Genomic DNA, 284,056 nt, shown 5'->3' with positions numbered 1-284,056 from the left:
GACAGGACACGCTATTGGCTCCAACCATTTCCCTCCCACTTCCTCAGCATCAATGTCAGGTCTGCTTAAACGCGGTAAACGAACGTAAACCCTAATGAGGCACAAATTGGCGATGGCCATCGCTGCTGGCTGGCTCCTCCTGGGAATGGCACTTGCTGACGGGTGTCAGTGAAACGTGGGCTCTGCAGCAAACCCGACTCAAAAGCCATTTCTTCTAAACATGTTTCTTTACTTATTCCTTCATTTTCAGGAATTATTTTCTTTAACAGCATGCTGGACTTGCAGCCTGCATGCTTAATTTAATGGCACTGAGTGCCATTTGAAAAGAGGAGCTTTAATTCCCTAGATTTTTGCCGAATTAAAGCATGCTTGTGTTGTTTTGCTCCACTTTGTGATTATTTTTCTTCCTTTCTTTCAAGGACAGGCTAACAGCAGTCACTCTACCCAATTACAAAAATCACACATGTTATTCCTAAACCAGAGACTGGAAGCAGTTGGCTGGATGCCATTTGCACTGGAGGCTTAAACCTTAGGCTGCAAAAACAAAGAAGTTGAGAAAAGCACTGAGAAATCAGACCAGCCTGGGCTGTGACACCGTGTGTTTGTGTGAGAGCAGGGTGTCTTCCAGGAAACTCTGAGCTTCTCTTCTCGATCGAGGCCAGAATTACCTGTGAACACTTGTTGCTTTCACTTCTGCCACCCCGCTGGTGTGGACCAAGAGTCCAATATCCTGACTGACCGCTGCGCTTGTGTGATGGTTCGAGGTCTGGATCTTGGGAGAGCTTTAGGATATGCTCACGCTGTAGGTCTTGGCTCATATTTATCCTGCCAGCTTTAGCATCGCGCTCCCGTGTCTCCGTCAGATCCCATTTGCTCTTGGCTCTCAGTGCAGCCGGCGGCGAGAGGCTCTTTGCAGTGGTGACTCACAGCAGGAGCCTGAGTCTTCGCTTTTATTCTTTGAATTATATTTTGGAGGTGCCTGTTTGTCCCCGTGGGCTGCAGGGGAGGCTTACATAAATTATGGCTGTAATAATTTTTGGAAGCGCAGGGATGGCCCCTGTGGAGTCCGGACGTGGCCATAATGAGCCACTTCAGCCAGCAGGCGGGCATGAGGGTCGGCATGGGGAAGGGGTGGAAAAGTAGAGCAATTCTGGCTTTTCATTTATTTCTGCCTTCTTAGCAGAGGTTCAGGTTTCTTGTTGCTGAAGGAAGGTGCCCACAGCTCGCCCAGCCCTCGGTGGCAGCTGCGGTTGGGGTGACTGAGTATGGGTGCTCAGTGCGATGTGAGGGGCAGGGAGGAGTGATGTGACCTCAATCAGGCTGTGCCTGCACTAAAACTTTAAAAATACCTAAATGATCTGAATTTTAAGGTGATGCCCAATAAGTTTCTGTTCTTTCTTTTTCCACCTCTCTTCTCTCTGTATATCAATAATCATAGAATCATTTTGGTTGGAAGAGACCCTCAGGGTCATAGAGTCCTACCATAACCTGACTCTAGCACTAACCCATGTCCCTCAGAACCTCGTCTAAACACCTTTTAAACCCTCCAGGGATGGTGACTCCAGCACTGCCCTGGGCAGCCTGTTCCAATGCCCCACAGCCCTTTGGAGAAGAAATTGTTCCCAGATCCAACCTCAACCTCCCCTGGCGCAACTTGGGGCCGTTTCCTCTGCTCCTGGCGCTTGTTCCTGGGGAGCAGAGCCCGACCCCCCTGGCTCCAAGCTCCTTTCAGGCAGTTCAGAGATCAGAAGGTCTCCCCTCAGCTCCTGTTCTCCAGCTGAACCCCCCAGGTCCCTCAGCCACTCCATCACACTTGTGCTCCAGCCCCTCACCAGCCTCATCACCTCCTCTGCACTCTCTAGTATTTCAGTGTCCTTGTTACCATGAGGAGTCCAAGCCCAGGGCCACTGAGCAAGTGTCTGTCTCCAGAGTTTTGCTCCAGCTCTGTCTAGTTCAGTCCCATTTTTATTCTTCCTAAGAAACAGGTCAGAGGAGGAAAATACCAGAGGGTCAGAGCACCGGCGGTGCCTGCCCAGGCGTGCACGCTTACCCACAAACCGCGCTGATTTATCTCCTTCCCCTCATTTCCTGCATCCGAGAGAACAGTGAAAATCCGCCACAGGCTCCGCTTCCTGTGAAGGAGAGTGCCTGGTCATTACTTGTACAGAAGCTGAGTGTGTTCAATTTGAAGATAATCATAAATCTGTTCAGGAGATCAAAGAAGCCACAATGTGTTTCTAAAGCAGATCATTTTCCACTCAACACAGACAGAAACAGAAAAACATAGCAATAAAAGAAATATTTAGCCTTCTCATCTGGGCAGTCTTAGCATCATGTAAAAGCAATGCATTTAACCTTTTACATGATTTAAAGCTAACATTCTCTTATTAGATGTTGATAATTAGTCATCAAATGCAGAACAGAGCATGTAGCAAAATGAACCCACAATTATTTCACTCCAGTGGATTGATCTTTCCTTTCACGAGCTAATCACCCAAATATTGTTGTAACGTGGCCAACATATTAACAGTTCCTCGGCATTCTCTGACAGCATTGCATCACTGTAAAAACCTTTCTGCACTGAAGCAAAAGCAATTGGCATTTTGCATCTCTCTTTTCTCTGCTGGGCGCTGTGAGCAGCTTCTGCATCCGAACCCCCCAAATCTGCCACCATCCCAGCTTACAAATGCAGAAATAATTGAGGAGATGGCAAAACAGAATAAACTCATTCCAGATGTAGCCAGTCTTCATTTGCAATGTAAATATTGGCTCTGTGATTCATGTTTACAGCTGTGATAAGGGGAAGAGAAGCGGTTTGAAGTCAGTAAATGAAACGGGGAGATGCAAGTACCACCCGAGCACTCCGCAAATGCCGCTTACCCAGACTTAGACTTTTCAGGGACAAGGAAAATATTGTGACAACTGTTCTGTGGGTTTTGCATTGGTTTGTTTGATTTTTAATTACCGAAGGAAGGTGTCAAATGAAGTGCTGGTGATAACCCTGCCCTGGGCACATAGATACTTTGGTGTCTAGTGACCTGTTCCCATTGCAGTGGCCAGAGCATGTCCCTTCATGTGCACAAGTCACTGAGCAACCGGCAGCTCCGGGCTGGACTTGGGCACTGCGGGGTCAGAATTGACTTTGACCTTATTATTGTAATACTATTGTAACCTCTGGGCAACTCCCCCCCTTCACATCTGTTTTATCTGAAGTGTTTTCCAAATGAGAACTGCAAATCCACTGGCTTCTGAGATCCCTTTGTAGTTCATATACAACTAATAATAATAAAGCCACGCAACTGTTTTGGGTAGAACAGCAGGGAGCAGTCAAGGCAGCGGAGGAATGACGTGAAAAAGGCTGGAAAGGGACATGGTGCTCTCCCCTCACTGGTACAGGTTACTGGTCCTTGTTTTCTATTTTCCACCCATTTTTAGGTGCTGCAGCCACATACATGCAGCTGCAAAGCCTTGATCTTATATCCTGGTGAACTGCAGCCCTGGGAACTAGAGCAGGATGGTTGCACCTCGCAGAACAAGGAGCAGAATCCTTCACCGCACAGCCGTATGCAAACTGACATCTCTGGGATCCTTCTCCATTATTAGCTTTTGCGGTTTGACTGAAATTCATTTGGGTTTGATAAAACACTGGTTTTTGCAGAGCCCTGAAAAAGCAGAAGGTCTAATAGATCAGTTCACTCGGAGGTGTTCTGGTGCGATAATGCCGCTGTGCCCCAGCAGCGGAGCAGCGCGGTATCGATCCGTGCGGCCTCGGAGGGGATGCTGAGCAGAAGTGCATTCCTGGAACTGGCCTTTTTTAAGACCAAAACCAATTTAAACGCAAAATCCTGCCATGTGTGAGGAAGGAGAATCTCATGGGCTTGCAGTCAGGTGGGGGACATCTCTTTAGGTGATTCTCCCTCGCTGTCCTGCTTGTCACCCTGTCTCCTAAAGCAAAGAGGTGAAAGGGACTGAAAACACCCATCATTTCATAAGAGTGAGTACCAGAATTGTCACATAGGAGAAAGAAATTGCGGTACTGAAGCTCAGAGCTTTGCTGGATGCAGATATGGAGGGACAAGGTGCCCACACTCACCTCTGATCATTCTCTGGGCTCGCCAGCAAATCTGGGGCAGAACCAGGATTTAAAAGGCAATTTGCTCCTCATTGCAGTGGAATTAAAGATGCGTTGTGAGCGCTGTGCAGTAATGCCACAGCTGCGCGCCAGGTTCGCTCGGAACATGACAGTGAATGCAATGAAATATGAGTTTTATTGATCCCGTCTGCACCGCATTGTTATTCACAGAGTGAAATTCCCCCTTAGGCACAGGACAAACATTGGAGTTGGGCAGAACATTTCAGCTGAAAAACAAATGCAGGTTTGAATCAGCTGAAAGTGCTTGTGAATTCATGTTGCATTTGTTGCTATCGATGTTTATTAAATGGAACATCTACAGTTTTAAGGTCTGAAATAACTTTTAAAATACATTAGTAAGATTTACTTTAAAAATAATACTAACCCCTGAAAAATGAGCCAGTATTTTGCTTAGATTGAATACCAACAAGATACAATTTGGAAGGATGTTCAGTTTTGAAAGAAAACATATTTTCAAGTTGATTCAAAGTGTTGACCTCAGTTTAATCTTTCCGTCTCTGGGCTTGGGTTTTACTTGGTTTTCTAAGCTTTTCTTAAATGTTACAAAGCAAGAAATGAATCTCGGGGTATTGGGATCCTGTTGCACAGACTGGTACTTTGCTGAGTACATTGAGACTATACAGAAATATGTGAACGAAATAAAAGAAACAGGGTCTTGGAGAATTATCACGAATTGGCAATAGCGTTCTATTGGTGTATGCCAGAGCAGCCTCAGGTTTTTAAAAAGCTTCTGTAATAATTTAATATACATTATTAAATAATATAGATCTCAGTGCAGTTGCTGGTACTGCTGCCTGCAACAGCACCGTCTTGTACCTTTGATTTTTAATAGCTGACAATGTTCTGCGCTGTTCATTAATCTTGCATCGAGGGCTTGTTCTGCAGCGGGCAGGCGCGGGTGCCAGCGCTGCCGTCTCGCCAGCAGATCCTTACAAAGAGCCAAGGGGAAGGAAAATCTCTTTGGGCACCAGTCCCTGGCATTTGATCCCTGGAAGAGCCCCGGGGGGACAGTGGGGTGTCTGTGGGGCTGCATGTGTAGGCACTAGCATCTTGTGTTGGGATCCTGCTTGGTGGGTGATGATAGGCTTGTAGACTCATTTTGGAAGAGACCCTCAGGATCATTGAGTCCAACCATTCCCCCACCCCTGGCACTGTCCCTGAGAACCTCGTCTCCGTCTGTCCAACCCTCCAGGGATGGTGACTCCAGCACTGCCCTGGGCAGCCTGTTCCAATGCCCCACAGCCCTTTGGGGAAGAAATTGTTCCCCACATCCAACCTCAACCTCCCCTGGTGCAACTTGAGGCCGTTTCCTCTGCTCCTGGCGCTTGTTCCTGGGGAGCAGAGCCCGACCCCCCTGGCTCCAAGCTCCTTTCAGGCAGTTCAGAGATCAGAAGGTCTCCTCTCAGCTCCTGTTCTCCAGCTGAACCCCCCAGGACCCTCAGCCTCTCCATCACACTTTGTAGTAGCCGTGGGGGCTGCTGCTGTCACCATCATCCCCAAGAGGACCAACAAGGTCCCCCACAAGCCTCCCTGTGGGGTGGGCAGCACCGGGCTGGTCCAAGCTGAACTCAACCCTCTGCTCCATGGTGAGGTGACCCTCAGATTTCATAACTTCATCTGCTGACTTTGTTGTGCCACGGAATGAGGCGTTTGCACTGGCAGGGGACCATGAAAACACAGCCCTCAGAAATGAGAAGAAGCGAAAAAAAGAGATTATGTGATCCTGAAGGAAAGAAAGCGCAGAAGTGTGGAGATAAACCAAGACAGCTAGGGATTTATTCTGTGAAATCTATCACATTTGTCTGAGATCTCCTGAATAGGAGTCTAATCAGCTCTTAGAGACTATTTTTCCAGCACCTCCTCTATCATCTACTTTGTTCATTTTTTCCCATCAACCATATATGGCCTCCATGTCAAAACATCATTTTACCATTATTGTCTATTTCCAGGATGTCTTTTATTATCCTGATCTCATTTTGCAGCCCAGAAGCTGACAGGGGGCTGGCTGGGATCCCTCAGATTTATGAGAAGCCGCAGCACGAGGGAGCAAACCGAGGGGAGATCCCCGGCAGCGGACTCTGTGTGCAGACCACTGCGGTAAATGCCTTTAAAAAGCAATCATTGAAACAAACACACACAAAAAACCCCCCCACCACACAAACCTGAATCACACACAAAGAAAATATGATCTCATTAAATTTACTTGTGGAAATAATGACAGAAGTATGTATTTTTCAGCAAAAGAAGATAGGATTTCAGGATGGAGTGCACTGCACTACTTTGAAATGCGGCTCTCCCCGCACTGAACCGTCTATTTCTGGTTCTCTTGGTGAGGAGCCCGTTGCTTTTATCGCAGCGATGGACCATGATGGTTCTGCTCCCTCTGCAGAGCTGGCAGATGTGCCAGCCCAGCCTTCCGCAGATTCAATAAATCTCTTGTAGTTTAGGCCATTAAAATGTTAATAACATCTACAGCCAAGCAGAAAGGGAGGGGAATGTTTGAAGGGTACCCTGACTTAGAAATCTTTTCAAAACATTAGTGAAAAGCCTGGTTAATGTGCCTCTGCTTCCCTATACATATGATTATTTAGGTTGTAATCTATCAAAGAGATGCAATTCTTAGGTTCTGGCCAGCTAATTCTCTACCCTGGAATTTACACATCATAACAAAAAACATTTAAGCCTTTGGGGAAATGAGTTTAGCTCCTTCAATTGCTGAATAATTAAGGGTGACCCTTGTCAAAGGCATGGTGTGTGCTATATATCATTGGATTACCTGTCTGCTTGGCAGCATTTTGCAGGCGTTTTAGAGCTCTTATTATATGTTGTTTTTCATTTAGATGCAATTTCTTTTGTAATGAGGCAGAACTTATTTTCCAGTCCCTACAGGTGGCTTTGTCAGCTCTCCAAATTGCGTGTGAAGAGGCCGGTTCCCAATTGATCTCTCAATTAGGGCTTTGTTGGTATTGGATAAATGATGGTTCACCTGGTTTGGACACAGCCTTGTCTGGTCATGGGCCAAAGCTTTCATGTGAAGGACCGCACATTGAAAAGAAGAGAGTCCATCTCGTTGTGTTGCTTTTTCCCCTGGATTGAACCGATTTGTGGCTGAAGCCCTGAATGCATGAACACAAAAGCAAAGATTCAGGTGTGAATGTAGAGCAAATTACATTGCAGAGTTAGCACACCAGTACTCAGATCTTCTTGTGCAGCTTATCAGAGAGGTGAGATTTGAGGATGCAGATAAAGGGTTCCCAAATAAGCACATTGGGTTGTTAAATACTGATGTTTGCCCCGCCATGGGGGCTGCATGTCTTACCCCTGAGCACACCTTTGTTTCACCCATTGAAGTAATGGTGCCGTAAAACGCCATCGGTGTCTGACTTGAGGTATCACCTTTGGTGGATGTTTAGCTGGAGGTCACACCATTTACCCCGTGTTGCAGGAGTTTGTTAGGATGTGCCTGAGCTTCGCAGCACTCGTGACCGTGGGAAGGGACGTGTCCCTGTGTCCGGGTGCTCCCAACCAGCCCCATTCACCACCAGCTGCCTCCAGCCCGGGAGGTCGGTTTGGGAGACAAGGCTGAGCTGACACGCTCACAGCAGGTTGTAGTGGCCGGGTTTTTAATGTTTGCATTTGTAATTTTGCTTACAGAATACTTTTTGAGGCAAGAACCTCCTCTGGGGAAAGGCAGAAGGCGGCATTGATCTTCAGAGACCTGTTACCTGCTGAAGGCCAGAGAAACATCCCACCAAAGCTGTTTGGGACGGTGGCCTCGGCATCGCTTTGGAGGGTCATGCAGAGCACACCAAGGAAGGTAGGAACAGGAGACCTCAATTTTTACAAGAAATACTCCATTTCTTTGCGGGAAAAAGCACTTGCTGCAGCTGTGTGGTCATTTATAGTACATATAGCCCATGGGATGGGAAGGAGCTCCCAGTTACGGCAAATCCGGGATGTGCTCGGCTGCTTTCCTGAGAGCTCATGGCTGCTGGTCCTGACTTCTACACTGGAAAAATGACATGCAAATTGTGCCCAGAGCTCCCACGAGGGGTGTCCCAGGGGGCTGGCTTCACCTTTAAGTATAAGGGAAGAAATCCCAGTGTTTGCAGTACAAATGAGCCACATGCACAGATGCATGATCTGTTTTAAGCAGGTAATTAACTCAGGCTTATTGACCACAGCCCAAAGGCCTAATGGAAGAAGTCTGGACGCTACTCAAAAAATTATTTCCTGAAAATCAAAAGCTAGCTCTCGCTGAGATGAAAGAGAGGTTAATTAACAAAGATGGTCAGAAATTTTAATAGCAATTTAATTTTTTTGAAATATGTATGTGTTACTATAGCCTGACATTACAGAGGAAATTGCAACAGTCCTGGCAGAGCCCTGCTGTCTAATTTTACTCTTATCATGTGTACGGTTGGGTTTTATGTGCAACAATTCATTTGATGGCTGGCTCCGAGTATTAGATTTACAGTAAGAAAATCAATTTGAGGTTATAAGCCCAGTCGGAATTTATGTCACTTTGACACCGCACACGTGAGACTGAATTCCTGCTTCAAAAACTTCTCATTCCCCATGTAGGGACCATGGGGGTGTCCTTGTGATGAGATGGAGCTGCTCCAATCTCTGACCATCCTCATCATAAACATTTTCTCAATCGTATCAGAATTTCCCTGATTTTCTTCATTTCTCACTCTGTTCACAGTATCACAGTCCTCTGTATTAAAAAAATCTTAATTTTGATTTCGCTGCTATAAATCAAGGCAGCACTTACTGTTGTGGGGTTTCTCACTAGAGCTTCGCACAGCAGTTGTTTCAAAGGACAATTCCTTGTGTGCCACACGTGTGTCGCTGCAACCCTGCCCCAGTCTGCGAGTTTTCGGAGGTGCGCTGTTTAATATCAGAATGTTTGAATTAGCGTGTTACATGATAACTCCAATGGAATGGCATATCCATTAATAATATTATGAGCTTTCCTAGGGAGCTGTAACCTCTTTGGTATACATGAATTCAGTAATAACTGTAATTATTATGAAGTTAATATAAAACATGATGTCTCACTCTGCCAATTCAAGGGCAATAAGTGTGAAAAACAGCTTTTCTCCTGGTTGCGCATTACTCGCTCTTCCGTCGGCTACGAAGCAGCTCTCGGGTTCAGAGGGACGAGGCAGCAGGATGAGCAGGTCGGGGAGCGACCATTCATGTTTCCCAGCACTGGGCAATGTGAGACCCACCCTGCGTCCCCCAGCCCTTCCCAGCTGCACATGGGGACCCCCACAGCCCCCCCGAGCTGCTCTGCTGGCTGTTTCTGCGGCCCAGGTGCAGTTTGGGCACCCCCAGGCACAGCATCCATAGCATCCCACCCAGCTCGGGAGGTTGGCAATAAAAGCAAGCGCAGTGCTCCAGCGGGTGTTTTTGCTTTGTGCATTTATGGCTCTCTTGGCAGCCACCAGAGCAGTGTCCATCTTCCTTTTATAGAACCACAGAATCATTTTGGTTGGAAGAGACACTCGGGATCATCCAGTCCAACCATAACCCACCCCTGGCACTGCCCCATGTCCTGAGAACCTCATGTCCGTCTGTCCAACCCTCCAGGGATGGTGACTCCAGCACTGCCCTGGGCAGCCTGTTCCAATGCCCCACAGCCCTTTGGGGAAGAAATTGTTCCCCAGATCCAACCTCAACCTCCTCTGGTGCAACTTGAGGCCGTTTCATCTCAACACATCACTTGGTACCTTCTATAAATACTTCTGGAGGGAGGATCCATCCATGCCCGCGAACACTCATTGCAGCTTTGCCTTCCCTCTGTTTATCTCCCATTTAAAATGTTTCCACGGAGTCCATTTACTTTTGAATACAGCAGATGAAAAAGAATTTTCCATCAAGATTTTCTTATGATTCTCTGCCAATGACATCATTGCCGTGATGCAGAATCAGAGCCCAGCAGCACCCAGGGATCCTTCGGTGGGATCTCTCTGCCTTTCGGATGATGCACACGGGCCCTTTTATCCTCGTCTTCAGATGTGGCACCGCAACGTGCTGCTTGGATCTTTCCCAGCAGAGTGAGCTGGGGTAAACTTGAACATCAAGGCTCTTTTCATTATCACCTGCTCCTGCTCGTACTGGAGGAAAGAAAGAGAGACTTTCTTATTCAAATGAACTGCTGGTTCCATTCCATCTGCCCAAACGCGGAGGGATGCGCAGTTCACGGCAGCACCGCTGCGCTTCGTGCTCCATCTCTGCGGGTCACGCAGACGATGTTCTGCGCCTCTTTTAGTTCAAAATGCTGAGCGCAAACATTTAATTCATCAAATCTTTTAAATGCAAAGCTAAAAATAGCAGCTTAGAATCCTCAATCACATATAATTAGTCCTGCATTTATTTTTCGACAGATGTTCTGTTGCTGTTGAATAGGAGAGGGTTGAATAGTGTCTCTGTCTGTGGGAGCAGTCGGGGAGGGGGAAAACCTGCGGGATCGCAGCGTTCCCACGGGAACGGTTTATGGAGGCACCACAGCATCTTCACTCCAGCCTCCGCAGACACGTCTCCCTCCCCATGGACAGGGGTGGATTCCCCAGAGAGTTCTCACTTGGAAGTTTTAGGGTTAAGAGGTTAGTCTAAGGAAATCCATTTCTCCTGCCTGGAGACACTAAGGGAATTAAGATAGCCGCAAGATGATGGATCAGCAGAATTTTCCCTAGGAGATCAGATTAATGGGGATTATAGAAAAGTTGCAGTATACTTATCAAAAGAAAAAAAATAAATTAAATTCCCCCTCCCACCATCAGAACTGATTGTAAGTTGGGTAAATCTATTTTCCTTTACAAGAATAATAACCATATATCAGGCTTCCAGAGTCTACATCCCCGAGGGCTTCGAAAATGTATGGTATTAATCTCAGCTACAGGAACAGCGCAGATGCGCAGATCTTCTACGTTAATTATTGTGCATCTTTTTTGCCCTCTATATCTGGACTGATCAGGCGCAGAAGTTCATTAGATAAGATAAAAAGCTGAGAGGTGATCCAGGTTTGGACCAGCTGGAGGAGAACACCCAGACACGAGCCTGGGGAGCGGCGAGAGGGTTTTAAGGAGCCCAAAGCCCCCTCGATGCTGGAAGTCGCTGTTCGCTGCGGCTCGGGCAGGGAGGAAAGAGGAGCCGCACAAAACTGTCCTCATTTTCTCTTCTCCGCTTCTATTGTGGATTTTCCTGAATGAATTAGAGGCTGCCAGCACGCACTGTCACAGCAGAATGGCAGAACAAAAGCCTCTTCTGAACCTGGACTTGTCATTTGCCCGCAAAAATAACGATGCCGTTAGAGAGCTGTGACATTTCCTTTGCTTCTAAAGGTGCTGCCAAGGTTTTCAGGCTTTTGTTTCATCTTTTCCTTTCCTAGGTGTTAAATTATTCCTAGTTTTACGTAGTGTAAATTGACATTAAGATGGCGACTGCAATGAATTAAGGTATCTCTCTGTGTTTAAAACTTGCGGAGGCCTCGTCCCCCCCTTGGCAGCAGCGATGGTCGGTGCTATAATAACAAGGGCTGCTGCTGAGGAAGAGGAGGAACAGAAACCTGGGGCTCCCGGCACAGCTCCAGCTCCTGCGGGTTTCTTTTGTGATTGTCTGTGCACGTATCTATTGCATCTCTTGCTCCATACGTCCCTCTAGTTTGATTTGAAGTTGTGCCGCCTTCAACCCGGGACCCAGGGAGGTTTGCAGTTCAATTGCAGAAAAGAAGTCTTTTTCCAAAAACCTTGCATTTTGCTCCTAATTCCAGTGCAATAAAGCTACGTCGAGGTGTGTTTATTATGTTTTATCTTTTCTGTGCAGCTCTATTCCAGTGAAGAGTTGGATTGCGGTAAAAGCAGACAGACATTTTATGCAAAAGCCCTGCCACCAAGGTCTGAAATGTTTAAAACTGATTGCTTAGTAATGGTTCTGGCAAAAATGATAGAGGGCTGAATGTACAAAACACCAGCGTGAGCCTGACTTGATTCCACTGCCCATGAATGTTTTAACCTCATTTATCCTCTAGGTACTTACAGAAGCATTTTACATTTGTGCACTTAAAGGATTAAATAAAATAAATGGAGATGATTATTACTGCCCAGCAAAGCTAATGTTCAAAGACACAGTGTTGCGTTGCAACTGGAATTGTATTTGTGCTGTTTCCACACTCCGTAAGCTTTCCAAAATGGGGATGATAAATCACACAATCTCCAGCTCTCTACTAGTAATGAGAAACCTCTTAGCAAGGTGTTCTTTACGGTCCCCTCTCGAGCAATAGCTGGTACACTGCTCTTCTTCTTCAGCGTCAAAATGAGATGTGAACAGCGTGACACATACCAGCACTGATGTACAGGCTGCAAATGGCTCCGGGATTCTTCAGATGTTTGATGTATGTAATGTGTAGGGACTCGGTCTGTTATACATATTGCTCACTTCAGCGATGGGTGGAAAAATTGCAGTTTTGCATGAATAGTTGTGAAGCAGCAATTTCCGATCGTGAAACAATCCACTTTAGAGCCTGAGTCTCTAAAGTTTCAACTCGCCTCAGTTCTGAAGGTTTGAAATCCGGCAGATGGTGGCTCGCTCTGTATTTTCCTGCTTCCTCCATCCACGTCCCTCCGCTTATTGCTCCAGAAGGGAAGAATTAATTCATTTTATTGCTGGGTGGTGAGGCCGGCAGGTAAAACCCTGCGGTTTGCAGAGCAGCTCCGCATGGAGCATCGTGTCAGGCTGGGCAGCCAGCGTTGCTTCTCTCTTTGAAGCAATTAGCACTCGCTTAATGAACTCTGGGTGCAAAGGCAGCACCCACAGCCCTTCTACGCTGGTTTGGACGGTGGGTGCAGGGGATGTGGGTGCTGCCTGCGGGAGCCTCTGCTACTCAAAGCAGATAAATAAACCTACTCGAGGCAGCTAAATAAACCTATTTGAGGCACAAAAATAACCCTGCTCATGGCAGCCCGGGCTCTGTCAGTGCTTCCCAGGGGTGGGATACCGGCTTTGCTGCTGTGCTGGTGTAACTCTGAGCTCTCCGAAATGGCACCGAGAAGAGAGACGCGCTTGTCAAACCCCTTCCCGTGCTGCTTTTCCATCTGCTCTCTCGGATGCTTAAGATGTGCGGCGCGAGCCCTCTCTTGGGTGCAGCTAATGCATCTCGATCCCTTTGCTGTATTAATGGCATTATTTTCCTCCGGCTGTGAAGTACTTGGGGCTTAATATTGTGACAAGATTCAAGCACTCGGTTGTCAGTCTGAGGTGCTGGCCGTCTGTTTGCCAAAAGCTGCTTTGTAATCGCCTTGAGGGGGGAAGAAGAAAGATAAACAGAAGAACTTTTTTAAAGGCGAGAAGGCACGTCACCCCCTCCCAGCACCTGTGGATGCTCTGCTCTGCAAAACACCGTTCTTGGGAGCACCCAGTTGGTTTTTACTGAGCTGGCAGAGGAGGGATCAGCGCCGAGGAAACGTTCTTGTCTCGGCACGCGCCTTCCTCAGCGCTCTCGGCATCTGTCCTGGTTTTGTTAAAAACGGGTTTCTCTTTTAGTGAATTTGCCTGTCAGCTAAAGCTTCGTATGAGCTGCATTTTCTTGGAAGTTAGATACATGTTTTGGTAACATAGCAATGGAATGCGAGATCATTGATGAGCATGGATGGACATCCTGCGAGAAGGGCAACGAGAAACAGGTGACCAGAAACTGACCAACGGAGTATAACATCCCATTAACATGATACTTCATATAAAAGTGGGAGATCACGAGGATCTGGCCCCTTTTCCTTATGGTGACATTAGGAGAGGACCTTGCGAGTGGTCCCTGTGAACTAAGGCCAGTGACAGACTGAATCCAGCTCCGGTTGGCTGCAGAGTCCAGTCCAGGACTTCGGGTGCCGGCTCTGCAGTTGCTGGGACTTTTAAGATTGGTTTTGAATATTTTGTATTATTTTCTCTATTTTATCAGTAGCATTAGTAAAACATGTTTAATTTTTCCAGCTCTATTTTCTCCCGATTGCCTGTGCTGAGTGGGATTCTGTAAAGAAAAGTCACTTTCCCTCTGTGAAATAACCCTGTACGTTTAGCCAGGGGCACTATCTCTATGGCAGCAGTAAACATATATGAACATATATTTTTCTTTATTCTCTGCGGCATCCAAGTATCAGCCGTTGCTGGAGGCAGGATGGTAAATAAGCAGGAGAAAAGCCAAATCCTCAGCCCGTTCCTGTTCCAGCCCATGGATGTCACTGAAGAGGACAACAAATGCCGTATTTTCAAAACTAGAAAATGGTTGTTTGTTTGTTTTTACTTATTAAGTAGATCGTTTGGAGCTGTGCTTTGTAAATAATGCAAAACGGTATCAGAAAGTGAGAAACGATGTGTGCTGTAGACAGTTGTCACAGTAACTGCTCAGTTTTGTCTGTGCTTGGATATTTTGTTACATCTAAAGGCAAAAAACACATTGTGTGGGGTCCCCAGCACCACCCGTCTCCGGGGTGCTGAGCAGAGAAAACATCTCTTTCCTGGTTATTTTACATTGCCAGTAAAATCCTGTAGTCCTTAAACCAGTTCTAACATCAGAAAAGTAATTTTAAATGAAAACCTCAATCCTGCTGATCTTAATTTATGTGCGTCTTGTGGTGCCATTGACACGACTAGAAACCCGTTATCCGATGGGGAAGCGTTTGGAGAAGCAATCGTGTTTAATATTCAGACTTTTAACAATGAGAAAACAGCGAAAGGTTTGTGTATTTAGGATTTTCATACTCTTTCCATCCCCTAATTATTCTTTGTCTTCACCAAACAAGATTCCTTTGGCCTCTCTGCCAGGCTGGGTTTAACCTTGCCGCTAGTCAGGGCTTATCTGAGGATGTTCAGGACTGGGACCAGAGTGGGTTTTATGTGTGTTATAGAAGAGCACTTGTATTGTACAAGCACAGAGGCTGGAGGGGAGAACATTAACATAATGCTCACCCTGTGCCCAGAGCTCTCCATTGATTCCAAAAGTCTCCGTGAGGTTCGTATTAATATAATGATTGACAAGGTCCTTAAACTCAATTACACTTATTAAAAACATTCTGAGTTCTGCCCAACAGCAGTTTAATTTATTAATTTAACTGTGATTTCTTGTCTGTTATTATAATGAGGCAGAAAGACTGAAAACCTGCTAATTAAAACTCATAAGGCTTCTGAGCAATGCAGAGGAGCAACAAACTTCGATATTGCAAAGCAAATACTGATAGAGCTTTCCAAAAAGCAAATTGAAATAAAAAACGCTGTTGCCCTGGAAAGCGAGACTCTACTCCTAGGAGAAAAACATGGGAAAATTATAATATATATATATATTGTTCTTGCTATATTACGGTATTGTCCTTGCAGCCAAAGCAAAACTGGAACAGTGGGATGTTGGCTGCAATTTGCCTTTGTTTTCATTGGCATAAAAACAAGGCGAGAAGCTTGAGGAGGGTGTAAATGTGAAGATATCAAGTGCAGCCGCCTGCCTTGGCAGGAACACACACACATGTGAGGGAGCAGCAGAAAATTGGGGCTTTTGTGGGTTTCTTCACTGTCTCCCACTCAGCCTCAAACTGTTGCTTCTTATACCATTAGTAGCAAGTTAATAACTCGGACCTGTGCTGTGGCTTTACAACAAAACATTTCATTTAATCCCCAGCAATACCTTGAGAACTGGCAAATGTAGAAATCTCTGTGTGTCCCACTCCTTTGCCTTTGTACTGGGATCGGTGTTCTTTAAAACACCAGAGGTTCGGCTGGAGGAAGGCTGTGTCTGAGCAGAATGCCTCATTTTTAATTAGCCTGCGTTAATTATCATTAACCAACATTGTCAAGGGCTAAGCAGTTGTTCTATAACTTGTTAAGTTCTCCCGCAGTTGACATTGCTCTTTATTTTAAGCAAGACTGATTGAAAGGTTATGACTGGGAGAAGGGGAAAGAAGTGAAGATTTCCCAAGCATTGGGATGGGATGGGATGGGATGGGATGGGATGGGATGGGATGGGATGGGATGGGATGGGCAATTCCCCTGGTCCCTGCTGCAGACTGGGGCCCATCACCAGGGTACCAGCTGTCACCCACAGCATCCCTGGGATGGACAGGGGCTCAGCAGTGGGCAATTTGGTGATCAACCCCCTCCCTTACCCAGGCACTTACAAAAACAAGGTCTGTCCCAATTTCAGGCTTTCCCTGGGAGGACAACTGTGGGTCCTGAGGAGTACGGATGGGATTCTCCTTCACGTGATCTGTAAGATACATTCAAATTTTTCCTTTAGCAGAAGAGGCTTCTTGTATTTTTATTTCCATTCTGAAAAGATGGGAAAGGCATCATTTAAGTCTTTGCTTGCTAGTAAAGGTTTGTAGGAAGGTATTAGTTTTAACTTTAAGTAAGCTTAAATAAAAAGTGAGCTGGTTTGCTGGGGGAGCAGGAGCTCCGTGTCCCCTGTGGGGCTTGGGGACAGCCAGGAGCCGTCCTGGGGACACTACGGAGAGCTGGCTTAAAGGTGATGGCCGGAGTGTCTGGAAATAAGCCTGGCTTTCCCTTCCCTATGGCGGTGTGCTGAGGCAAAGAGCTGCCCTGCCTTTGGGAAGCTCTAGAAATAGGAAAAAATCTCTGCCTTTGCACTGCAAGAGGTGGTTAAACCACAAGAGGAGGTGAAATATGGGTCTAGTTGGATATCAGCTTCCCAAGAGACTCTCAAGCTTAATTCGTTCGGCTATAGTGTACCTATAAAGCTTAATGTTTCTATCCATAATGTGCTTGTTCGTGCTAAGTGTATTTGTCTCTTATGGAAAGGGAGTGGAAAGGGTTTTTTTCTTGTGTGTGGTGGGAAGGGACCACCTTCTGTCCTCCCTTTCTGGAGCATCACCCCGTCCTGCAGCGAGTGCTGCACTGCAGCCATGCCATGGCTTACTTTCAGTACAGAGATTATGTTAATAGACACTAAAAAAAAGTTGTGATATTGAGTTAGATCAAAGATTTTTCATTTTAGTCGCTGTCTTTGGTCTAAACTTTATGCCTTTCCATGTAATAATTACTGTCCAGCTCCATGCATTATAGAGGCCTTTGACTTTACTTTGAAACGGGCATTACTGACTGGTGCCAAATGAAAAATCTAACTCAATATCACAACTTCTTTTTTTTTCTTGTATATTAACATAATCCCTCTAGTGAAATTAATCACTGGTGTGGCTGCAGAGGGGCACCAAACTCAGACATTGCAAAGCGAATGCTGGTAGAGGTGGTTTTGCTGCAGTGAGGACTCTGCTCTGGACTGGCCGGGATGCACATCCCACCCTGGTTTGGTGTTCTTGAATGGCTGGGGGCAGCTGGAGCAACACTCCTGAAAGCATTTGCTAGTTTTAGATTTTCCATCCATAACAACTCGCTTCTGGAAGTGCTCTCGTTCCCGTTGGATTGCATCCCCTCGTCGGAGTGCGGCAAGCGGAAATGGTTCATGGCTTTTTGAGTAAACACCCATTAGATGTGGCAGAAGGACGCTGAAAGCTTCTGCCACAGCGCATGGATGTGCTTCATACCCACCTCCCTGCGCCTCCTACCAAACCATTCTCCCAGCATACACAGAAAATAAAAACCAGTGTCTTAACACTGTACTCAACTGGAGCGGCTCGAGTCAGGGTGGCTGTGAAATGGAGACGTGCTGCCGAGGTTTCTGCCCAGCTTAGCAAGCAAAAAACCCCAAACTTTTGCAAAGAGCAGAACTGGCCTTACAAAGAGTTTGTCTTTCTTCATCAAATACCCATGACTTTAAGCAACTAATGTTGGATCAAGATCAAGCAATGCTCTGGTCTAAACTTTATGCCTTTCCCTGTAGTAATTACTGTCCAGCTCAGTGCATTATAGAGGCCTTTGACTTGACTTTGAAATGGGCATTACTGACTGGTGCCGAAGACAGTGACTAAAATGAATAAAATATTTGATCTCACTCAATATCACAACTTCTTTTTTTTTTGTATATTAACATAATCTCTGTACCGAAATTAATCCGTGGTGTGGCTGCAGTGTGTTGAAGATTATATGTATTAACATTCAAGATGATGACCTTTTTTTGCTTAAGCAGTAGCAATTCTTACTTTTGAAGCAGCTCCTATTTTAGGAGTAGATCTATTTTGCCCTACAAAATCTCCTTAGGAAAAGTTCAGGAGATATAGGTGGGGAAACAGTGTTTACTTCTTGGGTTAAAACCAGCTTTAGGTATGCCTGTGCTGGCTGCTGGTGGGCCTGAGTGTGCCCCAGGCTCTACATTAGGCCAGTTTGTTGGAGAACAGATGTGTAAGGACAGGATTTATGACCATTTTTGTTCTGTGTTCCCTGCTAGAAGACTTCAAAGCTTCCAACTCGTGAGGTGCAGCATCTTCTGCTTCAGCATCTTCACATACTGGGCGGCTCCTCCAGTTGGTCGTGGAAGGACGCTGGGGTGGCCAAAGGGGAATTAATGAAGCATAAAACCCCTTGTGAAATGCCATTGTCTGGACTCAACTTGAGGCGATGCTGGACATCTCTGCTGTTGTTGAAAATGGGCTTTTTTCCCCCGTTGCCTATTGGGTTTTACTCCTGGAGCGGTGTGTGCATCTCACCTGCCGTAGGGTAATGCCCAAAACTGACCTAAAGGGCTTCTTAGTCCCTCAGTGCGCCATGTAAACAGGTTTCCACTGGAAAAGCATCCCTGTTGACCTATTTTGTGAAGAACAAAACTCTCATGGGGCGCCCATCCTGCGCTGTATTTCTGTTGACCGGAGTCAGAATTATTCAGATGTCCAGGCTGCTGCAACCAGCTTGTTTTGCAATGAGAAATTGCATTAATAGGAGCAAAAATATCCGCTTTACGTAAAACATCAGAACATGTTTCATTTTGGGCTTTTTGTTTGCTTCTTTAGCTAATAAAATAAGAAAAATCTGTATTAAAAAGGACAGTGTTTTCCAATGGATGCGTTGAAAGAGACTGTAACTGACAACTGATGCCATTAGCAAAAATATATATCTCTTATTTAAACTATTTCCCTCCTAAAAGTGAAATGTCCATTCTACAAGTCTATTAACGTACAGTTCATTAAACTAGAAACAACTATATAATTAGGAAACAACAACAATTCATTAGTCTTAATGGGATTTAATAAAGTTCCTAAGCAAGGATTCTTCAGAGAATTAATTACAATATACTAATCAGAAGAGAAATAATCCAGTTCATCGCTCAGATATATTTCTCCAATTCACGAGCCGTGAAGCATCAATGGTTCTCAGAACATCCCTGCGGCCGTGCGGGATGTTCCCGAGCCCGTGACAACGTGGCTGCCAAGGCTGGACGGTTTACAGGCGATTTATAAGTACTGAATTTCCAACCAAAACCAACGTTATTAATCATTTTGCAGCCCCAAATGTTGTTCCGTGGGGAGGAGCTCATGTTTATCTATAGGTTGCTGTCATCCCCGCGGAGGTTCGGTTCTTCATAACCCAGCACAAGCGTAAATGAGAACATGTACATTTTATAGTCCTTAACAAGATCCATTGTTTCTCATCAGGGATTTTCACCCATGTTCTTTATATCTTTTCACTTAGACAGTTAGCCATTTTCTTATTAATTAACCAGCAGCTTTCTGCAGGCGCTGATTGAATTATCAAGTAACACCTGCCACGGAACAGGGCATAAAGGGGAAAAGATGTATTATTTTTAATGCGAATGGCTTCAATTCAGACGTATTTGATCAAATTTAACTGACAATTGAATTATAAATGAATAAAGTGAAAGGGTCAGTATTATAACAGATGACACTGTCATTGCCAGTGTCACATTTAAGTGAACGAGTCTTTTAAAAATGAATTGAGAATTGCAAGTGTTAACTAGTGCAAGTTATTGAAAGTTGGGAGCGAGGACCTTGAGAAGATGGCAGAACACGAGCGAACCTGTTCTGCAGTTTGTGTTGAGCTCTATGGGTGTAATTCAACATCTGCCCATGGGGCCAGCCTTGATTTTTTCACTTTGGGAGAGAACAGCAGGTGGCCATATGTGATGAAAAGTTAAAACGTAGTGATAATTTTGGACCAAAATGAATTCTCCGCGTTCTCACTGGGATTGCTGATGCTGCTTCATGTTTCCCAGGAGCTCTGGAAATCACTCGTGATCTCAGGGGGGTCTGGTTTATCCTGGGAGCGCTCCATGACTTGCACACTGCAAATACATCGACAAATGTAATATGTAGAAGTCGCAGCTATTTGGTTTGCACCACCTACTTTAAGCCTAGTTTATGTTCATGATAAACTAATCCTTGCAGTGGTCCCTGATGCGGTTTCACAGTGATAGTGATCTGCCTTTTCCTCTGGCGTCCGATGCGCATCTGCGAGGGGTTTTGTAAGAACACGTTGAAATTTGTGTTGACATCCTGGGCTAAAAGGACAACCCACCTTATCAGTCTGACTCCAGCTCCCCGTCTCGGAGGCGTTAATACACAACATGTACATTATCGCAGGCTGGCGTTAGGCAGCTTTGCCTTTCCCCGCTCAGAGTCCTGGTGTTGCATGTCAGTGAAGTCTTTGGAGTAATATTGTACTGTAATGGTATAATGACTTCAGCATCTTTTGTGAAATCCTGGGCTATTCACTCTCTTGGATAGAACATCCCTTTATCTCCTGTAGTGGGGCTTTTTTTTGCTTGTTTCTTGCTGCCATGTTACTGAGCTGAAAAGATTAACAAAGAATGATTAAGCACTGGAGAGAATATTTTACAGTGATAGACTTAAGGAGCTGAGCATGTTTGTCTTATCAAAAAGAAGATTGTAACTTAATTTCAGTGGATAAGCACCTTGCAGGGAGAAAGCTCCAGGTACCGAAAGGCTTTTTTCTTCAGAGAAAGGCATAGAAAGACCATGTAGCTTTAAGCTGGAGGCAGAAAAATCCAATTAACAGGGTAGAAAATTTGAACTATGAGGAACATAAACTGGTGGGAACATTTTGCTGGCTGCTCCCTTCTCTGGGTGTCTTCAGATCCAGATGTAATGCTTTCCTGAATGATCCGGTCTCATCAATACAGAGGGAAGTGCTTGTTACATCCTGGGCATCCCGAAAGGCAGCCTGTGCGCTCTGGGTCTGTGAATATCAGGAGTCTTGGTTCAAACCAGGACTTTCTGGAGTGATTCTCTGTGTCTAGGCCTGGCCTGAGGTCAAGATCTGGTTTGTGTGTTGGAGCGGTCTCAAAATACCAATGGCATCAGAGAACAAGACAGCAAACCCTGGCAGCGTGTTCCCGTCACCATGGAGGATGCAGTTGCAAGCATCCCATGATAAGCTTTGCATTTTTAAAGGCTACTGACTCAGCCTTTGCAAGCTGGGAAAGTGGCTTAAAAGGACATAGAGACACTAATTGGTCATTTGAACTTTGCCTGGAGGGCCCTTCCAGCAGGGACAGTGTGTTCCTGCTGACTCTACTGCTCAAGTTAAAAGAGATTCCACCATGGAAGTGTCTCCAGGGAGGAGGAAGAACAGCTTTTAGCCCCAGGAGATGTGCAAGGACGTTTCTTCCCTCTCTTTCTTAAGGAGGAAGGGATGGGGTGGGAGGGGCAGATGTGGACAGATGTGCAACAGCAGCTTTCTCCAAGTGACCAGCTGCAAATAGTTGATCTCATACGCTCCCTCTCCCGTGGTCGTGTGTGAAGCTGCTTATTTATCGAGATACCAACCAGAAACCTACAAATGTGCTGCTTGGACACGGAAATGGATTAAACTCTGTCTGCAATTATTCGCTGTCTGGAAAACCATGGGCAAAACGAAGGAAGCTCAGGTGTACAATGGCTAAAATCAGGCCATTGCTCTTCACCCAGAGAACATTTTAAATGTTATGGAGTTATTTGTGAGTGATAGTGTGTAATTTTTGCAACAAGTCACCTACAGTAACAGGGTTTTGCAAAGTATTTATCAATTGGAGCCAGAGCAGGATGTTGCCATGGAGATGGGAAGTAGCTGGGTGATATTTTTACTTCTGCAAATACGTTGTTGCACAACACCAAGGGGCAAAGGAAAGGAGCCACGTCCTCTGGAGAGGCAAAACATTTCAGTTGGGGATGTCACACAGAGGCAAAAATAGTTCTCCTGGGCTGTGGGGGTTTGGGTGTATCCCATTAGGTGTGAACAAGGGCAATGAAGATGCTGAAGGGAGTGGAGCATCTCCTGTGTGAGGAAAGGCTGAGGGAGCTGGGGCTCTGGAGCTGGACAAGAGGAGACTGAGGGGGGACTCATTCATGTTTACAGATATCTAAAGGAGGAGCGTCAGGAGGATGGAGCCAGGCTCTTCTCGGTGACAACCAGTGATAGGACAAGGGGCAATGGGTGCAAACTGGAACACAGGAGGTTCCACTTAAAGATGAGAAGAAACTTGTTCCCGGTGAGGGTGGCAGAGCCTGGCCCAGGCTGCCCAGGGGGTTGTGGAGTCTCCTTCTGTGCAGACATTCCAACCCGCCTGGACACCTTCCTGTGTAACCTCATCTGGGTGTTCCTGCTCCATGGGGGGATTGCACTGGATGAGCTTTCCAGGGCCCTTCCAACCCCTGACACTCTGGGATTCTGTGAAGCCCAGAGCTGGGTCTGCAGAACAGGCTTGAACTTGGGAGGGGACGTGGGATCCTGTGGCCCCTGGTGAAGACACCGTGCTAGAAATAAAAGCAATAGATCTTCCTGTGACTCTGACGGTCTGTGGAAATCCAAGGTCACCAGAACCACTTCTGTGGCTGCTGCTTATCATTTAATGAAGATAAAAAAGAGCAATTAAGTTTAGTCTGGCAATTTGGCACATTAGCATTAATCTTCAAAGAAATCAGAAGGTGTTTGTGTTTTGTGTAAGCTCAGCTAATGGATCATTTTATTACTAGCAAGCAGAAGCCATAATTACTCTTCTGTTTGACAGAATTTGTGGATGATTTTATTGACGGCTCCCCATGTTATTTATGCATACAAGTCATTTACTTAAGGGAAACTTTAACACTGAGTGTTCCCTAATTCACACCCCTTCCTCCCCAGCAAATGTCAGGGCTTTGGGTGATCTTTATTGAAAATTTCAGTATGCAACCCAAAAATCATATAACAACCTGTTTAAAAAGTCCAAGAGAGCATAAAAAATAGCTCATTCAGATATTATTTGCCCCAGGACCTCAACAAGGTTGTGCTAAATGCGGGGAAACCGCAGTAACTCGCTCTCCTGGGTGTGCTGGGCAATAACCAATAACACGCGAGGATGGGCCTGCCCTTGGGTTTGGGTTGTTCTTTGGTGAACTGCACTTGCTGTTTATTTAGCAATGCAAAGAACGTTTTATGGATTTATCATACAAAAAGAAGAAATTTGAGATACATTAGGAAGTGGCCCCGACTTACCGCCAGGTTATGCTGACGGGTTGCACAGATTGCATTTGGCATTCAGGACTACTTCCAGCACTTAATGACTTAGCTTTAATGTTTTTTATTAAAAAAATATCCCACAGAACCATAGGGTTTATTACAGGGCTGGGTTGGGGGTATACAAGGCATTTCTAAACTCATAGCAACACTGTATGTTAAATATTCATAGCTGCAGCTACCATTTGCTGTTGATAAGGACATCGATTTTCTCTGGAAACACAGGAATTATTTGTGGCATTTATTGTCTGCCGGGATGCTTTTATGTAAAAGTTTGAGAAAATATTAAGCGTTGTGCATGCTTTTGGGTTTATACCTTTCTACACCAGGGAAAACAAAGCCCAAAATATAATTTAGTTAAATAGTGTTTCTCAGGACTGGACTTACTAATGTATAAGAAATTACAAGCCGGGAGCAAACCGTGCCAGCACGGAGCAGCCGGTGGGTTCACAGCACCCGCGACTCGGAGATTTTCCTTTGGTTCTGCACACACCTATTTTGTAGCAAAGCCTGTAAGAGGATGAAACGCTCCCCTGGAGATGCTCCCTTGTGGGTCTGGGAGGAAGAGATTAGTCACAGTGCTAAATGCACTTTTGGCAGACGAGCTCCTGCTGTGACGGCGAGTATAACGGGAACCGGGGGTGATGAACTGGTCCTTATGCTGAGCCAGTGCACCCAGTATTGCTGTGTCCATCTGTCCCTTGCTGCAGTACCTACCAGTTCTGTTCCATCCTTGCGGTGGGGATGTGCCCTATGTGAATCACGGCTGTGGGTACCAAGGGGGGGATGTTTAGGTGAGTTGTGTTTTGTGTTGGGAGCCCCATCTCTGCCGAGGCAGCCGGGAGCATGGGTTTGCTCTTGCATCCTCCTTGCTTTCCTTTCAAAGGTCTGTGGTGGAATTTAAACTGAATTAAATGCAACTTAAAATTCGAGGTGAAATAAGGGTAATTAGTTGGAGCCCGGAACAGATCGGTAGCTTGAAATGGTGCCTGATCCGTAACGCCTCCCGCTCGGTGCCCTGCAGGGCTCACCAGCCCGGGCTCTCCCATCTTTCCTTTGGCTGATGGAGCTTTTCTCTTCATCAGCAAGGAACACATTTCCCTTTCTTCAACCCACCTACGTTGAGTGCGAATGCAGGAGATGCTGAGCCCTCAGCGGCGCTGGGCTGTGTGGGAGTCTATGGAGAGGGTTATTGTTTTAGTGTTAATGGTGTTGCTTGCAAATTACAGGATGCCGTATGGTGCTCTGCCTGTTCTGATCTTTGCAGATGATCCGAACCCTTTGCTCACACTGTGCTGCGCGGTCGGGCCCGATGGAAATGTTCCTCCCCAAGCTGGGGGAGCACAGCTCCACGGTTCATTTCTCTCCCTGGTAGGGAAGTTGAGCTGATTTCTAGAAAGAAAAGCTGCTTTTTCCCTCAGTAGCAAAGAGCAACAATTTATTTCCAGCTATTTCAGCGTGTCCAAAAACAGAATATGGACCATTGCATCACTCCGTGAGCCCCAGGCCACCAGTTTTCATCCACCTGACCCTGGTCCTGTACCCCTGACGTGGTTCTTGAAGCAGGGAGAGGCTGATGTGCTTGACTGAAGCCTTTTCTGACTGTTTCTAATTTGCAGCTAAGGGCAAACATGAGCAACGCCTGGGGTCTGTTGAGAAATATGCCTGTTCCTCAGACACCAGCTCAGCCAAGGTGTTGCCCTTTACATCCCGTTTTCTTATGAAAAGCAGCAAGGAGATAAGAAATGTCTAGGGAATATTCACCGAATAATTCACCTCATTTGGCCCTGATTAGCTTCTAAAATGGGTGACAGTGATGGGATGGCTCCAATGAAGTGTTTCCTGCAGCTGCAAGACTTCACCTTAACTCAACCTCTGGAAAGGGTACAGTGGTTACACTAAAACATCTGCTCTGGCTTTAGAGGTATTATACTGCTAAACTCTGTAAGAAGGGTCAATGCAAAAGCTAAAGAATCCCTGCTTGAATATGCCCACGCTCAGAGTGTGTCCCCTGCATGGAGGGACGGTCTGTTCCTTAAAAAGGCATCCACAAAGCCTCGTGATGTGATCTGATGTTGCTGAGAAGCTCCTACTCTTGCTGGTTTCAGTCTATTAGAGCGAGACGTGGAAAGGAAATAAGAGCCACAAGGGAACGAAAGCAAACCACAAGCCACCTCGCTGTTCGTGTGCTCGAACCTGCTAGGGTTGGGGTTATTTTGGTTTGGTTTGTTTTTAAAGGACCTTGTTGTACAGATGACTGCGTCAGCTCTGAGTGGCTTTCAGTAGGATGGGACAGCATAATAACCAGTGTTTGCTGCGCATCAGGGGGACTCGCATGGGAGTTAATCCTTATAAATAATCTAGGCACTGTCAACTCCTATATTTTCCTCTCTGCTATGGAGAAGGGTAGGGACTGACAGAGGGAATCAGCAGCTGGCCAATCCAGTCTTGGATTTAAGGTGAAGGAGGAGGCATAGGGAAAACCTTGGTGTTTATGCACTGCCTTAATGCACAGATAAAGGCCTCCATTCACTTAAATACAGTTGCTTGCTGTTTTTTATCAGACTTGCAAAAGCTTATACTGATATTATGAGACGTTTGCTTTGAAAGCATCTCAAGTGCAGGAAGCTCAGATTTCACCGTGGCTGAGAAAAACTGTCTTGATGTCAAATACCCCTGGACATAACCCCCTTTGTTATTCTCCCTACCAAAGGCAGAATCTCTCATCCTTTCCTGGAGGACACGTGTCCTCCCTCGCCCGCTTTCTCATCCGTATGTGTGGATGAAGCATGGACATAGAAGCTATAAGAATCTCAGGTTGTCATGGTAGAAGATAAAAGTGCAATACCGGGAGTTTGAATGTTTTTGGCTTACAAAACGACATGTCGTGTCTGGGTGGAGGATGAGTCTGAGGTTAAGAAGTTGTTTATTCGTTATTTTCTCTTTAAAGACTCTTTGGTGATTCTTGCTTTTGAACTTGGGCTTCACAAGTTTCAAACACTTGTTCTGGGGGGAAAAAAGGACAACAGGTGACAGTAAAGTTTTCAAAAGCAGATCGTGCCATCTTTGAAATGGAAGGGTTGGCTGTGGTTGGAGTTGTCTTGTTTTAAATACCTGCATAATTATCATGGCTGCTCCGTCAATGCAGGAATGGGGATCTTTCAGTACAGCTTGAGTCTATGCCCCAGATTATTCCTACAAAAGCTCTGCAATTCTTCATAAAGTTGAGAAAAACAATCTAATCTTGAAAAAAAGTGTACATATTATATAAAATGAACAGATGGGTAGTGCAGGAAACTCCATTTACATTCTGCTTGGAGGGAGGTGGGTAATTGTCTGAACTTGTGAGAATCTCTTCCGTTTTTTAAATCAGCAATGTTATATACAGACAAGCAGGGCACAGGGGACCCTCACTGTAATTGAGATGTTATGAGTTGGTTACGGAGGCAATGATTATAGGATTATGTACTTTTCTATGAAATCCCTTGCAAGGGAGTCCAGCTGTTGGGTGGCGGTTGTGGTGCCTGCAGAAGCTTTTGCTCAGGAAGAGTCGCCTCCATCCTTGAACAGCTTTTCTCAATCAACGTGATTGTTTCCACGGCTTCAAATGCTGTGCTTGAAACATTTATTTTATTTCTATTTATTATTTTAAATTCAGCATTGAACTTTATTGTCTCTGTGGTTTGCGACGGTGAGTTTGCTGGAGTTTTGCATTAGAGATGCGCTTGGCGGACCCGCAAGGACAAGGCAGCAGCAGTTCTTTGTTTGGGTGCCTCGTCTTCATGTTTCGCCCTTGGTTACGCCCGTGCAACTGTGCTGAAGGGTAATGGGATTGCACAGATGTAAGTGAGGGAATAATTTCCCCTGCACACTCACTTTATTACTGCTGGTGATGCATGAAACGCTGGGCCCTGACCATCAACTGGGAGCTGATGCTTGCAGGTATCGGGGTTTATTCTTTTGTATAAACATCCCTTTTGCACACAATTGATATATCACGTACAAAAGCAGAGTCTGAGCTCAGACAAGGCCCTGTGGTCCCTTAGACTCACCCCAGGCAGGACTAAGCCAGGCCAGCGCAGAAGCTGAGAATTATGGGAAGAAAAGGTCTAGTGTGTTTTGGTGGGTTTTGGGGTTTTGCGGGATGTTTTTTCTCCCCCTGCTGTAGTGACAAATGAAGCAGGGTGAGCAGATCATTAGATCCTTCTGGTAGGTTTGTCTCATTTAGGTTTGAATTTATGGAAGAAGGTTCTTAGTTCTGGGTGTGGACAAAAATACTGCACAGTCCCGGGCAGCAATGACACACGTCTCTTTGCACTAGTTTTCCTCCTGATGTTGCAGCTATTCCAGATACATAAGAGCTTTTATATAAGCTCTTTCTTCTTAGTTCTTTCAGCAGAATAAGACACTTTGGCGAACTGAGGAACTTCATCTTTTCTGCTGCTCTTTCTACCCTGAGACCTCTCAGCATCCCACAGCATTTCATGGGAAAACGCTCTAGAGAAAGGGAGCAAGACATCAAGAATAGGGCAGGCGCTTAATTTTGCTGCAGTTAAAGCAGCAGGTTGTTGTTCTTATTCAGGTCTTTCAGCTCTTACCATGTTTATCCTAACCTTTAATTGCTTTTTGTCATTTCTTTAAAGCTGGCAGTCTCAGTGCTGCTTGCGTTTCCACCTCCGGAGACATTTGGCTCGCTCTTTTCGTAGGAAAATTCGCTGTGTCCCCCAATAGTCCCAAGCAACTGTTGTTTTTTCTGAAGCGAGTGTTTGAAATAACGTGTTAGGGAGAATGTCTATGTCTCTCTGCTCCAGTAAGCTGCTTTAAGGTTTAGTTTAATTCATTTGCGTTGAATGCGGTTTTTTGTTACTCGCACTTAAGAATTAGTCACAATTGAGCTAGTAGGAAAAGAATGTCGTTTTCAAAGCAGTTTCAAAAGCAGGGAAGGTGTGGAATTAATTTGCCATGTGAAAGGAGAAACATTTGACACAAAATATACAACTAAAGTTTTGCTTTGCGCTGAAGATAATAAGGCAGATCTTAAAATCAAATATCAATTCCCTTCAAAAGCGGGAGATGAATCTGAGTCTATAGCGATCAGGAAAACAAAAAAAGGATATGTAATAGGTAAATTACTGCTCTTATTCCTGAAATTAACATTTTGACACTTCTCTTCGATACATGTTTCTGAGTTCCGACAGACTCGAGATACTGTGCAGTGATTTGATGTGATCACATCCCTTTCCCAAAGACAGAAACCCAAGGTGCTTAGAGGAATTCCCTAAGCTTTAGTTTTTCTGGTGTTACAATAGATTAATAGATTTTCTTTTTAAAAAGGTCAGAGTAGTGGCAACAATTCTGTTAATAACTGGAAATTACAGGGAACAAATTTCTAGGGTTGTAGTTTCAGAAACAAACACGAAAGCAAAAAATGTGGAGATGGCAAGATGCCGGATTGGGGAGCACACGGGTGGCTCTGCAGCTGGGAGCTTTGTTGGCCTCTGTTCCTAACATGATCATTTGTCAGTTGAGATCTATTTTTTTATGAGGTTTTATTTTTTTTCCCAGGTTCCAATATAAGTTGGGGAATGACCTATTAGAGAGCAGCGTAGGGGAAAGGGACCTGGGGGTCCTGGGGACAGCAGGGTGACCATGAGCCAGCACTGGGCCCTTGTGGCCAGGAAGCCAATGGTACCTGGGGTGGGTTAGAAGGGGGTGGTCAGTAGGTCAGAGAGGTTCTTCTGCCCCTCTGCTCTGCCCTGGGGAGACCACACCTGGAATATTGTGTCCAGTTGTGGCCCCTCAGTTCCAGCAGGACAGGGAACTGCTGGAGAGAGTCCAGCGCAGCCACCAAGATGCTGAAGGGAGTGGAGCATCTCCCGTGTGAGGAAAGGCTGAGGGAGCTGGGGCTCTGGAGCTGGACAAGAGGAGACTGAGGGGGGACTCATTCATGTTTACAGATATCTAAAGGGGGAGTGTCAGGAGGATGGAGCCAGGCTCTTCTCGGTGACAACCAGTGATAGGACAAGGGGCAATGGGTGCAAACTGGAACACAGGAGGTTCCACTTAAATGTGAGAAGAAACTTGTTCCTCGTGAGGGTGGCAGAGCCTGGCCCAGGCTGCCCAGGGGGGTTGTGGAGTCTCCTTCTGTGCAGACATTCCAACCCGCCTGGACACCTTCCTGTGTAACCTCATCTGGGTGTTCCGGCTCCATGGGGGGATTGCACTGGATGAGCTTTCCAGGGCCCTTCCAACCCCTGACACTCTGGGATTCTGTGATTCTGTGAGTTTTATTTAAATGCCAATGAATTCATTATTTCAGATGCACCATAGAGGAAAAAAATAATCCTTTTTGTTTTTTTCTGATGTTGGACTAGTTTTCTGAAAATATCATCTCTAACGTTCTCTAAGTCTCTCATATCTAATCAACCAGTAGGTAAATTAATACAGAATTACATCTCATTATGAATGATGCATTGATGTCTAATAATTCCCTGCTTTCTTATTTGGGAGAAAGTAGGTTATGCTGTTATTGAGTTGGTGCATTAAGTTTCAATGCTCTTTGTCATAAGCATTAAATGCTTTTAAAAATATGTGTTAATTAAGCGATTACACCCACATCAACACTAAAGTGTTATAGTTACTGTAATTATAGAGCTAGACTCTGGTTTCTCCAACCATGACATAATACTAAGCAGTCCCGTTGGTCTGATTTCAGTGGGATGACTCATAATGAAAAGCAACTTAGCAAGACATTGGGCAATACAATAAAACCATGAGAACGAGGAGCTGCTTAGAGGCACCTTGTTCTGTTTTGAGGGGGGTGATGAGGTATTTCCCTGGACAGAAGGATTTTCATCATTTGGTGAAGAGAGGACAGAGGCAGAAAGAAGTTAGGAGGCTATGATTCTATGATTTTGCAAGGCTTAGTCGTGTTCCTCTTGAGCCTTGAGAATGTGAATCCCATTCACATTCAAGGAAAAAGTGCTTTACATGTTTATTACTCCATTTTGCACTGATGGGCAGAGAGGGGGATACCTGGATGGCTGCTCTGGGTGAAGAACGGAGCTAAACAGACCAGTTAACGGTGTGGCCCTGAGCATTTATGCTATAAAGGCATCAAAACGTGTGTTAGTTTTAATTATCCCCACAGCCTCACAGAATCACTTCCCTGGTCAATTAATTTAATTACTTTTTGGATAATTATTTTTCTCAATGGTGCGCTGCCTCCAGACTGCGGTAGTTGCACTGCAGAACTGTGAGAGAGACTTTGTTTTGAGTGACGCGCAGAACATATCAGCAAAACACACATTTATAACATAGACACCTGAATTAATGACATCCCTTTGGAGCGAAATGGAACAATTCATCCTCTGGATGGGAGAGGGAAAAAAAAGCACCTCGTGGCAACGGTAAAATTGCTCAAAACATGTGAAAACAACCAACCGAACTTGTTTTCCCTGCTTTAGGATTTTAGCTTGAGCACATCATTGCAGCCTCAGGCTGTTTTGCCCTTTCTTACCTGGAACATCTCTCTACTCAAAGAACTTCTAAAGGATTGCTGGTGTAAAAAACACATAAATTCATATAAATGCGTCTCTGGGGCAGATATGTAGCATGAGATGCAAATTCAGGTATCTTGATGTAGTTGGGTTCAGAGTTTTAAGTGCAACTTCATAGTGGTTTAAAGCCTTTGGTCTAGTAGCTGAATTTGATAGTCGAGGTGATTTACTTGGGTGCGCAGCTCTTCAGTTCACCCTTTGATATAAACAAGGTAATAAATGGAGTGGATGGAGACGTGTCTATTAAAAGCCAAAGTAAGAACGAGTGAAAACCCAGGTGCATTGTCAAGATTAATATGCTTACCTGGTAAAACTGGGCTGGTGCCAGCTAACAGGATGGCTGAGTGATGAAACAAGATGATATGGTTTGGCTGTAAACAACGCGAAAACAAATAGAAAGCAACTCACAAAGGGGAAAAGTACAAATCAAACTATTAAGTTGAATAACCAGATATCACACAGTTTCCATAACAGTTCGTTTTTTTTAGTGATAAAGTATATCTACTTAGTGTTTGACTCCCTTCCTTTTGAACACAAGAGTACCTTTTTGTTTTAACCTCCAAAGCATCTGGATTGATGGTGCACCCCTGGCCTGACAGTAATGAATCCCCTATTGTTATCGGTTTTGTTCAACAGATGTTAGGAACAGACAAGGAAGAAAAATGAGAAGGAATATTGGACAAGAAAAGCTACTTAATGTGAATTCTCTCACTAGCAAAAAGCTTATTATGGAAATATCAATTAGAAGAACTAGAGAACCAGCTTAGGACACTTGTGCCAGTGCCACAGCAGAAGCAGCGGTCCCTCATTTGGACGGTGACCCTGTTCAATAGGTGAGGGGTGGAAAATGATGGTCCTGTCTCAGAGGGTTAATGATGGGACCAGAATGGCTACCAGGGCAGCACGGCTCAGGGAAAGCCTGGAAAATCCTTGAAAACCCCTGAAAAACCACCATTTGTGTCATGCAAACAGTGTGTGGCGATGGAGAGACACACGAGCTCTGCATGGAAGTGCTGGTACTAACAAGCAGCATCCTTTATTTAGAAATACACATGTATAGCGTCGCGCACTCCCAAACCCACTAAAAAGGCACGTTCCCATAAGCCTTGATGACCATTGTCAAAATGCAAAAGCACTCACATAAGAATATAATAACTAAAATGTGGTATAGACCAGCACAGAGAATAAGGACCACGCCAAGCAGTTGGGAGCATTTACCAGCCTTTGCCCACTTCAAAATAAGTGGATAAAGATCTTTTTTGCAGTATGAGACACATTCTTGGTCTGTAGGAGGTCGTAGCCCAGTTCACAGTGATGTTCAGGTGAATTCTTAGGCATAAGTAGCAAAAAAAAATAGCGGTGTGAACCAAATTAAAGCTCTTTCCTATTCGTATATGATGATTAATGAAGGCTATTGGACATCCCACTTTAAATTCATTTCTATCAGATAAAGCCCCTTTTGTCACCTCATTCCTTTTTTTTTTCTGAAAAAAAAATTCAATCTGTTTTACCTCCTCTTTATTCTAATGCGAGCTGTCAAAAGCAGTCTTTGCTTCTTTGTATCCGTGTGTCACGTTTGCTGACAACCCCAAAGAGGAGATTTTTTGCGACTAAAACCTGAGGAAATGAGAGCGGGGAGCGCATGTCCCCGCACGTCCCTGGGTGACAGCGGTGATGGGACGTGATGAGTTCAGATGGGAGGCCGTGGACCCTCAGGTGTCCTCTGCTCCCCTCGCTGTGTCTGGGGCTTCTGAGCTGGTTTTATTCCTGCCAAAAAAAAGCACCAGGTTCTGTTTCTCTTGCCCATATAGGCAGCTGTTTGCATCTTTAATGAAAAGCTCAGAATAGGGGAAAGATGAGCATCTGTCCATGTACTGACTCTCCTGTCTATGCCCTCCCTAATAGTGCTACTTTGCCTTAAAGAAGTGTTTTGAGGATACTAATATGAAAGATTAGGACTCTAGGAACTACAGTTGTTGGAGATACAAGACCCACAAGACCCTTTATTAATACCTCTGGTATTAATAAAGGTGCTTGGAGAACATGTAGGCGCTTCCATTGCATATGAATAGATATATATTTGAGCACGTGTGTTCATGGGATTCTCACCCATTTTTTGACTAAGTCAATAATCGTAGAAGAAACCAAATACTGAGGAAACTGAGAAAATGCTTAAGAACTTGCACAAAAAAACCCCTGAACCTTGTAAACCATTCAGCCTTGGTGAGCTTTGTTTAAACCAGTGGGTCTTTTGGAAAAATATTAAAGGACATAATCAAACTAGATAAAGCGGCAAATATTGACAGTATGGATTGTCCAAAGCTCCTCAAGTAAGAGAATTACTTTGTGGTTACGGTAGTTTATGGTTCTGGGGTCTTGCTGGCAAATCCCTGACGCTTTTGAGCGCTTCCAGGTTTCTGTCAGCAGCAATGAAGGCAGCTGCTTGCTCAGTATTTCTTCTCCATAAGCCAATTCAGTAGCTGATAATTAATTACTAACAGCAAGAGAAGAGAGTTAACCGTATTTCCTTGAGCTCCCGCAAACACTGGGTTCCAGATGCACGTGGAGATTCGGCTCCTCCTCACCAGCTTGTCCCTTGGCTTGTACTTGGAGGGGCAGAAAGACTATTTAATGTTCTCGGTGCACAAGTGCTCAAAGATTAGCAGAAAGCAAACATGAAGGAGTAATAAGCACGATCTAATTGAAATTTCCTCTTGGATTTGAATGACTACTCAGCGACACTTCTCTCTAAGCCCTAATTGTCTACTTTTAACTGCTCTTTGTTTTGTAGATTGAAAGCTGTTTAGGTATGGTAGGCAAATACCTGACCCTCGAACCAGCAGAGAATGGAGAAATTAAGCAGATTAATATGGTTGCTATTGAAGCGTGTGTGGTGGGTGGTATTTTTGGCTGCCAGAGCCCTGTTCTGTGAATACAAGACATCAAGGCCAGGGATATTTCAACACGCGTTTCATCAGCAGCGCAAACAGACACTTAACGCGAGGCGTTTTGCATACGGAACTTAATGTATTCACTACGGTGGGTTATTTTTAGCACCCAAGTGCAGTCATGTGGAGGGCTGATCTGTTTGTGTTGCCCCTGTAGATTGCAGACATATGTTGGAGTAAATGTGGCAGGGAAAGCATGACTGAGATAGGCATAAATCTGTTTTAAGATCAATTATTGACACGCTCCTTAGAAAAGCGCAGCTGAGCTCGCTGGGCTGGGGAGGGAGGAAGAGAACTGGGATTTGCTAATGAAACACGAGTCTTCCACCGCAGATAGAGGGTTGTGTGGTTCCACAGGTACTATAGGAGAGGTCTAGGATTTATACATTTAAATACAATAGGGATGCTAAAGAAAAGCAGCAGAAAAAGACAATTAGCATAGTAAAGCCAAAGAGAGGAAGATGCAGTTTAGTAGCATCTTGCAATGTAGTCACTCAAATCCACAGCGATAGACTCATTAAAATGTGCTTGTACTGAATATAAACCAAGAAATTATGCAGAGTACTGTTATTACAATGATCATAAAATGGGGTGAATGAGTTCTATTTTCATTTTAAGGTAAATTGTTTTTAACTCTGTAATAAATCTGACCTCAAAAATCAGTCATAAGTATATACACTTGAAACAGTGTGTTTGGTGGTATAAACCAAAACCCACTAATCTCTGTGTTTGAAAACCAAGCAATTGGGAAAGAGGGGAACATTTTGTTCCACCTAAAATATTCTTTCCCTAACTCTCTGGGTATATTAAAAAGTTACTTAAAAATGCCTTGCATGAACTCAAAGCAATTAAAAAGTAGTTTGTAGCTGCAAGAAAAACAAAACCAAACCTCTTTTAAATGATTTGTCGCTAACGAGTAGTTTTGCTTCTTGGTAAAACAGGGAAACTTGGTGCACGGAGGTTCCTGCTCATCCTGGTGAGGAGCAATGGCACTTGTTTCACATTGCTAATTACCCAGTTTCCTAATAAACTCTTTGATTAGTAAGATGGTGTGTTGGAATGGAGCTTGCCAGCATGGCAACCTGGTACCTGCCTCTTCAAAGAGGGGCCGGGATCTGCTCACGGTGTAAACAAGAGCATCCAAACCAGCCCCATATCAAACGCTCTTGGTTGTTTTCCCTGAAGCAAAGTCCTTTGGAGACGGGCTGCCCGGCCACGTTTTGAATAAGCAGACATAGAAATGAAGGGGATAGCCTAGAGGGAATACTGAGCAAAGATGTTTGATTCAAGGAGAAAGTACAAATGGAAAAAAAGACAAAAAAGAGTCCATCTATAATTCTGTTGTAAAGTAGAAAAAATAAGGATAGGCCAAGATTCGATTCCATTCCTGTTTCATTTTTCAGACTCTAGCTGTCCCAAGGGAGTTTCCGTGTGCACTCTGCAAACATTGTAGCACTCTGCAGATTCTCTTTTTGTTGTTTTCTTCCTTAAAAAATAACAAACCAGAACTAACAACAGAGCTCAACTTCAGGCCTGAACACAAAAGCAGAGGCACAGTCAATGGAGCATCTCTGTAAATCCATGTTCCTCATTCACTAGAGGAGTGTGACTTGGGCAGCGCTATATACTGTATTGTCATGTGCACATTCTTGTGGGTTTTAGAACTAAAACTCAGCCGACTTGTCATTATTGCTGTTATAAGTACGAAATATTTCAAAAAGGCCCATAAGCATTGAATTGCCGCTTCTAACCATGGCTCAAAACTCCTAAAGCTGTTGTAGCTTCAGTGCTGTGAGGAGCCCAATAAAACAAGTCGGAAGAAGCCCATAAGCAGGACACAGCCCGCGGCCGTCCAGAAAAGTCATACCCTTGAATAATATAAAGATAACACAATCCGCTAATACAATAATGGGAGAAATGGCTTTATGCTGCTGCCAGCAAACCCCCGTGCGAGTGACCGTAGGGGATTTTTCCCAGCAAGTTGCAAAGACGGCCAATTTTCTCTCTCTTTTATGATCTGTTAAGCTCAGCGTGAGGAGGGAAGGAGTCACAACAAAACGCATTTCTCTGCGTCCTCCACCGTGAGCAATAGCGCAATTACATTCCTGCGCTAGCTGATGTGAAGGCGTACTGGTTTTGCTGTATTTTCCAGCGGGTCCAGAGCTGAGTTCTGTTGTCAATAAATGGTGATGGAGAAAAACCACTTTTTCTCCCTTTATTTTTGATTGTTGATTTAAATTAGCCCCGTGCCCCGCAGCTATGCACAGAGCAAGGGTACAGAATGTGATATGAGGAGCTCGGTTTCTACTGGTGTGAACCACCGCAGCACCTGTGCTCAAGGGTTATAGTTGCAGCAATTCTTAATGTGAGCACTGATCTCTCTCGAGGTTGTATCTGCTGGGCCAATATGACTTTGCCAGCAAAAATTGTCTCCGAGTAGGACCCAGAGTCTTTGGGAGCTCACCTGGTAATTTGCTTTGCACGTGTGCCCTGCAAATGATGTTCCAGGTCAGTGGCCAAGAGGGGGGTAAGTGCAGATCGATGCGGGGAATGGGTTATTTTATTACCCAAGCGTCCACACTTGGCAGTTTTAACACCGTACCCGCAGAGCAATCACTCAGGGCCCCGAACACCAACCCTGCATGATTTTACTGCTGAGCAAGAGCGCTATGGATTTTTACTCCCTGTTCTCTAGGAAAGTGTATTGATTTGGCACAAGAGACATCAATAGGTCCGGCTAACTGAATAAAGAGTTTGAAGCCAGTCTTAAAAAATAATAATAATAATAATAAAAAGTGCAGTTGATAAGTGGAATGAGCTCTTTATTATTCTGAACGCCACACTGGTCACGCCATTTGAATTGGTTGCTGAGTGTTTCTTGGTTTTTCTTCTTACCTTTAATAGAATTTTCTTGTCTCCTTTTGGAATAAAACTTACTGGGACAAGGGAAGGAAGGGTAAGAGGTAGCAGAGATTTGGGCTCTCTATTATTACTTTTCAATGCTTTTCATGTTATCTGTAGGTATTTGGGCTCACAAATACCGATGATACGTCTTGAAAACACATCATTTCTTTGTAACAAAGGGAAGGAAAAGCTTTATACATGTTCATTTCTGGTTTTCATCAAAAATTTATTCTTTGAACCTTTCTGTTCCTCTCCACAGCTGGCGGGCAGCTCTGACACCTCTGCTCTGTTCTCAGCCAGTTTGTTTTAAAATGGAAGCTGGTAGGAAAACAGCTGTGTGAGGTCTGAGCTTAGGAAAAAGCATTTTTGTATGTCTTAATGTCTATGGATGACAACACATTAACCGTGTGGAATATTGTGTCCAGTTGTGGCCCCTCAGTTCCAGCAGGACAGGGAACTGCTGGAGAGAGTCCAGCGCAGCCACCAAGATGCTGAAGGGAGTGGAGCATCTCCCGTGTGAGGAAAGGCTGAGGGAGCTGGGGCTCTGGAGCTGGACAAGAGGAGACTGAGGGGGGACTAATTCATGGGGATCAATATGGAAAGGGGGAGTGTCAGGAGGATGGAGCCAGGCTCTTCTGGTGACAACCAGTGACAGGACAAGGGGCAATGGGTGCAAACTGGAACACAGGAGGTTCCACTTAAATGTGAGAAGAAACTTGTTCCTGGTGAGGGTGGCAGAGCCTGGCCCAGGCTGCCCAGGGGGGTTGTGGAGTCTCCTTCTGTGCAGACATTCCAACCCGCCTGGACACCTTCCTGTGTAACCTCATCTGGGTGTTCCTGCTCCATGGGGGGATTGCACTGGATGAGCTTTCCAGGTCCCTTCCAACCCCTGACATTCTGGGATTCTGATATTCTTTGTTTTGCATTCCCTTAAACCTGCTTGTGCTTCACATTAGCTCTTTGCCAATTTGTGTGGTTGTTAGGCTGTAAACCAGATGTAGAAATCCAGCTCTGAAGAAATAAATCATTATTTAGTCTAATCTGCTGTAATCTGTTAAATCTAGCGGGTTTTGGCCAATTCTCTGCAGCGATGGTGTAACGAGTCTTTATTCCTTCCCCATGCTTTGGGCACTGTGTAGCATTCAGAGAGCTGATCGGACCATTAAATCCATTTCCCCTTGGATTTATGCTGCTGCCTTGATTCAGCCCTTTTTGCGTTTCCGCCTCTCCTTTAAGCTCTTCCCATTATTTCTGCTTTCAAAAGCAGCTCCAGAAAAAGAGGCAGAATAAAATGGGCATTGTCTTTGGTAAAATAAACTGAAGAAAGTCAGATAATACTGTTCGGTGTGTCCATTTGAAGCGCAGACCTGTGCCATTAGAGTCGGGGACTCGCAGCTCAGCCGGGCTGTCGTCAAGGTGTTTTCCCCGCTGGTCTGATCCTCCATCCTTTTTGCAGCAGGGCTTGTTCATTCTGTTCTTGCCCTTGGGAATCTTGTACGTATGTTATGGCACCTTCTGCCTCACCTGGGTGGAGACACAGGCTCAGCAACCCAGCTGCTCAGCTTAACCAACAAGATCTTTATCCCTTTAATTTTTTCACCATCTGTGAGCAAATTTGCTTGTAGATAGGACTTGTGGACACTGGTGGAAAGAAAAGAAGTGTTGCTCTATTTCAAGCAGGGTATAATCAGGGAGGAAGAGTGTATAAATAAAACATCTTGCATGCAATCTGGCAGGCTGAGCTTTTCCATCTGCATCTGCCTGGGGCTCGCCGAGGACAGGACGCCTGGTGCAGGGGACGATGTTGGCTGTGACAAGAGAGGACAGAGTCCCCCAGCTCGCTCCTGGTGCTGCACGGCAAGCCAAGGATGTTATGGGCTGGTACTTCAAAAACTGTATAATTGGCAAGCGAGAGAGCACGATTCATTTCCCTCTCTTGTTTCTGTGTTATGCCGTCAGTTCGCATACCTGAGTTTACGGGAGTGAGTTATTTTGCTTGTCTATAAATTACCCTTTCCACAATGATGTGCTTTTGCTTGTAGCAATTGCTCCTTTAATCATTTTCCCTTTCTGCTATGAGTGCTGGCTGTTGGGTGGCCTGTTCTCTGGGGAGCCACACGATTGTCTGTGCAGCCAGTAAATCCCTTTATTGCTTGTAAATGGCACATGTGCTGAATTGGCAAGAATTGATCCTCCCTTCCCTTGGGACGTTTTTCCCCCTCATCTCTTATTCCGTGCATTCCTCCCCACAAACACATAGTCATAGCATCATAGAACTGTTTTGGTTGGAAGAGACCCTTAAGATTGAGTCCAACCACAAACGTCCTGGAGGGATGAGAATTGCCCCTTATTGCAGACGTCCTCTGCACTGGGCTGTGTGGTGGTGGTCAACAGAAAATTCTATCAGTCTGTATGATTTTTGGTGAGAGAAAACCGCTTTTTAGAATATAATAAAACCTCCTCGCCCTGCACTCGTCCTGGTTGACATGGCAGGAGATGGTCCCAGCTTCCAGCCTCTCTTTACTCTATATGAGGAATTTTTTCCATTCCTCTCCAGCGCTACCACAGACGTTTGCGGTTGGAACATCTTCATTAACGCCCGCTTTACCCCTTTATAAATGTACTAAATATAAAGGAGAGATGCACAAGAAATATTCGCTGCAAAAAAGGCTGTAATTAGCCAGTGTCAGATGCTGCAATGTAAATGGCAAATCTGAATAAAGACAATGGTGCGTATGAGTTAAGGATGTGAGTCAGCCTGAAGTCAGCGTGGATTGTAATAGCTGCCTCTGGATTGTCTCCAGGACCTAATGCTACACAAAAATAGGCTTCTATTTGCATTACACTAGTGAGGGGTATCCTACGCAGGCTTTTGGATTCAGAGAGAGTTATGCATTGGTTCTGAGAATGAGAGAAATTGCTCTTTCTTTGTGATATACATGTACTTCAAGGCTCTTATTTTGACTTTGAGTTCAACATTCAGGAACATTCAAATCTGAATTTCCTGAGCGATGTGTTTTTGCGCCGTAAAAAGTTGCAGCTGGAGTACCAGAAGGAGCAGGTTTGGTCAGAAACTTTGGAGCGGGAACACTCAGCACTGCTCAGAATGAATAGGTCAAGCCTTGCCCTGTTAGTCTGGAAAGATCCCCATACTGGTCTCAAGCCCCATAGAATGAAATAGCACTTAAAACCCAGTTGAAACTGGAATGTGCAAGATATCCTGGGGGATTTTCCGCAAACACAGGTTAAATTAGCAGGTGGAATGCAATGAGAGAAATGACTCTATTGGTGTGCAGTGTTAAATAGGGCATGATAACCATCCTGAAAATTGAATAGGAAACTCCCCACGAGGGAGTTTTGGCTCTGCAGACCTGGGGGGAGGTTGTCACGTTCCTCGTGGGACCATGTCCTGCAGGAGCATCAGCCAAAGCTGCCGTGGCCAAGGTGTCCTGGTTTTGTTAAAAACGAGTTTCTCTTTTAGTGAATTTGCCTGTCAGCTAAAGCTTCCTATTAGCTGCATTTTCCTGAAAGTTAGATACATGTTTGGTAGACATAGCAATGGAATGCGAGGTCATTGATGAGCATGGATGCACATCCTGTGAGAGGGGCAACGAGAAAGAGGTGACCAGAAACTGACCAACGGAGTATAACATCCCATTAACATGATTCTTTATATAAAAGTGGGAGATCACGAGGATCTCGTCCCGTTTCCTTATGGCGACATTAGGAGAGGACCTTGCGAGTGGTCCCTGCAAACTAAGGCCAGTAACAGACTGAATCCAGCTCCGGTTGGCTGGAGAGTCCAGTCCAGGACTTTGGTTGCCGGCTCTGCAGTTGCTGGGACTTTTAAGATTGGTTTTGTATATTTTGTATTATTTTCTCTATTTTATCAGTAGCATTAGTAAAACACGTTTAATTTTTCCAACTCTCTTCTGTCTGTCCTTTCCCTCCCGATCACCTGTCCTGAGTGGGAAGCGGGGAGAGGAGGTTAACAATACATCTGCCACAGTTTTATTGTCACCCCGCAATCAAACCCTTGACACAAGGTCAAGCACATCTGCCGTGGATGGAGCTCACGTTCAGCCGAGCTCCCGCTACAGCACGATCCCTTCGCCTCGCCGAGGGAACAGATGGCAGCGATAATCTTTAATAGGCTGTCACAGAAATCAAAGTCATGGAGCAGCTGCCCGTTTTCGCACCGGGGTGGTTGAAAGCAGCATCTTCTATCGGCGCTGATGCTCTGCGCGTAGCAGGGAAGAAAATTGGCATTGTTTAGTGTGAAGAACGATTTCTTCTTCTTTCCTTCAAGCCTCCATCCAGCTGATTCTTGTCTCGCAAGCTAAAAAGGAGTTGGCGTGTTTCAAAATTTCTGCGACATCTTGATGGTTGAGAGTGTTAAAGTTACTTGGGTTTCTTCATTGATCAGTAACTCAGAGGGGCAAAGGAACAACTATTAGGGGCGACTTTGTGCTCAGATTGCAGAAATTTGCGTGGTAGGTAGTCTGGTTGAGAAAAGCCTGGGGAAAGCAAGCAAAAATGCAACCAAGTAATAATTTAATCAGAAAATACTTAGCAGAACCGTAAACAAGAGAATAGCTTTGCTCAGGTGGCCAAAGGGGATGATGAAGAAGCCAGGAAACCCAAATATCACTGGCCCTGGGGGAAGTCCATGCTCTCCTCTCCTCCAGTGTTTGCTCCTTTCCTGTGCCTGACCCTGCAAACTGCTCCTCTGAGAGCATCAAAATTAACCCCTTTCCCTCAGCCTCACAGGGACCTTTCTGATCTCAAACTGAATCACAGAACAATGAGCTTGTAATTAAAACAGCAGACAAAATAACCATAAATCACAGCCTGTTACAGCACGATATCCAGCAGCTGAAGAGATAACTGTAAATAGATCCTAACTGAAGTTCGCAGCAATAGGCAAAGACAATGGGCGAGGATAGTGCAGGAGACAGTGAATTATCTTTGCCATCTGCTTTTTGCTAACACCCATTTATAGAAGAAACTAACATTTGGAAACTCGGAGTGCTGATTGTTGTGCCTGTGGAATAATTTGCCACTGGATACAATTAATCATTAAGGCAATGGAAGCCTTATCCCGGCATTGCTCCAGCTGCAACCAGAACACCTGCAGAAACTTCCGAGTTCAGCAAGCAGTGAGTTTTTAAAGCCTCAGTTGTGCCATTTAATTGTAAGTTCCAGGGTTCCCCTCGATAGCGCAGAAGGGGATTGGGATGATGATGTGAGCTCTATAAGGATTGAAGACTGGGAGTTTTTAGGAGAAATGCCTTATTTCTGCTGCTGTAGCTTGGTGTGAAATTTGGGTTTGTCTGGGGCAAACAGGGGCAGGAGGTGGGCGGGGGAGCCAGGTGGAGTGAGACAACCCCTGCTTGGAGCACACGGAATGAGCCAGGACGGCTCGGGAGCAGCTAGTGGTAATCACAGTCTATTAGAGTTGATTAAAAGCCTCGAGAATCCAATATATTGCAAAGAAAAACAAATAGCAAAAAAAACCCCCAAAGGTAATCAATAGCTAGGCGAGCAGCGAACAATTAAAAGAGGAAAAATATCCCCATTCTCCCTGATGTGTGTAATATCCTTTCTTCAGCTTCTAAGAACGTGTTGTTCCCAAAGCCTGCGAGCTGAGGGCAGGATCCCTTCTGCTGGGCACAGCAAAGCTCTCAGCCCACTGCAGTCACAGAATCCCAGAGTGTCAGGGGTTGGAAGGGCCCTGGAAAGCTCATCCAGTGCAATCCCCCCATGGAGCAGGAACACCCAGATGAGGTTACACAGGAAGGTGTCCAGGCGGGTTGGAATGTCTGCACAGAAGGAGACTCCACAACCTCCCTGGGCAGCCTGGGCCAGGCTCTGCCACCCTCACCAGGAACAAGTTGCTTCTCAAATTTAAGTGGAACCTCCTGTGTTCCAGTTTGCACCCATTGCCCCTTGTCCTGTCACTGGTTGTCACCGAGAAGAGCCTGGCTCCATCCTCCTGACACTCCCCCTTTCCATATTGATCCCCATGAATGAGTCCCCCCTCAGTCTCCTCTTGTCCAGCTCCAGAGCCCCAGCTCCCTCAGCCTTTCCTCACACGGGAGATGCTCCACTCCCTTCAGCATCTTGGTGGCTGTGCTGGACTCTCTCCAGCAGTTCCCTGTCCTGCTGGAACTGAGGGGCCACAGCTGGACACAAGATTCCAGGTGTGGTCTCACCAGGGCCTTGGAAGAACAGTATTCTTAAAGGATATATTTCATATGGCAAGTAGTTGTGGGGTTTGTGAAAATCCTGTTTTCCCCTCTGAGTGCAGTTCTCAGGGCATCTGTGTGTCCTACCCCACACGTGCACCTTTCTGTCCCTGCTCTGGGTGGCCTGAGCCCCCCACCACCTCGTCCCTCCATGCCTCGGTTTCCCGATGCTCGTGCACTCACCCCGTTGCTCGCGTTTGCTTCTCGCTGTGACTTCCATGCAGCTTCTGACATGTCTTGGGATGCCGAGGGGGAATCTGTACCCTGGCACTGTTTATTATATGCTTTCAGAACAGCTCTTGAATGCTTCAAGTAACATCAAGAAAGGAAAATAAAATCGATGGTAGTGTACAGCCCGGAGGGAAATGAGGAGAGGAAGGGTCAGGGGCTTGAAGTTACTGCCTGGTGGAACATAGAATCTTGACTAAAATTTCTGATTTTGGAACCTTTTGTGATGAATTGGGTCATTGCCACTGAGACGATGGAGCGTTGTTAGAAACGCTGCTCAGCCCGGATTTGGGGTGCGAGTGATGCACAAAGCGCGCCTGCAGACGGGTTTCTACCCAAAAGCCTTGCTTAATTAATGTGATAGAAAAGTTGACACTCCGGCATGAAGTGACAAAGAGAATTTTCTATGAAGAAGACTGGAAGTGAACAAGACGTTATACAAACCATTAAAAATTTGCCTTTTTTTGTTAGCAACAGCTTCTGGCAAGATGAATAATTTGGAAGTGAAAATTGTATTTTGAGACAGAGTAGGAGCCCTTGATCTGAAACTAATTTGTTGTCAAGAAGAGTTAAGGGATTTAAAGTTGGGCTTTATCTCGAGCAGTACAACGCAATGTAAATACATATGCCCGCTCAGCTTCTCCGCTCTGCCACAACAACTTGATGCTCCTCTTCAAAATGGTGTGAAATCAAGGAGGCAGATTCTTTATTGCCAACGATTTACACAAATAATTTTTAGATTTTTGTTCAATAAATTATTTGTGGTTGGTTTTTTTTTTTTTTGTATTAATTTCTCATTAAATAGTGGTACAATGTTCAATTAATGATGAATTAAATGATCACCACCTTTCACCCTCAGTTGCACGTGAGTGAATGCAGCCGTTGTTCCCTTCTGGAATGAATACTGATTGCCCAGTGAATCACCCACTTCTTTATTCACCAGTAGCAAAGCTCCCACGTGGCTGTGATTTCCATGAAGGAAAATCTGATTGCAGAACAAGGGCTGGGGGAAAACCTGAAATGTGTCTTTTCCCATACAATGAATAGAGCCAGAAATGTGCCGGGACCTTGTGTTTCCAGTCACATCTCTCTTTTTAATGACATTCATCCCCTCTTAGGATAGTACGGCGGCATCGTAGCTGGGCAGGTCATTTAAGCGCTGCCTGCGAGGGATGTTGACAGTCATGAGCATCCATCCTCATCCTTAGGCTGTGTTACCATCAGGGCTAATTATTCCGCTGGAGTAAACGAGGTGTCTCCAGTGCGGTTGATGCAAAGGCGATGCTCCACTGTGGATGGATGGTGCTATGGGAGCTGCCTCACATCAGCTCCAGCATCGGTTCCGTGCCACGGTGACGTTATGTTTCCTGCTGACATTGCCTCTCTCCTTGCCTGGAGTCGTGATCTCTGGTGCTATCGGAGCTGCTCAGCCTTCGGTTGCAAAATTGTGCTGCAATATATGTCAGTTCAGGCCCTTCTGGTGGCGAGCGGGATGGCTCTCAGGTTCCTGTACGTGCTGAGTAAACAGGATCACATAATAAAGAATTAATTACAAAACCTAATGGTGTAGGACTATTATGATTTGTGGAAAATTGGTCATTAACTGTGGGAGTATGAGAAACAAATGTTCTTCCCTGGCACTTCCACTCAGCCATGCTGAACAAACACATGTTGGAAAGTTTAGAAATGTAACATGCTATTCAAAGCATTTAAACACGATGGGCTTAATTTCAGTGGGTTCGTTTCTCGTTGCTGAAGTGGGTTTGGCTGACACCTTTACAGCCCGGATTACGCCGCAGTTGTTAGTGTTTTTCCATTAAACCTAGTGGGATGTCTGCGGGATGAAAAGTAACTTTAGGAGGTGGGATTTCACCTTTCCCACCCGACACTCTTCCCACCTCTTCTCCTTGTCTGGGATAAAGCAAAAAGCTCCCCCTTGGCATCAGCTGGGGCGACACGTGCCCGTGCTCCCTGTTCGCCTCCCTGATTCAAGCTGGTATCCAGTCATAGTACTAATGAGAATTAGGTCACTTTTAATTAGCTGCAGTTAACATAGTAGGTTCCCCTCTCCCAGATACATCACTTCTGGTATTAACCACCCTTTCTCAGAGCAATTATCCCAACAAAACTGGTTGCTTTCATGGTTAACAGTTTTCATACTAATGCATTAATTGCCCCTGGCTTACCCACCGCCTAATCAGCAAGGTGGGTATTAGTTTCTGCAAGTGATTGATTCCAAGGGACTTTAGTGCTTAATTACAGTCTGTTTTGAATCCTTAGAGAGGAGAGACGTTTTCTGTTTGGCTTTGAACTTATCGTGTTGGAGGGATCTAAGTAACTAAATTATTCCATTCATTCTTAAGTACGCCCGTCACGAGATGGTGGAGTTTTGTCACTTCTGATTCATCTTTGCCCAGAAGAGTTCACCCCAATTGTAGGGTTTGCATTAATAAGTAAGTTTGCTTTAAAAAATAATGATTACATTATATATATCTGCGTGTCAGGGATGGACAGAGTGATCTCTCAAAATGTAATTTGTATATCAGTCAGTTAACTCAGTGGTTTGGGATGAAATGTGCTATATAAATGCAAGACCATAATTTATCTTCTTTCTTCTTGTGTCTCAACATAATTGCACCATTATTGCCCGCTCTCGCTCACCAGAATCGTTTTGCTTTCTCCACCTTGATTATCCAGAGATGGGATTAAACCCAGAAGTAAGATATCAACATAACATCAATTAAAAAAAAAAAATAATACATATATATTATATATACATATATATACCCATTATAACAATCCTGGAGAGTCAGTTCTCCTCCTAATCTTGCAAATCCCCTCTATTTGTATAAACCCATAGGCTCAGCGCACCTTCGGTAGCTGTTTCCTCTGCATGACATGAACTCATTTCTTCCGCTACTTATTGCCACTTTCTAATTGTATTGACAATTCCCACTCTGTGCTTGTGTTGTCATCGTGCTACAAGAAAGGACAAATAGTATTTCCCTGGTTGGTCATTGCTGCAAGTCCAAATGTCAGTTCTTCATACAAAATCTGCTGTAAAAATAGATAACTTAGTTTAAATGAGAATTGATAGAAGCCTTTCAGGACCCTGGATGAGAGATATAACATAGCGGGGTTTAACCAAAGAAGTTCCTTACTGCTGCAAGGACATAGAGATGTAGCTGTGACCTTCCTCTCTCCCACACTCTGTGGTTTTCCCAGCTTAGGGATTTGCTGTGGTGTGTTGGGAAAGGCGTGCAGAGGGTGGCACTTGTGGAGCTGGTGTTCTGGGACCATCTCTGCATTGATTCCTACCAGGCCAGGGCTGTGCCCAGCGGTGCCCGTGGTCCCTGCGGTCACAGCCCGTGGGTCCGTCCCTGCAAAGTGTCACCTGATGCTCACACTGACCAGGAGTCCCAGATCTTTGATTCCCCTTCACTGCTTTGGAAATTCGCTTTTGTCGTGATTGGAAATACTTGAGTATTATCTGCCCACGAGCCCAAAGCAAGAGTTCTACAGCTAATGCGCTGGTTTCTAGTGATGCAAGTAGCTTGTGGGAGAGGGAAAGGGAAATGGGAGGAAGAAAACCATTGTAAGGCTTTTGTTTACAACCTTCAGGATTTTCTTTACAGTCAATGAGAGAGAAGCACAGACAGATTTCTCTGTTCCTGTCATATCTTTGCCATGGGCTTATTTCTTCTTAGAAACGGTCTCATTCATCAAGCGTGCTGGGAATTCATGTGATCGGGGGTATCAAAATCACCAGTCGTCATTAAGAAGCAATGAAAATTCTTGTCTCCAATGTGCTGGTTCTTATTTAGAGCAGAAAGACGTTTTCTCCATCTTCTTCCCAGCTTTAAGCCAAACTCCAGCAGTCAAACGAGGCATCAACAGGTTCCAGGAGAGGGTTGACAATTCCAAAGATGAAGGTTTGAAAGTTGGCAAAGTTTGAAATAACACGCAACACTTATTATAGAGAGACAAGTACTTAGGAGTAGCTGATGTACCCAAATTCAGTACGACTTATGAAGCGGAGGGACCGAATCCAAACCACAGCGGTTATCGGGAGGTGTCTGGTTCTGTGCCTGTCTAGGTGCTTGTGCTTGAATTCATAAAACCATAGAATGACAGAATGGTTTGTGTTGGAGGGACCTTCCCAGCTCCCCCAGTGCCCCCCTGCCATGAGCAGGGACATCTTCACCAGCTCAGGTTGCTCAGAGCCCCGTCCAGCCTGGCCTGGGATGTCTCCAGGGATGGTTCATCTACCACCTCTCTGGCCAACCTGGGCCAGGCTCTCACCACCCTCAGGTCCAACAATTCCCTGTGGCCAAATTGCTTTGCCCACCTTTAACTTCAAATCAAGCAACTAACAAGACATACAAGCAGAAGAAGAATACAAGGAATTAAAGAATTCACAACAAAGAAAGCCACTGCTCTGAGGTGCTGAGCAAGACGTGTGTTGCTCCCTGGATGAAGGATGCGTTTGAAGCTCGAAGCATCATGACTGCTAACCCTCCCTTGCCTAAAAACCATCCCATCCCAGCTTTCATCTGCCTTGCCCGAGTCCTGACGCAGCCAGGAGCTGATACCTGATGAAACACCCGCAGGCTGACTGCGGTTGGAAGGGGAGGGGCTGGAGAAAAGCGGTTTTATACTTGAAAAATGATGAAACTTTGATAACTTGGAGGCAGCGCAAACGGCAGACAGGCAGCTCAGACAAATGTATAAAACATCAAAAGCCACAGGATGGAGAGCGGTGCCTGCGAGCTCCAAATATAGCTTGCCGCAATGTAATTCATTCCTAAAGCAGAAAGGAGAAACTTTGCTGTAATATGTTGTGTTGCAGCCCCGTTTCCACATGTGCAATGAGCCACGATGAAAAGGATTGCAGAGACCTGTGCGTCACTCTAAGTGATTATATTTAAAAGCCCAGAAAAATTAAATGTGTGCATAACAAGTTAGCAGAGGATACGCTCAAAGTGTGCTAAAGCATTTTGCAGCTTGCTAAAGAGAGAAAGTAATTAAAAAAACACCCCATGCACACCAAAAAAACAAACGACCAAGCAAAAGCCACCACCCCAAAGCCCAACAAGTGAAGTCTTTTGAAATTGTGACAAAGATAGAAAGCATATATTTGGAATTCAGGTTTTGTGGTTCATTGTATAAGGTGTTTAATTGTTTTATTTGTCCCACCAAGGGGACACGTCCCTCTCTCCCCATGCTAATGAATGCAGCTCATTAGAGTCCAGGGCAGCTCCAGAATTAATGAAGAAGAGCTCGTGTGCTGCCCCACAGCAGTGGGAGCAGCCAGGACCCCGATAGAGGACAAGACACCCTATGGCACAATAAATATACATTTGAGTTTTCTGAAATTACCAGCTAATTGATGCCTTCTGACTCGGGCAATTCTTTTCAATCAGCTGTAAATATTACTGATTCCTCTGGCTTTCATTTCAGTATCATTAAACAGGAGAAGGTCTCCGGATAAGCAAGTGGGTGTAGTAGGAATCTCATTATTAGTCAATGCTAATTAATGTCCACTTAAACTAATTATCAACTGGGTTTAATAATTTATAATTCTGATCTCCCTAAATAACCAGAAATTATTACAGGGAGTGCTCAGGAGAGAACTCAATTAACCATTTGTTACATAAGTCTTTTTTGTGGATTGTGTCCAATACGCTGGTGTAAGCAGCACTTCCTTGTTAATTTATATCTATCTACAGATATAAATGTTAGTAAACTTTTATTAAATCTTAGATTAAAGGTTTAATTGTGCAGTTTTAAATGCTGCTATGTGTTTATCGCAACCCAAAGGTAACGAAGAGAGTCTCTCCGTGTTTTGCTTGGGGTGAACAACGGCCCAGTGGGACAGGGGTGGCAAAGTCAACCTGAGGTTCTATAACAGACTCAGGCAGGACACGTTAACGACCAGATTATCTTCACAAAGACCATTAAGAGCAAATAATAGAGAATTAGGAAGCTTTCATCGGGAGCGTGGGGATGAGGAATAAGCATGCACCTAATCTCTAAGCAGAAAGCTTCCACGGTGAGCATTTCTCTTTCTATGGGTGTGATTGCTAAATATACAAATTATGCAAAGATTAAAAAAAAAAATCATTAAAATGCAATTATTTCAGTGATAGAAGTTTATGGCTATGTAAGTACATTAAAAGACCAACTTCATTATGTCTTTATGCGCTTAATAAAACTGAATAATTTGCTGGGAAAAATCTTAAGTGGCAGTAGCAAGTAAATTTTGTAACTCCATTAGACTTGGAGCACACTGCAGGTGTATAAACTGAAAAGGTTTCTATATTTCAAACCACATGTTGCCATATTGGGATGAAGAATGGAAATTCTGGGGCAGAAAATACACGTAGATTGTCCCTCACACCATGGTGTGGTGTTGATACTATTGCAAATGGCATGTGCTCAACCAGAGATGGAGAAGTTTCTCCAAGTGGTGTCTTCAGAGAGCATGGCTGCAAGATTTCATTAGCTGTTAATCATTTAATGAACAGGGTGGCATTTCCAAGTCAAACCTAAGCCAGGATAAGTAAACACACTGTGGTTCATTGTGTTCATCCTTGTATGAAATGGCAATTACAAAGCACATTGCTTCAATTTGTAAAACGTGCAATCCGCCAACATTCATAGAGGTTGTGGTGTGTTCGCTGGTCATATTTTAGAGAATAACACCTATCCTGGTATTTATTTCTCAATGCAAATGTGGGTAAATGTAAGGATCTGTCTCTTTGGAGACAACTGGAGGTAAAAGAAGCAAAGGGAAAATGATGGAAAAGTAGAGTGAGTGTTGCAGGAATCCTGAAAGAAACACACTTCCCTTTAAATGGAAATGGGCTGAAAATCGGCACAATCAAGATTCATTTGTTACAAGTAGAAGGTGCTCGTATGGGGCCCTGTTTCTCTAGAGTCAGTTTCCTCTGTGAACATGTGTCTCACTGTCAGTACAGCCATTAATAGACCTTGTAGCACAACAGAAAACATTCATTGTGAAATCCAAATGCTCACTAAAATACTGAAAGGTGCTTAACAATCTGCAAGTGCATATGGAACGGTGTATCTTACACTTGTTTTGGCTTCTCGCTATCCTCCTGTAGCAAGACCTCTCAGGACGTTTCACCCCTGCATGCAATAACTTTTGACGTCAGATGTTGATTAAGGACATTCTTCCCAACGGATTCTCTGCCAAAAAGCAAAATAGGAATTTTGTTGAGTTTAATCATTTAAGATTTTTCCCCAGTCTTTTTATTCCTGTGCCTATTTACTAATTCTAGCAGATCCTTGGAGGGTCAGGATCTGGCTGGAAGCCCATCCTGTCCTCATGGGGTGCCATGTCCTTGTGTCTGTCCTCGTGGGGACCCCTGTCCTTGTGTCTGTCCTCATGGGGTGTCCCGTTCTTGTGTCTGTCCTCGTGGGACCCCTGTCCTCATGGGGTGCCCTGTCCTTGTGTCTGTCCTCAAGGGATGCCCTGTCCTTGTGTCTGTCCTCATGGGACCCCTGTCCTTGTCCCTGTCCTCATGGGGTGCCCCATCCTTGTGTCTGTCCTCATGGGACCCCTGTCCTCATAGGATGCCCTGTCCTGTGTCTGTCCTCATGGGACCCTTGTCCGTGTCCTCATGGGATGCCCTGTCCTTGTGTCTGTCCTCATGGGACCCCTGTCCTTGTCCCTGTCCTCATGGGACCCGTGTCCTTGTGTCTGTCCTCATGGAGTGCCCTGTCCGTGTGTCTGTCCCCGCTGTCAGGCCAAGGAGCTGCCCAGGCTGCAGGAACATGTTTCCCACCCAGCTCCTCTTTGGCTTCATTGTGTTTATACAGCAATGGGGCCAGTAATACCCAGTGCTACGAGGTGATGTATCGCATGTCCCGATCCTTAGGGATTAGAGGACTTTCTGGTAAAGCAGATTGTTAGTTAAACGTCGGCGTGTATATGGTTGAATAATTGCTGTACCTGAAATCCTCTTCAATCAGCATCCTGTGCTGAAAATACCATGCGTCATAAATAAGGGTTTTTAGTCTGGCTCTTTTGCAGCAGTCTCTGGAGACAGTAGAAGGAATCAATAATAAATTTAAGACTTGGCAGGTTTCAGGCTGCTGGAGCTCCTGAAATCAGAATCCCCCATCACCAAGACACAGGCTGTAAGGACAAGCAAACACCAATGAAAATGTTCTTTCCACATTCATTTAACTTGAGGATAAAAGGTACAAAATGCTGGGATTAATGTCCTGCTTCTCACATCCACCCTTGCAGGTATATAGGATGCGCAGACTGAAAAAATTCTTCACAAATTGTGATGATTTTGGCTTGTCTGCAGAAGATAAACGTGCTCTGTACCAAGGCAAATGGGCTGACACGCAGAGCAGCGTGGTTGTGCTTTCCGTGCCTTTTGGAAAGGGCTGGTCACCAAAAAAAGCCTCATTTCCAAGTGCTCAGGCACTCAGGCAGGTGTTAGATGTGTATTTAGCTTCATCTCCGTAAGCAGACTGATTTTATTCAGGAAATCACTTTAGGCTTGAGTAGTTGAGGTCAAATATATGAGCACATGGAAATATTGAAGCTGGTCATGTGTAAAGGTAAGAGAGGATCTATGTGTGTGTGTGCACACTGCGTGTCGGGGTGTAAGTGCATGTACAACAGAGATTTATCAAGTACGACTGTTTAGCAGAAAGGAGAAGAAAAATGAGAGATACAGTTAAGAGAGCATGTGGATCAATAGCTTTCTGGACAATCATTCTGTAGAAAAAGTGTGTGGGTCTACGGACGTGATGAAAAATGGGAACTTTCAGCTGGGGAAGTATACTCTATTATTGGTTTCAACAAGTACCCATTTCCAGCCTCCTGTTCTCCAGGCTGAACCCCCAGGTCCCTCAGCTGCTCCCCATCATACATGTGCTCCAAACACCCAGCACAGGGTGCCCAGGGTCGGTTTCGCCGGGTGGGACAGCGGTGACAGGAGGGGACGGTGCAGGCACAGCCCTCAGAGCCGTTGCTCTTGACTCTCCTCAGGAGCCAAAGTGATTCAGTGCATCCCAAAAGCGCACCCAGGGGTATTATAGAAATGTCTTAACCACTTTAAGCTATTTTAGAAACAAGGGGAAAAAATATGAGCTATAAGATACTCGTGTAACTCCTCCGAGCTGTAACCTTGCTGGGTAAAACCAAGGTTGCAGCCCGTAAGCACCGAGAGTCCCTTCAGCATTGCTGGAAGCTATTTCCTATTCCTCTTCTCCTCGTGCTGATTTATATTATTGCTGAGGAATGAAGTGTTAAAAGTAAATCAATAGATGGCGGTGAGGCTCTCTGTGGCCAGCAGTCGCTTTTGGTCACGTTGCAGTGTAAGGGCATGAGGCAGCCTGGGATTAACCCAGGTGGCTGCAAACCCGCCGGTGTGATCCCCGGGAGCTGAGCACCGTGCAGGGCAACTCAGCGCTGTCTCCGTTTCATTCCCAGCCCCTCCGGGCCGTGGCCGTGCGTGCTGCGCGCTGCAGACACCGGCGGAGACGGCAGAAGAGATCTGAAGGCATCTGGAATGATGCTTCCAAAAATAGCTTATTGACATTAATGGGCCAGATGAAAGCAGAAAAGGGTTGGAAAGCAGCCCAGATGGAAGGAGGCATAAAAGGTAGAGGGAAATGATGCTGGTTGGGGCTGGAGGAGAGAAGCAGGCAGGGAGGACCTGACCAAGCAGGGGGATCCGCACCAGGGGCTGAGGCAGCTGAATGGGGTGACATGCGAGGGTGGGATGGGGCAGAGGCTGCAAGAAGCACCTTCTCCAGGAGCCCCTGGTGTATGTGCTGCTGTTTACCTGCCTCTCCCCAAGGCTGGGGACACTTGGCAAAAATTAGTCAATAATTTCTTCTTCTTGGAGTCTGTCTAATTTGTGGTTAAAAGGCTGCTGTAGCCCGTCTCTCTGGCAGCATCGGGAGCCCGGTGCCGGGGTGGAGGGGCTGCCTTTTGTCTTTGCCATCATCCAGGTGTCCTCCAGGACTCCTTCAACCATTTTTCAAGCCTCACCACACTGACAACATGATCCGCAGTGCTCGACGCGACGTTGTTGGGATCCCAGGGGCTGTGGAATATTTATAGGAAATTATACAGCTGGTTGAAAGTTTGCTCTTGCTTTCCCCCCGCAAGAAATTCTTGTCCTTTTTAAACTCCGAGCAAAACAGTTTGAATAGATCAAGACTTGCTTCCAACATAGCTTGCGGTGTGACTTTCCCCAAAATAGAGGACATTATTTCAAAATACATTATGCCCTGTCATTTGTTGAGATTCTTTCCCATCGACAGGCGTCAGCGCAGACAGATCGTCCTCCCGGCCGGCATCAATCTGCGCCGAACGTGGTGATGCCGCTGCGGCTTTGACCTTCACCCGGCTGAGCTGCCTGGGCTTTAACCATAGAGCTCGCTGGTCACCTCTGGGGATGCAAAATGCCATTGTCATCTCAGAGATGTGGAAAGGGGAGAGCAGAGGGGCTAAGCCGTGCAGGAATTCCTGCAGGTGGGAGGCTTGGGCAGGTATCGCTCAACCCCACATCACCCGAACACAAACAGACTTTGCTGTTCCCAGTGCTGAAATTTGAGTATCTCATTCTGGGGAATTAAATGCATTTCAGGCCAAGCTGTTGCTGACTCTCTCCGCCCAGCACGGCTTTCATTTCTATCCTCCTTGATGACTTGAATTTGACAGCTCTTATTCATCCTCTCTCCATGGCCAGCAGCCTTGCTGATGTCCCAGGTACAGCCGTGAGGGTGGAAAAAGGCATCGGCAGAGTGGATGGATAAGGGTTTGGCAAAGGTCTGGTGCTGTTAACAGCCAGTGTTCCCATTCATCTGTGTCCAGCCCCGGCTGGGGATGGAGCTGAGCACACACAGACCGTAATGTCCTCGATCACCAGGGTTGTGTATTCGGGTTCACCAGTCTGGCTGAACTCAGCCCATGTTTTGATAAATCACAGCTTACTTGAGAATTACAAACCTAAATGGACTCTGAGACTTGGTGATCTCATGATAATGAATGCTTAGATGGATTTTGACGTTGGAGCTTAATTACAAGCATCCAATTTTTAGCAATACCGTGCTTAAATCCCACACTTATTTTCACCTTTGTTAAAAGGCAAGGAAGGCTGTGAAAAGATTTTCATTCTTAAGAACATGTTTCTGTGACACTTCAGCTCTTCCTATATGTAAGATGAAAAGGAACACTGAGCCATATCCACCTCGCTTTGCTGCTTGAGAGGGGAGCTCCGTTTTATACACAGATATTTTGTTAAATGTACCAAAAAAAAAGAGGCAATCTAAGGCCTTATCTCATTTAAATCATAGTCCGGAGTCATTTGTTACAGGAAGGAAAATCACATTATGAGCTGGTTGCAAATACAATAGTGAGGAGAAGGAAGAGGAGAGGGATGGTATAAAAATAAGCGGGGGTTGTCAGTGCGTCTGTCTTGTTCTGCACCTTCTGCCTCATGCAATGATGAACTCCATTAAGATACGAGCTCAGGTAAGATCATAAGGGATGTTGCAGCAGAGACCAAGGGAACGAGGGGAACAGGCACCAAAAATTGCATTAGAATGAAGGATTTTCATCTCCAGTTTCATAGTTGTCGTAAAAATTGAACAGGTTCAGACATCTGAGGGGCTTACGGCAGCCTTAGTGCTTACCATGGCACAACCAAAGGGATTACTCCATATAACTAGGTTCTGCTTGGAGTGCCTGCCTTTCTGTAGTTTGGAATGTTTACCTAGCCGAGTGTTTTTACCTTTCCTACATAATGCGCTCAGAAAACCAGTTTGCTACATTTCACAAGCAAAAAAACCCACTGTTGTTTGGGGTTTTTTGCAGTTCTTTGCAGGTTTTCCTCAGTTCTTTGCATCCTCTGTGCATGCAAACTTGTCTCTTTGGTCGGCAGAGGGATGCACACGTGTACACGTACCAATCTGGGCTAATGCAGGTGCAAACCGTTCGTGTGCGGAAACAAAACACGTCTTGACGTAGCGGAGTCGGAGGAGCCGCATTGCTGTAGCCATCTGATCAAATCAGTTCACACAGCATCAGCTTCTTGTGCTGTTTCCCATCTCACTGGGAGAGGCATGCACCTCATAAGCCTCAACAAGTCTTGGAAACAGAAAGACAAAGCTCTCTCTTTCCTCTAGCAAGATGTTGCTGCTATTTAAGGTCTATTATCCTCCCTCTGCTCACACATTGCTGCCATTAGTGTTATAAATGGGCTGGGTATACAGAGAAAAGAAGAGACCCCCAGGGTAGCAATTACTAGAACTGAATTGTCTGATGCAAAAGGCAGCATTACCCTGGTGTAATTTGATCATAAAATAAATTGCATTGCCCATAAACTTGCTGAACGGTAGAGTTTCCCCCACAGTCGTTTCCATGTGTTTGGAGCCAGAAGTACCGCAGGGAAATAGCCCGGCTCCGGCCACAGCCACACTGAGACTCCAAGGAAAATTGTCATGGAACACGAATAAATGAATATTCATAAAGAGATTAAACTCATCTTTGACATGGTGCCAGTGCTAATCTTCCCCAAACAGGCCTGGATGGAAACTGTGTGGAAAGAAATGTCCTTGCGCTCTTTGAGCAACAGCTCTTGGGTCTCTCGTGGGAATGTGTTGCCCTTTGTGGGTCTTGGGGGGCTCCTGTCCCCCTCCTGTCCCCAACCACCTGCCCCTGAGCCAGAGAGGAGCACCCGGGGTGCCAAACCCAGCCCCGCACCCCAAAACCCGGGTACTTCCCACCAGTCCCCCCCAGCTCCTGGGAAATCGTCCCCGCGCTGGGTCCCCACTGGGCAAAAGAGGCGTCTCTGGTGCTGAAATTGTAGATTTGATTACTGGTCTCTCCAGCAGCCAGGTAGAGAACAGATGTGATTACAGGTCTGCTTTCAGGCAGGTAAATAACCAGCAATTGTACCCATCCGCAACGCAACGTTATAACTTCAACGGCTTTGAAGCGAGCCGGTGTTTGTATGGGGAACCTGCAGGGAAAAAGCAACAAGAAGTGGTGTTTATACACCAGGATGCTCTGATAGTGAACCAGCGTCCTATTTGATGCTAGGAGACATTGCTATATTTTAGATTAAGCTGAAACGCCAATTATTTGCAGTTATCAGAAATTCCGGTGTATAAAATGAATCTGCAGCCCAGGCAGAAAGCAGGTGGGTGCTGTTCTGGCCGCTGCCGCCTTCACTTCTTGGCTTTTATTGCTATGTATTGCTACAGATAATATCTGTGAGAATGCTAATTGCATCTTTAGAACGCTGCTACCTGGTGATCAGATACCAAGGTGATAGATTGTGGGGACTAGAACAGAATAGCTGCTGTAAAACGGACGGCTTTTCACTGCGAGGCCGGGCATGCTGCATCTTTTATCCATAGTATCTATATATTTTTAATAGATTATATATTTTATATATAATTTAAAGTATATTTTAAAACACACTTTCTGTAAGACTCCGCAGTAGCAGGGGCTGACCACGTAACAGCCCTGGAAAACCACTAGATTACATGCAGGCAAATGGGATTTGCAGCTGTAAATTCGTGCTTATCCTAAGGTGGTGTTGAATAACGATTGCTCAAGACAAGCCCAAAGATAAACACACTTTCAGGGTCACAGGCAAGAGACCTGAGCTTATTAAAGTATGTTCTAATACTCTTCTAGTTCTTTTCCTTTCCGCGGTACGCTGTGTATGGCACAAATTTGGCGCAGAAATTCTGTGTTATTTCTATAGAGCTGCTACTAAATCTGTTGACCCTGAACAGGTCTTGCAAACAGAGACTTTTTTATACAAGGTGAGTGAGAAAAAAAGGAAGAATGAAAAGGTTTTGAATCTTTGAAAATAGTTCAGGGAAAATCTTCCAAGAGCTGAATATCTTACCTGTCGCAGACCTGCGTGTGATGAACACGCGGCTGCAGTTTTGGGAGCTTGGATGGAGGTGACAAAGAGATGCTCTAATTAGTTTAAATGCTCTGACTATGATTAACTCGTTTCCATGCAAAACATCAGGTCCTGTTCTGCTCCCCGGGCAGAGCTCGTTAGGGGTTCTGCAATTAGCAGCCCAGTTTTCAGGCAGCTTCAGGACCTGGACGTTGCAGTTCATCATGCTGGCCAGCGAGACCCAGAGAGCATCTGGAAGATGAAAGATACTTGGTGGCTATAGCCTGGAGGTATATGTGTATATATGTGTATATATATATAAATACAGCTTTAATAACCTGGGCAATAACAGCATATTACTCCCAGGATTGACAGGACACCCCATATTTTTCTAGTGGCTTTTGAACCAACATAGGTGTGCCTTTTTTCTCCTCGACTTTCACGTCGTTTCTTCTGAGTTTGAGGAAACGCGATATAATATTTTGCCGCAGGTTCCAATCACAGTGACAGGAAAATAACCGGGAGCAGCCGGGCTTTGCGGTGCCCGTGGGCTGTAGTTTGCCTTGTCTATACAGCGGTTGAAAGGCAGGTCCCAAGGAGTAATTAGCACTACCCAGAACCACGTACAGCCGCTCGGCGAGAAAAGAGTGGGCTCACTGCAGCCTTATTACCTCCTGGTCCTTCACGCCAATTTTCTGATTAATAACATCCCAAGCCACTTGATGCACTATTGATTCTAAATTCAATAAAAAGAACTGGCGGCTTGCTGGCAAGACCACATCGTTTTTCCTCTAAAAAGGCAAAGGAGAAGCACATTTCCAGGCAGGGTGAGGTGGTGGGGGAGCCCCTGGGAGCTGCTGTCCTCCCTCGGGGTCTCCCCCTGCACTCCTGGGGTCCCTCGGGGTTTGGTGATGGGTTCTGGGGTTCACCCAGGGCTGATGGAAAGTGTTTCTGGGGTCCCTGTGCTGTTATCAAGACATCTCTGCATTAAAGGATAAACCCGGCTTAGATACATGTGCACAAAGGTTTTGCCTGAGAAAGTAGCTCAGTACTATGGACTTTTAAAATATTAAGCAGAATAGTTGTCTTACATGAGCACAAAGGTTCTGCCCAAGAAAGCAGCTCAGTACTACGGACTTTTTTATTATGCAGAACAGTTGTCTTCTGAATTGCTGAGAGGAGAACAAGAAGAACAAGGTAGGAAGGGGGTTTGCTTCCAAAGAACCTGGCTTTTAAAGTGTCAGATTTTTTCCCATAGTTTGGTGGTGTATTAACACCAATAAAAGAAGTTGCCTGCGGGTTCCCCTCATCCCAGTGGCACGTTGGTAGAGAGGGGAAAGGTAGGAGAGAGGCCAAAGCACTTTGGTGGGTTGTAGAGGAAAAGAAGCCCAACCACTAAACAAAAGCTGTTCATTCCTATTAACAACCTAGGAGAGAAAGGCAAATATATAACAGCGAGCAGAAGGCAGCTCAGAAAGTGTAGAGAAGCCAAGAAATATTGAGCTTTGATCCAACGAGAATGTTTCAACAAACACTGAATGCTTTGCAAATATTCAGTACTTGCAATAACAAAAACACATGGCAGGGGAGGAGTAATGAGCACATCCCCGCTACTCCTGGGTGGGCACTAGGAAAGGGTCTGCAGAGTAAGACCACACATCTCTGGCTCCTGGACACTGGGGAAGGCATCGTTTTCCAATGCAAAACTTAGCTAAATACAGTTTTCCCCAGGAGCTGCCCTCAGTGGCGTCTCTGAACCGAGAACAAGGCAGCTCCTTCTCAAAGCTGTGTCTGTACAACATGCTACTGAGCAGGGGGAATAGAAAGCATTTTGTTTCTTATAATGATAAAGTGAAATGGCAAAGTGAGTTTTTTCCCTGCTTTTTGGCAGGGAGTTGCATTCACTCAGGGGTGACAAAGAAGCTGTCAGGAGGGAGAGAGGAGAGACTGGAAGGGCTGCTCTGGGTAAAACCCAAGCTCTGGGTAACACCCAAGCTCTGAGTGCTCAGCTCCAGCAGACCCCTGGGTGGGAGGTGATTTAGAACCCAGATGTCCCCATTTTCTCCTTCTATACATGCTCAAAGCCCCAGACCCACCACTACTGGCCTGGTTTGCTGGGACAGCGTTGCCCAAGTCTCCCCCAAACTGTGGGCAGAGCCAGGTTCATGTTGACACCTCCCGCGAGTGCTTTAATCTGGCTTTAATCCAGATTTAATCCAGTACTTCCCGCACTGAGCGGCGTCACACAGAGAAGGAGCCCCAGGACTGAGGCACTGGCATAAGCACATGCAAATGTGATGAGCTGAGAATTAGTAAAAGCCCAAGAAACAAACAAACAAGCAAGCGAAGGAGTACAGGGTCATGGAAATAGTAGTGGAGCCATTTGCAGTAGTTGCAGTCCTGTTGGAGCCCGCCTGACCTGCCAGCCTCACAAGCATCCTCTAATAAAAGAGAATAAAAAGAGGTTATCTATCTGCTCTATTGAGACCTTCAAATTTTCATTTTAATGGGACATGGTGCTTGACAGATTGAGCTCCACTGAGCAGCTCATTGTAAATTCAAATGCAGGCTCTGGGGCTTATTGGAGCCACTGAGCCTATTTTCTTGCCTTGTTTGCTGGCTGAGCAGGCGGCTGCCGGGAGTGATGACTGTGCGGTTTGTCAGCATCCAGCATCGCTCTCCGAACATCAGGCGCTCATCCTTCCGCAGCCTCTCGCATTCGCCTGCCTCCCACCCAAACAGGCATGTGGGAAAGGAAGGGGGATGCAGAGCTGGGTGAGGAATGGTGGGAGGACAACATACATACTTATATTCGTATATATATTTAATTTCACGCATGCAGTCGAGCATGTGAAGCAAGCACGTGGCAGAGCACAGGCAGCAGGGTGCAGGGGGGACACACACATGGGGGGCAGCCCCTGGCCGAGCCGCCGGCCTGGCAGAGCATCTGGGTTTTGTTGGGCTGGGCTGGGGCAGGGGAGCAGGAGCCGGCGTGACAGCTGAGGTGCCAGCAGGTCTGGAGGCTCCTGTGCTGCCCGTCTGGAGTCTCACCCGTCAGGCACCGGAGCCTGGTCCAGCTGGCGGGAGGAGAGATGGGCTGCAGGTGTCGCGTGTGCTGGAAAAAGGCAATTCTTGTGCTTTCCTCCCGGTTTAGCTGCAAATCTGAGAACGTCTGTAACTCTTAGGACAAGGAGCTGCTGGGGAGAGTCCAGAACAGGGCAGCAAAGATGCTGAAGGGAGTGGAGCATCTCCCGTGTGAGGAAAGGCTGAGGGAGCTGGGGCTCTGGAGCTGGACAAGAGGAGACTGAGGGGTGACTCATTCATGTTTACAGATATCTAAAGGGGGAGTGTCAGGAGGATGGAGCCAGGCTCTTCTCAGTGACAACCAGTGATGGGACAAGGGGCAATGGGTGCAAACTGGAACACAGGAGGTTCTGCTTAAATACGAGAAGAAACTTGTTCCTGGTGAGGGTGGCAGAGCCTGGCCCAGGCTGCCCAGGGGGGTTGTGGAGTCTCCTTCTGTGCAGACATTCCAACCCGCCTGGACACCTTCCTGTGTAACCTCATCTGGGTGTTCCTGCTCCATGGGGGGATTGCACTGGATGAGCTTTCCAGGGCCCTTCCAACCCCTGACACTCTGGGATTCTGTAAAGCCTCATACTCTGAAGTCAGATATTCTAACACCACGGGCTTTGTGCCAAATCCTCCAAAGCAATTTACCTGAATTCTCAGGATTCTTCCAACTCTGTCTCCAGTGTTTTCTGGTGCTGCAGGGCTGTGCTGCAGCTCGGGGCATCTCCAGCTTGCAGGAGTCACAGTCCATGCAGGAAAATCGCTTTTCTTGGCTGGAGAAGGGCACAAGCTTCTCATATTCTGGGCTTAATGCATTTCATCAAAACATATTCCAGCATGCCTAAGGAAGGAGGAAGAGTGCGGCAGCAGGACCTGCCACCACCAGACCTCTGTGCCTCGTGCCCTCGCTAACCCTGAACACAGAGCGTGTGCTCTGAACGGCAAGAAATGGCCTTTAAACCACCTTCTCGTAGGTGGCGATTTCCACAGCGCAGGAGCGGAGGGCTCATTGCTTAGGACCTGAAAGCTGGCTGCAGAAATTCCTAGAAGATCCTGGGAAATGTGCAGTGGGGGAAGCGCCAAGGCAGGAGATCAGGCTGCAGGGAACATCATTGGCATTTCTGCCTGTGCCTGCTCTAAGTGTTCTCTGTGCCAGCAAAATGCCCCCCAGGTCATAGATTGTTTTAGTTCCTTCTCCTCATCTCATTAAAACTAGTCCCCAGCTTCTGAGCACAACAGACACATCGATTCTTCTGAAAATTTCAAAGGAAAAAGGCAGTTGCTTCTTACTGGTTGGAAAAGCAGTTCTGCCCATGGTTAGATTTTGGCCAAATTCACCAGAGGGAGACCGTGGGGGTTTTGTCTTTTGCCTTGTGAAAACCAGACCAAAAATACCCATTTTGCTGCCTTCCGTTGCCAGTTTGATCACACATCCATACCCCATATCCAGACAAACCAAAGGTGACCCAGTGATGTGAATCGAACCACAAAACCAAAGGTGTGAATCCTCTTCTTAAAAATAAACTCTCATTTGCGACTTGCAGCCTGGCAGCTGCGCTGACTTTCTCAGCTAACCACCAGGTGTCAGAGTAGCTGGCATTTTGTCCATACTTTTGCTTTTTAAACCCAAAGTTCTACCATTTTTTGTTTAATTCCATGTTTAAGCTTGCATTTGTGTGCGCTTGGGCATGAGAGAAAGGTTTTATTGCTCGCATTATTTATGAATGGTATAATTTCAGGGCATCTGTATTAAAATAAGGTTCCAACTGGAAAATAATATTAAACAAGATAAGTGTGTGTATTTATTTCATAAATCCATACAACCTGATTAACAATGATGCTCATCATGCTTGTTTCATCATTAGGAGACTTCCTGTGTCTGCACCACAGTGCTTCACTGGACACTTCGATGCATTAGGACAGTGCCCTGCAAAGCTGTTTGGTTTACACTGCAGGCTATGCATTAATCAAGCATTTGCTTTCGGGTTTTCATTATTACTATTTTCTTTGTCTATGAATTTTGGAGCTGATTAACAATACAAGAGAAGCTTCCTTGTATTCTGCTAGTGCAGCTGCTGGCTCCCAAAGCCGTGACTAATGCTTTCTGTTTGCTCTTAAGGTTTTCTCCCCCTATTTGTTGCTGTTCCATCCAGCTGCTCGCTGGGAATGCTTCCCAACAAGCATTGCCCCTTCCCTGGACGCGATGCTGCTGTGCTCTGGGGTGCATTTCTATAAGCGCTACCAGCTGACAGCCCACTGGGCAGGGGAACAGCCAGAAAATAGAGTTTTCTATCAGTTCACCCATGCTTTTGGTAACAAAGACTGACTTCCAAAGTAGAGCTTAAAGAGTAAAGGGCAGGCGAGGACATTTTCTTGGGTGCAGTTAATGAACTGTCAGCCCCCTTTGGGTCTCCTTTCTGTGCTGAGTGCTGGTAATTTATTTTCTTGAGAACAGGATTCATCAGTCTGGAGGGGACATTCTGTGAGCTCTGAAGGTTTCCTAGAGCCTGTGTGGCAGAAATCGCATGTTTTATGTGTTATAAAAACCTCCTCTCCAGAGCCCCCGAATCTAAACTGGTAGCGCTTAGTGGAGTCACTAAAATCCGGGGTGGTGCTGGGCAAGAGTCAGAGGCGAAAGGAGATGCCTGGGGGGTTGCAAATAGTGGCAGCTCAGAGAAAGAAGAAAGTATTTTAGTTAGGAAAAATAAAAGGATCTCAGGAAATTCATATGCAGCTTCAAGTGAAACTGCAAGTGCGTATCCCTTGTGGTGAGACTCTCCATATGGCTCCTCCACACATGATGATAGAGAGAGAATTTTCTGCTGAATAAAATAAGCCTGGAGGTGAAAACTTCAAAGGGGTTGAACTCTGAATCCAGCAAGAGCCTTATGCACATCCAGGAGCTGAGGAGAGCAAGTGTTGATAAAGCACTTCAAACCCTGGCCAAGCCTGTGATCAGGTTTCTCCTGCAGCTCCACCGCGGGAGGAGATGAGGCTTTGGCCAGCCTGACAACCCCAGCGCCGGTGGGGACTGAATGCAAATGAAACTCTTTGAAATTACACAAATATATTGCGTGAAAGGAGATGAAGGCGAGATCAGCAGAAGTGACCAGTGCTGGGCTGGTCAAGAGAAACACTTGGGGAACAGCCTGAGCTCTCCAGCCCCACTGATGCAGATGTGAGCAGTGTTCAGGGCTCAACATCGGGCAGGATATTAATGACAAATCCACTTTATTTTGCTGAAGAACATCTACCTTTCAAGCTCTCCATGGAAGCCATGCAGCGCTTGGAGCTTTTGGTGCTCCTAAGTGGTCTGAGGTTTCTCAGGATGAGTGGTTCCCCCAGGAGCAGCCAGCACTGTGGGCTCAAAGCATGGCCAAGGGAAGATCCCCGTGGACTTCAGGTCCCTAATTATCTGGGTTTGTATAGTAGATTACCCCACAACTTTTGCAGGAATGTGTCTTTCTGCCTTGCTTGAACTTTTAGCATATGCCAAAGGAAACAGAAGCCCAGACGGGTTCTTAGTGAAGAAAGAAGCAGCACAGGATGGGCAGCAGAAGTTGGAGGGGTGGAAGGGAGTGCTGCTTCTTGGCATGATGTTGCTCAAGAACCCCAGTACCCTGCTGTGGTCCTGCTGGCCAAGGCACAGAGCATTGCATTGAAGGACATTATTGGATTATTGTAGAGTATCTCTGCCCTGTCTCCGTAGATCTTAAAGTACACAGAGCTTGTGGTCCCCAAGGCCACTGTTTCACCCCTCCTTGAGCGTCACTAAAGGAGAAGTCACCCCATAACTACAGCAGGCAGTGACAATTCAAACCAAGCTGAGCAAAGCTTCAGGAGCCCAACTTCTCTGGAAATTAGGCCACCTTTGATTAGAGGATACACCCAAGCCTTGGTGGTTTGAAGGCTCTTGTGTGGTGTCTCCATTCCTCCCGGGCAGGTAGAAGATGTGATGGACCAGTCGGGCAGGAGATGCTCAACTGTGGTTCCCCTGCCATGGTTCACCTCTGCTTTCTGGTACTTTCCCCCTTGGAAAAGCTGGATTGCTGTGTTGCTGGCACATGAAAGAAATGGGAGTTTTCTTGCTGCAAGCCATAGAAAGCAGGCTTCATTCAGTTCCTGAATAATTTAGGATACAAGCCTTTGATTCATTTCATGAGAAAAAGGAAACAAAGTTAGCTATAACTATAGGCCATTCAAAGTATGGATTGCCAGCAAAAATGTGCAAAGCGCTGTCATGAGAGGATTAATTACTTAGATTAAATATTTTATAAGTTAAATAATGTGTATTTTTTGGAGACAAAATGGAATGTCATTTTTTCCCCCAAGACAGGGAAAGTAACTGTACTCGCTTCCATTTAGCCCACGGAGCAACACAGACTCCAGTGACAGAGGAGGATGGATCAGGGCTGTAATTCCCATCTGGCACCAAAATCTATATTCTGAGCAGCATTTCATCTTTTCCCTGAGAGCCCGGCTCCGAGCTTTCAAGTCTCTGTCAGTTGTGACGTTCTTCTCGGGGGAGAAGAAAAGGGTCCTCGTAATTGTTATTCTGCCTATTATAGTCTTCCAAGATCTGGAAGGAAAATGGACTGTGTAGGATGGTTTTAATTATTGTGTTATTGTCCTGAAGAATAATGGCAGAGTCTTTCAAACTGTCTTCCCTTTTCCTTTGTGGAAAAGAAGGACCTGAAGCCAATTTCTGCCTCTGAACTGCCTGGAAAACCAAATCCCTCTGCAGAAGTTTGCTCAGTGGCACAGGGGGCACTTTGGCCGTCGCTCGTCAGTCTCTGGTATATTCAGTTTAGTGCCCATAAGCACATGTGCTGAACAGGGCACTTGCGTCGTGTTTTCCTTTGCTGTGCGTGAGGAGGGGAACAGGAGCACAGGAGCATTTAAGCATTCAGTAATTAGTTAGCACCCTAAAGTGTCCCTGTGTTTGTTATAGGGCTTCTAACTCTTGTGACTGCATATTAGTGTTGTGTATTAGTGCTTCTAATGACCTGAGCAGAGTTGTGCTCCACTCCCCCAATCTGAACTACTTCTGTCCTGACTTGAGCATCAATCCTTCTGCCGGTATTTATTGTTTGATTTAAGTCCGAAACATCTGACGGCTATTACACTTTCTTCTTATCGAAAATATTTTCTTTCCTAAAAGCTAAGAAATTAACAGACCCCCACTATGCCTGTATAATCTTCTTTTGGAGCTGACATGCCTGCTAATAAAGGTGTGATGGAAATCACCTTTGCAAGGCAAAAGAGAGATGGAGCCCAGTAATGAGTCTGAGCTGAAGACATGCTCGCTGCCTGATGCTCTTTCTGCTAATTTATAGCAATTAAAATATGGTATCTTCTATTTTACATTGAACAATGAGAGCTGCTGAAGACTGGCGATGCAGTCATAGATACTCCTGTGAGCCTTTCATCTTCAAGCGTTTCATCTGAATTTCGAAAAATAGATTCTGCTTCTGCTGTCTAAGTGTTGAAACAAAAGGTGGGGCTTAGTTTCATACAAGAGAGGTGTATAATGATTAATTAGTTTTCAACATGATACACTGGTACTTCTGATGAAGCGGCTAAGAACGTAATTTGGGCTTTTGTGCTACCGGGCGGATTTGGGAAGCCCGGTTAGTGGGTAGTTCCCTTGGATAGAAAGTGTGCACACTTGCTGCTTCAGTGATTTCTCAGTCCTTGTCCCATTTGTGCTGCTCTCTCCTGAAGAAAAGGGAGTTAAGAGGCAATTTGCTTTGGAAAATTACAATTATGTTATTGATTGGGTAAAAAGGAACTGTTTTATTAAAGCTTACAATCCTGCATGTTTCTTTTCCTTATAAAAATCCTATTACATGCCCAGAGACCACCCACACATTTTACTGCTTTTACATTTGCCCTGCAATCTTTCATGCCAGTTGACTTTTCATTTCCAAATCCCTTTTCACATTAAGCACAGACCCACACACTCTGACCCATTTTTCTTTGAAATAAATCATAAGTCCGCGCCAGCAACGACTCGAGGTGTTCTTCAGAATTTGTAAACAGCGCTGAAGTCTTGTGGGAAATGTCACAAAGTGTTGGTCTGAATTTATTAAGCAGTTGCTCAGCGTAAATGTATATGTTCCTGTACACAGCCTGGCAGCGTTGCCACCTGTAAAGGGATTTGATGCGTGGTCGGTCGCTGGCATTGGGGGTCCGGCGTGGGGGCTCCCGCAGAGATTTGCAGGTCGATAATGGGAAGGAGTGTTGTGGCTGTGCAGGCTGATCTCATAAAGTGGCAAAGAATCCATTTTGCAGCTTTGGCTTGATAAAGGAGAGGGAAAAACACGCAATTACTTTGGCCTTGGCCAGGCTGGGCCTTTCCTACCTGAGGGATAGTCCTGACTCTGAAAAGATGCCAGCAGGTAAAGCAGCCATAAATAAAACCTGAAGCTGTTCCAAATGCCCCATAAAGGCATGAGGGGAAAGAGCTGAATTCACCTGCAAACAGGGGAGTGGGTGACCAGGTTTTGCAGCTGGCAAACTGACCCACGGGCGGTTCAGCAGCCCAGAAGCTCATGCAGCCGCTTCTCCCTCTTATTTCTCATTCTCTTCCGTTCCCCAGCATTTTTCTTTTCTGCCAAACTCACGTCCCCTTCTCAGTGCTGTGGGCAATCGTTCCCCCTCCAAACCGGGCAGCACAATAAACCACATTGCTCAGAAGTGACAAGACAAATGACTGTCCCCTCTGCCCCATGGAAGGCAGATGGGACCAGACCCATTTTCCTTCTTACCGCCCCTGCCCCCAGACTCTGATCCTTTTGGATTGTGTTTCTTCTGAGCAGTTTAAGGGAAAAGATCTTGTGGTAGCTCCACTCCTCCAAGAGCACCTCTGTGCATGCACGGGCACGTTGAGAGTATAGCAAGTTAAAGAGAGTACAGCAACTTAAAGAGCATGTTAAGTGTAAATATATAGCATCACCGCTTAGAATGGTCCTCCAGAGGAAACCTGCATAAATACACATTCTACAGAAATCAAGTGAGAAAGATAAAGGAAATATTAAAATATTGCCCTAGGGGCTTCCAAACTGACTGAGAGGAACTGAGAGGACTCTGCTCCATGCAGCAAGGGACTCTGATTAACGAAAGTGGTTCTGTGGCAAGAGGAGAAAAGCTGACGGGGCAGGAGGGAAAGGAGCTGTGTGTGATCAGGAAAGCGTGTCGGGGTTGAATGCTGCTCGTGGTTTGGGATGTATCTGTATTCGCTGAGAGTTTATTGTTAGCAATTGCATTGACTTAAGGGGCTCGTCAAAGCCTGACGGGGCCCAACAGGGCATGACAGAGTGTGAATGGGCCCGACAGAACCTGACAAAGCCCAATAGGGCCCAACAAAGATCGACAAAGCCTGATAGAGCCCAACAAAGCTTGACAGAGCCCAACGGAGCCTGGCAAAGCCCAACAGAGTCTGACAGAGCAAGACAGAGCCTGCCAGGTCCCGACAAAGTTTGATAGAGCCCACCAGGGACCAATAAAGCCTGACAGAGCCTGACAAAGCCCAACAGGGTGCAACAGAACTCTCCAGAGACCAACAGGGCCCAATAAAGCCCGAAAGAGCCTGACAAAGCCCAACAGAGCCCAACAGATCCCGACAGGGCCCAACAAAGCCTGACAGAGCCCGACAAAGCCCGACAGAGCTTGACAGAGCCTGACAGAGCCCTACAAAGCGGGGGTTTTCAGGGCTTAAACACATTTAAGAATCTGGCCGGAGCAACTCTATTGCAGCATATTTTGGCAGGTATTTCACTTGAGATGTTGGGCCAAACCCTCAGCTAGCATAAATCACTGACACAAGTGGAACTCTGCTGATCTGTACCAGTCGCAGGCTTTAAATTAAAATTTAATTGAAAACTTAAGCTGTCATTAATTTTCGATGAATGGCTTTTGCAAGAATACAGCCAGATCTCCACCAGTTCAGCCTCCTGCATGGCCGCCTCTAACAAAGGAATAAAGAAATATATATTATACAAGCCATGGCTGATGTATTCTCATCCTCGGTCTTTACCTTTCCCTTCAGTACTGTCTGCTGGCACAGTCTCTGTGATCCTTTATATCAGAAGATCAGTTATTTCCATGCAAATCTCGTTAGTTATCGTCACCCGCTCCTACAGCGTAATTGACTTTCCAGGACCTTGGCTGTATCATGGCTTCCCCAGCTGATGCTTCTATTATGTTGCACCTTCTATTAAATATCGCCTTAGAAATGAAAGCAAAAAGCAAGAATTTACATGATATGATGGTGTGTGTGTGTGCACATGCATATGCTTGTATATGCAGGGACATACACAATATATACCAGTATATTTGTTTTAACAGTGTCATGAATTGATTTTAACCTTGGGCAAGGGATTCCCACGTACTGCTTATGAGACATAAATATTTCATTTGGAGTTCTTTTGGAAGTATCTTGCAGTCCAGGAGAATTCCTGTCTACAAGTAACATCCATACCTACTGGCCAGGCTGATTCAGTGTATAGATCAGGCTATGTGTCTGGGGCTTGCAGGTTAAGTACAAGATACTTTTCTTCCATATAGATAGGATTTCCTGACTTTTAAGCTAAAGGGTATTCACACAATAGAAGATACTCACACACCAAACAATGGCAGAATATCGAGCCTCGTTATTAATTGATTTTGATTTAAAGCAGCTGCCGAACCTGAAGGGCAAGTCAATAAATCTAAACCCAGCAGCAGCACCTGGTTCTGCTGGGCTGGGAGCCCTGGGGAGCTCTGCTGATCTGTGCTGCAAAAAGAGTAAGTTCTGGAATCAAAAGCTTTTAAAGAAAGATTTATGTTGCTTTTTTATCTGTGTTGAAAGTATGAAAGAACTTTTCCGTGGTTCTGAATTCTTACAAAACTGGGGGGTTTGTGTCTACCCCTCTTCTGCATTTTTGTGCTAAGAATATACTAGTGAGCTAGTTTGCAAGCAGGAGCATTCATGGAAACGGATGGTTTTGTGAGTGGGGATAATTTGCAAGCAGTGCATGTGCAGGTATCCTCACTGAGTCTCTTCTGAGTAAAATTTACTTATGTAAGAAAATACAATCCTAAGGTATAGGGTCGTCCCAAAGAGAAAAGGTACACGCGTCGCATATTTGAAGTGTTTCCAATCTAAAACATCAAGCAGCTAAGCAATTGCATGCAAATTATAGAAGTCAGACATTGAAATAACTTAAAAACCAAAGATGGTGTTAGAGGAAAGCCCTGGCTGTTAGCAGGTGGTTTCTGAAGAGAAAACTCCAGGATTTGGGTTATTTTTGGGCAGCCATCCTGGTCCTGGTGCCCAGCTCCTGCAGCAAAGCTATCTGGAGCATGAAGTACCAGGGAGTGCAGAATGATTGATGCAACGAGTGATCTAATTTCCCGATCGGTTAATCCCAAATTAAAATCCTTGTGGTAAGATTCAGGTCTTCGCATAGCGCGAAGCTGTGGTTTTAAGGAGAGCCCTTCTCGTAATGAAGTGATTCCCATTAGCAGGGGCCGGCAGCGCGCGGTATCGCTCATTAAGCAGTACCGCTGCTCCTGCAAATGAAGAGAAATGCTTTAGATGGAATGTAACAGGGCACGGAGAGAAGCACAGCAAAGGAGCCAAAGTTAAGATGACTTCAGAGAGGCGCAATGCCATGCAGCAGCAGCACGCGGAATCTACGCTGATGAGGCTTTAAAATAACACAGAGATTAATTTGCACTGAAATTTTCATAGACGGGAAGTATTTCTCACCCCCAAAGTGTGTGCAGGACTAACTTAATGGTAGTATTAGAGAAAGATGGATGTTAAGAGGCAGAGGTGACGGGGAAGAGCTGAGAGATGTGAACCATGAGGATAATTTAAGGGGGATGAGGGGACAGCGACAGCCGGCTCTGGTGAGATGCTGTGGGCACCAGCGCTGCCAAGGGGTCTGGATGGATGGGTGGAGGGGAGAAGGTGGCTGGGATGTCCCCATCCCCACTGATGGGTGTCCCTGGGATTTGGGGGATATGGAGAGATGCATCTCCCTTATTTTATCGACTCGTAAAATGTGCTGAATTATTTAATTATTAATAATGCATTGGTTCGCCTGGATCGGCTTTCCAGCAGCTGCATTTGCAAACAGCAGGCTTGGGCTCTGTTGTACAGATTTCTCAGAGGTTTTTGGCCCACGGAAGCAGATTTTAAAGATGCTCTTGAAATGATGCAGTGCTGGGAGCCGGGGCGGGGGGGGGCTGTGCTTTGCAAGAAGCCACAAACACCCCATTAGATGCTCGGTGGCCACTGAGAGCGCAGCATAAACCTGTGTGCTGCTCCAGTGAAGTTTTCTAATGTGCAATGTGTGAAAACAGACCCTTTGTACTGGCAGTGGTTTTACTGTGGGTGAGACGGGGAGGCTTTTCCAATGGGTTTGTTTTCAGTTCCATCCACAGCTGTTTAAAGCTATTGAGCGAACAAACTAGCAGCTACAGAAAGTATTAATTCTACAGCTTGGCTGTGAACTTCAGAGACTTGTCTTGTAACTTCCACTGGGAAAATGCCAAAGTGAGGGTAATGTATTGCAAAAGTCATTTGTCTCAAAAAGGTGACTCTGCTCCCCTTTTCCAAGGTGGTGTGTGCTCTCCTTTGCAAAAAGTAAAGTGTAATAGTATTTGGCTCTACCCTGATTTAGCCCTTTAAGAGGAAAAGGCGTTCCTTCTTCCCTCGGGACAGGCACTGCTGGGATGGTGATTTCTTGCTCCATCCTGTCCTATGCACAGACCCAGCAGAGCATCCTGGCTTCTACAAATCACATTCACCCTTTCCAAACCCAGCTTCCAGTCCCAGCCTGTTCAGCATGCGCCTTGTGCAAACCCATTTATAGCCAAAATTACACCGTCCCAGACTGCAGCTGCAATAACTTCTCCAGCATTTCCTTGGGTGCCACATTTATTTAGCAAGCTTAGAAAATACCCTGTCAGGCTGAGCTACAAGTGCAGCTTTTCCTTCAGATTAGAGATTCCAGCGGTCCTCAGCACAAAAAAAGAAATGAAGAAACCGAAATCCGACAGCTTTCTGGGTAAAGTCTGTTCGGTATTTCTCATTACGTTGTCTGGTTATTCACTGCAGCTTGTTAGGAGCAGCAGTTGAGCGGATGGATTGTACCGTGAAGTGAAGGGCACCGACTTCCAGCTTGAAAACAGCGTTAACTTCAAAAAGCTTTTTCTAATTCCGTAATTTGGGGCAGAAATTGATTAAACAGACTGGAGAGACAAAGGAAAATGGCAATGGGTGCTGATGGGTGCTTAGGATGGGACACAAAAGGCACGGGGTTGGTAGAGGTGACCTGCGTCCTATGGCCATCGCCACACAGAGATGCTGCCGGTCAATGCTTGTTAGCAGGGAAATTGTTATTGCCCTCTCCTTAGACGCCTAATTCTTGCCCAAACAATCCAGTTATATTGAAATGGCTTTAAACCCATTAGAGATAATCAATCCGCGTTAAAGACCTGCAGTTCTCGGCAATCAATTTGCTTGTCTGTCTGCAAAGTTTTCCCGTTTTGATGAAGTTCTCTGGAGCTGGTGGGTGGTTTATGGGGAAATAGGTTGGTGGTGTTGGCCCCAGTGCCCTACAAGAGGACAGGTGAGGGGTGACAGGATGACAACTGCTTGGCCAAAAGGGCAATAAAAGGGAAAAAGGGGAGGGTGGAAGTTGAAGGAGAAGCTGTTGTTCTCTGTATGTTTGCAAGAGGAAAAGAGAAGTGATTTTTTCCATCCAGCAGGTAGGGATATGAGGGGAAAAAAATCAAATTGATCAAAAAATTAAATATTCATAGGACATTATTCATTAAGATTCATCTTGCCAAGTGGGTGAAATGAGGCAAGGGAAGAAATTAGCTTGCTTGAGAGTGTCAAAGTGATTATGTGATTAAATTGCAATTTATAATTTCTCCTTCAGAAATGCTACTCCTTGATTTGTGTTTCTGCCCCCTCTCTAGTTTTCCTGAAGTCTCCCACCATGTGTGTATGATGGGTAAATGCACAGGGCTTGTCTCAAAGAAAAGCCTGCGGGCATCTGCGTGCACTTGTGCGGGGTCAGCAGACCCGTGTCCCCAGCGCTGGCATCTAACAGCTTTTCCCATGATTTATTTCTCCTAGAGGCTACTCGCATGTCTTGTGATCCCTCCTCACGCCAGATACACGAGGAGATTCGGTGCTGAAAACCAGCGTTTTAGTGCTTGCTGCTGTAATGGCCCCCAATGCTGGGGAAGCAGCATCTTCCGCACCCCAACCTCAATGCTTCAGCGCAGGCAGCAAAACCAGGGAACAAACTCACTCTGTTTCATTCTCATTTAAAGAACTCAGCCTCTTGTTCTTGTTTCTAACGTAGAAAGGGAAGCTATTTCTATTTTGCTGCCCAGTAAAGATTTAGTGGTGTATGTTGGCTGTTTGAAATAAAAGACCATAGTAATTCACGGCTTGTTTATGAACAGCACAAGGCTTGCATGGGTTACGTAGTTGAGTCAGGCTTTTCTTCAAGTGAACGAGCAGGCTTGGGGTTTGTAGCTCTGTTACCTGGTTTATTTGTTCACTTTCTGGTTTATTTGGAAATACACTTATACAACAACAAATAAAATCAACCATGGCAAGGCTTATGTCTGCAGGAAACATTTAAGCCCTGCCAAGGTAGTCATCCACAAAATACTTGCAGTTCCAGCCCCGCAGGAGCTGGGTGTCTCTTGGAATAGATGCTCGGGGGGACGGGAGCTGAAAGAGGGATGGGGAGAGCCTGAAAATCTGCAAACCTCTTGTACAACAGCTGCTCCTGACCAACTGTTATGAGACAATATGCACTGGTCAGAGCCTCCTTTCTAAACAGGGGTACAAGCCGTCCCTGCAACAGAGGCTGGGCCAACGTGCAGGTGTTTCAGAGCAGGCACCAGCAAAGCAAATGCCAGCGCATGGAAAGAGCAGAGAGTCCTGACGTGTCACCCCTGCCCGCTGCAGAGCCCGGAGAAGCTGCCAAATTGTGGGGTGCAGAGCCTGGGGCTGCTGCCAAATTGTGGGGTGCAGCCCCAGCCCTGGGAGGAGCATCTCTGCAGGACCAGCCTGCTCTTGGGGGGCATTGCTGCATCCCAGGGCTGTTTCCCTCCCCCAGTTAAAAGTGTTGCACTTGTAATTGCTGTTACTTTAGTCATTATCTGGAGTCCCAAGAGCATCCCCCATTTATTGCCAAGCCATTGAACTGCCAAGCCGCTGGCAGAGGAATGGGTTGTTTTGAAGGATTCCATCTCCTAATCCAAAAACATGGGCCACTGACCTTTTGCAGTCACCATCATAAGAGAAATATGACCTGCTAACCCCAAACTGTCGTCTTGAGTTGGAATAATGACAGAGCTTTGTCTGAACCAACACAGCGTGAAAATGTCATTTTGGGGAAAGCGTGTTACTCGTTTACCCGTTGCTTCCCCTTCTCTTATGCTTTAGCAGAAAGGGCAGGTAATGGAGAGAGGGAGAGGAATAACTTGATGTATCGCTGTATCTGAAAGCAGGATGCTCCTCAAGTGCCCAGCATGGAAAGCCAACAAGAATATCTACTAAAGCGCAGATTCGGGCTGATAAAGTTAGAGGTAGAACATTGAAAAGACACTGAACTCAGGGAAAACTCAGCCTGATTAAACTGCTTTAAATCAGTTTACTTGGTTGCTTCTGCTTTGCTTGCAAGACATTGTTATAATTACTTGGTATCATCAAGCCATTACTCAGAGGTTCTGGACCAGGGTAGCAGAAGACATGATTGTCTCATAAACCTAATGAGCCATATTGATTACTGGAGGATAAGGACAAAGCTATAAACAGCCCATATTCTTTATTTGTCTAGTTGTTAGATCTGTATTTGCAGCCTGGACTTGACAGTGAGTTATGTGGGGCTGCTGTGCGCTGTTATGTTACTTCTCGCATAAAGTGCAGTTGAGCATTTGCATCCCCTTCCCTTCCAACTGAAATCAATAATGGATAGAAAGTGAATTTGGACCCTGCTCTGCGTGCTGTCTCCGTCTCAGAAGATGTTGCCCTGATGAATACACCAAACCTTATGAACATTTCACTCCCTCAGCGTTTGGGGCTTGATCAGGACTTTATTTCCCGGTTCTCCGGGCAGTTGTCAGCACTGTGGCTGCACGGTGGAGCCGATCACAGTGATCCCCGCAGAACCAGCACAGATGCAGTTTTCATTCTGCATCCAGCACACTCCTGCCTCTCTGCTCTGAACGAGTCACGCTGCACTTGGTGTTGCTGAAAATTACTTTAATTTTGTTTTTTAGCTGACGGAACAGGAACTGAAAGGCATTATTTCTTCTTTGCTGGGCCTGTGCTGGAGGAGAAAAACAGCAAAAGCATCTCTTGGTGCTGAAATGGTGTTCATTAGCCGCTGAGTCTTCTTCACCACATTCAAAAATGCCGTGTTTCCGTAGCGCTGGTTTGGCTCGGTGCAGCACAGATCCATCTCTCCTCGGGCACCCGCAGCAGGATGGTGTCCCCAGCCTGAGGGGACCCGCTTGCCTCCTGGGGTCAGTTTTCTGGCATAAAAGATGCAGCTCCTGGGAATCTGTATGTGTCTGTCACCCTCAGATTCTGACCTCTGCAGCCGCACAAAACTCCCAGGTCGTTACAAGCGGGGGGTTCTTTCTGTAGAGTTTTTGCCAGCCGTCCACTGAAGATGATTGGTTTGGTTTGGTTTTTCTCCCTGAAATCAAGGAAAATCCTTCTGGAAATCCTCTGTATTTTCTGTCTGTGCTGCCCACCTCGAGCTCCGAGTGGCCCGTGATGTGTCTTTGTCTCGTGTGGTGCAGGATGATGCTGGTGAGCAGCAAAGCAGGACCCAGCTCCGCGCATCCCAACTGGGAAATGGCTTTATCATCCCTGCTCTTACCGCGGCTCTTTTTCAATTGGGAATGACTCTAAACTGCAAGATTTGGGCCTTACTCTGCATTTTATACCTTCAAATGAGTGACCTTTGATGTTGTGTTGATTAATTATTCATGTAATGGGAGCGCTTTGGTGGCACGGATAGTAACGGGGGCACTGGGGGTTGTGGGGGCTCTTGCCCAGGGGGCCCTGCAGTCTCAGCTGGAGGTGGGACCCCCAGGGTTAGAGCTGGGGCAGCCCCAGCACATCATTCTTCACTGAATCCTGAGGTTTGGTGATGCTGAGAGAAACAGCATCAGTTTGGATGCTCGAGGGACACGAACTGGCTGGTCCTTGCCTGGTCCCCAGGGACGTGCTCAGAAATGCTAGTTGTACAAAACAGTTGAAATGAGGCAGTAGGAAATTAAATATGCTTATTAGAGCTAAAAATAACAGATCTGTTCTTTGGTGATGCATGAAAAAAAAAGCCCCTTGTACCAGAAAAATACTTTGGGCCTCTGCCAGGCAACAGACACGAGAAACCTTTTGCTGCTGGGTTGGGGGAGCTGGTGGCTCTGCCTCCGAACCTCCCAGGGATTATTTTTAGCAGCGGATCAATGTCAGTTTTGCTGCCCGTGAAGGAAGAGGCAGGCTGTCCAGCCAGCGTGGCAGGTGTGAAGAAGCCTGCATTAAATATTAATCCATGTTAGACAAAGAGATGTTTTGTCTCCGTCACCCGGGCGGCGCGGGGGGAAAACGTGGGGGCTCGGTGCAGCGGGGACACGCGTGGCACCTCGCTGAGCTGGCGGCCATTGTACTGATGTATTTGAGATGCTGCCCCTCCTCGTGTGAGCGATGCGCCCTGGGCTGAGCTGTTCGGTGGGTCACACCGATTGATGGGTCCGTGGATGAGGTGACAGACGTGATGGAGATGGCGTATTCTTGAGCAGGGCATTGGGTACCGCTTTGAACTTGCTGTTTGAGGAGCTCGGTCCTCCTGATGATTAATTAACCTTGGCAATGCCTTTTTTCTTGCACTGCCCATACTGTCAACAAATACTGCCATCCTCATACTTGATGTGGGGAAACTGAGGCAGGCAGGGATGACATGTCTCTCTTGTGCCTTCCAAAGAGTAGCAGAGCCAGTGTTACCTTCATTTCCAATGCAGTCATTTAGTACACGTTGCTCCTAAAGAATTATATCGTTCAGGCAAGCTACAAACCTGCCCTTTTCCCAATAGCTGCTCTCCTTTGATACAGCTCTGAATGCCGGTTCTGCCTGAGAAGGAGCTGAAACCTTGGCAGAGACAAACCAGCTCCATCCCCCCGGCAGAAAGTGCAATGCTGCACCCTTGTGGGAACCGGGAGCCTTGGACCTCAAACCTGAGATTGCAGGAAGATGTGCAGGAGCTTTTTGTCATCTACAGGTTCCCCATCTATGTCTGTGGGGGGACGCATAAAAGGGGTCCTGGGCAGGCATTGTAGGAAACTTCTTTCTCAAATTGTGGTGGTGCAATTCCCTATGACAAGGAATGGGAGAGCTGAGATTTCTGCAGCGTGCCGGGATCCTGGAGTTGTATTTTGTAGATAACAAGCAGTCAGCGTTGTTGCTTCTTGCAGGCAGGTTAATCCTCCAAACTTGAAATGCGTTTCATCTGGAAGCAGGTATATTTGATCATACAAGGGGAAAAAAATTAAACAGGAGCCCCATGCAAATAGGAAATTATGCAAATCACCTTGTATATTAGACTGATAAAGTTTGTGGGTTGCTATTTCAACTCGCCTTGCCTGAATGCAAATTCTAAAGTAATCTGGGAGCAAGCCTGACATGCATGATAATATCGGGCCAGTTCCCTTGGTCCTCTGTGCCGTAGGGCCCAAGCATCGCTCTCCGCATGAGCATCAGGACTTTGCAGCAGCTGCTGAGGTCTGTCGAGCACCTTCCATGCCCCTCGACATCCTTGCTTCTTGCTGAGAAAATTGTCATTCTGGAGACCATGAAGCCAAGCCTGGAAAGCAACTTCTTTCACCCAACAAAATAGAAAAGGGGAAGGCATGGATACAACAATTCCCATTGGAATTTCTTCCGTTTCCCATCGCAGTGTCACAAAGTCCAACTGCAAATTGCTCAAAGCTGTACAAAATGCAGACCTGATGTGAAGATGATGCTTTGGAGCAGGGACTGAAGCTGTATATTTAGTTGACGTGCACATTTTAAAAGCCTTGGGAGGACACCATTAAGGGGTCACCCATTATTAAAATCAGCTTATTTTCAACAACTAGTTCAGCTTCTAATCAACAAGTGATGTAGTAGGGGAGTACATTGGCTGCCTTGACAGTGGCCTTAAGATTTACATATATTGGCTTTATGGGAATTTGTCCTCCGAGCTCCCTTTTGCAGGGGTGGTTTTTCAGGCAGATCTTTCACATGGCTGCAGTGGAACTGCTGGAATAATTCTGGATGCATATTAGCGAGCCTGGGGATTTTCAGCACTGAATTAGCAAAGACTCCGAGATGCCGGCAGACTGGCCTGGAATTAATAGGGGTGGCCACACAAGTGTCCTCTCGTTATTAAACTGAATGAGTCATTTTTTTCAATAAACTCTTATATGTGCTAGAGGAAGGGTTTCCTGGGTAATAAAAGCTCAGCTGTATTTTCTTAGCAGATGTAATAAAGTGAGAACTTGACCATGTTCTGAAGCAGCGTCCAAGACGCCATCCATCCCCTGGGATGTATTTGTCCGTCACCCTCAGATTCTGACCTTTACAGCTGCACAAAACTCCAGGTCCTCACAATTGGGAGGTTTTTTCTGTAGAGAAAAAGGGCTCCAGGTCCCTGTTGCAGCGTTTGGTGCCGGAGCCGCTTCATCATGAACCATCTGAACTATGGGAAAGGGTTCCAGCCTGGCACTGATTTAATGCTGTTGTAACTTTGCTGAAGTGTGGGGTAATTTATGCTTCCTAGGAAAAGAATACGTGTTTAGTGACAGAGTTTTAAACCTTACAGCTGCCAGATTGAAACAGTCACCCTGTGTCTTTCCCAGGGGTTTCTTACCTGTAATGCATTAGCCCGTTCCCTGTGGTGTTCACATTTAAACAAGGACTTGCCCTTGTGTTCCATCTCCTGTGCTGACATCCCACCAGAGCCGTCCTGCTGCACCAGTAATCTTCACCAGTCACCGTATTAATTTTTTAAGCTCTAAATCTGAAGTGTAAGAAATATTCCTGAGTGTCTGGCACTGCTGCTTCCTCCTGCCTTTTATATTAAGTTGGAAATATGAGTCTTGGGTTTTACTGCTGCCCAGATCTTGTCTGGGTTTGTTTGTTTTCAGAATTAATTTTATCCACCCCCCTCACTGCTATTGAGAAAACAGCAAGTGCCTGAGAGAGGAAAACTAAACATGCTCCTGGTGTTTGACTCTGTTGTTTATCTTGTGTTTTAATCTCTTTGCGGAGTGTGCGCATGGGAGGGCTCTTGATTTCCCTCCCGTTAATGTCCGGTAGCTCTTTGCGGTGATGGAGCCTTTCTGTGTTACGCTCGCAGGGTCTCATTTCCCAGTTGGAAACGGGTGAAGGTGTCAGCCCACGCTGCTGGACAGCCCTGACCCAACACCCGGGTGACGTGTCCTGCCCCACGCAGCTCACACTGTTACTGTCATTAAAGGCTGGCAGTGGGAGCTCCTGGCTCTGCTCAGTGATGTCCCCTCTGGCTGCAGGGGACAGAACCCGCGTTCCGGGGTCCCCAACACGTCACTCCCAGCAGCAGGTGCTGGGGTACGCAGTTACTCCCTGTAAAAACGCCCATTTTCAAAGGCAAATCACAGAGCTGCTGCCCCACGCTCCCTGGTAGGGTGTGTGTCCACCTGAGCTCATCGCTGGGTGACGCTGCACCTCTGGATAACAGATGAGAGGTTTGATGAGAGCACAACTAATTTGTGAAGAGCGGAACGAGAGGCCGCAGTGTTAAAAAGCCTCTGTTCCTTACAGCAAGTCCATCACGCCGTGGCTTGGTGTGGGCAGATATGTGTCCCAGCCCGGGCAGCAGCCAGTACCAGGCGGGACTGGGGGCAGATGAAGAACGAGGGGTTGCAGATTATCTATATTGGCCAGGCTGGGTGAGGGCTCTGTAAAAAAAGGACAAAACCCCTGCTTGTGGACATCTGCTTCTCACTTTGTGCCTTGTTGAAACGTTGAGTGCAAGGGGGGAGTCAAATCTCTCCTCCCCGAGCAGGAGCCTCCAAACAGCCGCTCCAGCTGCAGGTGAAGCGCCACCAGTGATGTTGCTTTACCTGTTGTCACTGTCACTTGCGGTGCTGGGGATGGTGACAGCTCTGTCTTGTGCTGGTCGGGTGAGCTGGGGGACCCGGTTGTCCCCACCTTGCTGCCCCAAGCCCAGTTACACTGGGAAAGCACTTGCATAAACACGTAATTAGCAAATGTTATGGGAGCATTACATATGTGAGCGGTGCAAAGCAGAAATTGTGCTTATAAGCAGCCTCCAGGACTCTGCGCACTCCGGTTTAATCGGGTGTGAAATCACATTGATCTCATAGCTGCCTTCCATAAGTTATTTATAAGTGAAGTCCTAATACAGACTGGGGTTCTTATTATTCCTCCTGACTTGCCTCATTGCCTGTGGCCTTTAAAATGTTCCTTTCACATCTTCTGCCTTCTCTTTTTCTATTCCCCCTCTGCCAGCTCAGAAGTAATCAGAGCCGGACCTGTGCTGTCGGTGACTCCTGCTCCTCTGTCAGAGCCACATTAGTGCTGGCTGATGTCTGTCGTGTTCCGTGGAAAAACAGGAATGTCTCTGGGGCTCCTGATTTGCAAGGGGAGGGAGATTTTGGCATAAGAGATCTGCTAGGCGTAAGACGGTCTGTTTTGTTGCAGGATGTATTTGTTGTGTATATATGTTAACGTTGCTTGTCAGCCAGTGTATGTCCCTGCTTATGGGGCAAGGTGTGAGTGAAGGCAAAGCATCTTGCACAGGGGCAGAGGCTTTGAGAAGCTACGAGGAGTTAGGCTAAAAGTCATGCTAAAAGAGTTGGGGGTTATTTATTCTCTGCGTTTTTGCAAGCCTTGACTTTTAGAGGGGGGCTGCACGTTTTGGGGCAGCTCTGCTGAATCTCCTCTGCCTCTTCTTCCCAAAGCCCAGCATCTCGCCAGCACTTCACAGACAAGAGAAAACCACCTTGCAGCACGCTCAGCCTTGCTTTAAGTAGCCACTAGTGAGTTAACCCAGAATTTCTGGCCACAGCAATATAATTTTCCCAGTTTGGGGGAGGGAGGAGGAGTTCAGCACAGGAGGCTGCTGGAGGATGGATGCTGCGGAGCACCGGCTCGCTGTTTTCTTTCTGCCCCATTGATCCCCATTAGGAAAGCCCTTGGTGCGCTGCTGCCTGCCGAGAGAAACTCTTCTCGGCACATTAACGTAACATTAAAGCTGGCACACAACTAACCAACAAAAGCCAAGAAACGCAGAGTCGGAGGGAGCTGCTTGAGGATTTTGCTGTTGCTGGCAGACTTAGTGTGGAGAGCTCAGAAATGCAGAGGCAAGAGAGGAGACAAGGGCCAAACTTCTGTGGGCAGAGGACACTACGAATATGCAAGTGGATAATCTGGATAATGTGACACCAGGATCCGAGTTGCACACGGGAGCAGCTTTGGGAAGCCTGGACTCTCCCGGCTTTGCCTGGGCAGCAATTTAGAACTCAGTAAGATCCTACTTTGTGTCTCGCAGATCCTGAGCCGGGGGGAGAAGCAGCAGAGAGACCCCAGACTCGTGTGCTCTTGCAGAGCTGACCCAGCACTGTTCCCCCTCCTGTGACAATGGTTTCCCAAGGACTCATGAAGGGGAGATTCAGGAAAACTAGTTTCTGGAAGGGGCTGGAGGAAATCTAGACCTTGTGAGCTCGATTTGTAGAGCCCTGAATAGGAGGTTTTCAGAGGAGATATGAATATACACCTCCAAGGGCAAGTCCAGGATCATGGCGCTCTTGCTGCTGAGAGGAGATGTCTGAATCCTGAATTTATTTATTGTGGAAGTGCAGTGAGGTGGATTTTAAAGACATATTGCAAGTCAGGCCACATACATCGTTAAGGATGCGGGATATTAAGAAGCTTTATTATTAATTAACTTTTATATTACAGCAATGCCTAGGGAACCCTAAATGAAATCAGTGTCCCACTCTGCAAGGGCTGAACAAACACGCTGTGCAGTGCAAACACACAAACAGACCAAACTGAGGAGGCAAACTGAGCCAGGGAGGAGCAACGCGACTGAATCTGGGGCAGGTCCTCAGCAGACACCCCAGCTGAAACATTGCCACGTCCTGTGCGGGAGCTTTAATAGCTGTGTTTCTGCATAAACCAAGACTTAGCATTAGCGGTTTTTTTCCTTCAGTGCTAGATTCCACACATTTTGCAAGCTGAAACAGAAAATCCACCTGCAGACACAGATGGAACAGGACAGAGTGCGGAGTCCTCCCCGCGCTCCTACAGCGGGTCAGGCACAGTGCACGGAGCCCCGAACCAGGTCTGCCTGTGCTGCAAGGTTTGTCCCTCCTAGGGAGAGGATCCCTCCTCTAAAAGTGCGGAGTTCTCCCTAAAGACACAGAGTTCCTAGAGCAGCCACCATTTCTTATTTTCAGATGACACCCACAGAACATAAAGCTGTCTTGTATTGACTTCCTCTATACCTTGTGACGCAGCATAACTTCTAATTTCTGCATCCTTGGTAACTGACTGTGTGCTCTGTCTGTTCTCTTCCTAGCAGATGTATGGCAGGCAAAGCACTTCCCCTGTATTCCCCAGACTCAGCTCTTTGCAGTGCTGATTCCACCACCGGCAGTATTTCAGCAGGTGCCTTTTCTAGAAACCTTTCTTCTCTGTGATACCTGTTCAGTGCTTGTGAAATGACCAGCAAAGCCCCTCACCCTGGGCTGGTGTTTGCTCCCGAGAGCTCCTTGCGTGTGGATCCACCCAAGCCAGGGGCCACGGACATGGGGGGGATGCGGGGAGGGCACGGGGAGGATGCAGGGAGAACACGGGGAGGATGCTGTGGTCCAGCTCCACAGGTTGCATCCTTGGGCACTGAAAAGCCACAGCACACAGCTGGACTCCTCTATTCATCCTTTCCTCCTCCTCTTGGGATTCAGAAACTCAGCAGTCCCAGCCCCTGGTCCAAACCTTCATTTCTGTGAATTTTCCTCCTCCGTAGCGAGGTCCAAAGCAGAACAAACCTGCACATTTGGCGAAAGAGGGACTGGCAGTGCTCTCCACATAGCAGGGTACCAGCTGGCTGAGTTTGAGTTAATTATTTCCTTTTGAATGTCTGTGTGTTTGTTTTAGTGCTGTTAGATGTACCATGCTGTAGTACTATTAATCAAGTGTCAGGATGCTTACAGCCCTCATCTAGGCATCTTTTATTAACTACTATTTAAACTGAGATCTCTTTGCTCATCACTATGGGTTTGACCAAGCCTCCCAGGCTGTTGCTCGAGGGGATGTTGCCCACGGGTGCCTCAGCTGACATTGTTGAGGGCAGCAGGCTTTTCGCTGTCGGAGCTGCTTACCCAGCAGTTTGCTAAGCCGGCATGACACCTGAAATGAGAACTGACCCTTTCTGTGGAGAACATGGCAAATTGTTCCATCTCTGGCCTTCCTACGAGATGTGCTTGGCATTACTAATGTGCTGAATTCTGGAGAGCTGCAGATGGGTTTTAATGGCCTTTCCCCCTGCCCGGAGTCTGACTGCAGGATGGCACCACGTTCACGAGGTGCTGTGTGTGACGTGTGCTATGAAACCGGCAGTTCCTGATGTAGAAACGTCTGAATCCACTGCAAAAAAGGTGTGTCATATAGTGACAGGACTTTACACAGTGACAGTGCTAGCAATAAAACATTGCAGTCTCCCGTCTAGTATGTTCAGAAGATGATAATTTTGCCTAGACAGGGTTGTCTGAGTGCTGTGCATTATTTCCCAGCCTTGGTAAATACTGGGATTTTTGCAGTACCTCTGGTCTAGCAGTCTCAGAGCCCGGGGAAAGAAAAGGCATGTGGGTTACATCTCTTGAACTAGGCTTTAAGTGCCCCTGTGGCACGTTAAGGTCTGTAATTGTGATTACCTTTCTCTTACCCCGTGCTTCTCCTGGCTCTCCACTTTTCACCTGTTGTCTCTTCTTTTCTCCTTGGAATATGGTTTTAGGGCAGGAAACCTTCCATCGTGTACATGCGAAATGGCAGCTGCTCGAATCCAGGTTCCTACTCATGGGCTTTACTTCCTACACATCATTTTCCATCCCAACTAAAGCAGTGCTGGTGCTGGGTGAAGCCCTTGGAAGAGCAGGGAAGGGCTGGAGAGAGTGTGAGAGGAGGGGGATGCTCTGAAAGAGACGCGGAGGGAGATCCAAAGGAGGGTCCCTTGCAGAGAAAAGGGGGAGGGGGCTTGTGGAGTGTCACAAATGAAGGAAGTCAGCAAAACAAAAGCTGACTGAAGTCATCACATCCTGCGAGTGTAAGACATGGATCCTGGCGGGGAGATCCAGGCTGTGAGCTGGCACAGCATCTCAGCAACCTGGCAAAAAGCAAAGCAAATCAAACAAACAAAACCCAAAACAGGCAGCAAAAACCAGAAGGAAACACAGGCTTTGGGGGAAAAGTGGGTAGAGACTGAGCCATATTGAGTGGTTACGGCCAGATGTGGGTTCACACTTGGGAATCACTGATGCCCACCTATGCTGATACAAACTTGCCTGACCACCTGCGCTTTGGCATAGGTTTTAAGAATCGAAATCAACCATTTCCGAGGCTCCCAAAGCTCAGGTGAATGCTGTGGACACCAGTGGGGTTTGCAGCCCCAGACCCCGGGGGGAAACGGGGGAACCGGCACCATTTGTGGGGCTGCAGCTCCCCCCGGTGTCCACTCTGCCTGCCCGGGGCTTGTTCCAGATCTGGAAATGTTTGTGATTTATTTTAATTGGGTTTTTTTTGTTTGTTTCTTTGTTTTCCAAATGCCACAACGTAGAACTAAAACATTATTTACATTCGTACAACGCGAGAGTCATGAAGCCTCCCAACCAGGTCTTTCCTGAGGCTTCAAGTCACCCTTACTCAGGGTGGAAACCTTGTGGAACGGTTCAGCTCACCAGAGATTTCAGCTGCCGTCTCTAGATACCATTCTCTCTTACATTTAGGCTTTATGTTAATTGGCTTTTATAGACAGGCACCCCAAAGACATACCTGCACCCTTCTATAGGCAGATAGGATGAGAAGAAACGACCTCAAGTTGCGCCAGGGGAGGTTGAGGTTGGATCTGGGAACAATTTCTTCCCCAAAGGGCTGTGGGGCATTGGAACAGGCTGCCCAGGGCAGTGCTGGAGTCACCATCCCTGGAGGGCTGGACAGACGGACATGAGGTTCTCAGGACATGGGGCAGTGCCAGGGGTGGGTTATGGTTGGACTCGTTGATCTTGAGGGTCTCTTCCAACCTAAAATGATTCTGTGATTCTGTGTTAAAATACCAAGGAAGGGTTTGTATTTTCAGATTGGCATCAGTTCTCTGCACGGTAATGCCTGCTAACTGGTCATTTCTGTTCTGATGCTGCCGCAAACATTCCTGTTGCTGCCCAACCCCACTCTTGGCAACACAAGAGAAAAAGGAGACCTTTGTGTGGAAAGAGCTTTGCATGAGGCTGACGACTGCCTGGCGGTGAATGGAGCATGTGAAGGTCACAGATGCATGAGTTACATTAGGGAACATCTGGCACCAAAAGCTGCTCTGTTCTGGGCTGGGTGAGGATGTTAGATGAGCTCAGCGCAGCTGAAGAGCAAACATCTGAGGGGACGGAGAGTCCTAAACGTCCTCGGTGGTCCTAGGGAGGGCAAACTGAACAACTGCAGCCTTGAAACCCAGAAAATTAGTACAGATGAGAGAAAAATAAAGCAAGCAAACCATTTCTTGGCAGACCCCCTGTGCCCATGCAGGAAAGGTTTATTCAGTCACCCACTGGTCTGCATTTTTGGGGAAATAAATCAGCTGTGCGGCAGGAGGTGGCTCTTGATGTCTGGCAGACATCTCTCTCCGGGCCGTTTGGCCACCTTCTCTTTGTTCATGGTGTTCGGATGACTGCCGCGTGTGGGCAGAAAAAGGAGATACCTGCCCGAGTGTGCGTGCAGCGTGGGTCTGGATGCAAGGAACCTGCCGAGGCGGAGTGTGGCAGTTGCACGTTCCACCCCGCAGCCTTCCTTCAATGTGGAAGGTGCAGGCACATCGCCTTCTTCCCCAACGCATCCCCCCTTCTCCTGCAATGGGGCAGTTAATAGCTCCTTTTGTTTAACCCTCTGTCAGTTAGCTAGGAGAGGGGAAGAGGCGCCGAGAAGTCCGGAAATTTCGGGGCGCCCATAGCCTGAGTGGGGGTGCAGGAAAGCAAAGAAGCTTCTGGAATGCCCACAGCCAGATCTGACAAGGCTATAAAAATGAGGTTCCTGCTGAGTATTCCCTTTTTGTGTGTGTCCTCTCGGAGCCACGGGCCAAATGCAGCCGAGACACCCTCCCCTTAGATTGGAACACCGTCTAAGGCAACCATCCGGGATGGGGACTGCCTCACCTCCATGTGTGGGTGAGTGATAACTTAATAATTCTTCGCTGGACTAGCGAGTGTATTTTTCTGAATAATTCCTTGCCACTCGGGTGAGTGTTTTCCTCACTAGACCAGTGAGTGTATTTTCCTGGAGTCAGGGACAGCTCTGGCATAGTGTTTGTGAACCACGTGTATGCGCACTGTGGATCTCCATTACTCTTATTTGCTGTACCCCAATAATTTCCTCAACTGATATCCGAACCTGTATTTTACGTTACCGGAGCACTAACCGATTGTATAAACCCCGTTTCTAATTGGTTATTTTGCCGGACTTTCCCGGACAGAATGAAAGTCTTTTTTGGACCTGGTTGTCCACCCAAAACTAATTTTGGGGTCCCTCCGTGACATGGGGGCAGATACAAATCCCTACAGCACCTGCCTGTATGTCAGGATAAGCACCTGGGGTTCTGGTTTGTGTGTAGCTGTTTGTTCCCTGGGACCCTCATCCAGCACATTGGGGATTCTCCTGAAACTCCGGAGCCATGTAAAATAGCTCCATAAAATTTGTAGGGCTTTTTAAAGAAGTTACGGCCTCACTTTGTTTTTAAAACTGCACCCTTGATTTTAAGACTTGGGGTATTGTTTGCTTTTGAAAAAGTGAATGCAGAAGAGCTGCTATAAACTCCTTTATTTTGTTGCTTATGGAGAAAAATCCAATTATACCTAAGGGAAACAGGAATGGAGCATTTCATAAAAATATATAGTATACAAGCAAACAAAGCCTCAACCTTCCAAAGAAATCGCTGTTTATGTCTCTCGAGCGTTCTGGAGGGAGCACAGTGGAGCAGCTCCAGGTCAAAGGATGTTGGGCAAACCCTTTTTCCAATCAGGCAATTTGCAACTTCAATGGCTCGGTGTTCCCCTTTCATTCCTTGGCACTCCCGCCTCATCCGAATTGGCTTTTTCAGCACTTCAGAAAGGCTTGTGTTACATTATATAAGATGTAACAGCCACCGCTTCTCCAAAGGTAATATAGAAATGTCTTCTTTATGACACAAGAGGGAGATTTCTTGTTTGGGAAGCTGATTCTTTGTTGCTACCAAATGGCTGCTTTTGGTGCATCCTTCATGCAACTTTGATCTAATAATTATTTTTTTTTCTATGAAAAAACTAAAAGAAATTTTGTTGGTATTTCTGATAAATGAAAATACCTGCTGGAGATACATACTTTAAACCAAAAGGAAATAAAATGTGTTTATTTATTGTTATACATACATATCATATGTGTTTAGAGTAATAGAATAATTTTGGTTGGAAAAGACCTTTAAGATCGTGGAGTCCAACTGTTAACCCTTCACAATTCTCCAGTGATATTTCTAAAGGCAATTGATATATCAACAGCTTCTGAAGTTAAGCACCAGACCTCTCAGACTGTATAACCTTGGTGAGGAACAAAGCTGAACTTAACGAGTAAACAGACTTAGTCACGTAAGGTTTCTGGTGTTCACCACTTGCTTTTTCCAGAGCACACCCTGGTTGGTAATGGACTTTGGTTTTGCCAGCTGGCGAGGGTACTGCCCACTGCAGCATGCAGCAATCCAGACCAGGCTCCAGCTCATTTTAAGTAGCAGTATCTGGAACGGAAAATGCAAGGATCTGGAATGGAAGTGCTGTGGGCTGCAGGAATGCAGAGGCTGCAGGTCGCAGGGACGCGGCGGGTCACAGGGATGCTGCAGGTCACGGGGATGCAGCAGTTGCAGGCCACCGGGAAAACTGTGCTAAAACATTCACGCAAGTGTAACCAGCCCCTGGGCCCTTTCACACCCCCAAGGACTCTGCAAACAGCATCTCCGAACTATCCTGGGAAAAGTAAAATATTTCCAGAGTGTGTAAGCACTTACTGAGATGCTTTTATCTCTTTGCCAAAGTAGGAAGAGCTACTCTGTGTCCTGAAAAACCCTTATGGCATTTTCATTAAAGTTTCCAAGCAAAACCTTTTTCCTGCCTCTGCCAGCCTCCCTACCCCAGCACCCTGCTTTCCATTTTTATTGGATTGGTTGCCAGGCTGACCGTATTTGACAATCAGACATTACAATCACTATGATTTTTCCTCCTCTTTATTCAAGAGGCTTATGATGAGAAAAATAACCCTCAGCGTGTGCTGTGGGCCTGTGTTTTTTACACAAGGGCCGGGCAAACCCCTCTGGGCTGGTGCAGCGCGGTGCGGGGGCACCCTCTAGTGGGGACGAGTACCCGGTAACCCTTTGCCTTAAAAATAGTCTATCCAAAGGTGTTTTTCAGCAATTAACAGCCAAGACAACCTTCCCTGGGGTAAGGACCCCACCTGTATTTTCATCTGGGATGCAACTGGGGACAGACAGAGTCCAGTTAGAGGCCTGTACCTCGTGGAGTGCCTCAAGGGTCGGTACTGGGACCAGTGCTATAAAATATATTCATCAGTGATTTGGATGAGGGAATAGAGTGACTGTCAGCAAGTTTGCTGATGACACCAAGCTGGGAGGAGTGGTGACACTGGAAGCTGTGCTGCCATCAGAGACCTGGACAGGCTGGAGAGCTGGGCAGGGAAAATGTAATGAAATAGAACAAGGGCAAGTGTAGAGTCTTGTATACTGGAACCTGGGGTTGTTCCTACCCACATAAGTTGGGGAATGACCTATTAGAGGACAGCGTAGGGGAAAGGGACCTGGGGGTCCTGGGGACAGCAGGGTGACCATGAGCCAGCACTGGGCCCTTGTGGCCAGGAAGGCCAGTGGTCCCTGGGGTGGGTTAGAAGGGGGTGGTCAGTAGGTCAGAGAGGTTCTCCTGCCCCTCTGCTCTGCCCTGGGGAGACCACACCTGGAATATTGTGTCCAGTTGTGGCCCCTCAGTTCCAGCAGGACAGGGAACTGCTGGAGAGAGTCCAGCGCAGCCACCAAGATGCTGGAGGGAGTGGAGCATCTCCCGTGTGAGGAAAGGCTGAGGGAGCTGGGGCTCTGGAGCTGGACAAGAGGAGACTGAGGGGGGACTCATTCCTGGGGATCAATATGGAAAGGGTGAGTGTCAGGAGGATGGAGCCAGGCTCTTCTCAGTGACAACCAGTGATAGGACAAGGGGCAATGGGTGCAAACTGGAACACAGGAGGTTCCACTTGAATATGAGAAGAAACTTGTTCCTGGTGAGGGTGGCAGAGCCTGGCCCAGGCTGCCCAGGGGGTTGTGGAGTCTCCTTCTGTGCAGACATTCCAACCCGCCTGGACACCTTCCTGTGTAACCTCATCTGGGTGTTCCTGCTCCATGGGGGGATTGCACTGGATGAGCTTTCCAGGGCCCTTCCAGTCCCTGACATTCTGGTGTTCTGTGATTTTTGAGCAGGGGCTGTTCGATCGGACGAGGGGTGATGGTTTTAATCTAAATGAGGGGAGAGATTCGGGCCGAACAGGATGAAAAAATGTTTCCCGTTCCCTGCACGGTGCCGGGGCGGAGGAAGGTGTCTCCGGGCGCCGCCCACCGCGGACACGCCCCCGCCCATCCGCGGCGGAAGTGACGCGCCAATCACGGCCGCCCGCTCGCCCGCCGCCGCCGCCGCGAACAAAAGGGATTTTTCAGCCCCCGCCCCGCCCCCCTCGCCCCGGCTCCGCCGCCTGATTGGTTGGCGCTGCCGCCGCCGGCCGGCCAACGCCCTTGCCCCGCCTCCCCCGCAGCGGATTGGGCCGTGAGCGCTCCCGGCGGCGCCTCTGATTGGCGGCCGCGCCGTCCGTCACAGGCGGGCGCGAAGGGGCGGGGCGGCTGGATGGGGAGCGGAGCGGCGCGGTAGCGGCGGCGGCGCCAGGTCGGTGCGGCGGGCGCGGTTCCCGGGACGGTGGTGGTGTCGGCGGGGCCCCCGTTCCGCGCGGCTCCGGCCCGGCCTCGGCGCTGCTCCCTCGGGTGGGCCGCGGCAGGTGCGGGGCGGTCCGGTCGGCGGGGGCTGATCGGGACGGCAGCGGGGCCGAGCTGCGGGCGGGGGGTGCGGCGGCGGGCGGGGGCTGGGTGGGCTGTGACCGCGGTGCGCGGAGTCTGGGGCGGGGGCGAGGGGGTGTGGTGACCGGGGGGCGTTACCGGGAGCTTGGCGTGGCTGTCCTGAACCGGGCCTGGCGGGTGGGACCGAAGCGGCGGAGCGGGCTGCTGCCCGCGGTGCCGCCTCGGGGCGGGTCGGGGGCCGCACCCCGCGCTCCGGTGCGGTGTTTGTTCGGGTTGTCCGGGGCCGGGGCAGCTCGGGAGGTACCGACCGAGCGCGGCCCCGGGACGGCGGGTGCAGATGCCCCCGAGCCCCGCTCGGTGCGGGTGAAGGAGCCGCTGCTCCCGGGGTTCGATTCGTCCCGAACACACACGGGCTCCGGTAGCGGGTCGGGCGGGGGGTTGCGTCCCGTCGGCCGCTGCTCCCGGGTGTTGTGCACCATGAAGTCTGGAGGGACTTTATTTTAATTTTCTTTGAAGCAGCTGAACTTGCTGTGCAGTGGTTGTTCGAGGACTTTAGCAGTATTTTAAACATGAATTTTATGTATTTTTGTCATCCAGAGTAGAACTTCAAGAACTAACAGGGTAGGGAGGATTTGGGGGGTTTGGTCCTTTCTCCTTTCAGCTGTAAGGTGCAGAGGTGAGGGATTTAAACGCTGCTCGTTCTTAACCTAATTCTCCACAGTTGTGATGCAATGTCAGGTAGTGTTGTGCATGCACATTTCTGAAGCGTATGTTAGCTTTTTTTATTATATAAACACATCATGTAATTATTTTAACGACTGAAACATCAAGCTGTACATGCAGCAGCATTTTTAGAAACTTGTCTATCGAGACTTTTCAAACTACTCATTTAGGTTATCTTATGAACGCAATTACATGACTGCCTGTCCAAGCTCCTGGAAAATATCAGTTCCTCTTCAGGGACAGGAAAAGATGAAAAAAACTGATTCAGGATGATAGACATAGAGGCATTGCTGAATTGGCGTAGCTGTAACCATGGCTTATGAAAGGAAATACCCTTCTTCAGGGGAAAAAAAGGAACGACAAGCTACGTTCTTCTCAATTCTTTTTAAAAAGTAGAAGAGTTTTGAGCCAAGTGCTTGCAGAGCATCTTGGAGCTTCCCCTTGCCCGGTTCCCTGTGTGTGCCGGGGCTGCTCGCCGGCCGGTGACTCAAACGTTGCTGCGGTCAGTGGGTGAAGTTCTTTGGTACTCTTGGTTCACTTGGTTTGTGCTTTGAGCCCAAGTGAAATGTAACCTGTGACGGTTTCGTAACCATCGCGGTGGGATTCAGGAGCTGCCACTGTTTATCTGTGCTGTTCCTGAAGTGGCACATGCCAAAGATAACTCGCCCTGGTTTGTTAGCTTGCACGGTTGTATGTACACTTAAACTGGTCCTGATATTTATTTTTGGTTAAATACTGGGAAATAACTTTGGAAATATGAGTTTTATCTCTTTAAAGAGTAGGTCTGGGTGTGCTGAGGAGACTCTAATGGGCCATAGCACAGCTAAAGGGAAGTTTACCTTTAGGCAAGCAGTAAGTAATTATCTTTGTTTATGCTCTGAACTCTTGCTTAGTGTCCAAAAATGGTGGTTTATCTCAGACTCGGGGAAAATATTTATGCCATCAGAATAAATAATGAGGTCCTTGCGGTTTGTGGTCTGTGTGATTGGACTGGTCGGGATATTTCACCGAATGTCGAGGGCTGGTACGCCCTGGGTGTTTCTAGATCTTGTTTGTGACGCTGTGAAACGCTGTCTCTTGGTTAAAGGTTCTGAAACAATGGGTCGGGTTCCCCGTTTGGCAGAATGGGACTGTTAGCGAGGGAGGGAGCTGGGTGACTGAGTAGGGTTGGTGTGATCTTTGATTTAAAAGTGGGACAAGGGAAGGTACGTGTCACTGGGAAGGTCAGCTCAGGAGCCTGTGACACTGGAGGACGGGAAGGGATTTGGATTTGGGTGGGGAGGAGAAGCTCAGATATGTGCTTATTAACTCTGATCCAGGGGTGATGTGTGTTCTTGTAAAAAATAATAATATACAATGAATAGAGTTTTTATATCTTTTTTTCCATTTCCCAGCTCCCTAGCATGGAGCGGCTCTGAAACCGAGCGCTTGGGTTTTGTTATCGATTCAGCGTCGCAGGTATCTGCCAGGTGTGCTCTAGTGCGTTAAAAAGTTCTCTGTAAATCCGTGCAGAATACAAGTGCAATTTGGTTTTGGGGTTTTTTTGAGGGCAGGGACTGTATCTGCAGCAGCTGCCCACAGTCTGTCCCTCAGCAGCCCGGGATGACCCACACCAACAGCAGATAAAGCTCTTCTGCAGCAGCAGGTTGCACACGAGGAAGCTGAGGCTGTAGCACTTGCATATCTTCAATGTTCCCCGTTGTTGTATAAATGATTGCTGTGCCAACTGGCTCCTGTTGTTTATTTCTCTAAGTATTTTTACCCATATATTTTAGGACGGGGCTTGTTTATGTTATTAAGCTGATTAAAGACTATAGCCATAGGAGCATGTTAAGAATAGCACAGCTTATTTCTATAACACTGTGCAGTGCGAGTCACAACGGGAGTGTTTAGAATATAGAATAGAAGCGATTACTGCCCAGACTAATAGGTTTAAAATATCAAACTGGAGTTGGTAGCTGTCCCGGCTTTAGGAACGTGCTGGTTGGTGCTGATGGAGAGATGCGGCTGCACATTTCCATGTCACCTCTGCCCAAGAGAAAAGCATGGATTGAAAGTCCATGTTCAAAATTGGCTGCCCTGGAGTGATGGAGATAGAAGATACGCTTTGTTCTAAGATCTTGAAGAAAACTTCTCCTGTTTAGTTCTGGCTTAAAGTGCCACAAAACTAATATAACCTGATGAATATCCCAAAAAAAAAGTTGTTGCTGTTTCCCACCAGTACTGATTCAATCTTAGAATCTGGGAATTTAGTCTGAGCAAGGACTGAGATGGTTTTGAATTCAAGTCGTGCATCTCCTGATGTTCCAGGTTTAAAACCTGCCCGGGGAAGTGATGCAGCTCAGATTCAAGTACCAAGATACACACGGGTGATGGTAAAGGCTCAAACAGAACCCTGTTTTTCTTACCCCACATGGCTGCTTTTTTATGAATTAGCATTCATTTCCCGCTTCAGTTGCGCTCCCTCCCTTTTGTACCAGATGAACAAGTTGTGCATCACCCTCCTTCGACGTGATCTCAGCTGAAATGTGATTAGAGCCGATACAGCGAGTTTCCTAAATGATGCTTTTAGGTCAGGTCTTGATCAGGCTGTTTTGAAGTCACGCTGGTCCTGAGCGGCTTCGCCAAACGCTCCGCTCTGTGTTTTCCTCTCGACCGTACGTGAGCGGATCAGCAATAAGAAACATAGATGGCAGATCCGCAGTGTCCAGGTTTTGGAACACCCGTCCGTACCCTGGGCGCTCGTGGTCACTCCTGAAGTTTTCCTTGCGCAGCCCATGCCGTGGTGGGGCTGGCCAGAAAACTCCAGGCAAAACGTTGCTGCTCTATGGAATTTCACGTCGAACGCTGCACAAAGCCAGACCCTGACTGCGCGAGGAGAAACTTGCCCTCTTAGCAGAGCGGGCACGAAGCAGATTACCGATTGCTCCGGCTGCGCGAAGGCCGCCGGCTGCTCTCCCTGAGCAGAACTTGGTGTTCCCAGCAACTGGAAAACTGCTTTGGCATAAACAAGACAGAACTTGCATTTGCGCATAATTCTCCAAGGCACAGTTATGCAGATCAGTTGTGAAGCAGCAGTGACTTCAGAAAATTTACAGTTGAGTGTTTTAGCTGGATGGGCTGCTCTAGGAAAGGTTAATTAACCCTTTATCGCTTGCCCGTGGAGTTTGATATCTCTGAGTAGCTTTTTTGTGCTGCAGCATTTTCTGCTTGATACAGAAAGTGGCAAAAGACGGATGTGACTTGGACTGGGAAAAGTATATTTGATTGTTGTGCAAAGCACAAGACTGTATCAAAATCAGGTGTATTTGCATCAGAGGCAAGGAAATTATTGTGAACAAAATAATGTAATAAAGAAGCTAATGAGTGTATCAGCAAAGATGGGGGTGGGGGGAAAGCTTTTTGTATGTGCATCTCAGATGATGGATCTTTGTTCTCATGTGGGCACTGAAATGCTATTTAATAAACGATGGTGAGATTGAAACAGTTTGAAGGAATAGTAATTAAATGCCTGTTTTTTGAGGCATTGATTTTTTTTTTTCCTTCCTTTTCTTTTTTGTGAAGTGGTTTGGACCTGTTCCATTCGTGATGCACAATGGCATTCCTAGGAGACGCCTCATAGCTCCGAAATGTTCACTTCACCGTTAAATTCGTGTAGGTGGCCCAGTCTGGACCGCACTCATCGCGGCTCTTCAGTCTCGTTTCAGTGATGCTTGCAGCTGTGTGATCCAGATGTGTGATGTACAGTAGTATGGCTTTTAAATACCCGTGTTTTTCCCTCTCCTGTTAGCTTTGGCTGCTTCTTGGTGAATATTATCCTGTCAGCTTGGCCCCTGCGCCATCTGGGTGTGCGTGTGTTCATGAGCCCTTGGGAAAAGGTGAAAAACGCTCATTCTACAACTGGAATTGGAAGTCGAAGAGAAAATGTTCGCCTTGTGTATTCTCCTTTTTCTCCCTCTGGGCAATTTGCAGTCCAAAAAAGCTGGAGTTAAATGGAGATTGTGTGTCACAGCTCAGAATACTGATTTTAATGTGCAAAGAAGTACTGGTAAACTCTGTTCCATTTTACAGGTTTTCAGGATGAATCTGGAAAAACTCAGCAAACCAGAACTACTGACGCTCTTTAGCATTCTTGAGGGAGAATTAGAAGCAAGAGACCTTGTCATAGAAGCCTTAAAGGTACGTTGTGAGCACCGCGATAAGAGACAAAACTGACACCAGCGCTACTGTGGGTTCTGCAGAGCGTTTGTGTCCAAGGTGAAGTTCTGAGGCAAAGATTTACTGGTTCAGAATCCCACCTGAACATCAGCGATATTAGATCGTAACTGCTGTATAACATTCTGTGTCGTGGAGTTCATTATTGGGCTGCAAGAAGCATTTCAGGGTTGAAATACAGCATTGCGCGTGTGCTTTCATCGCTCCTCATAAAGAGCTAGTAAAGGTCTATGGGGCTTCCTTTGGGTTTGTTCTGCTTTAGGAAGGAAGGCTCCTTAAAGCAGAAACTCTTCGTGCCAGGAGGGGTCACAGGTTGGTCTTTTAGTGAGAATAACTTCACACTAAGACAAACAAAATAAAACATCTGTGGCTTTATATCGTATTGAGCCAATACGAGTAGCAGACGTGGCTGTGCTGCCACTCGCTCTTTGCTGGCAGGAGCATTGCTCTGCATTGCGGAGGCCACACCTGGAGTATTGTGTGCAGTTCTGGGCCCCTCAGTTCAGGAAAGAGATTGAAGTGCTGGAGCGGGTCCAGAGAAGAGCAACAAGACTGGGGAAGGGACTGGAGCACAAGCCCTATGGGGAGAGGCTGAGGGAGCTGGGCTTGTTTAGTCTGGAGAAGAGGAGGCTTAGAGCTGAGCTCAGCACTCTCTAGAACTACCTGAAGGGCAGTTCTAGCCAGGTGGGATTGGTCTCTTCTCCCAGGCAGTCAGCAATAGGACAAGGGGCCATGGGCTTCAACTCTGCCAGGGGAAGTTTAGGCTGGATGTTAAAAGAAATTCTTTGCAGAGAGAGTGGTCAGGCATTGGAATGGCTGCCCAGGGAGGTGCTGGACTCACTGTCCCTGGAGGTTTTTAAACTGAGATTGGACATGGCACTTAGTGCCATGATCTGGTAAATGGACTGAAGTTGGACCAAGGGTTGGACTTGATGATCTCTGAAGTCTTTTTCCAACCCAATCGATTCTGTGATTAATAAAACCTTCACATGTGAGGGGACAAGGCCCTGGAGCGGGTGGCAGCTCTTGGTGCTGCTGCAGCCCGGGGGGTGTTGGTGTTTGTGGCGGTAGCTCTGGGTTTCTGCCTCCCTTGGCCACTCTCTGGCTGGTTTTCTATGTTAACGGTAAACTTAGTAAATATTTTTAAAATGTGGAGTGGATTTTTGAAGAAATGAGTCTTGACAGGGTTGAATGTTGAAGACTTTTTCAAGCTGACCTGTCACTGCTCATAACTTTTAAACTTTGGGTAATTTTAGGAGAGGAATGGCAGCTTGCAGGCCTGAGCGGGAACTTGGTTTGCCAGCAATTGCTTCTGTACTTCGATTCAAATACAGAAGCCTTTTGGGGGGGATGGAGGGAGACCCTTCTCCAAAACAGTTGGGATGCTTGTGTGTTTATTGCTAATTGGCTTTGCATTTAGACAATCTTTTTATTTTGGGGGAATATTGTTACCCTCCCAAACCCAGTGGCAGGGTGGGAGAGTTGGCTCATTTCTTTGAACAGACTTGCATGTTGCTTCCCTGTCCTGGGATCGCTCTTCTAATTCTAATTTGGTAACAGAATGTGTTACCAAAACCAGCATCACTTCAGCGTCATGGTGTGAAACGTGTGTAATGGAGCACAGAGGGACACAGCAGCTCCTTTCCAAAGCCTTTTAACGTGTACCTTCCAATAGCACAAAGCAATTATCCTCTGTTGAAATTTAACCTGCGGTTCCCTCTCGCGTGAGGGGTTTAATATAGTTAAAATACCCTCTGATGTAATTTGTCGAGGACTCATAGCTGAGAAGAAATTAAATGAAATTGTAACCTATGCTTGATAATTACATAGCATGAAATACCAACCTAATCAAAAGTTAGGGCTATTTTCCCCTCCTTCTGCAAGGGCTACGCTGTAGTTTTGCATCTGAAGGACGCAAGGGAAGCTGACGGGAGAAGGAAAAGGGCAGAAAAGGCTTCGGATATGAGCTGGCACAGCAAAGGTGGGATGTTGCGGGTCTCTGGCTGGGCTGGGTCCAAAGCTGCGTTCAGTAAAGCCACGGCTTAAGCCGGGCTTCCTGCTAGCAGGAGGCTGCATTGCCCTTTTGCTGTTGAAAGCAAAAAATGTCCCGTATCTGCTGAATCTGGTGGCTGGACAGATTTTTCAGAAGCGGAAAACTCCCAGCTTCGCTTTGTCCATTTATTTGGAATATACGGTCAGAGAAATTCTGGCCTCGCTGTGCTTTTCTTTTTGCTTACTGATAGTAACTGTGGCAACAGCTTTGCTGCGCTTCACCAGCCGAAATAGTTTTATTGTGTGTGACTGTAGTTAAAGGAAAATCCACCTTGCTAATCTGTGTACTCGTGTTTTCACACATACAAAAATGCTGCCCTGAAGAAAAAGCCTTTAAGACCAAATGAAAGATCGAAACTCGGAGCATTTAGTTTGACTTGCATGCGATAAATTGAGCTGTCACTTACACCGAGAGGGGTTTACATTAATTGCGTGTGTATGTTGGAGAGAGGCGGAGTAGAACCTGAAGTTTCGTAGAGAATTGCCTGATTTTCAACACTGTCTCCAGTGGTTACATTAGACATGTCAGTGGTTAAAAATCAGATGTTTATCTGCCTATTTACTCCCCATACAGTAAGAAAAATGCACTTCCCCTCATGGGCTAACTTGACTTCTAATTCAGATTTAAGTGCTTCCGAAGTCTATAGATGTTTGAGGCAGATCCTTTGGTACATTATAGGAAAGAACGAGCACTTGCAGGGAAAAATAATACCTTAATGTATAAACCTGTAATGTGATTATAGTCCAGTCTGCAATAATGGATATTCCTGCGTGCTTAGAGAACAGCGTGTGGCATTTAACGGAGAGAATCCACACACGCAGATGACAAAGCCTAAAATAGTTTCCTTCTCCCTCACGATATCGCGCCACTTGTTGACTGGCACAGTGTCAAGACTGAGCTGCAGGGCCCAGCTTTGCAGGGCCCGGCTTTGCAAGGCCCGGCTTTGCAAGGCCCGGCTTTGCAAGGCCCGGCTTTGCAAGGCCCGGCTTTGCAAGGCCCGGCTTTGCAAGGCCTGGCTTTGCAGGGCCAGCTTGCTGAATTTGCTCCTGTTTGTCCCATCATCTCTCCCTGTGTGTTTGCTGGGTCCTGATGTCCATTTCAAATTGCCATGTTGCTTCCATTCGAACACAAGATACTATAAAGGATTAAGCAAACAAATCTACTGTATTCACAATATTCTTTCCAGTGCTCCAGTTCGCTTCCTCTATTTTAAAACCTCTTTGAAAAAGAGCTTTTTTTTCTTCCTGAAAGTAGCTTCCTGTCCACTACATAAATCTCAAAGTTCTCCTCAGAACAGATCTTGAGTCTCACTTCTTATTGAGCTCCTTTTCGTGTAGTTATAATGGTATTTAGAGCATCCACAACACCCGATGCTGTCGGGTTGCTGCGTGACACCGAGGGCAGGTTCTCAGCCCGTGTTGCTGTGCAGAAAGCCACAGGTTGGGCTTCTGAAATAACACCCCGTGCCTGGAAACAATTCAATATTTAAATAGGCCTCTATCGCTATGTTGGATCACTTTGTTCCCTGCCCTCTGTGCTTTAAATGAGAATTTTCCGTGCATTAGAAATAAAGGTCTGTTTACTTTTCAAAAAGAGCTTTCTGGCTTATTCTTTTATGTTAACGAGGCCTTGGGCAATTTAGACTGGAATAGAAACCGTCTATTTTGTGCTAATGACTGGGAGCTGCTCTTCATCGCTTTGCTTCTGGACCCAGTGATTCACTCTATAAAGGAGAATTAACGCATTGCAAAATTAAGTGTTCATTTGTCAGCGGATTTAGAAATTAAGTTTACAGTGGAGTTTCAAGCCTACTTCTTGTTTAAATGGAAGTTCAGTAATATAAAACCTTGCTGCAGATGCTGGTAAATCTTTCACAGATGGGGCAAAATGGGGTTTCTGCAGCACTTGTAAGGCAGCTGAGGTGCAGCAGTGTTCCCAGGGGCGTCCTGCTGCAAGACGGGCTCTTCTTACAGCTTTTCTTGCAAGTTTGGGGAACTTTTTGTCTCTTGTTTCTCTGGTTTGCTTGATATCATACCGCAATGAAGACAAGTGCTGAATTTGAGCTCAAGTGCTGCTCGGCATCCTGCTCCAGGAGCTTGACATTTATTTTCGTGCAAGGCCAGTGGTCCCCACCCCCATTTCCCTTCCCCGTCAGCGATGGCTGTGACCTCAGCTCATCTGAGGGATGCGGTCTGAATGAGTGGGGAGTGAGGGGGACTGATTGCTGGCTGAAGGGAAGAAGCCAGAGAGTCGTGGTCAATGGGGCAGAGTCCAGTTGAGGCCTGTATCCAGTGCAGTGCCTCAGGGGGCAGTGCTGAGGCCTGGACATGCTGGAGAGTTGGGCGGGGAAAAATGTAATGAAATAGAACAAGGGCAAGTGTAGAGTCTTGTATTTGGGCAGGAACAACCCCAGGTTCCAGTATAAGTTGGGGATGACCTATTAGAGAGCAGTGTAGGGGAAAGGGACCTGGGGGTCCTGGGGACAGCAGGGTGACCATGAGCCAGCACTGGGCCCTTGTGGCCAGGAAGCCAATGGTACCTGGGGTGGGTTAGAAGGGGGTGGTCAGTAGGTCAGAGAGGTTCTCCTGCCCCTCTGCTCTGCCCTGGGGAGACCACACCTGGAATATTGTGTCCAGTTGTGGCCCCTCAGTTCCAGCAGGACAGGGAACTGCTGGAGAGAGTCCAGCGCAGCCACCAAGATGCTGAAGGGAGTGGAGCATCTCCCGTGTGAGGAAAGGCTGAGGGAGCTGGGGCTCTGGAGCTGGACAAGAGGAGACTGAGGGGGGGACTCATTCCTGGGGATCAATATGGAAAGGGGGAGTGTCAGGAGGATGGAGCCAGGCTCTTCTCGGTGACAACCAGTGACAGGACAAGGGGCAATGGGTGCAAACTGGAACACAGGAGGTTCCACTTAAATATGAGAAGAAACTTGTTCCTGGTGAGGGTGGCAGAGCCTGGCCCAGGCTGCCCAGGGGGTTGTGGAGTCTCCTTCTGTGCAGACATTCCAACCCGCCTGGACACCTTCCTGTGTAACCTCATCTGGGTGTTCCTGCTCCATGGGGGGATTGCACTGGATGAGCTTTCCAGGTCCCTTCCAGCCCCTGACACTCTGGGATTCTGTGAATATCTGTGTCTGGGGAGAGAAGCTCATAAGGAAGTTCAAGGCAGTAAGAAGCTATTTAAAGATTCTCTGTAACGCGAAGGAGGAACTTGTGTGCCAGTTGGTACTGGAGATCTGCACACGCGGGAGCCGCAGTTTAATTAACAGCGTGTTTGTGTTGTGCTGAGGGTTAAAACCTGAACTCTAAAATTACAGGCGAGAGTTTAATATTTGTCTTTGTGTCCAAAAAAATACTTGAAACAAGTCTTGGAAATTCCCTGTTTGATGTTCCAGTAAAACAAGTTGTAAAGTTTATTGAAGGCAGAGTGAATATGCTGTCTCATAAATAAGGTTTCAGTAAAAGGAAATATTTTGTTATTAAAAAAAAAAGAACAACAGACTAAAACACAAATAGATGATGGGAAACATTCATCCCAAACCAGGCTGGAAATCCCAAGAGGAAACAGAAGCTTTTCCCTGACAAAGTGAAGCTTTTGCTTTGCCTGGTTGCTCAGGGAACGTCTCTTTGCTTGTGTCAGATGGTGCTTCTGCTCCATAAAAGCAGCATTACGTCTTTTCAAACAGACCAGCAGTGGCCAACCCCCCTCATTTGAGCTAAAAGTCAACCAGTTTAAAGTCGCTCTCTCTGCATGTGCCTGATTCTTCCAATTGCCAGGAATTCTATTTTGGAGAATAGTTCATGTGCGCGGCTGCTTCCTATTTTAAGAGCAGCCCAATAGTCTGTTTAGCTGCTTTTGGTGTTTGAATGTTTTGATGGGAAATTCAGCATATTCGAGATGATACAGGTGAAGGTACTAAATTAGAGGAGATTCTGATTGCGGGAGGTCGCAGAGCGCAATTGATGCTGTTGGGACTATGCAGGTCATCTCTGGTGTTCCAGATGAAATTTTCAACTCCAAAGTTAATACTTATTGTAACCTGATTTCCTTATTATTGAAGCTTGGTTTCCTGTGGATTCCTGAGCTCTAATAGGTTGATAGTGGGATCTGAGATCTAAGGTGTTTTTTTTTTCCACTTGGAAGCGGAACATTTCAGTCATCAAGTTCCTTCTGTTTTGAGCAAAAAACATGTTTAAGGCTGAATTCCAGCTCAGGACAAAATCAGAACTCTTGGAGATGTTTCTAGGTGACCTCCCACATTAGTAGAGGTTGAAGAGTTGCTCAGTGATGAGCAAGAGCGATGGGAGAAGTCACCAATATATGTGACAGTTCAATATCTGTAGAAAATAACCCAGGGCTTAATTTTGGAAGAGTTGTCCCAATTGTTTCAGTGACAGAGGCGGCTCCTCCATGGGACCCGAAGCACAGGGGATATTTGCCCCCTCCAGCACCAACTTTGACATGCAAGGTGAAGATAAAAATGTATATCTCTATTTGTATTTCCAAGTGTGTGGTGGCCCAAATGCAAAAAACACTGGATTTGTTGTAAACTACACGTGGTCGTGTAGATGACCTGTTTAAGGCTTTTCCTAGTCTAGACACCTTTAATTAAATGTTTGTGCCGTGCTGGCTACTGAAGGAGAAGGGCTGGACTCAAGAAAGCTGTTAATGTTATGATAGTCTCATCTGTTTGTCATGCTAGTTCAGGAAAAGACTTAATTGCTCCAAGTAACAAGGAGGAACTTCTTGTTCTTTCCCAGACAGGAAATAAACCACCCCCCGAAATTCAAGATTGTTCAGAGCCCAGCGCTGCCGGGAGCAGAGGAGAACGCGGCTTTTCTTACACCTTCGCTACCTTTTCAACACCTTCGCTAAATCAGAGTTTATAGGTAGTGGGTGTGACCTTAATCCCAAGTCTTTGAGATTTTTCTTAGAAAGAAGTTGCACAGAAATGATGTTTTCAAATATCCCCGCTTTGCTGAGGCTGTTGAAGCCCCGGTGCCCTTAGGAAGGGTTTATCCTGTTCCTGTGTGGCTGGGATCAGTACTGGGTAGTCTGGGCTTAAAGCAAGCGCAGCTCATCTGTCAAAGCAGTTAGGATAGCTGAGTGAATATCCCGATTTGTATTTATAGACTTATTTAATGCTTGAGTCACTGGGAAGTTCCCTGCGGGCACTTAGAGTGAGGTTTAGTTGAGTCATTTTTATAAATCCTTCAGAATAACTGAAGATTCTCTGTCCTTCTAAAAAAAAAAAGGCAAGCCTGTAGTTTTTCCTGTGATTCATTAAAGCAGGGCTGGTTCATTATCCAGGGCCACCCTCCCATTTCCAGGGCTGATCTTTTCCTTCCTCTCCATTTTTTATTTCAGTGTAAAGTTAGAACAATATCTTGAGCTCTGATCAAAGGTCTCCACTGTTCCTGGTGGATGTTGCTGATAAGGAGGGAGGGATATTTGTGTGTATTTTTTACTGCAAGGGTTTAAATACAACTCCAAACCGGTGTCATAGGACAAGTGTCCCTAACTGGGTTTGCTCATCAAGGAGATACAGAAAGAAAAGTATTTTGTTTTGATTTATTATGCCTCTTGTGAAGGTAATCACCGAATCACAGAATCGACTGCGTTGGAAAAGCCCTCAGAGATCATCCAGTCCAACCCTTGGTCCAACTCCAGTCCGTTTACTAGATCATGGCACTAAGTGCCATGTCCAATCTCAGTTTAAAAACCTCCAGGGCCGGTGAGTCCAGCACCTCCCTGGGCAGCCATTCCAGTGCCTGACCACTCTCTCTGCAAAGAATTGCTTTCTAATCTCCAGCTAAATTTCCCCTGGCAGAGTTGAAGCCCATGCCCCCTTGTCCTATTGCTGACTGCCTGGGAGAAGAGACACATCTCCCGTGTGAGGAAAGGCTGAGGGAGCTGGGGCTCTGGAGCTGGACAAGAGGACACTGAGGGGGGACTCATTCCTGGGGATCAATATGGAAAGGGGGAATGTCAGGAGGATGGAGCCAGGCTCTTCTCGGTGACAACCAGTGACAGGACAAGGGGCAATGGGTGCAAACTGGAACACAGGAGGCTCCACTTAAGTCTGAGAAGAAACTTGTTCCTGGTGAGGGTGGCAGAGCCTGGCCCAGGCTGCCCAGGGGGGTTGTGGAGTCTCCTTCTGTGCAGACATTCCAACCCGCCTGGACACCTTCCTGTGTAACCTCATCTGGGTGTTCCTGCTCCATGGGGGGATTGCACTGGATGAGCTTTCCAGGGCCCTTCCAACCCCTCACATTCTGGGATTCTGTGAATAGTGGAGGACCATCAACTTTTGCTCATTTTAAATGTATTAATGAGCATTTCATTAGCTTGGAGCCTGGCTGCTGGTAGATCACTGGACAGGTTTGTCCCTGTGAATTACCACCTCAATTTTTGTCTGTTAACCAAGGACCTTTAACATGACACGCTTGTGTCTGGAAACTCTCATTCTTGCAGCAGATAAGAGGATACAAATCAGACTGTGTTAAGATCTCTTTGTCTCTAAGTGGAAAACTGGGGAAGATTAATATTAACTAGAAATTATTTGCTTCTCTAGCTAGTTTCCTATTTTAAGGGTATTGAAATGCAGCTTTGGTTTTGTGTTGCAGGCCCAGCATAGAGACACATTCATTGAAGAACGCTATGGGAAGTACAACATCAGTGACCCGTTGATGGCTTTGCAGAGGGACTTTGAGACCCTGAAAGAGGGAAATCATGGTGAAAAGCAACCAGTCTGCTCCAATCCCTTATCGATCCTGAAAGTGGTGATGAAACACTGCAAGAATATGCAGGAAAGGATGTTATCGCAACTGGCTGCTGCGGAAAGCAGACACAGAAAGGTGGGTTTGGCTTCAAATAAGATGTGCAGAAGTTAATAGTTGCGTTTTGATAATGTGTTAACTTCAGCAAAAAAACACTTAAATGCCTTGAGTTTTGGTAACGGAAAGACTTTGTGTTGTAGGGCTCTATTGTAACCTCTTCACAGGCTACTTTTCCTGCTTTGGTTAAAACTTATTAAGTCTTGTAGCAAAGATCTCAAGTCCAAGCAGTTGCATTCTGTTACTAACCAAATGGTGCAAAGTTGAACCCTCGGCCTCATTGCTCATCAGCATGTGGGTTAAAGTTTATTTTCCCGTAATCTATTTTGATAAAGTGGAGCAAGTTCCTTCCAGTCTGTGAATAATCTGATGCATTTCTGTTGCAGAAACTTTATTTATGACATAATCAACCAACCAGCTTAACTCTTCGTGAGAGGCACCGTTTCTTCTATAAATCACTGCAAGGCTGTTGCACTTTTCAGCCAAGTATCTAGTTAAATTGGGCTATTACAATAATTTTTTCCCTTTCTCCTTCTATCCTTCCTGTCTCCTCCTGTAACAAGGTTCCTTGTGTACTTGAAAATATTTAGGCATTGTTTGGAAGCTTGTATTTCAGAATTACTGAGGAGCTGCTCTGTTAATGGTGAGCATGTGTAGGGAGAGCCTGGAGTTTTGGTGGTTAATACAGCAGAGACTCTTGGGAACTTTGTATTATGGCTCATTTGTTAATAGAATTTCAATTATTTATGTAATTCAGCATAAAGCTGAAGGAGCTCCTTCACTGGGCCCTCATGGCAAGCAGCTTCATTTCAAGAGCTCATCTTGTTCTTAAGTGGAAGAACAAATGAATGTTCTTTCAAATAAACTTTGCACTGCGGGTCTCAAAACCCCCATTAGGAAACTGGGGGAGCAGCCTGTCCGCGATTTAGAAACTGTAACAGGGATGATCTGGTGATGGTTTGTGCCCCGTGTCCCCTGGGTGCACGTACGGTCCCCAGGTTTGTGTCCATGGTCCTGCCAGGAACTTCTGATGAGGGCACCATATGAGCAAGCACTGATATCCTGTTTCCCCAAAAATAAGACAGGGTCTTATATTAATTTTTGCTCCAAAAGATGCTTTGAGGCGTATTTTCAGGGGATGTCTTATTGTTCCATGAACAACGATGTACATTTGTTCTTGAACAAAAATTCAAACATAGTCATGTCATCGTGTGCTGTCACATCTGTCCTCCTGCATCCTATTGCCAAATAATTTTGCTTTCTTACATGTATAGCTGCCTGGACACTATTTAAATTGACTCTTTTTTATTAACTGTGATTTGGGCTTATTTTTGGAGTAAGGCTTATATTTCAAGCATCCTGAAAAATCATGCTAGGGCTTATTTTGGGGGTAGGTCTTATTTTTGGGGAAATGGGGTAATGTGAATTTCCCAAGGCTGTTCTGCAGTCCGGAGGAAAAGCAGGCGATTTAGCTGTTTAATAGTAAAATGAAGGATTTCCTGACTTATTTCCCAAACTGACTCAACTATACCAGAATAACACAGTTCTGTAACTTGTCCAAACGCCACTTTTATGGGATTTGGAGTTGAACTGGGATGCCTGAGGCTGCGACGGTTGCTCTGCCCTGTTGTGAATCTCTCCCTGTTTTGCACCAGCTTGTGCAATAAGCGTCCTGGGCTGAGGGCTGTTTGTTCGGCAGGTGATCCTGGACCTGGAGGAGGAGCGGCAGCGGCACGCCCAGGACACGGCCGAGGGCGACGATGTCACCTACATGCTGGAGAAGGAGCGGGAGCGGCTCACCCAGCAGGTACCTGCAATTACCCAACCCAAGGAAAGCCCAGTGCAATTGGAGATCGCAACCTGTGATCGGAGATCACAACCTGTGTGTTGAAAGAGCGGCAGGGACCTCCCTCCTTGGGAAGGCAACAAAGATGCTGAAGGGAGTGGAGCATCTCCCGTGTGAGGAAAGGCTGAGGGAGCTGGGGCTCTGGAGCTGGACAAGAGGACACTGAGGGGGGACTCATTCATGGGGATCAAGATGGAAAGGGGGAGTGTCAGGAGGATGGAGCCAGGCTCTTCTCGGTGACAACCAGTGATAGGACAAGGGGCAATGGGTGCAAACTGGAACACAGGAGATTCCACTTAAATATGAGAAGAAACTTGTTCCTGGTGAGGGTGGCAGAGCCTGGCCCAGGCTGCCCAGGGGGGTTGTGGAGTCTCCTTCTGTGCAGACATTCCAACCCGCCTGGACACCTTCCTGTGTAACCTCATCTGGGTGTTCCTGCTCCATGGGGGGATTGCACTGGATGAGCTTTCCAGGGCCCTTCAACCCCTGACACTCTGGGATTCTGTGAAGGCGCTTGTATGGCTTCAATCTGAAAAACAGCCTTAATTTTTCAGGGTGTTTTGGTAGCTGAGCAGTGCTAAATAGACAATCAAATCCTTTGAAATCCTGCTTCGGCCTAAAATCTGAAAAGTTCTCAAGAACAGGGCTGCATTTACAAATTATAGGAGCTCTCTAGTACTCAAAATTCAGAATAAATCACAAAAGATCTCCCAGGGAGGTTATTCAGCGATGATAATAAATATTTAAGCTACTGTTTTCTGTTACTCAAGCGCTGTAGACTTTATTAAACTTACATGTCAGCATTTTAAAGTCTACATGCCTTTAAAGGGAGAGCAACAAAGCAGTAAATGAGGTGGAAGGAAGCTTTGCCTGTTCAATCAGCACATGGCAGCCTGGGTGTACATCGATTCACACAGGATACAACTACTAGTAAGTAATCATTCTTAATAGGTGCAACCTGAGTCATACAAGAAACCTGGGGCAAGAAACTTCCTGAGGCATTGCTATCTTGTAGAGTGTCATTTCCCCAAGGGGCATGGTAACCGCATTCCCTTCTGGGGCATTATACTTCATTTATTTTTGGGAGGTTTTGTGGTTCCCTTAGAGTCTTTTTTTATTATTATTATTATTATTGTTTTCCAGTTGGAGTTTGAGAAATCCCAAGTGAAAAAGTTTGAAAAAGAACAGAAGAAGCTGTCCAGCCAGCTGGAGGAGGAAAGGGCACGGCACAAGCAGCTGTCGTCCATGCTGGTGGTGGAGTGCAAGAAAGCCACGGCCAAAGCAGCTGAAGAGGCGCAGAAGACGGCAGAATTGAGCTTGAAATTGGAAAAAGAGAAGAGTAAGGTGAGTAAACTGGAAGAAGAGCTGGCGTCCAAGAGGAAGCGGGGTTTACAGATGGAAGCACAGGTAGAAAAGCAGCTCTCGGAATTCGACATTGAAAGAGAGCAGCTGAAAGCCAAGCTGAACAGAGAAGAAAACCGTACAAAAGCACTCAAAGAAGAGGTGGAATGTCTGAAGAAAGCCCTGAAAGAGCTGGAGGCTTCTTGCTCCGCCGAGCATTCGCAGCCGAGCCCCGCGGTGACGTCCAGGGGTGTCACAACCGAGAGTCCCCCGGTGAGGTCTGTGTCTTGCCAGACTGAGTGTCCGCAGGCAGAGCGAGCGCATCCCGCCAGCGCCAGCAAAGCCGCTCACACCGCGACCCCCAGCCCCGCGACTCCTCATTCCTACGCCAAGTCCAACGGTCACTGCGATCCCGACGTGCAGGCGGGTGCTGAGCTCCTGCAGGCGACTGCGGTGGAGAACCAGGTTCCAAAGGAGAAATCTGGTGCAGCGCCAGAAAACGCCGTTGAGAATGGAAGTTCTCCTGTGAGAACGGAGTCGCCAGTGCAGCTGACGCCCCAGCTCCCGTCCAGCGGGGTGTCCCTGTCCCCCAGCGCCACGGCCGCCTCCTCTCTGACCCCTTCTCCCTGCTCCTCACCAGTTCTGGCCAAACGCTTGGTGGGAGCTTCTGCCAGCAGCCCTGGTTACCAGTCGTCCTACCAGGTGGGGATAAACCAACGTTTCCACGCCGCTCGGCACAAGTTTCAGTCTCAGGCCGAACAGGACCACCAGTCAAGCGGTCTGCAGAGCCCACCCTCGCGGGATCTGTCTCCTACCCTGGCAGACAACTCCGCTGCCAAGCAGCTGGCCCGCAACACCGTCACTCAGGTCCTGTCCAGATTCACCAGCCAGCAGGGACCTATTAAACCCGTCTCCCCTAACAGCTCGCCTTTTGGCACGGACTATCGAAATCTGGCTAACGCCGCGAGCCCCAAAAACGAATCTGCTCACTCTCCGAGCCCTGGCAAGGTTTCCAGTCCGCTAAGCCCGTTGTCTCCTGGCGTTAAGTCCCCGACCATTCCTAGAGCAGAAAGAGGGAACCCTCCACCCATTCCTCCCAAGAAGCCCGGCCTGGCGCAGTCACCCGCTGCTCCCGCTCCGCCGAACAAAACCTCTTCCCAGGCACCCATGGGTGTCCCCGTGGACGTGGCGAGCAGCTGCTCCACCGGCTCCGCCGTGTCCAACGGCAAAGACATTGAGATCCTCCTGCCGACCAGCAGCTAGTCTGCAGAGAATGTGAATGTGACATTCCATGGCTTAGCATCCTAGAGCTAAGATGCTGTTTTTTCCACTCCGTGTTATTTATTTCCATAGTGGCAGATTCTGTCTGTATAAAGCATTTAGTATATATATATTTTTTTTCCTTTTGAATAGGTAGAATATTTTTGTTTATGAAGAAACCTTAACTACAGCTATAGAGTAGCCTCAAAATGTCTCACGACAACAGTCAAATCATTAGAGATAACGAGAACCCTAATCACGTGGCGGGACCTAGCTAGCAAACTCTAATGGGACTGAAATACTACTTTTAAATTATGCAGAAGTAACTTTTGTGGACTTTTTTACTCCAGACGAACGTTTAATAACAAGTGCCTGAACTAAGCCTGCGATATGAATGTGATTCTCTGAGGAAGGGGAGCAGGGGGACCATCCAGCTGCAGAAACCAATTCTCCTGTGAGTCATGAATGTTGAAACCAACACTGTTTTTTCTTCTTCACTCTTTTCCATTTGCTAAAATAAGTTAGCAAATGTGCTACAAATGCTATAAGGTGACCACCAGCCCGACGTGGCCGCGCTTTGTCCTATAGGACGTAGCTCTGGCTCTTTGAGGAAGCACACGGAAGTTTTGGGGGTAAAATTTAGCCATAAGACAACCCAGATTCCTTCTTTTTCATGGTCTGCGTGGCCCTTTTTGTGTTCCTGTAACACATTCTGCAGACGTGCCCCGTGTGCTTTAAAGAACTGGTTTCTGGTGGGTCACCTTGAATTTCCAAGCTCTTCAAGCATTCTACTGTTGTGTGTAGAACTTCTGAGAAAAGAATCTTGCTATTACTTGACAAAGATCTCGCTATTACTTGAAAAAAAGCAAAATCACTAGTCCATATGATACAGGTTTTTTGCAACAGTAACATGGGATCTTCTGCTATAAACAAAAGCAATAATTGTGTTCTTCATCTGTGTCAGTTGTGTCCAGCTGACCTGGATTTTACCCACTAATTAGCTATGGGATCTTACTGGCTTTCCTTGGCTGCAAATATGGAATCAAATCGTTACTGTCATGTGTAATTAAATATGTATATATGTGTAAGTAGTTTCGCACACATACATATTATATACACAATGTATTGGGAAAATCTTTATTCCTGATGAATGAAGAAATATGAAGAAATGCGGGAATGTGAGATGTTTAAATTCACTCAGAGTGAGGAATCGCCCGAGTTTGAGGCAAATTGTGTGTGTGAAAAACTTACTTGGGCCCTAGAGGTGGGAAGAAACTGCGGGTTGTGCAGAAATATTCACTGCGAGAAGCACCATCCCCGGCCGGTTCTCTGAGTCACCGCGGGGAGAAATCGGGGAACAAAAGCACCGCGGGTCAGCGGCGGAGAGCCCAGCCCCAGTTAATTACCACTGGCGTTCGGTACGTGAGCTGGTCCTAAATTTAGAACTGGACTTGCCGCGCGGCATCGGTCGCTGTGCAGCGTTTCCCTGTGCGGGGGCCGAGCTGCGGCGTCTCAGCGCCGGAGACGCTTTCTCTGTGTCATTTAGCGGTGTTTAATTAGGCTAATGCCGTAGCACCAGCTCCATCGCGGGACGGACCCCGGGGCCGGCGGAGGACGCGCTGCCGGACACCACCCGGAGGGTTCCACAGACCCTTCAGAAGCCTGGTAAATGGTGACATTACACACTGTTGTCCCTAACGCGGTGGCACGGGCCGTGTGCCGACAGCACGGAGACACAGATGGCCCAGCAGTGACTTTTGGAAGCACATTTATTACTTTTTTAAGTCGCTACAGCAGATTGTTTTGGTTATTTTTGGCCCATGGATCACTTCGGATTCAAAAGTGAGGCTTTCATATACACCGCTTTAACGTGTTTCTTTGCTTTTACATTAATCTAAATGGTATTATCCTCTTTCTTTATCAATAGCTCTATAGAGAGAGATCTGCTATGATGAAGTCTATTAGGAAATGCACTGAGTACTGTTTCTTCTAAAGTATAATATGGGAAGGGGTATGCAAAAGAATGTATTTTTGCTAGTAGCCTGTCTCCTGAGAGAAACTAAGCACAAGATATTAAAATGGATCCAAACTAATTCAGTAAGACATTTAGAGTTAGTATTTAACTGTTGATGTAGATTCTGTGTGGAAGCAACTAAATGTTCCTTCTATAACTCACGCCTGTTGTAAACAGACATTGTTGCAGAGTTTGTCACTGGCTAATGGGAGTATAATGAAGTGCAAAATGTATACACTAGTATTAATTCATTAACACTTGTAAATTTGTAAAGCCAAATGTACCAAGCTGAAGTCTTTAATCATTTTTATAGCTGATGGCGTTAAACATGTTAAACATTCATATTATCAATAAAGGATTTTATTTTTAAGATGTGCAAATAGCTTAAGAAAATGTCTGGAGTGGGGCCGGTGCGTGTGGACACGGTGCGGGGGGCGATGGCCGGGTGTCTGTAATTCTGTGGAAACCGGAGCTCTACCGGGTGCTCTGAAGTGCAGGTTTATTGAGGGTACCCAGCCCACGGGCAGCTGTGTGTGGTGTGGTCTAGGCAACAAAGATGCTGGAGGGAGTGGAGCATCTCCCGTGTGAGGAAAGGCTGAGGGAGCTGGGGCTCTGGAGCTGGACAAGAGGAGACTGAGTGGGGACTCATTCCTGGGGATCAATATGGAAAGGGGGAGTGTCAGGAGGATGGAGCCAGGCTCTTCTGGTGACAACCAGTGATAGGACAAGGGGCAATGGGTTCAAACTGGAACACAGGAGGTTCCACTTAAATATGAGAAGAAACTTGTTCCTGGTGAGGGTGTCAGAGCCTGGCCCAGGCTGCCCAGGGGGTTGTGGAGTCTCCTTCTGTGCAGACATTCCAACCCGCCTGGACACCTTCCTGTGTAACCTCATCTGGGAGTTCCTGCTCCATGGGGGGATTGCACTGGATGAGCTTTCCAGGGCCCTTCCCATCCCTGACATTCTGGGACTCTGGGATTCTGTGTGAGCTGCCCACCTGTGTCCCTATCGGAACCAGTGCAGTAGCTCAGGAGCTCCATGGGCAGTGCTGTGCTCTGGCCAGCTGTGCCTTTCAGGTATTTCAAAGTAAAAACAACATTCCTAGAGTACCTCTTTGCAGTATCGTTATATTAAACCAATAATATTTTGGGACTATTCTACTAATAGAGGCCAATGGTACCTGGGGTGGGTTAGAAGGGGGTGGTCAGTAGGTCAGAGAGGTTCTCCTGCCCCTCTGCTCTGCCCTGGGGAGACCACACCTGGAATATTGTGTCCAGCTGTGGCCCCTCAGTTCCAGCAGGACAGGGAACTGCTGGAGAGAGTCCAGCGCAGCCACCAAGATGCTGAAGGTTTGTTTGTCTCCCCAGTGTACACCCCGACAGCGACCTGATTTTCTTATCTTTTTATCCCTTCAGTCAAACAGGTTTTGCCACAACCTGGGCAGAAGCTCTTTGTTGATCTCTTCAAGCCTGATGGCATCTCAGAGGAGTGCTGTGTGGGTAACAGTACCTCCGTCGGTACAGCCAAAACCGGCAGCTTGTTCCCTGTCCCTATCTCGTCTGCCCCGGAACGGGGAGCCCTGCCCAGGTGGGGATCGGAATGGGTGAGTGTCTCAGCCACAGCCCTGCTTGATTTCATAGCAGCGCAGGTGGAAAGTCCTTGCCCACGCCTGGAATGCCTACAAACCCTCTTACAACCCCTGTCTCCAATGCGCCGCGCTCTGCACAATGAGGGAAGGCGTTCGGCCCAGCTCTGGGTGAGGCATTTATAGCGCCACGAGCCCAACCCAGCCCCGTGTCCCTGCGCGGGACAGGGTGAGTCAGCTCCCCAAACACAAGGCGTCTATTCATCCCTGAAACTGCTCTGTGCCAGCTCCGTCCCGCTGTGCCCTGCTTATGTGTGCAGGGCTGCGTGTGCCCGGGGCAGAGGGGCCTCAGGGTTTTATCTCTCCCTCCCACAGCCACGGGGTGATGTGCAAAGTCACCCCTGCACCTTGGAGGGCTCCGGTTGCACCCTCCTGTTGATGAGACCAGAGGAAACGGCCTCAAGTTGCGCCAGGGGAGGTTGAGGTTGGATCTGGGGAACAATTTCTTCCCCAAAGGGCTGTGGGGCATTGGAACAGGCTGCCCAGGGCAGTGCTGGAGTCACCAGCCCTGGAGGGTTGGACAGACGGACATGAGGTTCTCAGGACATGGGGCAGTGGCAGGGGTGGGTTATGGTTGGGCTCCATGATCTTGAGGGGCTCTTCCAACTGAAATGATTCTGTGATTGTGACCCAGAGCACTTGTTTTGCCGGCGTGAGGCCGAACGTTGCGGAGAAACCCGAGTGGACGTTTCCCTTCGCCACCCTCGACATGTCCCAGCGCTCCGCCCCGGGCGGGGACACGGGGGGGAACTGGGCGGGTGCGCGGCCAGACGGAACCGCTAGAGGGCGCCCTGCGGCCGGGAACGGCGGGGGAAAACACGGGTGAAAAATCCCGGAATTTGACAAACTGAGCTTGACACCTCCCGTGAATTCCTGAGGACAGGATAAGCCAAGGTTATCCACGTTCTTCCCAAGGATTTTAATTTGAAGGATGGATGGAGCCACCAAGATGCTGAAGAGAGTGGAGCATCTCCCGTGTGAGGAAAGGCTGAGGGAGCTGGGGCTCTGGAGCTGGACAAGAGGACACTGAGGGGGGACTCATTCATGTTTACAGATATATAAAGGGTGAGTGTCAGGAGGATGGAGCCAGGCTCTTCTTGGTGACAACCAGTGATAGGACAAGGGGCAATGGGTTCAAACTGGAACACAGGAGGTTCCACTTAGATTTGAGAAGAAACTTGTTCCCGGTGAGGGCGGCAGAGCCTGGCCCAGGCTGCCCAGGGGGGTTGTGGAGTCTCCTTCTCTGCAGACATTCCAACCCGCCTGGACACCTTCCTGTGTAACCTCATCTGGGTGTTCCTGCTCCATGGGGGGATTGCACTGGATGAGCTTTCCAGGGCCCTTCCAGTCCCTGACATTCTGGGATTCTGTGAAAAGTGGGACTAAGCCCTAAACCAGATTCCAAAAGATAAGTATGTGTCTATCCGCTTCTTCTTCATCATCTGATGTGCTGGTACAGAGAAGCTAGAATAACGTGAAGTCCTTCAAGCACTTTTTAAAAGTAATAATTAAAAACAAAAACACAACAAAACAAAAAAACCCCACACTTTCTCATCAAATTCTTCAAGGCTTTCAAGCCACCCAAAGCTAGTGCTGGTAAACTGTGCAAAAGTGCTGGAGCAGAGAGGTAGGACGCAGAGAGCTCCTCAAACATCAACACCAGACATCTCCGTGGCTCCAGACCCGAAGTGCTGGACGCGTTCCTTGCTGTCCAAAGCTGTTAGCTTCAGCAACTGCAAATTCAGCACGTCTCTCAAACACCGGGAGTGGGGGCAGCCCTGTTTAACCTGCAGGAACAAAACCGACGGCTTTAGGCTGGAGAGGGGTCACCTGGGCTCATGCAGTCCCAAAATATAAGTTGGGCTGAGCACCCATCCCTGGGCTTGTTCCAGTGTCTCTTCATACTGAAAGCATACCCAACCTTTTCTTATCCCCTTATTCACAGTGCACGTGCTGCAATAACATAATTGTTCCTATAAAAACAGGGCTGGGGTCAATCACCAATTCCTTTTTTTCTTTCAAAATCAGATCTGAATCTCTTTGACATTTTGATATGCCTATTCCTACTGTTGATTTGCATTGAGATCCTCAAAAAAGGTTGCAGAGGAAGAAGCCTGGGTGGTTTGTCAGCAGTAGGATGCTGGGTTTTGCACAGAGTTTCATCCAGAAATGGAAAACACCCACTTCTCCATGGCAGCGAGCAGCTGCTGGTGCTGAGCAGGAAAAAGGCTGGAAAGAGGGCGTAGACACGACATAGCATTTGCAGGAGATCATGCTTAAACTTCCAAGAACGATAAACTCTCTTCTGCTGCCAGATCATGATGTAAACCTGGTCCCACTAGAACCCCCCGTGTGAGCCAGCCCAGGAGAAGCTGTGGTTGTGCTCAGCACAGCTCCCAGGGAGCCCGTTGGACCCATCGCCCCTTCCCAGGGCAGCACGGGGTGTCAGGGGCAGGAATTCCCATCTCTGGGTGCTCTTACCGCTCGATGATGCCGTTGTTGAACTGGAGATCACAAGTTACCGACCTCATCTGGTCCAGGAGCTCCTGCATCCTGCCGGGGACACAAGCAGCCCCTTAGCACCCCACGGTCACCGAGTGGGGCAGCACCCGGCGGGATGATGGGTGCTCAGTGGTGAAGGGTTAACGCAGCCTGTCCCTGCAGACACAGAGCCCTCGCCCCATCGCTCACCCAGCTGCTGGTGCAAAGGATGAGCAAGTCCCGCTTGTCCCGGGGGAGCTGGGCTGTCCACAAAACCCTCTTCAAGTGACTCACCGAAAAGCCATCTCCTGGCGTGCCTGGCTCAGATGGACGGGTGAAGGCGCGGGAGGAACTGGGGCCAAACTCTGTTTCTCCGTCTGGAGAATCCTGTCCAGAGCCTGCGGACACAGAGCCGTGGCAGCCCCAGCAGCAGCGGCTGTTTGCGGTGTCTGCCCTGGGACACAGCCCCTGGGAAATGCCGCCTCCACAGTCACCCCTGCACGTTAACCTCTGCAGAACGAGCAACACAAAAGCACCAAAGCACCAGGGCATCTACCAGGCGGCTGCGCTGCAGTTCGTCACACAGCCCACCATGAGAGCTGGAGGTGAAGCACCATCTTTTCTACTGCTGCAATTCCTGTTTATTGGGTAGAGATACCCCAGTGCTGCTGCCAAAACTTGGCCCATTCCTCGCTCTCCACAGTGGGGGAAAGCAGGATGGCCAGTGTGGATCACTCACAAAAAACTGCAGCAAGATCATAGAACAGTTTGGGTTGGAGGGACCTTTCCGGCTCCCCCATGTCCCATGAGCAGGGACATCTTCACCAGCTCAGGTTGCTCAGAACCCCGTCCAGCCTGGCCTGGGATGTCTCCAGGGATGGTTCATCCACCACCTCTCTGGCCAACCTGGGCCAGGTTCTCACCACCCTCAGGGCCAACAATTTCTTGTTTAAAAAGCCATTTCAAACCACTCTGGTGTTTCCCTACTGATGCACGTGGCAGGTGCTGGGAGAGGGGAGCAGCAGCCATGTCTGGACCAGGGAGATGCTGCAGCAGCATCCGCGGGCACCTACGCTGTGCAGGCAGTCCTGACACTCCGTCATCTCCACGCTGCAGGCGCTGATGCGGTTGCTGAGCTTCTTCAGATGCTTCTTTATCTCGTAGACTTTCCTAGAAAGAAAAACGATGGCAACGTTTCCAGTCAATGATCAGCAGCAGCGTGGGACATTAGATTTTTTTGGTTTTATGTGCTTGTTTTATTTTTGTATCGCTTTCTGCAGATGCTTCTGGACCTAAGTGAAAATCCTGGAGGAAAGCAAGCGAGTCACAACAGCGTTGTAATTACAGCTGCAGCTCTGCTAATAGCCACTGCAGGCGAGGTTATCCAAACAACACGAATAGCAAATTAATTAAGGCAAGTGTTGCTTATATGAGAGACAGCTCAAGCCCATCACTTCTCCCATAAGTGCCCCATCCTCTGTCCCCTGTGGGGACTCAAAAAGGCTACTTGCGTTTGTAGTTTTTTGGGGTGTTTTTGCATGGTTTCCTTTCACATTGAAGCCTATAAAGGCCAGAAAAGTTCCCCCTCAACTAGACCCCAACAGGGCGAGAGAGCCCGGGGTGGAGGTGAGGAACGCTGTGAGTTGTATGATAAAAAGGTTTGGATTGGCTTTAAAAAGGAAAGAATATTTATGGTGAATGGTTACCTCCCGCCCCCAGAAAAACAGCCACCACACCACAAACTGAAGGAAGAAACTCAAAACAGGACAATGAAAACTGAAAGAACAATGAATTAAAAATACCCAGTTGTGACTCACGGCACCGTCTCCCTAAGGGCAGAAAAACAGGTACAAATACGCTCTAGCAAAACACAAAAAGGTTTTTCTCCTCCCTTTGAGCGAAGGCAAATGCCCTGATTTAGTGGAGATGGGGACTGAGGCTGAAGTGGGAAAAGGTGAGGACGGGACAGGGACAAGGACAAACTTGTAGCTTAAAAATCCTTCCCCTAGTAAATCTGACGCAGGACTACTCCACATCAGGAATAGGCACGGCGTCAAAAGCCAGGTTTAATTCTAAGGCATTATGGAAAATCATTCTCCCCCTGCCCTCACAGGGGAACGGGTGCTGCTCTCCCAAAGCAACTTTGCAATAAGAATTGCATTTCTGCAACATCCTCTTTCCCTCTCTCCCGCTCTTTGCATTGTGCTCAGTCATGGCGAGGTAATTTGCTCTTTGCATTATTCCCCAAACGCCGTTTAACAGAAAACCATCCTAATAAGTAGATCTCTTTGTCTCAATAACAATCTTGTCCTGATAGAATAAGCCATCCCCATCAGGGAGTGAGGAAACCAGCTGCTTGAGTTCGAGCTGCAAGTTTAGGGGGCTTTTTATAAAAATATAACTTGAAACAACAGGGTAGAAATAAATAAGAACCAGCACACAGAATGGGATTTCTAGCAATCACCTAAAGGTCTTATTACCCCTTTACAAGTCCCTGAGCAGCAGTAACATCTCCATCTGCATCCCAGGGAGCAAATCTGTAAGTCCTGGTTGTTGGTGGGTAACTGGGAAGTCCCCTCTCCCATCCCAAAACCCCGGGAGATGTTGGTACCTCATCCTGCTGCCATGGAGGGTCAGAGCCTCCTGGTACCGCTGGACACAGTCGTCCTGGAAAATCGACAGAACCTTCCTGGCCAGGTGCCCTAAATTCACCCTAAAACCGGGAGAGAAACAACATAAATAAATAAAACCCACTTATTTTCTTAAATGCGTGAAAATGAACATCACAGCTCACATGGCAGGAGACCTAAAGCTGACCCCCGAATGGAGAAAGAGGGACTGGATGCTCAGTGGTGAATTTTGCATCAGAAAACATGGAAAAAACATAAAGAAAACAAAAGCTAATTGTGATGGAGAGGGGGATTTAGGGACCGGGAGAGGGACCCCAGCCAGGCCTCATCCCCACCCCTGGGGCACTTGGAGAAGTCTTTGCCTTGGAGTTTAAAGCAAACGTCCAAGGTTAGACTGAAGATTAATTAACATAACAGAGCCGGCTGTTAAAGTTCACCACCCTCGGTAGATGTTGAAGTGTGCGTTTCATTTCTTCTCCGTGTTGTATTCACTGGGTTTCAGCGGAAACCGAAAGGAGGATTTTTCAAAGGTACAAAAGCCATCAGGCACTTCACTCCCACCCAAAGCAGATGTGAAAGCACAGACACAGCCTAAATCCACATCTCAGTGAACAAACGGCTACAAACGGAGTGAACCACAGCCTGAAAGGTGCTCATCCCGCAGCCCAGCGCGGGGATTTGGCCCAAGAGCAGCTCCCTGGCCCCAGGTCTGCAGAGGTTTTCTGCATCTTCGCCTGAAATATTATAACTTGTGGCTTGAGAACTTTGCTCTGAAAGCTTCTGCACCAATGAACCATCACAGAAGGTGCTTGTAGGTGTCCCTTAGTGACCCAGGAATGTTTGACATCCCCTTGGAATTTGATCAGAAACACCAAACACCTGCCTGGCCGCAGTGTGGGGCAGGTCCTACAAATGGGAGAGGGTTGGGACTTACTTATCCAGCTTGTGTATTTGTTCCTCGTTGTAGCTCAGCCCTGGGGAGGAAAGACACCAGTTACCACACGTTTTCCTGTTCATAATCCAACAAACGGGCAATCGCACAACACACACAGGTCACTCAAGGGGCGTCTCAGGGCCGCAGCCCCTGGGACTACTGTCCCGTCACAGAAATAACTACGAAACCAGCAAAATGAAATAATGCACTTTTTCCACCTGGACAGCACAGGGACGTTCCTGCTGCAGCTCCGTCACTTACGCAGACACGTCCTGGCCTTCTTGAACTGCTTGTAGATCAGCTGCATCTTCTCCACACAGCATTTGATCTGCTGGATGCTGAGACAGGGACAGGGAAGGAGCCGTGAGACCCCACAAGAGGAAGGGGATGAGCTCAGGGTGAAATGAGCACTTTGGGGTAAAAGCTGAACACTGCTGCTACCCACACCTGTACACAGGGACGTCATGCAATATTTCAGGTGTGTGCACAGGGCTGTTAGAAGCCGTTTGCAGCGAGGGGCTGTGCACGGCTGTTTGGGACCATGTGGCGATGTCACAGAATCCCAGAATGTCAGGGGTTGGAAGGGACCTGGAAAGCTCATCCAGTGCAATCCCCCCATGGAGCAGGAACACCCAGATGAGGTTACACAGGAAGGTGTCCAGGCGGGTTGGAATGTCTGCACAGAAGGAGACTCCACAACCTCCCTGGGCAGCCTGGGCCAGGCTCTGAACTGGACACAATATTCCAGGTGTGGTCTCCCCAGGGCAGAGCAGAGGGGCAGGAGAACCTCTCTGACCTACTGACCACCCCCTTCTAACCCACCCCAGGTACCATTGGCTTCCTGGCCACAAGGGCCCAGTGCTGGCTCATGGTCACCCTGCTGTCCCCAGGACCCCCAGGTCCCTTTCCCCTACACTGCTCTCTAATAGGTCATTCCCCAACCTATACTGGAACCTGGGGTTGTTCCTGCCCAGATTCAAGACTCTACACTTGCCCTTGTTATATTTCATTACATTTTTCCCTGCCCAACTCTCCAGCCTGTCCAGGTCTCTGATGGCAGCACAGCTTCCAGTGTCAGCCATTCTTCCCAGCTTGGTGTCACCAGCAATCTTGCTGATAGTCACTCTATTCCCTCGTCCAAATCATTGATGAATATATTGAATAATACAGGCCCCAGTACTGCCCCCTGAGGCACTGCACTGGATACAGGCCTCAACTGGACTCTGCCCCATTGACCACGACTCTCTGGCTTCTTCCCTTCAGCCAGTTCACAGTCACCTCACTCCCCGCTCATCCAGACCGCACTCCCTCGGTTCAGCTGTGAGGATGCTGTGGGAGACGGTGTCAATGCCTTACTCAAGTCAAGGCAGATCACGTCCACTGCTTTGCCATCCATCCATCCATCTTGTTATGTCCTCATAAAAGTCAATGAGGTTGGTCAAGCACGCCTTCCCTTGGTGAAGCCATGTTGACTGCCCCTAATGACCCTCTTATCCCTGATACGCCTTGAGATGGCGCCAAGGAGAAGCTGTTCTGTCACTTTCTCAGGGATGGACTGTCCCAGGGATGTCGGCCCAATCCAGCAAAGCGTTGGCAGGTATTTTGCTCAAGCTGGCACTACAAACCTTTTGTCCTCATGCACTTGTTGCCTGTGCTTCACCAGTTCAGACAAAATGCCGTTCAGCACCCCTTGGAAGTCAAAGATGCTGTGGGAGCACTGAGACAGCTCCTCGGAGACCTGCAGGTGGGGAGGAGAGGATGGAGGCGACTGCTCCGAACGCTGCGGATGCTCCCGGCCCCGCGCGGACTCACCGTCTGCAGCCTGGACTTCACCACGGCCACGTCCTTCGGAGCCGGCACCCCGCTGCCTCCAGGAGCAGCCTCGTACCTGGAGAGAGTTCGACAAAGAACATTCCTTAAGCAGGATATCAGCCAGAAGCAGCTGTCACCTGGGCAGAGAAAATCCATGCCGTGGTGGAGGCAGCGTCAGCATTCCTAGGAGGGCCAGGCTGTGATTTGCTCAGGCAATAAATCTGAATTCCGGGTGCCAGATCTGAGGCGCAAGATGCAAAGTGCTGATCCGGTAAAAACTCGCCCTGTTTTTTCCCAATTTATTCCAAAATTACTGGCTTTGTATCCACTGGCTTTACGCCAGGTCCGATGTTTTCTGCCTGCCTGCAGCTGGCACGAGGGTGTAACGCGGAGCCAAGTCAGCAGAAATCCTCCCGCTCCGGCCCATGTTGGAAGGGCTGGATGAGCAGCAGCATCCAGCTGCAGCATCCGTGCTCTTGGCACTGCAGTCCCGTGCTGCAGCCAACGGGAACCGCGTGTCCCTGTCTTTTGAGATGAAATGGAAATTAAGAGACTTGCTGAACTGAAAAGAGTAAGAGCAACCCAGCAGCAATGAGTTTTCCACTACAAAGCAACACAATCGTGGGTTGCTTTAGAGAAAACGGGTTCAGCTTCCCCTGGGGTGGGGAGATGTGGGGATGGTGCGTTGTTATGGCGAGGATGGCCCAGGGTTGGTCCATAATTCAGCCTCAAATGGAACCTCTGGAATGGAAATAAGAGCTATCTCATCACAGACGGTGCAGTCGGGCGGATGCCAGCTCAGCAGAACACAGTGCGATGCGCAGCTGGTGCTATCCGCCTGTTATTTTAACTCTGCTGGCAGAGCTGGCTCTTTCTCTTGTTCCCACGAGCCGGCAGCAGCACCTCTGGCTCCTTCTTGCACTTATTCTGCAGTTCGGGGTCTGGAACAGGCTGAAAACCCTGGAGCAGGAGCCAGGGAGCAAGGGCTAATTCTGGGCTCCATTAAAAACTGAAGCAAAGAGGGAGAAACAGCCAGGGCAGCTCGTTTCCTGCAGCCTCCACATACAGTGAAGGGCCTCTTACATTCCAGCTACCAGTTTACTCCTGAAATTCTATTTATTTCTGATTATTGAGGCACCTTTGAGAGTCCCATATCACAGAATCCCAGAATGTCAGGGGTTGGAAGGGCCCTGGAAAGCTCATCCAGTGCAATCCCCCCATGGAGCAGGAACACCCAGATGAGGTTACACAGGAAGGTGTCCAGGCGGGTTGGAATGTCTGCAGAGAAGGAGACTCCACAACCTCCCTGGGCAGCCTGGGCCAGGCTCTGCCACCCTCACCAGGAACAAGTTTCTTCTCAAATTTAAGTGGAACCTCCTGTGTTCCAGTTTGAACCCATTGCCCCTTGTCCTGTCACTGGTTGTCACCGAGAAGAGCCTGGCTCCATCCTCCTGACACTCCCCCTTTCCATATTGATCCCCATGAATGAGTCCCCCCTCAGTGTCCTCTTGTCCAGCTCCAGAGCCCCAGCTCCCTCAGCCTTTCCTCACACGGGAGATGCTCCACTCCCTTCAGCATCTTGGTGGCTGCGCTGGACTCTCTCCAGCAGTTCCCTGTCCTGCTGGAACTGAGGGGCCACAACTGGACACAAGATTCCAGGTGTGGTCTCCCCAGGGCAGAGCAGAGGGGCAGGAGAACCTCTCTGACCTACTGACCACCCCCTTCTAACCCACCCCAGGTACCATTGGCTTCCTGGCCACAAGGGCCCAGTGCTGGCTCATGGTCACCCTGCTGTCCCCAGGACCCCCAGGTCCCTTTCCCCTACACTGCTCTCTAATAGGTCATTCCCCAACTTACACTGGAACCTGGGGTTGTTCCTGCCCAGATTCAAGACTCTACACTTGCCCTTGTTCTATTTCATTACATTTTCCCCTGCCCAGCTCTCCAGCCTGTCCAGGTCTCTGGATCACAGCAGCCTCCGGGCAGCGCTGGTGCTGCCTGCATCCCCACGGCTGCAAAGCCAGACTTACAGCACATGAGTCTTCACCTCTGTGAGCTGCAGGCAGGCAAGCATGGAAAAAGCCCCTCTCTTCTGCTCCAAAATCCTCAAACACTCCGTTTTCAGGTTCCCGCTGCCACGAAAGAAAACAACCCGTCCAACAGTCAGTGCTGGGCACTGTTCTGCTGCTGTGAAAGAAGCTTCCGCCTCGAATGAAATGGGTAGGACAGAGAAAATGCACAATATTTTTGTTATCTACAGAATATAATATAGCGTGTTATAATGCTGTAACATACTATGTAATGCAATAATATTATACATATTTGTCTGTATTAATTCTAATAATAATTAATGTAGTTTTCCTCAGGATCTCCTAAACTGATAAAATGTGACTCAGAAGTAGCAAATGGGGATGGGAGCATCCTCACAACACTGAATGTGGTATTTTCATGGAGGTCCAGCCCCCTTGCAGCCCGGCACAGCGGCCATGGTGCTGTGCTCCCTCCCCGCACCCCACACCCACATCCCAGCAGGTCCTGTACTGTCTGCAAGAGAAGAAACCCCGAGCGGTTTAAATCCCAAGACGCAAATCTCTGGGTGCTGGGAAAGGACGGGTCACCCCCGCCGTGCCCGCGGTGGCCCCGGCACTCACATCACCCAGTGCAGAGCTCTGGCCAGCAGCTCCCGGCAGCGCCGCAGGGCCCGGGCAATGCGCAGCGTCTGGTACCCGGCGCCCACCGCGCTCTGCAAAGCAAAGGGCAGCGCCCCAGGATGCGCCCCCAGGGCTGGGGCTCCCCCGGGAGTGAAGGAACCCCCACTCACCTTGGCTGCGCTGCAATCGGCCACCACGTCCACCTTGGGGACAAACTTTGGAAAGTCGAGTGCGGCTGGAAAGACAGAGGGCGGGGATGGTGCTTTGGGGAGCCAGGGCAGAGCCCCCGAGCCGTGGACCCATGGAGATGTCTCACCCCCACTGAAGGAAACCCCACAGCCGCTCGGGATTTCGTGCACAAGAGCGGCTGCGATGCTGGAGGCTTAGTGCAGCTCTCCAAGATATTTTGGAAATGTGGACGAAGGCACAAACTGCACCAGCACATGGCTGGGCCAAAGCGCCCTGAAACCTCCTAATCCTGCTCCAGCACCATAACCCCTCCACCTCCTGTTGTGCATTGCAGTCTATTAAGATTAAAATCTAAGCCAATCTCTCTCACAGCACCCACCCTCCATGCCATGCTGCATCTCCAAGCCAGCGGTACTCACGGTCTCTGTATCTGACTCCTACCACCTCTTCTGGGTGCTCCGCGGTGCTCAGCAAGGTCAGAGGGTTGTTCTCTGTGGTTCTGTAGAAATGATCAGCTTGTAGATTAGGATCCAGCTCATACAGATGACCTTCAAAAAAATATTCTTGGTGGTGAGGGACGATATTTGTTTGCTTGAAGACAGCATCTAAAAACTTGGTGGTACTAAAAGGAAAAAGAAACGAAAGGATGTGGAATAAGCAATGAGGTGAACACTCAGGTTTCTGTCACTTTGACAACCTGCTGCCTTCTTCTCAGAGGAAAATATCCCCCGAGGTCAGCAGAGCCCCTGAGAAAACCTCCCTGGGGCTCCCCGTGTGCCACAGCAGGAGCTGAGGGTTCCCAGCTAATGCGCTTCCCAGCAAAAGGTGGTTCGATCCTGGTTTGTTTTAACCAGGTTTAAGTGGGTGCTCCCCCCAGGTTCACCTACTGAAATGAGGGGCTGAGGCTCCTGAGCTTCATCCCCAAATTCTCTTTTACCACAGCCTTACGTGTTGTAGGAGTGGATGTAGATGCGATGCAAGGAAGCCTGCTGCAGGGAGAAGACGTCAACCACGATCCTGTGCAAAATGTCATTGGTTTCTGCGAAAAACTGGTCGAATCCCCAGCATTTCTCCTGGTCCACCTCCAGGATGTTAGCCAAAATGGGGATCAGCTGGTCCTTCAGCCCCCTGCAGCAAAGGCAGAAGAGATGTTTGCACAGACCCTGAGCCAGAAATGCAGTGACCCTCAGGACCAGGGAGAGATGCAGCCTAAATTCCTGCACCAACAGACCCTCTGCCTGGTCTTGCACCCTCTTTTCCCAGCTGTAAAGCCAAGACCTGGTTCGAGAGCTGTCAAACCTGCAGGTGAAAAGCTCACCTGCCTCGTTAAAACCTCCTGCACCATCTGAGGAGGGATGTCCCCTCCAGCCGTGGTGCCAGGACAGGAGACCTGCAGCAGGAGCCGAGCCCAAGGGACACTCACGTGGAGAGCTGGCAGGTGACGGGCAGCTCGTAGCTCCACTCGATGCTCCCGTTTTCCTGCCTCTGGATCCCCGCGATGGCTCCGGGAGGCTTCTCGGTGGTGATTTTATACCTGTTGAAAGGAAATTGTTTGGAGGTGAAAGGAGCCCAGTGTTTGGGCACCACATCCCTTGGGTTCAGTGCAAAGGGAAAGGGTAGAGCAGGGATGGGGTGGGAAAGACGTGACTCACAGAAAGAATAAAAAGGCACAAAGGGAAAATACTTTTAAGAAGCAGTCAAAAGGTCTCAAGGAAATGTTAACGCTGCCTCTTCTTCCAGCTGTTTAGCCACGAAGTCTCAAAGATGCATTTTGAAGGCAAATATGGTGTATGGGGTCTTTTGACACACCACACGTGCACGCTCTCCGTACTGCACAGAGTATGGACTCAGCCACGTTTCAGCGCTTTCTGAGCTGTACCAAGGCACAGCCAGGTTGTCCTGCAGCCCCCAGGGCCACCAGCCATGGTCCCACCTCCTCACGCAGCATCACCCATCCCTCCCAGTCAGACATGGTACCTACATGATCTCCTTGTTCCTGCGAGGGCCCCCAAAGGGGACGAAGGGGAGGCTGCCGGTGGCAGCGTGGTAGAAGGTGACACCGATGCTCCAGAGGTCGACGGTGACACCGAACGCCTTCTGCTGCGGCTTGCGCAGGACCGCTCGCTTGTACATGTCCGGGTGCTGCGGGGTGAAGAAGAGAGCAGCTTCCAACACGTCCATCGAGCCTTGGGTACCAGGTTGGAAGCTGACCCCTGGCTTTGGCCACTTCTACTGCTGGATCCTCCAAACCACACACCGCCTGTAACTCTACAACAGAAGTGCTGAGCCGCCCTTCTTCAAAAACCGTGGTCCCTGTGAAATGGGGCTCTCCAAGCCACTGCTGATCTTGATAAGTTGCCCAGCTGTTGGATGGAGGGATGGGGACAAGATTCCCCCAGAACCGCTAGATGGTGGCACGCTGTACTCACGAGATATTCCTCCGTCCCATACACAGACACAAACTTTTCATCATCATCCAGCTCACGGGCGGCCCCAAAATCTGTCAGCTTGTAGATGCTTTGCCCGTCTTCCCCCATGAGCCGCATGATGTTGCCGGGTTTGATGTCTCTGTGGACGACGCCGTTCTCACGGAGGTGGTTCATCCCTGCCACTGGGCACAAGGGGGAGGCAGCGTTTGTGCACAGGGCTGCATGCTTTGATTAAATGTAGGGACAGGAAAAGGGACAGGGAGGGGACAAGCCACAGGGCTGGTTGCATTTAAAGGGGGACCAAGGTGACTGGTGGAATAGAGAGGATAAGTGAGCACACAACAGGGCATGGCCCTCGCACTCCCCCATTGCAGGGCACATCCTGTTCCTGCAGCTGCGTCCTGGAGCGGGTCTGCAAGGAATCATCAGACACTCTGGGGGGGAAGGGACCTTCCCAGCTCTCCCAGTGCCCCCCCTGCCATGAGCAGGGACATCTTCACCAGCTCAGGTTGCTCAGAGCCCCGTCCAGCCTGGTCTGGGATGTCTCCAGGGATGGTTCATCTACCACCTCTCTGGCCAACCTGGGCCAGGCTCTCACCACCCTCAGGGCCTCATTTCCAGCCTGAATCTCCCTCCTGTAGTTTAAAACCATCATCCCTTGTCATGTCAAGGAGAAACCCTCCAGCTTCCCCTGGACACAGAGCTCACAACCTCACCATGTTCAGAGGTGCAATTTCTGACCACTCAGCCCAGCCCTCACATCCACAGGGTCCCAGCAGCCCCACGAGGTCTCTGTCCTGCCATGGGGGGGACAGGGACCCCTGCACTCACCCACACACTGCAGCACGATGAGGAACTCGGACTCAGCCAAGCCGAAAGCATTCGCCGGGTCCTCCAGCACGTTCAGCAAGCTGCCGCTCGAGCAGAACTCCATCACCAGCACCTTCTGCTTGCTGCTGCCCTGTGGATGGAGCAGCCACGGGGGCTCAACTGGTCCCATGTCCCAGCTGGTGGCCTGTCACCACCCCAGACAGGACCAGGTCCCCTCCCTCGGTTAGCATGTCCCCAGGTTTCTCCTCCTTGGACAAACCAGTGCTGGGGAATGTCCCCACTGTGCCACGCGCCTGGCCAGGGGACAACAGCGGGTCACAGTCGTGCTCCAGCCCAGTGACTCAGTGCCACCAGTGTCCCCAGGTTTGGTGCCTGGGAGGAGCAGGCAGCCTGGGACCAGCGCTCCCCTCCCGCAGCTCTGACCAGTGTCCCCGCGTTACTGGCCCAGCCAGCACGGCGGGTTTGCCAGCTGAGGTCCCACTTACCGTCTCCTCCACAGCAAATAATTTGACAATGTTTTTATGGTTCAGCTTCCTCAGCATCTCGAATTCTCTCATCTGGACCTCCTGGGGCCGCAGGTAGCTGGCGTTATTAAAGACCTTCACAGCAACCAGCTCCCCTGATTTCTAGGAAAAGAGGAAAAAAAGGAAATGGAAGGTGACACCATACATGTCGTAAGCGGCTCCATCAGCTCAGGATGTAAACTATGCTGACAGTATAACGTGTTTTCTGAGCAGGCTTCCTGCAGCCTCTGTTTTCTCCACTGCAAAGGCAAACCGCTGTTATTCACCTCCCTTTTCTTTCTGTCCCTGAAGCCCAGATGCTACACGGCAGCGTGTTTATTCAGCTCCATACAAAGTTTATGGCTGGAGTGGAGGTTGGCAGCGCCCGCCTGCTCTCCCAGCCCATCCTCTGAGCCGCCTCTGTGCAGAGACATCTCGCTCAATAAACTTCAAAGGCCGGCGAGTCTCCATCCCAACCCCAGCAAGTGTTTGCATGAACTATGCAAATCGCCAAGGACGGGGTTTTCAAAACCTCTGGGCATTCCCCCGAAATCAGCTCCTTCCCTCTGCAACAGCATCGGCAGCCGGGGAGCGGGACCTGGCCATGAGCACCCCAAAAGCTGCACTCACCCCACAGACCTGAGCTGGTACCGGGGGGGGAAGGAGCCAAATGAAAAATGGAAATAAAACCCAAAGCAGCCCCCGTGCTGCCAGCAGCGTCCACTCTCAATGGGAGCTCCAGGGGGTCCGAGCAAAGGGGAGCACAGGCAGCATGGGCATCCCCATGGAGGGCTGGGGGGACACGGGGACGGCTTTTGGGGGGGGTGCTGCTCCCCTCCCCACCCCCGCTCACCTTGTTGCGAGCTTTGTAGACAGAGGCCGTGGCACCCTGGCCCAGGAGGTCCTCGGTGCTCCACAAGTAGTTTGGGGTGCTCTGCATCTCCAGCGGTGCCGCTGCGGGGGGAAGCACACGGGTCACCTCTGCCAACCCCGTCAGCAAACCCCGGTGTTTATCTGTCCTCGCCTGGCGGTGCCCGGGGTAAAACAACAGCGCAGGACATTCCCCTTGGCAGGCTACGCCGGCCTCCTACCTCGCCAGCGCCAAGCCGGCAGCACCAGGAGAAGGGCTGCGCATGGACGGCGCTGCCGGCGCTGCCAAGGCCACCCTGTCGCCGGGAGCTGTCGGTGCTGGCGGCGAAACACTGACAGATGCAAAAATTCAAAACCAACACCACCAAAAAACCAAAAAAACGAGCAAACAAACGCCGAGCTGCAAGGTGGCGAGAGGCACCTCCCCACCGCGAGAACAGAAACCGATGGGATTGCAAAACCCGCTCGGCAAGCATCGCTGCGGCTGGAGGAGGAAATGCTTCAGCTTCCTGCTCGAGAGAAAACATTCCAGAGTTGCAACTGTCCCCAGGAGAGTTGGGCTCGCAGACAGGGCCACAACGGGCTCTGGGAGCAGCGAACGGGGCTGAGCAGGGACCGGCATGGGGTGGGGAGATGGGAGGCAAAGGAACCCCAGGATCTGCATCCAGGGTCTGTGTTCAGCCTTCGTTTGCCGTGCCGGGCACTGCACACCCATGGGGCAAAGATGCGGGTTTGCACTTTAAAAAACTGCAAAAGAAGATATGCACTGAAAATAAAATGTACTGGGAAAAAAGATACACTGCAAATAAGCGATTTTCAGTGCTGGGCCCTGGCTGCCCCCTCGCACCTGGGGCTGTGTTTGCCGTGAGTTGTTGTCACCGTCCCGCTCTGCGGAGCCACCACTGAGCCGGGTGCTGCTCACAAGCTGTGCCAGGGCCGGGGGGTTTAGCTCAACCCATTTGTCTCCCAGAGCAGCTTTGCAGGAGTTCTGTGTCCCAGAGGTTTCCAGTTGCAGGGATGGGGCAGCTCCGTGTCCCCTGGGGCAGCGCTTGAGCCCAACCCAGGTAAAACTGCCTGTAATAAGGAGCAGAAAAAGAGGGAGGAAGCAGGTGCAAAGAGAGCAAACAGCCCTGATCCTTCCCCTGGCCACAAACCCAGCCCCCATATGCATGAAACAACAGATCCAGCCCGGCCCCGGCGCTTGCGAACGCTTCCAGTTTCAGAAATGAACAAAGGGCAGCGGGGAGATTTTGGGGCATCCCCCATCTCCAGTGCATCAGTGCAAAAATGACTCGCCACTTCACCGCTCTGCAGACAAACTCTGCGCGCATCTTCTTATCTAATTACTGCTGAGCTTCACTTCCCGGGTGCTTGAGAAACTGGGGAGCTGCTAAACCGTGGCCACAGGCTGGGCCTTGTCCTGAGCTGGGCCTTGCCCTGAGCTGGGCCTTGTCCCGAGCTGGTCCAAGGGGCATCTCCAGCTCCAGGGACAGAGTTCACCATCAGCTGCAGTGACGTGAGCCTAACCAAGCAGAACTGTAAATCACTTTGATTAAAGACATTTTGCTACTAACAGGAAGAGAAAGGGTGACTTCTTGAAGTCATTTCCAGCCTTATTTTCTATGCATGCGGTAACCACGTCCTTCAGCCTGTGCTTGTCCCCGTCCAGATGGGACCATCAATCTGTCACACAGCACTGGCTGAGCCAACACGTGGAAAAACTGAAAAGGTCTTCAATTGGAGCTGGAGCTGCTTGCGAAGCCGTTCCCCACATAGAAATAAACCGCAGCTCATTCCTCACCTCAGGCTGACGCTGAACTTGCAGATAAGAGCAGTAAACACAAGGAAGAGGGGCAAGTTAAACCTCCGCGGGGAAATCCCAGCTGGGTTTGTGCCAGGGCTGCCCGAGGGGAAGGAGCCGCCGCGGTGCCACGGGACATCGTGCTGCGGTTCCGCGAGTTCGGCTCCAAATGCATCCAGGGGCAGCGGGAGAGGAAGGGGCCCATCCTGCGGCTCAGCCCTCTGCTGCAAAAACAAACTGAAACAACGATTTTTAAAATGTTTTTCTTATTTTTAAGGCAGAAAAGCCATCCGGAGGCGTTTTCTGAGACTTCTGACCTGCACGCGGTGCTTCAGCTTTCACCGATGGGTGAGCAGGTTTGGGCTGGTGAGGGGTAAAGATAGGCAGGATGGAAATAACGACTGTATTTTACAGCACCGGTAAATGATTGCTTTGGGGTTGCGCTGCAAGGCTTTTCATGCCGTTCCTACAAAGGGAAAGTAACAGGCCTGGGTGCCGGGATGGTGCTGGCCCTCGGAGAACAGGGACCCCAGCACATCCCAGTTACCCCAGCACATCCCAGTTACCCCAGCACATCCAGCTACCCCAGCACATCCAGTTACCCCAGCACATCCCAGTTACCCCAGCACATCCAGTTACCCCAGCACATCCCAGCTACCCCAGCACATCCCAGTTACCCCAGCACATCCCAGTTACCCCAGCACATCCAGCTACCCCAGCACATCCCAGCTACCCCAGCACATCCCAGTTAACCCAGCACATCCCAGTTACCCCAGCACATCCAGTTACCCCAGCACATCCAGCTACCCCAGCACATCCCAAGGGACCCCAGCACACCCCAGTTACCCCAGCACATCCCAGCTACCCCAGCACATCCAGCTACCCCAGCACATCCCAGGGACCCCAGCACATCCCAGTTACCCCAGCACACCCCAGTTACCCCAGCACATCCAGTTACCCCAGCACATCCCAGTTACCCCAGCACATCCAGTTACCCCAGCACATCCAGTTACCCCAGCACATCCCAGGGACCCCAGCACATCCAGTTACCCCAGCACATCCAGTTACCCCAGCACATCCCAGCTACCCCAGCACATCCAGTTACCCCAGCACATCCCAGGGACCCCAGCACATCCCAGGGACCCCAGCACACCCCAGTTACCCCAGCACATCCCAGCTACCCCAGCACATCCAGTTACCCCAGCACATCCCAGTTACCCCAGCACATCCAGTTACCCCAGCACATCCAGTTACCCCAGCACATCCCAGTTACCCCAGCACATCCAGTTACCCCAGCACATCCAGCTACCCCAGCACATCCCAGGGACCCCAGCACATCCAGTTACCCCAGCACATCCAGTTACCCCAGCACATCCCAGGGACCCCAGCACATCCAGTTACCCCAGCACATCCAGTTACCCCAGCACATCCCAGGGACCCCAGCACATCCAGTTACCCCAGCACATCCAGCTACCCCAGCACATCCAGTTACCCCAGCACATCCAGCTACCCCAGCACATCCCAGGGACCCCAGCACATCCAGTTACCCCAGCACATCCCAGGGACCCCAGCACATCCAGCTACCCCAGCACATCCCAGGGACCCCAGCACATCCAGTTACCCCAGCATATCCAGTTACCCCAGCACATCCCAGGGACCCCAGCACATCCAGTTACCCCAGTGTCTGGTCGCACAGTCACGTCCAGCCTCCCAGTGCAACCCCAGGAACTCACCCACCAGGTTTTGTCCTGTAATAGAGCCCAGCTCCTTTCAGACCTCCTTATCCCTTCTTTTGCTGCCATTTTACATTTGATGGTTTATTTCCTCATTCCCTTTTTCTCCTCTCCATCTCAAGGCACCCAAATCCTGACCTGCTCAGACCCTTCACATCCACGCTCAGAAACTGGTAGATCACCAAAAACACAGTGAGACCCCGGGGTTGTGACGTGCCCACGGGGGATAAAACCCCGCGGGTGACGGGAGAGTGTCCTGGTTTTGTTAAAAACGAGTTTCTCTTTTAGTGAATTTGCCTGTCAGCTAAAGTTTCTTATTAGCTGCATTTTCCTGGAGAACCAGATACATGTTTTGGTAACATAGCAATGGAATGTGAAGTTATTGATAAGGATGGATGCACATCTGGCAAGAGGGGCAACGAGAAACAGGTGACCAAGGAACTGACCAACTGAGTATAACATCCCATTCACGTGATGGTTCATATAAAAGTGGGAGATCTCGAGGATCTCATCCCTTTTCCTTACAGCGACATTAGGAGAGGACCTTGTGAGTGGTCCCTGCGAGCTGAGGCCAGTGACAGACTGAATCCAGCTCCGGTTGGCTGCAGAGTCCAGTCCAGGACTTCGGGTGCCGGCTCTGCAGTTGTTGGGACTTTCAAGATTGGTTTTGTATATTTTGTATTATTTTCTCTATTTTAGTAAAACATGTTTAATTTTTCCAAGTCTCTTCTCTCTGTCCTTCTTTCCCTCCCGATCACCTGTGCTTAGCGGGAAGGGGAGAGAGGAAGGGGCTGAAGGGCGAAGAGGAGGTTAGCAATACATCTGCCAGGGTTTTATTGTCACCCCGCAATCAAAACCCTCGATGAAGAGCAAAACCATGGCCTTGAAACCACGTTTGTGATCAAAATAATTATTCCAGCTGGTGGCAGCAAAGCCTAAAAAATAAAGGCAAGGCAGTGTGCTCCACATGGAGCCGACAGCTTGTCCTTGAGGGGTTCGGGACACAAAACCAGGGGACAGAGGAAGCCCCACAGTGTCCCTGTGACCTCGGCGCAGACAGAGCCCTGGCTTGCACACACATTTGCACGCCCGTTTCCACACACATTTGCACACCCATTTGCACCCCCAGCTCAGCGTTTCTTCTCCGTTTGTCCCAGCACAGTCAAGCACGTCACATCTTTTTGCCACCAGACCCCGTGGTCCTGCCCGGAGCACCCATGGCCTTCCCCTCCCTCCCTCCCCAGCGCTGCAGGGCCACATCCTCCCGTCGCTCAGCAAGACACGTCTTTGCTGTTCAAAGCAAACCCAAACAACAAAGCAGCAAACATGCCAGAAGCCACCTGCGCCCCCCAGAAATCAATGGACACTAATTGAAGATCCATTGAGATGGAAGGGAAGGTGGATTCTCCCCGGCTGGGGGTTTATCGAGGATGGTTCCCGGGCTCTTTGGCCGATGCCGGAGGTGGCAAAGCCCCATCGAGCAGCACCTGGGGGACACGGGGACACCCAGGGTGGGGGGGTTGGTGACATGAGCTGGGCTGGTCTAAGGGTCTGAGACACGAGGTGGCGAAAGCAACGTGGCAAAGCCTCACACTGACTCCCCACATTAAAAAAACAAAGAAAACAATGACAAACAAACAAACCAACCCCCTAAAAAACGCACACCAAACCAACAAATAAAAAACCTCAAAAAAAACCCCACCTCAAAACACAAAAACACAAACCAAGCAAAGACCTGTGTGTATTATGTGTATTAGAGGCACAGGTCTCTCCCACCTTGCTGCAAAGTGGACCTGAGTGCCACAGAAATCCGGTTTGTTTTGTTTGTTTGTGGGGGGTTTGGGGTGTTTTTTGTTGTCGGTGTTTTTTTTGTTTTGGGTTTTTTTGGTTGGTTTGTTTTATTTTTGTTTGTTTGGGGTTTGTTTGGGGTTTGTTTTTGTTCTTTTTTTTTTTCAGCAAAACCAGCTTCTGCAGCAGAGATTTGATGCTCGAGGCCGATCCCCAGCGCAGCTGCTGCTTTGTCCTCTGCGGGTGCCCAGCCCCCCCCAACAGAACCACAGAATGTCAGGGGTTGGAAGGGCCCTGGAAAGCTCATCCAGTGCAATCCCCCCATGGAGCAGGAACACCCAGATGAGGTTACACAGGAAGGTGTCCAGGCGGGTTGGAATGTCTGCACAGAAGGAGACTCCACAACCCCCCTGGGCAGCCTGGGCCAGGCTCTGCCACCCTCACCAGGAACAAGTTTCTTCTCATATTCAAGTGGAACCTCCTGTGTTCCAGTTTGCACCCATTGCCCCTTGTCCTGTCACTGGTTGTCACCCAGAAGAGCCTGGCTCCATCCTCCTGACACTCCCCCTTTCCATCTTGATCCCCATGAATGAGTCCCCCCTCAGTCTCCTCTTGTCCAGCTCCAGAGCCCCAGCTCCCTCAGCCTTTCCTCACACGGGAGATGCTCCACTCCCTTCAGCATCTTGGTGGCTGCGCTGGACTCTCTCCAGCAGTTCCCTGTCCTGCTGGAACTGAGGGGCCACAACTGGACACAATATTCCAGGTGTGGTCTCCCCAGGGCAGAGCAGAGGGGCAGGAGAACCTCTCTGACCTACTGACCACCCCCTTCTAACCCACCCCAGGTACCGTTGGCTTCCTGGCCACAAGGGCCCAGTGCTGGCTCATGGTCACCCTGCTGTCCCCAGGACCCCCAGGTCCCTTTCCCCTACACTGCTCTCTAATAGGTCATTCCCCAACTTATACCGGAACCTGGGGTTGTTCCTGCCCAGATTCAAGACTCTACACTTTCCCTTGTTATATTTCATTGATTTTTTCCCTGCCCAGCTCTCCAGCCTGTCCAGGTCTCTGATGGCAGCACAGCTTCCAGTGCTGTGATTTGAGCTGCTAAACTCCTGAACAAAACCACCCTGGGCTCTCCCAGCTCTGGATCCCCGACAGCAGCTGCTTTTAGAGGAGATGTGGGACGCATCCAGCCCGGGGGGGGCGGCTGCCTGAGCCCCCTCTCACCATGGTCCCCAGGGACACTCAGCCCAGGGATGTGGGACCTGTTGTCCCCATCCAACTTCCAGCAGAGCACAAACCAGCTCAGTTAAACATCAAACCTCACTGTAAATAATTAATTCCTCAGAACCTAAACAAAGAGAATCCAAAACAACCAGCCCCTGACACCATTTCCTCGCCACGCTCTGAAAAACTGTGGTGGGGGAAAGCCAGTAATATTAATAATAATGATCCAATCCGTAACCTCAATCTTAAATCCTCTTTCCCAGAGACAGTGGGAGGTCCATCCTCTCCAGGAAAATGATGAAGATTAAGCATTTTAAAATCAGGTCATTGCAAGGGAAGTCGACGTTCAACCGAATCCTGTTACCCCTGGTAGGTGTGTGCAGGCCGAGGGGGCTCTGCCCATGATGGGGCTGCTCAAAGCTCCAGTCCAGCCACTTCTATTCAGATCCCAGCGCTCTGGATAACGCTCCTTCAGCGCCCAGCGCCTACGAACAACCTGCATTTCTGCACCCTGCAGATTCTTCCTCATCCACTTACCGGTGCCAGTCGCTATTCAAAGAAAACTCCCGAGGATTGCCCAAAAAGTCCCAAAGTCGCGATGCTGCTGAACCTCCCGCAGACACAGACCCACCTTGTACACCATGGACTCGTCTCATACACTACAGACCCGCTTCGTATACCACAGACCCACCTCGTACACCACGGACCCACCTTGTATACCACGGACCCACCTCGTACACCACAGACCCGCCTCATACACCACGGACCCACTTTGTATACCATCAAACCACCTCGTACACCATGGACCCACCTCGTACACCACGGACTCGGCTCATACACCACAGACCCGCCTCGTATACCACGGACCCGCCTCGTATACCACGGACCCACCTCGTATACCATGGACCTGCCTCGTATACCACGGACCCACCTCGTATACCATGGATCTGCCTCGTATACCACGGACCCACCTCGTACACCACAGACCCGCCTCGTATACCACGGACCCACCTTGTACACCACGGACCCACTTCGTATACCATCAACCCACCTCGTACACCACAGACCCACCTCGTACACCACGGACCCACCTCGTACACCACGGACCCGCGGCCACAGCTCAGGATTTCCACCATACCCAAAACATTTATTTTTCCAAAACTATTGCTAATGACAACGGATACATTTTGTTGCCCCGGTAGGGATTTAACATTTCCAACACGTAGACTCCTAATACTGTACAATACTGTACCAAAAACAAAATAAAACAAAAAGGATGTACCTCCATATTGTACAGTAATATATACAAAGTACAATTTTACACAGTTTAATATATACACCATATATATATTGGTGTAGAAGACATGAAACAATGGAAACAGTTTTAGCAAGAACATTCCATCCCACCATTAAACAACCGCTGTTAATAAAGGCCTGATGTGCCGCACGAGCCCGCTATTGCAGGACCAAGAGGTTTTGGCCCCCATTACAGCAGAACCCGGACAGCACCGTGACCCCCACAGCACCTCCAGATGGCTCCAATAACTGCCCTATTTCGGCTACGTCGAGCTGGTTTTTGGAAGGACCCGCTGCTCACAAGTATTGCTGCGGTTTGGCACATGCGGGTCCAACCCCTCGGACTTTGGTTATTCGAATGACAAGACTTCGCCTGGAGAAAAAGGCTGGTGAAATCCGCTTCAGCAGCAAGTGCTGTTCATAGGAAGGGTCTGTCTATTATTCCCATTGCAAACTGCTAAGTATTTACCCTGTGTGAAGCTTGGTAGATCAAGTATTAACCCAGTGGGGAGCTGCCTCCCCCTCTGCCCTCACCTCATTTTTGGCCAATCGTTGAAAAACACTCTCTTGTCTCAATCTATGCCATAGGAAGCACAAAATATAACAGGAATAATTAAAAAAAAAAACAACAAAAAACTTACATTTTCCAGGCCTTGAATTGCTGTTTTGGCACCTCTAGATCCACCAAAATAAGTTATTTTAGAACCAAGCCTGGAAAAGAATTGATCTGCCTTGCGCCGGGGCCAGGCCGAGGCGGGGGGTTCGAACCGCCCCGGCCTCGCTGGCCACAGGGCAGCGCCTCAAGTATTTTGCTATGTTTTCAAGTACCAGGTTGTCGTGCACACACAGAGATGAGCAGAATGATGTGGAGACAAGGGTATTTTTGCGAGTGATGTGTCAGCTCAGATCCCAAGGTTCGGCCCCCAGCACCAGGCAGCGCTCGGCCTGCTGGGCCCATCCTGCGCCCAGCACAGCGGTGAGCGGAGCTACAGGCCTGTTCAATAAACCGCTTTAAACCGCCTTGGGGGGCGCTTGCCGAGGCCAGAGAATCCATAAAAACACTCGTTATTTTTGTGAAAACTCAAAATCTCAAGATAGATAAATCCCTAAACTGATTTTCTCTGCTGGGCGGGCTCATTAGTGATGGGAGTGCCCAAATACTTGCATTTTCCTCTTTGTTTTTTTAAGCAGTTTTCCCAGCTTGTGGTTCATAGGCTGTTGAGCAAACATCTCAACGAGTCCATTAAATTTTCCCCATGGGTATTTTTCCTTAATTCACAAGCAAACTACGCCCGGCCAAGACCATCATCCTCACGTGTCCCCTCACGTGAAGGTGAAGAACATCTATTGAAGATTCCTATTGAAGAACATCTCGACTGCTTAACAAATCCCCAAACCTGTAGGAAATCCGGCTGAACTTGAGGTTTTGACACACGGAAGAGGGGAAATAAGGCAGCAAACTCCATCTGCAACGTCCTCTTTTCTCTTAATATCGCCAGAGCTCGTCCAAGCGCCTGCGCAGCCGGTGCCGAGCGCGGGGTGGGCATCACGACAGGTGGAATTTCTTGCCAAACTCTGAAGCGTTTGGATTCGATAAAGAAATTTATGAGAACTCGGTTATCTTAACCTACTTTTGTGCAAGAACAATCTTGCCTTTAAAATAAAAGATAAAAATAAATCAACAAAACCCCCCAAAACCCAACACATGAGGTATTCATCACAGGAAACCCAAAGACTCTTTTTGAACAGGTATCAAAATACATACATATACAACGATTTTTTTCTGCTGTCACAGTGCACTCTAATTATTTGATCATTTTCATTGCAATAAAATATCCGGTAGAGATAAAGTGAGAGAGTTTGATCACGTCCCACCGCTTTGACAAGAAGAACAGATTTACAACTGATAAACTGCGAGCCTTTGGATCGCCATAGAGAGGCGGCAAGCACGCTGCTCAATTCCCGACCAGGGAAATCAAACCTAAAAGGTTACAGCTTCAGAAACGATGAAGATTGATCACCTAAAATCGCATTTTATTTTAAAAGTTTCGCTTTGGATTATTTCAATCCGACATCCGATGAACAAGAATCCTTTGTTCATACAAAGCACTATCAAACAGACGTACGTTATTCCAGTTATCAAACACTTCTTGTCTTTACATTGGACACAAACGTTACAGAAAAGTCATGAAAGAGGATTTCCATGGAAGAGCGAGTATTTCTTCTGAATATGAAGATATGAAGAAGTAACACGGACACCTCCCCAAGCAAACCAGCGGGTACTTGTCCACTCTCCACCAGTCCCTTCTACAAGGTACCCACTGGTTTTGCGGGGAGCGGCGCCGACGTTTCCAGTTCAACCTACAACCGGTCATAAAACACTCGTGGCAAAAGCCTTGTGTGTTCACAGAGTGAAGCAGACAAGCCCAACGTCCCCATTTCTGTGTGCGTTTTCGGCGGGCCGGCCGGACACAGTGTGCGCGGAAGGACGATGCCCAGCCTGCCCGTATTGCTTGCTCTAAGTGGAAGTGTCCATCACAGTGCACACCGAAAATTCCAGTTGAGTTGCTCAAAAATCCACGTTGATCCTGCTAAGCGTATTCCCCTTGACAGTAGGATTGTCCCAGAGCTGCGGATGCTGGAGATAAGCACAGTAACTCATATACAGACAGTTGCTGTTACAGTAACCTGAAAGTCTGTTGTTTTAATGTCTAATTTCCATTCATACTTCAGACCTTGAAGATGGAAAAGAACATCTCCTCCAACTGTGCTGCGCGTGGCTGGACACTTAATTCTTAGAAACATGACCGCTAGGCATAAAAATATAAAGAAAATAAGGCATTACAAATGAGTAACGAAGTAAATTTACAGAGATCCTGCTCTTGACACAGATTAACGTCGGTCGTTCACGACCGAAAAAAAAGACAACAAAACCAAAAAATTCCCTCCTTAAAGTAAATGCCAGAATATTCTGCCTGAGCACAAAATTACAAGTTTATTTCTATTTTTTTTGTACTTTTTTTTCCCCAAAAGAACAAGTGGTTCCTTGGTGGGAGAGAGTCCATCAGACCCTGAGAGCAAAGGTCGCACCGTTGGGGACAGGGGAGGGTCCAATGACAGTCACACACGTACCGCGGTGCTTCCCGGGGAACCGCTGCTACACATCAGCTGAAAACCCATAAGAAGAGCTTTTGCACTCAAATATTCCTGTATTCCCCAATTTTTGCACGTTCTTAATTCAGGGCACAGAGAAAGTTGGTCTTTGTTTTGAAAAATATCATTAATACGGATGTGTTAGGTCTGTAGAGAAGGGGGTGTGCGCGTGGGGAGGGACAGGGACACAGCAAAACCCTGTTCATTCCTCCCGGTAACATCCTGAATGAGTCAGGAAAGTACATTGAAGAAATTGTTCTTAGAAACGGAAGCTTCGTTTCTTCTTCTTTAATTACTAAGTGCCAATTAAAATGACATTGCAGCCACAAGAGAGCCAAGCGTGAGAAACCCATAAATTTAAGAGAAAAATCAGCTAAATGGTAGAGGAAAACTACTTTTCTTATCTTGTCCTTGCCTGAATTTATTTGAGGAAAATATAGCATAGGATGTGCAGCCTTTTCTTTTCTCAAAGCCCAGCAAAGTTGGGGAACAAGGTGAACTGGGTCTCCTCTCCTGCGGGACTGCGAGATCTTCTTTCCCATTGCAAGTGGCACGTGCCTTTCTAAATTCTATTTTATTTTATTTTATTTTTAAATTAAATAAACATTAGCACTGTGGAAAATTCTCAGTAGAGTACAAAAGAGTCCACGCAGCCTGCTAGCGGCTGAAGCGTCTGCTGCCTACCGTACAAACACAAAGGATTAACTGGCAGGTCTGCGGAGTCCAACGGAGACCGAAGCCGCTCGGGGGGTCCCCGCCGTCCCCGGTGTCCCCAGCAGCGTCTCCTGCAGCGCTCTATGAGAGCAGAGATCCCCAGAGCACGTCACAGCCGTCACAGCCACCGGCTGAAGCGTTTGGAACTAGAAGGAAGGAGAAGACACGAAGCCGGAGAACTTCCCATCGGCGTTTTCTTACAGTGCTCGCAACTGGGATTTTGGTAAGGATCCATCTTGATAGATGATCAAAACAAGAATGTGTGCGTTAGTAAGTGAAGTCCCATCAGAGGACGCTTAGTTTTTAAATGTTGGCTTGTTTTTACATTCAGTCTCCCGAGACCGCACACCACAACGTAGCCTATGGGCTAAAAATTACACTGAAAAACAATAAAACTGTTTTGAAACATGGGAGAAAACAGCTCGATTGTCCATAAGCAACAACTGGGCTCTTTCTTATGCTCCTAAACCTCAGGAACATGATTGTTTATATTTGCACAGACACATATTACATAGAACTCCACAAAAATCTAAGAGTGTTCCAGAGTAAACTATTCTTTATGACAAGTGTCGACTAAAGGCTGAGGCTGGATGGCCAAGAGCTTTGGCCTCGGGGGGAGGAACAAACAAAACCAGAGGATGCGATGGAAGTCGAGACTGACCCTTAAACCACCGTGGCACCAGGGGGCGACGTAATAATTATAATAATAATGCACAAGAAACGGGCATGTCCAAGCTCCACGTAACCAGTGGCACCAAAACATGCAAGAGACTAAAATCTATCCTATTGTTTCCCTGTGATAAATGAAACACGGAACATAGAAGTCACTACACCAGTACTCCAAACATGATGCCGCTAAATATTTCTCTCGGTGGCCAAACACTTGAAGAAGGCATCAACTGGAAACCAAGATTCAACTCTTTGCTTCTTTTGCGTTTTTTCCTCCTCAGGTTCACAGTGACCTGATCCTGGGTTTCCTTCACGTGGCACGAAGCGTTTTGCCTCACGGATGCTACCGACGCGGGTACGTGGGACGAAGGTGTCACTGCGCAGGAAGGGCCCCCAGCAGTGAGCAGCAGTTCACAACTGACCTTCAGAAGTTCAAAAGAGGAGATAAATAGGAATTTTTCACGTCTTTAACGGAGTCTGAAACAACAGAGTTACACCCGCGGAGCAGCATCGAGTTTATCAGACAGTACAGGACTTGTCCGGAGGCTGCTGAGCCGCGGAGGAGGCGACGCCGGGGCTCGTGGCGTTTGTTTTGGGGAAAACCGTCGGTTTGGGCCGCGTGGCCGGAGGTTTCACCTGCGTGGCCATTTTGACCGATTTCACGGGCCGGAAGGTGCAGGGGATGTCGCCGGCGGTGCTGGCGCTGCGCTGGAACGCGGGCTCGGCGTCCTTGAGGAGCTGGGTGTGCAGGGGGCTGGAGGGTTCGGACGTGGGCGCCACCACCGGGGACGTTTTCAAAGGCTCCAGCGTGTCAAGCACGACGTCCGGCGTGTGCTTCACGCTGCTCTGCCGCTCCAGCTCCCGCAGCTCGTTCAGAGCAGAGTTCATAGTCGCTTCAATGTCCTGCGAACGCAAAGAGAAACGGAGTGAATAACAGCACCCCGACATAGAGAATTAAAAGTTGGTGTTTGGGGAAGGCGTATTTCTTTTCAGCCTCTAAACACAAACGCTCGAATCAGCTGGTGGGTCAAGGACCTTCAGGTGTCACGGTGAAACCCATGCCAAACAACGCGGCATTATATACCGAAGCCAATAAGCTGTAATATTTTCCATCAACGGGGACTCTGGTCCTTCACTGGACCTGATGCTGTTTGGACAAGTAAAATCCCAAAATGCAGCAACCAGAAAAGCCCATGATTCAAAGTGTTAGGACCCATTCTTGTCCTTTATTTTAGGCAGGCGAGATTCAGGAAGGTAAATTCTTAAAGAAAGGATTGATGATTTTTTTCCCCTGGCTGATGGGCCATATACCAAAAGCTGAAATCCCTGAGCGCTCTCACTGCCTCTTTGCTTTTCCTGCTGAGTTGTCTTCCCTTTAAAGTTTTAGAAAACACAGAATATAGTAGAAACATATAGAGAAATTCAAGTCAGCACTTCTCTTGCCTCTTATAAAACACCACAGTTATTAACAAAGAAATATAAAGAGAATTTTGAGATAAAAATGTGGCTTTTCTTGGAGCTACATGCTTGCTGCAGCCCTCTGGTGCGGAGGATCCACGGGAGAGCAGCCGAGCTCAGCGCTGCTGTGACTCACAGCTTGGCTGAAGCTTTGGAGCTTCCTTAGAGGGTTTTTCGGGGGGTGGGGAAGGTAAATCAGTCAAGGAATGGTGGAAGGAACCAGAGACAGTAATCTGACACTCCCGGTCTATCTTGAGGCCAGGCAGATTTTACTTACGAAGTCAGGGAAAATATGGAAAAGGCGTGACGATTATTAGGTGGTGTTTGAACAGATAATACAGGGCGAAGAGAAACACTAATTTAACACAGCTTTTTTTTTTTGCCCTCCCCTCCTCTTTTCCCCCCATCTCTTTTTTCTCCCCAGACTCTTCTCCAGTGCAAACAATGGAATTAACATTCTGGCAGGAAGAGGAGACAGAACAACTTTGGTTAGAGCTTAATTGAAAAAACAAAGAAACTGATTTATGTCAAGTGAAGCCTTGGAAGGACAATGATATATGAAGACAAGAAGAGCGTATAATCCCACTGGAATAAACGGGCTAAAGATATTCATAATGGCAAAATACAACTTTCCATCAGGGCATGTATCAGGTTTTTATTCGGACCTTATTTAGTACCGTTTTGTCAATAAAAATGATGTTTAATTTTCACGTATCTTTGGAAACCTACAAACTCTGGAGCCAGGCAGAGAAGTCTGGTTTTGTAACCCGAGATCCAGGCATTCCTGGGCTTTTGACAGAGCCCTCGCGTCCCGGTGCAGGCGACGTACATGCGGGCGCATCGGAGCAGGAGAGAGAACAGATCCCTCGTGGAAGAGGGAAATCACCCCATTAGGAGCCGTGGCCTGGCCAAATCTGACTTTCAGTCTTTTCATCCTACTCGTGAAAGCACAGACGGATGCACAGACGCCCCTTGCGCTTTTGGTAACAGTGGCCGTGGTGGCGGCTCCGACACGGGGACAGATCTCTGAATAGAGAGAATCTGTCTCAAACCAGTCTGGGTCAAAATTAGCAAAGATAAGGAAAAGTCCCAAGAACATCTTTCCCTTTAAGCTGCACAGAAGGAACTGCAGAAGATGGTTGCCCTGTTGTCCGTGTGGAGTCGGCCCCAAAAGCAGAGAGCGCTCTTTGCAAAGCAGGAACGCGTGTCGGCAGCCTGCCCTCACTTCACGGCACTTGTCACAATAATTAACTAAGGAAAATGAGCAATATTATGTTCAAAGTTGGTTTCTAATCACACACTGACCCTTGGGAGCATATAAAGATGCCACTGTGAGCCCCATACAACCCACTGCTCCATATGCTTCCAATATCTAACCACAGGAGAATGTTCAATTGACACCAAATACTTGACTTTTCTCACGTCTCGAAGTTATGATTGTTTAATTTTTTTGCTGACAGCATTGGAATCTGTGTAACTTTCTGAAATGGATGTTTTTCTTGTTGAAATTAAATTCTGAAGAACGAACAGGGCCAAGCTTTTGTGGAGGAAGGACCTGAGTGTTTATTTTCACTCGTGGAAGCGGCTTCAGCGACTTCCACAACGTGAGGTTGAAAAACTAGACTCAAGCGTGAAGCAAGTTAATACCGCCCTGCGAGAAGGGATACAAGGTTAAGTCAGACTTTGCATTAAAGCATCTTATTGTATGCAACATCCTTCAAGTTTCCAAACCAAATCTCCCAGGCAAAGTACTATTTACCTGTGCAATAACCTCGGGGTCCATGGGCCGATGGTTGTTGAAGCTCTTGGACCTCCCTGCCGTCACGGTTTTCCGGATCTGCGGGCTGTCGATCCTGTTCTTCAGAGACGAGTGTCGGCTGATAGAATTGAGGCTGCCGTGGCCACTGATGGAGCATTTATCTGGAACCTCCTTGGGAAGACTTTGGCTCAGAATGGGTTGAGATGAGGGTCTGGAACTGGCTATGGCTCCTGGGGAGGCGGGTTCTGCCATTGAACTACCTAGTCCGTGGTTGTCACTTGGACGGAAGGCTCTTCTGATGCTGCCTGACTCTGGTTTCTTTCTTTGCCTTCAGTCACAAAAGCAAAACAAGTCAATACAAGCAGGTACAACATAACGGGCTGTCATTTGAAGATATCCCCCCAGGACGATACAGAGGACAATGGAAAGGGACACAAAGATACCCAGATGACAAATACACCCGGGCTCTTAGGAGTCATGGTAAAACAGTGAAATTATAAATCGTTCCGGTTTAACACTTCTAACAACAAGGCTGAGTTTCTGGCAGCTGTGCACATTCATAGCAACAACAGGAAACTTGGATGGAACGTAATTAACTTGGTCAAGAAGAAAATAACTGATATTTGAACCAAAAAAAGAGAAACAAAACAACCCTCTGTGCCATCAACAGGTTTTGATGATGTGTTTTTATTACAGTAGAAGAGCAGAGCTACAATTTTTGACTGGAGGACACAGTATAAGTCTACTAAGCTCCTGGCCCAAGGCATCAAGTTATTGTTTTCAGAGACTAGCAAGCAAAGAACCCCCCAGTTTGGGGTTAACGATCGTTTCCAATATTTGCTGGTGGTACCAGATGTTTCTTTTACATCGCTTTAGCAGGACCATGAGGCATTATCTAACGCAGGGCTACAGATACACCAAGAGATGATGTCAAATGAATGAGTTGGTCCAAACAATTTAGTTTCTACCCCAGCACCATGCGGTCTGACAGCACGATTCCATTGAAATCATAGGAAGGCCAATGCAGCAGAACACTTTATGCCATAGGTCTGAAGCTTGGCATCCATTATACAGGGAAGGATCCATTTATATATAGCACCAGCCCCATGAATAACTGCAAGAAACTGTTAACTCCAGTAGGATTTTGGCATCCAAATAATAATTCAGTGGGTGGCACAACTGTCATTGCGAAACCATCTGATTTAATTTTGCTCAAGTCTGTTCACACATAGGTCAGAAGATTCATTCCTAAAGAAAAAACAACAAAATGAGTCTTATGCTACTATTGCTAAATATCAGTTTCCCCTAGTAAAGGGAAAAATAACTGGGGTGGACATTACCCAGAGGCTTCTTACAAACACTACGTACAACCCTACAAAAACCAGCAGATGGTGAAGCTCCAACAGGGCTCTGTTCATTACACAGAGCTCGCCGTGACTGGCAGAATAGCACATTTCAACGGCTCCAACAAGAAATATGGGAAAAGCAAGCCCAGAACCCAAGCTGATCAGATGAATAGAGCTTCACTGATTTCAACACAGCTCCGCCGGCTCCCAGGAGCTGAGGACCAGCCATTAGCAGGTCCGAACCTTTAAAAAGGATGCATTTCTGTTAACGCCTTTGTAGGCTACATTCTGTTAAATTAAGTGAAGGTTAAAAATATCCACTCCCATAAAACTGTAATTATCATATTAACACTTTCATTGCACTATAGAGATATGCGTGTTTTTTTTAATATGAAGGAAATAATCAGAAAGAGATGGGGATAAGTCTGCTCTAGACTAACTAAATGACAGACTAAGATATTTAGTCTGTTCCTAGCTTCATTTCCCAGGTTTCTTATTCTGTTGAGTGTTGGCTAAAGTATCGATTTCTGGTTGAGGAGGTGAAGTTAGAGCAGCAGGGAGGTGCGTTGTGTCACCGCAAGCATATGGTTAGTAACCCAAGGTGAGAAGTGCTGGAGGAACCAAAGAATGTTATGGGCAATGCCAGATGGTGGGACTTAAGGTACATCATTTAGCATAAAACATGACACTAGTTTCTGAAAAAAGCGTCCCCCACCCCATAAAACACGTTAAATGTCAACGAGACACGACAAAGCACAGAACACAACGAGGAATGGGAACGCACAATTATGAGAACTCCGCTATTCCCCTCCCTCTCTCTGGGTGCTTCGCTTATAAAATAGGATGTATTTGGGAAAACAGGAACAGATGGCACCTTGGGGTCAGGGAGGAGAAGTCAGTGGGGTTTGAAATGAGCATCGGCCACGCTGGCGACAGAGAGAGTGAGGACAGCAAAATGTGAGCAGGTTAGACGAGGGGAAGCAGAGAGTGATGGTGGCACCCCTTAGCAGTTACGCTTTTCCAGGGAAGGACTCATCACTTTACAGTTAAGTAAAATAATGCAAGGCTGTTCTTACTTGTTGATGTTTGCAAGGTAAATATCTGCGACGTGACCCCCGCTCGGGCAACTGGCACCAGCTCTAGCAGTCACTTTTTCCTCCGGTGGCTCAGAATTTATCTCTATTTCAGACTTCGGGCTGGATCTTTCAGAGATACCGTCCTCACTGGGAAGGAGGAGGGGAAGGAAATCACAACCGAGACAGAACCAACAGCGCTGAATCTCACACCCAGCGCTGCAAATACTGCCCATAGAGGACACCAGCGCTGTGCTAGCGTCTTCCACTTAAAGAATCATTACAAATCTTAAAAATGAAAGGGCCTGATTTCTGTGAGCAACCTGGAGAGCCCAGCTCTGCATCTTTAACAGGCCGGCAGCACCAGGATGATTTTTATATCAATCTCCACATACGTGGACACCTACACCTCTGGGAGCTCTGCGGGTTTCGGGAGGTCCCAAAAGGATGAACTCTTCCCCTCCTTGACCCAAACGCTCCATTCCACACCTGAGTTTTAAGCAAGCCCGCCTCACAGATGGGCTTAAAAGTGTAACATACGTGTCTTGAACGACGATATACTGATGAGGAATAAGGCCGTCAATTCCATTGTGGCGTCCCTCCCACCAGTCATCTGAGGCCCGCTGATAGAGCAAGAGAGAAGCTCCTTTTTTAAAGGACAGCTCTCGGGCAGTCCTGCCAATGTAGTCGAACTTCGCTATCGCTTCTATGGGCTCACACTCTAGGAGATAGAAGGGAATAAACAACAATTCACTAAACACTTGGGCTCAGGTAAGTAGTCAACAGTTTAAACCCACCATAAAGCAGCTTATGATGATGAGAGCATGGAATGTCGCTTCTTGAATGCGGCAGAGGGTTGAAGCGGTGAGATTCAGAGGGGAACCCCTATAACAGGGGGATGTTGCAATGTCAGCGTTCACCTAATCTCTACGTGGCGGACACATTCACATTTTCCAAGTCATCAACCCACTTACAGCAACTCGGCGTACCAGGATGGAAATGGCAAAATTAGTATATCATTCAAATAAAAGAAAATATTTCAAAGCTGGATAGCAATCAGGTGTGTTCCAGATAAAAATATGCCTAGGGTACATCTTCCTAAAGGCAGCTAAATAAACCTCCTGGGCAGGCAGGACTTCTTATTAACATTTAGAGAGGGGAAATATCCTCTGATCCCAAGCTGCTTCAGAAATAAAGCGTCTATTCAGAAGGAAATTTCGGTGAGGTTCCCCCAACCCAGGTGAGCAGGTTCGGGCACCGCGGGCAGCCACACTATTCACCAAACGGCCACGGAAATGAATGGAAACATTTGGTGTCACCGCCGCCGCGGATCGTGCGGTGATGGGGAGAGCGAGCGGCTGCACGACGTGCTCCAAACCCGCTGCGACTGCTCCCAGAGGAACCGCGGCCGCTCTGTTTCTGCCACCAGCCACCGACCCAGGTCCCTGCAGGGCTCTGATGTTACAATACAGGCATTTAGACACTCGGGAAAATCAATATGAAATTCAAGCGGATTATTTTTAAGAGTTAGAAAAACTGGCCGTTGGTTGAGTTTAAATGTATAGTAAGCCAGCTCCCAAGCCTAGGCAGGAATCGGGGGAATGGAGATGAGCTCAACCACACAGCGCCCATGGGCTTCAGCCTCTAATTACTTTAAAGGAGCTTTAACACTGCCAAGCAGTCCATGGAAACTGAGTTCTTTCCTGGTGAAAGAGATGTGTCATTCCTCTCCCAAGACAGGTAAAGATACACCATCTCATTCTGAGGTCTCCTCAGCATCACGGGAAGCTTTTGCAGTGCAAGAGCCAGGCAAAAAAGCCTGGAAGGCCAAACATGAGCCACAGCTTTTACAGTTATCCCCTGGGAGGGCGTACGCCCAAGAATTAGGCCTCCAAGGCAAAGCAGTAGCTGGGCTTGAGAAAACAGAGTGTAAATCCATTGGAGTGAGGTGATGGTGTCAGCCGGTGCGAGAGAGCAGAGCAAAAGCATCATCCCCCAAAGAGCCCCATCGACATCCACAGTGGCGAAGTACAAACTGACCGAGCGCTGAGGACAATCGGCCACGGGACCTGCGAGATTAACCCCTAAACTATTAACTTCACTGTTATTAAACCAGACTGCTCAGGATTCTGTCAAATCACACGTCTCAGGTAAGCCTGTGCTCAGCATCGCACGGGTCCCGTTATCAGCCCTCAGCCCCCCGGGGGCTGAGAAAAGCCCGGCCCGCGTTGGCAGCCCGCGATAGCCGCCCTGCTCCACGCTCCCCAGAGCACATGGTTATCTGGTTTTGGCTCCTTCTTCCCCTCTTGCTTGTTTTGCCTCTGGAGCCAGCTTCTTCATAACACTAAAAACCCGATAAAGCTGTGTTTTGGTGTCCCCCTCTGTTTGGGAAGGGGATGGGAGTGTGGTTTTGTAAATCCATCTGTTTCATTAAGAAGTGTTTATTGTTCCAGATGAGTGCGGCACTCAGGTTTCTTATGTTTCCAATTTGCTTTTTAGGACTCTGGCTTTTGCCCAGAGAAGTGATTTTAGACTCTAATTTCCAGTAGCTTTTTCCTACTACACTTATGCTCAGAGAAGAAAGCTGTACGAGTAAAGAGCACTAAGGCTAAGCCAAACAATCACCCCTGCCAGTCTGACAGCCTGTGTTAGGAAAGCAGCAGTTTAAAATCTTTCCACTCATCCACATAATTTAACAAACACACGACCTGCTTGTCTCGCAGCATTTCTGACCTCTTACACCTGTCTCACCAAAGAGCTAAAGGAGCTCGGTCACACCGAAAGACCGAAGGAGCGAGAAAAAGCGAAGAGCATCCGTCCCACTGAGTTGCAGAGTCGTACGCTCCATTTCGGACCAGTGTGCCTGAAGTGTGACACTGCACGGCTCAATTAGGATGTGAGGCTCTTTATTAAACCAGACCTTGCTGCTCCCTCAATGAGACAGGGGCCCAGCTCCCTCCTCTGCTCCAGTGCCAAACGCTCCCTCCCAAATGCTTCCTATGGAATATTCCGTGTAGGTTGCAGAGCCCCATCCAAAATGCTTCCAAATTTTACCTTGCTCAGGGGCCCCACACGCAATCTAGTTCCAGAGGCTGTAAAGCTGCGTCCTTCTCTAATCTCTAACTGCTCGTTTTCCCACCGTTGTGCCCTCGCAGCCACACGAGCAACCTAAAAATCCCACGCAGGAACAATGCCAAGTGCACCCCACGGTGTTTCAGCCTGCAGACTTCAGTCCCAGGCCTTACAGACACGGCATGAGTTGCCTTTCCTCTGTTACAGCAATGAAATTGCTCTTTCTTTAGGTACCAACTCAAAAAGCGCAATTTTCATGCATTTTTAAGCAGCGAACCCTCCTTAGAAAGAACACTGCTCAAGACAGACAGTGAACTCCTGGTTCATTCCTGTGTGCTTTGTGTTTCCTCTCCACAACCTTGGCGAGGATTCGCTGTGACAGTGCTTGACCTTGCCAAGGGAGAAGCGATTTTCCGGTGTTTCTAGCGGTGTTCAACATTGTGTCCCTTGTTACTGTGTGTGAGCTGTGAAGGCAGCACGATGCCATGGGAAAGGTTTGTTAGGCAGCTGCTGGAGGACGGAGAGCAAAAAGCAGCACGGGAGCACAGGGCAGGGCTATCGAGCAAATTGCTAAAGACCAGCTCGAAAAGGATGCCACTTCAACTGAAAGGAACGCCGCCTTCCTTCCCACCGTTACAGCTGAGGCCGTCACGAGCAAAACCACCGCAGAACTTACATAGACAACTGCACGGGGCCGAAAGACAAGAATAAAACCATGCTGTGTCCTGCTCGGGTCAGCCTGCTTTACGTGCTGGTCGGTATTCTGGGGATCACTGTTTCCCAGCAGTAACATCATCTTTTCCTCCAGTCTGGATGGGGCTCTCCTGCAACTGTTCCCCATCGCAGGAGGAGGCTTTGGAGGTATCAACAGCCACTCAAAGTCTGCAGTGTCACTTTTTTCTTATGAAATATTGTGCTGTTCTCGGTGTTGGCACTGCTTTCCACTGCTCAGACAATGAATGGAATGGAGTTTCCCCAGCAAGACCCAAAAATTACCACCAGGACCCTCTATGCTATAACCGTGGAATGCAACGGGTTTTTGATTTTGCGTCCTTCCTTAAAGCAGAACTACTGGGGCGTAAAGCACACATGACTCCCTCGCCAAAGCTCCTGAGAGATGCCCGGCACACACTGGAACACGTCCAGCTTCGGCTCTGCGTTTCCCCCAGGACTTCCAGCTCTAAGGTCCTTCCAGAGCACAGATGAGCTCAAACAGTTGTGCAAGAGCAGCATGTGCTGAGGTACCCCTGAAAAGAAGGGATGCTTCAAAAATACTCAGGTAACTTCTAATGACTCCTGTTGATCCTATGCCTTTTGACTTTTGGGCATTGGATGCTGTATGTGATGTTTCAAGTGACTATTCAGGTTTGAACTCCGCTGTGGATCTAACTTTGAACTTAAATTGCAAAGCGCTGTCTCCTCTGCCTCCCGCCCAGTGGGCTGCGCCAGTTAACCGAGGAGGCCATAGATGTACGTACCGTCGTCGCTGGTGTGGTGCTCGGCTGTCGTGTCCGGAACTGAGTCTTCTGTTGAGGCTCTCTCTCCATGGGGACTTTCGCTACGACAGGCAGAAAGAGAGACAGTGCTTTAAACGGCTGGAAACTGAGTTTCCTCATCAGCAACAATCAAAGATAACTTGACAAGGAACATCCATATTGGGAGTCAATATCTGGGTTCCACTGTGACACTCTGTGGATGTATTTGCACACGCTGAAGTCAGTGTGTCTCAAAATCAAGCTAAGTTCTTATCTGATCAAGCAAACTGAACACCTCCCTTAACCTGTATGCTGTCAGGAAAGTCCAGCCTCAGATCTTATAACCCAGACCTCTGGAGATGTTTACAAGTCAGATACCAGTGGCGTGTTGGGTCTGGCCCCTCTCTGCCATGCCAGAATTATTTCCTCAGCTATACCCTCCATTGCTCTAACTAGCTCATTAGATGACTGAGATAGCTGCCATTTCCTGGGGGAAATTATTTCTCAACTCATAATGATATTTCCAGGTCCGAGTTTGTCATCTCCCTCTGTCCCTTTCATCACAATCTCAAATTGCCCCATTCATTCTACTGATCAATTCCCACAGCCAGGCCAAGCGCATGGAATCTTTATTTACAGAGCACCCACCCCACAAGAGCCCTCAGTCCTGGTTTGTGTGCAGAAAAGCTTCGGTAGGATCGACACGCAAACAAGTGGCAACCGAAGGAGATGTTTCTGTAAGAAGCTACTCAAGCGGTTCTCTTGGGACAGGAGCAGAGAGGAAACGGGCAGAGGATGCGCCGCCTGTCCTGCCCGCTCATCCCACCAGATGCCGTCGATAAGGACAAAATGTGTTTGCTGCGCTCTCACTAACTCATTAAATTAGACTTTCAATTCTCTTCACACGGTAATAACTTAATCCCTCGTTTTGGCCTTAAAGTGAGTGATTGCAGATATAAAGCGCTCTGCCTTAGATAATCTACCCCCCATACTCTTTAAAACGAGAGGAAAAAAGAAGGCGTAACATGTTTGGATAATTCTTGCATCGCATTATGCTTAATCCACACGACACGAAGCTGCCCCAGCACCTCCTGAGTCAGTACCTCAGGAATCAACCTTTCCTGTCCTTTGCAAAGCCTTCGTGCTACTTAATGAAGTTTACAGAAGAATTCGAAGCCAAACGCAGGTCCCGAGGGGCACGCGGCATTGAGGGCTAACGTTTCACACAGACCGTGAAGTCATCCAGCCAACGCTCCAGACCCAAACCCCGCACAAAGACCACGCGCCTCTTCCCACCCCGGCCTCCAAATGCATTTTCCTCCAGAAAACCCGTCTGTGCTGCCCACTCAGGTTCTGCTGTGTCAGGCCCAGCTTAACGCTGGGTTTAACCCCCAGGGCTCTGACAATACAAGGAATATATATATATCCCGCCAGAGGAACACCATGCAAGTCGAGCATCTACAAACTGTCTTCACCTGGTCCCGCTGGCCGGTGCGCAGGGCTCTCCCTGTGCCGACCTCCTGCGGTGCTGGATGGACAGACAGACCTGGCATAGCCCTGATTTGTCATGATAAATGCAAATAACTGAATTTGTGCTAACAGCCCTGCTGTCCTCTGCTTGGGGTGAGCTGTTTCCAAGCTCCTGGGAGATGCAGAGTACACGAGTTGCGGCACCAAGCGCAGGCAGCCCCCGTGGCAAAGCATCGCCCGTCAGTTCTCAGAACCACACAGAATCCCAGAATGTCCCAGTGCAATCCCCCCATGGAGCAGGAACACCCAGATGAGGTTACACAGGAAGGTGTCCAGGCGGGTTGGAATGTCTGCACAGAAGGAGACTCCACAACCCCCTGGGCAGCCTGGGCCAGGCTCTGCCACCCTCACCAGGAACAAGTTTCTTCTCAGATTTAAGTGGAACCTCCTGTGTTCCAGTTTAAACCCATTGCCCCTTGTCCTGTCACTGGTTGTCACCCAGAAGAGCCTGGCTCCATCCTCCTGACACTCCCCCTTTCCATATTGATCCCCAGGAATGAGTCCCCCCTCAGTCTCCTCTTGTCCAGCTCCAGAGCCCCAGCTCCCTCAGCCTTTCCTCACACGGGAGATGCTCCACTCCCTTCAGCATCTTGGTGGCTGCGCTGGACTCTCTCCAGCAGTTCCCTGTCCTGCTGGAACTGAGGGGCCACAACTGGACACAATATTCCAGGTGTGGTCTCCCCAGGGCAGAGCAGAGGGGCAGGAGAACCTCTCTGACCTACTGACCACCCCCTTCTAACCCACCCCAGGTACCATTGGCTTCCTGGCCACATGGGCCAGTGCTGGCTCATGGTCACCCTGCTGTCCCCAGGACCCCCAGGTCCCTTTCCCCTACACTGCTTTCCAACAGGTCCTTCCCCAATTTATACTGGAACTTATACAGTTCCGCGGCACCGAGACAGCTCAGTCCAGCCAAGCAGCACCGGCAAACGTAGCGGGAGCTGCTCCCCGATGGATCTGCTGGATGATGAGGATTCACTCTGCTGCTCTGTGGCAAAGAGCCCTGCGGGCAATAAAATCTAAATAGCAGGGCTGTGAGGAGGTGGAATAGGAACCAGGTGCTCCCTCCTGGCTTCGAGCAGTTTCCCTCGCTTGCTCCTGCCCTTCTCTGCTTAGCAGGGTCTCGGGGTCAGGGTGGTTAGGAAGGGCAATGAAATAAAACCAAATGACTACAGAAAATTAATATTACCTTCCAGGACATTTTGCCTCCTACATGAAGTGTCACCCCCACTGAACATTTCACATTTTTATTCCCTTCACCTTACGGGACGGAACCTCTTGTCAAACTTAATGTGTTTCCTTAAGGTCGTAAAGATTCTTCATCTTTTTTTTCCCTACAACATATAACATCAGCTAAAAACATCAGAGCGAAGGGTAAAATTAACAGAATTTCCAAAAGAGGCTCTGGCACGTCTTCTGCAAACAGCGGTTAGTAAGAAGGAGCCCGTGGAGGGAGCTGATAGTTAATGCTCCTCTGAAACAAGTCAGGGAAACAAGGCCAGCTCTGTCACCACAGCGACTTCATTTTAAAAATGTATTTATTTTAGGGTATGAAAATAATCATTTGCATTCCTGGGACACCGGAGGAGGGAAAGAGCTGCGGGAGAAGCAGGACACAATTTAACACTCCTCCTTTTGAGAGGGAGAGATCAGCCTCGGTAGGAAAGAAAACACCTCCTTTCCTTCCCCCGCTCCCCAGCCTTCCACCCCAGATGACAGGAGCCGCTCGGGCTGAATTGCTTCCAGATGTGGCTTTGCAGACTGAACACGCGGCCAGGCCTCCGGAGCTTTGAGCTGGATGGAAATGGTGATTTTGCATTCCTGCCTCTTCCCTCCCCCACCGCCGGCGCTGCCCGGAAAATTAAACCGTGTCGCAGCTTTCGAGGTTCAGCTGCAGTGACCCCTGAGTCTGAAGCAAAGGCCATCGGGACAATAAAAAAAAAAGGCAAAAGCAGGAGAATAAAAAAGAAGAAGAAAAAAGAACAGATTGATTTTGGCAGCTACCACACCAGAACATCCGAGAAAAGCCCTTGCCCTTCAAGATCAGTGAGCTGGGTTTGACAAGTGAACAGTTACTTTCTATCAGCTTATTTCTTTTAAGGTGGTGACGCTCCGGAGATAACCAGAGGCATCTCCTCTTCTGTAAAACAGATTTTTGAAAGGCTGAGCCAGATGCTTGAATCCAGAATTAGACAGCACACAACGCATGGCTGTACCTTGCTAATCCGTAAATAAATATCCACCCATTCATCATCTCCTCTGTCATACCAGTAATCCTCGGTGTTTCCACCTCTGCTATAGACTGGACCCTCCAGCTCCCTTGGTCCCGGGAAGATGTTCTCATGTTGGATGATGATGGTTTTGATCAATTCATTGACATGGGCTTGGCAAGAGACTTGATCGTGACCTTCAGGCACAGACATCAGCGTCGGCCCAAAGCAGATGGCTAAATTGTAGGGATCCATCATGTTCTCTTCACTGAACTGTGATAAACTGCAAAAGACAGAAGTGGGGAGGAGGGTTAACAGCAAAAAACAACTTTACCATCATCATCCGCGGAGCTGGGAAGGTTCGCTTTGGGTTTGCTGCTGTTTAAAGCTGATCAGCTGGGACTTGAATATTCTGGGTCTGCGTAGAAAATGAGATACTGATGGTATCGACAGAGAACTGAAACGGAAACCTCAAAGGGAGCCTGAAAGCTCAAGGCTACACAAAAAGAGCTGGGTGCTGACTTTACAATGGGAAGATGTTCTTTTTTAATCTTCATCTTTAATTCTTCCGTATTTGAGACAGTGAGCCAGAGACAGGTCTCTGTTAGGTAAAAATACTGTCTTGCAGTTCTATTTCTCTTTCACCTACATGGTATTCAGAGGGTTTTGACCATGTATATATAACCTTCTGGTCAGGACGGTTTTCCTTTGCGCTACCTCAGGCATCAAGACCACGGTACCGGAGGAAACTAATGTCTCCGAGCTCCCCAACGAACCCGACGGGTGCAGAGGAGCGTTTCACAAAAACACCCTCACCCTCCACCACCCACACGACTTAGCGCTCCTCGCTGGTGCACAACCCAGTGTGTGACTCTTTCATAGCAATCCTTGCTTGGTTTATTCATGTTATTCACTTTCATTCATGGAACTCCTTGGCGATTGCGTTGGCATTGCTGGGATGAATCTCAGTGCGGCTGACAAGCCCAGGAAGGCAGACACGGTAGGAAGCCACGGCAGCATTTGTATTAACACCTTGTTTGTTGAGATTACACGCTGCAACGTTACCGGTGGTTCTGCCATTTATCCTGTTTATACTGAGCTCTACAACAGGGCCGTGGTGCTCTCAAGGATACTCACTGATTGAGGAACGCAAAGAGGTATCTCATGACAATCAGAGTGGTTTTGGGCAGGTTCAGAAGGACTTTCCGCACGTGCAACGCTCTCTCTTGTAAATTATCCATTGCTGAAAGGGAGAAAGAGCAACACGGGTCATCGTCTCGCCATACCCACCATCCCACCCGCAGAACCTGCTGGTGACGCCTTTGACAATGAAGGTCCCCAAAACACGTGAGACTTCCCTGCAAGATCCTTCCCAGCGTGGGAGCGCTGGATGTCATCTGCTCTAAGAGTTCTGGCACAATAGCTCATTCAAGTTAGCTCCGAACGGTGGGTGTTTAAGAAAGGAAATTGTATAAGACTCAAAGGAAAATTAACATAGTTAAAGGGTGAGGCAAAAAGCTCTGTGTGTAGCAGCCTACTGAGAAATAAGTGGGCAGCACAAACCATCTCAGAAGGCAGAGCTTATTTCCAAGTATATTTAACTTCTCGTATGATGTGAATTCAACTCTGTAAGCGCATTTATCAGGAGGAGAAAACCACGAGCCATTGCAGGAGCAGTTATCTTCTGCTTTACTTCAAAGGCTGCCGCGGCAAAGGCCGTTTCACTACTCGGACAATAGAATCATTCTTTGATTCTGAAGGACATGGCAACACTCAGGCCATTTAAAATGAAGTTGTTCATGTACAAAAAACACCAACAACCGTCTGCCTACCAGAAGCACCTTTAGAAACCATCAGAAACGTTAATAACTCAGCTGTGACTGTCCTCACCATCGATATTCTTTAAGAGGAGTGAATAGCTGGCACCTCACGGTTATGAAGCTAAATCCTGCGAAGTGGAGGTTTTGGTTTTATTCTGTTTTAAAATAATCTTGTCACAAAGCACTGCCTCAGAAAAACCCATGGTATAGTCCTTAAAAATCTCTTTGTTTTTATCTCCTTCCTTATTCATTTAAAAAATCACTATCAGAACAAGGATGGCTGTAACCAGGTAAATGCCCAGACTCTGGCTAATAGAGATTAGGATATGAATGGAATGCAAACCCAGCCAAAATAAGCATAAAAAGATTATTCTGGAGCCAGGAAAAAGGGGGAGGGGAAGAGAGCAAAGTGGCAGACGAGACTGGAAGAATTAATCCTATTTCTTTTCAGATACTTACTGACGCAGGCGATCAGATCGTGGAAGATGTCCTTGGGGAAGAGAGGGTGCTCCAGCCCTCGGAAATAGAGCTTCAGAACTCCCGCTATGGAATCCATGTCGTGGTCATTCTGGTCTCCAGCCAATGGATCTTCCCCTTCACAAGTAAAGAAAAACAGGCAAGAAAAATCAGAATCCGGGAGAAAAGGAGCAGAATGGGATTCCCAGTGGTCCCAGGACGGATGATTTGTCACCATGAACACGCCACAGTTTGTCTGTGTTACAAAAGAAAAGATGCCCACTTACGGAGTTGCTCCCTAGGGAAAACTCCCTATCAGATATAATTAGATTTAACGATGGGGCAATCCTCAAATTGAAGCTATATATATCCATTATGTGACTGAAATTACCAAAGCTTGTCTATTATCTTAATAACACCCGGGATAATAAATGGGCCACTACAAACAGGAGCATTATCCTTGATATTAACTGCCACCAAGGGTTCTGGATGAAGTAATAAACTGCAGAGACGTTATTGTTAACTTTGTCAGTTCTGTATATCAAATGCTTTACAGAGACAAGCAAGATGAAGAAAAAACATCACCTCTCTATTTCTGCCTGTTAGCGCTGGAACAACGGGCTATTTTCCCAAGACAACCGGTATTTCTTTTATGTAAAAAAGGGTCTATTGCTGACATCAGGCTCTACCTGCACCTCACGCTACACATTTCTCCTTCTGTTCCTGAGGATTTTAATTCTCAGGCAGGTGGAGATGAAGAGAAGTGAAATCAGATGCCGCATTTCACACACGTTGCTCAAACTCCTCCCCAAAGCAAAATAAACTTGCGGTGCCTAATTAATGACTCTTTTCCAACAGTGAGCGTAGAAACACACCAACTCTATTTTCTGAGAGTGATTTATCTGGGGAATTACCAGGAGTCGTGTTGTTGTTGGGGGGTTCAGGCTGAAGAGCAAATGCTCCTAAACCTGCCCGGCTTGTGGCTTTTCTTTGCCACATGGAACCATGGAATGGTTCTCACCACGAAAATCAAATCTATTCAAAGCTACATCAAGCTAACGGTGTCTTGGATGTGACTCTCTTATTTGCTGGTATTTAGAATAAAATGTAGCCCAGCTGTGCTTCAAGAAAAACATAAAAGTCTAGCAGCCAGTTTATTCATAAAGAGCTGGAGGAGAGGGTGGGAAAACGCAGTTACATCCAATAATGGAATTCTCTATTCCTTTAGTGTTACAAATAATCAATAAGCTACCAACTATGAGAGAAGATGGTGTTCAGAATATTTATTATACAGATGCTCTACAGGATATAAAGCATAATGGCAAACAATGGTATTCAAGGGTCATGAGCACTGGGCAAGAGTTTGGGCTGGACTGACCTCGGAAACACAAAGATTGAAGGAACAAAATATATCAAGTTGCATCCAAAACGGGCCGTTTCAGAATATTTAAACAAATTCCTACGTTTGACCACGATTTCTGAGATACCGGAACAGATCTTCCTTACCTCTCTCAAATGCATTTTTTATGTCATTCACTTCGACTTGTGACCCAGACACTCTGAATATTCCTTCGTGCTGCAAACCTGTGAAACAATGAGATGTTTGAGAACAACGAGATAAACTGGCACCCTCATCAGCCGCAGCATAGATGATAAAAGAAACATCAGCAACACAGGTTTAAAAGCCATGTCTGGGCACATATAGAATATGTAAAAACAGAACCCTGCACATGGAGAAAAAATATTAACCCTTCGTCGTAACCTGACAGAATAACAGGATTAGAAGAGCCGTGCACGTTATCTTTTACCCTGAAGGATCCTCAAAGGATTTTACAACCCGGAGAAAGTCATAAACTAACAGTCTATCAGCCAGATGTAAAATAAGGCGAACTACACAAGGAGGCAGCTTATTTTCAAGAGCAACAACGCAAAGGCCCAGAGCAAATCAGCCCGTTGAAATGGAAGCATTTAATTACCCCAGCACGACCCTCTATCTGGGCTTTTCGGATTGGCTTTGAGACATTGGTGCTAAAAAAATTAGCAACGTCATTAAATCCAATTATCAAGAGGGCAACATGTTGCAAAATACCATTGTCATAATGATTTTGTGAGTGCGTTTGGGGTGAGCAACAACCGTTACAAATCGAGTAAGGAACAAAGTACACGCTCCACACAGGGAAATCAGTTCCCGTTGACTGCAGGCTTTCCAAAACAGGGAACGCTGCGATATCTTTCTTATTTATAATAATGGCTATAAACTAATAAGCTTGCTTGAATGCATCTATGGCCTCGTCCTCTCGATTTCTGTGGCCGTTTGCATCACGATGCAATGAAACCTTTAGAAAATAAAAGTTGATTCTGTTGGCAAAGAATCTTTCTGTTGGGGATCTAAGCTAATCCAGGAATACGAGTCTAACACATAAAACCCGATGGCCCCGATTTGGTTTGCATGGCAATGTGGTTTCAGTGATTTTTTCCAGCAAACGGCCAAGTGTGGCCTTAATGAAGGATTATAGCACTTGGTTCTTCCAAGCGATGATGAGAATGGGGCTCTAGATTATAGTTTCTAAAATGGTAATTTAACAAGCAAAATGAAACGGGCCCTACTATCTGGCTCTGTGTCTTGGTTAATGAAGATAAATTCAGCCCCTTTCTACATATGTTAATTAGCAGCTGTTTCACATGCTACTAACAAATGATATCGATTAAAAACGAAAACAAATTACAAGAAACGCATAAAATCTTTTACAGCATTCAAGGCTGCGAAGTTAGCCCACGAAACAGGTATAAATCATCTCATTGCAGCAATAAGCAAGCCATTAATTCACTGCTTGGCCTCCTACATTCAAATACTTGGAGAATTCCTGCTCCCTGAGGAAGAGGATGATTATTGTTGGCGAAGGCCACATTGCAGGGCTCAAAACAAGGTGAGCAGAGGTGGTGTGGAAGGATGGGAACCTTATTTTACAAGAAACAACGGGATATTTTCAGAAGAACAGTATTTACAAGGTCAAGTTATTTGCAATAAAATTCGGAAAAGGGATCACAAACAATACCAACAATGCAGTGTAAAAGTGAGCGATAATTTCTTTATATTGTGGTTTCTAGGATTCCTCTGCACGAGCAGCGTGTCCCGAGCTGCTCGGAGTATTTTTCAGGCTTTTCCATCCATTTGTTTGATGGAGGTTTGTCCTTCATTTTGTTAAAAACAAGTTTCTCTTTGAGTGAATTTGCCTGTCAGCTAAAGCTTCATATGAGTTGCATTTTCCTGGAGAACCAGATACATGTTTTGGTAACATAGCAATGGAATGTGAAGTTATTGATAAGGATGGATGCACATCTCGCGAGAGGGGCAACAAGAAACAGGTGACCAGAAACTGACCAACTGAGTATAACATCCCATTCACGTGATACTTCATATAACAGTGGGAGATCACGAGGATCTCGTCCCTTTTCCTCATGGCCAACATTAGGAGAGGACCTTGCAAGTGGTCCCTACAAACTGAGGCCAGTGACAGACTGAATCCAGCTCCGGTTGGCTGCAGAGTCCAGTCCAGGACTTCGGGTGCCGGCTCTGCAGTTGCTGGGACTTTCAAGATTGGTTTTGTATATTTTGTATTATTTTCTCTATTTTATCAGTAGCATTAGTAAAACATGTTTAATTTTTCCAACTCTCTTCTCTCTGTCCTTTCCCTCCCGATTGCCCGTCCTGAGTGGGAAATGGGGAGAGGGAGAGGCTGAAGGGGAAAGTGAGGGGGAAGAGGAGGTTAACAATACATCTGCCACGGTTTTATTGTCACCCCGCAATCAAACCCTTGACAAGGTATCACTGGAAAGCCTTTGACTCACCGTGTCTGCTGATGAAGCGGATGCAGCTCTCCACGACCAGCGGAATGGCCTGGGAGGAATCCTGCGCCAGGAGAAACCCAAAGCAGAGCGGTCAGAACGCAGAGCGACGGGAAGAGCAGAGAGCAAAGACAAAGAAACAACAGCCCGAAACCCATAAACTGTGACTGATCCAACAGCTCAAGGCTGTTTGGTAATTTCGCTTCTGGGTCTGTCAAAACACGGGGTCAAATTGTGTTTAAATTTTGTCACAGAAAGCGAATCGAGGCTGTGGATCCGTGTTTTATTGATTTCAGTCACTGACCAAGCGGACACCAGTTCCACTTGACCAAGGCTGAAAAGGACACACAAGAAAAACGGATAAAAACACCTGCGTGTGTCCCATCTCTCCTCCACACCAACAAACACCCCTCCCCAGTTCGTTACTGAAGGAAGTGTTAATTACCTGCTTTCTTATGGTGGAGCTGCGCCTGCCGCTGGTGGGATCAGAACCGCGCATCGGTGCAGGAGGGAGAAAACAGAACAGAAAAGTCAAGAGAATCCTCTACTCTCATTGTTCCCTACGGACTTTGTTGCGAATGTGGGAGGAGGGAAGGAGCCAGATATACAAGTCAATCATCACGACTTAGTCTCCTTCAATTTACAGCACTTCAGAAAGATTCTAAGTGACTTTAAATCACTAAAAACCTGTAACAGGCACGAGGGAGCCCAACGCTTCGGCAAAAATTACCCTTGACGTTCTAATTCCAATCATATGGAAATCTATCATACAGGGCTCCTCGTTGAAGATGAAGTTTGTTAATATTAATATAAATTGCACGTGGCCGTTCCCTAAAGGAGAAGCAGGTGGGAGGACGCTGGTTCCAACCGCGCTGTCAACATTGTCCAGTCCTTATTATCGTTTCCGATAAGACTTCAAATAAATCAATAACACAAACCCCCTCAAACACCAGCCAGGCTCAGCCTTTCCAGTATAAACCGTGATTTGTGTGGCTGGACATTAATTGTAGGCAAATAGGAAAAATCCCTTTCCTTTGCCAGCATTTTTTCCCTCAAAATTTATTACTGGGGTTTAAAATTCCAATAGTTTCCTGTAAAAATGAAGCGTGAGAGATAACGGTAGCGAGGCCTTAATGTATCATTCAAGTCAATTCCCTGCTAGGGCAGATGGCTGCTGAATTATAAATAAGGTGATTAGAACTGTGATTTTTAAAAAGCCTGTACAATGTGTTAATTCAGGGGAAATTTCTTTTATTAAAATCAGAAACACTGAATGAAAAAAAATCGGATTCCATGGGCCTGTCACAGACAATAAGGCTTATTTTAAACTACGAGCAGTAATGATTCTTTGATATTTAAAATTGTTTCACGATGAATAATATTTTATTATTCCAGACGTCAGGCTCTAATTAGGACCTGTCAGCTTCGCTTTTGCTGTGAGGAATGTGAAGAGTAGTAATGACTCCGGATCGGTAGCAATCACCTTTCTCCGGTGAACGTGTCCCCTGCTCCAGCTCCTGGCGCCCGATCCATCCGCCCGGAGCTGGAGATTTGGTGTGTTTTATTAAAACCTTCCTCATCTTAAACGTACCGGGGCAAAAAGCCACAAGCTCTCCATGTAGCTCTTTTTTCTTCGCCCCTCTTGATTACTTTGAACCCCAATTAGGTTTCCTGCCAGCAGGTGTGTGGTCACAATCACCCATGGCAGCACCAAGCAAGGCGAGGAGTGTCAGCAGGCTCTTAATCAAAAGAATTATTAATTACTCAGCTGAGCAGAGGTTTAAACATGTATAAACTGCACCAGCACCTTGTGCTGAACAGTGATGCTATTTAAAGCCATATTAACCAGCAGGAATTTGCTTATATATCAGCTAAATTAATGTTTTTCTCACAGTTAGATATACTGGGCAGGTAACTTGGCTGGAATGGCAGCGATCAGATTTTCCTTATAGAATGATGCCCCGAGCTGCACCTACCTGGCGATGGAGCAGTCAGTCCTTTGACCTGTTAAAGAACACCGAGAAATACGGTGTTAGGAGGAACAGGGCAATACTTTCAATGGTTTTGTAAAGACAGTTTGGGAAGGGGATGGAGGAGAAAAGCCAGTGGGGGCTGGCGGAGCTCATCCCCACATCCCCGCAGCCAACGGGGCTGCCCGAGGACTCTCGCTTTGGAAAAGGACTGTTTGCTTTTGAAAATGACTTCTAATTGCTGACTTCTGCTGCCAAAACAACCGGGCTCGTCAACCCTTCCCTCCCTCCCCTTTCCCAGAGGAATCGGTGGCGTGAGAGATTCTACTTTATAAAGCCACTTAGCAAGACTGGAAACATTCCCGGGTTTGTTAGCCCACAGCCCGAACGTGCTGGCACCGACCTATTCTGGGAGACAAGACGTTTAATGATATTTTCCAGCAGCATATTTAGAAAAACGTTCCGTTGGCTCGCAGCGAGTTCGCGAGGAAGCGGCCGAGCTGACGAGCGCTAACGGGCATCGCTTTGGAACAGCACAACGGGGAGGAGGAGACAGAAAACGTGGTTGTGCCTTTGGGAATTGTACGGGCAAGAAGTTTTGCTGGTAGGGACCATCACCAGTGAAACCAAACAGATTGATAACAGCTGAAAATCCACCTTCCCTGCTTCCTGCTCCTGGGGAGACGGAAGAATGAACGAGGAAAACGTCTGATTGCCAATGGCTGACAATTAGTTGAGCACATCTCAACAGGCGCTTTCCTCTCCCCACGTAAAGCCAAAACAGGGCGTCATTTACATGAAAATGTTATTCTGAAGCAGAATTTCCAGCCATCTGTCCCATTTTCATCACGGAATATTCATATATATAAATGACATGGCTGTGGCAACGTCAAGGGGCTCCTACATTAGGGTGACAAATGTGTACAGTAGCAGGGACATAATTACTTGCAGATAGGAGGACTTGCTGCGATTTTTATTACTGGAACTTGTCATCTTTCGATTAAGGTAATTTGCAAAAGGACTAATACATGTCACCTGAGGACGGGGCAAAAAACAATAAGAATAGCAACGAACCCATGAGGTTTCCAGGGACTGAAGACACGCAGTTGTAGGCACATTTTTCAGTAAAGCTTCTAATCATGCTCTGGGGACTTGTGAAAGGAATTTTATTCGCTCATTTCCCAATTAAATGTCATTTTATGGATAAGCCCAGGCACAGTCGCCAGTTTGTACCATTAACCTGCTAACGTGGTTTTGGAAACAAAATGTCGCTCCCTTTGGCAGCTCCTTTTGGTCTCATAGATGACAGAACTGATTTACTTAATTTCTTTTTAAGCTGCTGGAGCTCACGCTGACACACACCCGGTCACAGAGCGGCTAAGAAAGATCTGGTATTGCAAAGCAACCACAGAAAAAAACCCCAGAATCACAGAATCCCAGAATGTCAGGGGTTGGAAGGGCCCTGGAAAGCTCATCCAGTGCAATCCCCCCATGGAGCAGGAACACCCAGATGAGGTTACACAGGAAGGTGTCCAGGCGGGTTGGAATGTCTGCACAGAAGGAGACTCCACAACCCCCCTGGGCAGCCTGGGCCAGGCTCTGCCACCCTCACCAGGAACAAGTTTCTTCTCAAATTTAAGTGGAACCTCCTGTGTTCCAGTTTGAACCCATTGCCCCTTGTCCTATCATTGGTTGTCACCCAGAAGAGCCTGGCTCCATCCTCCTGACACTCCCCCTTTAGATATCTGTAACCATGAATGAGTCCCCCCTCAGTCTCCTCTTGTCCAGCTCCAGAGCCCCAGCTCCCTCAGCCTTTCCTCACACGGGAGATGCTCCACTCCCTTCAGCATCTTTGTTGCCCTGCGCTGGACTCTCTCCAGCAGTTCCCTGTCCTGCTGGAACTGAGGGGCCACAGCTGGACACAAGATTCCAGGTGTGGTCTCCCCAGGGCAGAGCAGAGGGGCAGGACAACCTCTCTGACCTACTGACCACCCCCTTCTAACCCACCCCAGGTACCATTGGCTTCCTGGCCACAAGGGCCCAGTGCTGGCTCATGGTCACTCTGTTGTCTCCAGGACCCCCAGGTCCCTTTCCCCTATGCTGCTCTCTAATAAGTCATTCCCCAACTTATACTGGAACCTGGGGTTGTTCCTGCCCAGATTCAAGACTCTGCACTTGCCCTTGTTCTATTTCATTACATTTTTCCCTGCCCAGCTCTCCAGCCTGTCCAGGTCTCTGATGGCAGCACAGCTTCCAGTGTCACCACTCCTCCCATCTTGGTGCCATCAGCAAACCTGCTGACAGTCACTCTATTCCCTTGTCCAAATCACTGATGAATATATTGAATAATACAGGCCCCAGTACTGACCCCTGAGGCACTGCACTGGATACAGGCCTCCAACTGGACTCTGCCCCAAAGGCAGTCTTTAAATCTACATAGCAATAGAGAAATCACATTTAATTTCCTCTTCTTTTCCTCCCAGCGCAGCTGGTTCAAGGGGCAGACAGGTTAAGGGGAAATAGGTCTCGGTATGCAGGGGTCAGGAATGGGATCGGTCACAGGGGCAGCCTGGGTGTCACTTGGAGATATTTAGAGGCAGAAGAAAAATACCCTGAGGACACAGATCTTTGGCTTCATCCACCCTCTCCATAGGAGAGCTGGGGAGAACAGCAAAGCTCAAAATGACAGCAACATCCTTTCCTTACCTTCCAGCGGTTTGGGTCTGATGAAAACGAAGCTCTTAATTACTGGAGCAATAGGCATTTTATTTTAATAGTGGATTTTTAAAATGAAAGCAAAGCATCTCCCAGACCACGTGCTCTTTAGGTTTCCACGTAGCAGCTTTGCACACCATAAACTCTGGGGGAGTCCGGTTAAGTCACATATCGCACCGCAAGCCCAGGACCAGGACACAAACCCAGGAAGGAGCTGAACCACTTTCTGACCTGACATTTAGCCTGTTCAAACCTTCTCCTCTGCAAACAGGAGGCAGACAGGTTTCTATGGAAACTTGGATGCATAGTTTAAGTGTGTTCGGCCAACAGGATTTGCCCATACCATGAAGGGAAAGAAATCTTCCTTTGTTCTGACACTAACAGCAAATGCATATTCAGCTCCGGCTGCTGCCCCTCGACTAATGCCCTCTGGATAGATAACATATTTTACATGCTCTGAAATCTGTTTGTTATTCTCCTAATGGAAGCCTGTGCTCACACACATTAGAACGTGGTCTGGATTGAACGCACAGAGACGAGAACCAGCTAAACTATCGTGCAATGAAACTTCTGACCAGCCCAACAAGACAACACTCCTTAACTGCAAATCAAAAGGTTCACCCCAATAGATTATTGAGAAGCAGAACGTGCCTGTACGGGGAGAGGAGAGGACGAACGAGTGGGCACACGCTTCATTTTAACAAATAAGCGATGCACATTAGTGACTCATTAAGCATTTTCCGTTCACCGTTCATCAAGTAGGTCATGTGGCTTTTCCATCATGCAGATGGGAAAAATAAATTCATAAAACATGAGCACGGCCACTTTGCATCAGTGACCCCAGAGCGTTACACTAATTCAATGAGCACGATGGGCCAAGACTCACTTTCTCCCAGGGTCTTCTGCAGGAGGTCGTGTTTGGCTTGGAGCTTCGTGATCAGGTTCCTGCCTTCCAGATACTCCTTCATTTTCTGTGAAAAAAAGAAGAAAACAAGCTCATGAGTGGACAATTAATTTCTTCAACTGCATCTTAAGGTTGCTGGATTCTGAACATAACGCTGAAGCAGAGAATGACACAGAAATTTAGGGTGCGAACGATGCGCCGAGTCCTCCTGGTTTATCCGTCTAATTTGAAGCTCGGAGCTGCAGCACAATTTCTATTGTTTCCCCGTGGAATCAGCTGAATATTTGGCATCTTTTCGAGCTCGGAGAAGCTGCCGTGCGGCTCCTCTCCAGCCGGAATGGAAACGCACGTCACGGCCAACTCAATGAGCAATCTGTTCACCAACCCAAAGCCACCACTGTGCTTACTGTCCCACTTAACCTCCCTCACCCCTATCCCTCCTCAAACACCCATCGCTGGGCAATACCCAGGGGGGACACGCAGCACAAAACAAAGATATTATTTCAGTTCAGCTTTGTTTGCTCGGTGAAATATTATACAATCACACGGTCATTTTTTAGCACTTTTCTGATTTTTCACAGCTCTTTCATCTCACGGAATCCCAGAATGTCCGGGGTTGGAAGGGACCTGGGGATTTCAATCTCTGCTCTGCATTACGCTCTGGTTTTCCCCCACATTGCTCCCACAGCTCTGCCCTCACTCTCATTAACGCTCATCTGAGCATTTTCTCATACACTGACAAACCTGCTCCTTCCAGATTCAAAGCTTGAAATCCTTATAAATGATATTTCCAAGTCTGGTCAATAGTCGATCAATCATTTGAGCATTTTCTCATACACTGAAAAAACTGCTCCTTACAGATTCAAAGCTTGTAATCCGTGGAAAGGCTGTTTATAAGTCCGGGCAATAATAAATCAATCAAGTATCTGATTAGGCTTGTTAAAGCTTTTTAATCTTTCTAAGTCAAAGCCTGACAGAAACCATCCTGTCAGCCAGTGGAATTTGCAGAGAAGCTTCAGACTTTTCATAACCCACATCATACTTGGAAGGGGAATGTAAAGGCCAGAAACTATAGGAAATTAATCCCAAAGGAATGACAAAGGAACCAAGATAAGTCGTCTGATTTTCATCTGCCATTAGGAAATATTCTTAAAACGGCAGAGAAACCAGCAAGCTCTTGGCATCTTGTAAAAACGCATCGGCACAATTAAAAGCTTATGCTAGCTGAAATTGTAAGATGATAAAGACACAAAATGAGAGAACTAAACATTCCTTTAGTTCGTATTATTTTGAAAATCGATATTTACAAGCTATTAAGTTCTTTTCTCTGACAAATCCTTTTTAGATGCAGAAGAAATCAAATTTTACACAATTTATCCACCGACCAAGTTTGCATCAACAGCGGTATCCCAATGCATCTCTGAAGAATTCCAAGCACCGCTTTTTAAAACCTAACATGCTTACTCTGCTTGTCCAAAACCAATCGCAGAGGCGTTTCCGTAAGACGATCGCCTCGTTTTGCATTCTAAATACATTCTATGTGCTCACGCCGCAAATTAAATCCTTACTGTGAAATAGAACTGCTCCGTCTCCTGCTGGTTGGCCCGTCTCTTGGCGATGCTCGGTTTGCTCATGAACGTTTCCGAGACGGTGGATTTAACGGACTCCATGGAGTTGCTGTACTGGAAACAGTCGGAAACGTCAAAATCCTCAATCGTGACGATGTCCTGGATCGTCTGCAGCGTCGCTTCCATCGTCTTCTTAACCTGCCCGGCGAGAACGAAAGTACTCGAAAAACTAAGTATATTGCAAGTAAAAGCAGAAGTGCTAAGCACCCCAGGGCATTTTACTAATAAACAGATATTACTGGTTTTGCATGCAGTGTGTCAGAACTAAGGTGCAAGATTTGCTCATTAACAGCACAGTCTGTATAAATAAAGGGCTGGGAGAACACAGGGCCTACCAGGAGTAGGAAAACACCCGTAAACTTGCAGGCTGGGACGAGGAGGAGATGTAAGGAAATTTAATCTCAAAGCCAAGAGCGCTGGAACCAAGATCTTCTAATTGTCTTCAGTAACTACATTTACTGAGCATCAAATATTCGATATTAAAAAACAGGACTTTGTGGCACTGTAATTTTTTTATTGAAGGCCAGAATCAGCTTCCTAGGCGTAAAGGAGTGTCCTGGTTTTGTTAAAAACAAGTTTCTCTTTTAGTGAATTTGCCTGTCAGCTAAAGCTTCATATTAGCTGCAATTTCCTGGAGAACCAGATACATGTTTTGGTAACATAGCAATGGAATGTGAAGTTATTGATAAGGATGGATGGACATCTCGTGAGAGGGGCAACGAGAAACAGGTGACCAAAAACTGACCAACAGACTATAACATCCCATTCACTTGATACTTCATATAACAGTGGGAGATCTTGAGGATCTCATCCCTTTTCCTTATGGCGACATTAGGAGAGGACCTTGCGAGTGGTCCCTACAAACTGAGGCCAGTGACAGACTGAATCCAGCTCCGGTTGGCTGCAGAGTCCAGTCCAGGACTTCGGGTGCCGGCTCTGCAGTTGCTGGGACTTTCAAGATTGGTTTTGTATATTTTGTATTATTTTCTCTATTTTATCAGTAGCATTAGTAAAACATGTTTAATTTTTCCAACTCTCTTCTCTCTGTCCTTCTTTCCATCCCCATCGCCTGTCCTTAGCGGGACGGAGGGAAAGGGGGTTAACAATACATCTGCCATGGTTTTATTGTCACCCTGCAATCAAACCCTCAACAAGGACACATAAATTTTTCACAAGGAGGATTAAAAATGCTTGAACACAGAAGTACAGATTAGGTACTTTCACCTGATCCCAAGTGAATGCCATTGATCTAGTTCTCTCATCTTAGATGCCCAATTAAACCTCACCTCTTCGTTTTCAATCTTAAGCGTAGATAATCGAGACTGTAGTTGCTGGCACCGCTGCACTAACTCGCTCTGGACTGGTTGTTGGGCACAGAGCTGCGACTCCTGGAAGAGGAATAAAGAGAAATAAAACCACTTTTAGAAGGCTAGGGAAAAAAAAAATCACAGAACCCAGAATGTCAGGGGTTGGAAGGGACCGGAAAAGCTCATCCAGTGCAATCCCCCCATGGAGCAGGAACACCCAGATGAGGTTACACAGGAAGGTGTCCAGGCGGGTTGGAATGTCTGCACAGAAGGAGACTCCACAACCCCCTGGGCAGCCTGGGCCAGGCTCTGCCACCCTCACCAGGAACAAGTTTCTTCTCATATTCAAGTGGAACCTCCTGTTTCCAGTTTGTACCCATTGCCCCTTGTCCTGCCACTGGTTGTCACTGAGAAGAGCCTGGCTCCATCCTCCTGACACTCCCCCTTTCCATATTGATCCCCATGAATGAGTCCCCCCTCAGTCTCCTCTCGTCCAGCTTCAGAGCCCCAGCTCCCTCAGCCTTTCCTCACATGGGAGATGCTCTACTCCCTTCAGCATCTTCATGGCAATTCCTTTATTCAATTATTATAATCAAACGTCTTCCAAACTGCTTCATTTTAAAATGTTGTAGCCCTGGGTTCCAAGCAGTGCTAAAGGTCCACATTCTACTAAAGTGCGGTTCAAACCTCCAACTTCTGAGCCTGTCTCAGGGTGCAGCAGTTAACCGTGGCTTCAACGAGAGGCTAAACCAGGGTTCCCTATCTACATTTAATATAATACCTAATTAAGCATCTTCAAATAGTCAAAAAGTGAGAGTCATATTCAGACACCCACCCCACCAGCATCTGCTTAACCTTTAGACCGGCTCCCTTTCCCAAGGCTCCCTTCTACCTCCCAAAAATAGAGCCCAACAGGTGGCCTTTGAGTGGGTCCATCTATCAAAGACGAGGGAAGGGAAGAGGCGAAGTGTTTTACCGAGCTAGAGCCGGAGGAGGAATATAAACCAACCATATCACCCATGTGCGGCTGAAACTCGAACTTCATGGGCGGGCAGAAGACGTTGTTGTACATCTCCATCAGGCGCTGCTTGTCACTGTTGGCATCCAGGTTCTCGACGGCGTTTTCGATGGCGTCCAGACCCTCGTGCTTGGACTGCTCCAGGTTGAGCTCAGCGGACAAGAATGTCCGGAGAGCCCTGTTGAGGCTGGCGTGGTATCCCAGGTCACAGCACTGCTGGAAAAAGGCACACAATTCCGTATGAATGAGTAAAGAAATTCTGCAAGGAAAAAAATAGAAAATAAATCCAAATTTTTCCAAAGCCACAAGTTATATACATGGAAAACAGGTCGCGGAAATTTTAGCATCTTCTGGGGAGCAGAGCGGTCCCACATCTCTCACTGATCGCAGAGTAGGGTCCTCAGAGAACAGAATTCTCAACCTCTCATCCCATACAAATTTAAATATCACTTTATAATTAGTCTCCAAGTACAGCTTAAACTATTAGAACAACGTGCTGAGTTCTCAAGGAGAACTAGAGAGTTTATTTCATGCTGTTAAAAAACCAAAAAGTAACCTAGAAGTGGGTATGTGCAATGTATTTCTTTAGATTCTAATCTTACTTTCAGGGCAATGATTCCTGTTGAAAACACTCCAAAATCCTTCCATAAAATTATTCAAAGCAAGAGGAAAACAATGCACTGAAGCACCACCCAGAGAAACAAGACATAAGATTCGGATCGTCTGCAAAGGTTCATCTGCAACTAAAGTTTTCCACCCAAGATCCGGAAAACTGCTTCATTCCGTCTGCTTCAGGAAGCAAGAACACGACCTGCACATCACAGGCATGAAGAACAGAGTCATCCAAGAGCGAGAAGTGACCGGCCGAGCTGACTTCACTGCTGGGGTGAAACACAAGACAAAAGAAAACTTCCAAGCAGAAAAGCGGCCGCGGTCAAGAATTTCCCAGCGATTCCAGCACGATGTCACTGGGAGACAATTGAGTGGCTCCATCTCCAAAACGGCTGCGCAGCCAAGTGTGAGAGTTGGTCCGAAGACGGAGCAGTATTTGCCTGACCATCGCCATCAAGAACTTAGAGAACTGGGGCCCTGACAGAAAGAACGTATGGACAGCGACTTGGAGAGAGGCCCAAGGAGAAGCATTGTGTTGCACTGGTTTCTCCAATATGGGGGGCTGCTGCTCACAATGGCTGCTGTGTGGACTTTACCTACTGCTTCAGCCAAACCAGCCCCTGCCTCCAGAAAGAGATTGTTATGAGGGTCTCTACGACCCAGGGACAACAGCTGCTGTCCAGAAGATGTGTTCTCACCTGCAGCTTCAGTTACATGTGTCCCTCAGCTGCTCCCCCAAACAACGGCCAATGAAAAGGAGTATGCCAAGGGTCCCGAGGTCACCCAATGGACCAAAGACCCCTGAATGCTAGACACGTAAGCGTTGGCAAAAGAAAGTGTGAATCTTTTGAGCCTGCGCAGTTAAGCCTGGGTTGTGAAATCAAGGCAGAGACTGGCCTAAAACAATGGGAGCGAGGGGTGGGGTGAAGAAGGATAAAAGATGACTACAGGACGGACACCATTGAAGATCTACCTGCCAGAGGATCCTGAACCACAACGGAGGACCGGCAGGACTCCATGGGACCGGAGAGCAGACGGAGCTTCTGGAACTGGACTGGTGATAAACACAACCTCATTTCTCATCTTTACTTCTACTATCCCCATTTCTTTTCCCTTTTCGTTTTCTTAGTCTCTCTCTCTATTGCATGCCACTTTACGGGCAAATTAATAAAGTAACACTGCTTGATTGAATTATAACTCCTTGGCATTTTGGTCGCCAAGGAGATCAAGGTAAAAGAACCATCACGAGTCCATCACCAAACGGACCGTGACACCAAGTCTCCATGTTCAGAAAGGAGCAAAGCGGCTTTTCATGAGCTGGTCAGGAGCAGCCTGGATTTTTCAGACTAATAAAGCAAAGAAGGAGCCCACCTTCTTGGAATGGTGAGCGCAAGATTAGACACGCTAGGAGAAGATCCAAAACGAAAGAAAGAGACCATCTGCTTGATTGCCATGCTGCTCTCTAAGCAAAATGCACATGAAATCTCCCTCCTCGCCCATCGCTCGGGGCTCATCACTGGCATTGTGTGCAAACGAGAAAATATAAAAGAAGAGGGGTGGAGGGAGGGAGAAGAGAGAGCGACTACTGGTCTGTTCCCTGTTTTTGGAGGATTTCTGTCACCGAGGTGGGTGCCCGGGTCCCGCGCCAACAGCTGCGGCAGGTGCGGGGTCTTGTCCAAAGAGCCGCGGTTGCTGGTGAAGCTGGAGGCGGAGAATCAAAGGATGTCACATTCAAGCAGAAAAGCCAAAAACCAGCCAAAACCACCCCCAAGAAACAAACACAAAAGGCGCTTGATTGAGAATTTGCACGTGCGGAGGGAGTTTTGGATCAACAGCTGCTTGCGGCTCTTGCTTTTCCGCACACACACGATTCCCCTGCGGGGATCTGGGGAAAGCCGGGCTCGGTTAGACCAGGATTAGGGTGAGCTCTGGTTTAAGAGGAGCAGCCGCTGCTCCCCCAGCACGAACCATCTCCAGGAGGAAAGCTGCACAAGGGGAGGTCACTGGTGGCACAGGGAACTCAAATGGGACTGAATATTAATATTTTACACCCACCTCACTGAGCGCCAGGATGACATTCAGACAGTGAAGCCTTTTAGCTTTATGTTCTCCAAGCCAGCGACAGCAAAAGTTTCAGCCCACTCCACCACTTGAACACTTTGAAAAGCCCAGCGTATCTTATTTATGAATGTATCGCCTTGCCATCCCTTTTCTAGGTTATATAAAGGTTTGATGGAATTGTTCTCCCAGGAAATTAATTTTTTATAAGAATTTAATGATAACTCATTCAAATTCACTACTCCACATGACAGCGGATTAACCCTTTAGCAGTTCTCAAACAGGTTCAAAGCGGAGGATTTAAGGAGAAAGAGCCCTCTGCTTTAAAACGCAATTTATATTTGGAAGGGAAAGTACGAGAACCTGGAGTAAATAGCAATAATTATTCCTAGAACAGTAAATTAAGCTTCAGCACTCACACATATGCATGCGTCTTTATCTTTTCTTTTTAAAAGAACCTGTCTTATTGACCATTTAATAAATATGACTGAATACAAATTTCCCCATTACTGTAATATTTCCTCGGCATCAAATTGCTGCCTCAGTCCCCAAAGGCAGGAAATTCAAAGTTACTGGGCTGCGTCAGGAACAATTTATTGCTGTTAACTCACACTGAGGAATTAACTTGTTACTCTTCCATGTGCACTGCAGGAGGAACACAACATGGTGCATAAACACAACACGTTTAATGCCAATAAGCCTAACATAATCTACTCATGAGTAACTTCGACGATTGCTTTTAGCTTTCAAAATTCAATAAGGTCAAATTATTAGATCAAGGAAATGAATTAAGACCTGGCTTAAAAAAAAAAAAAATCACATTTTTATTTAAGTCAGATTCTTCAGATAATCATCACTGGTTACAGTTAATTTTCCATCCTTTGGATCTGTCCTGGTTTTGGTTCTCTTTTAGTGATGTTTCTTTCAGCTCAGTTCTTCTAGGTGCCTGTACTTTTCTGAGGTTTACCTGCATCATTTTTCCCTCGGATGCTGTACTCGGTGTTGGTAAGAGACCAACGGAATGCTGAAGAAGCTCATGTTTAGATTTATTACTACGGTAGCTAAGAAAGACTGATAAGTTTTCCCACGTCCCATTGTGCGAGGGGCGTGTTTGAGGAGGGGTGGATGAACAGGTGACTAGAACTGACCAGCGGAAGTATTCCACCCCATCACCATACCCCTATATAAGAGGGTGATCACAGGGTCACGCTCTCTTCGACCATGGCCGGCATCCAGAGAGGACCCTGTCTGTCTGTCTGTCTGTCTGTCTGTGATCCACAGGCCTCAGGCATCCTGCACCCAGGTTCCGCCAGCTCCGCACCCCCAGCTCTGCTGCTGAGTGACGCCAACTCCACATCCAGCACTCCAGATTGGCTTTGTATATTTTATATATATATATATTCTCTATTTATTAGTAGCATTAGCAACTTGAAGTCTAAGTCTCTCTTCCTTTCCCCTTATCTTTCTTATCATCTTTCCGATCTAAAGGAAGGGGTGGCGGGAGGTAAAGGGGATAACAGGGAGCGTCTGCCACAGTTTATTGCCACCTTGCTTTAAACCGTGACAGGATCCAAGGGATTAATAAATCTATATGCCCTGTGTCTTAATGATGAGATAACTGAATTCCACCATCCCACATTTTTCCATGTCTGCTGAAAATAGAGTAGAAAACACCTGACTTTGAAAAAGATGATGAGAACTTGCAGTTTGGTGTTAAACTGCAAGCTCCAAGGAGCACAAAGGGGTTAACGTGGACAAATATAACACAGATTTGTCAATGGGATCTTAATTCTGTGCCTAAAGATTGTTATGGACTTAGGAAATCTGAACAGTTTATTAAATACGACTCATGAAAATGTACTAAGAACAGTGCGGTGGCTGAGAACTGAACTGCGCACATCTGCAGCATCTGGGGGAGGAATTATGGACAGGAGTTTTAAAAAGAAAGAAACAAAACTATTAAAACAACTGAATTCCACTGCTGTCAGTGAGATGAATCCACACCTTGTAACTGTCAATATAAAATCCCCGGCGCTCTACCGATAGTTATCATTTGTTAAAAAAACCGAGATGACACAATTTAAGCTGAGCAAATGTTAATTAAAAACAGTCTCCTGAACGGGCAGCGATTTTGCAAAACACGACATTTTGAAATCACAGGATTTTTCAAAGGCATCTAAGCCCTGCTGATCCCGACCTCCAAAGGCCAGGCTTAAATAAACACCTAGCAGAAGTGCACTTCATGTGATTTTATGAGCTGCTGAATAAATGTATTAGATATACTGTTAGGTATTATAATAGCTGACTAATTAATAGCGAGCTGAGTGCTCTTTATTGCCTGTCTGGAACACTCCTGTTCGTTACTCCTCCCTCCTACAATGAAAGTTCCCTGCGGGCTCCTCAGTCGAGCGTTTCCAGCCCTGGGCACGCAGAATAACATCAAGGACCAGTGGGTGACCCTGACACGACATGTTCTGTGTACCGGGTGCTGCAGTTCTGCAGGTTGAGGTGTGTAGTTCTGTATTTGTGACAAATCTCAGCGTTCCCATTCACAGAATCCCAGAATGTCAGGGGTTGGAAGGGACCTGGAAAGCTCATCCAGTGCAATCCCCCCATGGAGCAGGAACACCCAGATGAGGTTACACAGGAAGGTGTCCAGGCGGGTTGGAATGTCTGCAGAGAAGGAGACTCCACAACCCCCCTGGGCAGCCTGGGCCAGGCTCTGCCACCCTCACCAGGAACAAGTTTCTTCTCATATTTAAGTGGAACCTCCTGTGTTCCAGTTTGCACCCATTGCCCCTTGTCCTGTCACTGGTTGTCACCCAGAAGAGCCTGGCTCCATCCTCCTGACACTCCCCCTTTAGATATCTGTAAACATGAATGAGTCCCCCCTCAGTGTCCTCTTGTCCAGCTCCAGAGCCCCAGCTCCCTCAGCCTTTCCTCACACGGGAGATGCTCCACTCCCTTCAGCATCTTGGTGGCTGCGCTGGACTCTCTCCAGCAGTTCCCTGTCCTGCTGGAACTGAGGGGCCACAACTGGACACAATATTCCAGGTGTGGTCTCCCCAGGGCAGAGCAGAGGGGCAGGAGAACCTCTCTGACCTACTGACCACCCCCTTCTAACCCACCCCAGGTACCATCGGCTTCCTGGCCACAAGGGCCCAGTGCTGGCTCATGGTCACCCCTGCTGTCCCCAGGACCCCCAGGTCCCTTTCCCCTACGCTGCTCTCTAATGGATCATTCCCCAGCTTATACTGGAACCTGGGGTTGTTCCTGCCCGGATTCAAGACTCTACACTTGCCCTTGTTCTATTTCATTACATTTTTCCCTGCCCAGCTCTCCAGCCTGTCCAGGTCTCTGATGGCAGCACAGCTTCCAGTGTCAGCCACTCCTCCAGTTTGGTGTCATCAGCAAACTTGCTGACAGTCACTCTATTCCCTCGTCCAACTTTCACCAACTGGTATACTGTTCCTACAGCTAACATTCTCCTTTTCAAAAAATGTGATTCTGAGTTCGAATCTTGTAGGTTTGCTTAAAATAGCAATTAGAAAATGTCAAGCAGCAGTGCGATACCAAAGCCGAGTTTCATTTTAAGCAAGCAACTCCTCCTTCTCTGCATTTCAACACCAGGATTCTTGTGCGAGTTTCTATCTGTGCAAAAGATTCCCAGTACGAAAAGCTCAATTAACAGCTTAATGACCAATTATTATGCTACTCTCTAAGTTGTCCATCCAAGCCCATCGCTCCACAGCGGTACCGAGGTTACCAGGTATATAAGATGATGCAGGAGAGGGCACGCGAGGGTTAATCACGCTGATATTCAGCGCAGCCACCCAAGCAGCAGCACTTACATCAATGAGATCTGACAGGTCGTGAATGTAATACTTGAACACAGACGCGTTGGTGGCTTCCAGGGCCAGCAGATACTCGTTTCTTGCCTTAATAGCCTTCAGTCTGTTTTCTGTGTACTTCGCTTGGCGCTGGAAGAGAAACCAAAACCAGAATGTATTTTAAAAGGAGGTGCGGGAGGAGTAGCAGCAACACCAGAGAACACCCCACAAATCTTACTCTGCTCATGTGGTTTTTGTTCATTTGGATTCCAGCTCTATCAAGACTAGAATTTAGATTAATTATTTAGATGGTTTTAAGCATTACTATACTAGATGGCTTTGCATTTAAAGCCTTGTCTTAAAACAGACTGGGGGTTGGGGAATATTAAGGGAAGAACGAAGGAGCCACGCGGGTTTATGAGGTTATGACCCAGCTCTATAGGTAATCTGGGGGCTGCTGCAGGCACCCACCTCTTCCAATAGAAGCCAGGCCTAAACTTGGTCCTTTCAGAGTCTAAATCAATCCTAAAATAACTCTTCACCTTCCGTTGCCTTGAATCTTAGCACTGAATGACTGGACTGACTGCCCAGTTACTAAGGGAACTGGTCCAGCCCATGAAGTTAGTCTGGGATTGCGCATCTCCCTGTAGCTCAGGTCTGAGCTTAAACTGGTAGGAATCGGTAAACAAAATCTTGTACTCTGTACAAGAAAAGAAGTGTGTTAACAGTGACTTCCAAGAAGGCAGTTGTTACTTTGAAACTCAAACCTCCTTTCGGCTTTTTGTGCCTGGGATCACACAAAACTGGCCTAAAAAGGAACCCGCCTTTTGCCTTTCCTAAATCCCAACGTTTAAAACCCATACAAAACCTGAGATTTGCATTTGAATGTCACAAAGGAGGGAATTCAGCAGCTCCTGTGCAGAAGCACTGCAAAGTTCCCCCCACCAGCAGCGATGCCGCGGCCGCACCTTCTCCTTCATCTTCTCGATTTTTTTGACGGAGCTTCGCCGAACGTGTTTCTCTTCAAACTTGACGTTGGAAGTCGAGTCGGGGGAGCGCGGCGTCTGCTTGTCCTCTTGCTTCACCGACTTCCCAATCTGCTTTTCCTCCTGCTTCTCCGCCTCTTTCAGTTTGCTCTGGGCGCTGATGCTGTCAGCGTTGTACATGTGGTAGGTTTTCATCACCTGCACAACACGACACAGAGTCAGAGAGCGCCACGGTCGGATTTTTTATTGTATTTTTATCATTTTTTAGCCAATGCACTCCCCAAAACTGCAAGGTGCTTTAACATAACTATTTCACAACAGCTGCCCATTATGTTTATATCAAATGCAAGACCCAAGCTAAGCAAAGGCGCATGGTGACCAGTTGGGAGTTAGAAATGTCTAAACGGGCAAATAAAGATATACTTGGAGAAATTTCACATCTCAAAAAAGCACGACAGAAGCCACACAAACTGGCTCTTGAATCTGAAATCAAAGCGGATCCTTTTGCAGCTGCTTCTTTGTTTAATTTTGGCACGCGCCTTCTTGTACGACCCAATAAAGGAGTCACAAAAACCATATAAAAAGATACAGACTAAACCCAGCCTCCTTAGTATTCAAAGACAATTTTACGCCAAGGTTGGGGAATGACGGCTTTTCATCAGCAGGTAAGGTTTCGGAAGGGATGTCTATCAGTCTTTCATCTGGATGAATCGGTGCTTTAAATATCCCAGATCTCGAGGAGCTGCAGGCAAATCCACAGTCTGAACACAACGGCTGCAAAAGCAACTCAGGCTCCATTTGTTTAAACCAAATTTGAGCTATAAAAGCACCTCTGTTCACCTTATCTAACAAACATTAATAAAAGAGCGTCGTTCTTGTGCTCAGGGAGACCTGGACTCTGTACTTATAGCCCATTTTTTATAAGCAAGTATAGATAAATATCCCCCAAAGTCACAAAAAAACCCTGTTTCACGGGATATTCACGTCTATCTTTGTGTTAAGCAAACAGAAACAAAGGGCAAAATATATAAACTTGGTTTTTATAACCATGATTGCAAAGCAATTCAATTCCCACACCAAAGCAAACATTATTATGATATCATTCTGAGAGGGGGCCAAAAAATGCAAAGTTGCATGAAGACACCCCAATAGTGTCGTTCCAGTGTTAATAAAGGTCCCACTTGGAAATCACGTCGTATTTAGACATGAAAGCGAATGTGAGCGCAGCCGGTATTAAAGAGACACTTTCTGAATAACTTACACCTCCAGCTCCTGCATATGCTCAGACCATAAAATAACAACCCTCTGGATTTCACCTGTGTAGGAAACTAAAGATTTTGTCCATTTTCATGCCTGAAAATATGAATTCTGCCAATCCTTTAGATACCCAGTAGAACAAGAGGTTAATGCCCCAGGTTTGGTTATCAAAAGGCTGGATTCTGAAAGATCTTCCATCCGGCGATAGAGAAACGATCAGGACTCAGTGTTTGGTTCAATGATCTGTCACTTGCGTCCCGCTAAACTCTACTAACTGAACTCCTGCTTAAGTTCCACAAAAACTCAGCTTAGAAATAAATCTCAGTTCCTAGAAATCCATGTTTAGTATTGATATTAATACTGAATTTCTTCCCAAGTTCAACACACCGAGAAAGACCCCTGGAGCATCTTGTGAAAGAATGAAGGCCAGAACACATACCCCGGTGTAATGACCCAACGTAGCATTAGGGAAGGACAAAAAAACCCCCATTTTGGGCAACAACACTGAGTGTAAGTTCTGCTTTTGAAACAGAACTAGCTCAGTAACAGCTGCAGAAAGGGAAAATCGAATCAAACAACATGTGAGGAGAAAAGTCCCCATGTGCGCTGCTGCTCCTTCCCGAGGCAACGCCTCTGCTTGGGGTCTCCAATAGACAAGGAGAAGCAAAAAGTGCAGATGGAAGAGCACGACTCTAAGGGGAGCCGTTTGCTGAAATAGTCCAGGATCAAATAAACACCATGTGCTGCCTTTTGCACGCTCCAGCCACTCAAAACCGCAGACTTAAGATCTGGAGCACACTCGGAAATAATCCTAATAATCCCGTTTTAAAAGTGACACTGCGGCGAGCAGCAGGTGCGTGTTAAGGTGAGAGCTTTGAGAAGCGGAGCCGACACTTCGAGAGCTAAAACATCATAAGGATGGAGTGAAAAAGTGAGATTTATGGTGCTCTATAGACCGGTGGACACGAGCTGCCTCAAAATGCAAAGACCACAGATATTTATCGGGTTTGGTGCTCGGTCTCTGCCGGGGAGAAGCCAAAAGCTTCTTCCCTCTGCCCGAAAAGATGCCAAGAGGTCAGTTTGATTTACCGTGTAGAGCTCGTTCAAGACCTTCATCAAGTCCTCCTGGAGCTGCAATCCCACTTCCTTGCTCTGCAACCAAACAGAGAAATGAAAGTTAATTGGGGAAGACGAGGAAAGGGAAGGGAGGACGCTCCGCACCTACAAGTCATTTATTCTCAATTAAGGACCAGTATTTACGCCAATAAACCCAATCAATAACTGCCCAGCCCAGAGCCACTTATGGTCAAATTGCACAAACGGTATTAATGAACCAAAACGCGCAGTACAGGGAAATTTCCAGCATTACAAGCCTGGAAACACACAGATCAGCCCATTTGAGCAGGATCGAGCAAGACCACGAATATAGGACAGCTTGAAGTGGAAACTGAAGACATGCAGGGTAAGAAAGTCAACAGGAATGATCTTCCTTTACTAAATATCATATCCCAAAAGAGACGATATTGTGCTGATTGTATGTGAAAGACTATACAGACTCTATTTTTGAGCACAGTGTTAATGTCAATATGTTCATTTTTTTTATTTTTTATTATAAAACCAGAGTGGGTTATTTTTTTAAAAAAGCACGTGTTTTCTGATACGCAATCTCACCTTTGAGCCTCTAAGACATTTAGTGAAAGTTTCCCTCTTCTTCCACAGATACCACAATTCCCCCCTGCACCCTCCGGCTCCATCCTCCTGACACTCCCCCTTTAGATATCTGTAAACATGAGTCCCCCCTCAGTCTCCTCTTGTCCAGCTCCAGAGCCCCAGCTCCCTCAGCCTTTCCTCACACGGGAGATGCTCCACTCCCTTCAGCATCTTCGTTGCCCTGCACTGAGGGGGGACTCATTCATGGGGATCAATATGGAAAGGGGGAGTGTCAGGAGGATGGAGCCAGGCTCTTCTGGGTGACAACCAGTGATAGGACAAGGGGCAATGGGTGCAAACTGGAACACAAGAGGTTCCACTGAAATCTGAGAAGAAACTTGTTCCTGGTGAGGGTGGCAGAGCCTGGCCCAGGCTGCCCAGGGGGGTTGTGGAGTCTCCTTCTGTGCAGACATTCCAACCCGCCTGGACACCTTCCTGTGTAACCTCATCTGGGTGTTCCTGCTCCATGGGGGGATTGCACTGGATGAGCTTTCCAGGGCCCTTCAACCCCTGACACTCTGGGATTCTGTGAATCCAGACATATCAAAAGACGCAAAGTGAAGGTGCAGCCGCCACCAGCTCCCACAGCACAAACCTGAACGAATCACTTTTTCCTACAGCAGAAGCATCACCGACCAAAGAAAATCTCCATATTTGTTATACAATTTACATCTCCAAGCCTACACTTAATAAAGATTAAAGCCAATCCAGTCAGACTCAAACAGATGTTTCCTCTCTGGGCTGTTGACGGCTCAAAGAAGCGACATCTGAACTGTCAGCCCGCTCACCCCAACGGCTGCTGAAATGATCTTAACTTGCTGCTTCAACCCTGTTCTGCAGCCGCATTATCACACCCGATCATCTCTTTGAAATTCCAGGAAAATCCATATCCATTGTGACAGGGAGCTGGTTATCACCCCTGCCTTGGAGCAAGCACCTGAGATTACCACATATTATAAGAATATCAATATCACACAACATGTTCTTTAAGGTGAATAAAAGGAAGAGTGCAAATGCATCTCCATGCAACAAGAACAACTCCATTCGATTCATAGACTGGACTCATTCCTTACCTACTAAGGCAGCGTTTGCCTGATTGAACCCTCATGCTCTGGGTGTTGGAATCATATAATACCTACTGGATTAAGAGAATTTGATAGGTTCAAGATAATTTATGTCTACCAAGTCCAGGAAAGGAAAAAGATAAGAGGTAATTCAGACCAACCCACACTTAAGCCAGCTTTTCTGCCTAAGAAGTCAAGATAACGTTAAGCCATTAGGAAAAAAAACCCACACTGAAAGCAAAAAGACAAAAATCATATAATTTAATTTTAAATTAGTCTTTTTTTTTTTTTTTAATACTGTCCAGCTCAGCAGCGCGGAGAGTTTCCCGTGTTTCTGAGAGCAGAGATGTTGTATTAGAGTCTTTATGGATGTTGTGACCCATCCAGCCCAGCCCAGCAATGGGACCCACGAGCAGGAGCATCTGAGGCTGGTGATTCCCAATCTCCAAGAGAATTTGCAGACCCAACGCCGACAGTTTTCCCATCTCTGAAAGCAGAAAATCAAAAGCTCAAGCTGCTGCTGATCGCTGCAGTGATACGGGTTGCAAAGGTTTTACAAGCGTGGGAGATGATTAATGAAAGGGTCTGAGCCTGGTTTAACCACCCTGAGTGCTGAACTTTTCATGCGTCGCCACGCAGCTTAAACTGCCCAGACTAGGGCGATTGGTCCCTTTCCCCTGGCTCTTTTCAGCCCATTTGCTTATTCCTTGCATTAAAAAAATCGCTCATTCGCTGTACAAACTGCTGAAGCATCAATTATGCGCAAGAGATTAAAATGAATATTTTAACGCGGATTCGGGTCGAAGAAGAAAAGAAGAAGCGCAAGTGCCAAATTGTCAAGACGTGAAACACTTTGTGCTTCCAAATGAGCTCTCAAGAAAGAAACTGCCAGATTGCTGGACTGGAATGAAAAAACCCCCTTACATTGAGATGAAGGTAAGAGAGATCACAGGTGTCATGAAAACAAGAGCTACGCAACGAGCACTCTGAATTTAATGCTGCTCCCAGTGCCGATTCCACCCAAAACAAGGCTTGGGAGAACAAATGTGAGCTAGCTGAGCTTGATAAATGAAAATACACGGGAGGAAGGCGAGCGGTTAGCTTGGGAAAGTCAAAAGAAAATGCCTTGGACATCAGCAAAAGAGTTGTTGCTCCAGTGCCATAGAAGGTGGTGGAAACCTGAGGCACAAAGAACATTTCTGAGGTCCCCTGGGGCTCAGAGCGGATCCAGATTAAAGGCTACTGATCCTCAGCATTGCCATAGAGACACAGGAGATTTGAAGGTCACGTTAGAATAGAATGTGGCGTGGAATTACAAAATCCATGCCAAGGAGAAACAACAATACAGTCCCTGCAGTGGCAAACGTCTCCAGGTATCAACTTCTATTTCAACGCCAAGCTCTATACTAAGTTTTTCCAAGGCAGAGAGAGTTTCGAAGGATGAAATTTGTAAACAACTTCCCAGGAAAAAGCAATAAATAAAAGAATCGGACAAACCTCATTATTATCTATTCCTGGCTGCATGTCCTGGTTTTGTTAAATACAAGACCAGTTCTCTTTTAGTGGTTTTTCCTTTCAGCTATGTTCTTCGAAGTAACCACACTTTTCTGAATCTACCTATATGTTTGCCATTTAGCTATATGTTTGTCAGACACTGTGCCACAAAGCAGATAAGGGCGACCAACGGAATGCAGAAGAAGCCTCACGTTTAGATTTATTGCTATGACAGCCAAGAAGACTGATAAGATTCCACACATCCTACCATTGAGAGGGGTGAGTTTGCACGGAGGGGTGGACGGAACAGGTGGCTAAAACTGAGCGAGTATTCCATACCATACGCATCATACACCCTATAGAAGAGATCCCGAGGGTCTCGCTGTCTTTGACCATGGCCGGCATCTGGGGAGGGCCCTGCCTGTTGTCCCTGTGATCCGAGGTCTCGATCCAGGCCCTGCGTCCCTGAATGCAGTTTCTGGTTTGCTGTGAAGTCCCGACATGACTTGAGGTGCCTGCCCTGCTCTTCTGGGTGACAACCAGTGACAGGACAAGGGGCAATGGGTTCAAACTGGAACACAGGAGGTTCCACTTAAATGTGAGAAGAAACTTGTTCCTGGTGAGGGTGGCAGAGCCTGGCCCAGGCTGCCCAGGGGGTTGTGGAGTCTCCTTCTGTGCAGACATTACAGCCCGTGGGGAAACCGTATGGGGAAAGATAAGAAAAACCGTGACACTGCACCTGCAACTAGAATCTATCTGTCCATCCCTTAAAAAGCCCGAGGAAGGGTCTTGTGCAACAAAATCTCGCAAGCTGCCTTTCTCCAGCCTTTTCTTCAGCCCAAAACCCGAAAAGAAGCTGCCCTACGTGTGCAGGCCCATGTACAGACACACACACACATACTCCTTTGTTACAAGCGGGTGTAAATGCAGAGCTGTAGGTCGCCGGGACATCAATTCCCTACGCGCTGTGCCAGCTCCTCAACGGGCTCTTTGTTCCGCCCTCCTCCCCCTGCTAATTTAATCAAGATGTTTTCGGGATCGACGGCAGCGCTCCCTTGGCTGTTCCGCATTCCACCGGCCATTAACGACTTCAGCTGCAAAATATTTAGGGGTGGGGAGGATAATAAATAGGAGAGCAAGGGAATGCTGTCAACATTTAATGCCCCGGATTTCGAGCCACAGTAACGTGGTTCCAAATCCGATGGGAAGGTGGGACAGCTTCAAAACAAACACAGCGTGAAGTTCAGGAGGTGATTTTGATATAAAATACACTCAGAAACTATCGCTGGGTGAACGCGCAACACACCCAGATAAGAGATTTTATCTAATACGCTGCCTGAAATGATGCCAGGGCTGGAACTGGAACCCAAAGCTGCACATTCTGAAAAGCGCTCTCAAAAAAGACCATTTCTCTACATCTTTTGCAAAGGAATCATTAAATATACATAGGTGGAAGGCAAACAATAAATGTTCTAATGTTTTTTTGAATCGACAGTGGGTTGAGTTCTTGCTGAGACCAGGCAGGAAATCTGCAGAAGTGCAAAAGCTTCTTATTATTCCTGTCTAAATGAAGGTTACAATACAGGGTATTTACTATGCATTAGTTAGCACCTACTTAGGAATTTTGTTAAAGAGAAGGTTTGCCAGGTAAAATTTTCCAAGATCATACATGCAGCACTTAAATAGAACTTGCTAATTAAAGTTTAGAGTTCTCTGTAGGTAGATTCTCAATAATGTTCTTTTTCCCCCTTTTTTAACAGGCCTGCCCTTAATGCATTTGGATGCAGCAGCAAATAGGACTTATCAGCTTCATCGTGTGGAAATACTCCATCATCACCATCCAATGCATTTGTTATGAATATACCCTTTATTTTACAATGAAGCCCATAACCCACCTGAAGCCTGTGCAAGTTTTATGCAGGTTTCTCCCACAACTTTTATGGATAAAGTTATTATCACATGGCCCTACAGCACAGGAATTCTGCAAAGACTTCTTCAAAAGCTTCAGACTCTTCAGAATTTAAAGACAAACTACAAAACCAAAATCTACGTCATACAGTATACACACATATTTTGGGTAATAGATCATCAGTTTCCAGTTTAATGATCCATTATGCCTTGGCCAGTCAGACTGAAATTACAGTTGTATTATCTAGTTTTATCCACCATTTCACTAGTCATTTGTTTCACCACTATGTCAGTAATATGGAATTTTCCTCATTACAGCTGAGTACTGTGCTCTGAACCACGGCACACATGCTCAGGCCTGAAAAAGCTGCTGCCAAACACCACCCACCCCTGCTTAGCCCTTCCTTTCTTTCCTCCCATTCTTCTTTCCTTCCTTCTCTTTCCTTCCTTCCATTCTTCTTCCCTTCCATTCTTCTTCTTCTTCTTCCCTTCCTTCCCTCTTTCCATTCTTCCTTCCTTCTTTCCTTCCATCCTTCCTTCCATTCTTCCTTCCTTCTTTCCTTCCATTCTTCCTTCCTTCCCTCTTTCCATTCTTCCTTCCTTCTTTCCTTCCATCCTTCCTTCCTTCTTTCCTTCCATCCTTCCTTCCATTCTTCCTTCCTTCTTTCCTTCCATTCTTCCTTCCTTCTTTCCTTCCATTCTTCCTTCCTTCTTTCCTTCCATTCTTCCTTCCTTCTTTCCTTCCATTCTTCCTTCCTTCTTTCCTTCCATTCTTCCTTCCTTCTTTCCTTCCATTCTTCTTTCCATTCTTCCTTCCTTCTTTCCTTCCATTCTTCTTTCCTTCTCCTTCCTTCCTTCCATTCTTCTTTCCTTCTCCTTCCTTCCTTCCATTCTCCTTCCCTTCTTCCCTCCTTCCTTCTCTCCTTCTCTTTCCTTCCTTCTTTCCATCCATTCTTCTTTCCTTCTTCCTTCCTTCCTTCCATTCTTCTTTCCTTCTCCTTCCTTCCTTTCTTCTTCCCTTTCCTTCCTTCCTTCTTTCTTTCAGAATTCTGTACTGATGCCATTGAATCTCGGGCTCCAGGCCCCCAACCCCAACAAACCAAGCAATTTTCTGTCTGAGGACGCCCGTTACCATTGGGAACCCGGCTACGCTCACCCACGTCGAACGAGCTGCGTGCAGAACGGGTGTCAGAACCCGGCACGACCTGCGAGCAAGTGGTGAAGCCCTGTGAAATACTGGAATCAGCATCCTATAATCCCGCTCACAGTTCTAATGCTCCGCACGGCAGCTTCGTGCTCCTGACTGCCCCCAGCACCCTGTTCCAAACCGCTGGGGTTTATCACAAGGAAGAGCTGACCGGAGGGATCAGAGTAGGATGAAACCGGAGTGTAAAGCTCTGTTCCCCCGGTCCTGACCTGAGTTCACACCACGGCAAAATAAAGACGAGCACCCTGGGGTAGGGAAATACAACAAAAGCACAGAGGGCATTAGAAATAAAACTCAATAACAACGCGCTACTTGCCCGCATTTAAAAGGGCCAAACACAGTGTATTCCTTGCCCAGTCCACACGCAGAAGTGACATTTTTAGCCTGTAATGTGTAGTAAAATTACTTTTTGGTACGTCACCCCGGGCAATAGGCTCAGATCGCATCATTATATCCCAGCGGGTACAAAGCATCGGCAGTGCAACAGAAACTCCCCGCTCTAATTATAGGTGGGGGGATCAAATCTCTGCCCAGGCAGCTGATTCCTGTGCTGTTAAATCAGATGAAGAGCAGCACAGGAATTATTTCACTCCCTCTCCCTTTCCACACATTCCACAAACGAGTAGGTAGGAAAACCAGGTTGGGATTAAGCATGTACCCACCAACTCTGCACCTCCTGACGGTCTCGGCATTGGTATATTCACATGTTCACACTGTTACGGAGAAGTATTTTTACAAAGGCCCAGCATTTTGGCCAATTTTCTTTCACCTGCATGGCTCTTCCACACGTTTTGTATGATTTTCTGAAGATTTTCCATATCCCGGTTGCAATGCGGCACTGAGACGCGCGGTGGCTGTAAAGTAGGTCACCGTCAGCACCGACCCCTTAAGAGAATTAATAATTCTTCCTGCTTGATTACTGCGAGGCTTTTAACCAACTCATTGTGGATTTTGCATTTCACATCAAACACTGTGCAGTGTACTAGGAGATAAACTCTTTTGGGTTTCTTTTCTATGATCAAAGGTATTAAAGAAGCAAATTTCAAGTCCTCTGTTTTATTTTCTTCATTCCTTATAGGGTTTTCTCCCCATAAATAACTGAATTTGATACACTAGTGTAAAGGAATGCTTGAAAATACATCAGTCTGTCCAGGAGCTGCTCAAAGTGACCGAAGGCTCTACAGTCTATTCTTTTACAAGTAAATATCTTTCTTTCTATTCAACTTGAACAAGAGCAGTTGATCTGCTTCTAGGAAAATCTCAAAGAGCCAACAGAGTGATGAAAGACACCAAACTAAAGAGGCTGCTTCTCAAAAGGCTACACATGTGTGTTTAATACCAAGGGACACCACTAAAAAGGTATGTCCATAGCCAAGAATCACAGAATCCCAGAGTATCAGGGGTTGGAAGGGCCCTGGAAAGCTCATCCAGTGCAATCCCCCCATGGAGCAGGAACACCCAGATGAGGTTACACAGGAAGGTGTCCAGGCGGGTTGGAATGTCTGCACAGAAGGAGACTCCACAACCCCCCTGGGCAGCCTGGGCCAGGCTCTGCCACCCTCACCAGGAACAAGTTTCTTCTCAGATTTAAGTGGAACCTCCTGTGTTCCAGTTTGTCCCCATTGCCCCTTGTCCTATCACTGGTTGTCACTGAGAAGAGCCTGGCTCCATCCTCCTGACACTCCCCCTTTCCATATTGATCCCCATGAATGAGTCCCCCCTCAGTCTCCTCTTGTCCAGCTCCAGAGCCCCAGCTCCCTCAGCCTTTCCTCACACGGGAGATGCTCCACTCCCTTCAGCATCTTGGTGGCTGCGCTGGACTCTCTGCAGCAGTTCCCTGTCCTGCTGGAACTGAGGGGCCACAACTGGACACAATATTCCAGGTGTGGTCTCCCCAGGGCAGAGCAGAGGGGCAGGAGAACCTCTCTGACCTACTGACCACCCCCTTCTAACCCACCCCAGGTACCATTGGCTTCCTGGCCACAAGGGCCCAGTGCTGGCTCATGGTCACCCTGCTGTCCCCAGGACCCCCAGCTCCCTTTCCCCTACACTGCTCTCTAATAGGTCATTCCCCAACTTATACTAGAACCTGGGGTTGTTCCTAACCGTATCAGAACCAGAAAGGTTGGATCATGCAGGGAAATCAAGGGTTGTATTAACACGAGAGTGTGATGGGGTGGGCAGAGCGAAAAGGGGAAATCAAAAGGGGAATCAGCTCAAATGGAAGTATATTTCAAATAGATGTATTGAAATATATTTTAAAAAGGGCCAGGCAGAAGGAGGAGCAGCAGTAAGGAATTAGAGGAGTGTTCTCTGCGAGAACAGACGGAGGGATGAGGAGCGGTGAGCAGGACAGCATGGCTGGCACCCGGATGAGCTTTTGAGGTCCCTTCCAACCCCTGATATTCTGTGATTCTGTAATAGTGATCTGATACCTGGCTTGGCCTTTACCCAGTTTGGTATGCCCGGCAAACAGACAACAAGTAGTTGGGATTTAGTAACAAGTGCCTTTTGTTCGCACAATCTGAGTTTGCATTCGGTCTGTGAGAACTAAAAGTATTTTGTTATCGATTTTTATTCGAGTTCTGCTGCCCAAAATAAAACAAAACAGGGCTAAACCGTGCTGAGAGTTAAAATGCTGCTTTCCAGCCAAACTGGGATAATATCCATTTCCATGGACTTCTTTGCCGAGGTGTTTTCTCAGCCACCTTCCTCAAGCACAGCCCTGGTTGAAATGCAGTAGGGAGATTACTTATCCTTTGGAAGGATTAGAGGAATTGAAGAGTAACTGCCATTCAATAATCCTGTGTAAGTATCTAATCAACCATAATGTAATTACCAGAAAGTTTGAAAAGGTCAAAAAGGCCTTAGTGTGACGTTACTTGAACAAGAGGAGGTTCCCCCTCTGCTTGGGCAACACCTCAGAAAAAGAAGGAAAGGAGAAACAGAATGTAATACGCTTTTCATACTCCATTGCTATCCATTAAAAACCCCAGAAATACACAGAGTTCAATGAACACAACAGTGTACTCACACTTATTTTCATTTTCCTATAGAAATTAGCTGCCGACACGCAAATACCTGCTGGAAAAGAGCAAACGTGGCCTGGTCTGTGGGTCCCGCGTGAGCCACGGCCCTTTCGAGTGCATCTTGACATGAAATATCACCCACGATACTGAGCATGGAACACAACAGACCGTTGTTTATAGACCCTCTGTATTAGTTAAAGCAATATAGAGATGCTAAGAAATATCTGAATGCTCTTTCCTCAAGGTATTTCAAACCACCGTCAAGACCAGAGTGAAAAGCCAACTAGGCCTCTAGTTACTGCCAACTGAACCTAAACAGCTTTTCATTTTTAAGTCATGCTCTACTCATGACTATTTTTAATCACAGAATGGTTTGGGTTAATATAACAATATTGTTGTTAATATAACAACTGAAACCAATGAGGGCAAAAAGAGACATGAAAGTACATTATGAGTTTTATCAACAATGTTCCCCTTCCATTTCTCTCTCAGGTTCAGTGTGATTTAGGATGAGTTTCCACAAAGATATCCTTTAGAAAGCTTGAGTCCCTCTGCAATCCCCTTCTCTAGGCCTTGCGATAGTAGAAATAACTCTCCAAAGATCATCAGAAATGGCTCTATCAGTCAGAACTGCGGCGTTTTTAACGTGCTAACCAGCAGACATTACAGCGATTGAAGAGACGAGGCATTACCATTTAATAAGAGTTTCAAAGCTTCCATATCATGTTCTTCAACTGGAAGAACAACTTCTTAATAGAAAAAGACCCCCCCGCGCTGTCCCACCTCTTTTCCCAGGTGGAAATGAGGGCAGAGAAAGGGGACGAGGCTCCCAAAAGAGACCTCAGCTGCATTTTCTCCTTTTCCCGGAGAACATTACATCCTTTTACTATCCAGCATGGTACGAATTCTCCCTAATTCTTCTTTTAACAGTAGTTTGTGCTCTGTAACAGTTATTAATTTGCCTTTAGAGAGTCGTTCTTGATTATATTCAGAGTTGAAAACCCGGAGGGTTTCTCCCTATTTAATAAGTTTCAAAACTTATGAAACCACGAGCAGGTTAAGAGGAAAAAAAGCACGGCCCGAATTTAAGACCAAAGAATCTCAACTGACTGCTTTTGGGAAAAACCTTAAAATACTAGAAGAAGAAACTTACTAAAGAAACAAAAGGTACAGAATCACAGATAAGTCAAGCACAATTAGCCACAACGAGAACAAAAAGCCCCATGTGTTCGGCATGGTCAACAGAAAATTGATGCCCCAGAAATCACAGAATCACAGAATGGACTGGGTTGGAAAAGCCCTCAGAGATCATCCAGTCCAACCCCTGGTCCAACTCCAGTCCGTTTACTAGATCATGGCACTAAGTGCCATGTCCAATCTCAGTTTAAAAACCTCCAGGGCCGGTGAGTCCAGCACCTCCCTGGGCAGCCATTCCAATGCCTGACCACTCTCTCTGCACAGAATTGCTTTCTAATCTCAGCCTAAACTTCCCCTGGCAGAGTTGAAGCTCATGGCCCCTTGTCCTATTGCTGACTGCCTGGGAGAAGAGACCAATCCCACCTGGCTAGAACTGCCCTTCAGGTAGTTCTAGAGAGTGCTGAGCTCAGCTCTAAGCCTCCTCTTCTCCAGACTAAACAAGCCCAGCTCCCTCAGCCTCTCCCCATAGGGCTTGTGCTCAAGTCTCTTCCCCAGTCTTGTTGCTCTTCTCTGGACCCGCTCCAGCACTTCAATCTCTTTCCTGAGCTGAGGGGCCCAGAACTGAACACAATACTCCAGGTGTGGCCTCCCCAATGCAGAGCACAGGGGAAGGATCACTGCCCTTGTCCTGCTGACCATGCTATTTTGGATACAGGACAGGATACCATTGGCCTTCTTGGCCACCTGGGCAAATAACAGTGAAAAGTTTGATAGTTCTGAAGGGATGGACAAAAATTGGTGTGTTGCAGCACTCAGTTACCTTCTTGAACAGGCGGCCCGAGTCCTCGCTGACCTGGACGAAGCGTGGGATGATGTTGTTGAGATAGATGTCGCTCAGAGTGGTGTGGTCCCGGCTCTCCCGCTTCACCTGGTTGAGCAGGAGGTTCCAGCAGTTGACAGGTGAGAGCACGTTCTGATCCTTCCTGCAAAAGACACAAAACAGAGACAAGCATTGGATGGAGCTTGACAAAATGATTCTGTTTCTGATGTTCTATATAAATGCTTGAAACCACGAGGCGTGTGGATTTGCTGAGGGAGAGGAGGGTGGAGGAAGGCTTGAAAATGGCTGTGGCACATACAGAAAATACATCCTCAATTACACAATTACAAATGCAAGCTACAGTATGCAAAACGCTCTGATTTTGTTCTTTGGAATCCAAGATTTTGTGCATAAATCACAGCACCCGAGGGAGCGCAATGGCTCTGGCATCTCACAATAGGTTTCCCCAGCATTTGTGACTTGGCCACAAGAAAAAGATTCTAAGCATCCAGTTCGCTAAGCAGCATCTGCAAAAAAAACAAACTGTTTCACGCACAGAACGAATTATGTGCAAGCACCTCTACCCATCCTGAGTAAAAGAGAAAGCAACCTGGAATATTGTGTGAGCAGGAACACCCAGATGAGGTTACACAGGAAGGTGTCCAGGCGGGTTGGAATGTCTGCACAGAAGGAGACTCCACAACCCCCCTGGGCAGCCTGGGCCAGGCTCTGCCACCCTCACCAGGAACAAGTTTCTGCTCAGATTTAAGTGGAACCTCCTGTGTTCCAGTTTGAACCCATTGCCCCTTGTCCTATCACTGGTTGTCACCAGAAGAGCCTGGCTCCATCCTCCTGACACTCCCCCTTTCCATATTGATCCCCAGGAATGAGTCCCCCCTCAGTCTCCTCTTGTCCAGCTCCAGAGCCCCAGCTCCCTCAGCCTTTCCTCACACGGGAGATGCTCCACTCCCTTCAGCATCTTGGTGCCTGCGCTGGACTCTCTCCAGCAGTTCCCTGTCCTGCTGGAACTGAGGGGCCACAACTGGACACAATATTCCAGGTGTGGTCTCCCCAGGGCAGAGCAGAGGGGCAGGAGAACCTCTCTGACCTACTGACCACCCCCTTCTAACCCACCCCAGGGACCATTGGCTTCCTGGCCACAAGGGCCCAGTGCTGGCTCATGGTCACCCTGCTGTCCCCAGGACCCCCAGGTCCCTTTCCCATTTCACCATTGCTGGACAGGAGAAATTGGGGTCAATGGTTCTAAAGCCAATAGAGTCACAAGAAATTCCTGATGGAATTCAGGCTTTGGAAAGTTATGATGATGTTCCAGAATGTATTGCTATGACTAGATTTGAATAAGTGTTGCGTTTCTTTTTGTTCAAGAATAAATGTAGATTGTTGTTAATGGAAAAATAAGGCATCCGCAGGAAAAAAGCCCTAATGCATCTTTTGGAGGAAAATTAATACAAGACCCTGTCTTATTTTCGGGCAAACTGGGTAGCTGACCATGGATGTCCCCACTCAGTCGAACATCACCTGGGGCAGTTTGGAAGAGCCGCGACCGACATGGACCAGGGGTTACAACTACGGCCAAGACACCGGGAAGCAGCACGAGGGCCTCGCTTTCCAAAGAAAATTAAATCAAACGGCAACCAGGAGAGATGCAACAGTTCACCGGACAATCCCCAGCTGTCCCGGCTGCCCCACCACAACCCCCCGAGCTATTTGGAGGCGCCGCATAGCACAAATACCACCAGCCCGTGAACAGCCTCGGCGAGCGAAGCCGCTGGTGTCTAATGGCGCCAGATGGGTTGTTGACACACTCCGTGTGGTTACACATGAAAGGGGGGGAATAAAAAACCATCACAACCCCACGCGCTTCCAAACCCGCCAGCGGGACCGTCACCCTGCGCTCGACCGTAGGGTTTTTGCGTTTAAATTCCTCTAATTTCTTGGCATCCGCTGGCTTCCCTAACCCCCTCGGTACCTTGTGCAAACGGTCTCGCTTCTGTATGGGTTCAATGTTTTCACGGCAAGGTTTTGAGAGGAAACGAGACAAAAAGCTCTCCATTATTTGCTAGTGACAATTCTCCTAGCGCTGGCAAAAAGAGAGATAAAAGCAAGCCTTAAGACAGAAATTAAAGAGAAAAGAGGGCACTACTTGCTTCCAACCTTCCAAGTAGCCTTTAGAACTACACACATTTAACTGTTAAAGCACCTCTAAAAACGCAGCTTTTTCTGGGGTGGAACACGGCAACAGTTTTCCCAACACGGAGCAGAAGTTGTACAACTGTTTACAACAGGCCCTTTTCCATCATAACCACAAGCAGATGGCAGGGAAGCAAATTGCGATTTTCATTAACCATTTCTGCTCTCCAAGGGGCTGGTGAATACATGCCGCTCCAGTTTCCTGTCACCACGTGAGGACGGATGAAAAAGGGAATTAAAACACACAACAGGGACCAGTGGGTAAAACGAAGAGTGAGCTGGATTTCCACAGATTCTGCAGAACGAGCGGACTCACTATTCAACCCTTACGAAGTAAAATTGATATGAGATCAACCCCAAAAACTTTTGGATCTGGATATGAACTTCCCCAAAGTGCCGGTGATTTCACATTCCCAACAACTGTTTAACTCAAACTCCTCCCGCGAGGAGAAGAGGAAGAAGATGCCAAGATCCAGGTTTATTTCAAGCGCTATTTATACTCGTTTAAAGATCGTGTGATGATAACGAACCTGAAGAGTTTATTTAGGTTAAGCCTAAATTACAGCAGATCACAGCGACCGGGCTGCTCGGGAGCAGGAAGGGGAAGTTGTGCACAGATTTTTTAGGAACCACAAAGTATGAAGCTCTGTGGTTTCTTGGGTGTTATCTTGATCGGGTCCTGCGCAAGTTCCACTTCAAAGCTTTCAGTCAGTCTCAAAAGATCAGAAGGGAAGATTGAGTCCTCCTTCTTAATTAAATTACTCATTCATACAAGGAACTCGCCCACAATCCAAGATTTATCTGCTTGAAGTCAAGCGGGACAGAGCGACAAAGGCTGGGGACACTCGGGTGGGCACTGAGGAGAACCCCATCCGGAGCAAGACAGAAAAATGGCTTAAATAACAACCTCCTCCCCCCACATCAGAATGAAAATAAAATAAACCACACCCACAAACCAGAAATAGGAATATTTGGTTTCCATATGGGACACGAGATGAAGGAATGAGTCAGATGAGGATGAGAATATGACTTAGCTAGAAAGAGAACATTTAAATCAACACATCCCATCATGTGCGTGAACAGAAAACTTCGCCAACCATCCTTGCTGCAAACTGTGGCTTTTAAAGCAACTGTCCTGGTGGTAAATGCAAAACTGAAGTTTCCTGTTCCTCCGGCAAATATTCGGGATGTTTCCTAGAGGTTTGCAACAGCCATTTCCACACCTGGTACATCCCAAAATAATGCTCGAGATCCGGTATTTTCAGACCTGTGCAATCATCAGGTTCGCCCTGCGAACCATCAGCGCTCAATCAAGAGCTGGAGCACGCGTAGAATCATTTCTGCGTCAAATTTTGCAAATCTGTTTGAATTTTGTGATCTGTAAGAGCAGCCACTGTCACCCCAGCCCGTGCAGTGTGGCATTTGCGCTGCTGATATCATCCAAACAGAAACAAAGAGCCGGCCGAGGGTTTTACATCATTTTTTGCTGGTGATGTATCCTCAGCTCTGGCTTCAGTGAGGTCACTGAATAAATGAAGGAAAAAAAGAAACCTTCCAAATGTCGTTATTTGAAAGAGAAAATACTGTTCAGGACTCGGCTCCATCAAAGAGAACCACAGGCCAAAATACCCTATGATAATATTTATCAATTAAAACAAGAGTAATGCAACCGACCCAAGTGCTTTTGTCGACACGTCTCTCACAGCCTGGACCATCTCACCTTCAAAGAAATCATCTCACTGTTTAGAAACCAAAAGCTGAATTTCTCTGCAAGCTGCTCATTCCCGTAAGCGTTCGATTTCCCCTTCAAGTCATCCTGACGCTGCTCAGCGTTCAGCATCAATCCGGAGAATTACAAGCACGGACAACACGCTGCCCTTCGCTTCGCAGAGATCCCAGCTATGAACAGCTGGTGTTTACAAGGGCTCAGCCTGGAGGTTGCCAGAATGATTCTGCAGCTTGTCCTGCACGGCGAAGGCTGCCAGGGAGCGTCTGAGCCTCACGCTGGGATCCCCCGCACATCCAGCTCTCCAGCTGACAATCGCTACTCGCCGTCCTGCTTCCAAAGATGATTCTGATTTCAAACACGGCCTTAAAATAGCGCTGGCTTTTCATTCTTTTTCTTCTTTTTTTTTTTTCTTTCCGATCTCTCCCGTGAAAGGAATCACTCCAAGTTTTTCCTGTTCTAAGCTATTATTTGAATAGGCAAACGCCTTCAGGACAAAACTCACACGCAGTAAGAGAACCGGAGTTGAAAGTGCCTGGGTTTCATGTGTGCAGGACAGAGCCTTCCTCCGAGGATGAGGATGGAAGGTGATTTTACCACACTTGTGACCAACGAGCTCTTCTAAACATAGCAATTATAAGACTTGGGCTGTGAAATGCATTTCCCCCCCGCCCCAGTCCTTACATCATGTGCAAGGGTACTGAAGAAGCCTTACCAAAGATATACATTTGATATTATTCTCTTTAATAGCCTGTCCTAATTGAAAAAAACACCTTTTCAAAGAGAACAGGCAAAGCGAGGTCTAACAGTCACAGCAGAGCAGTTAACAGCAAGCAAAACCTGGGATACATCCAACTGTCACCGACTCGTATGTCACCTTGGCTAAACCAATCTGTTCCCCTTCTTCAGAGATGCAAAATGAGAATAACACACACCTACCTCTGTGGATCGTTTGAAGATGCTCCGGTGATGCTGGTTTCAAACCAGCGATGTGCGAGCACCTTGTGGTCCATCCCCAGCTACACACACTTTGCTGGCGAGACCCAACCGCCTACATTTCCAAACCCCTATGGCAAACGGAGCCGTCTGACCAGCTCAAACACCGCCACAGCTCAAAAATTAAACCGCCTTTGTTAGAAACACAACCCGGCGTGTCACTCTTTCCTTTTACCAGCTTGGAGATGGACGGTGAAGGAAGCCACACAATCCAATTTCAAGGGTCAAAACGAAGCCTCCTGCCCTTGACAACATTCCCCTAAACGAACACATTGGGAGCAGGCGGGCAATTACACGATGGCTATTGAGTATGAAAGCACATGCAAATTACAGGGTTGCTGCCTGACAGATTTCCTCCTTGACAACGTGTTATGAGATCTAAAAGCAGCAAGTGACATGGGAAGCAGTCACTGAATGATACGGTGCCTTCCGACATAATTATCATGTTATCGGAAGAATATGTTATTACTGTATATTTATAGGGTCAGAACCAGGCAATTACAGAGCAGCCGCCCGCGTGTGCTCGTCTCCAAGTCGTGTAATCCCGGCGCCTTCGGAGGAGGGATCTGAGGGTTGGCTTTGATCAAATCGCCATTTGGGGATTTCCAAATGACATTACAGCTTTGTGGCTCCAGAAAAGACACCAGCCAAGTTACAGCGTTCAGACAGCGCAAGGTTGGGGAGAGGTGACTATAACTGGAATTGCTTCCTCAATGAGCAGCATCAACCCTTCTCTGCAAAGCGAAGTGAAGCGGATGCTCAGCACCAGGTTTCAGGGTATTTCAGGCAATGCCCCGGGGCTTGGCCAGAAAAGCATGGCCATTTAATTCAGAAATTTAAGTGAAAACTTTATGTGCTGATAAAAATCACCTGTCCCATTGAGGCACTGCTCAATAGCTACAATATATCACACACACAGAATGTCAGGGGTTGGAAGGGCCCTGGAAAGCTCATCCAGTGCAATCCCCCCATGGAGCAGGAACACCCAGATGAGGTTACACAGGAAGGTGTCCAGGCGGGTTGGAATGTCTGCACAGAAGGAGACTCCACAACCCCCTGGGCAGCCTGGGCCAGGCTCTGCCACCCTCACCGGGAACAAGTTTCTTCTCAGATTTAAGTGGAACCTCCTGTGTTCCAGTTTGCACCCATTGCCCCTTGTCCTGTCACTGGTTGTCACCAGAAGAGCCTGGCTCCATCCTCCTGACACTCCCCCTTTCCATATTGATCCCCATGAATGAGTCCCCCCTCAGTGTCCTCTTGTCCAGCTCCAGAGCCCCAGCTCCCTCAGCCTTTCCTCACACGGGAGATGCTCCACTCCCTCCAGCATCTTGGTGGCTGCGCTGGACTCTCTCCAGCAGTTCCCTGTCCTGCTGGAACTGAGGGGCCACAACTGGACACAATATTCCAGGTGTGGTCTCCCCAGGGCAGAGCAGAGGGGCAGGAGAACCTCTCTGACCTACTGACCACCCCCTTCTAACCCACCCCAGGTACCATTGGCTTCCTGGCCACAAGGGCCCAGTGCTGGCTCATGGTCACCCTGCTGTCCCCAGGACCCCCAGGTCCCTTTCCCCTACACTGCTCTCTAATAGGTCATCCCCCAACTTATACTGGAACCTGGGGTTGTTCCTGCCCAGATTCAAGACTCTACACTTGCCCTTGTTATATTTCATTACATTTTTCCCCGCCCAACTCTCCAGCCTGTCCAGGTCTCTGATAGCAGCACAGCCTGCTGGCGTGTCAGTTTTGTCCAGGTGCAACTTTATAAAGCCTCAAGTACAAAATAACAACATCTACATTCACTACATCAGCTCTTTGCGTGTTCCTAACCTTGCGACCGCAGGAAAAACAAAAAAAATAAAGGGCAAAACCAAAAAGGTCAATACTTTACTTGAATTGCTGGTCTTTGGTGCTCCTAGTTTTAGCCAGGAATCTCTCAGCCAACTTCTCCAAATTCCTCGAGTAATCCATCTCAATCTCTGCCTTCTTGCGGAAGAAATCCTGCAGGTCCTGCAGCAACTGGACGCGGAGCTCGCACTGCTGGTCAAGGCATTTCAGCTGCTCTACCAACTGCGCACGGATCTCTGCAACAAAGAAAAGCACCGCAGATCAAACTAAATCCCCATCAAAATTCTCCAGTGAAATACAGCTTAAAATACATTCCCTCATTTATAATACGGCAGCAAAGCTTCGTTATGATTAACTGTAGCTGCGGAGAGAAAACGATGGTGATTGCGCGGGAAAAACCACCCGAGACCCCACGATCCAGCGCCGAGATTTCCAAGTGAAGCTTTATCGCTGAACAGTGCATCCGGTATGGGCATCAAGCGCGTTTTTGGCGTCAAAAAGAAGCGGCCACTGCATAAAAATGTACTAAATCTCCATCTGGAAAAAGGACCAAATGCTGCAATACCCCAGAGCAGCTCAGAAAATCACTTGGGGGCATTTCTATCAAATTCCTTCGCAGGCTCCTCCTGATGCAGAAACACGATATTGTACACGCTGGGGCACCCCCCAAAGGCACCAAATTGGGATTATTCAGTTAGTCACCGATTCCCCGGCTGTGTAGCTCTTGTTATAAACCAAGCCATTGGAACAGATAACAAGAGGCAACAGGACAGCGCCTCCCATCAGGGAATGACCTCCAGAAAGGCTGGTTTGCCTTTATAAATACCTGCAAGTAACATATCTACGCCAAAAGGAGCCATAAAGCAGACAGATATAGGTGTTATTATTATTATTATGATGCATAACGGTGACTGAAGATATCTATTTTTCAAGCATTTTATAAATATGAAATCTTCTTGCATTAGCCCTTTAAGCCAGAGCGGTGTTCACCTTATCTGACTGGTTCTGAATTGGAGGGACAGAGCGGTGAAATGTCAAACAGGGCAGGAAAACAGAGCAGAAATGAACCAATCGGTCTAAAAACACAGAAATATTCAGCAATGCAGCGAGTAAAGGTTATTTGGCTTTTACACAGGCAATAAACTCCACATGGAAACAATAAAATACGCGCTTTCATCTAAGGATCTTTGAGCACTCGAACTCTAGAGGTGCCTACTATTGCTTGGCTGGTTTTGTTGCTCTTCCCACAGGTTTTCCGAGACAAATTCACAATGAGTAATAAAATAAGGAACACTCAGGTCTCCGGCTTTGTTCATGTCTATGCACTGCACCCGCAACTTCGTCACCGCAACAGAAGATGGGTGAAAAGATCATTTCCCAAATGCAATTTGTTTTTAATCAACTACACCACTGATAATTCCGGGGATTATAACTCGGTCTCCTCAGCACCATCTGCAGCTGCGAGCGCTTCACTCTTGCCGCGTTCCGCATTGTGTTCACATCTGCGAGAACAAACAGTTTCAGGGCTCCAGGATTCACACGTATCTTTATTTTAGGGAAACCCAAACCATGTGTATACAAAGGCAGCTCCTAGTTAGGTTTACCCCCCCCAAAATAATAACATTTTGCAAAAATGTGGGGGTTTCAAGCTTGAAGATGAGCTTGATTAGCACAGGGAGGCGCGAGCAGCGCCAGGTAAAACCTGAGCATTGCGTTCCTGGCAGGTCTTTGTTGTTGCTCAGTTCCAGCTAGCAACAGTATTTCAGGATTAGCAGGGGCACGGGGAACAAACAAACACTCAGATACATCAGATCTGCTGACACTTATTTCAAATTTGCTGCTCGACGCTCACCATATGCAATCCACATCTCCTCCATTCGGCTCAGTCCCCAGTTACAAAACCACCGATGGATTTGCAAAGTTTGCGGCGGGTTTAGTCCCGTGCGATGCAAACCCGACAGCCCCGCTCCGCCTTTGTCGTTCCGATTCCTATAACGAACAGATAGCTGATAATTGCACCGGAAAGCACATTAACGTGGGGTTTCCTCGCTGCAATGACTCTGTTTTTAACCCAACGGTCTGGCATTCAAGAAAGAATGTCCTTCCAGGCAAAAGCTCTTCCTCCCTTTGCGTCTTCTCCCCCAACACAAGAGATGCTCCCAACTTCAAAATGCTGTTCCAGAAGTCATTGGGTGAATAGGTTAAATGTAATAAACTGTGGCTTGGTGTCTACACCCAGGAAAAAGGCACCACAAGAAGAAAATACCTGAACCAGTCTGGCATTCTCTGCTAAGCAGATAAAGAACAGGGCACAGAGTTCAAATGCGGCAAATATCCTCCTCAAATAGGATGTGTATGTGCATTCACGGGTTGCTCATCTGCACGGTGTTATATTTCAGGAAAAGTGGGTTGTGCTATTAGGATGGATGAACAGTAGGCATCAAGTTTAAAGAGAAGATTGGAATAGGAAATAGACGCGGCTGGGACAGGTCGTGGTGTGGCTGCCCACCCCGCATTCAGTGTTTCTTCCTTCTATGTGCTACGATCGATGGATGTTTTACAAGGGCAACAACCCGGCAAACTCTGAATTTCCCCATCAGCCACATTCTCAACCGAGAAACCAGAAAAAACAGAGACCCAGGAGACCACTTCCAAAAAAAACAGCAGTTCTCAAAGACTAAAAGATCAGCAGAACACGTGGATTTTCGTATTAAAATTACAATCAAGCTCTTGGTTCTCAAGGTGGCTCCTTCACGTGCAGCTCTCCTGTTCAACAGCAAGAAGCAGGAGCATTTTCCTCTAGTGAGAAACGTGATATCAGCGCTTTTTCTTTATAAATAACCCCAGCGTGTTCGGGGGGAGCGGCGACAGCTGATGGGCAAAAGAACTTCTTCTCAGTGAGGGTGGCAGAGCCTGGCCCAGGCTGCCCAGGGGGTTGTGGAGTCTCCTTCTGTGCAGACATTCCAACCCGCCTGGACACCTTCCTGTGTAACCTCATCTGGGTGTTCCTGCTCCATGGGGGGATTGCACTGGATGAGCTTTCCAGGGCCCTTCCAATCCCAAACATACTGTGATACTGTGATGGGCAACAATCTGCGATTCAGCTCTGTGCTGAACAAGGGCGACCCTGCTCATCAAACACACCGCACAGGGCTCCGCCGCGGCACAAAAATCAAGAATGCAGGAATTTCCTGAGGCTTACCGGGCTTTCTAGAGTATGAAGTGTCTGCTTGTTTTCCCATTGCTTACACACGCTAAAGGTATTTAATTTTTCCGACTTACTCCAAGAGTGGAGTCTGAGGCTGCATGTGCTATAGCCACAGGTCACCCCGTTACACGGCACATTTAATGGCTGCGCTCACAACACCCACTTTAATTTTGAATTCACTGCCTTCGCATCTGTTAATTTACACAGGTTATTAGGTTAACAACTGCTGTAAACACCAAAAGGAATCCTTTCTATTCTATTGCAAGCTCACGTGGCTGAAAAACTACATCATTAAAACATCCCTAGTAGCAATAGAAGAGCTTTCCATCCATTTAAAACAAAGCATTTACTCACTTCCATCACCAGACCGTCAAGTCACCCTGGTCACAGAGGGACAGAGAATTGTATAACGCCAGACAGTCGCACAATTTTACTTCTATCCTTTTCGCAACCACCTTTCCAACATTCCCTGTAGTGCTCAGCGGGCACATCTGGGTTTTAATGACTTCAAATGGTAAGGAAGGATCTTCTACTTTCTGTATTTTAGTCATATTTGTCATTCTGAACCTTTGCAATCTATTTGCCTTTTCTCTTTTTCAAACGTTGAAGCACATAAAGTATGGATCGGCACAAATGATAACGCATTATCATAAAGGTAATTGTCCTCGAATAAACTTGTGGTATTTAAGCGATGATTCCTCTAATACTTCCAGGGAAAGGTGATCACCAGTAGTTTACATCACAGGCAAGCTAAGAGATACGCTATATATTAACACACTATATTATAAACTACCCCCATACCTGCTTATATTTGGATGATCTTCATGAATTGATTGCTCCTGCTTGTATAAGTCTGCTAGTTTAAATTACATGGGTGGCTGTTCACATGAGAATCCCAGGGTCCCAAAACGCTCCTACTCTACAATCTTGGGGAGGATGCAGCAAATGAAATTAGTAGGTAATCCTTAAAGACTGATTTTTCCTCTTCTTTTGAGCAGATTATAGGAGCTGTGGTGCAATTATGGAGCATTCCAGAACAGCAGCGACTTCTCAAACTACACCAAACAGCAAACGTTTTCTACAAAGCTCCTGGAAAGAATCCACGCTATCCTAAAACCATTACCCACGTGGACACACACACGTCTGACCGGAGCTGCACCTTGCAGCGTTCGGCTTCTGTAAAGGAACTTACCAAAATGATGGCTTTAGGTTTAAGCATCCTATAAACTGAAGGTGGAATTACAAAACAAAGAGTTTGTGCATTCTTTGGTGATCCCACACCAGGATGGACTCAGCCCAAGAGACCTCCTCGCCCTGTTATCCCTCATGCTCTGAGCAACGTGAAGAGCATCTCCCCAGGCCGGGGTTTAACTCTTCCTACCGATGAGCTTTAACTATTTTAACTGGAACACAGTGAACCCCAAGCCTGCACGAGCACAAAGCACCAGGAGCCGACACAAGCTGCTTTTCGATATCTGGCTGCATCTCCGTGGATCTGCACAGTGGTTTTCTCAAGACGTTCCCACCCCGTCCTAAACGCCACGCTGTATAAAGAGATGACAGGCTTGGGAAAGGAGTGGGATGATAAAACCAGAACCACCAACCCGTGGCTCCCACCCAGAATGAACCACGATCTGCTCACCCACACGGAGCCAAACTTGGACCCTCCCGTGAACACGCTCAAGACAATGGCACAAATCAGAGCAAAACAGGGTCAAACCACACAAGGGAAGGTTGAATCCAGCAGATTCAAAGCCTTCAGCTGTCCCTGGCTTGGCAGGACCCCAGCCCAGCACATAAGAAACAACTATGCAGAAGGATTGGAAGTCACCAAGCAGTAAGCTGCACGCACAGCGCTAACACGAGCTCATGGTCAATGGGGCAGAGTCCAGTTGAGACCTGTATCTAGTGGAGTGCATCAGGGGTCAGCACTGGGGCCGGTATTATTCAATATATTCATCAATGATTTGGAGAATGGAATAGAGTGACTGTCAGCAAGTTTGCTGATGACACCAAGCTGGGAGGAGTGGTGACACTGGAAGCTGTGCTGCCATCAGAGACCTGGACAGGCTGGAGAGATGGGCAGGGAAACATTTAATGAAATATAACAAGGGCAAGTGTAGAGTCTTGAATCTGGGCAGGAACAACCCCAGGTTCCAGTATAAGTTGGGGAATGATCCATTAGAGAGCAGCGTAGGGGAAAGGGACCTGGGGGTCCTGGGGACAGCAGGGTGACCATGAGCCAGCACTGGGCCCTTGTGGCCAGGAAGGCCAAATCTCCCTGGTGATCTAAAAATGAGGCTTTGAAGTGAAAATGGTAGAAAAGGAGGAAATAAAGTCTTTTGTTTAACACCAGAGCCAGGATGGGGATTCAGGTTCAGAATCCTGACAGAAACTGCAAACCCTGGAAAAGGCAAATTTTTTATTAGAAACCAGGATATTCCTTACCCATTGGAGAAATATTAGCACTGCGTAATACAGATCAACAAGAATCCCTTAGCAGTTTTAAACATACAAGCAGAGTTGTGGGAGTTAGTCGCTGAAATTCTTTCTAATAATGTCTGATAAAATCATTTTGAGGTGTGAGATGAGTGGAGTTTTGCATTAGTGAAATGAAAGAAGAGGATGCAAGACATCCTTTGAAGCACAAACCGGGGCGAGTCTCCGTGAAGTACCGAGGACACTCCTATTTTCATACCTAAACTATCATATATTTGCATCACTAATTACTCACGTCCAGCAGCTTTTCTGGCGACAATAAAAGTGTCACTTGAAGCAACAGGGCAGTCGATGTTTTTTGCCCTTATTGCAGCTGTATGAACCGTGGCAAGCGGTACCATGAACATTTCCTATTTCTAAGCATCCTTGAGCTGGAATCCCATTCAGTGCAGCGACTACATTGGTTTTCCACAGGAAAAACACTCATCTGCAGTTCAGACTTCAAACTAACATGAGGTTCAGTTCCACAAAGCTTTGAAGCAAAGGCTCAAAATGAGGCAATTAAACACGTTGACAAAGTTGCCGAGGCATTTAATCCGCGCCGAATTCAAATTAAATATTTAGATTTTTTTAATTTTCTTTATGTGTGTCTAACGAAATTGCCATTGAAGTTTCCTTTGCCATTATCAAAACCCAAGTCCACGCTGTTGACTTTTCCAGGAGGATGTTTAAAAGCAGAATCCAGATGAAATGACCCTGTGCCCTAATCCCAGCACCAAAATCCTTATTCAGCACCTAATCCACAGCGTGCACAAAACCCCCTGATAAATGTAATATGTCCAAGTCATTTGGGCAACGTTATATTTTAGGTTCTTCAGCTGTTTATTCCAAACGATTAAAAGTTTATAAATGCATTTCAAACAAGTACAAACCCAAAAGCTACATGCGACAACAACTATTTCTGCCTGCAGGAAGTTTCGCGGCTATTTTAGGATTGTCCGTGCTCAGTTAAAGGTTTCCCAGAGATGACCCAAAATATAAATAAAATAAATTCAAACAAATCTTTGCTTGTACTTTCTGAACACTGGATAAAATACTGTGGAGGGTAGTAGAAGTACATTTAATGACTGGTTTGCAGGATGGATTTATAGAACGAACAATTTAAAAGTCATTTTGACTCGGGGACTATTAATGGAAAGCAACACAGACACAACCCAGTTCATATTCCCAGCAAACAGCTCCCGCCAACCAACTCCTCACAGTAACGAGCATCCCCAGCCCCTTAACCCGAAATAACACGTTCTCCAAACAACTTTTGAACAGGTATTTGGGCGGCCAAAAATCTGGTGAACGTTTTCAAATGCAAGAGGTTTGGCTTCTTTTTTTCCTGCTTTAAACGCTTTTCCCATTCCGGCCCAGGGCAAAGCAAGTTGCTCTGAAGTTCTGGGGTGTTTTTAATCACACTCCGATACCAACCACTCGAAGCTTTTGAGATTCTTCCCTCAAGCAGCCATGTGTTAATTATGGAAAGAAGGGGGAATTGAGGAGGAAAGGGAAAGAAAAAGGGAGGGAAAGAAAAAGGGAGGGAAAGAAAAAGGGAGGGAAAGAAAAAGGGAGGGAAAGAAAAAGGGAGGGAAAGAAAAAGGGAGGGAAAGAAAAAGGGAGGGAAAGAAAAAGGGAGGGAAAGAAAAAGGGAGGGAAAGAAAAAGGGAGGGAAAGAAAAAGGGAGGGAAAGAAAAAGGGAGGGAAAGAAAAAGGGAGGGAAAGAAAAAGGGAGGGAAAGAAAAAGGGAGGGAAAGAAAAAGGGAGGGAAAGAAAAAGGGAGGGAAAGAAAGAAAAAGCACTGCAAGGATGTATGCTCCCAAATATAAGAAGTCAACAAAAGGGAATAAACGCAATAAGGAATAATCTAAGCACACACCAGACACACTTTCAGTCCAATTATTCCCAATTCCACAGGAAACTGACGCCAGCACTCCAATTGAAGTTTCTGGATCCTTATTAGGGGGTTCCAGGGGGTGTTGCACAAGTGGTCACGGTCCGAGAAGGGCAGTTTAACTGCTGCCCAAAGGCGGGCTGAGCCATCCACCACCACAGAACATTTTAAACACCATGAGAAGGCAGGAAAGAGCGAAATATTTCGCCCAGGGAGGGCTCAGAGCAGCGATCACCTCGGGAGCATCAGCGCGAGCATCAGGCTGACCCAAAAGTGTGGGAAATGCCCAGAAACACCCTTTGGAAAACACGTTTAATTCATTTGCAAACCATGAGCCGCCTGGGCGTGGGGAGAGGGAGGGAACCGGGTACCGAAACAGGAGGAGATTTGAATGAAGAATGCGGTTCCACAAAGGAGCCCAAATTCCTCCGTCAAGGGAGGGGTTCATGCTGGCTTTCGACTGAATGTCTGTTTATTCTAGGATGGAAATCCATCAGGAAGAGACAGCAGAACAGGTCCCAGGAGACAAAAGCGGAGTTGAAGCGTTGCCAAGCCAGGTTCTCCTGCTCGAACCGTGGGACATCTCTGCTCCGCTTCACTTCTTATTGCTATCCATGGGTGTGCTCCATAGAAAGCACTTAGGAAAACCATCCCTTACTGTAGAAAGAAGCCAGAAAACAATTAAAGAAAAAATACCCCCAAGCAGCTAGAACTACATCCTGAAATCGCCATGACGCAGAGAGATGTTGGATCATTCTGCGTTTCATTGTCCTGCAGGTTGTTCGTGCTTCTCCTACATGTTACGCCAACAAAATACACGTGGGGAAAAAAGGGCTTGTAAAAATTACCAGCAGCATCTTAAGGGTTCAGTTCAGATGCACCAAAAGACAAAGTGGGCTGGTTTTGCTCAGTTGGTGAAAAGTCCACCTCGGCCTGTGCCATCAGGTACCCGACACCAGACGGTAAAGAGAAATGTTCGATTCGACTCCTCCAGCCCTGCTTAAGGTTTTCACCCCCCCCCCGTCTTCACAAGCAACATCAGGTACCTCCAGATCCACAGACAACCCATTTCCACCTCAAACACTCCTACTCCTTCAACAAACGACTCAGCCTGCCCCTCGCTTTCTCCGTTTCTACACAGGACACCTGACATGAGCTCCATGAGCGTTTAGTAAAACTCGAGCCGATCCAGCGCCCAGCAGCTGCAGAAATGGCCATTTCCCGCTGCCCAAACCGCACTCCTCGAATCACGGGTGGCACAACGTTTTCAAAAGAGCTCAAAAATATTTGTGTGTCTTTTACTTTTTAATTTTCTTTGGCCCCAAACCTATCAGTACTCTAATTCAGAAAGGGACTTTGCACTTAGAAGTCCACAGCAGCCCTTTGGACTTCACATACGTCTCTGTTCTACCTGAGCGTTCAGATTTTCCTCTACCGATGGTGATTAAAACAGAAGCGAAACAACCGCTCCTTCCACCTCGCAACATTTTCTTTCCTTGAAGTGTTTCATCTGCATTATGTCAAATATCGTGAGGGGTTTATTTTAATACTAAACAGAATTGAATTATTCATCACACAACGCCATCATTATTTCTGGCATTTGCCGTATGTTCTTACTGCCTCGATTCACTTTGGGAATCCCAAATTAAACTCGCTATACATCACTGACTACCGTGTTCATATGCATCCGTGCACAAAAACATCTATAGGTGAGAAAGCAGCATCCATCCAGACACACGAAACCACCTCACACACAAATATTTCATGCAAAGTAACATCAAGTATATTTTTCAAACTAATACAATTGCTAGAAGTGGCAATTTATGACTTACGCAGTTTAATCTCTTCAATGAAAGGAAAATCCTTTGGTGAATTATGTCATATATTTAGAGGTACAAGCAGAATGATTAAATGCCGGTGTCTAATTTAATTTCACCTCAGGATTTCTTCTCCTCCCTCTCCTCTTTGGTAACTAACATGCATAAATGATAGAGAAGTAACTGAAGAGGAACAAAAAGGGACAGGTAAACACTTCTCAAGCACAGCAAACTAGATTTCCAAATCACTCCCAGTTCCCTGCCAAGTTCCGTGGTTGTCTTGGGCAGCTCGGGGAAAGACAGATAAATGTGGGCTTGTTTTTATTTTAATTGCATCAATGATTTTCATCCTTGTTTTGTGTTTAAGCTCATATTTCAAAGCCAATTGACCTGGAATATTTCTTAAAAATATAAAGATAAGTGAACAGGATGAGGCTTCATATTAAAATTTGGTGATGAGGTAAAAGTGCGAGATCACTTTGGGTTAGCACCACAGTTGCAGAGGCATCTCAAAGCTGCCATGGAGACGATCCCCTTTCCCTGGTACCACCAACATTTTGCCCTCCCCATCCCCAGTCTTGTTCTGATAAACCGCACTGCAAATAAACCACACTTGAGATAAGCCACACTCGAGATAAACCACACTCATCAAATCCTCCCAACTCCTGTAGCTGAAGGACCCAGGAGATGGGAGGTTGGATATGCCCCTGGTTGAGCATCACGTCCCATCATGTCCCATCACATCCCATCCCACCACAGCCAGGATGGACCCACCTGGTTGGTCAGGAATGACCCAGCGAGCGCCCAAACCCGCTGCGGGCCAGCAGCCCGGGGACTTGGACAAGTGACCCATGAGGGAGCTCCGAGCCTTCCTCCCAACACCGGGCCGGACTCCCAGCCCATCCAGGAGGAAGACGAGCGGCCAAAGAAGTCAACAAGATGAGTCAAATCTATTTAAGCAGCCCGAACCCGTCGGCACTGCCTCCCTGCCAGTCCCGGTGGAGACACGGCCATGCGCGTTCCCGGGAGGTTTTGAGAACTATTAATTAACCGTGAACATTCCAGGAGAGGTGAATAATAAGCATCATTACAGACATTTTGCAGATGACTTCAGCAAGATCAAAAAGGGCCAAGTTATTTGCCCACGGTCGCAGAGGACACTGATGACAGAGCTGATTTCCACCAGAGCAACCTCTTATTTTCCCCACACCCGCCATTAAACCAAAACCATTACAGAAAATCAAAGTAATGCCTCTTTAAACCAGCATGAGAGTTTATGATAAAACAGTCTTAACTGTTTACATAAGAAATCAAACTGGAGCATCATTTTTATTTCACATAGAGCGCACCTAAGAAAAGCATATATAAGGCTAATTTAAAATTACGGAACAAGTTTATGTTGAAGAAGTCTTGCTCCGGTCTCTCTCTTGCTTTTTGGCTCAGTCTTTGTTCACATTCATGAGAAGTTTACACGGGGAATACTCACTGAAAGCCAAGGGACCCCGAGCAGCATTTCCTACACAGCTATAGGAAGCACACAGGTCATTCCTTGAGAGCTATGAATATTCAGCTGTGTAAGTGGACTGGTCTTGAAAGTAACTTATATTTTAACCGCATAGCACCTCTCGTCAAGAGGGGGAATGAATATTTGACAGAGCCCGCAAAGCTCGATTTGGGTGAATCATCATTTTTCTATGTGTCCTTTGTCAGCTGCAGCAACACCCATTCATCAGAGGGCAGGAACACGGAGATGCTCATTTTTCATGTGCCCTTGTCAGAAAACTGACAGTAAAACTCCCGTCCTCCTTTTTACACACACACACATTTTACCACTTAGAAATACTCAATAAAAACCACACCACATACACTGTTTGGAAGCCAGACAAGATTCTGCTTAGTTTTTTTGCCCAGTAGGTGATTTCTGCAATCGAAATAAAATTAAACCTTTGTCTGCAAAATTATTTCCTCTCTGTTCCCCCAAGTCCCTCCGCCTGCTTCCTAAATAAGGCTTTTTCCAAAAAAACGCACACAAACCGCATCATTCGTTGAGATGGTCGTGTAAAAATATGACTAAAATAGTCAAAAAAAACCCCAACAAACACGTATTTTTTCATATATATAACTTTGAATCAATTGAAGTGAGAGTATGAGACACAAAACCAAGTGTTAATCTGGATTCCCAGTACTAATTAGATAATAGAATTCCCTGAATATTGAGAGTATTCCCTGACAATGACAATAATAATAATATTCCCTGAAACCGTGAAATTAAGCGTCCTGTAGGTACGTGTCCGCTGAAGAGCAGAACTTTGCCCAGTGTCATTTCCTTCCACTTCTGAGAAGTTAAAAGGAGCCTTTTTATCAAGCAGGGACAGAGGGAAGGAAATAATCCTGCTCTTGTGGAGCAGCTGAAAGTTGGGCCAAAAAAATCAGAGAAAACGCACTTGTTAGAAATACCTGAAGAAAGCTGCGCAAAATTTAAAGCTTCGTGGGGTTTGATGTTTCTAGAAAAATTCAGCCCCTAAATATTTTAAAATGATGGTGTGTTTTCCGTCCACCCCCAAGGCTGGGGAAGGGGGAGGGGGAGGCTCCGCCACGGCATCAACAGGGGAAAGGGACCTGGGGGTCCTGGGGACAGCAGGGTGACCATGAGCCAGCACTGGGCCCTTGTGGCCAGGAAGCCAATGGTACCTGGGGTGGGTTAGAAAGGGGTGGTCAGTAGGTCAGAGAGGTTCTCCTGCCCCTCTGCTCTGCCCTGGGGAGACCACACCTGGAATCTTGTGTCCAGCTGTGGCCCCTCAGTTCCAGCAGGACAGGGAACTGCTGGAGAGAGTCCAGCGCAGCCACCAAGATGCTGAAGGGAGTGGAGCATCTCCCGTGTGAGGAAAGGCTGAGGGAGCTGGGGCTCTGGAGCTGGACAAGAGGAGACTGAGGGGGGACTCATTCATGTTTACAGATATCTAAAGGGGGAGTGTCAGGAGGATGGAGCCAGGCTCTTCTTGGTGACAACCAGTGATAGGACAAGGGGCAATGGGTGCAAACTGGAACACAGGAGGTTCCACTTAAATCTGAGAAGAAACTTGTTCCTGGTGAGGGTGGCAGAGCCTGGCCCAGGCTGCCCAGGGGGGTTGTGGAGTCTCCTTCTGTGCAGACATTCCAACCCGCCTGGACACCTTCCTGTGTAACCTCATCTGGGTGTTCCTGCTCCATGGGGGGATTGCACTGGGTGAGCTTTCCAGGGCCCTTCTGACCCCTGACACTCTGGGATTCTGTGATTCTCCCTTTCTTACTTCTTATCTTCCTTATCATCTCTCTGATCTAAAGGAGAAGGTAGAGGGAAGGCAAGGGGGTAACAGGGAGCGTTTGCCACAGGTTATTGTCACCTTGCAGTAAACCTTGACACCTCCTCAAATCCCAGAGGTGCTGAGGATAGAGTCACTGTGCCCGGTGACAGCACCTGCAGCCCCGCCGTCCGAGAGCACAGCAGGCGCTGGGAGCAGAAAGAGGCGGCAGTTTCCTTACAAGAAGCCCCACGCTTCACAAGAAATTTTAAGAGAAGCTACTTCTTCCCCCTGTGCGTTGTAAGGAGGATTTTAGACCGTTCTCCGAGAGGAGGGTTTCAAAGCAAATCACCACCGCTGCAGATCGCCCTGAACAACGTTACGGTTTAACCCCATCACTGCTCTGCTCAATATTTCTCCTTAGAGCTCAGTTCCAAACCTGTATTTCAGCCCAGTTAAAGAGCAGCCAGTACAAAACTGCCTGATGAATACACCATCACCATACACTTCATTATGAGTGTTTATTCTTGCTGCAGCATACACAACCATCTAAATTTTAACTTTAATATCCGCTTGTTCTTTCCTTAATTTCACAACACACTCAAAATAAAACGAACAGAAAATTCTCTCGGCAAGAAGTTTCACTTCCCCCTTTTCAAAAACTGCATCAACGACTTACGACAAAACTGCTCCTTGTCCAACACATTCAGATCTCCAAAACCAGACACTTGCCAGTTATTTTTTGGGGCTCAACTTAATATTTTTGAAAGACAAAGATCAGTTATCATTAACCATCCAAAACGCCTTTATCAACGGTGAAAATAGCAAATTTGTCTCCAAGGACCTCCCCTTAACGCCAGAAAAAGCGACGTTCGGTTTGTGGACTTGCTGCTTTTTTCCTCTAAAGCTTGGGAAGGTACAGGGAAAAAGGCACATTGAGAAAAGCAGACTTGAAAAGGACACGTCATATCGTGAAAAATAAGATGTAGTTGTCTATTTATGGCTTCGAATAAGATGGTGTTTTGCAATGTAAATATTTAAGTGTAATAATATTGATTTCCCGGGCTCACACAGGGATTGTGTCGTTGAAATCGAGGTTCTCTCTCACACCGACACGTCTACGGACACGCAGAACCCAAGTGACCTGCACCAGAGATGCTGACCTACCAGCTCGCTTTCCTGCAAACAAGTTCCACCCACTCGGTCTGAAAAACCCCCGTTCCTTGAAAAATCAGCAGAGTGACGGGCTGAACCAGCAAAACGCCGAGAAACGCTCTTCATTTCTGACAGCAGTCGAGGTCAAGATGAACTCAACTCGGCTTCCCCGGAGCTTTTGGGTAACACGCGCACTGATCATCCCCTTTCTTTTCCATGCGTGAACCTCCTTTGAAAACAGAAACATCAACACAAAGGTATCGAGACAGCCGTACTCTGAACTCAGAGTTGACTCATCTTTGCAAAAACTGTCGCCTTCCAAGCGCTCAAAGGGGAAAACACGTACAGCCTGTTCGCCTTAAACCTTCTCCCATGCGAGCAGAATTTAACCCTGATTTAAAAGCAACGGCTTAGCAGCTGTTTCCTTCTGAACCTCCACTGTCCCCAGCAAGAGGCTCCAATGAGGAGCACAAGAGAACCTGCAAGACCTCTGGCTTTGCGTATTAAAAATATCGCTCGCACACAATGGCCCAAACGCCTTGTGGCGTCTACGGCTTTTCGTTCCGGGTATTGTCAGCTAAGAATAGCCCCAAACCCCCCGGCCCGGCGCGGGCCGCATTGTGTGCTCGCGCCATCCGCCTCCCATCCCAGAGCTATTTAAAGGCTAAAACAAGCGAGTTTCTCTTTGAAGGCCAGCTCGGGATGGGAAGTCGGTGGTGCCCCCGGCTCCGAGAGGGCTGGATTTTAAAAACCTACCCGGGAATTAAGCGGCACAGAGTGTATATTGTATTTAAAGACAGGAGCAGAGGAAAATCTTGCTAAGGAGCCCGCTCCTGCTGCATCCCGGACACGGTTTTAAGGATTATCCATGAGAAATAGAGGCAGAGAACTACAGGAGACTGCGCAGTGTATTGCCCCCATACATCCATATATGTATATGCCCCCATATCCCATATATGTACTATCAGCACGCTTGCTGATGACACCAAGCTGGGAGGAGTGGCTGATACCTTCCTGTGTAACCTCATCTGGGTGTTCCTGCTCCATGGGGGGATTGCACTGGATGAGCTTTCCAGGGCCCTTCAACCCCTGACATTCTGGGATTCTGTGATCCCACTGCCTCCCAGTATATCTGCAATAAGCCAGCAATTTTCTACCGAACGATATGAAAAGGTTTGTAAAAGTATTGCAATCCTGCTATGCTCTCTCATGGTATCTACGCTCATGAAGATGATGGATACTGAGTAAATCAGGCAAAATACGGCGCAGAGGTTGGGATCAGAAGCCGTGGCTGCGCCTCTGCTTTCCAAGAACAAGACGAGCTCTCTTCCAGCATCAGTGAGGAGGTCAAACACATCAAAACGGGCTGGCACGTACCGGGAACGAACGCCATCGCCTAAGGATGCCGCACACATCGCAGCATGACTTCATAATTATGTAATAAGTGACTCTTCATTCACAAAATAACATACTTGGGTCACATTTACGCATTTTTTTTCATTTGTAATTGACACAGAAATATCAGCCTTTAAAAAAAATCATGTTACTCGAGCCTCAGAGGCTCGTCAGACATGTGCAAACCCCCAGGCAGAATTTCTTGTTCCATCTGTGTGGAACCAGCAGCTCCTCCAGAAAATGATTCATCCTCCCACTCCCGTCCAGGCTCCGCGTCCCCGCCGGGAGGATTCGGAGCCCCCAGAGATGGGGACTCACTCCCAGCTCCTCCGACAGCGCCAACATTTGGTGACATTTCACTCGCTACCAACAGGGAGCGAATTGGAATCGGGACTTAAAAAGAGATGAAGGTTGAGTCATCTGCGCCGACTCCTCGCTCGTTAAAACGGATTTTGCTTATTCCCAATTTGCAGCTTGCTGCACATCAAAGAAAATATGATTAAGGAAGCCTTTGGCAAGCAAATTAAAAAGCCAGATCCAAAGGGGAGCTCAGATACTTGGGTCTCTCCCAGTTACTGTGTTCGCTGGACTCATCACTCCATCTGCCAACAGGAGAAAATAAGGACCGACCTCTACCCAAAACGAAATGACAGTAATTAAGTCATAAGAAAATTGCTCGGCTTGATGAAAATGAGTTCAAGCCCCGAGCTTGGAGTATTTAAGGGCATTTTTAAGCCTTCCCAGGGAGGAACCACCGCTCGCTGTTCAACTCTCCCAAGGCCTGAGCGGGTGGTTCCGCAACCAACGTACAAAACAGCTGCACTGAGCGGAGCAAAAGGACTAAAATTAAAGCCCAGTAAGAAACTCCAAGCCAGAAAGTTAATAGTCGGTGTATAAAAATATTAACTTAGGCAACGAAAGCAACACAGTCTGCGCTATGAGTTTATTTAGCCTTAACCACATTATTAACCAATTTGCCATCGGTAATAATAGACATACGCACTGTCACTGCCCCGAGAACACCCATTCCGTGAAACACGTCATGGTGAACGGTCCAACCTCAAACCGAGCTGGGACATGTAGAAAATAAAATCACCAACGAGCCAGGAATTTGCTACGATTAAGTCCACCCTAATCGGCGATACAATACAAAACAATACAAAATACAATACAAACCAATACAAAATACAATACAAAACAGATCTTTGCTTTGCAAGAAGAGGATGGGGAATCAGCAACAACACCCGTTTCCCACCGGCTCTGCCACCAAGAGAAATATTTAACATTCGGAACCGTTCTCCTGTTTCAAATGAAAATCTTCACCAAGCTCCAAGGTTCAGCTTCACAGGGAACAGTGAAGCTTTGATTCAACATCAAATATTTCCCATAGATATAGGAAATTATCAACAAAACCCCGGGACAAAAGGCAGCGAAATGATTCTTGCGATGCTCTCAACCGGCCGCTCTTCTCGGCAGCTTCAAGATCTCAAAGTTTTCAAGTATAAATCTGCTGTCTAGGACGGGCAATCTCTGCCAGTTCACATAAGCCTTTAAAGGCCTAAAAAGAAATCTTCAAGAAAACATTCATTCAAGACTTAATCCCAGTGGAGCAAAAAGAACTTTGGAAGAATCAGTCAAAAAAACTGGTGCTTAAAAATAGCAAACCTGGTTATTTGTGGTGGGGAATTTCAGGGAAGCGTTTATTTCCTATTTATTGCCCCAAATCACTTCCCAACAGCACAAGTCAGGAAGGAAGGGGTGAAATAAGGGATCCCCAGACATGTTTTAGCTCTGTGATGATCCAGCTCAAGATGGAACGAACTCACTCATTGGTGGAATTGTTGACTGTTCTCCCCAGTAACCCCACTGGTTTTTACTGGTGAACCGCATTCCCCCGGCGCTTGTCTCATTCACAACAGCGCTGGGATTTGCCATCCCGTCACCTCCAAAAACACCCAGACAAGAACCGAAAATAAAGGTAAAACCGCCATCAATTATCTCCTCTTTTTCTTAACAAGAAGAGGCGCATCCTTTCCAGCCCCGCGGGCTGGATGCCAGACCGAAAAGAAACTACAAAAATATTCAATGTTCTCTCATTTTGAATGCCACAAATCTCACTGGAGACCTTGATTTAGGTCATTTCAAGTCACTCATTACCCTTTTATCTTTTCATCTCCTTTTGGTCGCCTTGGAACACGATCACGTTCTGCGGACAGACCCAAAAACAGGCTCTGAAAAGGGACCCAAGCGAACGGCACCAAAGGCGGGAGGATGAGCGTGCTCACCCGTGGCTACCGAAAGGGAAACCGATGGGATTTTAAAGAGAAAAGAAAGGGAGTTGTTATTACATTCATGTTCTAAATCCACGTACGGTTCTACCCAGGAAGAATTTGCTTTATTTAGCTTTGAAGCAGCTGAAGAGTAACACCTCTAGTGTTTAAAATCTGTCACGGGAAGCTTCAGAATCAGAGGATCCTGCAAAAGACAACCTGGGTTTTTGGGCTGCCTTTGGTTTTTTAGTATCAAAGATGCAAGAGTTCTCAATTATAAATACTATGGATAATATATGAGCATCATTTCTTCCCCAACAGGCAAGGGGTCATCCAAGACTGACACCTAAGTGGACTTCACTTGTTAAGTGAAAAAGGACTTTAGACAGTGATGCAGTGATAAAATCCCAACTGGAAGAGGTTTATGATGCGGCTGAATAGGTCGAGTGCATTGAGAAGAATGGGCATTTCGTTTGGGCAGCACTGAAAACCAACTCAAATAAACATTCTGGGTAAATAAATAGAACTTTCCACGGAGCTGATTAAGAAAACCCTATGGGAAAGAAATGAGAACACCTGCGCTCTACAAAGTTAATGGTCAACAGATTTGAATAGTGTTGCCATAAGCACACGTAGTGAGGCTTCAGAGGGATCTTTTGATACCAAAATAAGCTTTAAGAAAGGCAGGTGACTAGAAGAAAGAATAAAAGAAAACAAAAAACGGAGGCTGGGAAAGCAAGGGAACCTGTTTTCCTTGTACATCAGAGCACCCTTAGCGCACAGAGCTGACTTTTTGATGCTTGTCGCTGTCAAAGACTCAAAGCAAGCGCAGAGTCCCCTCTTGGCAACAGCCCGAGCGAGGCCGGCTGAACACCGATGGCTTTGAAATAAACACCATGTAAAAGAAACCAGCGATCGACTGACTCTTTCCTACAGACACACGCAGGTTCATCCTTCCCACAACTGACCTGAGCCACCTCCTCCTTCTCAAACCCCTAAATGTGTTTAAACAGCCAACAGATAAATAACTTCTCGCAGCAAGGACAAGCGAGAACCTTTCACAAGATCACAGATCTTTAAACCAGAGGTAACGTCAAATTAGCAGCGCTTTGATCCCAACCGCGGCAGCTGGTTGTGCTGCTCGGGTTTGGCACTGGGGGGGACATGAGAACTATATTCGCACAAAGCCTCGTCGTGAAAACACCGAAATGATGCAAGTGAGCTGGAAAAGGCAACAGGGTGGAGAAAACTGTCGCTGCTCTTGCAGCTTCCAGCAAGTATTTATTACAGAGCTGCAGGAACTGCAGATGCTGCTTTCTGGAGAAACCTTTGGTAGCAGAAAAACAACATCTGTATGGGTTAGTCTGGAGATCACAAGCTGCTGCCCAAAATCCTGCTGGATCCTCACAGAATCCCCGAATGTCAGGGGTTGAAGGGCCCTGGAAAGCTCATCCAGTGCAATCCCCCCATGGAGCAGGAACACCCAGATGAGGTTACACAGGAAGGTGTCCAGGCGGGTTGGAATGTCTGCACAGAAGGAGACTCCACAACCCCCCTGGGCAGCCTGGGCCAGGCTCTGCCACCCTCACCAGGAACAAGTTTCTTCTCAGATTTAAGTGGAACCTCCTGTGTTCCAGTTTGCACCCATTACCCCTTGTCCTGTCACTGGTTGTCACCGAGAAGAGCCTGGCTCCATCCTCCTGACACTCCCCCTTTAGATATCTGTAAAAATGAATGAGTCAGCCCTCAGTGTCCTCTTGTCCAGCTCCAGAGCCCCAGCTCCCTCAGCCTTTCCTCACACGGGAGATGCTCCACTCCCTTCAGCATCTTGGTGGCTGCGCTGGACTCTCTCCAGCAGTTCCCTGTCCTGCTGGAACTGAGGGGCCACAACTGGACACAAGATTCCAGGTGTGGTCTCCCCAGGGCAGAGCAGAGGGGCAGGAGAACCTCTCTGACCTACTGACCACCCCCTTCTCACCCACCAAAGAGGATCCTCCTCTCCTCCGAGCCTGCCGTCAAGAAAATGTAGAAATCACAGCAAGAACAACCAACTGTTGGAGAGCGTTAACCAGAAAAAAACTTGGAGTTTGAGAACAAAACAAAAAAACACCCCAAACAAAAGCAAACCCAACCAAAACACTTGCTCCTCTGCTGGCAACAGCCTCCACTGCTTGCAAAACATAAAAGGCGGCTCTACCTGTAGGGATTTTCCAGAGAGGCCAGCGCCAGAATTCGTTGCCTTGTTTTAAATCTGAAACGAACCTGGTACCTGAACCTCCTGGGGTATCATTTTTAGGCAAGATTTTGGGAGGACAAAGACCAAAAATGAGAAATCAAGGGATGCAAAGAGCCCTGCACCAGGTTCATTCTGGTGGGGACAGAGGAATAATTTGATTTAAAGCCTAAGTAAAGATTAATTCCTTAAGTATGAAGACAATGCATACGGATGTGTTTGGCATTAGACAACTGGGCTAAATAAAAGGATTTCTCAAACACTCTTGGGCAATTTATCATTACAGGAAGAAATTAATCATACAATGGGAAGGTAACAACAATGTATGGATTGATAAAAAGATCAAACCAACCTCAGAGAGAATACAGACAATCTGGAGGGGGTGAGAGCACATGGAGGGAGAAAAGGCAAATTGGTGACGGGGAACGAGACTTCCCAGCACATGGGAAATAAAACCAGCGCTCGGGGGGTCCCGGAGCCGGTTCCAAGGGGCATTTGGCCCAAGCCCTGAGTTTATCCAAGAAATGTCAGCGGTGCTGACACCTTTGGGAACGTAATAAAGTCCCTGCTACGAAACATCACATGTTGGTTTAGCACAGCCAAAACTTTGACTTGCAAACAGTCCTACTAGATAAACCAGAACCTAATAACGTCACAGCTCTCACAAAGCTGCTGGAGATGAGGATGTTTCAGCGGTTGCTGTCTGATTTCTACTCGCCAATTCTTTCATTTCACAGAAGCTCACAAGAGCCAGAAAAAGAGAAGCAAAAAAGCAACAGAACAAGAAGTATCCGCAGTTTTCAGGCATTCAGCTCCAGGGGGAAAACACAAGAGCGCAGTTTCATTCATAGCCAGTGAAGTTTCCAGCCGAACAACGTCCTGTGACCTTTGCAGTGTTGCGTTTGTTCCTCGCCTGTAGCTCAGACACGCTCTCCCCTCCCTTTGCCAGCCACACACTTTGAAATCATTCACTTGCAACGTCTTTTGTTCATATTTCAGCATCTTTCTGCAGCGCTGGGTGCGACACAGACGGGTCCGAGCGCAAACACCGGTGGCACAGCCACATCCAAAGGGTGGATGTGACGAAGCGAGTTTCCTTCTTCACCAGATGGAGAGAGCGCAGCAAAGCTCGCAAGAGTTACTTTCATCGAAGAGACCAAAGCAAAAGCAGGCTCCTTTCCAAAGCCACTTCACAGAGATATTCATTTATTACATTTCTGAATAACCGGTTATCGAACGCGGGTGAAAAACCTCCCCGGGCCCATTCAGAGCTCTGTACTTCTACCGTCCACAAAACACTTTGCACTGTCATTCATTAACGTATGCGCTGCGTGTATTAACAAAAATGGTGACAATTTTGGTTTTCACAGTAATAACGGCTGTTCCCAGGTATGTGGTTTCTGTCCTGGGCTTTCAATGCCCTTTGCATTCAAAACACCCCTGTGATATACCCACTGCCGCCCTCATTTTAAAGAGGCGGGTGTGATCCTTCTGCTTGTTTCCATACAGGTTTTATGGCACACAGAACTCAATTTACATCAACCGATAACAAACAGATTTTAATAACGGCGCTAATGAAACATGTGAATAGCTCCTCTGTTTGTTGTTTTCTAAAAGCAAGAAGGAACACCGTGCAAGATCTGGTTTGGACACCAGATACTCTGAGCAGCAGGAGGGCAAAAGCATCACCCCAGTGTTCACCTGCAGCAAGAAAAGGATTTTGTGGCATTTCCTGTAACACCCGACTTTGCAAATTAAGTGCTAACGAGGAGGAGCATCCTCAAAGACAAGGGTAATTTATCCCACTGTATTTAAATGTCATCCAACAGGCATCTTAAACGCTCCCCGAATAAAGGCAACGCATGGAACATGCCGCAGTTCCTTGAAATCACCCATCAATTTGGTTTCCTCCCTGCCCTGCGCGGATGGAGATGAGGGGATCAATTAATGCCTCGATCTAATGACAGTCCCCACCTCAGCTCATTCACATCCCCAAACAAAGAGCGATTCCTGCAAAGGGCTCATTACCACAACCCGGGTTTCCCCTTGATTTCTCACCACTAAACCTCCATCAGCAGTGAATGGCACCAGATTTTATTAGTTCAATACCCAGACACACTCGGAACTAAATTGAAGGGGCTGGCGATTAAAACGTTGGCGTTTGCCACATTATCCGTGGCACCATCCTCGCTGTTTCTAGAAGCGGTGGAACAGGACGGGTGGGACATCGGGAGGGCGAGAAATCACATTTCCATGGCATTTCCATGAGCGTTACGAATGCCGACAGAAGGAGGAAACCTCCACGGGTTAAATCGCTTAAAGCCCCATGTTGTTTTACCACGTGGAACCACGACCACGGGACCAACGGCAGCACAAACGCAGCTTTTCAGCTTCCCCCACACCACGCAGGGGCCAAAACCCAAAGAACACAGAACAACATCTTCCTAAACAACCTCATTTGGAGAATAAGCCCTAGTTTGTGCTGCTAATCACCCTCCCCCTTCTCAGGTGGCAAATAAAAACTACAGCAAGAAAAACACGTTCATTACCCTCTTACGCAAACCCAACGGTGACACCGAACGGGTTTGATTGACTGAGGTTTAGGATCGTCGGTTAGAAAACAATCGATCCACTTGTTGGTTGAGCAATTCAGCAGCTCCGGGTCTGTCGGGAACAAACCCCCCGGTCCCCTCGGGACCATCGGAGCAAAGAACCAGACAGGGACTAATTCCCAGGCAACAACTGTTGTTATTTTAAGTAGACTCAATTTGCAAGCGCTCCCCATCCATACATCACATAGCTCCATGGTTTAGTCCAGCATTAAAACCCTTGTCCAGTGACAGCAGCACAAAACCAAACCAAACACCCTTCCCTGCTTCAAAGAGGCAAAGCCGAAACAACAAAAAACGCACTTCAAAATTAGGACTGACCCTGTCGCACCACTTGGCGACCACAGATTAAAATCCACTCTTGGTTTCGAGTTAACCTGTTTCTTTGGCTCCTTCTCAAGAGTCCAAAAGCTGCTGCTGTGCCACAGCGTGAGGCAGCTCGCTGGCCTAATTTGGCCTGTTTCATGGGAATAAATGCCGAGGAAAAGTTGTTTCTGCGGCATTTACCAACATCTTCAAAGAAAACGCGGCAGAAAAAACCCTCACTAAAGAAGAGAGGGGAACCCTATGAATGTTTGAGAATTTGCTGCTTGTAGTTTCTGCCCCAGATTTCCTGCCCTGTTCTGGGCGGATGCAAAAGGGCACCCGCACCAGCTGAGATTTACACCCAGGAGCAGCTCACATTCCCATTTCCATTCGCTTCCGCTCCTGCTGCCTCGCTTTAGAGTTTAACAGCAGCCAACAGGCACTTTGACGGCAAGAAAAATCCAAACCTTTAAATGCTTCGAGTCCATTTGTAGCATCGACTTGGAAAAAAATACCAGCTGAGCTTCCTTGACACTCGCTCGACATCCACACGTGTTTTCTGACTTAAACACATCAAGAGTTTCGCTGACCACTACCCAGAGATTTCGCAGAACAAAGGTTCTGTTTTGCTTTTGTAACATTGCTCTTTTTGGAAGGAGAAAGTAGGAACGCACAATGGTCTCTAATGATGGAATTACAGTGAAGCCAAGACCCTTTCCCCCCATTTTCTGCCATAATTTTTATCCCTCAACAAATCGAACATAACTCTGTATTTGCTTCCATTGGCTGCAACAACTTGCCAACATTCAGAGAGCACGACTCCCATGATGTTGTAGAAATTCTCAAAGAGCCAGCATGAAATCTGCAAAAGTCATACAAAAATGGATTAAATACAGTCCTAAGTAATGAATATCAACTGTGCACGGCGTAGCGCAAGCTATTCAGAAGAACATGTGTTTAAACATACTTTCCATCTCCACAAGAGATGACTTTTTCACTCTTCATAAAGGCGGATGAAGAAGTTGACCAGGCGAAGAGGTTCTTCCAAGTAAATTCCCAAAATGGGCGAAAATCAGTATTAAAAACCCAAAAAGAAAAGTCAAGCCTTTTAAATAACAGAAAAACAAAGGAAAAGATACTAATGTGTAGCCTTTACCAGGAAAGGAAATCATTTAGAGCTAAGGAAACATATCATGGGGCTCCCTTGGTTGGGACTTGGGGAAAACCAGCTGGTAAACTTTGCATAGAAACTCTACTGGAGTTACACTGAAAATTCCTTCTGATTTTGGAAGAAACGGCAAAACCAGAGCAGATGGAGAGTTCTGGGTCAGCTTTGGTCTTGCAACACCTGATGAATCTGCAACAGAGGGATTTTGGAGATGGAAAGGAGGAGATCTCCGCAATTCTTTCACCTCTTTGCATCCTCGTTCATAAACCGTTAGTAGGAACAGAGGACAAAAAGAAATACAAACTCTTGCTGGAATATCAAACCCATCACCCAACAGCCCCTTCCCCCTTTCCTGGCAGCAGGATCCAGCTCCAAAACCCAGGGGATTAGCACTATCAAGAACTGCAGAAAACCAGATGATTCTCCAGCAATTCCACAGCCAGAGTTTGGAGCGAGTCATTGTTGCAAACAAATGGAACCACTTACACGCACAGAGAAATGATTAACTGTAAAAAACCCCTTAAAAGGTAGTTTTACATTGGAAATGTAAACGGTAATCCAATACATACAAACTCGAAATGTCAAAATGCGAAACTATTCCGCTCAACCGCACCGGGCTGAGAAGTCTATTTACATGGGGCGTCCAACAGGCGTTGCCAAAAAAAGTGGCCGTAACTCTCCAAAACACGCGGACGCTGCTGGGATCTGCAAACAGAGCAATAGCGACCGACTCGGTGACCTGAACAGAACACAAAAGAGAAATTATCATCTATATATAAAGGCCAACAGTGCTGAAAACCCCCAGGGGAACAGGTTGAGCGACAAAATCAACGACGGCGATTTCAACTCATTGATCTGACAACCTAAGGGTGGTTCTACAAATACCGCCGCTCCAGCCGCACGTGCAGCGTCAATGAGAAGACTTTCAATGATTGTGGGAAACGCCGATTTTGTCTGAAATCACCACCAAAAGCATCCCAGCTCCTGACCCAGATGCTTTTGCAATCTCTGACACGCTCCTAAGAGTTTATTCCCTAGGATTAAAAACTGCCAACCGTCAATCAAGGTGCTTAGAAGACGCACCATACAAATGAGATTTGTATGCGGTATTTAAGTTCTTTTTAAGCGGCACTTAAGGCAAAAGATCCCAATCAGATCAAATACAGTATCAGTTGTTCAACGCAGAGAGGAAAAAGGGACTTAAATGAAATTTAAGAGCAATCATCCAAGCCGCGCTCGGTGAAATAACCACCCTGGGCTCTGAGCGCTCCGACTGTAAATTACCTCATCTATTTTTCATATTCCCAGCACTTTTCGGACCGTGCTGCGAGATCCGCATTTCAGCCTTTGCTAGAGACAACTCAAGGACAGAAGCGGCTGCCGAACCCTCGCTGCGTCAAAAGTGTCGGTATTACATTTCTGCAGCCCAAACCATGGAGCTATTTACTGGAGCTTTATGCAAACTAATTAAATATAAGGCTCTCATGGGACATGAGGAGAAAGAAAAGAATTAAGAGATAAATCACTGGCTTTTCTTTCCTCAGCAAATGTACACTCCAATTTAATATATTAAACCCCAAACCAGTGTGACAGTCCTTGGTCGGGCACACAGGCAGCATCCAAATCTCACACGCAACACGCTGCGCAGCATAAATTAATTATCTCTGCTTTACCGCAACTTGCACAAAGGAATTGGGAGAGACAATCCAGACAAGGGGATGAGCTTGAGATATCAAAGGCTGCATATGGAGACCGCAGAATCTCACTTTCCAGCTTCACAGAACCTGTAATCTCTGCGAGCGCACGGTACAGGATGGTATCAAAGCGGCGCTTCCCTCCCCTGCCGACCCCGCGTCGTCTTGGTAGGAGAATTTCCACCGCATGACACGCGACCATGGCAGTTTCCTCCAAGAAAGGAGGATTTTCGACAAGCCTGGCAAAAAGAGCCCACAGATACGGGCAGCTCCTCCTCGGGGGGCAGAGGGCACAGCCGCGCCACCAACACGGCGCAGACTTTGATTCCGTTATCTAGAGGCGAAAGGCTCAAGGTCAGCACAGTTCTGAGGGAAATCCACCCTGCCTGGCCACCTCAGCAGGTTCAGCGGCTTCTGCAGAAGAGGGTGAGTTTGTAATGGAAGCTCCAGACACTGCAGAGCAGGGGATCGCTGGGTAGTCGAGGTCAGGAGGGAGGGAGCACAGGAGGGGTGTCCAGACCAATGTCACAGGATCCCAGGATGTCAGGGGTTGAAGGGCCCTGGAAAGCTCATCCAGTGCAATCCCCCCATGGAGCAGGAACACCCAGATGAGGTTACACAGGAAGGTGTCCAGGCGGGTTGGAATGTCTGCACAGAAGGAGACTCCACAACCCCCTGGGCAGCCTGGGCCAGGCTCTGCCACCCTCACCAGGAACAAGTTTCTTCTCAAATCTAAGTGGAACCTCCTGTGTTCCACTTTGAACCCATTACCCCTTGTCCTGTCACTGGTTGTCACCAGAAGAGCCTGGCTCCATCCTCCTGACACTCCCCCTTTCCATATTGATCCCCATGAATGAGTCCCCCCTCAGTGTCCTCTTGTCCAGCTCCAGAGCCCCAGCTCCCTCAGCCTTTCCTCACACGGGAGATGCTCCACTCCCTTCAGCATCTTGGTGGCTGCGCTGGACTCTCTCCAGCAGTTCCCTGTCCTGCTGGAACTGAGGGGCCACAACTGGACACAATATTCCAGGTGTGGTCTCCCCAGGGCAGAGCAGAGGGGCAGGAGAACCTCTCTGACCTACTGACCACCCCCTTCTAACCCACCCCAGGTACCATTGGCTTCCTGGCCACCAGGGCCCAGTGCTGGCTCATGGTCACCCTGCTGTCCCCAGGACCCCCAGGTCCCTTTCCCCTATGCTGCTCTTCATCTCCAAGGTCAGACCTTCAACTCAAGGCCATACCCAGTGTGGTTCCAGGGACAGATGGACACGCTGCACCCACAGGCTGCAAACTGCTCCTCACATCACTGGGAAGAAACCTCCACATCCCCTGAGCACCACACACTCAGTTTGACGTGTAAAACACAAATAGTCTCCATCTTCAGAACCTCATTTCATCCTAACATGGATCTCCCCCGCCAAAACCTGCACGCAGAAGCCACGGGAAGTGTAAATCCAACCCAAAAGAAGCAAAGAACCAGCTGTTGGAAGACGACAACAAATACCCATCACTCACAGTCATGAGAGAACAAAAAGTTTTGCTCATTGACACCCTGTCGCCCCTTTTACAAAAAAATTACCGAGTTCATTCAGCAACAGAAAACCAAAAATTTTGCATAACAACGTTCTATTAACCACAACCAAACTATTGTTTAAATAGTTTTTGATTAACAACTTAGGACTATTAATTTTTTAAACAAAGCTCAGTCATTCCATTAGCAATAATTTAAGTGCTTAAGTGCGTGTTTGTGGATTAATGGTTTTAAATGAAGCCGCTAAACACAGTTTTCCAATGCGCAGCCAGAACGGAGCGTGGAAAGAAATGCAGTAAGTTTCTAAATGCCGGTAAAAAATATCAGAGAAATAGATGATACCTTATGATTTCTGTAGCACCAACACCCGATTCATCCCGCTGCCACAGCGGCTGCTCCGGGGCAGCATTTCACAGCACAACGGAGAAGTCACCAAACAGCCCACGATCGCAGTTGACACCATATCCACGCTGTTCCTGCCGCTCAAGCCAGAATTTGATCAGGACACCAGAATTTTTACGTAAGGATCGTGGTGTGTTTAATGCCTGGGCAGCACTATAGTTTGGATTTCATCTTTAGGACCATCTCATCTTCCCACTGCGCTCCAGAGACCAGCACATCCCTGGAATTAGAGAGGTAGGAGGTCTCACCCCTCCCAAGTTCTCCTATACAGCCAAATCACTCCCCAAACTCATAACCGAGGGGTCTACGAGATGTCCGGCAAGTTTCATGAGTTTTTAAGAAGCGCTTACAACTCCAAAGCCTTCCCCCAATACCTACAAGTTGAGGGTCAACGATCCCCATTGTCAAAGCAGTTCATGAAGTGCTGAAGCCAGGGGGAAAAATGGAAGTTCCCCACTGTTCTGCGGAAGAAATGAGGTGGTGGGGAGAGGATCGTTGACATATCATGTGTATTTTTGAGCTGCATGGCCCATCGCACAGGGAAAGTCCAACTGAACAAGGGATGAACATCCCCCAAGTTGGAGCTGCCCCCTTCTCCCAGCTCCTCCTGATCTACAGACACAGCTCAGGTCTCTTAACCTCAGGTATTTAAGATAGGAGCATTTTATAATGTAAAAACCAAAAAAACCCAATCCATATGCCACAACAATTCACTTTTGGGGCCACATCGACAGGTTGAATTGACATAAGCACCTGAGGAGATGCGCTGAGTCTCGGCGCTCTGTACCCAAGAAAAGCTCCTTTCCATCTTACCCATCTCGTTGGTCTCTTTTTTTTTTGAAAAGGAAGGGAAAAATGTATTTTCTTTTCTAATTCATGAACAAACGGAGAGGTGAGAAGATGCGCTTCAGGAATTCTAAAGCCTTGTTTCTCATCATTGTGTCCAAATCCCAAATATTGTGACTACGAGCTCGCATCTGTCATGCGCGCTTTGATGGGGTAAATAATGAAAGAACATATAAGCCTCTAATTTTACGCTGATTCGATTCCCATTTCCAAAGACAGCTAGAAAACAGGAATAGAAACTAAACTAGTAAAAAAGAAACACGCACTTCTCAGTTTGTAATTATAAGAACTCCCCAAAATTAAGGAAAAAATCAAAATAAACTCCTACCCAGCTTTATATTTGCTCAGGTCAGCATTCTTAACATAAATGGCAAACTACTTGTAGATACAGAGTATTAGGGTCAGTGTAGGATGAGCATCTTGTAGGACAACATGTTTCAATGATTGGCAATCAGTGTGCTGCCCGCCCAGCAGGAAAAAGAGCTAAGCACATAATTGCAAAACAATATTTTAATTGTCAGTTTTAATCTGGGTTTCCTTTAAATCACACTTCTTTCAAATCGCATTGATTTAACTCACTCAACCTGGCCCGCGGTCCATCCTTCCTGCCTGCTGCCAGCACACCAAGCAAGTTTGAACCAATTAGATAAATCACTACATCTCACAACTCCTAACACCGATACCTCCAGCCACACACAAACCATCATTCCCTTTCGAAAGAAGCTTTACGTTGAAACCTTTCCAAAAATAAGCAGCGAAACAGACATTGCACCATCCTTTAATTTTTTCACCTAGGGCACATGATAGCCTGAAACGCAGCCAACTGAATTCTGCAGAACACTCGCACGATCACTGCAAATATGCGGCTGACTCTTTATTGCCTTCGTTATGGCGATGGGAGTAATGCCGATGCCTTAGTTTTATTCATTTCTAGATGTATGCATCTAGATGCATGTGAATACACCCACACGCACTGCAGCCTTAAGGTGTTACGCTCACCGACAGCGAGCAAAACCAGGCAGGAATATTATGGACTCACCGAGAGCAAAATCCTGAATAATGGAACTTTCCAGCACAAGCAGCTTTACAGGGACCCTCAGCACAGCCCCCATTGCTGCCAGTGCAAATATGCTCTTCTGACACTACACAGATTTTTAAGAGATTCCCATGATAGGAGGAGGATTAAAAAGCAATTAACCGGCTCTCATATTTCAGCTGCAAAGCCATATTTTAGAACAGCAGACAGAGAAAGATGGATCTCTCAGAACTCAAAGATTTATTATATTTTTTACATTCTGTAAAAAAGCCCTTACCGTGATACCTTAAAACAGCGTTAGCACAGTAGGAACCTACCCCATGGGGACGAGAAAAAGCATTGCAAACCCGATCCAGCATTGTATTATGAAAAAGCTCTGCAAATTCCAGGCAATCTGCAAACGATTTCCCCCTTCCCCACCCAAACATCCACTGCAAACTCCTACAATCGCAAGTCAGGGCTGCAATAGCGAAAAGAGACGGAAATAAAAACCATCCATACCTTTAACTTGAGTGTCATATTCAGCTATGATCTCCTTATCCTTTTTGAATTTTGCTGGCGACGTCATGTTTTCTTTTCCCAAAAAAAAAAAAGATTAACCTCCAAACAGATCCACCCGAGCACAAGATACAAATGCAATTTTGCTCCTCTCGATGCGACGCCTTGATTTTCCGCTTGTCCTTCCCCCCACAAAAAGGGAAGAAGAAGAAGGAAAACAAAAAATATCAGTCCATGGAGAGAGGGTGTGAGACAGAGCACGGCAGCAGCAAAATGCAGATGTTAGGAGATCAGCGGATGGTAGAGGCAGCAGTTTTGTCTCCCTGCACCAAAACCTTTAGCAGCAGCATCAGCCTAGCGAGATCCTGCAGCCCCCAAAGGCTCTTCCTGATTTCTAACGTTAATAGCACAGCCAGGGAGTGGAAGTCCTTCCGCACAACATGTTTTGTGTGGGTTTGGTTTGCCTTTTTCTTTTTCTTTTTTTTTAAATGGGCTCAGAGATGATGCAAATCAAATCCCCGACGAGAGCAGAAAGCAGAGGACAAGAAGCCGCTCCCTTTGGTTTGCTTGCCTGCAAATGCAAAAACAATATATAGAGATATATTTAGAAAATTAGAGCTTGCAGCCAGCAGTTGCCAGATGCGCAGCCAAATTTGTGATTGAAAGGAAAAGCCGCCCTGACATTGCAAATTGTCCTTTAAGGAGCAGCATGTGGGAACTGCCGAGTGGGCAGGTAGCCGGGGGAGCCGAGCCCCAGGGGGGTGAAGGGGCTCGTCGGGAAAGCGGGGTCCCCAGGGGATGGAGCGGGGTGGAGGAGGGGGAACCAGCCAGCGCTGCTCCGGGAGCGACGCGGGTCGGGCCGCCGGACCCGGCCGGGCTGCAGCATCTCCCGCCGCGGGACCAGCCCCGCCGGAGCGGCCCCATTCGCGGCTTTTCCCTCGGCAGCTGCGGGGGACCTTTTTTAAATTATTTTTCTTTCTTTTTTTTTTTTCCCCCTTTATTTTTTTATCCGGGGCAGCGGGGGCAGAGCCGCCCGCAGCCGGGGCACCGCAGCCCGGCATGTGCGAGGCAGCGGGAACCGCGGGCGGCGACACACAACTTTTCTCCCTTCAATTTTTTTTTTTCTGTTAATTATTCTTTTTCCCCCAGCCCCGTTTTTTTTTCGGGGAAGGGAGGGGACGAGGCTGCAGCCCCCGCGGAAGATGAGCCCATAGGAGAGAAAAAATAAACACGGCACCCGCCGGATCCGCATCCCGCCCGGGAAGAACAATGAGGGCGGCGGGGAGAGGAAGCGTGGGGGGGTCCCGGGGGGGAACCGGGGCTGAGGGACGGCGGCCCCGCGCCCCGCCTCAGGGCCGCGTTGAGGGGAGGCGGCGGGGCCGGCCGGCGGGTGCTGCCCGCGGCCCCCCGGCGGGTCGGCAGCGGAGGGGAGGGGGTCCGGCGGCCGGGCGGGGCGATTACCTGGGCGCTGCGGAGCCGCCTCCCGCAGCCGGGCGTCCTCCGGCCGCTGGCGCCCGCCACCCGGTCCCCCTCACCGGCCCGCTGCCGTCCCGCCCCTCCGCTCGGCCTGACCAATCGGTGGAGAGCAATGGGCAAGAGCGACGAGCGCCCCGGCCAACCAGAGTGCTCCAACTCGCAGCTGGGCCAACCCCCTTTCCCGCCGCTTGGCACCCGTAGCACGGCCCCGCCAGGATGGAGTGGGCGGGCCCCGGCGGAGCGCAGGAGGCTCCGCCCCAAAGGACTGCGCTGGGGCGGGGCGAGTCATGCAAAAAGACCGCCGGGCTGGCCAATAGGAGCAAGGCAGGGCGTGCCCCTCCGCCAATAGCCAGCCAGTAGGGGCGGTGCCACCCGCCTCCTCCAACGGCCACCAGGGAGGGGTGCTCCCCGCCCCTGATCTCCACCAATCAGATTGGCCGGGCGGGGCCTCCTGCGCCCAATGGGTGGCTGCGGTCGGGAATTCAAACTGACAGGTGGGAGCGTGGCCGTTTGCGCGGACGGAACGGAGCCCGGGGAACGCGGTGGCGGGGCCGGATCGGGGCTGCCCGCTCACCCACCCGCCATGTCCGCCGGCAGCTGCACCTTCGAGGACCGCAGCGTGGCCGTGCTGTGCTGCCGCTTCTGCCGGCAGGTGCTGAGCTCGCGGGGGATGAAGGCGGCGCTGCTGGCGGACACCGACACCGACCTGTTCTCCACCGACATCCCGCCCTCGGGGTAAGCGCCGGGATGGGGGGGCAGGACCCGCGGGGACCCTCCGGCGGGACACGGCGACATCCCGAGGCCTCGTATGGGCGGCCGGGGTGCTGCAGCCTGCGAGCCCCGGGCCCTCATCGGCCGGTTCCCTTATAACCCCCCTCATAACCTCCTGTCACCCGGAAAACGGCCCCAAACCTCACGGTTCAACCGTTTCCAGATCCACCTGCCCTGGGGAAACCCCGGCAAAAGGGAGGCTGCTCTTTGTCGAGCGAATCAAAAGTCTAATTTAATCTCTTAGTGGGCTCGGGGAGCAGCTCCAGCTCCTTCCTCAAGCAAAGATTAGAATTTGAAATAAACCTCTATAAACAGAACCAACCTGATCTCGCCCTGTTTGCAGGATGACTCCGGTTGTGTGTTGCTTTCCCATAGCAATATTTAAATGTTAAGGAAATAAGATTGCAAAATAACATGTTAATAAGAAAGTATGGGGTTAAAAAAAAAGAGATAAGAAATCAAAGGTTGGGTTTTAAATGTCCTGGCCTTTAAGCTGTGGTTCTGTAGTCTCATGCATCTCTTTCTGTTTCTATATGGGTATGGCTGGTAGCTGATGGGGAAAAAGTTTAAAGCTGATGGGGAAGGTTAAAAAAAAATACACATAAGATTTTAATTATTACATCATTTTGTTGTGACTTCAGAGCTGTATTATCAAAACATGACAGCTGTAATCAAACTGTAATGGTGACATCACTTTGTTGTGACTTCCAGCCCGTATTATCAAAGCACTACAACTGTAATTGTAGCCACATCTAAACTGTATTTTTACTTTTTCCCCATCTAGAACTGTTGACTTCATCGGAAGTTGCTATTTTACGGAAATCTGCAAATGCAAACTGAAGAACATCGCGTGTTTGAAGTGGTAAGAACGCCATTCGACGGCGCTAACGCCTCCTCAACCACGCTCGACCCTCTCACTGGAGACGGCGGCAGCGCAAGGGTTATGGGATGAACGAACAGATTGTCGACTCCATTTCAAACTTAATGCTGCTTGATAGAAGCTCAGCCCGTACTTCTGGGCACGGCTGCCAGCCTATCTCTGTGCGAGTCCCAAGTGGAAATGTGACAACCTTGTCAGCAGCCCGAGCGTACGGGAAAGCTTGTGTGCCACCTGCCTGATTAAATGTCTGCTTCAACACTGAGATAATCGTGTGAATAAGGCCGCAGCAAGAAGTAGTTACTCATATTCTAATTAATAGAACATCCTCTTGGCAGATCTAGTTGCTGCTAACAGATGGAACATGCTGTCACTAAAGTTCTTGGAGTTCTTTTATCCTCTTTATTAACGCCTGGTATTTAAGAGTAAAAACAACTCTCAAATAGCTCGCAGTTGAAACAATCCTTTCAGCTTCATAATCAAGACTTTTACCTCGTTCAGATTTACACGGTGGGGGGTTGTGATAGGGACATGGTATTTTATTTTGTAGACAGAAGGAGAGAAGCAGAAATATCTCACCAGAGCGCATGACTGAGACAGCAGAAAAATGGTTGTTCTAGATTCAGCCTAAGAGAGCAGATAAAGCCTTTGATACTCTCAGCCTCGTTCTTCCTCCTGCTGATACTCTCCCGTGCACAGTGTTTCTGCACAGATGGGTTCTGTGTGTTTGAGGGACATCTACATTGATTCCAATGGAATCACCGGCTTTCCAAAAAATAGAATACACCCCCATTTGTTGGCATGTAAACTACTCTGGATTACACAATTTACGTTACTAAATGCTTCTCTGTGCCAAAGATCTAAAACTTAGATATGCTGTAACTCCTGACAGATGTTCCTTAAATATTTAAGATGCTTGTTTCAGTACGTTTCCTTAACCTCATCGAAGTACGGGCGTTACATACTGTGGCTATTTAACATTAGTTTGAGCTGAAAAACCCAACGATTTTATCTTTCCATCAGGCACTTGTGGTGTTCATTATGCCTCTTGTCTTTCCAGCGGTAACATCGTGGGCTATCATGTTATTTCCCCCTGCAAACCCTGCCTGTTCTCCTGTAACAACGGCCACTTCTGGATGTTCCACAGCCAAGCGGTCTTCAGCATCAACAGACTAGACTCCTCTGGTAAGGAACACAAACATTTCTTTCTCTTCCCCTAAAATCTTGAATTCCAAGTCCTCCTAATGAAGCATCTCGATATAGTTAAAGCATATGGAGGGAGTGTAACATATGGAGCCAAGAGGAAAGTGTGACTGCAGTGCTAATCTCACAAACTACTTCAGGGGAGGCAGTTGTAGCTACTTTGTAAATGAATATTTCTAAGTGGGAATTTATCTTCAGCAGAAAATTTAACCTCTCCCTTTTGTGGATAGAAGTCAGGATTTTCTGAAGCAATAACCAGCATAAACACAGCCCCCAGCTGCTATTTCTAGCAGCACGTAGAGTTCCGCTGCGCTATTAGGCGGCTGGCCAGCGGGCACTCTCTTTGGGTGAGTCATGTTGGCACTTTGACCCTGTATAACTGAGTCCTCATCAGCTCCCGCTGAAGTTCCAGCTCATTTCTGGCTGGTTTTTTCATCCAGGTGTTGCTCGGATGCCAAACGTCTTGTGTAATTTGCCTGGAGTCCTAGGGAACGCGCAGCGTCCTGACGAATCATTTCTCCTCCTCGCCAATGGGAGGAACTTCTTGTCTAAACCTTTCAGTGTCACCTGTGATTCAGATCAATGCCTTTCCAAATAAATCAGCCATGAGGGGATTATCAATAGCTACATGAACTAGGTGTATAAATACATCTGTTGGCAGGGACTTCTTTGAACTGTGCTATAAAACAACACAAAATGGGAAATAGTCTGTATATATTCACGATGAACACGATTTACCAGGTTTTGTAATGATTAGTTGTTTTCTCTGCAAATAGACAGTTGTGCAACCTAAAAATAAGGTCACAATCCGTAAAAAAAGGGTTTTTTTTAACCTTTTCTGTCTTCTTTCCCCCAGGTGTCAATGTATTGCTATGGGGCAACCTGCCAGATTTAGAAGAAAGCGCAGATGAAGATACATCCTGCATCTCTGAGGACGAGTATATCAGATAAAACTTATCTACAAGATACTACAGTATCTTCCCTACATCCATTAGATTACTGTTTGTTTGGGACTTTTTTTCCCTACTGGCCCATCAGAGCTTAAACAATACAGGAAATCTGGAAAATAATGCTAAAAAAAGGAAGGTATCACCTTCCTCTTTCACTGTAACCTGCCTTAGACTCCTGCATCTGCCCGATGTGTATTTTCTGACTAGAGACACATCTTGGTTACATCTGGAAATGCAGACAGAAGGTGTTTTTACCAAGGTCTAACCCTGGTTTGTTTTCACATTTACCTCTCAACAGTAGATAATGCTTAACTGTACTTTTCCTTCTTTCCTCAAACAGTATTCACAGAGCAACGTCTCTTGGTTGCTGTAAGTACAGCTTAAAAACCTACAAAATATTCAGTCTCGCTACTGAATTTCTGGAAGAGCTCTGCTTTTGTGGCCACACAGAGTGTTGCCCAGAGCTTCTGAGTACAGACAGTTGCTGAACAAGTGGCTTAAAGTCTCAGAGCTCTGGCTCTATGACCTGGTTCTCCTGCTTTTCGCAGCTTGTTCTCGCTCTGGACTCTCCTGAATGTGGATTGCGAGCTCAGTCTGCCCCTCTTCAGCTTTCAGTACCTTCAGGATCATATAAAGATCGAGTTCATGACCTTTTTCCATGACAAAACCTTAATACTAAAATTACTTGATGTCTAGTATAACTTCAAGGCTACAGTGGAGTTTTTATTATGCTCAACAATAAAATCCATCCAGTTCTATGTGATTTTTTTCTTCCCCTTTTATAGGGTAGACATCCATCCAAAACAAAAGTCATCCAATTGGACAGTCTTAGACAAAAAAGATCAGGTTAAATATTTGGTGTTCACGCCTAACCTGACATCCTGAAGCGTACAAACAAGAGGAGGGATGGACTCAAAGCTCATTATCAAACGTGTTACAGCCATAGATTTAATTTATGAACTAAATACTGTCCCCTACAGATGGTGACCTGAAGGTATCGCCTTGAGAAGATTCAAGGTACAATCATGTAAAAGAACAGATCACACTTTTAAATTTGGATTGATGCTGAATGAATCGTTCTAAAGCCTCTTGTGACACTTGGAAGAGGCGCAATGAGGGCAGGTCTGGATTGTCTCAGTATTTCTACTGCATGTTAAGTATTTCCAAAGTAATGGTACTACCTCTTCTGCATTGTTTAAATGTATATTGGTATATATATATATATATATGTACGTGTATGTCTTGTTTTGATTTCCTGTGTTATGTCTGCTCATTAAATAGAGGTTTTGGACTATGTAGTCATCCGGGCTGTGATAAATATGGATGTGATGATATCAGATAATCAAAACAATGAGATAGAAGCTTGTACATCTTGTATTAAACTAGTTGAATCTAGGTTCTTCCTAGGTTCTTACTATGAGTTTTAGAGACTAAAAGAAAAAAAAAAGCAAACCTCCTTTTTAGGTTGACAAACCCGACAGTTTCTCCAACCAAGAGGGATTTAGTCAGTTAATTCTTTGTAATACAACATCCCATTTTTTGCCCGTTTTCTGTGCTGCATGAGTTTCATCAGGTTGTGAAAACAACATCAAGCTGGCAAGGTAACATCTCACTCAATGGGCTTTCCAACAGGATTCATGAACCAGAAATACGTCGTTTTGGGTGGTACAATATTTAAGAAATATTTCTCAGAATTCTGCTTTGTTCTAAGTCCAACACTCGCCATTTACCACCTTCACAACTCCGAGTCGTGACCGAGGAGCTGTTCTCCCCCAGAGAACCAGAATTTCTCCACGTCAAGTCAATAATTCTGGTTTTGCTCCCTGTCTGTCTGTACATATAGAACTGGAAGTTCTACTTTAATTACACAGGCCTGTTGGAGCTGGTTCACCTCAACCAGGCATCAGCTTGAAATTAAAAACGAGCCAACTTTTAACTAAGTTCAGCCCTTTTTTTTTTGATCGAGACATTGTAGGTATTATATACAGAATAAACAAACATCATCTACTGCTCCAGCTGTCAAGAATGTTGCCAAGCAAACTAATCATGTCTAATCTGAAACGAAGCGAGAACTAACAAAGCAGTTTGTGGTAAAGCTGCTGCTCCCTATCCGCAGCGCCCCAATATTTTGGGTTCAGTTTCCAAGGATCACCCTATGTAGGGAATCACTTTACAGGTTAATAGATTTATATGACACTAAACAGGGGGCACAAAACACTCCCCAAGGACTTTGCTCCACCCAAGGTTTTGCTTCTAGTGAAACAATTCAAGTCTCTGTGGGGTTTTTTTGTTGTCTCTGTACTCTTGGACACACAAGGTCTGTGGTAGCACAGCCCTGGGATCTGTTGAGAATCATCTGGAAGGAGATGGTTGTGAGGCACCAGGTATAATAACGAACATCTAGAGAACTTTCAGAATTAATACGAAAGCAGGATTCAACTTCCCGATACGGTGGGTCTGATGCAGAAAAGCTGGGCAGCTGTTCTCATCTTTGGTAAGGATTTTACAGCGAAATTCAACGTGATCTTTGCTGCGCAGCCAACAAGGCCAAGAGCAGAGCACAAAGCTGAAAAACAAGAACCGAGTCCTAAGGCTTTTCTCTTCTGCTCATTAAGGTGCACAAGGTGAGCAATTATCATAAAGACCTGCAGTGCCTCTGTTTAGATCTGGTTTTATTCAGACGGGACTGAATACCAGGCAAAGGGTCTCAAATTTTAGACTCGAAGTCAGCGATTCTGCAAGACTGCCCGAGTCTCCTGGCACCAACTGCACAGCTGGAATCCAAGCCACCAACCCTGATGCACAGCTGGAATCCAAGCCACCAACCCTGATGCACAGCTGGAACCCACACCACCCACCCCAATGCACAGCTGGAATCCATGCCACCCACCCTAATGCACAGCTGGAATCCATGCCACCCACCCTAATGCACAGCTGGAATCCATGCCACTCACCCCAATGCCCCTGGTATTGCACCCATGTCGGTCGCACTGTGTACCCGGCCCCTTCCAGCAGCTCTGCAGCTGTACAATATTGTGCAATTCAGACTGGTAGGTTCAAGGGCACAGCCTTGTTTAGATGAAAACATTTGAAAGCAGAATTCCAAAAGCCACTGAGGATAAATAACTTTGATTTGATTTTTAAATCACGGGGCCCTGTGTAATCATGCTGTCACTGATAGGCAATCATTTTCTTCCCTGCAATGCATAGTCTGCAAAGCATGACACTAGCTAGGTGGGAGAAAGTCATAGCAAGAAAGTGATACATTTATTCCCTTTAGTATTAAATAAGTCTTACTAGAAAAAGCATATGCAAATATTCTTCATTATTCCAGTACAGATTAATGCTTAACCATGATCTTTCATTTATGTAACACCATTCATTCCAAAGTGCTTTAGGATGACAAATAGGCAAGAATTCTTTTACCATTAAACTGCAGCCAGCTCCAGGGTGCCAAGTCAACAGCATGGACCGTGGTGAGCATCCTCCTGCAATGCAGTTCAGCACGGGATCCCTATCAGTACAAACTGATATGTTGACTACAGAGAGAAGTGACAGATGGGACAGAACCAGGCTTGGAATCTGAGGAAGAGCCCTGTGACAAGAGACAGAAATTACTAAGGTGTCTTATTTTCTGCTCCTTTCTCTGGCACGCAAGAGCTGGCTTGCATCTTAAAGTCAAGTAAAATGTTCATTTAGTATAAACCACCCAATTACTTTGTCGTGAGAAGTCGTCGTTACATATTTTATGACGCTCGCAGCCTGTGTGGTTTGTGAAAGCGTACCCCAAGGAACAGCCCCAGTCAACAGGCTTTGTGCGCTGCTATTTGGATTAAGGGAGTGTCTACAGGCTGGTATAGTATAACAGCTCCGGGTACCTATTGTGCAAGAAACTACGAGCAGAGAGACGTGTCGGCTCTGAGAACTTGTTCTGTAAACAAATCACCAGGGGATGGGGAGGGAACGGCACCATCGGCTCTATCAGACACCACAGGTAAAGCCCAGCCTGTGTAAACCTGGAACGGAGACTCCTTAATCTCAGAACTACAACAGAGCACTGAGCTGTGCCTGTTCCTGAAGCTCTGGGCCGCTTTTTCCCATTCCAACAGGAATTTGCAAGTCTATGAATAGATTCAGCTCTTCCAGCTACATCCTCAATCGTCTACTTCAAGGAAAGACCCTTCTCTATGGCAGTGTTTCTACTGCATTATTAGGTTTTACTCTTGCTCTAGCATAAAAAGAACATACAGCCTCTAGCCAACTACCCATAAAAAGCATCCAAAGCAAACAGGTTATTCCAAACCTCTATAAATACATTATTTGTAGAACTGAAAGATGTTTATGCAGCCTACAAAGATGTCGAGAGAAAAGCAGGATGCCTGAGCATCTGTGGCATTAACCCCAAGTTGCTGACGCACCACCCAAAATCCCCTCTTCTCATCAGGAAATAGCAACTAGGCCATGCTCTGAAAAAGCATCTGTGTTTCCCAGTGGTTTTTAGCCAGGGGGATATTTTAGCTGCTTTGCTGTCTGCAGCGCCTCTCGTTAAGCTTGTGTCACACACACGAGGTGACAAAGTGAGCCTGCACTCTATTGATTTCTCATTAGAAAGCACGCCTCACATTTTGGATGGCAACGAGGGCAAAAATACCCCAAACAAGCCACACAGCGGGGAATGAAGCTGGTCAGATAGAACAAAATCTCTGGTTCTTCACTTCTTCCATCATCTGAATGCTGACAGCTTGATGTCTCTGGGTGATGCCACACCAGGGAAATCAGCGCCGCCGCACTCCCATCTGCATGTCAGCAGATGGAGCAACTCGTGCAGGCACTTAGAAAGCAAGACTGATAAAAAAGACTCCATCTTCTGCCATTTCTCTGACTACACTTATTTCCTGGAGGAGAGTGCTAATTAAAAATAACCCAGCATTGCTCCAGCGTCGCTGCAGCCACACCGGGATCCTTCCCCGCTGTGCTATGGCAGAAGCTTATTAGTTCATCCCGCTCCGGCATATGGCCTGGTTTGGAATAGGAAATTTCCACTAACAGAGGGGATAATGCTGGAAATACAGGTGTTTGGGGACTCTCATTCTTACAGGGTAAAGTAAAACCAAAGAGAAACTGGTTCTGTGTCTCCTGTGCACAACTGAGAGCTCCACACACAAAAGCAAGCTAAAAAGAATTAAATTTAAGATATTAATCTAGTTTTGCCTCTTCCTATTGTCTGTTTGTCTGTCAGAGCCAACGCTACACTCCAGCAGCAGACTGCCCGGAAAACCAAAGGGATGAATCTGGTCTGGTGTTTCTGCTGTATCTACAGAACGTACCCAGAACGTTTCTTCAAGAGGCTTTGGTCTTGATTAAAAACAGCGCCTGAAACTGGAAACCCAAAAACATTTGAAGACACCATAGGTGGGATCTATACCCAAAACAGGATTAAGAATGCACCTTCAAAATGCACCTCCTGTATCAAAATAGCATGGTCAGCAGGACAAGGGCAGTGATCCTTCCCCTGTGCTCTGCATTGGGGAGGCCACATCTGGAGTATTGTGTTCAGTTCAGGGCCCCTCAGCTCAGGAAAGAGATTGAAGTGCTGGAGCGGGTCCAGAGAAGAGCAACAAGACTGGGGAAGGGACTTGAGCACAAGCCCTATGGGGAGAGGCTGAGGGAGCTGGGCTTGTTTAGTCTGGAGAAGAGGAGGCTTAGAGCTGAGCTCAGCACTCTCTAGAACTACCTGAAGGGCAGTTCTAGCCAGGTGGGATTGGTCTCTTCTCCCAGGCAGTCAGAAATAGGACAAGGGGGCATGGGCTTCAACTCTGCCAGGGGAAATTTAGGCTGGAGATGAGAAAGCAATTCTTTGCAGAGAGAGTGGTCAGGCATTGGAATGGCTGCCCAGGGAGGTGCTGGACTCACCAGCCCTGGAGGTTTTTAAACTGAGATTGGACATGGCACTTAGTGCCATGATCTAGTCAATGGACTGGAGTTGGTCCAAGGGTTGGACTGGATGATCTCTGAGGGCTTTTCCAACCCAGTCCATTCTTTGATGGGTTAGTGCTAGAGTTGGGTTATGGTTGGACTCAATGATCCTGAGGGTCTCTTCCAACCAAAATGATTCTATGATTCTATGAAAACCCATGTATTCAAGCCAAAATGTGTTGGGCTGCTCTGCTAGACACAAAATCTTGGCCCTTTCAATTACAGAATATTTGAACTGCTTTAGAACCATTTGCTTGGACTAATTCACTTATTCTCTTGATTCACTGTGCAAGTGGACAGAGAGAGAAGTAACTGGGTTTAGACCAACAGAATATGAAAGCTGCAATGGTTTCCTCACAGGGTGATCAACGAAACCAACAAAATCAGAGAATTATTGGTTAAAAATACACATGGAGCAGCCCAGGGTCACATTTGAGGGGAGATTGTGCAAGACACTGCAGATTCACCCAAGAGCTCGCTCGGATGTTAATGAGGGCCTCAAATGCTTGGAAAAAATGAAGCAATCTGCTCTTGTGCAAAGGTCCATCACAAGACCTTGCACAGTGTCCCTCTGCTTTGTATCAGTCCCCAGGTTGGAAATGAATTTTATACTCTGTAAAGTGAATTTTACTCAGCTTCAAATTTTACCCAAAGTCCAAATTACTTTCTTTGTCGCTTAGAATTTAAAATTCAGACATATACATTTTTCCATCTGTCTGAGGAAGTACAGATTCAGCAGAATACATCCATCATTTTATTCCAGTCCTTATGGGAAATCAAAATTCAAAAACTGCTTAAAAGCACCCAGCGCTGGCCACTATAGGAAACCTTTTACCTTATTAGCAGGGTCCCCGCTCTGATTTGATACAAACATGCCAGCGGTGCATGAACTTGAGCTGCTCCTCACCTTTATGTCACTCAGATAGAGGATTCTCAGCAAATTGAGCAGCATTTGCTGTAAGCTACAAAAATAGTAATTAAAAAAAATATAAAAAAAATCAAAGGACTTAATAACAAGCAGCTTTGGGCCAGCAGCAGCACTTTGATAACAACCCGCTGCTCTTGCTGCATCACTTGAGCCTCTTCTTGCTCCTGCCAGGGGGTTCCGAACGTGGCACCGATGGCTTTGGCACTAATTGCAGCGTACGCTGCCAGCAACAACAAAGCCGCGTTGCTTTCCCCTCCCCACGCCTTGCTGGTGTATTTAAAGCAGCCACATCTCACCGTACACCCGAATGCCGGGTGGATCCAAACCCGCCATTCTGCAAAGCCCAAGGGAAAGCAGAGCGGTTATCCCCGCGCTCCGTCCACAAGAATAACTTTGATTTTACAGTCTCTATAATTCTCCCCAGGCTCCCAGCAGAGATCAAAGCCGGCCGTGTTTGGGTGCGTGCATGTACATACATGCGTGGAGAAGACACTTTAATTATGGTCTGAAAATTTCTCTGCTAGAGAAAGAACTGGTTCCCTGTTTGTCACTTACCTCTCCCCCGCAAAAACTCACGCTGGCCCCATTTACTCCTTGAAAACAAGCTTGGATTGCAAATGACCCAGGGAGAAGAGGCATCAAGTATATCTTGGCTGAAAAACATGTGCTTTGAAGAGCAGAAACTCCACACCAACGCAGGCTTTGATGCCACAGCACAGACACAGGGACTTGTCTCTTAAGCTTCGCCTGTGCAGCGAGGGCTCAGATCAGTCATGATCACAGCTAAACGATTATTGTGTTGGGTTGCTAATTGCATAGACACTGCTGATGCTGTTATGGGGGACTACGGTGGGTCTGTGGATTCCCTGACGAAGGGTATGGGAACGGAGATTGACCTTAAAGATATGAAGGTGTACCCATAAGAAAGAAGGGAGTAAAAGAGTAACATTGACGACAGCAAAATTAGCCAATGATACATCACTAACGCAGCCTGTAACCCATAGCAAAAAGACACATGAGCTGGCAAAGACTATATAAAAAAAGTATTTGTGGCGATAAATGGAGACTGCTGTTTGTACGTAAGAAGAACTTTGTTCATGTCCTTTGTCCGTCTCAACCGCAACATGCTGTGATCAGAGAAAAATCTGGAGACCATCATTACCTGGGTACTGAAAGGGCAGGGAACTCCCAAAAGATGCCATAGCACTTTCAGCTTGGTTTATGAGTCAAAACCCTGCCTCAGAAAAGTTAAGGAGAAGCATCCCTTCAGGAAAAAGCGGCTGAGTTTGGGCATCACCTTCTGTCCACGGCTAGAGAGGGAAAGAACATCCCCCAGAGGGATCCCAACCCAACGCGGTGCTTCATATCTCCAAGGAGACACCGGGCCTGCGCTGGCACCGACAGACAAAGCCAACCCGGGATATCCCCCGTGACACCGTATTTCACGGCACAGGCACCATCACCGGCTCTGGGCAGGACACAGACCAACAGCAAGAACAACCTCGTTCCTTTTGCTCCTGCAAGGGGGCTGTTGTTTGCCAGACGTGGCCTCCATAGGGGTGTAATGGAGCAGGGGAAGGGCAAGGATGAAGCACAGGTTCAGTCGGGCAAATCCATCCAGGCTGCGCGGTGTGTGCACGCCTTTGCAAACTGACCGAGGGGCTGAGCCAGCTGGAATGCGCTTGGGAAGGAAAAAAAGGTGTATAAAGAGTTGACAAGACTCACCCTTTCTGGCTCTGGAGAGGTGGGGAGGCTGCTCCGGAGCACGCGGTGTCTGGACACTCCGAGCCAACGCTTGTGCCACCATAACTCCTATACGTCCCGGTGCCTTGGGTTGCAAATCAAGAGACAACTGTCTTTATTCCTATAGTGCACGCGTACCCCAGTATCTCACCAGATAGCTATCCCACGCCCCCAAAGCTCTAGTAACAGTTTCGGGCTATTTTCTAAGCCATTTTCTGCCTCCCCCACTACCTTCAAGATTTATTCATAAAACAATCCAATTCCTTATTTTTCCCACTTTTAAACAGGAAACACTAGTTGTTTCATGTTAGATAGCAAGTGTTTCATGCTTTATCTCTTTTTTTCCTGTTAGTCTGCTGATCCCCAAGGACCCTTCCTCAGCCCCCCCAGACACCCCCCAGCTCCTCAGACCCCCCTTGGGTGTTGCCATGGTGCTGGTGGACACTGGAGGTGACAGTGTCCCCAGGGCTGGGGTCACACAGCTCGGCATCCTGCTGAGCACACAGGAAAGCATCCCCAGAAGATCATCCCCATCACACGTCGTGCCCCACACATCAAATACCTTCATCAGGCCACAGAATAAGAGACACCGGCGTTATGCTCGACAAATTTCCATTAAGAGCGATAACAGAAAATCCAGCTGTATTTATAACTTCAGCCAATTCTAAAGACAAGAAAGGCTCCTCAACACAACACTAAGTATTTAATTCTCTGATAACAGAGTGAAATAAAGATAGCAGGGAAAAAGCAAGAGCTCGCTATCAACGGAAACCGAGAAAGGGACACTGATATTTTAAGGCATTCACCTTTAGGTTATAAGCCGCTTATCTCAGGCTGCTACATATGTGGTCTCCTTGGGAACAGCGTCAGACAATAAATCAGATGTGCCAACATTTATCAGAAGCTCCAACTGGCCAAAAACATCAGCCCTGCTAAGAATGCCAAGTGGGTTTTGCAAGACACAGGGACAGCGCTGGAGTCACCCCGGAGGCAAGAAATACCACTGGTAAACCCTCAAGAAATGTTGCTTGTATTGCTGTTCCTCATTGCCATGTCCTCCTGGCTGTGTTGGAAGCTTTAGAAGAAGGAAAAAGGGAGAAAAAATATAAAAATAGATAAAAATGGATGTGGCGTTGCATAGGCACGGTTAATGTGCTCATTGGGACAATACCTGCATATCGTATGCCCAGTTGGCCACAGAAATAGCCCTACGCCTTCTGCTTGTGGTGTGAAGAATGTAAGAGGTTATCCTCATCTTAGCTTGAACAGGGGGAAAATAAAAGAATATATGGGTAATGATAAGAAGAAAAGCAGCTTGAGGGAAGGCAGCGAGATTGGTGGCTGAATATTCTCTCCCTGCCAGACACAAGGAAAAAGTCCAGACATTGTACATGTGCAAAAATAAACAGCACAGCCTCAACCAGATCTCTCCTTTAAACTGGCGAACGTTTCCCCACCGGTTCCAAAATGTTTCGCTGCTGATGTGTAACCAAAAGAATGTCATGGCAGGAATTCTCAGGGCAGAGACCTCGGGCTCGTTTAATAGGGATTTGGCCAGGAATTAACTGCTGGGAAAGCAAGGGCAGCAACAGCACTTGGCCAGTGGTATCTGTGCAGAAACCCTGACCCTGGTGCATCACAGACCCGGTGGAAACACGAACATCTGCTTGGGATGTGGCTTCAAGGAAAACAAGTCACCCTGTCCTTCAACATCGTGAATTGGCCCCAGAACTGTGTGTCATTAAAACAAATAATAAGTGAAGTATTTTATATGTGCCTGTAGAATCAGAGAATTGTTTTGGTTGGAAAAGACAAAAAGATCACGGAGTCTAACCATTAACCTCCCAATTTTGAGTCTGTTCCCTAAGAACCTCATCTACATGAAGTATTTGGTCTGTTAATCCCGTGTTTAAAGACCATATTCTTCAAAGCACAGCGGTCAGGAGAAAATACTTGGGAATATGACAAATATAAAAAGATAACTTAGTAAGTAGTAAATAACACAAGATTGCAGCAGTAACTGGCGTTTTCTCCTGTATTATTTCAAGACAGCATACTGAAGCCTAAAATAACTACATTTTAGCACTGAACTGCAATATACCAAGCAGACAAACAGGGAGGGAGAGCTGCTGTGCCACAGGTAGAAAAGCTTTGTATTAAACCTTCAAGCATGTTTCTTCGCAACCTTTTCAAGCCCATCAGAATGTGACGAAGTCATAATGACCATTAGACATTTATGTGGAAAAGTTTGTTTCTTTTTACCCTTTGGAATAAAAATATATGTCACACGCTTTCCTATAATCCTTTTTTCTTTTAAATTGATGCTTTTCCTGCGGGTTTTTCAGCCCCTGCGCAGCCGGACTGTGGCGCCCCCTGCTGGAGAGCGGCGGGAACGCGCCCCCTCGCCCCAGCCAAAAGCTTCTCACGATGGGTTTTTTTTCTTGTTAATCTCTTAATTTGACTTTAAAACCTCTTTTTTTGCAGCTGCGTTTTCACTTTGTGACTATGGAAAACCCGTCTTTCACCAAATAACCTCAAAGACCCCAGAACTGCCTTTCCTTTTCTTTCGCTGGCCAAACCAAGACAATTCCTGGAGGATGTGATGACCTGGACTTGGCTTCCCGCTGGCAAACCTCTGCTCTCGGGATTTGTGCTGAAGGTCAGTGCACACTGTTTTCCCTCAGAAGTGCCATCAAGTGAATAACAGATTCTAATGGCTCTCTACTACCTAATTAATTCACTCCTTGCCTATTTGAGACTATCAAAAAGAAAGCAAACAGCTATTGAGGGGTCACCCAAAGAGAACCATGAGCATCAGGATTTCAGAACATTTCCCAACGCCATCATTGTGTGTTCTCTCTGGTGACAGACTCTGCTGCTTCATTTGTCTCCAAACTGAAGACAAAACAACAATACAATTCTACATTTAATCTAACGTGGCCTCCCAGCAGTACACACTTTGTTGGAACTTATTAACCGGCTCCCAGCTTGTTCCCTGCATAATCAGTTTGCACTTCAAAGTCCCTGCCAGCAGACACCGCTAAATGACGGCGTTAAATTCACTCATGTATATAATTAATTCGTTTTGGGGCAGGATAGTGGATATTGGTTGTCAGAAGTTGGGATATTAGTTGAATGGGGTTGCTGGGGGCTCTGGGGACCTTTGTAACTTCCCAAGCGATTCCTCCTGCTCTTCTATTCTCAACGTGGCCTTTCAAGTGGGGCGGATAAGAGCCCTGGTAGGGCAGAATTATCCTCGAGTGGAGCAAAAAGCGGCACTTGCTCCCATTAAAGACAGAGGGGCTGCTCCCGTGCTTTGCATCAACACACACACACAAGATCGAGCGTGTTAAGCCAGACACCGATTGCTGCTGCAGAAATCACCCGGCGTTGTGATTCCCATCAAAAGCACCGCGCTGCCAGAGCTGCTCTGCACCCGGGGTGCCCGAGGTGTCCGGCCAGATGTCTCAGGGCCAGATTTCCAAAGAGGTTCTTAATCAATCTGAGAGTGTGATGAGAGCCCAGCCTGGCTGCTGGGACCAGTATCTGTTACACACTATCACCAGGAGGGAAAACAGCATCTGGTTCATCACCCGCTGAAGCAACATGCACAGGTCACACCAGGGAGCTGTTCTTCTGCATCTCTGGTTTCCTCCTAGGATAATCCTTTCCCAATTAGCTTTGGAGAACTTGGATGTTAATTTAATTATTTTTAAGTCTCGCCATCGAAATGACCCTGGACCCATGGAGCATCAGGGGCAGGGTGAAGCCTCCTCGCCTCGCTTGGCCGAACACAAAGGGTTTAGTGGTGATTTTCACATTTCATCTTAATCCAACAGTTAGCTGTAAATCCACCCCCAGTCGAGGCCGTGCTTGCTCTCACCAAGGTGTGATGGGCGCAATGCTTCGTTAAGCCTCGAGGTGGGATTTGATGCCCTGAATTGATATGAATGATGCAAGGAGAGCCAAGAACCCTCTGGGTTATGGTCACAGAGCGTGCCAGCCCCAAACTCCATGGAGATCTCCCTTCGGTGCTCGATAGGAAGGCAAAAACTCCTTAGACCTAACCAGGCACAGACTATTTGCTAAACACAAGCAAATACAGGGCTTTAGAAGGCCCAGGGCAGAACCAAGTGCACAAATCCCCATCTAATTTGGAAACAACACAACTATAATCAGAGCATGCTCTCATCTTTTTTTTGTTTGTTTTTTTTCCAAAAAACACCCTGTAAACCCTCAATGCACACCAAAAAAATGTATCATCTTTCCTTCCAACCCCCCACCTTAAACAGGCTCTGTAATTCCCCACATTCACCCACTTCTCAGCCCCAGAGCTCCCCCCAAGGCGGGATGCACAACACATGTAATTATTGTGTTGTTGCTACTGCAATATCCACACAGAAACTCTAAAGAAAATAAATCACCCCTTGATGCTTGACCTGCATGTTAATTTGGTTCATTTTCTAGACGACAGCAGCTCAGTGAGACAGGGAGATAATGTACAGGCCGCTGAAGAAATGCATTGATTTCAGTCTGTGGTTTCCCTACCAGCAGGCTCTCACTACAGACTGTGATTTGCTTCCATGATGAGTGATAATCCACTACAGCCAAAAATACCGGTCCGCAGATCATCTGAATTCTAAGTGATAAAACTATGCATTTTGCAGGTTCCAAAATGTCATTATTCTGAAACACAGGGCGACATTTTCCATTTGCAGCGACGCTGGGTGCGTGCTCACGGCCTTTCAAATCTGTTGTGCAAATGCATGTGAAAACAGCTTTTAAGAGATGCCTTAGCAATTAGCACTGTATGTGCAGGGCAAAGTGGGAGACAAAGCCATTGTCTGGTGCTGTTAAACGGGGCTCTTCGGAGGCACACAAACCGGACTGCACTGACTAACCCAGCCCACAACTAACAACCCTTTCAATCTATGATCTGCCTGAAAAACAAGAATTACACTCCTGCCATGGCTCTTACCTTCATTTGCACTTAGAGGCACCAAGTCAGATACTTCTTAAAATCAATTTCTGAGGAGGGGGCAGAATCACACAGAACCCCAGAGTGTCAGGGGTTGGAAGGGCCCTGGAAAGCTCATCCAGTGCAATCCCCCCATGGAGCAGGAACACCCAGATGAGGTTACACAGGAAGGTGTCCAGGTGGGTTGGAATGTCTGCACAGAAGGAGACTCCACAACCCCCCTGGGCAGCCTGGGCCAGGCTCTGCCACCCTCACCAGGAAGAAGTTCCTTCTCAGATTTAAGTGGAACCTCCTGTGTTCCAGTTTGAACCCATTGCCCCTTGTCCTATCACTGGTTGTCACCAGAAGAGCCTGGCTCCATCCTCCTGACACTCCCCCTTTAGATATCTGTAAACATGAATGAGTCCCCCCTCAGTGTCCTCTTGTCCAGCTCCAGAGCCCCAGCTCCCTCAGCCTTTCCTCACACGGGAGATGCTCCACTCCCTTCAGCATCTTCATTGCCCTCATTTCCACTCCACACTACTTGAAAACCTTATCGTGCCATCGGTATGAAGCGAGACGAGTCACTTTTATAAGAGCTCTAGATTGTTGGTTTTGCCTTCGAAGCAACTCACCATTCTTAATCACAACTGCTGTCTCCCCAGAGAAATCCTGGTCTACAAGAAGCTTTTCAAAAATAGATGGACAACATTCCTACTTTGTGGGCCAAAAATACCGATTTCTGCCAGTTCTCCACAAGAGCCAAAAAGGAGTCAGAGATTGAACTTCAGGTTAAAAAATTAAAATTGAGATGCAGAAGAATATGCGGGTGTTTATCTAAGGATCCCTGGGAGGTATAAATCTGATTTCCCATTGAGTTGGATAATCCCTTGACTACTGGAGCATGGAGTTGGATGACAAACACATCCACTGCTGTTTCTAACATTAGAATCATAGAATGATTTTAGTTGGAAAGGAGCTTTAACATAGAGTCCAACTGTCAAGCTCACATTGCCAAGTCCACCTCGAAACCATGTCCTTGAGAATCTCATCTCCGCCTGTCCAACCCTCCAGGGATGGTGACTCCAGCACTGCCCTGGGCAGCCTGTTCCAATGCCCCACAGCCCTTTGGGGAAGAAATTTTGGCATAATCCTAAATTCTCACTGCATCAAGTGTCCATTCACCACCCACATGCTGGGAAACGGTGTCCATGGGGTCTCCAAACCCACACAGAACAGAACAGGGACAACAAGCCTCTGTTGGGTGGAGAACACATCCAGCAGAGCCCAACCAGCATCGTACGATCCCTTTGGGATATTTCACATTGGTGCTGCCGGTAACAGGTCTGGGCTGCCCGACTTGACCCCAGCACCCACCTCCCAGCCAGCAGCACATCGTGTACTTTATCACCTTCTCCTCAGACTCCTAGCATTGGGAGAGGATTAACCAGCATTAACTGCCGCCCCAAAAGGCTCCCGTCCTGCTGCTCTGCCTGCCACAGAACCCAGCTGAGAGCAGCTTGAGGATTAACTACTCTCGTCCTAAGCCAAGCACAAAGAGGCGGTGGGTGGGTGTTAATGAAGCTGGAAGGGAAGGACTTGCCCCTTGTGCAAGCCCGCAAAGCTGGCGCCCATTCCCAAAGAAGCCCCAGGAGCGGCGATGGCACCAGCGCAGCCTTGGGCAGAGCAGGAGGGTTGTCACCTCTCACCGAAACCCCTGCGTCTGTCCCAGTTCACACCAGTACAGCCTGCTCCCCCGGGTCACAGAGCAGATCTCAGCGGAGTATCTTCTCCATGCTCCCTCCAGCCTCCACGTCCGGGACCCCCACCCTGCGACAGCGGGGTCACCCAAGCACAGTGACCAACCACGGACACCCCGGAACCAAGAGCTACAGCAAAAACTGCCAAACAGAGCCCACAGCCCGGCTCCACCAACACTACGAGCATCTTCTCCCCACAGCCACGCCACGAGGAGCAGCAAACAGAGTATTCAGAGCACAGCTTTCCGCTTCGTTTGCAAGAACTGCAGCACAGGGAGGAGACAGACCGCTAGAGATACGTTTCATAGGAGATTTTCACACATTGACGTGGGGGAAGAGGTAGAAAGACCCACATTTCACGCAAGCTGAAGGTAGTAATTCCACTGGCACTTCTGGTCTGTTAAGCTTGTTGAGCTGAACTGCTAGTGAAACTGCAATAATGTGCTTTAATTGGGGTTTTATTGTCCTCTACATACACAGAAAGGCAGAAAAAAAAAGAAGGAAATCTGCTCAAACAGCTTAGGACAAGCAGCACATCTGGTAGCAGCATTTCTAGAGGCCAAATCTTGATTCTGTGAACTTGTCTCTCAGCATCTTAAAGTCCTTCAGGTTGACAATCCAAGAGCTCTTGTGGGTAAGAAGGTCAGGGCAGGTAAGAAATAGCCAGTGTTTTGATTGAACAATAGAAGCTGAACCCAGTGCTGGTCACCCAGTGGCAAATGGTCTCACACAATCCCAGACGAGTTTCCCTGTATTTGGGCATGATATGGGTTTGACTATCAAACAGGCAAGATCAACCTTTAATCACGAACCCTTGAACTTTGCTTTAGTGGGGAGAGTACAGATCGCTGTAGATATTTTTCCGCATTATTCATCATCTTCTAATAAATTGTCCTGAAACAGCTGCTCCTCTCCTTTCATAATCCTGATTGATGCATCTCTTACCTGGAAGGCAACGGCTTCTGAATAACGGCAGCGTTTTCATCAGGCGAGGAGGGGAATAGCAGACAAAGCGGGTCTGAGGTCAGGGCAAGGTTCTTGTTCACCGCTCCCCATTTTGAGGTTTTAAATCAAACTATCTTAAATTTTGTGGTTCCTCTTTGTCCACAGCAAAGGGGAGGGAAGAGGGGAAGGACAGAAGTTCTCCTCCCACCCCAGAGCACAAGGTGCCTGCAGCATCCCCGTGCCCAGGGATGCTATTGCAACCCCAATTTCAGCTGCTGATGCTGGAAACATCTGATTTCAATAGGCTGTAAGGCCTGAAAACCCCATGCACAGATCAGATCTCCACTGTCTAAAGCGAAATACAGGACCTAAAATACCCTTTCCAGCCTGGCCATGGTGTCCTTGCTTGTGACCCAGATGAAGAGTCCTGTCCCCATCACCTGCTCACCAGCTCGTCCGTCTGTCCACACCAGAGCTAACAGACATGTATTTTATCCACAGCAGCCTATCAGGAGAGAACAAGAAAAAGCCATTTGTTCCCAGCCTTGAAACGTAATATTTATTATTATTCTTGGTTTTAAGGTTGCAAACGCTCTGGCTGTGTCTGCTTTTTAAATGCTAATGACAATAACAGCAAAAGGACATGAAGGAAATCAAAGCATTTCACAGTTACCAAAGTCTCTAAACACCCCTGGCTATAGAAGGAACCAACAGGGAGAGCACAAGGATGATAAACAAGTAATTTTCCATCTCAAAGATGCCTGTAGCTTCAATTTTTTCCCTCTAGCAGTTGCTTTTACTCAAGCAGAGTGTTTCCACACATATGGGTCAAAACAAGGAGGAAAATAAACCGGAACAGAGTTATCAGCTGCAAGCTGGGCTGAGTTTGAGTCGCAGCTTGGACACCACATCTCAGCCCCCCAGGTTTGTATTCAAGGCCACGTTTTTAAGCACTGATACTTTAAAGCTGAGTTATTAAACACAGAGCTGTCAGCTTTTGTTATTCTGCTCGCCAGTTTTTACAGCTTCACATGGATTTTTCCTATTAAAATCAAACCTGCTTGTTCTGCACAGCAGTGTTCCCGACCGGCGCCGTTTTGGGGCATTTCCCACCTGTTTAGTGTGTTTATTTATGCACCCAGGCACACTCTCTAATATTAAACAGCATCAGAAGTTTTAATTAAATGGCAAAAGCAACACTGAAAGAGGGAAAGGAGGGAGGAAAATGGGGGACTGACTGACACGTCTGTCCTATAATCACCTTAAAATTACAGAGGCTCCTGTCTTTAGCTCCCGGAGATGTGACAGATAGCACTGCACAATTATACAGCGGAGTTTTCTCCCTCCGGAGGGTAACGGGAGTCACGGCACAAGTGTTGAGCCAGGTGTTCATTTAGAGACAGTTTGATATTTTGGGGCATTTCATATGGCATCAGGATGGATAACGTGCAAAATCCCCGGTAACAGGTGCAATCGCATCCTCTGCTGGGTGCCCATTCTACAGGGAAATTTGTTTCCCTAAGACAGTCTTTCCAAAGAGATGATCCCAAGCTGCTATAAAGTAGTTGCAACACCATTAATTTTATAGCATCTGAACCAGCACAACATGACCAAATCCGCCTTCTTTTTTTTTTTGACCTGAAGCACAAAAAGCATTTGAGTGATTAAATGCTAAAGACAGACGCAGTGTGCTCTGTGCTGTGAGCAATACAAGGTTATCACCATTGCATACCACTAATGAAATATTTCCATTGAAAAGTGAGCCAAATCAGTATTTAAACCCAAGCCAACATTTTTTATTTAGTTGTTTAACCAATGAGCTGCCCCCCAAGCAAAGCAACCAGCTGCTGTGCCAAATGATTTAGCAATCACAAAACCTCCGTGCTGCACCCTAAAAGAGCACAGGACACCAGCTGGTAATGAAAACAGCATTTTGAGCTATATTGATACCACCAGCTGCCAAAAATTAGTTGCATAATACAGCGTTACCTTGACAGACCAAACTTTAAGAGCTTAGAAACCCAGTTATGTGGTCCCGTATCTTAGCATCACACCCAAAGGATAGGGAGGGAACACAGGCCTTGTGCCAACAGTTTTCAGGGTGTCCTTAGGGCTCAGGTCACCCTGCGGCAGCAACAACCAGCAGCACAGAGCCCTGAACAATGGGGGTGACACCAGCACAGCACAAACATCCACCCCATGCTGGAGACACAAACAAATAATGAAATAACACATTACCAGAAACCAGCAGTATCACCTCACCTTGCAGCTCCTTCAAGCTCTGCTGCCCCAGAGCTCCACTTATGGGAAATGGGCTAAAAAACTGCAGTTGGGGCTGGGTGGGGCAAACACATCTGGGCACAGCTGGGCCATCACCTCCCAGTGTCTCCCAGAGCATTAAACAAACCAGCGAGTAATTCCCAGCTCTGGTTCTGCTCAACACACCCAGCCTGGCAATACCAGTGATGTGTCAAAATGTTCAGGAAACTCGTGAAAGAAAACGAGTTTAGTTTTCAATCCATCTGCTTGAAAAATTTCCCTGCTGCTGTTCTCTCTCTTTCTCTAAAGAAAGTGATTTTCTGTTTTCCAAGGGCCATTTTTCTTTTGCGAACTAGCCTCGCTTTCCTCGAAGTGCTTTTGCACAAGTGATCTGGAGTATTGTGTTCAGTTCTGGGCCCCTCAGCTCAGGAAAGAGATTGAAGTGCTGGAGCGGGTCCAGAGAAGAGCAACAAGACTGGGGAAGGGACTTGAGCACAAGCCCTATGGGGAGAGGCTGAGGGAGCTGGGCTTGTTTAGTCTGGAGAAGAGGAGGCTCAGAGCTGAGCTCAGCACTCTCTAGAACTACCTGAAGGGCAGTTCTAGCCAGGTGGGATTGGGCTCTTCTCCCAGGCATCAGCAATAGGACAAGGGGCCATGGGCTTCAACTCTGCCAGGGGAAGTTTAGGCTGAGATTAGAAAGCAATTCTTTGCAGAGAGAGTGGTCAGGCATTGGAATGGCTGCCCAGGGAGGTGCTGGACTCACCGGCCCTGGAGGTTTTTAAACTGAGATTGGACGTGGCACTTAGTGCCATGATCTAGTAAACGGACTGGAGTTGGACCAAGGGTTGGACTGGATGATCTCTGAGGTCTTTCCAACCCAGTCGATTCTGTGTGATCTCCCCACAACTGAACTTTGATACATCTGGAGCAAAATCGCAAACTCTGAGGGAGTTGCTCCCACACCAAACTGGTGCCAGTGACAGTCAAGTCTGTTCTCAAAATGCTTTAAGTGTTTCTGTCTCTCTGCAGAATCTGCCCTTACATCTCTGCCTTCATCTTAATTTTGCATTGCTTTGTAGGTTTCCTTTGCACTGCCCTCTATTAATCTTCCAGAAAATCAGTTGTCTGATCACAAACATAGAAAATTACATTATTCACTGAAATACCTTCCTATCTTCAACTCCAGTACCTCAGCCAGTCACTTCCCTGTGACGGCACTTTATATCCATAGTGTCTTTTATAAGGATGAATGTCTTTTAATTAGATACAAACTGTGCTCATTTATGGTTATTAGAGGTGATCTGCAGTCCTTTATTCAGCAAATAGCAGCTTTCTTATGGGCAACTTAAGTGTAATATCACAGCCAGCGAGCCAGAGCAGGCTCTGCAAGCACCAAAGCCCATGTCGAGCAGACAAGTGATGGGAACGTGCCCGTGTCGGTGCCTTTCTTTTGTTTGCCACTGTTGTCTTTCCACGGCAGAGAAAGGACAAAACATTGACAGTAGATGAGCGGCTTTATTTTTCATTGAAATAGCAGGTAAGTGAAAGTCAAAGCCTTAATGTGGCAAAACAAAAGTGAAATTGTGTATGGAGACACATATCTGTATACACAGGCAATGGAAATACGTTGCAATTGCACAGGTTGTGGGAAGATGCATTGAAGACTCGGAGAAGAGGCAGGGAGCTCCTGGCCCTGTGCTGAGCTGCAGCTCTGCTATAGTCTATAGTCTCATCTGGATTTCCAGCAATTTACAGCGCATTTGCCGTTTGCAGGTGTTTCTGTTGTCCTTTCCCCTGCCCCACAACACACCCTGGTGTACAGTTTGCAGCTGCTGGGTCTCTGCAGCTCACTTCTCCCCTTCACCTTTTCCTTCCAAGTGATTGCTTTCCAGGCTCCGTGCGGATGAGAGATGGAGCAAAGGCCGACGACTCGAGGCAGGGGCTGCTCTGCGGGTGGGCAGGATCCTGCTCTCCACCCTCGAGGCGGTTTTCTGTCGGATGGAGTAAAACGACAGCGTTTAGCGGGGGACTAAGCAGGCAGAGCTGGGCTTTTGCCACATCTCAGCGCTGATATCCATCCCCTCCCTGCACAGAAGCAAAGGCATAGCAGATCAAAACAGGACCTGGTGTCAGTAAATGATGTTTCCACCGCCTTTGCTGCAGGGCTGAGCCCCAGCTGCACAAAGCCAATGGATGTCTGGCTCCTGCTGCTCGGGGGGACCTGCATCCCCGTCCAGGCTCTCAGGACAGAGACTTGGGGGGGTCTGACTAGTAGGGACAGCACAAATCAGGGGCAGAAAGTCCCCAGCCCTGACACACTGCAGAAGAGGAGATGCGGGATTCCCAGCCTTCAGATCCTACTCAGAAATCATGTTTGGTCAAAGCCCAGCGATTGCATCCCCGAGAGAGGGTTGGGGGGAAGCGGCTCAGCGCTCGGCACAGCTGGGAGGACGGGCCAGCCGGGGCGCGGAGCTGCCGGGCTATAAAACCCGGACACGGTGTGCACACACACACACGGCAACCCAGACCCTGCTCCCCACACAGACACCGGTGCTCGGACTTCCCTCACCTGGCTTTTGCTGTTCTTGGAATCAAAAGGCCAAAGAGATGCAGCCTCTGTAGCATTTTCTGTTACCTGACTGCGCTAAAAAGAAGCGGAGAGGACTCGCCTTTCCCCTTCAATCTACCGGTGCGGGGAAGAGAGGGGATGTGCAAGATGAGCAGCCTGGGGAGAAATGGGGATTTGGGGATGTTTAGTGCAAATGAGAGAAAGATTAAGGACTGAGCCAGGAGCTCTTGCACTTCTTTGCTTATCTGGAATATCTGCATGGAGCAGCCCAGCCAGAGAGGGGAATTGCAGCCGCACAGCACAGGATTAGAGTGATGCTGGGCTGCAGGAGAGAGAGAAGGTGACAACCGGCACAGGTGGTGGGGACCGCAGGAGGAGGCACATCCATTGTCCCTGGCCAGGGGCAGAGGAGACAGTTCAGTGGTGCTCAGGGGAACACTGACCCCAAGAGCTCAGCGCTGGGGGGGGCAGGGAAGGGTTTAACAGCCCATAGAGCTGCCTGCGCTCCTGCAGAACTTCCCGGAGGGATGGAACTGGGCTGGGGCTGGAACAGCACCCAGGGCAGCCATGGGCACAGCCAGGGACTGCTGAGCCCCCAGACCCTGCCAGGGGACCCCAACCTGACCCTCCTGCACAGCCGGGATGAGGAGCTGGCCAAGGCAGAGATCGGGGTGCTGGCCACCATCCTGGCTATAGCCACTGTGGGCAACGTGGGGGTGCTGCTGGCCATGTACCGCCTGAGGAGGAAGATGAGCCGGATGCACCTCTTCATCCTGCACCTGGGGCTGACCGACCTGGGCGTTGCGTTCTTCCAGGTGCTGCCGCAGCTGATCTGGGAGGTGACGTACCGCTTCCTGGGGCCAGACCCGCTCTGCAGGGCGGTGAAATACCTGCAGGTGCTGAGCATGTTCGCCTCCACCTACATGCTCATCGTGATGACGCTGGACCGCTACGTGGCCGTGTGCCACCCGCTGCGCACACTGCGGCAGCCCGGTCGCCAGGCTTACGTGATGATCGGGGCTACGTGGCTGCTGAGCTGCCTGCTCAGCCTGCCCCAGATCTTCATCTTCTCCCTGCGGGAGGTGCGCCAGGGCTCGGGGGTGCTGGACTGCTGGGCCGACTTCAGGTACCCATGGGGAGCCCGAGCCTACATCACCTGGACCACACTGTGCATCTTCATCCTGCCCGTCTGCATCCTCACCGTCTGCTACAGCCTCATCTGCTACGAGATCTGCAAGAACCTCAAAGGCAAGACCCAGAGCGGTGCCCCCAGCACGGGGGGGGCAGCAGCAGCCGCCCCTCCCGCTCCCTGCTCCTCTGAGAAGAGCGGGCAATGCCCCGGCGGGCAGCGCTCACGGGTGAGCAGCGTGCGGACCATCTCCCGCGCCAAGATCCGCACGGTGAAGATGACGTTTGTCATCGTGGTGGCCTACGTCGCCTGCTGGGCACCGTTTTTCAGCATGCAGATGTGGTCGGTGTGGGATGAGGATGCTCCTGACGATGGTGAGTAGCGGGGGGGATGCCGGGCTGCAGCCCTGGGCTCCCGAGGCACACAGCGCACCCATCACGTATTTAACAAATGAGAGCTGTCTGTTATTTGTCATTTTAAAAATCATGGGGAGGGCTACAGATTTACCCCGCAGTATTATTTATAGAAAACAGTTGGCAGAGTCAAATCGTTGCTTTCACCAGAAAATCCACTGAAAAGCAATGGCTTCTGACAATCACCTGTAGGGGTGTGTAAAGATGTTTTGTGGACATCTTTGCCACGTGGGAACTTGCTTCAGGAGCTGCTGTGTTTGGTATGTGACTGCAGGAGGGGTTTGGTTGTGCCCCGTGCAGCTGCCCAGCTGCTTGAGCGGGTCCTTCACATGCAGCATCAAGCGCCCATAAGGCTTTTGCTGAGCAAGCTGCAGAGATTTCAGAAGTACACTTCTGCTTTCATAGGCTGACATTTTCTGGAAGTTTTCTGTAGCTCTCATAGCCCGCTTGTGGATAGAAGGAACTTTACCTAAGATTGAAAGGCCTTTAGGGGGTGGTTTGGCCAGCAAACAGGCTGAAGGAGGGTCCGAAAGCTGCTGGGTCCCATCTCCCAGCGCTGTCCCTGAGGATGTGCTCCCCACGATCGTCCATCACCCACCTGCACCCTCAGCCAAGGGCAGAGCCCGGCTCTGCCTGCCCTGCTGCAAACTCTCCTGCCAAAGAAATGCCAGTCAAATTGGGTGGGAATGGGACAAATGACATGTCCGAGCCAAAAAGCTCCTGCCCATTGCACACTGGGGAGCCTGTCCAGCCCATGCCCAGGGATGTTTCACCTCTCTCCCTTGCCTTCCCAGAGTCCAGCAACGTGGCTTTCACCATCACCATGCTGCTGGCCAGCCTCAGCAGCTGCTGCAACCCCTGGATTTACATGTTCTTCAGCGGGCACCTGCTCCAGGACGCAGCGCGCTGCCTGTCCTGCTGGGGCAGCCCCCGGCCCCGGCTGCGGAGACAGGGCTCCACCGGCAGCCTCTGCAGCAGGAAAACCACCATCCTGAGCCACAGTCACCCCACCAACCTCCCCCTGCACGGGGACAACGCCAAGGACTTCGACCCACCCTGCGAGGAGGTGGTGACGGAGTCAGGTACGCTCTAGGCTGCGGATGTCCCCAGGCTCATCCCTCCACGGGGACGGCTGCCACCAGGTGTGACACCGTTGTTACTGCAGAGCTGTGTTGCTCCTCACCTCCTAGCATCTCATTTTGCACGGAGGTGGGTGCTTAACTGTGAAAGCATCGCTGTTCATCTTGTCCTTGTGTGCTTGCTGCGTCTGTTGTGTGCATGGAGGAGACGGACAGAGCCCCATCAGCCTTTGCCCAACCGCAGCATCCTCCTCCCTGGTACATTAGGAAACCTCTCGCTGCCTGGCTGCTCTCCTCAGAAACGCCTCACAACCCGGGTGTCCACCAAGGGACGCTGCACCAAGCAGACCCAACCTCTGGGTGTTTAACAGCTGCCAGCAAAGCAGCCTGAGCACAGCAGGAGGCAACGTGGCTACATCTGCTGAGAGCTCCCTGCAAGCCAGTGACTCATCTCCCATCCCCAGGGCTTTGCTGGCACAGCACAAAATGCAGACACAGCTTTCCCAGGCCCTGGGGCACCGCACAGGCTCCCCCCTCAGCTGCATATCATCGCACTTTGCTGCCCGGCTGCTGGAGATGGACCCCATGCCCTCCTCCCTGGGGCTGTAGCAAAATCCATGGGGCAGAAACCCTGCTGTGCACAGCCCTCCTGCTATTGCACAGCGTATCACACCGCACCGGTACCAGCATCTGAAATACAGCACCGACACCACCCAAGAGCCACCCGGAGCAGCCCAGGCAGCTCCTCCCTCCGTGCCCCAGTACTTTCCATCAGGTTTACTCGCAGCCCCCGGCCGCTGTGCAGGGCTGCTCCAAGCTGGTCAGCAGCTGCTGCATCCCCTGCAAGAGCTGCTCTCAAATTGCTGCGGCTTTTGTCTTATTTAGCAGAGACTAAAGTGCCAAAACCACCCAGGGCTCAGAGATGGAGGGCTGGCCGGCAGCAAGCCGTGGCCTTGCAGCCCCCTGCCCTTTGCCCCACGTGTTGTGCGTCTCCTCGGAGCTGGTTTGTTGTAGAGGAAAGCACAAGTGAGGCAGGCAAGAGCATCCTTTTGCTCTGGGAGCTGAGCTCAAGAGCCGCCGGTGGGAGATGTGCAGGTGCCCCAGAGAGCAAGGTGCTGAATTCCCTACACGGTGGGTTATTCTCTCTATTATCTGAGACTAAATCTCTAAAGCATTTTGAAATCTTCAATTATTTTCACCTTTTAATCACCAAGCATTTGAATCAGTTTCTCCATAAACTCCCACTAGCTGGTTTTGACCTCATCTCCAATTCCATAAACCCACCTCTCCTGGCTTTTAGCAACATTTCCCAGAGATTGTTTGGTGTTTTTTGAATATTTTCCTTTATGTGCCCTTCAAGTTGGGCCAGATCTGCACAACAAGGTCACAAAACCCACCCCGGGATCGATACCAAATCAATCGTCTCACAACCTTTCATTAAAGCTGTTGAGCTGATTTGAGATGCACTTGGGGCAGCTCCATCCCTGATGGTGACCAGGGGCTGTGCTGGCAGACAGCAGCTCCATGAGAGCTCCCAACCACCGCACAACTCCCTTTCCCCAGCAATTTAAAGGTTTATTTCTTTAAAAAAAAAAAATCACAACAAAGTACAGAATGGTGGGAGGGAATGGTCCCCATTTGCAGCAGCGATTGCTGCGGCAGAGCGAGGGCAGCGAGTCCCAGCCATGGGTACCTGCTCTCCTGGACCTCAGGAGCACGAAGGTGACCCAACAAATGTCAGATAAATATTCAGTTCACAACCCCAAGCTTATCTCCGCAAGCTGGAGAGCCCCCAACTCATTCTTGGTTTTTGAAGAAAATCACAGTGCTATACTCTAAGTCCCATGGGAATTAAACCAATATTCAAGGGACGTGTGAAATATGGTGTAAGATCATGGGAGAAGGGGGAGACGGCGACATGTGCCCCAGCCCAGGGCACTGACCCCAACTCTGCAGCTCTGCTGGGGAGCAGCTGCCTCCTGCACCCAGGGCAGTTGGTGAGGGGACGAAGCACGAAAAGCAAAAGGTGGGAGACAGGGAATATCATCCCTTTCCACAAGAAACAGAGTGATTTCACATGCCTATATTCATGTAGAAACTCGTGGTCCAGTCCTGTTCCCCCAGAGACACCAGCAGCCAGCCCAGGTCCTCCAGCAAGAGGGGGACGTGTAAATCCCCTGCTATATTAATCCTCTGGGAACCCTCGGCCATTTACCAGCTGGGCTGATGACTACGGGTTTCAGCTGAGATGCCGGCCAGTTCTGATGGGTATTTTGAAAACCACTATGTTTCCCTCACCAAATCACATCCCATTTTGAAGGGCTGCAGGGGGGGATGTTTCATCTGCCTTCATGAAGCAAAAAAAAGGGCCATTACACCAAACTGGAGGAACGCGTCCCTGCGCCATCCCACGCTCAGCAGCCTTCAGGAACAGTGATGCATTTAAGCAGAATACCAAGCAAATTGTATCGGCGGGTTGGAGTGTTACAAGGAATAAAAGCCGGCAAGCAACAGCCTGTGCCAGGCGCTGACTGAGGGGAGGGGGAAAGGAAAGGAGAAAGAGAAGCCCATGGCTGCTGGTGGCTTCGGGCATCTCCCCGTCCCAGCAGGTTCTGACCCAAAACCCCGCCAGCAGCATCCCGGGGGTCACAGCTTCACCTCGGTGTACTCGATAGTCTTGGACTCCACGGGGCTGGTGCAGGGCCAGAAATCTGCTTTCCTCTTTTTGGGGTCCACGTTGACGTAGTCTGCCCCCGTCTTCATGTTCTCGTAGTCCTCAGTGGAGCCCGGCCCGCAGCCTTTTCCCGGGAACACCAGGGATGTGTAATTGAGATTTTCTTCTGGGCGAGGGCCCTGGAGAAGCAGAAACAAACTGGAGGTCAGGCACCGGCGTCCCCACGGGGTGACTTTGCCCTTGAACCCGCACAACAACCTGCAGCTGCTCAAGGTTGTGCCCAGGGATGTCCCTTAGCCCAGGGGACACTTCCCCCAAAATGGGGAGCATTGCCTATGGCAGGTGACAACCACCCCCCCAGCATCACTGCTGGTATTTTGATGGTTCAATGCATTTTCTCCCCCCGGTGCTGCTCGGGAGGTCTCCAGGCTGCTTTTGGCAAAGGTTCCGTGCCACAGCCGTACCTGCGGGCAGGAGGGGCTGCTGTCTGAGTCCTCCGAGGTCTCTGAAGACGTGTCGCTGCTCCCTTAAAAACAGGAAAAATTACCACCTCCAGCACTACTAGGGGGGGGGGTTAAAGGAAAAATAAAATAACCAAGCTGAAAAAGCAAACACACTCAAAAGTGAAAATTGAAAATCCAAAAGGCACCAGTGTGATCCCTCCCTGGGGAGCCCGGAGCAGCCACTTGCTCCTTCTTCCACCCCAATGCCAGCGGGTCTGGTTGAGGGAGAGAGGGCTGCACAAATGCAGTACTGTGCAATTATATTAAAGGATGAACCCCCGCGGTGCAGGATCCCCCTTACCCACGTAGGTCGGTCTCTGCGTCCCTTCCCCTGTGGCGGACGTGGTCGGAGGCTGCCGGGGCTGTGCCGCAGGGATGCTGCTCGCCCGACGGGTGCACAAATGGCTTTCTGCAACCAAGAGGGGAATCAGCTCCATCTTCCAGCCCAACACACCGCCTGGGTCCCATGTCCCCCCCCATGCCATGTCATACCCACCCCTTGAACCCCAGCACAGCCCCACAGCAAAGCCAGTTCAGTGCAAGGCGCTGGCACGGCAATAATTACTATATTTTATTGGAGCGGGCAAATATCTATCAATTCAATTGCTGAGATGATTAAGTGCGTGCCCTGTTCTCCCGCAATGAAGGATTCCAGTTTTAAATCGCACCGTCAGGGCCTCTTCCTTGGCAAGTTCAAAATCAGTTTGACCCACCAGGCCAAGTGGAGCTTGTTTAGGTGCAAATGTGGGCAGCAGTTTCCCATGAAAGATTTTCCCACTGGAAATCACAGCTTCATCTGAATTAATATTTTGCAAATGGATTCTGACGGTATTTTTCTACCACTTTACTAACAACAGCAATAAAAGAAAACAATTTTGAAACAGAGAACCAGACTCGGAACAGGGGACTCAGTTGTGCTTTACAAACCAGGGGTTGTTGAAGCTTTGGGTAAATGAATTTTGCTCTCTGAACTGGATGATTGCGCGTGAGAACAAGGAATAGAACAGGTAAAGCCAATGGGACAGTAAATTACCTATTTTCCTGCTGAGCATGATGTAAAGTATCAGTAAGAGCAGACCATATAGGATCAAGGTGACAGCTGAGATGGCAACAAGCACCCACCTGATGAAGAGAAAAATATTTCGTCTAAGTGAAAGAAACAGCCAAATAATCATCAATCCTTCAGGTACTGTTGGGCTGCCATTGTTTTAGACCAAGGGTTGCTCGCACAGTTCATCGCTTCACTTTTTGTCTTTAAGGCGATGTGCCCAAAAATCCAAGGCTTCGTTTTCAAAACTGACTTAGCGCCCCTTGCACTTCATTTTTGGGCGCCCATCTTAAGAAGGGTTTTCGGAAGCCTCAGCAGCAGCAGAAGAGAGAAGCCGCAAACATGGCTCCTGCTCAAACCACAAGCCATTTATCAGGCTGTGTGTCCTCCAAATGCAGCTGCCCAGCGAGAACACAGAATTGTCCCTGGTGATGGGGACAACCCCATGCTCCATCGCTGCTCCTGGACCACGGCACCGCATCCCCGCAGCCGAGCGAGGACCGAGGAAATGGGGTGGTTATCCGTCCATCTTAGAGCATCTCAAAGCTTCCCCTGCCATGTCGTACTCACCACTCGCAAGGGCTCATCCTCCCTGCCAGGCGCCGGTGCGATGGCCGGTGACGCGCTGGAGGTCTCGGGGGGACAGAGAGAGGCAGGAGACCCTGGTGACAATCAACCAAAAACAGTCCTACTGAGCTGCACGCTGCTCCACGTCAAGATCAGGCTCGTCACTTGAAAGCAACGGTCTGACATTGCAGATGTAAACTGAGGATTCTTGCTGTCTGTGCAAGTCCTCCACGGCCGCGGGCTGGCCCTGCCGTTATCGTTGAGCTTAGTGGTTTATACGCTGCTGCCTTGGTCATATCTGATACTTGACTGGAGCTTCTGGGCTCCACCACGAGGGACAAGAACCAACATTTATTCTTCTTGCTTTAATCTGCTCTCACGTTTCTTGGAAAAAAGAGACCCATAGAAGAAAGTAACCCAGAGAAGACCATGGGTTTGGTATTGGGCACTTGCACTGGTCAAGATCCAGCCAGAAAAGTCAACACCTCTGCATTCGAAACACAATTTTAGGTGAGTGCTTAAATCCTGTTGAAGTTAAGCGGACTTAAAGGACATAATTAAAATACACATATGCCTGAACTGGACCCCTTGGCTTGACACTTTTAGCCATAATATTCAAGACATCTATAACAAAGGACAGCAATCGGGGGTATTCTTTTTGTGAGCTTTCATTGGCAGAAAAACACTTTAAATTTTTGCTCGATGCCTATATACTTACTGTTTATAAGTGGCTAACATAGGGACTATCTTCAACTAAAGCTTTGATACAATGATTCAAGATTGAAGGAGCTATAATAATATGATAGATAGATGATAGATGATAGACTGATAGATAGACTGATAGATAGATAGATAGATAGATAGATGATAGATAGATAGATAGATAGATAGATAGATAGATAGATAGAACAAAGGCATTATCTATCCTATGGATCAGATTCTATAATTTCCTCTATGACATATTTCTAAGAGTAATTCATCAAAAGCTTTTCTGATAACCTCACCAATCTCCTGCGAAATTCCACTTACCCAGTTTGGCAACTGCTAAGCTAAAAATCCATTTCTTGCTGGAATTTTTCCCCTCCCTTATTGAACTGCTCTGTCCCCAAATATCCTTCTCAAATGGCTCATTTCCTATAGTGGGGCAGGAGAGGCTGCTGCAGCAGATAGCAATCTGAAAAATGAGCTGTTCAAAAGGAAATTGCAAAATAAGCCCCAAATCCAAACATCAGTAGCAGGCAGCTTCTTTGCTGAGATGGGGTATGGCGAGATCGAAGAGGCGATACGCATACGCGCCTTGAAATATTTGTTTTGAAGATAACGGCTAGGAAGAAGCTGGCAGCACATGTACTTTTTTGGTCTATCAAGTAATTTGCTGCGAGCCTCTCCTCCCAGCATATTATTAACCCTTTCTCAAGCAAGATGTTCTATTGAAGTCAAGGCTTGTAAAGAGCTCCTGCTTGGCTGGTGGGGAATTCAAGGTTTCAACACTCAATCCAAAGGTAAGCAAAAGCATGGGGATGCCTCAAACTATTTTAATCCCATTTGAGTCAGGCCTTGCTGCCCTAAGCTAAGACTAAAGCTCAGGCTCTGCAACCCCGCTGCTTTCCAAGGCATCGCACGCAATGGCTGGGGAAATGCAATATCCAGCAGCGTTTTACCTGGGGAACCAGAGGAACCCCACAGGACTGGGGCAGCCGGACCCATGGAGGGCGCAGGAATTAAGGACATTTCGGCAGCGTTTTTGGTCCGGCGATGCGGATGCAGCTCGGTGCCGGATGCGGTCTCACTTGACCCCGATGGCAACGGCAGGAACGAGCCCACACAAGGTTCCATGACGCTCCCTTGGCTCATTTAAATAAATTTAGGTGTTTCTCTGCTGTTCTGCATCTGCTTCTGATCCGGGGCTAGGGATGCTGGTTCCCCCCCCGGGCAGTTCTGCCTCCTGTTCTATCTTCCAGCCGCTCTGTGCTAAAATGCAGCTGACACTCGGGTGGTGGAGCAGACGGGTCCCTGAGGGCACAGAGCTGGCTCAGCCCCCCGCAACTCAGCTGACACCCAAAACACACTCTGGGTGCTTCCAAGCAAAAGTCTTCTCTAGGGGTAAAGCACTGTAAAGCATAAAGGAGAGGGGCTGGGAGCCTGGCATGGTTTGGTGTCTGGGTTGGTGAATGGGCCTCCATCTGCCCATTTTCTGAAGAAATGTTCTGGTCAGTAGTAAGTTGCTGTATCACTCAATAGCAGGGCAGAACCGCTGATGTGTTCCCGTAGGTTCACAGCAGGTTTGGGGAGCGCTGGGGTAGAAACTGATCTTACAGCCCTCGCACTGAAGCAGCGGTTTGGAGCTGGAGATGCAGCAGCAACATCTCCATCACCCCCAGGCTCCCAGAGCGTTCCTCCACGGGGAGAAAACACCCCAGCATCTCCATGAATCCCCCTGGACTTTCTGCTTTTGAGAAACTGAACGTACCCCCAGGAACTACATTGAGAGTTTGGGTCTCCACCAGGTCCCCCATCCCCTGGCACCGTCCCTCAGCTCCATCACAAGGGGATTTGAATCCTGCTTTACCCACAGCTTCTGTGCCACGAGTAAATATTTAACTGAAGCTTGCTTATTTTTATTTTATTTCTTTTTAATGCGTGTTTGCTATTGCGGGGTTTTGCCCTTTCAAGTGCTCAGTGATGTAAAACAGATGAATGTGGAAGAAATAGCTGATAAAGAGAGAAAAAAAGGCTTTTCGGAAAATGCTACTTGGGTGTGAGTTGAATCAGAGCTGATCGTGGAAGTGGCTGAACTAAAGGAAATACAACAAAAGAACACAGATAACATATTTTTAGCCTGACAGGAGGTTTCTTAAACTGGGGAAAGCACCGTACACGGAGCCAGCGAGGGGCATGTTTGCTGCACAAGGTGCAAAACCTATTTCTAACATAGATGAGAGTCAATATGTAAAGCTGGATGGGGTAAGATACACTTTGGGACTATATATAGGCCGTACATTACTTACAAGACCTGGGATGTTTCTGTAGGTGACATTTCATTACAGAGTCTTTCAACCATTGAGAAACGGCTGCAAGTGCATATGAAGCAGAATCTTTTTTCACAGATTTCTAGACAAATAAGGCCAAGTCTTGCACTGGCTCTTGAAAGAAAGAAGAACTTGACTTGAAATCGATTCTTTGATGTGCTTTTAAGGGTTTGGATTTTAAAATCACCTTTAAAATAGCTAAATAAAAGTAGAAGTAGATTTGCTTAACTTCAAAAAATTTCCAAATGAAGCGTTTGGCTTCTTTATTTCTTTAATCTTCATATTTAATGCTGAATCTACCGTCACGAGTTTGCAGATTATCATGATCCAATTGGGGGTCTTTTCCAGTAAATAAACTATCTCGCTTAAAGTACTTGGCTCATCTGTGCTACAGCTCACACTCACGTTTATCTCAGAAGCCCAACGACCCTTCAGGCTGGATTTTCTTACAGGATTTTCCGGTTATAAACCCCGTCTGGAACACTCGACTTGCTGCTTTCAGCTGATCTGGCACTTGCTGCAGTTTGGTTTGTTTTAGGAAGTTATCGGGGTTTTTTAATCCCTTGTATGAATAAATGATTAGGATAAGAAGAGATGGTACGTTAAACTGCAGGGAAATAGGTAATAAATTTGTATAAGGGCTATTTGGAATAAAACCCTGCAGCTGCCAACCTGAGCACGGGGAAACGCAGGGAAACACTTGACCTGGAAAGAGCGGCTCCATCCGCCAGCAGCGCTGACTCCACCGTGCCCGCGGCTCCCGCCAAACAAACCCTGAATGAGATGGTTTTTAAGCTTAATCTCCCCGCGAAGCTGCCAAAGGAGGAGCCCAGAAACAGCTTCTGGGGCTGGAGACACGAGACCCCCCCCAAGAGGAGACACCAATGGGTTTTTTCTCCGCCCACCCCCATTCTTGGGGTGCAGGGGCCCCCTTGGGCTCACAGTCCCCAGTCCCTGTGCCTCACCGGTGAAGGCTTTAATTTCCCAGGGCGAGGACTTTAATTAGATAAAATAGCCTAACCGAGATAAATAGAAATTTGATTAGAACTGTGCGAAGCGTAGAAACCCCGTTACCTACATGAACGTTACCTACCAGGTATAACAAGACACCTCCCTTTGTGCCACCCAACACCAGTTACTGCAGGGCCATAAGTGTGGAAAATAACCACAAGAACGGCACAGCATCCACGTCGGAGAGATGGTGGCAGCAAGAAAAGCCTCGCCTCCCCCTGCTTGCCTTCCCTCTGTATCTGAAGGCTTGATTTGTTCATTAGCATTCTTTTTATTTGCATTCACAACGGCTTAGTGAGGCGGCCGTTCTATGTTAAACGAAAATCAGCCCATTCATGGCTGGAAGGCAACATGTCACTGTCACCCACGCAAAGTCGCTTCTTCCCAACCCTGCTTTGCTGACAGTTTGAAAGGGAAAGTTGCATATTCCCACCCAGTTCATCACTGCTAATTAGTCTTTGCCTTTTCAAGTTTGTTCAGTAGCTGCCTGATGCTCAAAAATCATCATTTTCTGTGCACCCCACTGGCAGCTGTTGGGTGTGGGGCACCCCATGGCCACGGGCAGGGCCTTGGGGGGACTGTGGGGCAAAGGAAAGGGGAAACACTCCCCCCAGCACATTTATGGAATCATGGAATCATTCCGGTTGGAAAACACCCTCAAAATTGTCGAGTCCAACCATTAACACTGTCACTAAACCATGTTTTGGGGGGGTTTCCGTCAGCTCAGCTGGACTGTGAGATTCCCAGTGCTTAAAGGGCTGGCAAAAGGATGGAGACCCCATTCTGCTCCTGCCATGGCACCTTCTCTGTCCCCAAAACCAGCGGCAGCGACCCTGCCCAGCGCCCGCCACGTCCCCACGCACCATCCTGCTCCTCCACCACCAGCCCCTCGCCCACAAGAACAAACTTGACCCCACTGCACCCACTCTGCCTCGCCTGGGATGTGGCCAGTGATTCATTTCTCGCTGCCAAAGCCCCGTGTTGACATTCGAGGGGGTGTTATCGCGGGCGCTGCTGAGGGTGTACCTGTTGGTATAAGAACGGTGCCGCCGCGCTGCCGGCACCCGCAGAGCCCGGCCGAGGCCAAGTCGTCGATATGAACCACCTCCTTGTCCTCCTCCTCCTCCTCGCCATGCTCTGCCTCTCCCTGGCCAGCGGGTTGAAAAGGTAAGGGGGTGCCCAGGGTGCGCCCCAGCTCCTGGGGCTCTCAGAGGGCTTTGCTCCCAGGGTCGGTGCAGTGATGAGCTGCAGAGCTGAGCTCCCGGCACGGACACCCTGCAGCTGCACGGGGACATGGGCACCCCGTGGGGACCACATGGGGCTTTGCTGGTTTGTTCCCATCGAACTGTTGGCTCTGTGGCCGCTTCCATCCCCCTGGGCAGCTCCTGTCAGATGCAGCCAGGTCTGCGAGATGAGCTGCCGGCTGCAGCCGAGGGCTGCGCAAACAGATGGTGCAGAAAACACCGGCGTGACGTCCCCTCTCCCAGCCTGGGGGTCTTTTTCTTTCACTCACATTAAGCTCCTTCCCAACCCACAGCTGCAATCAGGCCTGCGCTGGGGTATGCAGTCTCTCCTGCCAGCTTTACCCTTGATTTCCTGCCTCCTAAAACAGATCAAATCCCCTGTTGTGTTGTGACTTGGCTAAGAAGCATCGCCACGGGGAATGCGGGACACACCTGCATCCTGGTGGCACTGGGACCCTCGTGGTGTCCCCGGCAGAGTGACCAGGACCTTTGCTCCGCAGGGTGACCCTGACGCGGCACCGCTCTCTGCGGAAGTCGCTGCGGGACCGTGGGCAGCTCTCCCACTTCTGGAAAACCCACCGGCTCGACATGGTGCAGTACAGCCAGGACTGCGCCGCCTTCACCGAGACCAGCGAGCCCCTCATCAACTACCTGGACGTAAGCGCGGGGGCACCGAGGGGTGCTGAGTCCCAGCACTGTGTTGCGTGCACCCCAAAAGCACATTATTCATTTGCATTATTAGTCCCCAGTGCCCAAATCCTTCCCAGCAAGCTCCCCCCCATTACCACACACCCTGCAGCCCCTGCCCGGCGTGCCAGGGCTCGCTCCTGCCTGCTCCTTTGTTGCCAGGAATGCAATGATGGCTGGGGACAAGGAAGCACATTCATGGCAGGCGCTGCCAGCCCTCTCCCAGCTCTCAGTGCTCTCGGGCACACAATGGGGACACAGTTTTCCTCCGAAACTACACGCACCACAGAAGACCCCACCACAAAGGACACAGAGCCAGAGGGGGAAGGTGTTCCCCAGACTCTTCCCGTTCCCCAGAGCATGAGGGTCCTGTCCCCAAAGCCCCTGCCCCTGTCTGCACCCCACAGATGAGGGTGCCCTCCGGGCCCGGCCTCGCACCGAATCCAGCAGGAAGAGGATGGTGCCCGTGCCCGCTGTCCTGCCTTTTGTTCTCGCCTTGCCTTGTTGTTCCTTAAATATTTGACTCCTTTTATTTCACCTGGCACGATATGGCCTTGACAGGTCAAACGCTGCCCTGGTGCCAGCCATCCCCTGCACCAAATCCCGTCAGTTCCCCTTTGCTGGGATTTCTTGGTGTGCCGATGGCTAACGTCCCCGTTCTTTGCTAGATGGAGTATTTTGGGCAGATCTCTATCGGGACCCCCCCCCAGAACTTCACCGTGGTATTCGACACAGGCTCCTCCAACCTCTGGGTGCCATCCGTCTACTGCGTCAGCAAAGCCTGCGGTGAGTAGGGGGGTCCCCAATCAACCAGCTGCAGTGGGACCTTGGGTGACACCCTGGGGGTGTCCCCAGGGAGGCTGTGGGGTCACCAGCACACACAGCCCAGGGACCCTGGGGTCCTTCTCATCCACCTGAGCTTTCCAAGGCACACACACACGCACAAACAGTGAGCAGGGGAGCCCCAGCAAGTTGGCTTGCTCAGGTGTGGGCAGCAATCGCACCACCTGCAGCATCAGCCCACGGGAGCTCTCGGACGTGCTCATTAGGCCATTCTTGTGAGAGAGCCTTTAAACAAACAAGCCCAGAGGATAGCACATAATACAGCTTGTCAGAGAGGGGCTGGGAGGCACAGAGACCATGGGGTGATTCCGGGCTGGCTGCCCGGGGCTCCGCGGGTGACAAGGACAACACTTGTTCAGGCTGTCGGGACACGGAGCATCTCTGAGCAGCCCCAGGGCTCCAAGTGCTTCCAACAGAGCCCAAGGGGGGTTGGGGAAAATAGCTGGGTACAGCAGTGCCCATGGGGCTGTGAGAGAGGAACAGCAATGCTGATCTTCAGGTCTCATAAAAATATTGCACAAGCTAATTCCTCTCCCCTTAGCAAACCTCACGCCCTCCAGGTGGGTTGAAATGGGGTACGTTTGATCCCTTCTCAAAATGCCTTCATGCCCTGTTGCCTTCCAAGCAGCTCATTCCCTCAGCAGGGTGTCCATGACACAGGTGTTAAGGCGATGTCACGTTGCCCCATCGGTTTGCTCGGAGGCCGGTCCCGGCCACCAGGCACAGCAGGGGCTCCCGGCATCCCTGGCAGATAAACAGCATTTCTGGTGACAGCTCCCATCTCCTTCCCCAGCCGAGCACGCCAAGTTTCAGCCATCACAGTCCAGCACGTACCAGGCGATAGGGACGCCTTTCTCCATCCAGTACGGGACCGGCAGTTTGACAGGGGTCATCGGATCTGACCAAGTAGTCGTGAGTCATCTTTGGTTTCTCCTGCTCTGGTCAATGTGCCTGGGACTTACCTACAGACTCAGCATCACCATCGAGCATCCTCCTCCTCCCCGCAGGTCGAGGGCCTCACCGTGAACAACCAGCAGTTTGCAGAGAGCATCAGCGAGCCGGGAAAAGCCTTCCTGGATGCCCCATTTGATGGGGTCCTGGGGCTGGCTTACCCCTCGCTGGCCGTGGATGGGGTCACCCCCGTCTTCGACAACATGATGGCACAAAATCTGGTGGAGCTGCCCATATTCTCCGTCTACCTGAGCACGTATGGACGCAGCTTTGCTCCAGGCTGTTGCTTATACTCAGGCATTGCTTTTGGCGGGGGGGGCTGCTATGATAAGAATGTTTTACTGGGATAGTAAAGGGTTTTTTTTTGTACCACACTGAGTATCACAGGAATAAGGCAAATGGCCCTAAGCATTTGTGGGAAGAGTGTGGATATAAATCCACCCATTTAAATGTGATGTAAAAGAGCGAAAATCCCTCATGTCTCCTCCTCCCTCCAGGAACCCTGAATCCTCACTGGGAGGAGAGCTGCTCTTCGGTGGCTTCGACCCCTCTCGTTTCATGGGGACCCTGAACTGGGTGCCGGTCACCCAACAAGGGTACTGGCAGATCCAGCTGGACAAGTGAGTGGTGCTGGGGAGGGAGAGAAGGGTTGGCCTGGGGCGGGGGGACAGGACAAATCCCTCCTGCTCCTTCTCTCTTTCCTCCTCATCCAGCATCCAGCTGGCGGGGACAGTGGCTTTCTGCACGAATGGCTGCCAGGCCATCGTGGACACTGGGACATCACTCATCACGGGTCCCACCAAGGACGTCAAAGTGTTGCAGAAGTATATCGGTGCCACGCCTGTGGATGGAGAGGTAAGAATGAGGATGGGGAAAGGAGCGGGCAAAGCCCTGGGATGCCCACCCCACCAGGAGGGTTCCCGTGGAGCAGCATCACTGCTGTTTTGCAGTACGCCGTGGAGTGCAACAACCTCAACGTGATGCCCGATGTGACCTTCACCATCAACGGGCTCCCCTACCTGCTCAGCGCCCAGGCATACACCCTCGTGGTACGACTGCAGCTCCACTGCTGCCACCACCCCCAGTTCCCATCTGCCGGGTTGGAAAAGGGGCTCTGGAGACAAGGGTGGCCCTGAGCCACCCCGGGAGCTGACCTGAGTGTCCCAACAGCTGATGAGCCCCATTGCTTCATGCATGGGACCCACAGTCACCATTCCTGTGTGTCTCCATGTGTGCAAGGCTCTTGAGCTCATCCCAGCTTTGCCCTTCTCCTTCCCCAGGAGAACAGCGACGGCATGGCCTTCTGCACCAGCGGCTTCCAGGGGTTGGACATCGCCCCTCCGTATGGGCCCCTCTGGATTTTGGGCGATGTTTTCATCCGTCAGTTTTACTCCGTCTTTGACCGCGGCAATAACAGGGTGGGGTTGGCCCCCGCTGTCCCTTAGGGCTGTGACATCCCATGGGGCAGGAGGGGAATGGAGCCACTGGGCTGCTGCCCTCGGGCAGGGGATGTCACCGCTGCACCAGTGTCCCCAGAGGTGGTGAAGACACCCGGGGACCGCGGCTGAAGAGCCCCACCAAAGTTTGGTCCACACCGGGAAGCCATTTCAGAATGAATGTAAAAAAGTCTCGAGCATCTCTGTGATCTGTTTTGCAGATTCTCTTTTTTTAAATTATTTTTTAAAAGGGTCAATAAAAGCTTTAATAAAATAAAGCCTGCCATGCTCGTGTTGTGATTAGCACAGCAGTAACCCTGCAGATTTTGGCTGGGATGCACTGGAGTGTTAAATTCTCCCTCCTTGGCCTCTGCCTTCCTCCCTGGGAGGCTAAAATCCCCAGTGCCACCCTGGCACTGCCAGGGCTCGGTGTCACCGGAGTGTCCCTGCTCTGGATGCAGCCTCGGTGGTGCAGGAGATGCTGCTGCCCCTGGGCAGCGCTGGTTCGGAAAGGTCGGCCTCCGTGGTCCTTAGCTGGGATTTCCACAAGGGCAGAAGAGGGCACTTGGTCCAGGTGGAGCAGAAAGTCCCTGGAGGTGGCTTGGGCATCCCCAAGCATCCCACTGTGCCCAAGGCGACGGCTGCAGGCAGGAGCAGCAAGTTCACTGTGAAAATGTGGCTCTTTGGCAGCCTGAGCTGGTGCAGATAAACAAGAAGGTGACAATAACACTGGAGAGACCCTGGGGCTCTTTCTGTGCCACAAAACTCCCAGATCAACTGGTGATTTGCAATGCATTTTGCTTCCATCCTTGGGATGGGGGGGGGCACTTGCAAAGACAACACAATCAATGGGTGCTCAAAGCAAGAGAGGGCGAACCAGCTGCCAGGCTCTGCAGCCAGTGCTGGGCTGGCTCAGAGGGTGGGGATCCAGGGGTGTGGGGGCAGTTTTTGGGGGGCTGGGGGTGCTGCCAGCCGTGGGGCTCCCTGTGAGTCACTGCAGCGCGTGTGACTTGCTGGCAGTGCGAGGGATGCGGGAGCAAGCACGAGCAACAGCGGCTCATGCATGATGCATCCCCAGGCACGCACGGAAGGCAGCGAGAAAGGGAAGCACAGAGAAGGGTTATTCTTATCGGTGCCTTTGCTCAGTTTTCCTGCCTGATACTGAGCCAGGCCCTGCATCAAGCTGGTGTCGACGTGCCAGGGTCCCCAGGCTTCGTGGGTGCTGCATCTTCCCCAGACTGGAGCACACATCAGGCTTGGGGCGGAGAGTGCTGGAAAACTCAGGTCTGGTTGCAAACTTTGCGGCTCAGCCTTGTCATTTGTAATAAAGAAAAATATCTTCCTTACTCAGAAACATCGATTGTGCCACTGACCAACATATGGTTTCTGTAACCGGTTCCTGTATTGACTTCGCCTCAGCTGCGCTTTCCCCAGGCAAGACCCAGATAAGGTGCAGAGGCAGCTGGACAAAGGTCTTCTCTCCCTCTTCTAGCTTAACTCTTAGCACTCCAAGGTGCTGCTGGGCACCAAGCCCATCACCACAGCCACAGGCATGGGGGGAGCATCCAGCTCCAAGGGACCACCCAGTGTCCCCAGACAGCAGCAAGAGGTGGCCTGGCCTGGACTCGACCAGGATGGCTCTGCTGCCATGTGCATTTGGGGTCCCAGAGGATCCCATGCCCCCTTGGCAGGTTTTGGGGCGTCCTCTCCAGCCTTCATCCCAATGCACTGCAGATGCTCAGGGGATGTTGTTCTAGCAAATACTGAGCATTCAAGTAGGGACCAGCTGGGCTCCTGCTGTCCCCTGGGGAGCGGAGGTGGCCTAACAGCTGTGACAGGTTGGTCACTTGGAAACCTTTTGCCTTCTTCCTCTTCCCTCACTCTCACTGCCCTGCGAGCCTCGCCTCAGGGAACGCCTCGTCCTGTCCTTGTCCATGCGCAACATTTCTCTAGACATGACAGTCCTCAGCTGGTGTTTCATCATCGCCTAGCTGCGAGATCTTCCTCATAGTCACAGGGCACGAAAAGCAGGCTTTTTTCCCCCAGAACTGCTGACTTGGTGCAGCAGCCAGGACAGGATTGTAGCTGTGGTTGCGGGAGGTGCCGAGCAGCACGTTGGCCGTTGCCTCTTCACCAGCACTCCCGCTGCCTTCATCCGGGGCGAAGCTCACATGGCTGCACCGGGAGTGGTGAGGAGAGCAGGAGCTCTGGGAAAATCCCTTTTCTTGTGAAATCAAACAAAAGCCAGAGGCAGCGCTGAGCTGGGGCTGGGTGCCCGGGTGGGTACAGCCCCTCCCGCCCGAAAGCAGAAGTGGCCACAGGCATCGGGTACAGCAACGCAACCACAAACCCCATCTCCAGCGGCGTGGAGAGACATCAATCATCTGACCGGGTGAGCAATGTCCATCCCACCGGGCTGGGGGAACACGCGGAGAGGAACGAGGGCAGAAGTCATCCAGGAGGGAGTCTGGACAAAAGAGTCTTGCTGCAAGGGCAAAGGTGAAGCAGCACGACGCAAACAGGTTGAAAACAGGGATTAGGAGAGACCTGTTTCGGGGAAACATCAGCCTTTTACCCACCGCCCGGGAGAACTGGCTCATGTGCTTCTCCTCCCTCAGCCCAGCTCCTCCCAGTGCCTGCCCTGGGGTGGGGGGAAACAGATTTTTCTGGCCAGACAAGTCTCCAAATTACACCTGGGAAGGAGGAGGAGGAGGGATTTTTCCTGCTGTGCGCAGCGATCTTCCCTGAGATCCCACTCTGCTCCCCCCTGCCCCTCTCCTCCTGCCTGCTAATGGAGGTGAAGCTACACTGACCCCACAGCCCCCCAAAGGGAACCCTGCCCCTCCGCTCCCCCCTCTCTGCCACACTGACCCCCCAGCCCCACCTCGTCTGCCACTGTCCCCCTGCTGTCCCCAGCTCCTGCTAATCCCATCCCATGCTATCGCAGCTGCCTGAGCAAAGTCCAGGGTGGCTTCTGTGGGCTCTGGGGATGCTGCCGATAGCCCCGCTGGCTTTTGTTCCCAGCCCTAAAGAATCCCCTGGCAGGAACGCAGATAAGGGGTCACGGGGAGGTGGGTAAAGAATATCAGGGGGATCCTGAGCAAGACAAGAGGTCAAAAGTCAATCCCAAACCCCAGGGGATGAGTGCAACGTTGCTCTCTTTCCCTTCTCAGCCCTCAAGCTGTGACATCCCAGCACCCGCGGCTGCTCCGCCAGCTCCGGAGGATCTCGGCCCCTTTTCCTGCTGATGTCAGAGCGCAGGGCCCCGCAGCCGCAGGCGGGAGCCAGCGCCGGGGCGGCCGCTCTGCACGGGATCCTCCTCTCTCGACTCTTCCCTCCCCGGGACGCCGGCTGGACGGGAGCCCAGAGCCTTGGCGACCCATCGGACGGACGCCCCGGCAGGTGAGTGCGCTGCCCTGCGGCCCCTCCTGCCCCCAGGACCGTGGCTGAGCAGGGCACCCCCGGAATGACAGGCAAAAATGTGGGGAAACTCCATTTTGAGTTTAAAAATGCCCAGCTTGCAAAAAAACCTGTCTGGTGCTGGTAAAAAGACTGGAAGGTTTATGCATGCTGAGGCATGAGGCTCTGCCCGTGGCAAGGATGCTGCCCATGCCAGGCTGGGGGGCAGAGGGGCTGCGGGAGAGCCGGGACCCCATGGCCGAGAGCCACCCTGGCAGGGGCGATGTGCCAAGGGGGACGGCGCCAGGCTGGCCAGCGCATCGGGGAAAAATGCAGGGATGAGGCTGCCGGTGAGTGTTTCCATCTGCGCCGCGGCCGGGGCTGCCGAGACCACCCGAGGGTGCTCGTCCCAGCCTGGGGAGGGGGTGTGCTGGAGGTGCTCAGGGCTCCTGTCTGGGGGTGGGTGGGGATGCCAGGACATGCTGGGGACGCAGCTTTCAGGGTGATCCCAGGCTGGGTGGCATCCCCGGGCTGGACTCAGGGCATCCAGGACAGTCCATCTGGCTGTGGTCTCTTTAATAAACGTAATTTTCCCCAGGACACCTGGTGTGTGTCAGGTTTAAAAGCACTTTTGAGGGAGAGGGAGGAAAGCTGCTCGCAGCAGCTGCTAATGGTGATGATTCGGTGCGGCGGAGTGGCGTGTCTGGACGTGCACCGGCACCCCGGGAACCAGTCCCGGGCGATGACGTGGGACGGGATTTGCGTGGGGGTTTCTGTCCCCACCAACCACTGGGATGCAAGTGCAGCAGGGTGCTGGCACAGTGGGGACACACTGCCAACAATGTGAGGACACGGTGACGTCCAGGGCCCCCAGTGGTGGGGTGGAAGCAGAGAGAGGCCACGGGGAGCAGTAGCTGCCCCCATACCTCCACCAGCACCACACCAGTAGCTGGTCCCATCCCCGCAGCCGGGTGACCCCATCTTGTCCTGCAGGGCCCGTCCATGGACGCCAACAAGAAGGTGGATCTGAAGATAATTATCATAGGAGCTCTGGGGTAAGGAGCAGCACTGGGAGGGAAGCTCCATGTGTGCACTGGCCTGGGAGCCTATGGGTGTGCAGCCCTTGTCCTTGCTGTGCCTGACCCTTTGAGCCCAGCTTTGCTGGGCAAAGCCTCATCTGCGTCCCTTCCCTCCTGCCAGCGTGGGCAAAACCTCCCTCCTGCACCAGTACGTGCACAAGACGTTCTACGAGGATTACCGCACCACGCTGGGGGCCAGCATCCTGACCAAAGTCGTGGCAGTGGACAACACCCCCATGAAACTGCAGGTGAGCGGGGCTGGGAGCCTGATCCCACAGGTGTGTGTGTCCCACGGTGTCCTGCTGTCCCCAAATGCCTCCTGGTGTCATGAGGTGGGGCACTGGATTGGCAGGGCCTGATTATCATCATCCATGAATGAATTTCCAGGTTCCAGTATAAGTTGGGGAAGGACCTGTTGGAGAGCAGCATAGGGGAAAGGGACCTGGGGGTCCTGGGGACAGCAGGGTGACCATGAGCCAGCACTGGGCCCTCGTGGCCAGGAAGCCAATGGTACCTGGGGTGGGTTAGAAGGGGGTGGTCAGTAGGTCAGAGAGGTTCTCCTGCCCCTCTGCTCTGCCCTGGGGAGACCACACCTGGAATATTGTGTCCAGTTGTGGCCCCTCAGTTCCAGCAGGACAGGGAACTGCTGGAGAGAGTCCAGCGCAGCCACCAAGATGCTGAAGGGAGTGGAGCATCTCCCGTGTGAGGAAAGGCTGAGGGAGCTGGGGCTCTGGAGCTGGACAAGAGGAGACTGAGGGGGGACTCATTCATGGTTACAGATATCTAAAGGGGGAGTGTCAGGAGGATGGAGCCAGGCTCTTCTGGGTGACAACCAGTGACAGGACAAGGGGCAATGGGTGCAAACTGGAACACAGGAGGTTCCACTTAAATATGAGAAGAAACTTGTTCGGGGTGAGGGTGGCAGAGCCTGGCCCAGGCTGCCCAGGGGGGTTGTGGAGTCTCCTTCTGTGCAGACATTCCAACCCGCCTGGACACCTTCCTGTGTAACCTCATCTGGGTGTTCCTGCTCCATGGGGGGATTGCACTGCATGAGCTTTCCAGGGCCCTTCCAACCCCTGACATTCTGGGATCCTGTGATACCAAAGCCTCACACAAATTTTGGGGGTCTGGCACTGCCTGAAGCTGGTCCCTGTGGCTTAACAGCGCACAGGGCTGTGAACACCCATGCTGCTCATGTTGTGTGTTTGTACCTGTGCCCTTCTCTGCCCTAGATCTGGGACACAGGAGGACAGGAGCGATTCCGATCCATGGTGTCGACCTTTTACAAAGGCTCGGATGGCTGCATGCTGGCCTTCGACGTGACCGACAGGGAGTCCTTTGAGTCCCTGGACAACTGGAGAGACGATTTCCTAGAGAAGGTCATCCCAAGGGAGCAAGATTTCCCCATGGTCGTGCTGGGGAACAAAATCGACATCTGTGATCGGCAGGTAAGAATGGAGGAGAAAGAGCGGGGTGAGTGGATTTGGATGCTTTAGTGCCCCAAAGTCTTACGGGCGCTGATCAGCCTGCAGAACCAGCCTCCTTGCAATGCTCATGTGAAATCCAGGGCTCCCGGGTGCGGAGCTGCTGGGGACCTTTTGCCGCAGAGATGTCCCTACTGCAGGCAGCAGGAATTAAGCATCTCAGATTGCTGCCTGCACCTTGTCCTCACCCCACAGTGCTGGGACGGGCAAGGAGGGTCCCCGCTGCCACCCCTCCTGCGCAGGGCTGTGTCGTGGCTCCATCCTCCTGTCCCGCAGGTACCCAAGGAGATGGCCTCAGCCTGGTGCAAGGAGAAAGACATCCCTTATTTTGAAGTCAGTGCCAAGAACAACATCAATGTTGCAGAGGCTTTTGAGACTCTGGCGAAGCAGGCATTAATAACGGTGAGTATCATGCCCGCAGCAGCGATTCGGGTGGGAGCCGGACACAGCCACCCCCCCAAAATGATCTGGCAGACCTTCCCAGCCCACCCTCTGATGTACAATATCTTCCATTTATAACACCTAGGGGAGGCCCAGGAAAGATAAGTGCATCAGTGTTTGGTTTCTTAAAACAGACCTTAAACCGGTTAGAAAAGAATAAGAATGGCTGTTTCTCTCTGCCCTGGATGGTGTGCAGCAGCGTGCAGCGGGCAGCACTGTCCTCTAGCGGCCACCCACGGGGACCTGCGTGTCCCCATGCCAAGCAAGTGGGTGGCCCTGCTCCTTGGCTGGGCCGGGTGGCATTTCCCTGGATTTTGTCTTTAAACACGAATCAGGACGGAACACATGCTCCCAGATCCTTCTGTCCGCTCAGGCTGCTAACGTCACTCACTCTTTTTCCCCCTCTGTTTTTTTTCCAGCATAAAGGGTATTTGGAGAGTTATTTAACCAACTCCATCAAGCTCACTCCCAACGACAAGCCCAAGAAGAGCTGCTGCTGACCCCGGGCATGCTGCCGCGCTCCGGCCGTCCTGCCCAGCCCAGCGCCCCGCGATGCTGCAGCCCTGCCCGGGGGTCCATGCCCCCCGCCCACCCCACAGATATTGGCTGAGCCAGGACACAGGACGGCCACTGCTTGACACACCAGGGCCACACAGCTGCTCACCCCGGGACTTGCTGCTTCCCCTGTCTCCGGAGCTGCTCTTCCAACCCAGCAGCCTCCCAAATCGCCATGGGGGCCCCGTCCCCCTCAATCCGCTGCCACCTGGCACCCGAGCAGGTGACACCCCTGCAGTGACGGTGCCACAGGGCTGGCTGTGCTGCTGGTGACTTTCTGGTGACCATGACCTTGGCCCCATAGGTGCCCATTCCTGACACACGGACTGATGGTCCCTCCGGGCGCTCACGGTGCATAGGGCTGTGGCAGGGGGAGCAGTGGAGCTGGTGGCCATGGCACAGGGCTGAGAGTAACCGGGTCCCCTGTAGGGTCAGCGCTGTGCATGCAACTGTTCTGTGCCTCAGTTTCCCCTGCTGTCATGCACACCCACCTACCAGACACCTTCCACCACACCGGTGAGGATCCTCAGTAGAGCACTTTGTCAGGAATTCTTTAAAAAACAAAAATTAAATATTTCATTTTTATTTATATACATGTGTCGCAAAACATTCCCGTGGTCCGGCAGCAGGAGGACAGGGTGGGGGTTCCAGAATCTTGACACCAGCTCTAGACTCGGTGACACCAGCCGGGGACAGCACCCACCAGGGCCAGCGGGTGCACATGGACAGGGTGGAACCTGAGCGAGGGCCGGGGGTGCGGGGGGCCGCGGTGCTGTCATTACCCTGCCTGTCTCCAGAGAAGCATGCAGAGGTGTTCCCACCTCCCTCCTTACGCAACGCTCAGCCTGTTTATTTGGGCACCTGGCCGGGAAAGGATTTGTCCCTTAATATTTGGAGGAGAGGGGCATTAACTATTCCCTCCCTGAGCTCCGCACGCACTTTTCCCCTGTATCCCCGAGGCAGCAGCATCTCCCCAGTACTGATGGGTGCAGCCTGCCCGGAGCCCTCCCCATGCCCAACATCACCTGGGTGCAGCCCCCACGCCGGGCCGAGCATCAACCCTGCGCTCGGCCACGTCTGTTTGGACAGCGGGTGTTAAAACACCGCCCGTGTCAACAGTGATATTGTTTCTAATTATACCCTTTCACCGGCAGCAATCAGTGCTGGAGGCGGATAAAACTCCATCTGTTTTATTCCAGCGAGTGACAATTTGGACACGCGGAGCTGAGCGGGTCAAACACACCACTTGGCAGAGCGGGCGCTGCCCCGGCTGGGGCTGAGCAGCCGCTGCCTGTGCCCAGCGCTGCCGCCAGTGCCAAAGCCTGTGAGCCCAGGAGCCAGGGCCAGGTGGGAGCTGCAGGCTTGGATCAGGGTTTACCCACAGATCGGGCTTCCCTGGGTGAGGCACAGCCGGGGTTATGTCTCAGCACCCAGTCGAGCGGGGCTCAGACATTCCTCTGCAGGCGCAGCTCATTCCAGAGCCCTTGTCCAGGCTCCGAGACACCAGGCTTTGAACCAAGGGGCATGGAAAGTAGCGGGGCCTGAGCACTTGTGTGGCCACCAAGCATCCTTCCAGAGACAGGAATTAAGACTGTGTAAGTGATCGTAACCCTGGGAACTGGTGGGATCTCTAACAGCATCACCACCCTATAGAGACCCTGGCTAACGCACATTGCAGATGCGCAGCACCAAGCTGGAGCCACCTGCAGCCATCCAGCTTTTCTTCTCCCTCCATCCCTCCCAGGTAGGAGCATCCACGGGGTCCTGCAGCCCTGGGGTGGTTGGGGTGACCCTGGGAATCCTCCCCCATGGGTGACAGGGACAGGGAAGGGGGCGGCACTGCGCCAGGCAGGATGCTGGCAGGAGCGGGCAAAGGTGCGAAACTGGTAACACTATCCCGCAGCCGAAACGTGATAAAGGACGCCAGGGGGGAGAGGATTAACAAGGTCAGCTCAAGATTTTCTCAGGGTGAAAATCAAAGGGAAAAAAATATTTGCCTTGTGTGACTCAGTGAGTTCCTGAGCAGCCAGCAGTACCAGCTCACCCCGGCGGAGCGCCTGGCCCGTGGCGATAGCCAAGAAACCGAACCTGAGCTCTCGCCCTGTCCTACCCCATCCTGCTGTGTTTTATAAATCAAAGATATTTTCCAACCGTGATGCTGGGTCTGCGCTTCACTTAGTCTACGCCTCTGCCTTTACAGGTTTTAGTTCACATAAAAGTGGGTAAAACCCCAGGCTGAGGATGCTGATCGCTGAATGGAAACCATCCCTGCCCTGCCAGCACGTACAGAAGAGCTGCGCTCCGTATTTGCAGAATTAGCACCTGACACCTTCAATCCTTGCCAGTCAGCTGCTTCTGTGCTTCCAAGGTTTAATTGCTCCTTCCAGCTCTCCCACCCTCCATCATCTCATGTGCGCCCCGTTTCATCTCGTGTAACCAGACTGGCGGAGCTCTGACTGGTTCCAGGTGTGGGAGCCTGGTGGGAGCCTGCGGATTTGCATTGCAAAAGGCTCTTTGCAGGGCTGACAGGCAGCGGCTCCGCTGCACTCCCTGCCTGCAGACACGTCCCAGCACCCCGGCACAGGCAGCCGGCTCTGTCCATCCCGGCCTGTGGCACCTGGCACTGGCTGGAATTAAATTATCTTACTCAACTCGTGATAGTTAAAATAAAGTGGCTTAAAATCTGCAAAGCAGATTTTTTAAAAAAACAAGTTTTCCTGTTCCAAAGCAGAAGCCCTGTTAACTTGCAGCTGAGATTGAGAGTAACACAGCGGTTTCAGCCACTTCAAGGTGTTGCTTTTAAAAGCAAACATGATAAACCCCAGAGATTCGAAGTTACAGGTCACCTTTCAAGAGCTTCAAACATGAAAACCAAAAACATGGCATCAAGCAGAGCCAACCTCTGCCCTCTAGTGCCACTGGGCAGCAGATCCACAGCTGCATCTGTTGGGTGTCAGAACGTGGTTTTGCAGGCTCTGAGTGCCGCGCTTGGATGTGCCCGGTCCTGGGCATATGTGGCAGCACCAGCCCCATGCTGGGCACCAAGGGTTTGGTGTTGTGGTTTGGCACATGGCTGAGCACGGAACAGTGCTGGAACATCCCACCAGAGCATCCCGCCAGAACATCCCATGGGAGCATCCCACTGCAGCATCCCACCGGAGCATCCCACCGGAGCATCCCATGGGAGTATCGCACTGGAGCATCCCTGTGGGGGACTACAGCGGGTCTGTGGATTCCCTGACAGAGGGTATGGGAACAGAGATCAGCCTTGAAGATATTAAGGTTTACCCACGAGAAAGATGGGAGTAAAGGAGTATCCGGAGATATTAAGGTGTACCTGTGAGAAAGAAGGGATGTACCCATGAGAGAGAAGGGAATAGAATATGATAGCAAAATTAGCCAATGAGATGTTACTGCTGGAACTTGTAACCAATAGTGAAGAGACACATGGATTGGTAAAACTGTATAAAAATGCACTTGTGGCAATAAATGGCACCTACTACTTTCATCCTTGAAGAACTTGGTCTGTGTTGTTTGTTCATCTCAACCACGACACATCCCATAGGAGCATCCCACCAGAGCATCCCATAGGAGCATCCAATAGGAGCACCCCACCTGAGCATCCCACCAGAGCATCCCCCCCCAAGCATCCCACCCGAGCATCCCACCGCACCCTGGCACCTCTTTACACCAGCACTGCTGATGCTATTAATTACTTGAATGACAACTCTTTGTTTCCTCCATCACTGCTCCATTATTCCACCTCAACCCACTAGCAGTGAGGCCGCTGTGGGTGACACTAATGGGATTTGTGTCACTGTCCCCCCCCGCGATTCACAGTCAGCCACTGATGGAAATGCAGGCAGGTGGGAATGGAAGCCATCCACTCACCCTCTGCTTCATTGTCCACCCACTCCCAGCAAATATTGATACTTCTCCTTCAAACCCATCACACGAGAGCTTTTGTTACAGTGTCCCAGCTGTGCTGAGTGTCCATATGTGGGGTTATTTGGGGCCATGGGGCTCTGCCTGGTCCTGGGGGCTGCGAGCGGCAGGGCTGGGGGTGCAGCAGGGCTGAGGGTGCAGTAGGGCTGGGGGTGCAGCAAGGCTGGGGGTGCAGCAGGGATGGAGGTGCAGCAGGGCTGGGGGTGCAGCAGGGATGGGGATGCAGCAGGACTGGGGGTGCAGCAGGGTTGGGGGTGCAGCAGGACTGGGGGTGCAACAGGGATGGGGGTGCAGCAGGGATGGAGATGCAGCAGGAATGGAGGTGCAGCAGGACTGGGGGTGCAGTAGGGCTGGGGGTGCAGCAGGGTTGGGGGTGCAGCAGGTATGGGGGTGCAGCAGGTATGGGGGTGCAGCAGGACTGGGGGTGCAGCAGGTATGGGGGTGCAGCAGCTATGGGGGTGCAGCAGGGTTGGGGGTGCAGCAGGTATGGGGGTGCAGCAGGGCTGGGGGTGCAGCAGGGTTGGGGGTGCAGCAGGTATGGGGGTGCAGCAGGACTGCAAGCCAGCACGTAGAAAGGATTAAGGGCTGTGGTCAGTCCCCCAGGCAGCTGAGGTACATGCTGAAGTCAGCAGCCTCAGGCGTCCCTCCGGCCACGTACAGGACAGCAGCAAAGTGCAATGTGCTACCAGCCATCTGGACATTGTCTTTATTAAGGATTTTCAGTGCTGTCTGCACCTGGAGAGCGGGAGAAGCCTGAGCCTCCTGCTGATGTGTACCTGCTGCCCGATGAGGGGCTCACTGCCCCCGTATTCCCTTGCGTTTCTCCTGAGATGGGACAGACTGTCCTGCGCAAACGAGCATGGCCAGACACAAACCACAGTGACTCGCAGCCTTTCCCTTGCGCTGATCAAAGGGAAAGCACGGCCGTGCTGCTCCTTGCTGTCCTGCCTGAGCACCACCAGGTCTTGCAAAGCACGGCCTGCGCGAGGCCACCAGCATCCCCGGGGACGTGGCCGGAGCAGCGCAGGAGCCAGGACACGCATGAGCACACTGCAGCCTCCCCCGAGCCCTGGGCAGGGACGCGGTCTCACCATGACTGTCAGGCCAGATTCCACCTCATCATTGCATCCCCCTAGCACAAAGTCACATATTCAGCTTTGCACGCCCACTGCTCGCCATCTCTTTCAAGGCAGACTGTCCATCGGCAACACCCCGCCTGAAACTTTTGAAGAAAAGGCAAAGCATCTTGCCACCTCTTTCATCTAAAAGCTGGATCCTGGTGTCTCTAACCAGGGGCGACAGGACCTCCGTGCAGCCATCCTCACATTAAACACCTGAGTACTTCTGAAATATTGACCTCAGAGCCCTGAACAATGAGACGGTTTATTTCCCGGCTTATCTCCCATCACTGAGGTTTGAGCATTTTGGCTTTAATGAGTTGCCCAAGGCCACATAGCAGGTAGTGATGTACAAACACGATGGCTCCTGCCCCACCAGCTGGGACCACACTGGCTTTGCACCCGCACCCCCAGCTCCCGCGGCTTCCTCGGCTTTGCACCACCTTGCACAAGCCTGAATCAGGGAGAAGCTGGTGTTGCTGAGCCTATCCCAAACTCCTCCACATTTTGGGGGGGAGAAAGATTCCTCTTTTGAAGAAGATTCCTCTTTTGAGAAGATTCCTCTTTTAAATTGGAAAACCTCCCTTTACTGGAATTCAATTGTTTGAGTGAAAACGCCCCATTTCGGTTGACTCCTCTAATTCAGAGGGGGCAGGAAGCCTCGAGGGGGGAAGTGATGAGTGGTGGGGGGAGGCAGAGCCCAGAGCCAGCCCTAAGCCTGAATTCCATGGGAGCCTGCGGGCTGGGGGGGTCCCGGTGCTTGCGAGTCCCCCCCGGCCATGGAGCTGCTGCAAGCCCCTGCATTTTTGTGCGGAGGTGTGGGCTGCTGAGCCCTGCTCGCGTCTCCGGGCTTCGGGCAGACCTTGCTGAGCACACGTGTGCTCCCCTGGAGAAGGCAGCTATCTTGCACCTATTTTACAAACAAGATAACAGCCTTTGCTCAAGGTCAAGCGGAGGCAGAGCTGGGAAGAGGGCTGGGAGCGTGTTGTGCAGCCTTAGTGAGGACAAACACCCCACGGGGCTCAGCGGGGGCTGCTCTGGGGTGACGCTCACTCTGGGATGTGGCTGTTGGGTTAACTTGAACCAACAGAATATGCTCTGCTCCCGGGATGCCTCACAGCACAAAGCCTTCAATCTGGGGATGCGCTTGCACGGTGCACACGTACCAGCCCCGCTGCCATGGCCCAGGGCTCTCCTGTGAGGATGTCTCCTGCTGAAGACAAGGGCCAGCACCGATGTGATAGGGTTTATTTGATAAACACATGCAGGGGACGCAGGTTACCCCTCCGCTTGCTTGGAGATGTTCCTGCAGGGATAAGGCGGGTTGTAAAGGCCACAAGCAGATGAGACATGGCAATTCCCTCTGGTAGATAACCAGAAAGCTGTAGGGCCTCTCCCCAGCTGTAAGTTCACACCGTGAAATAAATTGCATGAAACGTCCACATGGGACTGAGCCATAGGGGCAGCTTTGAACCTTCCGACGCCTTTCTGCATTCCACCCTTTATTTTGGGGCTGTAAATAATCCTGCTGTCTCCCCCTAGGACATTGTGTTCCTCATTCCTTCCCGGATAAAGCCCTTGACCCCCGTGCCAGCTGGTGAGACCAACTGCATGTCCCTGCAGGAAAGGGGGAAGCCCAGGAAGTGTTAAAAGTCGGCGGTTCCCTTTCAAGCGATACCTGTGTCTGCATCGCTTGGCACCGCGGAGCCGGTGGCTTGGCCACATCTGCCAGTGGGAACAGGAGCCGCATTCCTGGGCAAGAAGGAAATGATGATAACCAGCCCTGGGAAGCTCAGCGCTCCAGTCAGGCTCTGTGCGGTGACACATGGCCCCGCAGGTGACACCGCTGGGGACCGAGCCCTGCCTGACCTCAGCATCCTACAGCACTGGGCACATCCAACACCTCCGCCACCTCGTTCCTCATTCCTGTAGGAATTTAGCAGCCCAAATCTCCGCTTTTCACACCAACTGGGCTACCTGGCGGATTTCAGAAGCTCCTGAAAGGACAGACAGATATAGGTTTCGAGCCGGAGCATCGCATCAGTCATGAGGAGCATCCCAGATCCAGCTGGAAGCACCAGTTTCTGTCCACAAAGGCTGCCCAGCTCCACCTGCAGCATCTTCATCCCCAACCCTGGCTCCTACCAACACCTGGGGATGCACAAGCCCCATTTCCCTAGCAAAACTGTCTGAAAGCAAGAAGTAG

The 284,056-nt window shown here is 48.2% G+C and overlaps 8 protein-coding genes and 1 long non-coding RNA gene across 24 annotated transcripts; 5 read left to right on the top strand and 4 right to left on the bottom strand.

The window, feature by feature from the left end:
• The first annotated feature begins 89,599 nt into the window (after positions 1-89,599).
• On the top strand, positions 89,600-110,527 carry CTTNBP2NL (CTTNBP2 N-terminal like). 3 transcript variants are annotated; one of them, XM_065038392.1, is made up of 5 exons: positions 89,600-89,731; positions 94,654-94,761; positions 103,477-103,707; positions 105,386-105,493; positions 106,676-110,527. In XM_065038392.1, exons 2-5 carry the CDS (start codon positions 94,663-94,665, stop codon positions 108,134-108,136), a joined length of 1,899 nt encoding a protein of 632 aa, XP_064894464.1. In that variant the 5' UTR covers positions 89,600-89,731; positions 94,654-94,662; the 3' UTR covers positions 108,137-110,527. The 3 variants fall into 3 exon arrangements, with proteins under 3 accessions (XP_064894464.1, XP_064894465.1, XP_064894466.1); XM_065038393.1 differs by having other exon boundaries at positions 89,686-89,840; XM_065038394.1 differs by lacking the exons at positions 89,600-89,731; positions 94,654-94,761 and adding an exon at positions 96,600-96,778.
• A 2,740-nt stretch (positions 110,528-113,267) lies between these two features.
• IKBKE (inhibitor of nuclear factor kappa B kinase subunit epsilon) lies at positions 113,268-127,653 on the bottom strand. Of its 4 annotated transcripts, XM_065038386.1 has the most exons (21): positions 127,344-127,616; positions 127,106-127,206; positions 126,235-126,375; positions 125,750-125,879; positions 124,919-125,100; positions 124,471-124,631; positions 123,913-124,023; positions 123,438-123,617; positions 122,909-123,111; positions 122,471-122,535; positions 122,301-122,392; positions 121,680-121,781; positions 119,650-119,725; positions 119,463-119,575; positions 118,099-118,175; positions 117,838-117,877; positions 116,885-116,986; positions 115,347-115,443; positions 114,568-114,671; positions 114,274-114,345; positions 113,268-113,579 (listed from the first exon to the last, which is right to left on the bottom strand). In XM_065038386.1, exons 2-21 carry the CDS (start codon positions 127,190-127,192, stop codon positions 113,546-113,548), a joined length of 2,169 nt encoding a protein of 722 aa, XP_064894458.1. In that variant the 5' UTR covers positions 127,193-127,206; positions 127,344-127,616; the 3' UTR covers positions 113,268-113,545. The 4 variants fall into 4 exon arrangements, 3 of the variants coding, with proteins under 3 accessions (XP_064894458.1, XP_064894457.1, XP_064894459.1); XM_065038385.1 differs by having other exon boundaries at positions 122,301-122,535; positions 127,344-127,618; XM_065038387.1 differs by lacking the exons at positions 124,919-125,100; positions 127,106-127,206; positions 127,344-127,616 and having other exon boundaries at positions 122,301-122,535; positions 126,235-126,377.
• Positions 127,654-136,980: 9,327 nt separating this feature from the next.
• On the bottom strand, positions 136,981-228,394 carry SRGAP2 (SLIT-ROBO Rho GTPase activating protein 2). 10 transcript variants are annotated; one of them, XM_065038652.1, is made up of 23 exons: positions 228,263-228,394; positions 226,805-227,372; positions 197,019-197,216; positions 190,203-190,365; positions 178,923-178,985; positions 176,559-176,774; positions 175,612-175,740; positions 169,082-169,303; positions 168,052-168,153; positions 166,706-166,903; positions 165,120-165,204; positions 161,525-161,552; positions 159,994-160,024; positions 159,552-159,612; positions 157,209-157,286; positions 155,706-155,840; positions 154,564-154,669; positions 153,485-153,709; positions 149,690-149,769; positions 145,680-145,860; positions 145,143-145,289; positions 142,721-143,048; positions 136,981-140,406 (listed from the first exon to the last, which is right to left on the bottom strand). In XM_065038652.1, exons 5-23 carry the CDS (start codon positions 178,947-178,949, stop codon positions 140,023-140,025), a joined length of 2,763 nt encoding a protein of 920 aa, XP_064894724.1. In that variant the 5' UTR covers positions 178,950-178,985; positions 190,203-190,365; positions 197,019-197,216; positions 226,805-227,372; positions 228,263-228,394; the 3' UTR covers positions 136,981-140,022. The 10 variants fall into 10 exon arrangements, 8 of the variants coding, with proteins under 8 accessions (XP_064894724.1, XP_064894721.1, XP_064894722.1 ...); XM_065038649.1 differs by having other exon boundaries at positions 169,082-169,306; positions 197,024-197,216; XM_065038650.1 differs by having other exon boundaries at positions 197,024-197,216.
• Positions 205,014-206,537, bottom strand: LOC135576039 (uncharacterized). The gene is made up of 2 exons (XR_010467583.1): positions 206,396-206,537; positions 205,014-205,220 (listed from the first exon to the last, which is right to left on the bottom strand). It is a non-coding gene; the product is annotated as an uncharacterized LOC135576039 (long non-coding RNA).
• A 349-nt stretch (positions 228,395-228,743) lies between the features above and the next one.
• FAM72A (family with sequence similarity 72 member A) lies at positions 228,744-233,376 on the top strand. The gene is made up of 4 exons (XM_021283515.2): positions 228,744-229,012; positions 229,833-229,910; positions 230,986-231,110; positions 231,985-233,376. The coding sequence occupies exons 1-4, from the start codon at positions 228,861-228,863 to the stop codon at positions 232,077-232,079; spliced, it is 450 nt and encodes a 149-aa protein (XP_021139190.2). The 5' UTR covers positions 228,744-228,860; the 3' UTR covers positions 232,080-233,376.
• Positions 233,377-252,141: 18,765 nt separating this feature from the next.
• Positions 252,142-261,908, bottom strand: RHEX (regulator of hemoglobinization and erythroid cell expansion). Its single transcript, XM_065038644.1, has 7 exons — positions 261,658-261,908; positions 260,632-260,723; positions 260,047-260,135; positions 259,315-259,422; positions 258,975-259,036; positions 258,495-258,689; positions 252,142-252,637 (listed from the first exon to the last, which is right to left on the bottom strand). The coding sequence occupies exons 2-7, from the start codon at positions 260,646-260,648 to the stop codon at positions 252,494-252,496; spliced, it is 615 nt and encodes a 204-aa protein (XP_064894716.1). The 5' UTR covers positions 260,649-260,723; positions 261,658-261,908; the 3' UTR covers positions 252,142-252,493.
• Positions 252,796-258,501, top strand: AVPR1B (arginine vasopressin receptor 1B). Its single transcript, XM_005515641.3, has 2 exons — positions 252,796-254,718; positions 255,552-258,501. Exons 1-2 carry the CDS (start codon positions 253,743-253,745, stop codon positions 255,848-255,850), a joined length of 1,275 nt encoding a protein of 424 aa, XP_005515698.2. The 5' UTR covers positions 252,796-253,742; the 3' UTR covers positions 255,851-258,501.
• A 5,359-nt stretch (positions 261,909-267,267) lies between the features above and the next one.
• CTSE (cathepsin E) lies at positions 267,268-269,977 on the top strand. Its single transcript, XM_021283524.2, has 7 exons — positions 267,268-267,385; positions 268,236-268,354; positions 268,450-268,649; positions 268,891-269,013; positions 269,107-269,248; positions 269,344-269,442; positions 269,674-269,977. Exons 1-7 carry the CDS (start codon positions 267,268-267,270, stop codon positions 269,836-269,838), a joined length of 966 nt encoding a protein of 321 aa, XP_021139199.1. The 3' UTR covers positions 269,839-269,977.
• A 2,101-nt stretch (positions 269,978-272,078) lies between these two features.
• Positions 272,079-277,378, top strand: RAB7B (RAB7B, member RAS oncogene family). Of its 2 annotated transcripts, none has more exons than XM_065038646.1 (7): positions 272,079-272,221; positions 273,003-273,231; positions 274,222-274,283; positions 274,429-274,555; positions 275,540-275,755; positions 276,068-276,193; positions 276,652-277,378. In XM_065038646.1, the coding sequence occupies exons 3-7, from the start codon at positions 274,231-274,233 to the stop codon at positions 276,730-276,732; spliced, it is 603 nt and encodes a 200-aa protein (XP_064894718.1). In that variant the 5' UTR covers positions 272,079-272,221; positions 273,003-273,231; positions 274,222-274,230; the 3' UTR covers positions 276,733-277,378. The 2 variants fall into 2 exon arrangements, with proteins under 2 accessions (XP_064894718.1, XP_064894717.1); XM_065038645.1 differs by lacking the exon at positions 272,079-272,221 and adding an exon at positions 272,490-272,626.
• Positions 277,379-284,056: the final 6,678 nt, after the last annotated feature.

This window comes from Columba livia, chromosome 22 (assembly GCF_036013475.1).
Source record: "Columba livia isolate bColLiv1 breed racing homer chromosome 22, bColLiv1.pat.W.v2, whole genome shotgun sequence".
Classification (NCBI taxonomy): Eukaryota; Metazoa; Chordata; class Aves; order Columbiformes; family Columbidae; genus Columba; species Columba livia.
The sequence above is the reverse complement of the archived record's forward strand: the minus strand, read 5'-3'. Positions and strand labels throughout refer to the sequence as shown.

Coding starts and splice junctions, on each gene's coding strand:
- CTTNBP2NL (XM_065038392.1), top strand. CDS start 94,663: ATGAATCTGGAAAAACTCAGCAAACCAGAACTACTGACGCTCTTTAGC. Junction 94,762..103,476: donor TTGTCATAGAAGCCTTAAAG/GTACGTTGTGAG, acceptor TTTGTGTTGCAG/GCCCAGCATAGAGACACATT. Junction 103,708..105,385: donor CGGAAAGCAGACACAGAAAG/GTGGGTTTGGCT, acceptor TTTGTTCGGCAG/GTGATCCTGGACCTGGAGGA.
- IKBKE (XM_065038385.1), bottom strand. CDS start 127,192: ATGCAGAGCACCCCAAACTACTTGTGGAGCACCGAGGACCTCCTGGGC. Junction 123,112..123,437: donor TACATCCACTCCTACAACAC/GTAAGGCTGTGG, acceptor TTTTCCTTTTAG/TACCACCAAGTTTTTAGATG. Junction 115,444..116,884: donor CTCCATGGCAGCAGGATGAG/GTACCAACATCT, acceptor TTTTCTTTCTAG/GAAAGTCTACGAGATAAAGA.
- SRGAP2 (XM_065038647.1), bottom strand. CDS start 207,233: ATGGGTCACTTGTCCAAGTCCCCGGGCTGCTGGCCCGCAGCGGGTTTG. Junction 197,217..207,154: donor GGTCATTCCTGACCAACCAG/GTGGGTCCATCC, acceptor TCTTTGTTGCAG/AGATCCGTGCGCAGTTGGTA. Junction 178,986..190,202: donor CGGGCCGCCTGTTCAAGAAG/GTAACTGAGTGC, acceptor GTTTGGTTGCAG/AGCAAGGAAGTGGGATTGCA.
- FAM72A (XM_021283515.2), top strand. CDS start 228,861: ATGTCCGCCGGCAGCTGCACCTTCGAGGACCGCAGCGTGGCCGTGCTG. Junction 229,013..229,832: donor ACCGACATCCCGCCCTCGGG/GTAAGCGCCGGG, acceptor TTCCCCATCTAG/AACTGTTGACTTCATCGGAA. Junction 229,911..230,985: donor AACATCGCGTGTTTGAAGTG/GTAAGAACGCCA, acceptor TTGTCTTTCCAG/CGGTAACATCGTGGGCTATC.
- AVPR1B (XM_005515641.3), top strand. CDS start 253,743: ATGGAACTGGGCTGGGGCTGGAACAGCACCCAGGGCAGCCATGGGCAC. Junction 254,719..255,551: donor TGAGGATGCTCCTGACGATG/GTGAGTAGCGGG, acceptor TTGCCTTCCCAG/AGTCCAGCAACGTGGCTTTC.
- RHEX (XM_065038644.1), bottom strand. Junction 259,037..259,314: donor GCAGAGACCGACCTACGTGG/GTAAGGGGGATC, acceptor CCTGTTTTTAAG/GGAGCAGCGACACGTCTTCA. Junction 252,638..258,494: donor AGACTATCGAGTACACCGAG/GTGAAGCTGTGA, acceptor TCCATCCGACAG/AAAACCGCCTCGAGGGTGGA.
- CTSE (XM_021283524.2), top strand. CDS start 267,268: ATGGAGTATTTTGGGCAGATCTCTATCGGGACCCCCCCCCAGAACTTC. Junction 268,355..268,449: donor TCGGATCTGACCAAGTAGTC/GTGAGTCATCTT, acceptor TCCTCCCCGCAG/GTCGAGGGCCTCACCGTGAA. Junction 269,443..269,673: donor CCCAGGCATACACCCTCGTG/GTACGACTGCAG, acceptor CTCCTTCCCCAG/GAGAACAGCGACGGCATGGC.
- RAB7B (XM_065038646.1), top strand. CDS start 274,231: ATGGACGCCAACAAGAAGGTGGATCTGAAGATAATTATCATAGGAGCT. Junction 274,284..274,428: donor ATTATCATAGGAGCTCTGGG/GTAAGGAGCAGC, acceptor CCCTCCTGCCAG/CGTGGGCAAAACCTCCCTCC. Junction 274,556..275,539: donor ACACCCCCATGAAACTGCAG/GTGAGCGGGGCT, acceptor TCTCTGCCCTAG/ATCTGGGACACAGGAGGACA.